This window comes from Balaenoptera physalus (genome assembly GCF_965194825.1).
Source record: "Balaenoptera physalus genome assembly, chromosome: 11".
Lineage (NCBI taxonomy): Eukaryota > Metazoa > Chordata > Mammalia > Artiodactyla > Balaenopteridae > Balaenoptera > Balaenoptera physalus.
In genome coordinates, this window is record NC_138896.1 from 62930717 (window position 1) to 63174509 (window position 243793).

Sequence of the window (243793 nt, forward strand, 5' to 3'; positions counted from 1 at the left end):
CAGCAAGCTGTTTTGCAAACATCAACAAACTTATTCTTAAGTTCAAATGGAAACGCAGAAGACCTGGATATCCAACACAGTAGTGAAGAAAGACAAAGTTGGAGGCTTCACACTACCTGATTTTAAGACTTCCTATAAAGTCTTCCATAATCAAAATAGCATGGTATTGGCAAAAGGATAGACACATAGAACCATGGAACAAAATAGAAAGTTCAGAAATAGACCCACATAAATATAGTCAACTGGTCATAGAAGCAAAGGCAATTCAATGGAGAAAGGATAGTCTTTTCAACAATGGTACTGGAATAACTGGATGACCATATGCAAAAATTTAATGTAAAAAAAAATGTAAACCCAGATCTTACACCCTTTACAAAAATTAACTCAAAATGGATCATAGACCTAACTGTAAAACACAAAACTATATAAAACTTCTAGAAGACAATATAGGAGAAAATCTAAGTGACCTTGGGTTTGGCAATGAATTTTTAGATATGACACCAAAAGCAAAATCTGTGAAAGAAAAATATTGATAAATTGGACTTTTTTTTTTTAAGATTTATTTATTATTTATTTTATTTATTTTTGGCTGTGTCAGGTCTTAGTTGTGGCACGTGGGCTCTTTGTTGTGGTGCACAGTCTTCTCTCTAGCCGTGGTGTGCAGGTTTTCTCTCTCTAGTTGTGGCGCACAGGCGCCAGGGTGCGTTGGCTCTGTAGTTTGCGGCACGCAGGCTCAGTAGTTGTGGCACGCAGGCTTAGTTGCCCCGCGGCATGTGGGATCTTCATTCCCCTGACCAGGGATCAAACCCGTGTCCCCTGCATTGTAAGGCGGATTCTTTACCACTGGACCACCAGGGAAGTCCCAAATTGGACTTTCTGCTCTGCAAAAGATGCTGTTAAGAGAATAAAAAGGCAAGCCAGAGACTGGAAAAAATATTTGCAAAACATAGCTGATAAAAGACTTGTATCCAAAATATACAAATAACTCAAACTCAACAGTAAGAAGGTAAACATCCCAATTTAAAAAACAGGCGAAAGATCTGAAGAGATAGCTCACCAAAGAAGATATACAGATAGCAAATAAGCATATGAAAAAATGCTCAACATTATTTGTCATTAGGGAATTGCAACTTAAAAGAATGAAAAACTAAATAAAAGAACTCATTTATTATTATGGCTAAATTCAAATAAATTGGCAAGGATGCAGAACAACAAGAATTCTCATTCATTGCTGGTGGGAGTGCAAAATGGTATAGCCACTTTGGAAGACAGTTTCCAGTTTCTTATAAAGCTAAACAGTTTTACCATATGACTCAACATTCATGTCCCTAGGTATTTACCCAACTGATCTGAAAACAGTATCCACACAAAAACCTGCATGCAAATGTTTATAGCAGCTTTATTCACAACTGCCAAACACTGGAAGCAACCAAGATGTCCTTCAATAATTGATGAATGGATAAACAAACTGTATTATGTGGATACATTGAAAAATATTATTCAGTGATTTTTAAAAAACAAGCTATTAGGCCATGAAAAGATATGAATGGCCTTAAGTGCATACTGCTGAGTGAAAGAAGCCAGTCTGAAAAGGCTATATCGTGTATGATTCCAGGTATATGACACTCCAGAAAAAGCAAGATGTACTGTAAAAAGATCAGTGGTTGCCAGGGGTTTGAGAAGAGAGAGGAGGGTTTAATAGGTGGAGCACAGATTTTTTAGGGCAGTGAGACTTCTGTCTGAAACTCTAATGGTGGATACATGACTCCACGCATTTGTCAAAACCCACAGGACTTTACAGCCCATAGAGTGAACCTTACCATATACAAATTAAAGAAAAAAAATCATTTAGGAGATAGAGGGATCCCAGGATGGAATGCAGACTGTGATAAATGAATGTAACTGTATTACACATGTATGAAAAACATACGGAATTTTAAATTATTAAGCTGTTAGTGACTTCTAATTTAATCACATTGTAGTCAGAAGACAGGTCTATATGATGCCTATTCTTTGAAATTTGTCATGAGAACTTCCCTGGCGGTACAGTGGTTCAGACTCCCTGCTTCCAATGCACAGGGTGTGGGTTCGATCCCTGGTCGAGGTACTAAGATCCCACATGCCGTGCAGTGCGGCCAAAAAGAAAAAAAGAAAATTTCTGTCGAGGCTTGCTTTATTGCCTAGTGCGTGATGAAGTTTTGCAAATGCTCTGAGTAGGCTTGAGAAAAATGTGTATTCTCTAGTTGTTAGATGCAGAATTTTAGAAATGGTCATTAGTTTAATCTTGTTAATTGTGTTATTAAAATAATCTATCTTTGCTAAGTTTTTACATTTTGGCCCCTTGAAAAGGTGCATTGAAATTTCTCATTATGATATTAGAGCTATCAACTTCTCCTATGAGTTATACTCATTATTGTTTTATATATTTGAAGACATTTATTAGGTCATATATATTTAATTTTTTGGTGTACTGAACCTTTTGTCTTTAGATAATGAATCTCTCTATTAATGATACTTTATGGGTTTTTTGTTTTGTTTTGTTTTGGTAATAGTATAGCTAAATCAGATTTCTTTTGATTACTGTTTGCCTAATGTAACTTTTTCCATCCTTTAACTCTCAGCCTTTTCATGTCCCTATGCTTTAAGTGTGCCTTCTTACAGAGTGACCAAGTTGTCATCAAAATCAAGACACTTGTGAGAGGGAAAGGGGGCGCTATGAATAATTACACAAGCATAAAAGACATAAACTGGGTATGTTCTGGGAAATACTGGCCACCCTGTTTATTTATTTTTAAATATTTACTTATTTATTTGGCTGCGCCAGGTCTTAGTTGCGGCATGCGGGCTCTTTTAGTTGCAGCATGTAGGCTCTAGTTCCCTGACCAGGGATGGAACCTGGGCCCCCTGCATTGGGAGTGCGGAGTCTTAACCACTGTACCACCAGGGAAGTCCCGGCCACCCTATTTAAAAACAGCATATTAATTTGATTTTTAAAAAGCTCAATCCAACTATCTCTTTTAACTAGCGATAATCAATATACTTTGATTCATTTTTCCAGTCACAATTACTGAAATCCACTTTTTCTACGTTTCTTTTTTTCCTTTTTTCACTTTTTCGATTGAGGTTTGGTTTTGTTTTTCCCTTTAGCCTATCTTTTTCCACTACTGTTTTCTAGCTATATTATTGTAGTGGTTATCCTTAAAATTTTATCATGCAAATGTAACTTTGAGGGACTTCCCTGGTGGTCCAGTGGTTAAGACTTCGTGCTTCCACTGCAGGGAGCATGGGTTCAATCCTTGGTCAGGGAACTAAGATCCCGCAAGCCAGGCAGCGCGGTGTGGCCAAAAAAAAAAAAAAAACTGAAAAAAGTAACTTTGAAACCTTGGTGTCTTTCTCCTACACCTTGAACAATAGAAAGATTTTAAGATACTTCAGCTCTCATCATCTCCATCCTGAAATATATTATTGCTGCCCACCATTTTACCTTTTTTTTTTAACTCCACAATTGAACAGAGCTTTTATTATTTAATGCAATCAGTATTTGGATTTGCTTACATGTTTACCATTTTGATTGCACATCACTGCCTATCAGTTTGTCGTCTTGACATAATTTTCCTCCTCCTTATTCTCTTTTTTTTGCCCAATGGTTCCAGACCCATTCATTGATGAGTTCCTCTTTTATCCAGTTTCTGAACTCTTTTTTTTCACTACACTGTATATTCCTGCTCCAAAACTATTTTTTTCTTTTTTCTTTTGGCCATGCTGTGAGGCTTGTGGGATCTTAGTACCCCAACCAGGGACTGAACCCAGGCCCCTGGCAGTGAAAGCTCAGAGTCCTAACCACTAGCCTGCCAGGGAATTCCCACCAAAACCATTCCTAATTGTTTGAATTTTGTATTATTTTAGGATTTTGCATTTTCATATACATTTTATTTTATTTGGAGCATCCCTCTCCTTATCTTTTAGAAGTTCCATTAAATCAGATCTGTTGCTTCCTCAATTTTTGACTATCGCTCTCTTCATTTTACTCTACTTGACAGATAATTTTGCTGAGTAAGCAATTCTAGGTTGGCTGTTATTTCCTATCAACATGTTGAAGATACTCTTCACTCTCTTCTGGTTTCCTTGTTGCTTAGCAACTTTTGGTTATTTCTTTAAAAAAAGAAAAGGAAAAGAAAATTCAAAAGTCTTAGAGTTAAACAATGAGTCTTCAACATTATAAAGCTATTTATAACAGTAATTAAAGTAGTGGTAACATTTTACCCTTATGAAAATGTCACAGACTTCAGATCACACCTTGGATCCTCAATGATTCAAGTGTTTTATCTTACACAATATGGGTTTGGTCAGTTTTAAGATAAAATTCCTCCAGATATGTTGTCCACAACTTTCGTTTCTTTTTTTTTTTTTTTTTTAACTTATTTATTTATTATTTATGGCTGTGTTGGGTCTTTGTTTCTGTGCGAGGGCTTTCTCTAGTTGCGGCAAGCGGGGGCCACTCTTCATCGCGGTGCGCGGGCCTCTCACTATCGCAGCCTCTCTTGTTGCGGAGCACAGGCTCCAGACGCGCAGGCTCAGTAGTTGTGGCTCACGGGCCCAGTTGCTCCGCGGCATGTGGGATCCTCCCAGACCAGGGCTCGAACCCGTGTCCCCTGCATTGGCAGGCAGATTCTCAACCACTGCGCCACCAGGGAAGCCCCAACTTCCGTTTCTTAACAGAAGTCTGTAGACATGGCTCATTTGTCCATGATCTATCTTCTCTCTAGATGTTTTTGAAAATCTTTTCTTTGTCACTGGTGTTCTGCAGCTTTGTTACAGTGGGTTTCTCTTTTATTTATCCTGCTTGGGATACACTGTTTCCTGATTCTAAGGATTCATGTTTTTCAAATTTTAGAAAATGGATTGCTTTTATCTCTTTAAATATCACTTCTCTCTTTCTCCCACTGGGCCTGCAACTAGATGAACAGTTAAATCTTCTATCTTCTAATTCATCTTTGTGTAGAATCTATTTAACCTTCCCTTTAGTGTGTTTATTTCAACAACTTGTTATTCAATAGTTTTTATTTTTAGAAGTTGTGTCTTCCCTCCAAAGGTGTCTGCTTTTTGCCTCTGGTTATAAGTCCATTTCTGTAATTATAACTTCCATCTCTTACTCTCAGAATGACTTAACTTCTAGTGGGTTAGGTAATATTTGTTTTGAGCCCTTGGCTTGATCTTAATCTGTGAGAGCCTTGCAAGCTTAGTTTGGAGAAATTTTCCTTCATAGAAGACCTGCATCTGCTTTTGCTGGTAGCCAAGGGGTGCCCCAACCCAGGACCTCTTCAGCCCCGCTTAGTTTCCGCATTTTGCTGCTGTTCCAAGGTAATATCCTAACAGTCAGTGTTGCTACCTCACTCCTCCCCTCCGCCTGCCTTTCCAGCTTGGCTCTCTACTGCTGTCTGTCACCCTACCATTTTGGTGCCCCATGGCACCAGCCCTATGTCCTCACCTCTGTGGCCAAGGCTTGCAGCCACCCACCTTGGCCTCAGTTCATGGCCACTTCAGAGCCAGATGTGTGTGTGTGTGTGTGTGTGTGTGTGTGTGTGTGTGTTTTGTTTTTTTAATTAATTTATTTTTGGCTGCATTGGGTCTTCGTTGCTGCGCGCTGGCTTTCTCTAGTTGCGGGGAGCAGGAGCTACTCTTCCTTGCGGTTCACGGGCTTCTCATTGCAGTGGCTTCTCCTGTTGCAGAGCATGGGCTCTAGGCACACGGGATTCAGTAGTTATGGCTTGTGGCTCTAGAACGCAGGCTCAGTAGTTGTGGCGCACGGGCTTAGCTGTTCCGCGGCATGTGGGATCTTCCCAGACCAGGGCTCGAACCCGTGTCCCCTGAATTGGCAGGCGGATTCTTAACCATTGTGCCACCAGGGAAGTCCCTGTTTTGTTTTTTTTAAGGAATGGTCCCTGGAGACCTCTCCTACCTTTTGCAAGACTGGTGGTGCCTCAGTGTGTGTGTAAACAAAGTTTCCATTGTGGGGAAGTTGCAGGAGAGCTCCTCAGAACTTAGTCATCCATGATAACAGAAGCAGAGCATTTTCTAAAACATTAAAAAATCTTAAGTGCTCTATACACATCAGGGATGGGTGGGCCAATGGGGGACAAATTAAGAAATTTCAGAAGCAAAGGAGGGAAGTACAGAGAACATCAAGGTTGGAATCCAAACTGTTTCAAGCCAGTTTCTGGCCAGTGCCTCCCACACTGGTCTCTGATATCTGAAAAGTGGTGTCAGTGAAGACTGAGCTGCATCTTCTCTTTGAACAGATGGCAAAGGAAAACAACTTCAAGGTAGAGTTCAAATTCCAGCATCATCTCAGGAGCTTCCACCGACATGAGGCAGCAGAAAGCCCCCCGTTCCTGTTCTCTGGACATGCTGTTACGCAGATTGAGGGCCATAGAAGCCAAGCAAGATGATAAGTTTGCCACCATCATGGATGCAGTAGGGGAGTTTGGCACATTCCAGCGGAGGCTGGTGGCCCTCACCTTCATTCCCAACATCCTGTCTGCCTTTTTCCTGTTTGCTGACATCTTCGTGTTCACACCACAGAAGCCCTATTGCAACAGCAGCTGGATACTGGCAGTGGGCCCCAACCTGTCGGAGTCTGAACGGCTGAATCTGACCTTGCCCCGAGCACCCAATGGCAGTTTCCTGACTTGCCTCATGTACTTGCCTGTGGACTGGGATCTGGATTCCATCGTTCATTTTGGCCTCAACCGCACAGACTCATGTCAAGATGGGTGGATCTATCCTGAGGTCAAGAAGCGATCACTGATCAATGAGGTGTGCCTTGTCCTGAGTCGTCTGTAGCTAACCCAGGACCCCAGAGATTTGCCCTCACCCTCACTGAACAGGTGGGGAAACTGAGGCTCAGGGAGGGGAAGCAATTGGCCCAAGGTCAACCCGCAGAGGCAGGGCCAGGGCAGAAACAGGATTCCTGCTGCCCAGCCCTGGTCTTACAGGTCTTAGCCAGGAAGCTAGAGTAGATTGGGGAGTAGGGGCAGATGTCAGGTGGCAGGGTTTGTCACCTGCCGAGAGAATTGCTTCTGTAGTTGTGGCTCTGCCCTCTGAAATCACAGAAATTAGGGAACTGGGGAAAGAAGCATCTTTGATCTGGTACCTCTTATGGAGTTTCTCAGCCTAAGCTGCTACCTGGGCCCTTCACAGCACAAACCTGCCCAGTTTGATTCTCTAGGGTGAGGCCTAGCATCTGTATTTGGGAAAGGGTCTTGGGTGATTCTGGCCTTTGCTCGGTTACCTCTTCACCCAACCCCCTTCTCGGCCTGTGTCTCTGGTCCCTCTCTCCAGGCCTAACTCCTAGAGTCTGCCAGATGCAGGATGGGATGCAGAGGTAACAGAGCTGAGGCATGCTGCACACACAGTTACCTGCCCCTGTCCCAGGCCCCTTCTGCCTAAAGGCCCACCCTGGGTGGAGGCTCAGTCTCGACCTAGAAGGCCCTGGGTGGAGGCCTGTGGCCAATCCCTGCATGTAACCCCCAGTTTGACTTGGTGTGTGGCAAGGAACCGAACCCGGAAATCGTGCGGAACATGTACTTGGCGGGACTCTTGACAGGGTCTTTCCTCTTCGGGTTCATAACTGACAAGTAAGTCTTCCGGAGTTCGCTCTGGGCCCCGGGACACCCCTGCCTCCTCCTTGTGGCCATTCAGAGCCGAAGAGTCTCAGTTTAGGGGAGGCAAGGGTAGGGGCCCTCCGGAGGCGGGTGTAGGCTCGGGGCCTGGTTCTGGTGCTGGGAGCGGGCTGGGGCCAGCCACATAGGTCCATGCACTTGGCACAGTCTCCCCTCCCTTCCATGCGCAGGCTGGGCCGCCACCCAAGCATCCTGCTGTCGCTGCTGGGGCTGATCATCTTCGGCTTCGGGACAGCCTTTGTCAACAGCTTTCACCAATATCTGTTCTTCCGCTTCGGCGTATCCCAAGCTGCGGTGGGCTACGCCATCAGCAGCGCGTCTTTAAGTGAGGCGGGGGGCGGGGCGGGACGGGGGCGCGCGTGTACCTACTGGGAGCCCGCAGGACAGGGGGAGTTGTGGCCCAGTCAGGCAGGCTGTGGAGGCCTAGAGATGCCAGAGAATCTGTGCCCACACTGCCCTTGCACCATCATCCCCCTGGTACCCCACACATCCCCCCTTCATACCCCTTGCTTCCCCCACCTGGGCCAGGTAGCTGCTAAGCCCTCTATATATATGTATTGCCTCCTTTCATCCTGGCAACTGTCTATTCGGTAGGCACTAATCTATTATTCCTTTAGCTGAGGAGGATACTTGAGCCTCAGGAAGTTAACCAACTTGCTCAGGGTCACACGGCAGTTAAGTGAAGGAGCTGGGATTCCACCCCAGGCCTGTGTGATGCAAAATTCCCAAGTGCCCGTACATTTATTCAGCCTCACAGCTGCCGTGGCCTGGTATGGAACCTGCTGGGGAACCCTGCTCCCGCTTCTCATTGGGAAATTTTCAGAGCCCAGCCAGAGGGAACTGGGTCCTCCACAAAGGCCGAGGTCTAGGTGGCCAAAGCACTGATGCACTAAGAGCCAAGACAAGGACAGTGATGTCTTGCCTTGCCTGTGTCAGGCCACATGTGAGGTACTGTACCCAGGGCCAGGGCTTCTCAGTGACAGGCGTGTGGTCAGGGGGGGAGGTGTTCAGAGAGAACAGCCAAGGTGAGGACAGACTGGAGGCTATGTCTGTGGTTTGGAGCTCAGGCAAGTGTGCCCTGGGGGCTCAGAGGCACTCTGCCTGGCTTTGAAGTGCTGTCTCTGGACTCGGATCCTGAGCAGGCAGAAGAAACCCGGTCCCTGAGCAGGGCTGGGGCATCTCAGAAGGCTGGAGGCAGGGGCAGCCCTGGGTGCCCTGAGCTGATTATGATTTTGTCCTCTTGGCCTCTGCACAGTCACTGAGTGGCTAGTGGGCATGCACCGGGCCCACGCCATCATCCTGGGACACTGCTTTTTCGCTATGGGGGTCATATTCCTGACGGGACTTGCCTACAGCCTTCCCCACTGGCGGCTGCTGTTTCTGGTGGGTGGGGCACCTGTGTTCCCCCTCATCTCTTATATCTGGTGAGCAAACGAATACAGGGCATGCACAGGGATGGGTCTGATGGGCTGGAGATTGAGGGGTGTGGAGGGTCCTTGAAGGGCTGGAGTTGGTGGGATTTTCCCTGGGAGAAAGTGTATGGGATGAGATGAGAAAGAACCAAGGGCAGAGCCTCTGGAACCCCAGCATTAACCCCATCAGAGGAGATCCTCAAAGAGATGTCAGAGAGGTGGTCAGAAAACCAGAAGGAAAGGTGTTGAAAGGCAAGAGTTCAAGGACAAGGGAATGGTCAGGGTTGAAGGCAAGAAAGGTGAGGCTGGAGAAGGGTCTGTTGGCCTTAGTGACCTTGACGTGGCTTCCGTGGAGCATCAGGAGGTTGAGGAGTGAGGAGGAGGAACTGAAAAAATATATCCATCCAGGAGGTGACACTTTCCCAGTGCTGGGCTGAGGCAGGCAGGGGGAAAGTGAGGACGTCTGTGGGCAGCCAAGGCAGAGTCAGGGAAGGGTCTCTGAGGTTTTTAATTGTAGGGGGGTCACAGACCTGAAAGACTGAAGCTATGAAGGGACAACTGCTGGAGCAAAACTTGCAGGAGTAATGAGGAGGGACTGGGCACAAGAGCAAGATGGCACTGCTTACTATGGGCAGGTGGCAAAAGGAGAGGAACGGAAGAGAAGGCAGATAGGGAGGTGAGAGGGAGCAAGCTGAAATCACCTTGTTAAGGGTTAGGCAGTTCTGGGTGAAGAAATGATCATATTGAATCTTGACATGATCACATGTTATCTTTACAAGATGGGCGTGAGTCTCATGTCCCAGAGGCTGGAGAGAGGGGTGAGGGAAGAGGCTTCAGGGAGTCAAAATAACTTGCCCAAGGTCACACAGCTAAAAAGTGGGAGACCTGGGATTTGACTCAGCCTGTCTGGCTCCAAAGCCCCTGCATTTTAACCACTGCACCGTACACAATATGGATTGTAAGAATTGGGGTTACCAGTTAAAAGTGAGGGCACATAGGTGGCTTGGAGACCTTCCAAATTGTGCAGAAGCTGGAGACCAGCTTTAACAGTTGTTGAGGTACCCCTAACGAGTGTGAGGACCTGGACCCAGCTGATGCCAGGTAGCATGGCATGTAGCTGGGAAAGAGGGTTTCATGACTTGATCTTTTTTTTTTGGTGGGGGGGAGGTATAGTTGTTTTACAATGTTGTGTTAGTTTCTACTGTACAGCAAAGTGAAGTAGGGTTCCCTGTGCTATACAGCAGGTTCTTATTAGTTATCTATTTTATACATATTAGTGTATATATGTCATTCCCTCATGACTTGATCTTAAAACATTTTTTAAAATGTGATTAATGAAATTGATGCATATGGTTAAAAATTAAGTAGTATCAAAAGGTTTGTGATGAAAAACAAGTCAACAATTTCAGCTCCCCTCAGCCCTCAGATGCTTTCCCAGAAGCCATCACACTGATCTCCCTTAGGGCTTTCTTCCGGCCGATGTCTACATAGTTCTACATTCTATGAGTAGACAGCTTATTGAATGGGACACAATTTTTCTTCAACCACTACCTGCAGACATGTCCTGTCAGCTCTCCCTTGCCTGACACTTGACAATATCTTGGGCAGGTTGTATCTCTTTCCCATCATTCTTGGTTGTAAGAAAAAGTCTCATTTTGATCATTAAGCTTCACTGGCAGTCATTAAAAAATCCAGTCATGTCCCCATTTAAAACTTGGTCTTATATCCAGTTCATACCTTCTCCCTGGTGGCTAGGTAGCTCAGCCTAGTCTGTTCTGACCTTTGCTTTCCTCCTCTGTCTCCCTGCTCTGATTTTTCAGGTTCCCAGCACCAGAGAAAAACGACAAAAGATGTGTTATCAATGGTCAGTGTCCTCCGTAGGGCAGATGTTCAAATGCCCCAGGAGCCCATCTGCGGGTCTTCAGAGTGTTGGCATTTCCAAATGCTCTAGGCACTGTCTTTGTGACCTCCTCCAGCTCCTGTCCCTAGCAGTTCACCCCATAGCCTCTTTCTGCAGAGGTCTTCTCGCCCTAGCACACGGGGTGCCTTCAGGACATCAGGGTCCACTTGGCTAAAAACTCATTGGCCCCCACCCCCCCAGGCTGCCACTGTGGGCTGCTGCCACCAACCTCCTGCCTGACCATACCCAGAGGGAGAAGGGACCCCAGTCTCTGGGTTTGTGTAAATCCTCCAAATTCAGGAGATACACAAGGACTCTACCAGAAACTCTTCTGTCTAGAGTACAGGTACCAGGGCAAGCCCACAAGTTTCTGAATCAGCAAGCTCCAGCCAGAGGATGGAAGGACAGACTCCCTTTCTCTAAGGCAGTGCCCTTCACCAGGCTTGAGTTGATGAGCAACATGGGGAGGGGAAGAGATTCAAGACCCTCTCACTTCCATGAACAGGAAATTTCCAGCCTTTCTAGGTGGCTGAGGGAGGTGGCTGCTGGGCTGTTTTGTATTATTATTATTTTTTTAATAAGTCCTGTCCTGAATGTGGTAACACCTCTCTTTAGAAGGTGAGGTTATCAGCCATTCTTACTAGCTTTGGGACTTAGCTGAAATTCCAGGCAAAAAAGTTCCATGTTACATTCGATTATACCGCTCTTCCTTTTCTCTGATTTCATTTCTTTCGTGATAGCATTTGGAATTTTGTTTTTTAATTTATTTTTTTATTTATTTTTTGGCTGCACTGGGTATTCGTTGCTACGCTTTGGCTTTTCTCTAGTTGCGGCGAGCGGGGGCTACTCTTTGTTGTGGTGCGCAGCCTTCTCATTGCAGTGGCTTCTCTTGTTGCAGAGCACAGGCTCTATGCGCGCAGACTTCAGTAGTTGTGGCACGTGGGCTCAGTAGTTGTGACTTGAGGGCTCTAGAGCGCAGGCTAAGTAGTTGTGGCGCACAGGCTTAGTTGCTCCGCAGCATGTGGGATCTTCCTGGACCAGGGCTCGAACCCGTGTCCCCTGCATTGGCAGGCGGATTCTTAACCACTGTGCCACCAGGGAAGTCCCTTGGTGACTTTCTTGAGGACAGTTTTGCAGCCTTAGAGTGGAGAAGGATAACAGGGTGACTGGTTGCTGGCCCCTGGGTCGGGGGGAATAGGAACAGGGGCAGGTAGAGGGGATGACGTTGTCTCTAGAGCCCTGGGTGTGTGTGTACAGTGACCGGCCACAGAGTCCAGGCTGGGGCGGGAGGAGGGACAGTTGCAAGAAAACAGCAGGGACTGATGGCATAGTTTTGTCAAGAGTGCCTTATCAGGTTCATACTAGCTCTGACTTTGTGACCTTGGGCAAGCCCTTACTCCCTGAGGCTGAGAATAAAATGGGAATAATCATACTAGGTCGGGGCTTGGAGGGGGGGGATTAACAAACTGATAAGATAAGGGCACTTAAGAAGTGCTTTAAATGTTAATCTGTGTGGATTCTTCAACCTGGTAGCATTGGGAAGAACCAAGGGCCTAGGGTTATTTTGAGGTCAAAGGCAGTGGGAGGTGTGGCTGGGAGGAGATGGGCCAGAGTGGAGACCTCCATTCACCTAGGCAGGGGCTGGGCCCTGGGGTCAAACCTGGGGTCCTACCCCCATACCCTCCAGGCTATTAGGAGATGGAGAGGAAACAGGAGAATTCCCCAACTACAAGAACGAGGCTCTAATAGAGGGTGTGGACAGGGAGGACAGTATGCCTGGCAGGTGGGGACAACCTCCAAGATAGAAAACAGCTCTTAGAGGTGGCTCCGAGGGAAGGAAGCTGTAGTGCAGAGGCAGTCAGTGGGCAGGGTGTCACTGAGCAGCAGTGGGTACTGTGTATGGCTTGGGCAGGGGACAGGCTGACTGCCGGGGGGGGTGGGGGAGGTGGGCGTGGGAGGCCAAGGTTGATGGTCGCCTTCAGGGCCTCCAACATCTGAGTCACCTCATGCTGGAGCAGGATGGCCACCGCTGAGGCTGGGATGGTGCCAACGTGGGTCTGCGGGGCATCTTGGAGTGATGGGTAAGAGAGGGGCGGGCCATGCAGGATTCTCCCAGAGTCCCCACGGTGGCTGATGATGAAAGGGAAGCTGAAAGAGGCCAAGCAGGTGCTGTGCTATGCAGCTGGTGTGAACAAGAAGACCATTCCTTTAAGTCTGCTGGATAAGGTAAGAAGCCTAGAATGGGACCAGGGCAGGGGGCTATGCAAGGGACTCTTCCCTCCTCATCCTTTCAGATGGGACCTCGGCCCAAAGGGTGTCCCCAGCCCACTGCTTGAGGAGTACGGTGACAGCAAAATCAAGCCCTGCCAGGGGAAAGACAGAGGCCAGGCTGGCCCTGTGGGGGGCAGGCGGACTTTGTGAGTTCTGTTGGGGGAAGGAGCAAGCTGGGGTCTCGGCCCTGCCTCTGGCTGGTCCTGCTTGGCCCTGTAGCTGCAGCTGCCTGGAAAGAAGGTGACTACGGCCTCTATCCTGGACTTCTATAGCAACAGGCACCTCCGCAAGGTGACCTTGGTGCTGTGCAGCATGTGGTGAGTACCCAGCAGGGACTGTGAACGGCCTTGCAGGCCAGGGGTACAGGAGACAGTGGGCGTGGGCAGGCTGCAGGGGGAGCGTGGCCTGAGGACCCTGGTGCGGCCTGCAGAAGCCAGATCTCTGCGCTCATTTCTCTCCTCCATTGCCGCCCTGCTGCGCTCTCCTCTGCCTCTGTCTTTATTCCTGGCCCCGGCTTCCTGTGTCTTTTTCTCTAAGTGTCTCTCTTCTGGCAATGAATTCGAGGTTTGCTATCGGTTGCAACTATTATATGCTGAGCCTCAGGATGAAGGAACTGGGAGTGAACACCCACTTCGCACAAGTGATTCCTGGCATGATGGAGGTGCCCGCCCGGCTCTGCTGCGTCTTTCTCCTTGAGCAGCTGAAGAGGAAGCGAAGCCTGGTTCTGACTTTCCTCCAAGGCGCCCTCACGTGCTTCCTTAGCCTTCTGCTCCCCGCAGGTACAGCTTCCCCTAACCTCCCACTTCACCCCCCACCCCCGATGGCAGCCCCAGCCTTCCGGCTTCCTCAAACCCCTCCCTCCTGCCTCCTGCCCCTATCCAGCCAACAGAACACCTTGGCAGTTAGCCTCATGCATCCACAGCCCACCTGCCCTACAGAGGCCCTGGCATGTCCTGAGCAGGGGCCGTTCACTAGAGCACTGCCCTCTCGGAGGGGAGGCGGGTATCCCAAACAGGGCGCCTGCAGCTCCCAGAGGCCTGGGAAGGGAGGACGTGCTGTCCAGAGGAATCGTCCTTGTGCAGGAGAGCGGGCAGCCTTCTTCTGCCTGATTCCAACTCCTGTCAATAATTAAATGTGAACAGATGCAGCCAAAGTAGTTCTTCAACTGCTTCCCCTGCCCTGTCTCATCTGTAGTCTCACCAGGAAAAAAATCACTTGCCCGCTGAAGATTGAGCGTAACGTTGGGCCAAACTCTCAGGAACAATTCTTGAATGGAGGCCACTCCTTCCCAGGGCGGGCACAGTGCCCTGCGCCCTGTCAACTCAGAACTAGGGAAGGAAATGGGAGGGCGGGCTGGCAATATTTTCAGAATTTCAAAGAACCCTAAGACAATGCATATGCTCCAGGTCACAAGGCGAGAAGAGTGTGGCAGGGCTGAGAACGTGGACATTAAGATGTCAGTGTTGGGAATATTCTGCCGGCCCAGTGGTTAGGACTCCGAGCTTCCACTGCAGGGGGCCCCGGGTTCAATCCCTGGTCAGGGAGCTAATCCTAATCCCGCAAGCCGCGTGCCATGGCCAAAAATAAAAGATGTCAGTGTTCATTCACCTGATCAGAATTGCTGACCACGAGCGCCCCCTCAGCCTCTGGGGCCGGGATGGCGGAGCCTGCATCCGGGGTCCACCTCAAGGGGTTCCCTCACTTTCCCTGGGATCTGGAATTTTGTGTGTCTTGACCTGGACTCTTCCTCTCCCAGATGTTGGCAGTGTTGACAGGCTAAAACAAGATGGGGGAAACAAAGCCATTGTTCAATTTCTATTGTTTGGTGTTTTTTTAAAAAAGTGGGTCTATAATGAGTCAAGCAGAAATGTCTGAAACTCTCAAATGTGTGAGAGAAACTAGGAGGAAAATCCCCAATATATAAAATTAGATCTCCGATTTCATCCCAGAGCCAAGTAAGGCCAGACCCAAAGTGGGGAGTGGGGAGGCCTAGGGCAGGGTCCAGCAGACGCTGATAGGAAAGGAGCTGAAACTCCTGGCACCAGGTCAGTGAGCAGGGGGTCCAGCTCCCGGCTTCCCCAGGCCTGAGGAAGGGCGTTTCCCAGGATCTTTTCTTCCTCCTCCAATGTACACGTCTGGAGTTGGGCATCCTGGAATGTCTAGCTGTTCAGGCCCCAGGGACCAGGCTTGCAGAGGATGAAGGGGAAGTGGGGAGAGCCCTGAGCAGGGAGTCCGGCACACAAGGCGCAGGCCTGGGGCTGAGTGGACGCTCCAGGAGGTGCTGGCCGTGGGGCGGGTGAAGCTGTGTCTGGGTGAACATGTGGAAGACAGGGAGGCAGAGGTGCAACAGCTGAGCCCACTCAGTAGATGGTGGCCTGAGAGGCCACAGAGGTCCCACTCCACTGACCAACTCTCCCACTGCAGATGTACTCATTCCCGGCCTGGCTGGGCCTCTAGCAGACTGACCCTCCTCTGAGTCTACTGGCCAGCTGACCAGGTGGTCTGGGTGGACCTTCAGATGCCTTCTAAGAGGGATTGAGGGAGGGCCGGTGGGCAGGCCCCCCAACCTGCCCCGAGGGAAGGATGGCCACAGACTCAGGTGGCCACATTGTCTGACCACAGAGTTGAAATCCCCCTTGGTCTTGATAATCGTGCTTGGAGAGTTCAGCCTGGCCGCCACGGTCACCGTGTTCTACATCTACACTTCTGAGCTCCTCCCCACTGTCCTCAGGTAGGGGGCCTGGTGGGTGATGGCCGTGGGGGCATGGGGAGTGTGGGGCAGTAGCAAGATGAATAACAGCAGCTGAGATTGGGCAATCGTGAGAGGCACCCTGCTAAGCAATTTACATGGGTTGCTCCCTTTAACCCTCACCAAAAAAATCTCCCTAACGCCATCATTAACCCTATTTCAGACAGGAAATCAGAGAGATAAGGACACTGGTTCAAGGTCAAACATAGCAGGTGACAGAAGTGGGATTCAGACCTAGGCGGTCTGACTCCAGTCCCTGACTTGCACTGACGGCCTGAAATGTGACTGGGCCGCTCTGAGGTTCAGGCCCTTCTCCACGGGAGCCCTTGGTGATGGCTGCAGTATCCTCCTCCCCACCCACCCCCGCATACCCACGCTATGGTGTGTGGTCTTACTTTTCCCACTCCTGAACCCATGAAGAAACTACTACCTCCCTTGCAACAGTAAAGAACTAAATTCTCCAAGATTGCACAGTGAGTTGGGACAGGGTGGAGATGAGGGGTGTGGGGTTTTCCCTAAAACCTTTTTCTACCCTACCCAGTCTCTGGGCCCAAGAAGCCCCCAAATGAACTTTCACCTCCCCTTCCAGGGCAACAGGTCTGGGGCTACTGACTCTGGTCTGGGCGGCTGGAGGTATCTCATCCTTGATAGTCGTCAACCAGAACATCGCCATCCTACCCGTCTTTCTCTGCTGCATCTCAGCCTTCGTGGCTTTGTTCTTCTGCTTCAAGCTGCCAGAAACGCAAGATCAGCCCATCCCTGACAGCCTGGAGCACCTTCCCCCAGAGAGAAGGTAGGTGTGTGAGGCTTCTGGGCTCTGGTCAGAACAGGGCCTCGTTCTCAAGCACTGTCCATCCCTGCCCCTTTGCCAGAAGGGCCTATGATACAAAGGCTACTCTATGTCCACAGCAGACTCCCTAGCTCTACTGGATGCTGCCACGTGCCTCTGCCAGCTCCCACCCTGCCTGGCTCTCCTGACCCAGCCTGGGCCTTGTCTTCTTCTCTCCTCATTCCCTGGTGCCTGTCTGGACTGGGGTGATGCCCTTGGAAATACTCAGGGCTCCCTCCCATCCCAGGGCACAGGGGACTGGCTTGGAACCAGCTTTCTGAGTACCTCTCCATTCCTTTCTGAACTCCCAGTTCCTCACAAAGGACCCAGTCTTGATTTACGACTCTGGCCTCTTGGCCCCAGTAGCCCAGGACCCCATGTGGGAAATGGGCTCCACCCAACTGCTTCATGGGCACTTCTGGTCTCTGGTCTCCTAAGTGCCCCCAGAGAAGGCTTGTCATGATTGGTAGAACCATCCCTTCTGGGATTTGGGCCAGCAAAGCCCAGAACTCTCTTCCTGGACCTGAGCAACAGGGAGGGGCAGAGGCTGCTTGATGTCCTACAATGTCCTCTGCTAATAGCACAGGGGCCTTTGGCCTTCCTCAGCCCTCCTCCCCACCATCCTCCTGCTCCTTGCCTCCTTTTGCAAACTCTCATTGACACCACCTATGCTAGGCATTGTACCAGGGCTGGACTGTCAGAGGTAAGAGGTCCCTAGGCTTAAGCAAGCCGTAGTTTATAGGGAGACAGATATGCAAACAGTTATCACCAATGGACTCTGACAGAGGGACGTACAGGACGTATAGGGACCCCAGGAGGGAGGAACTTTAGTTTGGGGAGTTGGGGCAGGTTTCCCAGAGAAAGTGATATTTGAGTAGGGCTTTGAAGGATGAATAGGCGTTTGCCCCATTGTAGAGAGGGGGAGTGCCATGCAGCAGAGTGACAGCATAGTAGGTAAGAACACAGGCTCTGGAGCCAAAGGGTCTGGATTTCTATTTCTGCTAACACTTCCTAGCATGTGCACAGGGAAGTTACCTAATACTCCTGAGACTCAGTTTCTACATTTGCAAAATGGGATGATAACATAGTAATAATAATAGCTAACCTGTATGGAGCATTTACCATGTGTCAGGTCCTGTTCTAGATACATGCCTTTTCACATTTCATCCTAACAACCACCACATACAATAGTGACAGGTAGGTCCTGTCACTATCCCTCATTTTACAGGTGAGGAAACTGAGGCACAGAGAGGTAAAGACATGGAGCTGAGCCTTCCTGTCTCATAGGGATTTGGGAAAGTTACACCCATATAAAGTGGTTGGAGGAATTTCCTGGCGGTCCAGTGGTTAGGACTCCGCACTCTCAATGCAGAGATTCGATCCCTGGTCAGGGAACTAAAATCCCACAAGCCACATGGTGCGGCCAAAAATAACTAACTAATTAATTAATTTAAAAAATAATAAAGTGGTTGGCACAGTGGCTCGAGGCAAGTGCTCAGTAAATGCTCGTGATGAAGATGGTGGACAGCGTCCCAAAGATGCAGAAGAGTGAAGGGTCTGACTAGGGTTGGGAGACGGAACAGGTCTGCTCCTGGAGGTGAGGGTCCCTCACGGGCTTGTGGCGAAGCTTGGCTGGGGACCCGCCAAGGCGTGGGAAAGACCCACCTCTCAGGAATGCAGAGCCAGGCCTGGCCGGTGCTGCTTTTCTCAGCTCCCAAAAAGATGCAGCTCATGAGTTTTTCTCCAATGGTTTCTTCAGGACCATGAGCGAGGACATGTCGAGCGAGGACATGTTATGTGACGATGTGACAGAGGAAGTGGCCAGGAACACCATTTTCAACGCCATGATGACAAATATGGACCAAGACAGTCTCTCCAACCTGTCTTTGCAACTGGAGAAGAGGAAATAGACAAACAGGAGGACTGAGGGCCAGGCCCCCAGATGATCTCGGGCTGGAGTTGAGTGGCAGGATCTGGGGATGTGGATCTCAGACCATGAATTCCGGTCCCAGTGCAGCTTGGTGGGGGCAGGGTCAGTCCTGCCCCGAGGCCAGCCCTGGAGATCCAAAAATGGCCCCTTCTCGGGGAGCTAGGGTGTGATTCATTCCAATAAAGGTACCATGTTGGACTTGAGACAACTAGGTCAGAATTGTCTGTGTCTGGAGGACCCAGAGGCCCAGGCCAGGAGGAGAGTGGTTCAGACAGGCTTCTCGGAGTCCTTAATGTCCTAGCTGACCTCTGAGGACAACGAGGGGTTGTCTGATTGGGGGGTGTGGGGGGGCCGTGTCTGTGAGGGCCGGGAGTGGGCAAGGGCGCCACTCGCCTCCACGCTGCCCACATCTTTTAGCCCAGGCGTCCGCTAGTGTGGGTGGTCTCCCCACTCAGGTGCAGGCTGAGGACAGATTCCACAGCCCCGCTGTGTGTGTGTTCACCTGCCGAGGCAGGGGTGGAATGTAAAGGAATAATGAGAAATTCTCCCTTTTGTGCCATGGCACAAGGGCTTTCTCACTCCCTCTGCTGCTCCCAGATAAGCACGGCCTTGGGGATTACCTATCTCAGTCTCATCCTCAGGGAGTGGGGAGCGGGGTGTCTCCCCTGATGATTCCATCCTGGCTGGCCTCTGACCTCCACCACCCTGAGGATAAGCCCTCAAGCCCCAGCTCACAGTCCTGACTGCCCTGAGGGTGAGTCTGCATTCCCAGCCAGCGTGGGGGCTCCCCGAGGCAGGGCCCAGGACTCCTCATCCACTGGTCAGACCTGGAAACCTTTGGGTCAGGCCCTGGGCTCCACCTCCTCTCTCCCTGAGAGGAGAGTTCCTGAGGGTAGGGGTGGGCTCTTCTCTCCCTGCTCAGTTTATTTGGAAGATCATTCATTATCAGCTTGCAGGGAGGTGCTAACCGCTGGAGCTTCTGCGGGAAGGAGAGAAAAGAATGTCCGCCTTCACGGAGCCCGGGGTCTCCCGGGCAGAACTGGAGAGCAGGGCAGCAGGGCACAGCTTCCGGTACCCTGGCCCAAGCACAGTGCTTTGGGCATGTTTTCCCAAGCTTCAGGACAGCAAGAAGCTGGTGCCAGGCCTTCCTCTTAAAATATCATTTTCTTTTTTTTTAAATTGAAGTATAGTTGATTTACAATGTTATGCTAATTTCTGCTGTACAGCAAAGTGACTCAGTTATACACATATACACATTCTTTTTTTTTTTTTTTTCTATTTTTTTTAGCCACGCTGCGTGGCATGCGTGATCTTAGTTCCCCCAATCAGGGATCAAACCTGGGCCCCCTGCAGCGAAGCACAGCGTCTTAACCACTGGACCGCCAGGGAAGTCCTTACATTCTTTTTTTTTATGTTCTTTTCCATTATGGTTTATCCCAGGAGATTGGATACAGTTCCCTGTGCTATACAGTAGGACCTTGTTTATCCATTCTAAATGTATTAAAATACCATTTTCTGATTTCTTTGTTCTTTACCCAGTTTCCCAGGATTGCCTTCAAAGAGGGGTTTGAAGGGCCCAGAAAAAGAGGTCTCGAAAAGTTTCTGCTCACAGGACGACAGGATACTTTAAAGGCCTCCCTTGCTCTTTCTGTGGGAGGCCTGTCTATGAGCTCTGATGGCCAACATATTAGCTATGTTTATTTATTTATTTATTTATTTTTATATAATAATTCTTTTTTTTTTCTTTTGATTTATTTATTTACTGGCTGCGTTTTGGGTCTTCATTGCTGCGTGCGGGCTTTCTCTAGATGCAGCGGGAGGGGGCTACTCCTACTTGTGGTGCATGGGCTTCTCATTGCAGTGGCTTCTCTTGTTGTGGAGCACGGGCTCTAGGCACATGGGCTTCAGTAGTTGTGGCTCACAGGCTGTAAAGCGCAGGCTCAGTAGCTGTGGCACACGGGCTTAGTTGCTCCGCGGCATGTGAGATCTTCCCGGACCAGGGCTCGAACCTGTGTCCCCTGCATTGGCAGGCGAATTCTTAACCACTGCGCCACCAGGGAAGCCCCTATTAGCTATGCTTAAACTCCTCATCTCACATTACTTTGCTGGAAGCATTCAGCCAGTACTGCAGGGAACAGGAGGAGGAGATGGGTCAGGACAGAAAACTGATGGGGCAGAATGGCCACAAGATGTGACTGTCGGTAAGACCTAGTACACCCCTACTTGACTTAGATATTCCTTAGGTGGCCAGGATTTGTCAGTCAGTTCCAGATAGGACCTAGTTTGCTTATCTGATCAATGGCTAATATTACCTAGAGTTTGGCATTGTATACTTTAACAGACCATAGGCTAGCCACTAGCCAGATATGGCTGTCGAGGGCTTGAAATGTGGGTAGTCGGAGTTGAGATGTGTTGTGAGTGTAAAAAGCACACTGGATTTCAAAGACTTAGTATAAAAACCAAACCAAACCCAAAAAATATGTCACCAGTATTTTTTATATTATGTGTAAAAATGATAACATTTTGGATATATTGAGTTAATATTAAAATTAATTGCACCTATTTTTTTAAACTTTTTTTAACGTGACTGGCAGAAAACGTAAAACGACACACGTGACTTGCATTTCCATAAATCTATTGGCCCCTTGGACTCCCTGTTTTGTGAAGTACTTGGTCAAGTTTCTTGGCCATTTTTTTTTTTTTGACCACGCCGCACAGCATGTGGGATCCTAGTTCCCTGACCAGGGATCGAACATGTGCCCCCTGCGCCCCCTGCATTGGAAGTGCAGAGTCTTAACCACTGGACTGCCAGGGAAGTCCCTCTTGGCCATTTTTGCTTTTTTCTTTCTTTCTTTTTTATATTTATTTATTTATTTAGGCTGCGCTGGGACTTAGTTTCGGCACGCAGGATATTTGTTGTGGCATGTGGGATCTTTTTTTTTCTTTTTAAAATTTATTTACTTATTATATATTTATTTTTGGCTGCGTTGGGTCTTCGTTGCTGCGCGCAGTCTTTCTCTAGTTGCGGCGAGCGGGGGCTACTCTTCGTTGTGGTATGCGGGCTTCTCGTTGCGGAGCACGGGCTCTAGGCGCTCAGGCTTCAGTAGTTTTGGCTCGTGGGCTCTAGAGCACAGGCTCAATAGTTGTGGCGCACAGGCTTAGTTGCTCCGTGGCATGTGGGATCTTCCCAAACCCGTGTCCCCTGCATTGACAGGTGGATTCTTAACCACTGCCCCACCAGGAAGTCCCGGGATCTTTTTTTCTTTGTTTTTAGTCATGGCTTGTGGGCTTCTTAGTTGCGGCATGCATGCGGGCCCCCTGCATTCGGAGCACAGAGTCTTACCCACTGGACCACCAGAGAAGTCCTTCTTGGCCATCTTTGTCTGGGATTGTCTGCTCTTGTTCTTACAGACTTGCAGGGGTACTTTATAGGTTCTTGACGAGTCTGTTGTCAGTTATGTGGTTGCAAAGAGCTTCTACCTCTTTGATTTGCCATTTCACTATCTAAAAATTTTTTTACAGTTTCATATTTTTAAAAATATGAATGCCTAATTTTTCCACGATTCCTTGTTGGAAAGAAGGTCTTTTCCCCACTGTTCTCAGTGCCATCATAAATCAAGTGATTGTGTATGTGGATTTGATCCTGCATTCTCTTTTTTGTTTCGTTGGCCTGTTTGTCTTCTTGTGACAATGATCTTGGGTACTGTGGTGCATTGAAGTCTTGATGTCCAAAGGAACAAGTTCTCCCACATTGTTTTTCTTTGAGAGGGTCTTGGGGGGCCTCCCTGGCGGTCCAGTGGTTAAGGCTCTGGGCTTCCAATGCAGGGGGCGTGGGTTCGATCCCTGGTCGGAAAACTAAGATCCCACATGCCACACAGCACAGCCAAAAAAAAAAAGGTCTTGGCTTCTCTTGGCCCTTTGCGTTTCCATATAAATCTTAGAGTTTGCTCATTAAGTTCCACAACAAAAATGAAAAACACCTGTTGGGGTTCTGACTGGGATTATGGTGAATCCATAGAACAATTTACAATGTTGAGTCTTCCCATCCAAGAACATGCTAGATCTTCTCTCCACTTATTTAGGTCTTCCTTCAAGTCCTTTGGTGAAGTTTTAGTTTATAGTGTTATGGTTTTCTCCATAGGGGGTCTTGTATTCTTTCTTTATTCCTGGGTACCTGATTTTTTTTTTTTTTTTATAAATTTATTTATTTTATTTATTTATTTTTCGCTGCGTTGGGTCTTCGCTGCTGCCCGCGGGCTTTCTCTAGTTGCGGCGAGCGGGGGCTACTCTTCATGGCGGTGCACGGACTTCTCATTGCAGTGGCTTCTCTTGTTGTGGAGCATGGGCTCTAGGCGCGTGGGCTTCAGTAGTTCTGGCACGTGAGCTCAGTAGTTGTGGCTCGTGGGCTCTAGAGCACAGGCTCAGTAGCTGTAGGCACACGGGCTTAGTTGCTCTGCGGCATGTGGGATCTTCCCGGACCAGGGCTCGAACCCGTGTCCCCTGCATTGGCAGGCGGATTCTTAACCACTGCGCCACCAGGGAAGTCCCCTGATATATTTTAAGCTATTTTAAAAGCTATCTTTTGGTTTTGTTTTTTAATTTCATTTTCCATTAGCTGCTGGTATATAAAAATGCAGTTGACCTTTGTATATTGATTTTATATCCACAGCTTTGTTAAATAGATTATCTCTTTGTTTCCAATGTTTATGTCTTATATTTCTTTTTCTTGCCTTACTGGACTAGTTAGTTCCTCCAGTGCATTAGGGTAAAGAAGTGGTATGAACTGGCATCCTTGTCTAACTCCTCATTTTAGAGAAAGCAAACATTTCAACATTAAGTGTGATGTTTGTTGTAAATTTGTTGTAGGTAGCCTTAATCAGATTAAGGAAGTGCCTTACTATTTCTATTTTTCTAAGAGGTTTTTTTTTTTTCTCCTTTGGATCTTAGTTGTGCTTAGTTGTGCATGGGCTTCAGTAGTTCTGGCTCACAGGCTCTAGAGCACAGGCTCAGTAGTTGTGGCGCACAGGCTTAGTTGCTCCACGGCATATGGGGTCTTCCCAGACCAGGGCTTGAACCCGTGTCCCCTGCATTGGCAGGTGGATTCTTAACCACTGCATCACCAGGGAAGCCCCTTCTGTGACATTTTAAAAATCATACTTTCAAGGGGTCAGGATGTTTCTGGTTTACAATTCTCTGATCAAGATGGTCCATGGCTCAGGGGCCTGTGAGTTCATCTTGCCCTGGAGAAACAACCTGAGTTCGTACATTAATGATGATGTCTACAACAGCAATTTTAGTACATGGATGATGTTATCATGTTATCAACAACGGCAGTTTTGGTCATCAGATGCCTCTGGTTGATTAGTGTTCAATTAGCACAGGATTAAGGTCAGAGGGGACAAGAAAGGGGCTGAGGTCAGAGAGGACAAGAAAAGGAATAAAGTTTTGGACAGAGAGAGATTAATCATAAACCTGGCAAGGGAACTTGGTTTTAGGGGGCTCAGCTTCACTACAATGTGAATGATTCTCGAAAAAAGTATGCTGAGTGAAATAAACCAGTCATGAGAGGCCACCTGTTGTATAATTCCATTTAATTTAAATGTTCAGAATAGGCAAAGCCATAGAGACAGAAAGTAGATGAGTGGTTGCCAGGGTTTGGGGAGAATGGGAAAGAGTGAACAATGGGATTTCTTTTGGGGGTCATGAAAATGTCCTAAAATTGGCTGTGACAATGGTTGCACAATTCTGTGAATACACTCAAAACCATGATCACGTGCTGTATTCTGAATAGGTTAATTGTGTGGTATGTGACTTATATATCAATAAGGATGTTAGTTTTTAGAAAGAGAGATTAGCAGAAGGCAGAGCGGTGAAGGAGCAGAGAGCAAGGTGCTCTCCTGCACGGCAAGGGTAGAAGGGCACATCATGCAGCTTTTCTGGAGTGGAGTTTGGCAAGATGTGCAAATATTTAGACTCTGTATACCTGTTGACTCAGGAATCCTCCAAGATTTACCCAAAGGAGAAGATAATTATCCAAATATGAAAATATGTGTACACAAGGATGTTCATTGCAGCTTTGTTACATTAAAAATATAAAATTTTTGAAAGCAAACTTTAAGTCATAACTAATAGACACTACTGTTCAGATTAAATAATTAATACAATTTATGATAAAGCGCTATATTTACTGACATGAAAAGCTGTCGTGACATAACATTTAGGGAAGTAAGCAGTTTATGGAACCTCAGTGGTTATGTAAAATTCAGGCATTTCTATATGCATAGAGGGAAGTTCATCAAAATGCTGAGTAATTTCTATAGCCCCTGAATTAATGGGGTATATTAGTTTCCTAGGGCTGCTGAAAAAAGTACCACCAACTGGGTGGTTTAAAATGGAAATTTACTTTTTCACAGTTCTGGAGGCTACAATCCAAAAATCAAGATTACTGTAGGGTCAATATTCCCTCCGGAGAGTCTAGGGAAGAATCCTTTCATTCCTCTTCTAGCTTCTGGTAGTTGCCCTGAGTCCTTGGGTGTGTATCTGTGTATATGACTAAATTTCTCTTTTCCTATAGGGATACCAGTCATTGGATTAGGGCCCACCCAGTACGATGTCATTTAAATTTGATTACATCTGCAAAGACCTTATTTCCAAATAAGGTCACATTCACAGGTACTGGGACTTAACTTGAACATTCTGGGGACACACAGTTCTACCCACTGCATGGGGTTAGTTAATTTCTTTTCACTCTTTAATGAAAGCGTTCAAGAATATGCATGTATCTCTGAGTATGTGTGTCCCAAAAGTTCTGATAGGGATGTTTTCATTTTCCTGCTTTCTAAATAGCGTGTTGTATTTTGACCCACTAATGAGTTAAAAGTCCTAAGCAGCTTGAGATCCATCCCATTATTGCTATTATGTTTGCTTGTTTTCTTTTTCCTTACTCTTTTAGTCTAAAAGTTAAAAGTTCAACAATACAGAGTGAATTAAAATGCAAAAGTCACCCCCTAACCACCAGTTTCTAAATCCCACTCCAACAGATAATTGTTAATAACTGGGAGTATATTTTCCAGACCCTCCTTTCACGTATACAGAACTACAGGATTTAGTTATCTGCTTTAAACACTCATGGAGTAGGGGAAATTCAGACCCCAAGGGACGAATGCAGTAAAACCAGAAAAATGCAAGATATCCACACCCACATTTAATTTTCCTAAATCAAATTTGCTTCTGAGGTGAGTACAAACACAGAAACAGCGGGCCTATGCATACTCTGGTGAAAATAAGAACTTTTCTCCTCAGAGCTCTTTAGAATCTGCTGAAACATCAAAGTCCATCAGAGTTTTCTCCAGACATAAACACAATATTAGCTTTTAAAAACCTTAATCCCAGCTGCATGAGTTACTTATTTAACTAGAGGCAGGACACCCCTCACCCTCAGACTTGGATAAACAAATCTGTATGACGTTTGCCCTGCTAAGGGCTATAGTTCCAAACATTTATTTTCAAACATAACAGCTTCCATTGGGAGATTGGGATTGACATATATACACTAATATGTATAAAATGGATAATTAATAAGAACCTGCTGTATAAAAAAATAAATTAAATTAAATTCAAAAAAAAAATCATAACAGCTTCCCACTGATCTTACAAAACATTTGTACTACCTTTGAGATAGAACAGAGAGAATTATTTAATTTCTGACATATATCAAGATGACATCTTCTAAAAAATTTCAGACAGATATAATAAATTAGTGAAGCTGAATTATAATTGATTTGTCTTTTTTTTTTTTGGCCACGTCATCTTAGTTCCCCGAACTGAGGCCACGGCAGTGAAAGCTCCAAGTCTTAACCACTGGACCGCCAGGGAAGTCCCTGATTTGTCTATTTCATTTCCCAATTTCTGATTACTTTTGATTGATTCAGCGATTTTATCTTTGTCCTAGAAGTGGAAGGGATAGGAATTAAAGCTACCAGTACACTCCTAACTTTTCACTCTTAAAACTCCTCATTTAGAAGGATATATATCAGCCTGAACAGTTTCAGTAGCCTCAGTACTAACGAACACAGCTTTAGGTGGGTTGGATAAAAACTAGTCTGCTATTTTTTACACAAACAGGATAAAATATATTGGAATTTAAAAACAGTGCATCTTTATCCAGAAAGCATATTTCTTCAGGATTTTTCTCAAAGAAAAAGGTTAACTTTGAGAAAAATCCATGTTGTGGATGCAGACTTCAAAGAATGAAGAGATAGTTTGGTGTTGTTTCATTGGCGACCAGAGTATAGGAACTGAATTTATGTTTGTCTCCATTTTCCTATTTTACAATGAGTTCTCATTATTATATTTACTAAATGAAATTTTTTTCTTTCTCTGAAAAGTTTATATCTAGTGCTTACCCTCAGATAGATTAGTTTTCACTGACTTCTGTGTTATGATGTAGTATATTCAGTTGACAAACACCTAGCTTCAAAGAAAACTCGATTCAGTCAAAGACCTTGCTAACAGAAGAAAATGTAGGCTAATGTCTTTGTAGAAAATGTCAGAAAATAGCTTTGTGGCTTGGGAGTGGGGAACACTTCTTAAACAAGATCAAATAGCCTAGACAATAAGAAGAAAAACTGATGGATTTTATTATATTCAAATTAAAGATTTCCAGTCCACAAAGGGCAAGATGGACGTAGTTAGCAGATAAATGACATATTGGGAGAAGATACCTGCAACATCTAAGACTGACTGGGAACTTATATCTTGAAATATAAGAAACTCCTGCAATCCATAAAAGAAGACAGAAATTCCCAACTGAAAAATGGGCAAAGAAAATAAGCAGGGAATTCACTGAATGGGAAATCCTAAATGGCTAGTGAGTGTATATGAAGAGATGCTCAAATTCGTCAATAATGGGAGAAATGCAAATTAAAGCAATAATGAGAAACCACTCCTCACCTATTACACTGGCAAAATCAAAAAGGGTGTAAATGCCAGGTACCACATGTAGGATGTGGAGATACACGAACTCTTGTGCATTCCCGGTGGGAGTATAGTCCAGCACAGCCATCCTCAGGAGTAATCCAGCACTCTGATCAAGCTAGTTATGCACACATAGTATAAACCCTACTCTTGGATATAAACTCTCCCCCGAGTATAGGTATTCCATACTGTGCTGTTTGCATTAGTGGGGAACTGGAGTCCACCCTGGTGTGTCTCAGTGGCAGCCTGGACAGTAAAATCTGGGGTCAGCACACTAATGAATATGATAGAGCTGTTAGAAGCAACCAAGATCAGGGGTTCCCACATGTTCTCACTTCATGGCATCCTTAGAATCTCAACAATTTTGTCACGGGGCTCCTTGGCCAAAAGAAAAGGCTAACAGTTCTGTTTATTAAGTAGTGAGGTCCAAACAGCTTAATATATACTTAGGTCCTAACAATTTAATAGCTCTTTGAAGAAAATAATACACATAAATTGGGGGAGAAAATAATACATTTCATTCTTAAATAAGCAGAATTACTCACTAAAGGGATGTTGTGTGCCTGTTGGGCACTGCACAACTCCTCAAAGGTTGGGATCAGACTGGACACTGCTGCCCTTATTTTGCTTCACTTTGATTTTCCTGCAGGACTTGCTTATCACCGTGACACAGTTTTGCAAAGATATGATGCTTTATCCTAGAAAGGAATATAGCACAATCCAATGTTGGAACCGTCAACTACCTCGTTAGCAGTTCCCCTGGTGCCTGACAGAGGTTGAGTATGACTGTGTTTCCCTTGAAAAGTCAAAAATACCCCATTGCACCCCTCTGGGTTCCCTGCAGCTTCCCAGAGCACCTGGGTGCACAGTTTGGGAACCACAGAATACATATAACTGAATAAACTGTAAAAACAGTGCTGAATTTTTTTAAAGTACTTAAAAAAAACTAATGCCTAGGGAATTCTCTGGTGGTCCAGTGGTTGGGACTCCGTGCTTTCATTGCCAAGGGTGAGGGTTTGGTCCCTGGTTGGGGAACTAGGATCCCACAAGCCACGTGGCGTGGCCAAAAAAAACCAAAGCAAAACAAACTAATGCCTATGGGACTGTGCTCTTGCTGAGGTTTCAATGACCTGGCTCCTCACTGCTAAACCGAGGTTTCCACGCAGCATTTGACGCTGTCGAGCCGCACCTCACAGGAAGGTTCTTCCTTTTTGGCTTCTACATCATCCCTCTCTCAAGGTCTCTTCTTGCACTGGGACTATCCTTTTCGGTTCCCTCTGGGTGGGTCTCCATCTGTCCCACTCTAGTCCTTTCTGTGCACTCTAGCCCATCCCCACTGGGAGATGGTAACTCCCAAATCATTGTCTTCAGCCCAGACCTCTTTACTGAGCTGGAGACCTCGTATCCAACTACCTGTTCAATGTCTCCACTCAGACATCCCACAGGCCCCGCAAACCTACCATGTCCTCCCAAAACTTACCGTCTTCCCCCAACGCCTGCCTCTTCCCCTATGTTTCCTAACTCAGAGAATGGAGCCACCCTCCATCTGGTAGTGGCCTGAGTAGTTTGCATTGGTGGCCCCAATTCTTCACCCTTCCTCACATCCACACCCTTGCCATGGCCTCCTCCCCACCACTTGCCTTTGGGCTGGCCACAGGACTGGCCAGTGGCATAGAGGTGAAAAGGTAGCATGCCAGTTCTAAGTCTAGACCTTTGGAGGCCTTACAAGTGTGCCCTTGCCTTCTTCTGCCCGGCTGCTTTCTTACTTTTTTTTCTTTTTTGGCTGCAAGGCTTGTAGGATCTTAGTTACCCGATCGGGGATCGAACCCATGCCCCCAGCATTGGAAGCACAGAGTCCTAACTGAAACTGTGTACCTCTGATTGGGACTTGAACCCACGTGCCGGGACTTGAACCCAGGCTAAACCCAGATTGGGACTTGAGCCCACGGTCTTTTAATTAGAATCACTCACCTGGTGTCTGGACTAACTGAGGCTCAGGTTCCTTCTGTCTCAACACAGAAAGAATTCAGTGAGAGACAAAGTGATAGGTAATATTTAGAGAGAAACATGTTCCACAGACAGAGGGTGGGCCATCTCAGAAGGCAAGAGCCACCTCAAAATATGGTGTGGTTAGTTTTTATGGGCTGGGTAATTTCATAGGCTAATGAGTGGGAGGATTATTCCAACTATTTTGGGGAAGGGGTGGAGATTTCCAGGAATTGGGCCACCGCCCACTTTTTTGGTCTTTGATGGTTGGCCTCAGAACTGTCATGGCGCTGGAGGGTGTGTCACTTACCTTATGCTAATGAATTACAAAGAGCATATGATGAGGCTCAAGGTCCACTGGAAGTCGAATCTTCTGCCATCTTGGACCTAGTTGGTTCTAACCAGTTTTCATCATATCCTATGGCTATGTCATTCTTTTAAAGGCCGTGCCCTGCCCCCTTCCCTCCTGTTTCATAACCACTGGACCGCCAGGGAATTCCCTGCCCTGCTGCTTTCACGAGAAGAGCGTGCCTAGGGGACACTGCTGGTCCCAGGAAAGGAAAGATGAGAGACACAGGGAGCAGAGCCCCTCTAACTGAGCTGAGCCTAGATCAGCTGACCTGCTGACATCTGAGAGACAAGAAAAGATGATTGTTTGTTTGTTTGTTTTATAAATTTATTTGTTTTATTTATTTCTTTTTGACTGTTGGGTCTTTGTTGCTGCATGCAGGCTATCTTGAATTGCAGCGAGCGGGCTTCTCATTGCAATGGCTTCTCTTGTTGCGGAGCATGGGCTCTAGGCATGTGGGCTTCAGTAGTTGCAGCACGCAGGCTCAGTAGTTGTGGCGTGCGGGCTCAAGAGCGCAGGCTCAGTAGCTGTGGCTCATGGGCTTAGTTGCTCCACGGCAGCATGTGGGATCTTCCCGGACCAGGGCTCGAACCCGTGTCTGCTGTATTGACAGGCTGATGCTTAACCACTGCGCCACCAGGGAAGCCCAAGATGATTGTTTTAAGTCATCAAGTTTGGGGGTGTTTTGTTATGCATCAGCGGTTATCCAACCAGGTCACCTAAGCCAGGAACCTGAGCATTACCTTTGCTCCCTCTCGCAGTCGACGACGTTCCCAGAGCTTCCTAAGTATCTCTGGAATCCATCTAGTCTCCATCCTCAGCACCTCTGAGGTGTTAACCCTAGCTCAGGCCTCCTGCAGCCACATTCTCACTCATTTTTCCTTCCTCCCTTTTGCCCCCATTCTCCACACACAGCATCTTGAGTGACCTTTCTAATACGCCAGTTTGATCACGTGACTCCTGTGGGTTTGCCTCGCCCTCAGGCTGTGGTGTCCTTAGGGCCTGATAAGGGAAGGAGCCTTGCTAGGCACTGTGGACCACCTGGTCATGGTGAAGAGACACCTCCAGGGCAGTTTCTGCTTTGTTCCCAAATCCTTGGTGCAGGGAACCAGGTTCAAGGTCAGAGCTGATAGGCAAAAAGACCAGCCTCAGGCCACAGCAGCATTTCCCAAGGATTCCCTGAAACCCCTCTACTACTGGCTGGGCCTTTTCAGGGCGTCAACAGGGAAGACAGTATGAGATGCGTTGATAACTTGGAATTAAGATTTCCATCCTTATTCCTTGCTAAAGGATCAGATCGTGGGTGTAGTCTCCTTAAGCAGGCAAATGGGCTCTCAGACCTCTATTCTTTGTGGCCACAGTGAAAGTGCTGTTACATCAAGAGAAAGGATGAGTCACCAGTGACCAGAACGGGGTAGAGATGCCACAACCCATAGAGAAAGGCACCCCTGACCAAGAGTAGGTCTTCCTGTGAGGCAGCTTGAGAAACAGCCAGCTGCCTCAGACTTCAAGAGACTTTTATATTTTGCCACGGGCCTTCTCACAAGGCTGCCCAGCAAATTGTCTTGTTTAGTGGTTAAACATGTAAGTTCTGCACCCAAACTCACTAGCTTTGCATCCAGCCGTGCCACTGACCTTGGGACCTTGGGCTAAGAAGAGGATCTGGGTTCCAAGCAGCTCAAGTTCAGCAAGAGAGATATGGGTAATAAGACCATTGCATTAGGGGCTCTGCTGGGCTGGGGGCTCCTGGGCAGAGCATTTCACTTGGGTGGGTGTTGGGAAGGCTTCTGCGGGACACACTAAGTGGAACGATGGGAAGAGAAGGGGTCCTCATCTCCAGGAAGAAAAGGAGTGAGTCTGCTTTTGGTTCTCATCCCCCTTCACCGTGCCTGGAATACCAGCTGACCGCAGGAATGAACGAAGGAGCGCCCTCCGGGGGAAGTGGGGGTGAGGTGGCTCAGGAGCTCTGACTTTAAATACAGAGGTGGGATGCGGCGCACGTCAGAGCTGGGGAACTACTCAGATCTACTGGGTCAGGACAGGGCCTGCTGGAGCCCCGTGCCTCCAACCCCAGGGCACATTTCCCTGTGCCCCCTAACTCACCACCATGATGGACAGCTGCTCCAGTACCCGAGAGGGACGGCCATGGAGGTCCCCAGGCTCAGGGCCCCCAGAGAGACAGGGACAAGCCGGCTTAAGGTTGAATCCTCTGGCCCAGGCGTCCTCCGAGAGAAGGCAGGCAGCGTTAGGGCCGGGCCTGTGCAGGGAGCACATTTGGATGGGAAGCGGGGCGGGGCGGGATTGGAGGGAGCGGGCTGCGCAGGGGACACCCGTCGGTCGCCCAGCTGCGAAGCGCAGGCGGAGGCCGAGCCGCGGTGCGTCCCCGCCCTGTTCACCAGCAGGCGGCGCCAGAGCGCAAGGCCGCGGGGGCCTCGGGTCCCGGAGTCCGGCCGGGCGGGGCGAGGGGCGGACCCCGGCGTATCCGAGCGTTGGGGCACGGCGGCAGTCCGGCCGCGGGAAGGACCGACAGAGCGACACGCCTCGTGGAGCTTACGCGGCCATGGCAGAGCACGCCGCTCGCCGCTGCTGCCTGGGCTGGGACTTCAGCACGCAGCAGGTATCGGCGCGGGCCCGGGGCCGGCCGGGCGGGGCCGCCTCTTCCGCGACGCCGGGCGGGCTGTCGGGGGACCCGGGCGCCTGGAACCCTGGGCCTCGCCGCGGGCGCGCCTCCCTCTCGGGCTTCCCGGGGACCCGGCGCCTCCGTCCGGCCTGGACCCCGGCACTCCTGGAAAGGGCGCCCACCCCCACTCTCCCGAGGGCACGTGGCGGGGAAATGCCCGGAAGGCAGGGGGGGGACCCGAAGGGCTCGCGCGCCGTCATGGGCACAGATTGACAGGGACCCAAAGGAGCTCAGCTACTGTAAACAGAGGACCAGACAGACGGGTAGACACGCAGGCAGAGCCAGTGAACTGCAACCAGATCACCGCTAGAAGCTTTTTTTTTTTTTTTTTTTTTTTTTTTTTAAGTGAAATGGGCACAGTGTACACCTGAACTTTGTTCCGCCGTGTGACAGCCCCTGGTTGGCACCAGCGTGCCCGGGTCAACGTGCCCAGCTGTGCTGCTCTCGGGGCCAGTCAGACAGGCAAGCAGAGTCAAAATTTGTCATCAAACTGGGCTTGGGGAGCCAAGGGGCTGGCTCCTCCTGAACTTGGGAAATCAACACAGTTGCAGTGAAATCCCCCTCCTCGGATGGGTCAAGGGAGCAAGGCCAATCCCTGATCAAAGTCCCGTGGGACCTTGGATAGGTCAGGTTGTCCTGCTAGGCCTCAGTTTCTCCATCTGTCCAGGAAAGGAGTTGCATCCTTGAGCTTGGAGGTCTGCTCCATTGGGGCATGTGTCTCTGGTCCTTGACCATGGCCTGTGGGAACAGACCAGGGGCCTTGCCTCTCAGATCTCTGCAGGCGTGGATCTCCAAGAGACATCTCAAAACCTTGCCTCCCATGCCTTCCCCTCTAGGACTTTCTCAGACCTCCTTGCCTGGCACAGGAACCAACTCATCTGTGAACATCTACCTCTAGAGGAGCTTGGCTTTGGCTGTTTGGAGGGCAGAAATTCCCTGAGCTACATGGGTGTTCCTGCTTAGCCTCAGCTTCTCCATTTTACTGTCTTTGGATATGTCCCCAGATGAGGCCTCTGTTTCCATGGGTACAATGATGCCCCCCCCCCCCCAGCCTCAAGGAGGTCTCCAGACTGAACCACTTCTAGGGGGCTGGGCTTCACTTGGTGATGTTCATATCCCTGGACCAGTGTAGAAGCTGAGGAAAATTCTATACATTGTTTTTTTTAATGCCTTCCAGGTAAAAGTTGTTGCTGTTGATGAAGAGCTGAACGTCTTCTACGAGGACAGTGTGCTTTTTGACAGAGACCTTCTAGAATTTGGGTATGTACCTAGTGTGCATGTGTGTGTTGGGGGTTGGTTTTGAGGTCTTCCCTGAACCTTTTTTTTTTTTTTTTTTTGGCTGTACCGTGTGAAGCTTGTGGGACTGTAGTTCCCCCACCAGGGATTGAACCTGGGCACCCCCCCACCCCAGGTGAAAGCGTGAGTCCTAACCACTGGACCACCAGGGAACTCCCCCTCCTTCAACCTTTTACATTTATAAACCACACTGTTCTGGTTTCCTCAAACTGCAGGAGGGGTTGTCTTGATAAATCTCTCAGCATCTTTCTTCTATGCCTAGAATGCACGCTCCTGCATTCCTTTCCAATTCCACTCATTGCTTCATATATTTATAGTAGGTATCAGTTGAGACTTACTTTGTACCAAGCACTGTGCTGGGTGCTGGGATGGTGAATGAAAAAGAGACATTGTCCTTGCTTTCCCAGAGCTTCCCATTGAGTGGGGGGGATTGATATCAATCAAAGACTGATTGATTAAAGAAAAAATAAAAAAAGAGTGTTTGTTTATAAAATCAGAGAAGGCCATTGAAGGAAAGAAACTCACTTCTTCAAGTGCATATTGTAAAGGAATGTGACCTAGACTTGTGAGAGTAGTTTAGGGAATGTTCCTAAAGAAGTAGTGCTTAAGCCAAGATCTGAATGAGTGGGGTTAGCCAGGTGATAGAAGGTAGAGAGCTTTCCAGGCAGAAGGAGCAGCATGTGCAAAGGCCCTGTGGCAAGGAACACTGCTCATTCATGGAACTGAAGAAGACCAAGTGGCTGGGGAGCAGAGAGGGAGGTGGAAGCTGGGTTGGGCCATATAGGCCATGGAATAGAGTTTGTCTTTATCCTAAAAGCTATGGTCACCCACTGAAGGGCCATAGGAATGGGGGCACCGGGAAGGTATGACATGGTTTTATTTGTGTTTTGAAAAGATCTCTCTGGTGCAGTGGGAAAGCAGGTGGGATGTGGCCAGAATACAGGTTGGAAAACTACTGAGGAGGTTTTTCAAGATCATCTGGATGGGAAATGATGTTGACTGGAGGAGAGAGAGCTGGGTGGTAAAATTGACAGGTCTTGGTACAGAATTGAATGTGAGATATGAAGGTGAGGCTTCTGGCTGGCATTCAGGGTGGATGGTAGACTATGAAAGAGAATTGGTTTCCAGAAGAAAGATCATGAGTTTAGGTTTTGTATTAGTTTGGTAGGGCTGCCAGAACAAAATACCACAGACTGGGTGGTTTAAATAACAGACATTTATGTTCTCATGGGTCTGGAGTCTGGAAGTCCAATTTCAAGGTGCTGGCAGCATTGTTTTCCTCTGAGGTCTCTCTCCTTGGTTTCCAGATGGCTGCCTTCTTGCTGCCTCTCACATGGTTGTCTCTCTGTGTGAGTGCACCCCTAGTGTCTCCCAGTTATGTTATTTATATCCTAATCTTTTTTTTTAAGTTGATATGTTGTATTTTCATTTTTATTCAGTTCAAGAAATTTTCTTTGTTTTTTGGCCACGCTGTGTGGCATGTGGGATCTTAGTTTCCTGACCAGGGGTCAAACCTGTGCACCCAGCAGTGGAAGCATGGAGTCTTAACCACTGGACCACCAGGGAAGTCCCTCAACTTGTGAATTTTGGGGGACACAATTCAGTCCATAACAGCTGTGGATTTGTTGATTTTGAGGTGGCTCAGAGAGGTCCTGGTAGAAGTTTCCCTCCATGTCTATTTTAGGTGTCACTTCCTTCTTGAAGCCTTCTCTGCTGGCCTTTCCCTCTCACTGCCCATCACCTTGTGTTGCCATCTATTTCTCCCCCAGCTGATGTGTCTCCTTTGAGCTGAGGTTGGAAGCTACCTTGCTTTCATATATTTTTTTAAAAATTTATTTTATTTATTTATTTTTGGCTGCATTGAGTCTTCATTACTGCACATGGACTTTCTCTAGTTGCAGCAAGCGAGGGATACTCTTTGTTGTGGTGCGCGGGCTTCTCATTGCGGTGGCTTCTCTTGTTGTGGAGCACGGGCTCTAGGCACGCGGGCTTCAGTAGTTGTGGCATGCGGGCTCAGTAGTTGTGGCTCGTGGACTCTAGAGCACAGGCTCAGTAGTTGTGGTGCACGGGCTTAGTTGCTCCGCAGCATGTGCAATCTTCCCAGACCAGGGCTTGAACCCGTGTCCCCTGCATTGGCAGGCAGATTCTTAACCACTGCGCCACCAGGGAAGCCCTTGCTTTCATATTTTATATTACTGCAGGGCACCCGTGTTAGAGTTTTGGTAGTTTGTGTCTTTCAAGGAACTGGTCCATTTCATCTAACCTATCAGGTTTGTGGCCATAGAGTTGTTCATAATATTCCTTTATTGTCCTTTGATGCCTATGGGATCAGTAGTGATGACCTTTCTATCGTTTCTGATGTTGGGAATTTGTGTCTTCTCTCTTTTTTCTCTTGATGAGCCTGGCTAGAGATTTATCAATTTTATTGATCTTTCCAAAGGATCAGCTTTTGGTTTCATTGATTTTCCCTTTTCATTTTCATTGACTCGTGCTCTAATTTTAATTATTTCTTTTCTTCTGCTTGGGTTATTGCTGTTGTTGCCATATTTGAGTTTTTGTTTTTTATGTCTTTGAATTTCTCAATCTCTTTTTCTGTTGCTTCTTGGTTTTGAGTCATCGTTTAAAAGGCCTCCTCACTCCAAGATTATGAAGTGGATTTGGAAGGGCTTCTAATCCAACCCTAAATTCCACCAGTCCCTTCATGCCCACTGCTCCAAGTGACTGCCTTGCAGGGTGAACCCCTTATACTTAGAAGGCTTGTTTTTGCTGGTGCTTTCTGAGAATTGCCACCTCTGGGCCACACCGGGCAATTTCCATGCCTTCTCTCTCCATCTTGCCCAGCATCTTCCCTGTTCAATCTAGAGTTCCCACACAAGGCTGCGGGGGTGGGAGGGTGCTTCTCCTTCTGTGGGAGGGATCCAGGATGTGCCATCACTGGGCCCCCGCCTGAGGCTCTATCCCACATTCTCTCTTCTGCTTGTAGGACTCAGGGTGGAGTTCATGTTCACGAGGATGGGCTGACAGTGACTTCTCCAGTCCTGATGTGGGTCCAGGTAAGTACAGGGATTCCTGTCCCTTTCCTCTCCCGGCCCATCTTACCAGCAGACTTGGCGATTTGCTAGGAAGCCCAAAGGTGGCAGCTCATGAGAGCCTCTGTTGAGAGGTCCTCCTGGGGCAGTGGAATCTGCATGGTCCTAGGGCCAGACTCAGCCTCAGTACTCCTGAGCTGAGAGGACTCACAGAGGGCTTCCAGGTTCTGAAGCCAGAGCAGCTGGGAAGTCCTGCCAGTGACCATCTTTAACATGCCACAGAGCAAACGTTTCCCAAACACTCTGGTTTCAGGCCCTGTGGCCACCCTTGAACCCTGAGATCCAAACATGGCCTTTGGGCTCTTTTCTTAGTACTCAGTCGCCAGACTCTAACTCCAGGGGCAGGGCCGTCAGAATGGTGGCTTGTGACCTGCCCAGTCAGGCTCGGATCCATCCCAAGCCAGGCCTGCCCGCTCAGGACCAGCGAGAAAGGAAGATGCCTGTTGCCAGATCCGGGTGACCCACGGGGCCACAGGGCCAGGGTGTGTGGACAAGCACAGGCAGGTATGATAGGAGCCAAGGGCTGCCTCATGGGCCGCAGGGGACCTGAGACCCTGAAACTAGAGGCCAGCCAAAGGCAGCACTGAATGTGTCTGGCCAAAGCTTTTTCAGTCCTCCAGTACCTGTTTAACCAATTCCCTGTACTAACTTCTTTCTGTTAATGTAACAAGGATAATTTCTTTTTTATTGGCCTGACCCTGACTCATACTGGAGGATTGGGGGTAAAGGAGGAACTTCCACCACACAGGCTGGCGGGGAAATACTTCGGGGGCTGAGCTGGACCACAGGGCAGTGGCAGTGGGGGTAACCGGCAAGAGTCGCTGTCTGGAGGTCCCACTGAGGATGTCAGGGGCTTCGGATGGGCCAAGGCCTTAACCTGGGGAGGTGGCAAGTGAGTAGAGAGCCAGGCTTGGGGTTGGGACCAGGATAATTGCTACTCCTGAGGGGCCCCCAGAACTGGACCTGTTCTAGCTTTGCCAGTCCCTTCCCCAGCTCTGCCCCACTCCCTGCCTGAGGTTTGGCAAGCAGGGCCAAGTTGTCAGCCGCAGCCAGGACTGTGAAAGAGCCCTCCCGGCATAGGATGGGGGTGGGAGGGTCAGGCCAAAGCTCCAGTGGCTTCTGTACCCTGAAGAAAACACAGCTTGGGATCCGTATCTAATTCCCGGGGAAGTGTCAAGCTCTGCTGGGTGGCACCATCCGTCCCACACATGGGGTCTTGCCAGAAAGGCAGTTCCAGCCAGACGGTGGAGGGGGAAATAGGGGGTTGGGACTGATGGTCACCATCTTTACCTACTCCCTCCAACCTGTACTCCCGGACACAGGAGTCTGGGCCTGGAGCCCTGTTCTGATGGGAGCCTCTGCTTTGCTCTTTGCTTCTCCATTGCAGTGAAGTTATATCACTAATATGGTGGGTTGAAAATGCAGATAAAAGAAACCGAAATTTGAGCCACCTTGTTTTTGCTCTTCCTGCGTGCCTGGAAGTCACCAATTGGAGAAGCAAAGTTTGAGGAGTGCTGGTTTCTGATTCCGTTTATTTAAAATATTTTTAACATAGCTCACTTTTTTATTTGTTTGATGCCTACTCGTTTAATTGATGTATTTATTCTAGTGCTTCCAAATCCTGAGTCATCAGTTCCTTCTCTGCCTCCGCTGGAAGGGCAGGCACTTACAGTCCAAGTCAAGGCTTGTGTGTTAGCCTGGTTCCGTGGTTCAGGACAGTCACAGTGGATTCTGTGTTTCTTCTCAGGCTTTGGATATCATCTTGGAGAAGATGAAGGCTTCGGGCTTTGACTTCTCTCAAGTCCTCGCCTTGTCTGGGGCGGGCCAGGTTTGTTTGCTGCAGCCTCCGTCTATGGCGTAAGGGTGTCTGTCTTGGGCAGTGGTGCACGTGCTGAGGTGACAGCTTCCCTCGAGGGAAGGTGCTTGTTCTTGAAAGCCACGGCGCACATTTTGTTGCAGTGAAAATCCGTATAGCTGTTCCACCTTGGTGGATATATCACTTGCCTCCTTGCAAAAGGATTTGAGACAGTTCTTACAATTAAGCGTTATACAAAATAGGACACAGGGTGAGGAGGCACTGGATAGAGGTCCTCTAAGGCGAAGAGGAAGCATTTGACATGAATGTACTATGACTGTTTGAGGGCACAAAATTGCTTTTCTGTTTCTTGGAAGTAAAAGCAAAGTCAGAAATCATGCTAATAATGATAGCAGTTTTAGTAGTAGAGATATTAGTAATAATGGTGACAAAGAACATGGAGCACTTAGTGTATGGCAGGTGCAGTGCTGAGCATTTTACATGCACGAACTTAATCCTCGTAACGATTGTACCAGGTGGTATCATGCAGTGGTTAGCGCAGGGGCTCTGGGTTTGATCCCTAGCTCTGCCCTTTACCAGCAGCAACCTGGGGCACGTCGTCCAGCTTTCTGGTGCCTCCATACTCTCATGTGCCGTAGGGTCAATGTGAATGTTAAATACAGAGGACAGGGCAAAAAAACTTTAAGTTTTAGCTCCTGCTTTTATTATCATTGCCATTTACATGGGGAAACGGAGGCACCAAGTGGTGATGTCACTTGCCCAAGGTCACATAGCTGCTAGGAGGGGGAGTCAGGATTCAAGTCCAGTGTCATCCTCCGAATCACTTTGCTCCATGCTGGGTTAGCGTGTCTTCACGTCCTCGTTAGAGAGCACTTACTGATGCTTCTGAAGATGCCTCTTCTTCCCCTGACCTAACAGGAGTGTACTGATTGTGTCCTTGTTACACTAAACAGAGTCCCTGGTGATCTTGTCCACACCTGTCACCTGAACCCCAGGCCTGGACACCCTCTCCCTCCCAGACATCCCCTCCGCCCCCTTGGCCGGGTGTCCCAGGAATACCCCAAACTTATCATGTCGCAGACTGAGCACACTGTCTTCCCCCTGATGTCCTCCTCCGGTGCCCTTTCTTGGGGAGTTCTCCTTCTCCACCGGGGCCACACCCCAGGTGTCCTTCCTGACCCCTCCATCTTCCCACCCCTACATCCAGGGGGTCCCCTCGTGCTGCTGATTTGTACATGACTCTTGAGTCTGCCGTCTCTTCTCCAACTCCGCCTCTGTTGCCCCAGGCCTAGTACCCATCATTTTTCTCTGGGCCTCTGCTTCTCCTCCCTTCCTCCAACCTACCTTCTCCATGACTCCCACAAGCCCTTTCATACGTTCAGCCCTGGCCATGTCACTCCCCTGCCAATCCAGAGTTCTCACCACCCCAAGATAAACCCCAGCCTCCCGAGCATGGATGTCAAGACCCAGGCTGTCACCTTCCCCTGCAGTCCCTACTGCCCCCCGCCCCAGCCTCAGGCCCCTTCCCTGCACCTGCCAGCCTCTCTCAGCTGTGGTTACTCTCTGCGTGGAGCACCTCCACCCTCAACTCTGGGATCCTTTCCTAATTATCACGTGCACTTCTACCCACCTGCACCCCCAGCTGGCTAGATGCCCCTCCTCTGTGTTCCCACAGCCCTGCCACTGCACTTAATAGGGTTTTGTCCGTTTGTGTCCTTTTCCCTGACTCAACTCCAGTATCCTGCAGAGTAGCGACAATACTACCCTAGTCATTCTGTCCCATGCCTGGCACGATCTACGTGATCCATCAGTGTTTGTTGAATGAATAGTGGGTAAGTGAATGAATGAGTGAATGTCAGGTAATATTATGAGCAATATATTTAAATACAGTTTTACAAAGCCACCAAAACCCAGACCGATAGTTCTTTCTTGGACCCTTCCTACAAGTTTTGAGGTGGACAGGCCAGAGTTCCTCCCCATATTATAGAAATGAAAACCAAGTCTCATAAAGGTGATGACCTCTGCGACTTACAAGTGACAGGGCAGGCTTCGAGTCCAGTTCTTTGGCGTGTGGTCTGGGGTCTTTCTGGGTCTCCAGGAGGCTGACACAGGTGTGTGGCCGCGTGAACGTGGGCTTGGGTTTTCCCTCGGCAGCAACATGGAAGCGTGTACTGGAAGGCTGGGGCCAGCCAGGTGCTGACAAGCTTGTCACCGGACCTCCTGTTGCATGAGCAGCTGCAGGTAACTGGCCGTGCTGTGGGAGTCTGAGAAACTTCCATAGAGGGGAGAAGGGCCCCGAATCCTGTGGGCCCTGAAGCCTGGGGCTTTTGTGCATCGTCAAGGGTGTGGGAAGGTGGCTTGGGCAGCAGTCCTGTGAGCGTGGTCTTCCCTGCCTGCCTGCCACAGACATCCCTGCTGTCTGGACAGAGGCTCAGGTGCCAACAGCCCACAGCACACTGGTCCCCTCCAGCCCAGCAGGACTCTGTCGCGAGTTCCCCCCTCAGGAATCTCCCCCTGGGACGCGATGCGTCCTGGTGATGCTGGGAAGGTAGGCTCTGGCATCTCCTTTTCTCCCAGGCTCCACAGGCCCCCGCCGAGCCGCCCTTTGCTGCTGCTCTGGCCCTTCACCGCCCATCTCCGGTGTTGCCGGTGGTGCTCAGGTGTCCTCGCCAGAACCTTCCACCTTGAGCTTTCTGGGGAGGGACCCCGCTAGGCCGGGCCGAGGTTTGGACATGAAGGGCTTGCCCATGGGTCTTCCAAGGTCACATCCAGGGAAGAGGCGTCGGCAGCTGCTGTGATGGGCGTGGCTGCCAGCGCCAGGGCGGCCCCCAGAGTCAGTAGGTGGAGCTCATGCCTGTGCCTCTGCCCCTTCTTTCCAGGCCTGTTTCTCCATCCGTGACTGCCCGGTGTGGATGGACTCCAGCACCACAGCCCAGTGCCGCCAGCTGGAGGCCACCGTGGGTGGGGCCCAGGCTCTCAGCTGCCTCACCGGGTCCCGCGCCTATGAGGTGGGCGGCGCCCGCCACGGGCTGGGGACGGGCTGGGCCAGGAGGAAGGTCTGGTTGCTGGCTCTGGTGCCTTCTCCCTGGGTGTCTGGGAGGACACGGCTGGTGACCTGTCCCTGTGGGGATTATGTGAGGCTGTGTGGGTGCCCCCCCGTGGAGCCAGGACGGGCACGATGGCCCCTGCTGCTGAGCAAGGCCATGCGTGCTGCTCAGCGAGCATGGCAGACCTCCTCTTGCTCCCGAGCTCTCCCAGGTCAGAGCTGAGGCGTGACCGCGGCTGTGCTGTGTGTGGGGGTGACGATGGCACCTCAGCTTCAGCCTCTTTAACCTGGAGATAAAAATAGCACTTACATTTTGGGTAGTTTCGCAGCTGAGAGGAGTCAGTGCTTGTAAGATGCTTAGTGCAGCTCCTGGGAAAGTTAAAAAAATAAGCGTGCCTCTTTCCTGCTGGCTTCAGCCATGGTCCTACCCCATCCCCTAGGGTGGCTGCTATGGGCCCAGCTGGGGTAATTCGATACTCCCTGGAGCAGAGGTTTGGGGGATAGGACCAACCCCACTTGGGTTGCCTTAAGGAAGAAGAATGTGGGTGGGGAATACCTGAGTCCCCTGCATGGGTGCCCTTGGTCAGAGCAGACACCCTCCTGTGTAAGGAGCGAGGTTATTACTAAGGATGTTCGGCAGACATCAAACATTTCCAGATTTGAGACCTTCTTAAGCTCTCATGCTAACTAATCTTCAGAGCATGCTGCACTAACTTTACTTTATGAAGTTGATCATTCCCTGTAGGATTTGGGTTTTTAAGAATTTGCACTCTTTTTCCAGCGATTTACAGGAAACCAAATTGCAAAGCTTTACCAGCAGAACCCCGAGGCCTACTCACACACAGAGGTTGGTTAAACGTTCCTCTTTTTTTTTTTTTTAAGATTTTTTTTTTTTTTGATGTGGACCATTTTTAAAGTCTTTATTGAATTTGTTACAATATTGTTACAATATTGCTTCTGTTTTTGGTTTTTTGGCCGCGAGGCATGTGGGATCTTAGCTCCCCAACCAGGGATCGAACCCGCACCCCCTGTATTGGAAGGCGAAGTCTTCCAATACCCTGGACCGCCAGGGAAGTGCCTAAACATTCCTCTTTGATTGAAAGTCACAGTTGAATTCCTTTTATAACTTAGCATAAATCTCATGTGCATGGGCTAAAAACATTGATTAGCAGACTTAAAAATGATATATATTCAATTTGCTTTTATTCTCATTGTCAGGCTTTTTCCAAAGAGGAGGGAAAGAACGGAATTGTGGGAAAGAGAATTCCGGGACTCTCCTGACCAGAAGGGTGGAAGTCAGGGTCAGGGTGGGAGCAGGGGGACTGATGTCTTCCTGGGACCACCTGAGTAGGAGATCTGGGTGCCCTTAGGCTCTGTCTACTCAATTTCTGTGGTTAATGCAGGATGGTTACCTGCATTTGATTGGTGTGGGGTCATTGTTTTCTTAGGAAATCTGCAAGGCTGGACCAGTGTCTCCAGCTGTGGCCCTTCAACCAGAGCCAGGAACCTAGGTTCATTCCTTGATCCACAGTTGCTGAAAGCCAGCACTTAATGCTGCCTGAGAAGCCGCTCAACGTCCTGGCTAGTGATTGTCCTCTCTGAGTAATTAGAAAATGATCAGCTTGTGTTAAACCAAATTGCCTTTTTTAAAATTAATTAATTAATTAATTAATTTATTTATTTATTTATTTATGGCTTTGTTGGGTCTTCGTTTCTGTGCGAGGGCTTTCTCTAGTTGCGGCAAGCGGGGGCCACTCTTCATCGCGGTGCGCGGGCCTCTCACTATCGCGGCCTCTCTTGTTGCAGAGCACAGGCTCCAGACGCGCAGGCTCAGCAATTGTGGCTCACGGGCCTAGTTGCTCCGCGGCATGAGGGATCTTCCCAGACCAGGGCTCGAACCCGTGTCCCCTGCATTGGCAGGCAGACTCTCAACCACTGCGCCACCAGGGAAGCCCCCAAATTGCCTTTTAAATCTTGAACGTTAACATGCAGTTTTTAATTTAATGATTCAAGGTTCCAGGTTACTCTGCAGCGTTAGCCAGTAATGAAGGTTTTGGGTGGAGGGGGTGATAAAAGTTCTCTGAATTCTATGTGTGGAACAAAGGTGGCCCAACTGGGGACAGGAGGTGATGGCATTCTCTCCCCTGGTCCAAGGGCCCGTGATTCCCATGTGGAAGCAGAGACCCTCAGGGTGACATTTAGAATCCATTATCAATTCCTCCCGCTCATGCTTGGCGCCTCTGGCTTCTGAGGGGCCAGCTTTCACTTCTCATTCTGAACCCCTGAGACTGTGTTTGTTGTTTCTGAATCCTGTGGCCACGCATCCCACTTCCTCTGTGACTAGATATAAAGACCACAGACATGGAGGAGGGAAATCAGGGCACCACACTCCCTGGCATATGGATTCTGGGTGAAAACCTGCTTCCCTAAGCGTGGCTTTTTTATAAGGTTTTGTAGTTGGTTGGTTTGTTGTTGGTTTTTATTTTTGGCCGTGCCTCGCAGCTTGCAGGATCTTAGTTCCCTGACCAGGGATCGAACCCAGACCCTCGGCAGTGAAAACCCGGAATCCTTCCCACCAGGGAGCTCCCTTTTTTTTTTTTCCATTTTGAACTTGACAGTTTTATGGCTTGTCAGAAACTGCAGAGCAAGGGGCTTTCCTAAGGAGTCACTTCTTGGTGTTCCAGCCACTCAGAATGTTCTGAAGGACTGAGGGGTACGCAGTCCCTCACATTGCTGGGGCATCTTGCTCAAAATTTCTACTTCCCTTCCCAGTTTAAAACTCTTGTCCTGTTGTGTGTGTGTCAGAAGTAGTCAGTTGTTTATGGAAGTGAGTCATAAATCTCGCCGTGTTTCTCTCTTCTGCAGAGAATTTCCTTGGTCAGTAGTTTTGCTGCTTCTCTGTTCCTTGGGTCTCACTCTCCTATTGACTACAGTGACGGTAAGTCTTCGGAGTCCATGGTGTGGGTCTGTTTAGCGGGCGTGCGGGCAGCGTGAGCCCCGTGCACCCGGGTGGGTGCCAGTCTTCCAGCCCTACCGTCTGTTGCCAAGAAGGGAGTGTATTATCTTTTGCGGTGTAACAAATGGCCCCAGCGCTTAGCAGCTGAGGGTCATAAAATGTTTATTATCTCAGAGAGTTTCTGAAGGTCAGTAATCAGAGAGTGGCTTCACTGGATGGTTCTGGCCTAGGGTCTCTTAGGAGGTGGCAGTCAAGCTGGCCGCCAGCACTGCGGTCGCTTAAAGGCTTGACTGGGGCTGGAGGATCCACTTCCAGGCCACACACATGACTGTGGGCCAGAGGCCTCAGTCCCTTGCCACGTGAGCCCCTCCCCCATATGGGAGGCGGATTCACCCCAAGCGAGGGGTGAGAGGAGACAGCGGCCAAGCAGAAGCTGCAGAGTCTTTCACATGATCTTGGGAGTGATGCACATCCCTTTCCCTGGTCACACAGACCTACGGGAACAGGGAGAGGGGACCTCAAACGGTGTGAACACTAGGGGACGAGAGGGATCATCTTGGAGCCTGGCTCCCACAAGGAGTTACTTACTGAAGTTTTTGTCCACATTTGGGGACCTCATGAGAGAGGTGAGCTTCTGGAATCAAAACCCTAGCAAAAATAAATGCAGATACTATGTATAAAACAGATAACTGGGCGTCCCTGGTGGCGCAGTGGTTAGGAATCCGCCTGCCAATGCAGGGGACGCGGGTTTGAGCCCTGGTCCGGGAAGATCCCACATGCCGCGGAGCAACTAAGCCCGTGCGCCACAACTACTGAGCCTGCGCTCTAGAGCCCGTGAGCCACAACTAGAGCCTGTGAGCCACAGCTACTGAAGCCCTCACGCCTAGAGCCCATGCTCCACAACAAGAGAAGCCACCACAATGAGAAGCCCACGCACCGCAACAAAGAGTAACCCCCGCTCGCCACAACTAGAGAAAGCCCGCGCGCAGCAACGAAGACCCAACGCAGCCAAAAATAAGTAATTAATTAATTAAAAAAAAGAAAAACATAACTAATGAGACCCTTGTGTATAGCACAGGGAACTCTACTCAGTGCTCTGTGGTGACCTAAATGAGAAGGAAATCCAAAAAAGAGGGGCTATGTGTATACGTATAGCTGATTCACTGTGCTGAACGGTAGAAACTAACACAACATTGTAAAGCAACTATACTCTGATAAATAAACAAAGAAACAAATAAATAAATGCAAACGATGCCAGTGAAGAAGGAGAGCTGGGAGGAGGTTGCTGGAGGAGCTCTTGGCTGAGACTAGCATGGAGGGAGGAGAATGCAGAGCACGAGCCCAGGCCTGGGAGAGTGGCCTCGGAAGAGCCTCGAGTCGCTCCGCGTCTCAGGGAGCTCAGCTGAAGTGTGTGAGTGCTGTTGTGCACCAGACGCTAGTCTAGTTTTAGGGCAAGTAGGGTGACTAAGGAGTGGTCCTGAAGCTTCGCTCACAATCTGGAGAAGAAAAGCTTCGTCCCACACAGGAACCCAGCTCCTTGGAGCTCAGACCAGCAGAGCCCTACGCATGGAAGAGCCTGTATCCACCTGTGTCCTCCACACTCACCCCAGCCGGCTGCTAAGTGCTGCTGGGGAAGGTTACGTTGTTGCTCTAGACATTCCTGAGCTTCACCCTCAGCTGGGCCTCCACCCGCTCCCCTCACTGTCCAGAAGTCACCTCTCAGTTTACCAGCGGTCTGACCATCTCACATGGGCACGGGGCTCTAGCAGCACCCAACCCGCCTGCCTGCCTCCACCTGGGCCCACAGAGGAGGAGGAGGGCTGTCCACCTGAGCTCTGGGTTCTCCCCCCTCCGCATCCTCAGGAGAACCTTGGGAGAAGTAGATCGTTGTAGGGAAGACTTACCTGATCTTAGTAACGAGCGTGAGGAAGTTTAGAGGCGTCTGAGAGCTTTCCTCGAAGAGTTAGATGTGACTGGGAAATCCCTGAGAGCTGACCCACATCAGTGCCAGGGCTGCCTCTAGCCTTGAACCCCAGGGGACACGCAGAGCCATCCTAGGTGACGTTGGTGGGAGCTCCCCTCCCCCAGCCAGGTCTTAGAGCAGCGGATTTCCAGGCTAACTGTGGGATTTAAGCCTGTGAGGAATGTTTGGGGCGGGGGGCATGTGTTTCTAAGGGCCCTGCTGGCCTCTGGCTCTCTGGTTAGAGTTACCCAGGCACATTGTATACGTTCCATCGGGAAAGAGCTCCAGGTATACATTTGCTGCAAGAATGATCCATTCTCGGCCAGATTTGTGCATTTTTACAAAAGGTCCTTTTTTAAGATTTCTCTTTCTTGTTTCCTTCCTTCGTTAGGTTCTGGAATGAATTTGTTGCAGATCCAGGACAAAGTCTGGTCGCAGGCTTGCCTTGGTGCCTGTGCACCTCATTTAGAGGAGAAGCTCGGCCTGCCGGTGCCGTCATGCTCAGTTGTGGTAAGTTCCCTGCCCAGTGACGCGGCTCACTGGAGAGCTGGCAGCTACTGGGAAGCTGTGTAGTATACACACACACACAGACACCCATCCATTTACACATGGGCACACACACATGTGACTTTGTCTAGTACAAGATAAGTATTTGACGTGATTCAGAGCGAAATGTCTGTATCAGTGTCTTGTACTCAGGTGCAATAACTACATCAAAGTAAAAAGCTTCTACGCAGCAAAGGAAACGGTCAACAAAGTGAAAAGGCAACCTATCAAATGAGAGAAAATATTTGCAAACTATATATCTGATAAAGGGTTAATATCCAATACATATATAAAGAACTCATACAACTTAACAGGAAAAAACCAAACAATTCAATTAAAAAGCTTTAACCAGGGACTTCCTTGGTGGTGCAGTGGTTAAGAATCCAACTGCCAATGCAGGGGACATGGGCTTGAGCCCTGGTCCCAGAGATCCCACATGCCGCAGAGCAACTAAGCCCGTGCACCACAACTACTGAGCCTGTGCTCTAGAGCCTGTGAGCCACAACTCCTGAGCCCACCTGCCACAACTACTGAAGCCCGCACTCCTAGAGCCTGTGCTCTGCAACAAGAGAAGCCACCACAACGAGAAGCCCATGCACTGCAACAAAGAGTAGCCCTCACTCGCCGCAATTAGAGAAAGCCCGTGTGCAGCAACAAAGACCCAGTGCAGCCAAAAATAAATAAATATATTTATTAAAAACAAAAACCCTTTAACCATCAGTGTGGCACCCACATTTGGAATAGGCACTGGCTGTCCACGCCCTGGTTTCCCCTAGTTGGCCGGCTAAGTTCTTGGTTGGGCCCTGCACTCGGCCCTTTGGCGGGGAGCATGTGCCCCACAGCCAGAACAAGCAGAACCCCGGGGTGGTGCAGAGCATTGGCTGCAAAGGAAGGACAAGGGCCCCTGAGTCCCGGGGAGAGTCACAGAGCTGGGAGGGGTGGGCCACCAGGAGAACCAGGCTATCACTAGTGCCTCACGTTGGGAGTCCCAACCGCAGAAGCACTTTCTGAGATGAACAGTGACCTGCTGAAAACAGCCTTTGCCACCATGAGCAGAATCTCAAAGCCAAATTGTCATCATCCAGAGGGTGCCGTGAGGCCAGCGCACAGAGCTGAAATTAAGGGTGTCCTGCCCTGTAGAAGCAGACAGTTCAGGACCCAGGCAGGCTGATGCACAGCAGAAAGAAAAAGGAAGGGCTAACAGAAAACTGCCAAGCCTCTGGGACTGGTATTCCACACACGGCTTTTAGTTTCAAGTGAGAGGGAGAGCGGTGTTTTGTCCACGGCAGCTGACTTTGTTTGCCTTATGCCAGGAACACATGCCTCCAAGAGGTAGCCCGTGCAGACACCAGCAGCTTGAGGGATGGAAAAGAACTGATTGTGAAAAGTGTACTTTCATTTGTAACCCACGTGATGGGGGGAAACAAGCAAAATCCATGTTTTCTGTCATCTCTTTTTCTGAAGGTGGTGCCCAAATGGCTTTCTCTCCTTTTCTGCAGGAAAATATTTGGAGATATAGTGTAGCAGACGCTTCCCACCTTGCATCCTCCCAGCCCACTTTTTTGCCAGCTGTTGTGGCTTCACGCAGGTGTCGCCTAGCAGAACCCTGCGTGAGCTGCATCTCATTTTCCTCACTTCTGCCCGGAGCCATCTGGGACTCCACAGTTGTGCTCTACCAGCCTGGAGGCTCAAGGAGGTAGCACCCCACGTGTGCCCTTCGCTGGTGGGGAGCTACGGAGAGCTGCTCCCTGTTCCACCCCCAGGTGGACAGCTCCCCCGTGCATTTCATGCAGCTCCTCAGACGCAGCTCACAGCCATGACCAGCTCCACAGAGGACCCTGGGGTGGGCTTTCCCCCTTCCCTGTTTCATTCTTCCCTGTCCCCTTCTCATTTCCTGGGGTTACTTCCCCAAATAAGCCACCTGCACAAGCCCTGACCTGCCCTGACCTGCCCTGACTCAGGCTCTGTTTTCTGAGGCAATGGAGGCCAAGACAATTATTTCCCAGGAGATGGCTTTATTCTGATGTAAATCCGAAAATCGGCTGGATGGAGTAAAATGTTCTTCCCAGACACCAGGAAATCCCATCATTTATTTTACACTTTTGGAACCAAGACAGGGAAAGGGAGAAAAATGCTTTCTTTTCATAACTGTGCTCTCTAAAGACTGTAGGTCTGTCCAGAAGTTATCCCTGCCCTCTGATCCCACAGGCAGTCTTGGAGGGGCCCTGAGAGCTGTGGTTCCTGGTGGAAGCACCTCCTCCACACTGCCTTTCCTTGCTTTATTTTCTTTAGAACGTTGACCTCTGCCCAAACGTGTCCAATTACTCTTAATCTGACTGATAGAGCGTGTGTGCAAGGCATTATCTACTTCTATGAGTTTGCTTAATGATTTCCTCCTGTTATTTCTTTATTTTTAATGCTACATCCATAATTTGGAGCTTACAAAGCAAGTCCACAATCGGAACTGGTCTGTTCTAGTTGCCTTGAATCTCAAAATTAAGTGGGCTTCAAGGCAGTGGGATGACCTCACGTGCGTGGTTGCAGCCCTGTGCTGGGCTTCTCTGGTGTTTTGTGAACAGGAGGGACGTCCCAGGTGTGATGCGACTGTAGGCCCCACCCAGGCCTGTGGCCTTCCTGTGGCCCGAGGTGTGGACAGTTGTGTCGAGCAGGTAGGGTCTGCCTCAGCAGAGCGTGCTTGCCTTCTCTCCTCAGGGGGCCATTTCTTCCTACTTCGTCCAGCGCTATGGGTTTCCTGCAGGATGCAAAGTGGTGGCCTTCACTGGGGACAACCCAGGTGAGTACCTCATGGGATTTCACCCTCCCAGTAGCCCGCCTTGGTCCTTGCTGGACATTGGAGAATGCCAGCCGGCTTCTTGGCGCTTCTTGGGGAAGCCTGTCCGTGGCTGGCCCTCCCTCCCTTGGTGCCCGCCCGCCTGCTGGTCTGAACTCTCACGCCTTGTACCTGCCCCACCTTGGCTCTGACTCCGCCCACAAGAGCCGCTGAGTGCCGCACCTGCAGGTGAAACCTGATCAGCGATTGAGGAAGACAGTGCCCACCCTCCCTCACCTGCCTTTTTTTTTTTTTAACAACAACCATTAATTTTTATTAAATTTCTAATTTAAAACAAATATTTACAACATTATCAGTTTGGGAAAAGACAAACAGTGAAAATGAAGAAAAGTGATGAAAAGAAAAATTCAAGGGCAGAATAAATACAGCCTATTTACATGCCTGCCTGGCCCTGGCGGCTGCTGCCAGAGTGCCAGACCCTCAGCCTCAGAATTAGCAGCAGTTCAAATTCTCCTCCAGTTTCAACACGCCCAAGGGTGGGATTCTGCACACCTGCCTTTTCTCTTCCAAGCTAAACATCTCAGTTCCCCCAACCCTTCCTCTGGGACCCAGCTTTGAGTCTCTGCCCCATCATTTGACCTATAGGTATGACTTCATCCAAGCCCCTTGTCTCCTCTTCGTCCTTCTCTTCTCCTCTGGGGGTTCCTGAGGCCCCCCCTGGAGGGGCTGACAGGTCTCTAAAGAAAGGCCAAGTGGCCACAATGAGTACCACCAGACTGCTGCCCCTCACCCCACCTCTGCAGCCCTTTTCCTAATGGGCCACCAAATCAGGGTTGCTGGATAGAGCAAATACAAATACAGGACACCCAGTTAAACTTGAATTCAGAGGAAGGACAAATGATTAGGTAGAATGAGTGTGTCCCAGGCAATGTTTGAATTTCAGATAACAAATGATTTTTCAGGGTAAGTGTGTCCCACATGTTGTTTCTCTGAACTTGAAGTGTGACTGAGCGTCTTATATTTTATCTGGCAAGTCTACCCCAAGTTGCCATCCTGAGCAGCCATTCCTTCTCTAAGGAAGTGAGTCTCAGGTACATATGAAAGGGTTTCGTGGAGGCCGGGGTCTGACTTAAGCCCTTCTCCTGGTTTCCACACCCATGAGCCTCCCTGTGCTTACCTCCTACTGGTTGTACAGATGAGGATGTGGACAGCAAAAATAAAATAAAAAGAGAGAGGCACACGTGTCTAGCAGTGGAGCTGTGTGCCTAGAAATGGAGCTGAAGGTCTTGTTAAAATTCATTCATCATCATAATGATGATTTTATATGCCGTATTTCCTGCAGTATCTATGCGTAGTTTTGTGCCCAGGAAAAAACATTTAAGTCACTGTTACTATTATTTCTGCCACCACTACGAGTAACACTCGTGGTGCTCCTAGGTCTGCTTTGGGCCTGTCTGCTTTGGAGCTGAGGGCACAGCGAGGATGTCCCCGCCACCCCTGTGGTCGCATCAGTGTCCTGGCTGTGCCCCCTCCCTTCTGGGGTGGCCTCCCCTCTGGCATCTGCAGGGAACCCCCAGGAGCCAGACGAGGGCTTCCCTGTCCCTGCGCAGGTTCTGTAGAACTTCACACGGAGCCCTGTTGTCAAGGCACAAACCCAGACTCAGAGCAGGTTTTGGAGAAGGGACCCTCGTGTTCCTGGTCTGAGGTGAGGTGAGATAGAGGCTGGTAGACAGTGGCCAAATTCCTGCAGGAGCAAGGCTTGAAGCCTGTCGCTCTGTCCCCTGGGCGCCTGATTTAAGAGGCAGCTCCGGCCTGTGGTGGGCACGTTCTGGTGCCCCAGCTCCTGGAGGATGCCAGGCCCCAGTTCCTGTCTGCCCTAAAAGCTGAGTCACCCTCAGAAAGAAACAGATGGTGCACAAGCGCCGATTCAGGACAATTCTGTGCTTTGTGGGCCATGTTTGTTTGCCTTTCAAAATGAAAGTAACTTCATCAAGTCTCGTTAGAAACAAATGTATTGTTTTTTTATATTGGAGCACTGTTGATGTACAATGTTGTGTTACTTTCAGGTGTCCAGCAAAGTGATTTAGTTATACATATATGTATATCTATCCTTTTCCAGATGGTTTTCTCATATAGGTTATTATAGAGTAGTGAGTAGAGTTCTCTGTGCTAGACAGCAGGTCCTTGTTGATTGCTTTATATATATTAGTGTGTCTGTATTAATCCCAACCTCCCAGTATTTCCCTCCCGCCCGCCCCCCGCCTTTCCCCTTTGGTAACCGTAAGTTTGTTTCCTAAGTCTGTGAGTCTGGTTAGAAAAATGTATATTCTTACACCTACTCTATCAACTGGAAGAATGTCAGGGAGAATAATGGGCCTGCTTTTGAACCACAGAAGCATGAGCTTCTGGGCATGTTTCAGAGGGAACAACAAAGAAGCAGCTTCCTAAACTGTCCTTTTGGACTGCGGTTTCAGGCTGAATGCTGGAGGTACCAGGCAGGTAGCCCTCAGCCGGTCCCTCCCTAAGTCTGACCTTCACTTTGCTGCTGCCTTAAGTAATGCATTAGTCTTATGCTTTTTTTTCTTATACACAAGGGATACCTCTTCACTGCAGAAAAAAATTTTAAGTACCGACAAACCAAAGGAAGGATGTAAAAAAAAATCATCTGTAATCTCTTAACCCAGAGATAGCCAAAGTTAAAATTTTGAGGGCTGTCCTTCCAACCTTCTTTTCCTATGCCCACAAATAAACAGTTTATTTTAACCAACCAAGGCAGTATTTTTGTGCAGCATCATTAGTGGTTGTTTAGGTTTCCATTGTTCTGGCATTTACTTTGCCAGCGTCCCTCAGATGGAGCTGGGAGATGGAGGTAGGCGTGGCTTCTACCGTTGAGGCCATGCGAACGTTATCTTGTCCCTTGTCCCTATAGCAGCGGTCCCCAGCCCTTTTGGCACCAGGGGCCAGTTTCGTGGAAGACAGTTTTTCCACAGACGGGCGTGGGGGTTTGGGGGGATGGTTCAGGCGGTAACGTGAGCGGCAGATGAAGCTCCGCTCGCTCGCAGCCGCTCACCTCCTGCTGTGCGGAGCGGTAGGGGGCTGGGGACCCCTGCGGCCTATAGGATAAGCTCTCTGAGGTAGGATTCCTGAGTCCAGGGCTCTGACACTCTGCTGATCGTACCTCTGCAGCAGTGTTTGAGTACACCTGTTCCTCCCCACATTTCTCCTGCATTCATTCATTCACTCAACGTTTAGGCCTGCTGCTACATGGCAGACCTTCTTTCAGTTCCAGGGTGTATCAGTGAGCAAGGCAGATAAACTTCACTGCCATGGGCCTCACATAAAGGGGATGGTCAACATGACCTTGACCCTTTCCATACCACTGAGGTGGGGGAAAGCCCCTCACTCCGGCCTCGCCTTTTGTCTTTCTCTGCCGTGTGTATCCTGGTGTCTTGACTTGGCCCCCTTGGTCCTCTGCACTCCTGGGAGTGCCTAACAGTGGGTGGGGAGTTTGGACCCCTTTAGATGAGGTTTCTGAGTCCAAATCAGAGGCCCTGACCACAGAGACTCCACCCTCTAGCCCTTGGGGCGTCCTGAGCCCTTGGCTCACCCTGTTCCTGCGTCCCCCTTAGCTTGTGGACTGGGGTGGGAGATGGGGGCTGCCCTCCCATCTGGCGGGGTGGGGGTGACTGGTTTGCTTTGTGACTCTCATGTGACCCCCTGCTAACCACAGGCTCCCCTCCCATTCTCAGCGTCGCTGGCAGGCATGAGGCTGGAGGAAGGTGACATTGCGGTAAGGTGACTACTCACTCCCTCAGGCAGGCTCAGCTTTCTGCCCCAGGGGACGAGGGTGCTGGGGTCTCAGCAGCATCTTTGCTGCCTATCAGAGGGGCTTCCAGGGTCAAAAGGCAGCTGAGGGAGGGGATAGGGAGACCCAGGCCCCAGGACCTGCCCACAGGTCCCCTCTTAGAAGGTCATTTGCCTTTGCTGAGCAGACAAGTCCCCTGCCTGCCTTGGCAGTGGCCAGTCGTGGTGAGCACAGTGGCAGAAGGGTCAGACCTCGGGCTAGAGCACTGTGAGCTCCCTAGGCGATGAAGACGTAACCCAGACCCTCCTGCTTCTAGTGGGAAACCTGTTGTCACCCGAACCACGAGTTAGAGGTAGTTGTAGTAAGTTCTAGAAAATCGGCCCACAGGATCCATGGGAGCCTGAATCTGGGGAGCTGACTTTGGACTTTGGTGTGGGAGGGTCAGCAGAGGTTTCTCTGAGGAGGTGGCGTTTAATCCGAGGTCTGCAGCCTGAGGAGTGAAGCGATGGGGGTCAGGGCGCGTGGAGCTGCCTCACCTCTGCCCGTCTCTCTCCAGGTCAGCCTGGGCACCAGCGACACCCTATTTCTCTGGCTGCAGGAGCCCACGCCCACCCTGGAAGGCCACATCTTCTGCAACCCGGTTGACCCCCAGCACTACATGGCCCTCCTTTGGTAGGTTGGGTGGCGAGGAGGAGGTGCGGGCAGGTCTGACACCATGTGGAGCCCCCCAGGTCGTTCCACTGCGCAGGCTCTGGGGGCAGCTGAGACCCCAGGGACTCACTGGGTCTTGCTGAGAGCAGAGCTGGGTGGGGAAGCACCCAGGACCTGAAGTCTCCCCCAAACCCAGATACAGATCCCATCCCCAACACCTGTATCCTGTGTGGCCTGAGCCAGACCCCGTAGCATATCTGACCCACACTTTGCTCATAAAATGGGGAGAATAAGAGGTTTACTTGATAGTGTTGTTACGCTATGTCTGGCACATGGTGGACCTTCAACCAATGGTAGCAAGGACATCCTGCTTCCTGACAGTTCTCATGGAAGGGGTCTGTTCTGCACCCTCCAAACAGGCATTTGGGGACCTGCTGGAAGCTACTAAGGGAGGGTTTTTAGCCTTGAAGCTTCAAGAACCACTGGAGAATATGTAGGTCTAGTAAATCTGGCCAGCCCTGCCCCTTGTCCAGGTGGTACAACGTGCTGAAACCACAGCTATGTCTCTCCCTGGGGCTCCTTTGTGGCAACCTCCCCTGTAAACAGAGCCCACAACAAGTGCATTTCCTGGTGACTCCCAGGGACATGCGCTGGGTCTGATACCTGAGGAGGAACCTCAGATCCCTGCTGTGCACTGGCTGGGGTTGTGGTCCAGCCTGACCTGCAGCCCCTCTACCTGGGACTCTTCACCAAAGCCCGTGGGTCCAGTCAGCAAGCACCAGGTCCCTCCCTCAGGGTTGTGTGCACTTCTGCAGCTTTAAAAACGGCTCCCTCATGAGAGAGAAGATCCGCGATGAGTTGGCTTCCAGTTCCTGGAGCGAGTTCTCTAAGGCGCTACAGTCCACAGAGATGGGGAACAGCGGAAACCTGGGTAGGCTGTCTGGAGATGCCTGGGTCTGTGAAGGGGCAGCAGCTGCTGTGGGGAGGGGCAGGGCCAGGGAGAAGCCAAGGGGAGCCCAGACTGTCTGCACTTCTGCTCCATGGGCCTTAAAACTAGCGTGAGACCCCATGATCTGAGTGAGGTGGGAGTGGCAGATCAGGCCAGAGCTGCATCTTCTGTGCCCCTCGAAGCCCCTGGTGACAGCATCAGAGATGGCAGCCACAGTGCCTGCTCTGCCCTGTTGCATGCCCACATGCAGCTTTCTGCCCCAGAGACGAGGTCTTGTTAGGAAAAGTGCCCAGCATTGGGGCAGGCCTTTTGCGCAGGGAGGGGATGTGCCTCCCTTAGTCAAACCCATGCTGGTATTTTAGAGTTAGTTGGACAGCTAGCTGTCTCCTGGCCTGGGCGGCCACATGAGAGCAGGAAGAGCTGTCTCCACGAAAAGCTAGCCTAGGCCTTTCCAGTTGCCCTCCGTCCTGCTGGAGAGAAGGACCTGAGAATATTCACAGGTCTCCAGGGGATAGGGGGTCCCGGGGAACAGGGATATAGGGTCATTTCACCCTGCTTTTTTCTAAGGCTATTGAGAAGCTGATCTTTTGTTTTTGACCACTGACAGCTAATCTCTTCCTGGTCTTGTTTCAGGTTTTTATTTTGATGTAATGGAGATCACCCCTGAAATTATTGGGCGTCATAGGTTTAGTGCAGAAAACCATGAGGTACGTGTGTTATTGGTATTGGAGCTACATTGGCTCCATTTTTGACTATTTAACAAATGCCTATCAAACTATGCTAGTTTTAGGGACCTCATTCATTTATTCAGCCATTGATAAAACAAATACTTAAAAAATTTTTCTTTAAATTGAAATATTGTTGATTTACAATATTGTGTTAGCTTCAGATGTACAGCAAAATGATTGTTTTTTTTTAGATTATATTCCATCATAAATTATTACAAGATATTGAATATAATTCCCTGTGCTACACTGTAAATCCTTGTTGCTTATCTATTTTATGTATAGTAAGTAGTTTGTATCTAATCCCATACTCCTAATTTGCCACCACCACCCCCGCCAGTAACCATTAGTTTGTTTTCTATGTCTGCAAGTCTGTTTCTGTTTTGTATATAGATTCATTTGTATTTTTAGATTCCTCATATAAATGATATCATATGATATTTATCTTTCTCTGACTTACTTCACTAAGTATACCACTCTCTATGTCCATCCATGTTGCTGCAAATGGCAACATTTCATTCTTTTTTATGGCTAATACACCGTTGTATAGGGACTTACCTGGGTCCAGTGGTTAAGACTCTCGGCTTCCAATGCAGTTGTGCATGGGTTCAATCCTTGGTTGGGGAATAAGATCCCATATGCCATGTGGCGTGGCCAAAAGATATTTTTAAAAATATATATTCTGTTGTATATATACCATATCTTCTTAAGCCAGTCATCTGCTGATGGGCACTTGGGTTGTTTCCATGTCTTGGCTATTGTAAATAATGCTGCTGTGAACGTTGGGGCTTCACGTATTTTTTCCAATTAGAGTTTTCCCTGATATATGCCCAGGAGTGGGATTGCTGGATCATATGGTAGCTCTATTTTTAGTTTTTTAAGGACCCTCCATACTGTTCTTCATAGTGGCTGCACCAATTTACATTCCCACCAACAGTAGGAGGATTCCCTTTTCTCCACACCCTCTCTAGCATTTATTATTTGTTGACTTTTTGATGATGGCCATTCTGACTGGTGTGATAATTAGTGATGTTGAGCATCTTTTCATGTGTCTGTTGGCCATTTGTATGTATTCTTTGGAAAAATGCCTATTTAGGTCTTCTACCCATTTTTTGATTGGTTGTTTGTTTTTTCAATATTGAGTTGTATGAGCTGTTTGTATATTTTGGATATTAACCTCTTGTCAGTCTCATCATCTGTAAATATTTTCTCCCAGTCCATATGTTGTCTTTTCATTTTGTTGATGGTTTTCTGTGCTGTGCAAAAGCTTTTAAGTTTGATTAGATCCCCTTTGTTTATTTTTGCTTTTATTTCTTTTGCCTTGGGAGACCGAGCTGAGAAAACATTGGTATGATTTATGTCAGAGAATATTTTGCCTATGTTCTCTTCTAGGAGTTTTATGGTGTCATGTCTTATATTTAGGTCTGTAAGCCATTTTGAGTTTATTTTTGTGTATGGTGTGAGGCAGTGTTCTAACTTCATTGATTTACATGTGGCTGTCTAGCTTTCCCAACACCACTTGTTGAAGAGACTATCTTTTCTCCATTGTATATTCTTGCCTCATTTGTCATAGATTAATTTACTGTAGGTGCATGGGATTATTTCTGGGCTCTCTATTCTGTTCCATTGATCTATATGTCTGTTTTTGTGCCAATACCATGCTCTTTTGATTACTGTAGCTTTGTAGTATAGTCTGAAGTCTGGAAGGGTTATGCTTCCACCCTTGTTCTTTTTCCTCAAAATTGCTTTGGCAATTTTAGGTGTTTTGTGGTTCCATATAAATTTTAAGACTGTTCTAGTTTTGTGAAAAGACGTCATGGGTATTTTGATAGGGATTGCATTAAATCTGTAGATTGCTTTGGGTAGTATGGCCATTTTAACAATATTAATTCTTCCAATCCAAAAGCATGAGACATCTTTCCATTTCTTTGAATCATCTTTGGTTTCCTTTAATAATGTTTTATAGTTCTCAGCTCCTTGGTTAAATTTATTCCTAGGTTCTATTTTTTATGCCATTTTAAATGGGATTGTTTGTTTACTTTCTCTTTCTGATATTTCATTATTAGTGTAGCAGATTTCTATATATTAATCTTGTATCCTGGGACTTCCCTGGTGGTCCAGTGGTTAAGACTCCTTGCTCCCAGTGCAGGGGGCCCAGGTTTGATCCCTGGTCAGGGAAGTAGATTCCACATGCCGCAACTAAAGATCCTGCAATGAAGATCCTGCGTGCTGCACCTAAGACCTGGTGCAGCCAAAAAAAACCCCCAAAAAACAAACAAACTTGTATCCTGCTACCATGCTGAATTCATTTATTAGTTCTAATAGTTTTTGTTTGGAGACTTCAGTGTTCTCTATATAAAGTATCATGTCATCTGCAAATAGTGACAGTTTTACCTCTTCCCTTCCAGTTTTATTTCTTTTTCTTGTCCGATTGCTGTGGCTAGGACTTCCAGTACTATGTTGAATAGAAGTAGTGAGAGTGGGCATCCTTATCTTGTTCCTGAATTTAGTGGGAAGGCTTTCAGCTTTTCACTGTTGAGTATTAATGTTGACTGTGGGTTTGTCATAATAAAACAATACTGTTGATGTGCTAGGGTGCACTCTAGATGCTGGGGCATCAGCAAGATATAAGACAGATGCTGTACTTTCTCACAAAGAGGAGTGTGGAACACCTAAGGGTTCTCCCTGAGCTAACGTGTGCTCCCACTGATTGTCACTAAGCATCTTGGAGCCTGTTTCCTTGGTGAGCCTTATCCTACACTTCCCATCTCCAGATGATGAATTTCCTCCTGATTGAAAGAGCCTCTGGCACAGGAGGCGCTAACATTTGCTGATGTTTATTGAGCGCAGTTTAGTTCCAGGCACTATGTGTGTGGGTTTCTTTATCTTCCTCATTTATCTCTCAAAGCAACTCTGTGAATTAGGTATTTTCATCCCCTTTACAGATGGAGAAACTGAATATCTCACCCAAGGCACCAGGGCCTAGGTGGTGGAGGCGGTCAAACCCAGTCCTTTCTGGCCCTAAAGCCGCTATTTTATTTGCCCTCCACCACACGACCTTTCCCAGGAGGGATTTGGTTGATACTTGCTGCTTGGAATTGACTTTTCTGTGAGATGGTTACCAGAGTCATCATCACATTTTGGATTGGACCTGAGAGACTTTTCTGACCCTAAAAGGTGTCTGGGGAATTTCAGTAAGTCACTCTGGCTAATAAGTGTAACAGAGTTGGTGCTGGATTATGTGCCGATGATGGCATTACACATTGTATTGTAGATGGAAAGCTTTGTCTAAAGTATAGGGAGTTCATCTCAGTCTTCTGGTGGGGGCCAGTTTGGTTTCTGTTGCTCGTAGAAAGAAGACATGCCTGTTCTCTTTTGTGTAGATCTGTCTGGGTTTATCAAGAAGGGAGTTTTCTTCGTTCATTTCTTCAATCAACAGATATGTATGACTGGTGCAAACAAGACAAACAGGGTCCCTGCTCCACAGAGCCCAGTGTCTAGGAGGATGTAAACAGGTGAACGAACACACACACGATTACGGTGTGTGATGTGGCTCAGACGGGAAGGAACAAAGCGATGTAGGGGAAAGCAGGGCGTGTGCCAGGGACTTGCCTTGGATAGGGTGACCAGGTGGGCCTCCCTGAGGAGGTGGCCTTTAGGTGCAGACTTGAAGGATGAGAGGGATCCCACGTGGGAAGCTTGGGCGGAGTCCTGGCAGAGGGAGCAGTTTAGGAACTGAAAGTAGGTGAGTTGGGTTGGAGCAGTTCCTGAGGGAGGGAGCGGTGGCGTCAATCACTGGCCTCAGGGGCTGGGGAGCAGGGTGAGGCTGGAGTGGGCGCCATTCGGCTTTAGCTGGAAGGGCAAAGGGCGCGCCACAGTGGTGGGTTCTCAGCACAAGCTCTCCCTTCATGAGCATCAGCTACATGGACCAGGCTCTGCTGTCTGCTTTTTAACAACCCTGAAACATAGGTGCTCCCATTACCTCAGTTCTGTTAAGAAAGAAAACGAGAGACTCAAGAGGGAGGAGGTATGGGGATATATGTATATGTATAACTGATTCACTTTGTTATAAAGCAGAAACTAACACACCACTGTAAAGCAATTATAGTCCAATAAAGATGTTAAAAAAAAAAAAGAAAGAAAATGAGGCTCATAAGATGTACGTTAACTTATTCGAGGTCATAGAGCTGAATGGCAGAAGCAGAACTGGAACCCTCGGCAGCCTGAAACCGAGCTCTCCCATCCTCTGACTCCCCAAAGTGATACACGCGTGAGGCCGTGAGCACGTGTGTGTGCGTGTGAGTGTGTGACAAACAAGTTAGTGGTTCAAGAGCACAACTATGGGTGAGCTCCAGTGGAGGCCTGAGTCATGAGCTCTGAATCTGGGCTACTCTTAAAAAGACACCACACATACGCACACACCACATACATACACACCACACACATACACACAGTGAGTGGACAATGAGAGTTCTTCACTCTGCCCACTTTCTCCCGGAATCAGGTCTCAGCATTCCCCTGGGACGTGGAGATTCGAGCACTGATTGAAGGACAGTTCATGGCCAAGAAGATTCATGCCGAGGGCCTGGGCTATCGAGTCAGTAAGTGAGCTGCTGGCGGGCTGTGTTCTGGGGTGGGCGCTAAGGGTTCTGCGCATACCCTGAGGTGCTTGAGACCCTTCCTGGCCTTCAGGCCAGGCCTAGTGGACACTGTCTGTTAAGGCTCCATTACAAGGGCCTTGTTCGTGCAGGAGGGGCATGGAGCCTGGCTCCTGGTGGTGGGGTGAGAAAGCGATCGACTGGCACTGTGGGCAGACATAGACCAGGAGGCAGGTTGTTCCTGCATCCCTGCTCCGTCCCCAGGAGCCTCATGTCCTGGCCAGGAACTGTAGAACTTGGGAGATCTTTCTGTAACCCTAAGCTCCAACCTGCAGACTAAATGTCCTAAGCTTTGGATCCCGAGGACACGGGCAACGCAGGTGGGAAAGGTCCAGGCTGGGGCCATCGCTGGACCTTCACCTTCTAGCCTGGGCAGGCCCCATCTGCCTGTGGGACACAGCTCTGGGCATTTCGGCTTGAACAGGGAAGAGAGGGGATGTAGAACCACTGTCAGAACTGAGAGACCTGCAATGGAGAGGGCAGAACCAGGGCTGGGGGAGGCCCATGGGGAAGGAAGGGACTTCTAAGAACTTGAGCTATGGAATGTGGGCAGCTTTAGGAGGTCAGCAAGTTCCCCTTTTTGATGGCGCTGCAGTGGTCTGGCGGGGGGCAGGAGGGGCGTCTGAAGGAGGTTGGACCCGCCGACCAGAGAGTCCAGGTTTCCAAGATGTATTGTCCCGCTGGACCAGCCGTGGTCAAGAGAAGGTAGAAAACCCCTGAATCCTCTTAGCTTGAAGGCCTCCTCATGATACTTTTACGGACAATCCTATGTAGTATATGTTTTATGCCTTTGAACCAAATAAGCAAAAGGATACTTTAAAAATAAGCACTAGGTAAACCTTTTTGAAAACCTGTTAGGCAGCATCTACTAAAGCTGCACACACGTCCACCCAGCAGCTTCACTTCCCGGTGGATGCGAGACAGAGATGTGGACATGTGTTCACTGAAGACGTGCAGGAGGACACTGCCGGTGGCCCTGTGCTTAGCATCCCACGCTGGAAACAACACAGTGCCCATCGATGGTAAGGTAGATGCCTTGTGGGGTGTTCAGGCGACATGATCCTACACAGAAATGAAAATGAACCAGCCTTGGGCTTCCCTGGTGGCGTAGTGGTTGAGAATCTGCCTGCCAATGCAGGGCACACGGGTTCGGGCCCTGGTCTGGGAAGATCCCATGTGCCGCGGAGCAACTAAGCCCGTGAGCCACAACTACTGAGCCTGCACGTCTGGAGCCTGTGCTCCGCGACAAGAGAGGCCGTGACGGTGAGAAGCCCGCGCACCGCGATGAGGAGTGGCCCCCCGCTCGCCGCCACTAGAGAAAGCCCTCGCACAGAAACGAAGACCCAACACAGCCAAAAATAAATAAATAAATAAATAAATAAATAAAATTTAAAAAAAAAAAAAAAAAGAAAAAAAAGAAAATGAACCAGCCTTAGCCACGCACAACAAAATGGATGAATCTCACAAATGAAAACACTGAACAAAAGAAGCCAAACCCAGAAGTACGCGCGGCAGATGCCGTGGACATCAGATTCAAAAGCAGACAAAACTATCGCCTGTTGTTGGAAGTCTGGATCGTTAGTAGTTACCTTTCGGGGGGCATGGAGGGCCTCTGGGGTGCTGGTGAGGCTCTGTTTCTTAGGTTACACAGGTGTGTTTAGTTGTGAAAATGTGTCAAGCTGTCAGCTTATGGTATGTATGTACATTTGTTAGGATGTATGTTATAGTTCAACAAAATTTTTTAAATAGAATGAACTTTATAAACAGTCCCACTCCTCTCCATCCCCCCACCCAGAGTGTAAAAAGAAGTTCCCCAAAGGTCTCCAAAGGCTTCCAAGGTCCCTGAGAAGTGAGCCCAGGTGAGCAGGGCAGAGATGGTGCTGAGGTGGGCGTGAGTGACTGGCAGGAAGGGTTTTCCGGTCGTCAGGAGGCGGCACTTTGGGGGGCTGGGGGGCTGTCTCCACCGGCCCAGTGTGAGGGGAGAGGCAGTGAGGGCGGAGGGGCCCTCCTGGGCTCCAGGGGGCTAGTGTGATCACGTCATCGTTCCCAGCCTCTGAAGCGATTCTTGTGCAAAACAGCGTAAGCTTACTTATCCTCTTAGCAAGCTTAAGGGCCGAATCAAACCTGTCCTGCCAGCTCTGCTGGGTTCCTCTCAAACAAGATCACATGAATGAATGCGCTTGAACCTAAAAGGGTAAAAGGGCTGCACGAACTGTAGGCATCATGCTCCCAGTGGCTGCATGGCTTGTGGCATCGTGGGATCTTTTTTTTTTAAAAATAAATTTATTTATTTATTTTTGGCTGCATTGGGTCTTCGTTGCTGCGTGCGGGCTTTCTCTAGTTGCAGCGAGCGGGGGCTACTCTTCGTTGCGGTGCGCGGGCTTCTCATTGCGGTGGCTTCTCTTGTTGCGGAGCACGGGCTCTAGGTGCACGGTCTTCAGTAGTTGTGGCACACGGGCTCAGTAGTTGTGGCTCGCGGGCTCTAGAGCACAGGCTCAGTAGTTGTGGTGCACGGGGTTAGTTGCTCCGCGGCATGTGGGATCTTCCTGGACCAGGGCTCGAATCCGTGTCCCCTGCATTGGCAGGCGGATTCTTAACCACTGTGCCACCAGGGAAGTCTGGGATCGCGGGATCTTAGTTGCCTGACCAGGGATTGAACCCCAGGTCCTGGCAGTGAAAGCGCGGACTCCTAACCACTGGACCCCCGGGGAATTCCCTCGAGTTTCATTCTTGAACTGTCATAATCTCGTTTTAATAACATCTGAGAAGAATAAAAAGACATTTGAAGTAACACTGATGATCATGATAATAATAGCTGCCAACATTTATTGAGCACGTACTGTGTGCCCAGCCTGGTTCCTAAGCACATTATGTTTATTAACAACAGTGTCTCTGGGGCGGGTACCAGTATTACTTCTGCTTCACAAAGTAGGAGACCAAGACTCAGAGTGTTATATCACTTGCTCGAGGCTCAAAGTGTTATATCACTTGCTCAGAGCTTCTGAACCAAGCCAGTCTGGTTCCAGACTCTGGGTTCCGAACCATGGGGTTACCTCTGCTTTCTTTAAGGAATGATCACTTTCTTGATGTTTGGACACCGTGAGACATATGCACCCAGCTGGGCGGGGCTAAAGCCATCATCCCTTTTCAGCTTATATTTCGATGTATATTTCATTTTGTTTAGGTTGACTTATAAGAGCAGAAAAACCTTATAATAGCAAGTTTGGAAAATAAAGGAAAGAAAACTACCTATAATCCCATCCCCTCCCCCCAACCACTCCTGCCATCTAGGACCGTTTTCTTCCAGTCTCCATTATGAGTTTATTTTTTATAAAGCCAGAGTCCTATTCCCTTTGTACCTACAAAAAGGACATACAAACCTAAAAGTGTGTCAAAGTCTTCATGGTGCTTTACATCATGCCCAGCTGAGTTTTCTTGCAGTCGTGAATGGAGCATGTTTTGATTTTCCAACATGGAATCACACTGGAACATCTTCCCACGTCCTGGATTGTCTCCTTAGCTGGCTGACATTCCTTCCCCTTTTCCCAGCCCAGGTAGTCTCTCATTTTTTTTTTAAATTAATTAATTAATTAATTAATTTTTGGCTGCGTTGGGTCTTTGTAGCTGCGTGCAGGCTTTCTCTAGTTGCAGTGAGCCGGGGCTACTCTTCGTTGTGGTGTGCAGGCTTCTCATTGCGGTGGCTTCTCTTGTTGCGGAGCGTGGGCTCTAGGCACGTGGGCTTCAGTAGTTGTGGCACATGGGCTCAGTAGTTGTGGCTCACAGGCATTAGCGTGCAGGCTTAGTAGTTGTGGCCCACGGGCTTAGTTGCTCCGCAGCATGTGGGATCTTCCAAGACCAGGGCTTGAACCCATGTCCCCTGCATTGGCAGGTGGGTTCTTAAACACTGCACCACCAGGGAAGTCCCCAGGTACTCTCTTAATGGCTGAGGGTGAAGATGGGGGAGGCTGAGAGGTGACAGCAGAGCCTTATAACATTTATTTGTTTTTAAATACCTGCATAATAAATGAATGCCTCTTCATTGTAAAAGAGTCCTGTGACACAGGAATGTAGGGATCTAAGCACTATGAGATTACAGAGCTCTGTTTTTCTGCCCTGCCCCCGGCTTCCGCATCACCACTTAACACGGTCCATGGGGGAGAGGAGGGGGTGAGGAGGACTAGCTCTGCCTTTGGGATGCCTCTCCCACACCAACACCACCTAATGCTTGGCCGGTTTTTCTGTCCTGGCAGAGTTTATGTGCCTCTGGAGGATCACTATGCCATCTATCTTGTACTGCAGGTACAGCAAGTTAGCGCTTAAGGGCTCATCTCATTCTAGGATTTAATTTATTTGCACTTCTTTGCATTTACAACTTTTTTTTTTTGGCCATGTGTCATGCGGGATCCCCAGTCGACCAGGGATCGAACATGTGCCCCCTACAGTGGAAGTGCGGAGTCTTAACCACTGGACCGCCAGGGAAGTCCCTGCATTTACAACTTTTTGATAGCATTAAATAAAAATATGTTTTTGTTTGTTTATTCAGCATTCTCTCATTGTCACAGCACAGGGGATGTTCTTTCTGGACCATCTCCATTTTAACCCGAAGTGGAACTATATGTCTTTTACTAGACTGTGGTTTATTATTTTTTATTGTGAAAAGTATGTATACAGTAGAATATGTGCTTCATACAGCTAATTGTGAAACATATTAATAAATCAAACACCTGTTCATAGAGCACTCTGGTTAACAAATAGAACATTGCTGGGCTTCCCTGGTGGCGCAGTGGTTGAGAATCTGCCTGCCAATGCAGGGGACACGGGTTCGCGCCCTGGTCTGGGAAGATCCCACATGCCGCGGAGCGATTAGGCCCGTGAGCCACAACTACTGAGCCTGCGCGTCTGGAGCCTGTGCTCCGCAACAAGAGAGGCCGCGATAGTGAGAGGCCTGCGCATCGCGATGAAGAGTGGCCCCCGCTTGCCACAACTAGAGAAAGCCCTCGCACAGAAACGAAGACCCAACACAGCCAAAAATAAAGAAAGAAAGAAAGAAAGAAAGAAAGAAATAGAACATTGCCAGAACCTTAGATCCATCCTGTGTACCCTCTTCAGTTGCATCCCCAAGAGGTGGATGAGGAAGCAGCCTCACAAGCAAAGTTCACGTTGGACATGCGTGGACAGAACCAGCTTTAGATCTCCCCCGCAGTCCTGTGTGATAAGCAACAGGCATTGGCCTGACACTAGCCCTTTGTGGTAGAAGAACTCTGGAAAACAGCTTTTTCTGCCTTGGGGGAATTGTCACAGCCGTTTTTTTGTTTTTTGTTTTCTTTTTTCTTGCAGTGCCTAAGACAAAGATTTTGGCCACTGGAGGAGCATCTCACAACAGAGACATCTTGCAGGTAAGTGCCGGTAGCAAGCCCTGAGCTAGGGCCTCTTCCACGTCTAAAATTTCAAGAGCCAGACACTCAGCAGTAACACTGCCTCTGTTCCCACTCCGGCAGGGATGGGGAGCTTACAGCTCATTCTCTCCCAGGAAGCCAGCTCTTTACAGCGCACATGACAAGCAGATTCTATCTTACACTCAAGTGAAAACCACTGCCCTGTACAACTCCACTCTCTGATACCAGCACTGGCCTCTGGCGTCACACAGAAAGTGCCTGTCCTTCATGGCAAACCTTCTGACATCTAATGCCAGTGTTCTTGTCTTCCTCAAGGTTTCCCCCTTCCAATTTAAACATCTCTGATTTTCCCAGCCATTCCTCTTATAGTACAGTTGCCAGAATTTGTCACTGTCTTTCTGGTCCTTCATTATGCTAGACATGTATGACCCAAAGTAGAATCAACCTGCAGATATCTGACAATCAAACTGTCAAATCATGGGGCTGTTAGTGTCTTATTGGGACACTGAGAATTTTGGGGTATAGCCCGAGGCTGCCTTAGCTGTTGGAGTAACTGAGTCAACTGTTGACTTGTACAATAGTATACCTGTCTTAGGTAAGATTCTCTGGAAGCAGAGCCTGAAATGGAAATTATTCTATGAGTGATTTGTTGGGAGAGTGCTCCCAGGAGAAAGGGAGTGAGGGATCCAGGAAGGGCAGGGGAAGAAGGATAGGCGAGGATGTGGTTTTGGTTGGAGTCAGCTTCAGCTCCATCCCATGGGGAGATATGGTCCATGAACTATGCCGCAGACTTTCTTCCACCTTGGGGTAAGAGGGCCAACTGGCTGTCGTGGGAAGAGATACGAATAACCTCCTGTGAGAGGCAGCCTCTGTTCAGCAAAGAGCAGTTCTTTTGAGGAGGGGCAGCTGTGAGCCATTAGCAGCCAATACTCACAGCATCTGGGTGAGGGTGCACACCGGTCCAGTAAGGGGATCTGGATGGGGCATCAGCAATATCTCTGGTTAACTAAGACCCCCAAGTCTTTGTCATGTGAGCTCCTCTTAGTACACACCCTGTATTCTAAATTTATGCAATTTATTTTGGGGACCGACATGGAAAACTTTATCTTTATTCCTATAAGACATGCATTTGTTAGTTTGGGTTTGTTTGGCCTTGTTAATATTAGTCTGAGACCTAGCCATCTCCACCTTGATTGTTTGTTGCTAAGCATACTTTCTAAATCTTCCTCCTCGTCTTTGATAAAATGGTTAAACAATGCAGGGACAACCCAGAGAGCTGTGGCCCTTCACTAGAGACTTCTCCCAGGTCACCCTGACCCTATTACCACCAGGGCGGCATGGCCAAGTGTACTTCCTTTAAGGCAGTAGAGGTGGAATGGAAGGTATCAGAAGACATATTAGAAAAGAGAGCCCAGAAAATGCATGTCTGTGTGCATGCTCCCTCTGAGGAATGAATGACTCACCACAGTAAGAACTTCTGTCCTTTCCAGGTGCTGGCAGATGTGTTTGGCACCCCAGTGTATGTCATAGACACAGCCAACTCAGCCTGTGTGGGCTCTGCTTACCGAGCTTTCCATGGTAGGTCAATGGATGGTGGCAGATGCCTCTGGAAGCGGTTGGGGCACTGGCTGGGCTGAGGACAGTGGGAAAGGGAGATTGGGATGTTCCCAGTCTTTAGGGACATGGGAGGCTTGGAGTCTTTAGATTCACTTTTCTCCCCTCCCAGCAGGGGGGAACCAACCCCAAACCCTCTGTTCCTTTGTGCTTTACTTAAACTGGGAAAGAGAGGCAGGGTCCTAAATAAATGAGGCCTGGTCAGAGTCAGACTCAGCCCAGGGACATTGGTGGAGGGCACTTGGGCATGGGTCTGGACAGCTGGTGGGCAGGAAGGGGTAGATAAAGTCCGGAGCCATCTTTTCAACAAGAGCAGAAGTTTAGACAAAGGTGAAGGCTTGAGAGCCAAGCAGTCCAGGACCCTGGACAGCTCCTTGGGGGTGGTGGGGAACCACGGCTCTGATGGAGGCCTCCCTGAAACTGCGGGAGCAGCACAGGCCCACAGGGGCGTTCTTCCACCCATGGGGTCAACTTGCCCTGTCCTCTGCCTGCTCAGGCCACTCCTCCGGCCACCCATGTAACTCAAGGGCTTTGTCCTTTCCCTCTAGCGGTTGCATTCTTCACGCATTTATCCTTAACTTTTTAACACACCTATTTAAACTTGTATGTTTTCTTTCAACATTGAGAATTAATCAGGGACCGTAGCCTTCTCTTAATAATTAAACTCTTACTCTTTCATTCCCCACCTTGTGCCTCCGCCTGTATCAAGATCATTGGGAAATTTCTTTCTTTCTTTCTTTCTTTCTTTTTTTCTTACGGCTTGCAGGATCTCAGTTCTCCGAACAGGGATTGAACCCAGGCCACAGCGGTGAAAGCATGGAGTCCTAACCACTAGGCCACCAGGGAACGGGCAGTTTATTTCTAGGCTGTTACGTTTTTAATCAAACTTTACAACATGTTGGCTTTTGTTTGCACTTACGTATGAGTTTGTCTTTTTTTTTTTTTGACTCTCTGCAGTTTCTTTTTTCTTCACTTCTATGCTAGTTTTGTTGGAATATACAGCCTGAATACATTTTTAAGAGGATATTCAGTAGGTGATAATTTTCTGAGGGCTTGCATGTCCAGCAAGGGCTTGGTTTCACCCTCCCAAAGAATGCTAGCTTGGCTGGACAAAAGACTCTAAAATATTTTCCTCAGAACTTTGAAAACACCATTCCATAAGCTTCCAGCCTTCAGTGTTGCCCATGAGGAGTCTGGGGTTTACTTTATACTCCTCCTTTTGCCGAAGCAGAAAAGGAACCACCTTTTGGGGCCTCCACTGCTGTGCTGCACTGTGTTCCTTTCTTATTTTTCCTTTTCTGTGCCTATTTAGTTGTCAGACATTACCTGGGGGTACTGCCCTGCTCTGCCCTCCAAAACTAAAACCTGAGCTAGGTCCTAGCACACCAGTTCCCACTTTATGTGGACATCCATTCTCTCCGGCTGGGTCCAGGGATGAAAGCCAGTCATGCAAAGCCAGTCTGTGAGTGAGTAGAGGGGGACAAGAGTCTTTCAAGTAGTCTCTCTGGTGGCTACCCCACCGCCCAGTGTCACCTCATCCACACAGCTCTGGGCTGGGATATTCCAGCGTTCTTCAGAGAGAAAACTGGGCCTCACATCTTCAGTGGGCCCTCCTTCCCTCTCGGTGGTCTTGAGTTTCCCTTCAGTCTGATACTGCTCCTTAAATTGCCTGGAAATCCCTTACTGTTTCCTGCCCACCTATGGCAACCTTCTCTCTTTTCCAGCCCTGCCACTCTTTTGCTTGGTGAGCATTTATTGAGTGCCTCCTGTATGCGGGCAGTGTGCTAGGCACCAGGGCTCCAGTGGAGACCCAGTCCTGGCCTCTCAGAGCTTCCGGCTCAAGAAGGGAGGGACCTTAAACCAATCTGTGGCAGAAGTAGTGAGATGTGCCCTGAGGAAAGCGGATGGTGCTGAGGGCTGGAAGGGATGTTCCTAGCGGCAGCTTTTCTGAGAAGAGAGAAGAACATTCCACACAGTGAAAAGGCTCTGAGCAGAAGGAATTGAGAGAAGCTGGGGGGGGCTGGAATGCAGTGAGCGATGCGGAGAGTGGAGCCACGTGAGGGAGGACAGGCGGGTGGACCCTCCCCTCTGTCAGAGGTTGGAGGTTAGCTGCCTCCCGACATGCGCTTCAGACAAAGAAGGCCCTGCTGAGAAGAGGCCTGCACTTGAAACTTCTTCTCTTTCTCTCTTTTTTTTAAAGATGGTTTTATGGAGGCCCAATTTATATAACATAAAAATCACCCATACTTAAGCGTACAATTCAGTGATTTTTAGTTAACTTTACTGAGTTGTACAACCATCACCATAATCCAGTTTTAGAACATTTTATCACTCCAGAGAGAAAATGCTGTTTCCGGGTAACGCCTTCATTTGCAACATGCACTGATGTGAAATGAGCTTTCCCTTCTAGGCCTTGCAGCTGGAACAGATGTGCCCTTTTCAGAGGTTGTGAAGTTAGCCCCAAATCCCAGATTAGCTGCTGCCCCAACCCCGGGAGCGTCTCAGGTAAGAGACCATCAGAGTTCATTCGTGGCATTTGCATCATAAAAATCAACTACGTTCTTTTTTCCAAAAGGTAAGTTTTTCTTTATCACCTACATTATAGTTGATGTGCTCAACTAAAAGGGAAATCTACTTTTTTTTTTAATTGTCAAGGAAACAGAGCAAAAGAAGACAGGTTGTCTCCGAGATTCAGAGATACGGCTGATCTTATAGCCCCAGGGATCAGACGGCTCGCTGGGCGTATCTTCCTTGCTCAGATGCCTTGGGGTGCACCCTCTAATTCGCAGGGTTACAGAGGCCACTGAAAGACTCTGTCATTTAAGCATAAGACGTGCTGGGTTTCTACCATTCAGTTCTGAAATCTGGATCCAAGACAGCTGTGTGGTCACTCAGTCAGAGGGAAGGCAGACCCCACTTGTTATAGGTTGGGTTCCCTGGAAAGCAGACCGTGAGTGGTTGATTAGGATGCAGGAGATTTATTAGGGGGCACTCTTGGGATCTGCTTCTGTTGAAGGAAAAAGGAAGAGGCAGGGCTGGGCAGAGGCAGGAGGTGAGCTGCAGTGCGATCTCAGTGGAGCCCTCAGTCAGTCCTACAGGAAGTTCTGAAGCTGGGATGACTCTTTCGAGTTTTACCCAGTTGTGGTGAGGGGGACGGGCCTTTATACCCCATGTCAATCCGTTATTGCATGCAGGCCACCCCAGGATGGGGTAAGGCAGCTCTCTATAGCCAAAGCAATCCACAAAGGAGGCTGTCAGCTGAGGGCTGAGAGAATAAGTTCTCTGTTCCTTCAGGGCAATCCGGGTGGTATGCCATAGCGTCCATTTCACCACCCTTCCTGTTTGCAGAAGGTTCTTGCAGTCCAGGAGCAGGGGGTGACACAGACAGAGGGCTTTATTACTCACAGTACAGCAGGCAGCATAAGCTTCATGTTTGCATCAGTTTTCCTTGGCCCTGAAGTGCCATCGGGCTGTGTGGAGTGGACCCAGGTGGATACTGTGCACACACTGTGTCTGTGTCACAAATGAGGGACCCTGCTCATTATAAAGGAGCTGCGAGCAAACCTGTCCAAATGAGACATCTTCATCATCCTGGTCAGCAAACAAATTTTCCCTCTCCCTATCTTCCAAGGCTGTTTGCTATACAAACACCCTTGAAAAGATAGTCTGGAACAAAAGCTGTCACAAGACATATAGAAACACATATAGAGAATTGTCTCACAGCTTATCTTGGAAGCAGAAGCTCGTGCTATCCAGGTGACTAGATAACCCACCCACATGGGTCTGCCCAGGCTTCTCTTACTTTCTGTTGTGTGTCCTTCTGTTCAAGAGGGAGTTCAATGCAGTAGAAAGATCCTACCTTGAGATAAAGGGCCTTTGGGTTCTGATTCTTTTTGTGCCTCTCCCTCTCCGTGTGACCTTCACATGACCTTGAGCTGCACTCCTCATCTCTGAACCTCTGTTTCTTCATCTGGGAAGTGGGGACATCTGTCTGGCCTACTTTTAACCTGCTAATTGTGAGGGTGAAAGAGAATCCTTGCCTATCGTGGCTTTATTTATTTATTTATTTATTTGGCCACGCCTCGCGGCATGCAGGATCTTAATTAGCTCCCCAACCAGGGATTGAACCTGCGACCCCTGCAGTGGAAGCGCGAAGTCTTAACCACTGGACCACCAGGGAAGTCCCTATCATGGCTTTACTATACAACAGGAAGTCTGACGGTGTTGCCGTGTTGGTTCAGTGGTTCAACAGTGTCAGGGCTACGGGTGAGGTTTTCTGAAGTTCTCCAGGTCAGCAGTGGACAGTAAGAACATCATGAGAGCCACATATGTCATTTAAATTTTCTAGTAGTCTCATTTTTGAAAAAAAAAGTAAAAATAAAAAAGTGGCTAATTTTAATATATTTAATTTAACCCAATATGTCCAAAATATTGTCATTTCAACACGTAATCAGTAAGAAAAGTTGCTAATGTGATAGTTTACTTCTTTTTTTGTTTTGGCTGAGATTTGAAATCTGGTGTGCATTTCCTGCTGATAGCGCCCGTCACATTTCAAGTGCTCAGGACCGCATGTGGCTTGTGGCTACCATGTTGGATAGTGCTGTACTAGGTATGCTCCACATGACCGCAGGATGTATGCAGCTTCTCCTAACATCATGTTCCCCCGCAACAGTATTCATAGGCAGAAATCAGAGCATGGCATTAGGCAAGGAGTCTCTCCTCACACACTCTTGCTTTTCAGGGAGAAACATACTGGTCTGTTTCTCTCAACTCCCTCAACAGACTACCACTTGGTTATACTGTCAACCTTGGTTGTTAGAAAGGCTGAGGTGGAGTCTGGCTCTTTCATCCTCTCTAGAAGGAGGCCAGCAAGGAAGAAGGTAGTGAGGGTAAGCTTTAGGGCAACAAATAGCTGCAGCTGCCTCATTACAGGCGGCAAATACTCAGTGTGTGTACCGCCACTCTCCCTGGCTTGCCCATGACCAAAGTCACTAATAGCTCATGGAACTCTTTACCATTAAACCCAAGTGTAACCTCGGAATCCTTCTCAACACCAGGTGGCAAGAAGTGACAGTCTGTGATTGTTGGCATAAGTGACCTATTTGAGGACTGGATTGTAAATACCTTGAGAGCAGGACAACGTCCTCTGTTTGCTTTCTATGGCACCTCTATGTGCTCAAGTGGAAACTCAAAACAGTAACAGTGTTTTCCCTGTAGGCTCTGCTGAATGTTACAATTTCCTCCTTGGAGAGGATATCACAGCCCTCTTACGTCTGAGTTCACAGGCAGAGCTGCTCCAACTGCACCAAGAGTAGGCCCTAGTTGCATAATCAGTTACTAAAGGCCTTAACTTTGGAGCCAGTTAAACCAAATTAAGAAGGAATGGGATTGGCATGACCTCCTGGTGGTATATGTGAGTCCCAAGGAAATCTGGGTCCCTTGGCCTTGTGTTGCTTGTCTGTAAGACCACATGTGCTGACCTAAAGTGCAAGGCTTACAGAGCCACAGATGAAAACAGCTTTAAACAAAAAGAATGTAGAGGAAGAATATGGGATTGTGTTTCTTTCTGGTCCTTTTTCCCTTGTTGGTTTTTTGGTTTTGGTTTTAGTTTTATTTTATTACACAGCACACTGTATATATAATTTTATAGCCTGCTTAAAAAATTCTACATTACAGCGTAAGTATTTATATTCTTTTTTTTTCCACAGCATACAATTTATTATATTATTTGTGTTTACATTGTCATAAATATTCTTCATGTTTGACATATTTTACATGTTATATTATTACCATTTTTTTTAAACGTTTCTTTACTACAAACTTTTACTATGCTAAGAATTTATATTCTTAAAGGTATACATACTTTTTTTTTTGGTTTGCACATAGTCATTTATTTAACAGCTATTTATTAAGTTCTTACTGTGTGCCTAGCACTATGCTAAGCTCTAGGAATCCAAACACACCATCTCTTGTGTGTTTGGGATATAATGGGAGATAATGGCACATAAAAAAGATAAATTCCTAATTGCTACAGACTGTTTGGGCTTCTCCAAAATTCATTTTTTTAAATTAATTTTTATTGGAGTATGGTTGCTTTACAATGTTGTGTTAGCCTCCACTGGTTTTTTTTTAAATTAATTTTAAAAATTCATGAACTGAAATCTTCACCCCCAAAGTGATGGTATTAGGAGGTGGGAATTTATGAACGTGATTAGGTCATGAGGCTGGAGCACTCAGGATGGGATTAGTGTCATTACAAAAGAGGCCCCAGAGAGATCTCTGGCCCTTTCCCCCATGTGAGGACACAACAAGAAGATGACTGTCTAGGAATCAGGCTCTCACCGGACAGAATCTACTGGCATCTTGATCTTGGACTTCCCAGCCTCCAAAACTGCGATAAACAAGTTTCTGTTGTTTATAAGCTACTCAATCTATGGTATTTTTGTTATAGCACCCAGAATGGGCTAAGACACTAATCATCATGCAATTTGCAGAGGTGCACAGGAACATACATGTTATTTTTAATGACTGCATAATATTCTATCTGGCTAATGAACCATATTTTCTCGAGCATTTTCCATGCCTTAGAGCAGTTGCTTCTAGTTTTTCAATTATTATAATTAACCCTATGTGGGTAAAGGGTTAACAAAACCTTTCCCTATTCTGCATGAGAATTTGACTTTTGGTTAATGTTCTAGCTCTGCTTCCTTTGAGACTTAATAAAAGTGGAATGTCAACAGTGTTACTAGGCAACATTGCTATGTCAAAATGGCCTTGAATTAGGAAACTGCATCGGGAATGGGAAAAGATAAATATCTAAGGGGAAGACATACTTAGGGCTCCCTGAGTGCAGTGACTTCTCACGGGCGTGGCTCTTGTCTATGGAGTTGTTAACAAGGGATACTCCTGTGGGGCATGAGGTTTCAAAGCCAGGGTGGTTCTTGCACCTGTAAGATGTGGATTTCATCTCCTTGCACCTGAGCTGTAACCTGGGGGGCAAGGAGGGAAGAAGGAAGGGAGGTAAAGATACCCTTTCCTAGACACCTGTTCAAACTGTTCATGGTCTCCTGCAGCCACTGTGCCAACACGCATGTTTCTCCAGTGTATCCTTTTGAGGGCCAAGGTGTGGCCCATGGTAGTCTAATGAGTCTGAATGTTTAGTGGTGTCTAAGAGGACCTTTGGTGGGCCTAGCACCCTACACTTAGGATTACTTCCTTAAGAGAGCTTTGCAGAAGTAGAATAACTAGGTCAAAAGCCATGGGCATTTTCAAGCCCCTTAATACAAATATAAAGTTGAATTGATTTACAAAAGGGTTGCACCACCAACTTCTACCAACTGTGCAATGAAACAGCCATTTCCAGGTACCTTCATCAGAATTTTTAAAAATTTTGTAGATTTGATAACAAAAACTGGTTTCTTGTCATAATTTGCATTTTTTAAAGATCTTAAACTTTTGAGAACTACTAGCATTTCCTCTTTTGTGAATTGACACTTCCTTTTTTCTGCCCAGCAAAAAATTTAAATTGCAAGTACACGGGATGTAGAATTTTTTAAATTGCAAGTTGCAAAGAGATGTAAGAGCACCTTCCCTTCACCATCCTAAACTGCTCTTTCCACCCCTCCAGGTCTATGAGGCCCTCCTCCAGCGGTATGCCATGCTTGAGCAGAGAATCCTGACCCAGACCCGGGGGCCTCCGGAGTGAATTCCACAGGCCGGCCCAGTCTCACTGATTCCACTTGTAGACGTGGCCTTGGACAGCAGGGATCCTCTTCCCTCTTCTAAGTGGCTCTGCCTGCCCACCTGGCTCCTTGCGGTGCTCCAACCTGCCCAGGACCACCTTAAAGCCCACCTTAGCACATCCTTCTGAACACAGCTTGTGTCCCTGTGCCCTTGTGCCCAGGGCAGGAAAGCATCTCTCTTCCTGTCTTTTATCCCAGGAGGCAAGATAACACTGAGCCTCGGATATGTCCAATAAAAATTGTGACTTTTTCCCTTTCGGGACCTAAATCAGCAGAATGGGAGAGACAAAGCAAAATAGATAGATTCTTTCCTCTTTATTCACTAGTTTTCAGGATGATGAGTTGATTGCCAAGCATCCTCTAACAGCAACTAGATTTTTAGTATCAATATGATACATTTAACATACTTTATATGTCTTAATCCATTGCAGTAATTATTTTTCTCCTTGTCTTCTTTCTGATAGCCATACTCTCCAACTTTTCTCCTCCTTTCCTGATCTGTCATTCATTCTTTCTTCTTTACTGTTACTTCTGCTCTATCTACTCCTTAATGATTGCTGGGCCCCAAATCTCTGTTCTCATTCCTCTCTCCCTCCAATTCTGTCCTCTCTTGTTGGATGATTTCATCTAGCATTGGGCTTCAACTGCTACTTATGTACTAGTAACACCCAGCTCTATGTTTCCAGCCAGAACTCTCCTTGGAGTCAGCCAGCATTCTCACAGGGGTACTTCAGACTCCGCTTATCCTTTTTTTTTTTTTAATTTTGAGTCATTTTTAAAAAAATTTATTTATTTTTGGCTGCTTCAGGTCTTTGTTGCCGCGCTCGAGCTTTCTCTAGTTGTGGAGAGTGGGGGCGGCTACTCTTTGTTGTGGTGAGTGGGCTTCTCATTGTGGTGGCTTCTCTTGTTGTGGAGCATGGGCTCTAGGCACACGGGCTTCAGTAGTTGTGGCACATGGGCTCAGTAGTTGTGGCTCATGGGCTCTAGAGCGCAAGCTCAGTAGTTGTGGCACACGGGCTTAGTTGCTCTGTGGCATGTGGGATCTTCCCAGACCAGGGCTCAAACCCGTGTCCCCTGCATTGGCAGGCGGATTCTTAACCACTGTGCCACCAGGGCAGCCCCAGACTCCGCTTATCTTCCTTTGCCCAACCCCAAACCTCCTCCTCCAGAGTTCCTGTTTCAGTGAATTTGTACCACCAACCATCCATTCATTCATTCATTCAGGAACCCAAACCCAAAACTCAGATATCTGCTTTCCCACATCAAATCAGTCACCAAGTGATTTTTGTTATTCCTTTGGTAACTCTTAAAGCAGTTCCTTTCTCTCCATCCCTCCCTGTTTTACTTTATTCCTTGCTCAGATTATTGCAGAAGCCTCCATAGAAAGTCTGCCTCCTGCAAAATCCTCCAGATTTTTCTTCTGCCACAGGCCCGCACCTATGTTGGGACTTCAGTTAAACCAAACTACTTGTGATCTCACCCAGAGTACAAAAATGCTGCAACAGCTTTGAGACCTAGTGGATCAGATCAGGGACAGAGACTACCCTTGTGGGAAGTCAAGGGAAGGGGTTTAGAAAATGAGTAGGACCAGAGATATCACTTGTGAGAAAGATGAAGTCATCTTGAAAGGGAGTGGTGTCCCTTGCGGGCTTGGTGGATAAAGGCAAAAAGGGAAACAAGAAGCTGAAGATAACAACCTATCAACAGCAGGTCAAAGATTCAGAAGAGGAACTTCCATGGTGGTCCAGTGGTTAAGAATCTGCCTTCCAGTGCAGGGGATGTGGGTTTGATCCCTGGTCAGGGAACTAAGATCCCACATGCCATGGGGCAACTAAGCCCACACACCACAACTACTGAGCCTGTGCACTTTAGAGCCCGTGCACTACAACTACTGAGCCTGCATGCTCTAGAGCCCTCACGCCACAACTAGAGAGAAGCCCACGTGCCACAACGAAGGATCCCATGGGCGGTGACTAAGACCTGACGCCAGCAAAAAAAAAAAAAAAAAAGATTCAGAAGAAAACAGACAACTCTCCCCACCACCACAACCTAGACATTACTTATTAAAGAAATTACAGAGGAGAGGAACCAAGATGGCAGAGTAGAAGGACGTGCTCTCACTCCCTCTTGCGAGAACACCAGAATCACAACTAGCTGCTGGACAGTCATCGACAGGAAGACACTGGAACTCACCAAAAAAGATATCCCACATCCAAAGACGAAGAAGCCACAATGAGATGGTAGGAGGGGTGCAATCAGAGTAAAATCAAATCCCATAACTGGTGGGTGGGTGATTCACAGACTGGCGAACACTTATACCACAGAAGTCCACCCACTGGAGTGAAGGTTCTGAGCCCCACGTCAGGCTTCCCAACCTGGGGGTCCGGCAACGGGAGGAGGAATTCATAGAGAATCAGGCTTTGAAGCCTAGTGGGAATTGATTGCAGGACTTTGACAGGACTGGGGGAAGCAGAGACCCCACTCTTGGAGGGCGCACACAAAATAGTGTGCGCATCAGGACCAAGGGGAAGGAGCAGTGACCCCAGGGGAGACTGAACCAGACCTACCTGCTAGTGTTGGAAGGTCTCCTGCAGAGGCAGGGGGTGGCTCTGTTTCACCATGGGGACAAGGACACTGGCAGCAGAAGTTCTGGGAAGTACTCCTTGGTGTGAGCCCTCCCAGAGTCTGTCATTAGCCCCACCAAAGAGCCCAGGTAGGCTCCAGTGTTGGGTTGCCTCAGGCAAAACAACCAACAGGGAGGGAACCCAGCCCCACCCACCAGCAATCAAGTGGATTAAAGTTTTACTGAGCTCTGACCACCACAGCAACGGTCAGCTCTACCCACCACCAGAACTTCCCATCAAGCCTCTTAGATAGCCTCAACCACCAGAGGGCAGACAGCAGAAGCAAGAAAAACTACAATCCTGCAGCCTGTGGAACAAAAACCACATTCACAGAAAGACAGACAAGATGAAAAGGCAGAGGGCTATATACAAGATGAAGGAACAAGATAAAACCCCAGGAAAACAACTAAATGAAGTGGAGATAGGCAACCTTCCAGAAAAAGAATTCAGAATAATGATAGTGAAGATGATCCAGGACCTCGGAATAAGAATGGAGGTAAAGATCGAGAAGATGCAAGAAATGTTTAACAAAGACCTAGAAGAATTAAAGAACAAACAAACAGAGATGAACAATACAATAACTGAACTGAAAACTACACTAGAAGGAATCAATAGCAGAATAACTGAGGCAGAAGAACGGATAAGTGACTTGGACGACAGAATGGTGGAATTCACTGCTGCGGAACAGAGTAAAGAAAAAAGAATGAAAAGAAATAAAGACAGCCTTAGAGACCTCTGGGACAACATTAAATGCAACAACATTCGCATTATAGGGGTCCCAGAAGGAGAAGAGAGAGAGAAAGGACCAGAGAAAATATTTGAAGAGATTATAGTCGAAAGCTTCCCTAACATGGGAAAGGAAATAGCCGCCCAAGTACAGGAAGCACAGAGAGTCCCATACAGGATAAACCCAAGGAGAAACACGCCGAGACACATAGTAATCAAATTGGCAAAAATTAAAGACAAAAATTATTGAAAGCAAAGGAAAAACGACAAATAACATACAAGGGAACTCCTATAAGGTTAACAGCTGATTTCTGAGCAGGAACTCTACAAGCCAGAAGGGAGTGGCATGATATACTTAAAGTGATGAAAGGGAAGAACCTACAACCAGGATTACTCTACCTGCCAAGGATCTCATTTAGATTTGATGGAGAAATCAAAAGCTTTACAGACAAGCAAAAGCTAAGAGAATTCAGCACCACCAAACCATCTCTACAACAAATGCTAAAGGAACTTCTCTAAGTGGGAAACACAAGAGAAGAAAAGGACCTACAAAAACAAACCCAAAACAATTAAGAAAATGGTCATAGGAACATACATATCGATAATTACCTAAAATGTCAATGGATTAAATGCTGCAACCAAAAGACACAGGCTTGCTGAATGGATACAAAAACAAGACCCATATATATGCTGTCTACAAGAGACCCACTTCAGACCTAGCGACGCATACAGACTGAAAGTGAGGGGATGGAAAAAGATATTCCATGCAAATGGAAATCAAAAGAAAGCTGGAGTACCTATACTCATATCAGATAAAATAGACTTTAAAATAAAGAATGTTACAAGAGACAAGGAAGGACACTACATAATGATCAAGGGATCAATCCAAGAAGAAGATATAACAATTATAAATATATATGCACACAACATAGGAGCACCTCAATACATAAGGCAACTGCTAACAGCTATAAAAGAGGAAATCGACAGTAACACAATAATAGTGGGGAACTTTAACACCTCACTTACACCAATGGACAGATCATCCAAAATGAAAATAAATAAGGAAGCAGAAGCTTTAAATGACACAATAGACCAGATAGATTTAATTGATATTTATAGGACATTCCATCCAAAAACAGCAGATTACACTTTCTTCTCAAGTGCGCATGGAACATTCTCCAGGATAGATCACATCTTGGGTCGCAAATCAAGCCTCAGTAAATTTAAGAAAATTGAAATCATATCAAGCATCTTTTCTGACCACAACACTATGAGATTAGAAATGGATTACAGGGAAAAAAACGTGAAAAGCACAAACACATGGAGGCTAAACAATACGTTACTAAATAACCAAGAGATCACTGAAGAAATCAAAGAGGAAATCAAAAAATACCTAGAGACAAATGACAATGAAAACACGACGATCCAAAACCTATGGGATGCGGCAAAAGCTATTCTAAGAGGGAAGTTTATAGCTATACAAGCCTACCTAAAGAAACAAGAAAAATCTGAAGTAAACAATCTAACCTTACACCTAAAGCAACTAGAGAAAGAAGAAAAAACAAAACCCAAAGTTAGCAGAAGGAAAGAAATCATAAAGATCAGAGTGGAAATAAATGAAATAGAAACAAAGAAAACAATAGCAAAGATCAGTAAAACTAAAAGCTGATTCTTTGAGAAGATAAACAAAATTTGTAAACCATTAGCCAGACTCATCAAGAAAAAGAGGGCGAGGACTCAAATCAGTAAAATTAGAAATGAAAAAGGAGAAGTTACAACAGACACTGCAGAAATACAAAGCATCCTAAGAGACTACTACAAGCAACTCTATGCCAATAAAATGGACAACCTGGAAGAAATGGACAAATTCTTAGAAAGGTATAACCTTCCAAGACTGAACCAGGAAGAAAAAGAAAATATGAACAGACCAATCACAAGTAATGAAATTGAAACTGTGATTAAAAATCTTCCAACAAACGAAAGTCCAGGACCAGATGGCTTCACAGGTGAATTCTATCAAACATTTAGAGAAGAGCTAACACCCATCCTTCTCAAACTCTTCCAAAAAATTGCAGAGGAAGGAGCACTCCCAAACTCATTCTATGAGGCCACCATCACCCTGATACCAAAACCAGACAAAGATACTACAAAAAAAGAAAATTACAGACCAATATCACTGATGAATATAGATGCAAAAATCCTCAACAAAATACTAGCAAACACAATCCAACCACATATTAAAAGGATCATACACCACGATCAAGTGGGATTTATCCCAGGGATGCAAGGATTCTTCAATATCTGCAAATCAATCAATGTGATACACCATATTAACAAACTGAAGAATAAAAATCATATGATCATCTCAATAGATGCAGAAAAAGCTTCTGACAAAATTCAACACCCATTTATGATAAAAACTCTCCAGAAAGTGGGCATAGAGGGAACCTACCTCAATATAATAAAGGCCATATTTGACAAATCCACAGCAAACATCATTCTCAACGGTGAAAAACTGAAAGCATTTCCTCTAAGATCAGGAACAAGACAAGGATGTCCACTCTCACCACTATTATTCAACATAGTTTTGGAAGTCCTAGCCACAGCAATCAGAGAAGAAAAAGAAATAAAAGGAATACAAATTGGAAAAGAAGTAAAACTGTCACTGTTTGAAGATGACATGATACTATGCATAGAGAATCCTAAAAATGCCACCAGAAAACTACTAGAGCTAATCAATGAATTTGGTAAAGGTGCAGGATACAAAATTAATGCACAGAAATCTCTTGCATTCCTATACACTAATGATGAAAAATCTGAAAGAGAAATTATGGAAACACTCCCATTTACCATTGCAACAAAAAGAATAAAATACCTAGGAATAAACCTACCTAGGGGGACAAAAGACCTGTATGCAGAAAACTATAAGACCCTGATGAAAGAAATTAAAGATGATACCAACAGATGGAGAGATATACCATGTTCTTGGATTGGAAGAATCAATATTATGAAAATGACTATACTACCCAAAGCAATCTACAGATTCAATGCAATCCCTATCAAAGTACCAATGGCACTTTTTACGGAACTAGAACAAATCATCTTAAAATTTGTATGGAGACAGAAAAGACCCCGAATAGCCAAAGCAGTCTTGAGGGGAAAAAACGGAGCTGGAGGAATGAGACTCCCTGACTTCAGACTATACTACAAAGCTACAGTAATCAAGACAATATGGTACTGGCACAAAAACGGAAACATAGATCAATGGAACAAGATAGAAAGCCCAGAGATAAACCCATGCACCTATGGTCAACTAATCTATGAGAAAGGAGGCAAGGATATACGATGGAGAAAAGACAGTCTCTTCAATAAGTGGTGCTGGGAAAACTGGACAGCTACATGTAAAGGAATGAAATTAGAATACTCCCTAACACCATACACAAAAATAAACTCAAAATGGATTCGAGACCTAAATGTAAGACCGGACACTATAAAACTCTTAGAAGAAAACATAGGAAGAACACTGTGACATAAATCACATCAAGATCTTTTTTGATCCACCTCCTAGAGTAATGGAAATAAAAACAAAAATAAACAAATGGAACCTAATAAAGCTTTTGCACAGCAAAGGAAACCATAAAGAAGACCAAAAGACAACCCTCAGAATAGGAGAAAATATTTGCAAACGAATCAACGGACAAAGGATTAATCTCCAAAATATATAAACAGCTCATTCAGGTCAATATTAAAGAAATAAACACCCCAATCCAAAAATGGGCAGAAGACCTAAATAGACATTTCTCCAAAGAAGACATACAGATGGCCAAGAAGCACATGAAAAGATGCTCAACATCACTAATTATTAGAGTAATGCAAATCAAAACTACAATGAGGTATCACCTCACACCAGTTAGAATAGGCATCATCAGAAACTCTACAAACAACAAATGCTGGAGAGGGTGCGGAGCAAAGGGAACCCTCTTGCACTGTTGGTGGGATTGTAAATTGATACAGGCACTATGGAGAACAATATGGAGGTTCCTTAAAAAACTAAAAATAGAATTACCATATGATCCAGCAATCCCACTACTGGGCATATACCCAGAGAAAACCGTAATTCAAAAAGACACATGCAGGGGCTTCCCTGGTGGCGCAGTGGTTGAGAATCTGCCTGCCAATTCAGGGGGCACGGGTTCGAGCCCTGGTCTGGGAGGATCCCATGTGCCGCGGAGCAACTGGGCCCGTGAGCCACAATTACTGAGCCTGCGTGTCTGGAGCCTGTGCTCCGCAACAGGAGAGGCCGTGACAGTGAGAGTCCCATGCACCACGATGAAGAGTGGCCCCCGCTTGCCACAACTAGAGAAAGCCCTCACCCAGAAACGAAGACCCAACACAGCCATAAAAATTAATTAATTAATTAATTAATTTTAAAAAATTATATAAAAAAAAAAGACACGTGCACCCCAATGTTCATTGCAGCACTATTTACAATAGCCAGGTCATGGAAGCAACCTAAATGCCCATCGACAGACGAATGGATAAAGAAGTTGTGGTACATAGATACAATGGTATATTACTCAGCCATAAAAAGGAACGAAATTGAGTCATTTGTTGAGACGTGGATGGATCTAGAGACTGTCATACAGAGTGAAGTAAGTCAGAAAGAGCAAAAACAAATATTGTATATTAACACATGTATGTGGAACCTAGAAGATGGTACAGATGAACTGGTTTGCAGGGCAGAAGTTGAGACACAGATGTAGAGAACAAACGTATGGACACCAAGGGGGGAAAACCACGGTGGGTGGCGATGGTGGTGTGCTGAATTGGGCGATTGGGATTGACATGTATACACTGTTGTGTATAAAATTGATGACTGGGGCTTCCCTGGTGGCGCAGTGGCTGAGAGTCTGCCTGCCAATGCAGGGGACACGGGTTCGAGCCCTGGTCTGGGAAGATCCCACATGCCATGGAGCAACTAGGCTCGTGAGCCACAACTGCTGAGCCTGAGCGTCTGGAGCCTCTGCTCCGCAACAAGAGAGGCCACAATAGTGAGAGGCCCGCACGCCGCGATGAAGAGTGGCCCCCACTTGCTGCAACTGGAGAAAGCCCTCGCACAGAAACGAAGACCCAACACGGCCAAAAACAAAAATAATAAATAAGTAATAAATTTAAAAAATTAAAAAAAAATTGATGACTGATTAAAAAAAAAAAAGAAATTACATTATTGGCCAACAATAAAAGGTCTCTTTTCTACTAAGAAACAGAAAGCCACTCAATCCATTCCCCATTTTACCCCTGCCCCCATAGAGTTGCCCATTATTACAAGGACGTCAACATAAATAGAAAAAGGAACTCACTATTTACACAAATATGGGAAGAAAACAAAGTGAGAATCATAACTTTTCAAGCTAATGAAATACACCAAATAAAAAGGAACAAAGAGTGTAAACCATAACAACCCTCCAACATGAACTTTAAAATAAAAAACAATGGTGGATATGAAAGAATACCACAGGTCAGCAATTCAGAAACTCAGAGTAAAAATGAAAAAGCAACAAGCATATATGGAAAGAGAACTGACCAAACTTGGGAAAGAATTTGAACAAAAAGGTAAAATCACCCTAGATAATGAAGACTACATTACAACATACCCAAATGAAAATAGGAACGACTGCAAGTACCATAAAGCATATAGAAGATAGGAATGAAAAAAGCTAAGACAGCAAAAACAACATAAAGGAAGAGCTGGGAAGGCCCAGAAAGAAAATGATAGACAAAGAAGACAGGCAAAGAAAAACTAACACAGTTAAAGTTGGAGCTCTTGAAGCTAAAATATAAGACAATGGAACAGGGTTAATATTTAAAACTAACCCAAGAGAAATTCCTAAAAACAAAAGACCTGAATCCATATCTTTTTTTAAAATATATTTATTTATTTATTTGGCTGCATCGGGTCTTAGTTGTGGCATGTTCTGACTAGGGATAGAACTTGGGCCCCCTGCATTGGGAGCGTGGAGTCTTAGCCACTGGACCACCAGGGAAGTTCCTGAATCTATATCCTGAAAGGGCCTATCTTGTTACTTGGAAAATTGACCCAGAATGATCAACTGAGACACATCCTAGCAAACTATTACACTTTGAAGGTGAGGGGGAATATTCTCTAGGCCAAAAGGCCTAGTCTCTTACACAGGAAAGATCAGGTTGGCATCAAACTTTTCAAAAAGCAAGTAGCAAGGGAGCAACATTTTCAAGAAACTCAAAGAAAAAATATGAACCAAGTGTTTGTGTCCAGCTAAGCTGCCCTTTAAGTATCAAGGATGTTTAAAAAGAGCTCAGGAAATATTGTACTCATAACCCCCTTAGGATTCTACTAAAACAAGCTTCATCCAGCTAGGAGATGATTGGGGAAACTTCAGCAAAAGGACTGGTAGTGAGCATTGAATAGTTTTAGATCTAAGACCAAAGTGAAAGTGGGGATAAGGGTGGAAGAGTATCAAATGGCATGTGCTTTGACACAGTAGAAGTAACAACTAAATAAATCAAAAAGAAGGAAAAAGACAGTACAAAGAGCTCTGTTGCAAAGGCAATATGTGCAAGTCAAAGAACATCATTTCAAGCTGACAAACCAAATATCAACGCTTACATAAGGAAAAAGGGAGTAAATGTAGCATCATATACAGAGTGAACGTAATAAGGACAAGCATATGAGTCGTATTAGTAAATGAAAACTCAACTCATCATTTAAAAAAAAAAGTTCAGCTTGGCTTACAAACTAATATCTTACCGTCTATTATTTACAAGAGACACACCTAAAATAAGTGATCCAGAAAGGCTAAAAAGTAAAGGGGTGGACAAAAATATACCAGGCAAATACAAATTATAAAAAGCAAAGCTTACAATTTCAATATCTGACAAGGTAGAATTCGGGAAAAAGACAAGACAAAGAAGGACACTATAATGCTAAAAGCCACGATTCACAGTGAAGATATATGAGTTATGAATGTTACAGCCTCAATGATTTGGCTTGTCAACTTTAAATGAAATTCTTTGAGTCCCACCTATAGATTCCAACAGAATCTATATGTCTTCTGAAGAGATTACTTTGCACCTTATAATAGGGAGTATTAAATAAATAATAGAGAATACACCTATTATTCTCACTCACCAAAAAAATGAATATTTACTATATACCACAGAGAAAACTTCTATAATTTCCACAAAACAGAAATAATACCATCTTCTTTAATCAGAATAGAATGAGAAATTAATAAAATATTTTTAAAGTGCCATCCATACTTTCTATGAAAGTACTAGGGCAAAGGGAAACTATAAACCAAAATTACAGAGCATCTAAAAAAATGACTGAGCAAATTCCCTGGCGGTCCAGTGGTTAGGACTCGGTGCTTTCACTGCCAGGACCTGGGTTCGATCCCTGGTCAGGGAAGTAAGATCCTGCAAGCCGCATGGTGCAGCCAAAAAAAAAAAAAAGACATAATGAAATCTATGGGATATAATTAAAGCAGTGATAGGTGAAGTATAGCTTTAAAATGCAGTAACATTTGTACAAATAAAAGTGTAAGAGTTAAATGAATTAAAAATACAACTCAAAAAGCAGTAATAATAATAAACTAGTGAGCAAAAAAGACAGAAGAAGTAGTGAAGATGAGATCACGCATTAGGAAAACAGGAAAAAAATGGTAGTTCCACCTAATTAATCTTTTTTTAGAAAGACACTGTAGTTATTTTCTCTCTAGAAAGTCCATTTCTGAGATATTTTGTTCTCTCTTCATTATGTTCACTTTTCCCAGAAATCTTTCAGCATATTTATAATAGCTTTTTAAAAATCCTTGACTGGTAATGACATCATCTATGTCATTTCTGTTTCTATTGACTGATTTTTCTCCTGATGGGTCATATTTTCCTGCCTCCTCTCATATCTAGTAATTTAAAAACATTTTTTAATTAAATTTTTTATTATACAGTGCCAGATTTGTTAAATTCCTTTAAAAAGTGTTGACCTGTTGTCTGGTAGGTATTTAAGTTACTTATAGATCAGCTTGATCATTTCGAAGCTTGGTAGTGTGGGCTTACAGTAGCCTTGATTCTAGGGCTAGTTTAGCTCCACTGCCATGGAGTGACCCTCTGAGTCTTTACTCTCAGTGTCCTAGGTGTTCAGTGAGGACTTTCCACTTTGGCTGGTTAGGACTAAAAACTATCCTGTGCCAGTCTTGGAACTATTCAGCTTGCTTTCTTTCTTCCCTCACCTCATGGAGTTTCATTCTATGTATGTGAAACCTAGAATTCAGCAAAAGCCCCAAGGAGACTCTTCTGCAAGACCTCCAGCTTTCTCTCTGCAGCTCCCTCCACTCTGTACTCTGCCCCTTCAGTTTGCTGCAGCCTTCCCCATCTCCCGATCTCCAACCTCTCTCTCTGTCTCCAACTCGACAAGGTTGCCAGGCTCTGCTTGGGATGCACTTCCTGCATTGTGGACTGGAATTTGTCTCCAGGCAGAAAGCAGGGGCAATCATAAGCCTCACTTTGACTGTCTTTTTTTTTCCCAGGAATTAGAGGATTGTACAAGGTCCAGAAACAAACAGTTGCCTCCTATATTTTGTCCGGTTTTCTTGTTATGGCTCCAAAGGGCAAATACCGTTCCAGCTACTGCATGATGGCTGGAAGTAAAACATCTTATCCAGCTTGATTTTGGTTCCACTTCCAGAAGTTTCTCCTCCTTGGAGGAGCCTGACCTAAAAGGGAGGCTTGGCTGGTCAGTTTTAAGAGTTCACAGGGACAGACTGTTCTAGCTCTTTCTATTCTTACCAGAGTCTCTTTGCATTCACTTGCTTTTGGATTGGAGAAAACCCCTCCTAGTTTCACCTACTGTTCTAAAGTTATTGAGCCATGCTTTCCAATGAATATCTCTTAGCTATTTTGGGATTCTGTTTTTCCCAGGTACCTCTTCCACCCTGTTCCTCAGCTTCCCCTTGTACAGATGCTACTCCATGAATCTTTTATTGCTATTGATAGTTTGTAGTTGTCTCCATTTGCTTGTATTTTGGTGTTTGGGGGGAAACCTTGTCACCTAGTTTTATTGTAAATGTACATGGATTTTCTGGGTTTTTTTTGTTGCTGTTGTTTTCTTCTATGTAGTTGCTCTGTGAGAATTTTGGAAGATTCAAAAGCTATGCAGCCACCAACCTAGCCCCCCATCTTCTCGGAATCTGGTAGAAGTTTTAAGAGTGTGGATGTAATTTACCAGGCTCTCTTTCCCCTGTCTCTGCAGTAAAGAAGCACGTATCAAAATGTTGCCTCCATTAGCCTGTGTCCCTAAGTTATTATAATGAGTACAGCTTGCTTGGTGACCCCCAATGGACACGCAGTATGAGTGAGAAATAAATTTTGTTGTTTTGAGCCACTGGGGTTTGGGGATTTTCCATTAGCACAGCATAACCTAATCTGTTTTGAGAGTTATAGACAGTTACCTTTCCATCCAAGACAATTAATTTAGTTGACCTCAAGGTAGCCACCATTAAGTTAAGAGAGAGGGTGGGAAGAAGAACTATGGGGGCAAGGTAGAAAAGAAAACAGTTTGAAATGTCTGGGAAGTAACTTTTGATGTTGACGGCACATGGGACAGATTGGAAATAAATGGATAAGTTTTGGGGGAATTGTATTGCCAAAAAAGCCATGCACCCATCCTATTAATGGTACCCCCTGAAATTGTTTAATGCATTGCTGTACCTAAATTACCCACTAATATATACTAATGTATATCGCCCTGTATTTCTCATAATTACCCACTGTGGCATATCTTTAACCAAGGGCCTTTCAGGAGCTGAGAGAGGCTGGGGCCACTTCTGTGTATTTAAGTGAAGAGGTCTCCAAATAAAATTACAAAAATTGTGGTTACTTTAAGAGTTTATCGGACTTCCCTGGTGGCGCAATGGTTAAGAATCCGCCTGCCAATGCAGGGGACACGGGTTCAATCCCTGGTCCGGGAAGATCCCACATGCTGCGGAGCAACTAAGCCCGTGTGCCACAACTACTGAGCCCACGTGCCACAACTACTGAAGCCTGCGCACCTAGAACCCATGCTCCACAACAAGAGAAGCCACCACAATGAGAAGCACGCGCACAACAAAGAGCAACCCCCGCTCGCTGCAACTAGAGAAAGCCTGTGCGCAGTAACAAAGACCCAATGCAACCAAAAATAAATTTTAAAAAACAAAAAAAACCCAACACATCCAGCATCAAGCCAGTTCTCTTCCATATATACTATCACCACCCAGCATCTCACATGTGGACCACTGCAACAGCAGTGAACTGAAAGCGATCGTGACTTGTCACCTGCTTTCATTCTCGCCCGGCTAAAATACATCTTCTACATAGCAACTGAAATGATCTTTTAAAATGGAACTCACTTCACATTTCGCCCCTTCTTCAAATCCTCCCGTGGCTTCCTGAAGCCCGTGGATGTGTTTTTGAAACCAACTTGCTGATGGACTGAATATGGGAGGAATCAAGAATGACATAAAATTTCAATTTGAGCAATTGGCTGGTTATGCCATTGATTCAGACAGGGACAACTGGAGGAGTAGCTTTATGGGGTAAATGAGGAACTCTGCTTTAGCTAGGGCAATTTCGAGATACCTGATAGGCTGCCCAATAGAGATGTCAAGTAGGGAGTTGGTTATACAAATTTGGAGTTCCCAGAGATGTCAGGGTGGAAGACACAGATGTGTTGGCAAGTTGGACCACCCTGAGCCTTTATTGTGATACCCGACCTGATGTGAAGTAGAAGAGAAGAACCAGCCAATCTAATTGTTGGCACACGGATTATAGTCGCTACCTTCCAGTAGGAAGGAAGCAGTGACTTATCTTCCCTAGAAAAGACATAGTTGCTTTCCTTGCCATCAGGCGTCTATCAGTATAGCCTCCTATAGTCTATCAGTGACTCCAAAGTGTGGTCCCTGAGGTGCTCCTGGTGCTGTGGAAACTGGGGGTGGTGGACCCTCGTTTCAACTTCAATCAAGGCAATAAACGTTCTACAAGGTGGAGTTTTACATAAGATTTCGTTTGAATAAGATTCCTGCTATTTAAAATAATGCAAAGCATGGAAGGAATCTAGCCGCCTCACATTTCCCCGCTTATTTATTTAGCCTCCTCACTTTCTTTTTTTTTTTTTTTTTTAATACTTTTTTATTTAGCTGTGCTGGATCTTAGTTGTGGCATGTGGGATCTTTAGTTGTGGCGTGCGGGATCTTTTTAGTTGCGGCATGTGAACTCTTAGTTACGGCATATGGGCTCTATTTCGGTGGCCAGGGATTGAACCTGGGCCCCCTGCATTGGGAGCGCGGTATCTTAGCCACTGGACCACCAGGGACGTCCCCTCCTCACTTTCTGTAGAAGGAAACTGAGGCTCAGAAGTGAAACAACTCAGACTTCCAGGCACCACCTCCTGCCTGGCCGCTCTTGCCCTGCTCCGAGAGAGGCTGTGGCAAATCAGGAGAGGTGGGAGGACAATTTCTGTATCCGAGGGTTCTGCGCCTCATCCCCGAGCTGTGAGGGGGCTTTCCCTCTTGAGCTGGGAGCCTCAGCATGCCCCCTCCCAAGCTCTGATTGTGGTAAGGACTGTGGAATCTGAGACAGAGAACAACAGGCCCCCAAGGAGGAAGCTGGGGAGTGAAGAGGATAGCGGAGACATTCGCTAGACAAGTTCAACTGCGGGGACGAGAGGCAACTGAGAAGTTTTGAAGGTGCAGAGTGCAGGGGTGGGGAGCGCAGGTGGGTGGCAGTGCTTAGAACATTTCGGGTAAGGGTAAAGAAGCAAGTTGCTAGAGGCCTTTTTCCACCTGCTGCTGCTCTGCGGGGCGGGGCTCGCACCCTCTCTCACTTGGATGGGTCCAATTCCAAGATCCCCAGCTGTGCCTTTGTGTGTGTGTGGGCGGGGGGTTGGGTTGCAGACGTGGGGGACCACTTGTCATTTCAGAGAAATCAGACATTTTTCTGCCGAGTAGTTCACCCATCAATAAAGACACCACTCCTGTGGTTCACTGTGACCCCCCATCTCAGGTGGGGAAACGGTGGCGCAGAGAGGAATTCAGGCCAGAGTCCGGGGGCGGCCCAGCACTCAGGGGTCGCACGGCAGGCTGCCTTCGGGAGCGTGGGCTCCAGCCAGCGCACGAAGCAAGAATCCCGGTGCCGCGGCCCCGGGGCCCCGGGGTCCCGGGGTCCCGGAGTCCCGGGCCCAAACCGCGATCTCTGCCAGCTCGCCCTGCCTCGCCCTCCGGTCCTGCGGTTTGCACGCGCCTCGGGAACGGCGCGGGCGTGGGGCGGGGCCTCCGTGTTGTTGTTTCTCTGGGGCCCCGCCCCTGAGGGGGGCGCGGACCACGCGGCCGAAGGGCCCGCCTCCCCCCCCCTCCCCTCCCCTCCCAGCTCGCCCGCCTCTTTGTATCCAACATCCGGGTTTCCCCGCTGGCTCGGCTCCGCGGCCGCGGCTCAGGAGCCATTTTGGACTCGGTTCAGCTCCCCTCCCCCCACCCCTCCCCCCGTTCATGGCCCCTCCGGACTCGGCCCCTGCGCCCCGGGCCCGGGCCCAGCCCCGCCGCGCTATGCCTGAGTCGGGCGCGCCCCGGCCTGCGCCCCGCCGCCGCCCCCCGGCCCCCGCGTCGCCCCGGAGCCCGGGCCGAAGCCTGCGTCGTCCGCAGTGGCCCTGAACCCGGCCCCGCCGTCCGGCCCTTGGAGCCTGCACGCTGCCCGGGGACGAAGGCTCGGGAAGCGCGCGGGGAACAAGACCGAAGGAAGGAGCGGGAAGGAGAGCGCAGCCGCCGCCGGGCCCTGCGCGCCCCGGGAGCGCCGCGCGGCCCTGCCCGCGGGCTCCGGGTGTCCGCGGGGCGGCGCCGCGGAACATGACGGCGCCCTGGGCGGCCCTCGCCCTCCTCTGGGGATCGCTGTGCGCCGGTAAGGACGGGGCGCGGCGTGGGGGGCGCGGGGCGGCTTCTGGCGCCGTGCGGTGTTTACCAACAAAGGGCGGGCCCGCGGCCTCCTCGCCGCACCACCTGTACCCAGCTTGCATCTCCCGGGGCGGGGACGGGGGGCGCGCGGGGCGCCCTGCTCGCTGATCTTGGGGGGATGATCTTGCCTCTGCGGCGGTCTGCGGGGCTCCGGTTCGCGGAGGCGACCCCAGGGTCGGGGTTCAGGCTACACGGGTGCGCGGAACCGAGGGAGAGTGAGAGAAAATCCCAAGCTTGAGGAAGGTGGCCAAGCGGGGCGGTCAGATCTAATACGGGGGTAGCGGGATTGTAGGTGCAGCAGCGGCTGGGGGCAGGATTGCTTGACCCTCAGAGCCACTAGGTGTAGCGAAGCGACGCGGGCCGCTTCACACAGCCCGGAGGAGTCCCTTGCACCCCATCCCAGCAGCGTCTGCGTGGTGTTCCCCCGGAGGCGCGCCGTTGGCGCCAGCTCCTACCTGCGCCCGCTTTCCCTGCGGCGCCCCGGGACGCGAGGTGCGGCCACCCCGAGGGACTGCTTTGTTTTGGCCTCCTGGGAGGGGAGGTGGGGCGAGAAGACAAACCAACAGGTCCCTATTCGTTCTGGCCTCCGGGAAGCACGTGGCGGGGGTGGGTGACCCTCGCGGCCAGCGCTCGGCTCGCGTGCGGGTGTTTGAGGGTGTGTGGTTGCGGGTGTATAAACGCGGAGTTCCGCTGGGAGACCGCTTTTCCCCCAGGCCGAAGCACTGATTTTCCTCTTCTAGCGGTGCTGGGACGCGCCCTACTCCAGTGTGCGCGCAGGGACGGGCTCCGCGCTCGGCTCCGGACGGCTCCCGGCAGCCCTGGGAAGCGTGGGGAGCCGCGCATTAAAGCTCCAGGGAGCAGCCCGGGGCGGTCTCAGAGGCGGGTGTGCGGCAGCCCGGGAGCCTGGTCCTGCGCGTCTTTGTTCCCAGCCCCCATTACACATGCAGCGCGGGTCCCCAGCCGCCCGCGGTGGCAGCAGCGTAGAGTCTGGGAAACCCGCGAAGGGCGGGGCCGGGCGTGCAGGGGCGGGGCTGGGATCCCCCGGCTGCTGCGTGGGTGCGGAACGCGCATCTCCATCTCATCCCCACTCGCGCTCTACGCGCCTCCTTTGCAGTGTAGCAGGGTTTAGCTGTCTGCACCGAAGGCAAGTGAGTTCTCCGAGTGGGGCTTTGGAGCTGCGTAGCCTGAGTGCAGCGATCAGAGGACAGAGACCCCTTATTGGTACCTGGGCACAATATGGAAGGGGTGTCATGGGTCCTTTGGAGCTATTTCCTGTGTCGTAGATGCAGAGAGTTGGTGGTGTTGAACCTGTTCCTTTCTCTGCCTTTTAAGTGCTGCTTTGAGGTGCTTCTCCCCAAGAATGAGATCTCTGAAGTGAAAGGAAGGCGTTGGCCTCTAGAGGGAAGGGCTGCAGCCAGACGACTTACTAGGCACGCAGCAGCTCACCTGACTGTCTCTGGATCCCTCCTGGAGGTGCTGGGCTTTTCCAAGACCATGTCTGCAGAGGGGGCCTCCTCCCAGGACAAGGACAGCCTCAGACCAAAACCCTCTCCCTAATTATCTCCGTCTGGCTTGGCCAGTCTCAGGTCCCTCCCTGATTATGCGGGGCAGGGTGGGATTGGGCCCCTGGAAGGACTGTATTTCCCTCCTCTTCCCTGGCTTGGGCAGTGCTCAGCAGTGCACCTTGCAACGTGGGGCAGCCAGAGTTAGGACAGAGTCCACCAACCTGTGTTCCTGCCCTGGAGGAAAGTGGGGGTCACTGGGTGTTTCTAGTGGTGACACCAGCCAGTCCTTTGGTGGCCACTGCCCTGACTTGTGAAGAACTATGGGAAGAGCCTCGACAGGCCCAGGTGGGAGCAGAGCTGGCCCTCCTGTTCCTTTGACTTCCTTGATACCCTTCCTTCAAGTTCCTGGCTTGCTGTTTAGAAGTACCCACACCCCCTGCAGCACACAGTGCCCTTGTAGAAGGAAGATCTAGAACAGCACTGTCCAACAGAAATATAGTGTGAACCACACATATAACTTTAAATTTTTCTGGTAGTATGTTAATAAAAGGAAAAAGAAACAGGTGTGTCTCAGTCTCCTTGGGCTGATTGTGTGACTTAAACAACAACTTATTTTCTCACAGTCTGGAGGCTGGAAGTCTGAGGTCAGGGTGCCAGCATGGTCAGGTTTTGGTGAGGGTCCTCTTCCTGGCTTGCAGATGGCTGCCTTCTCACTGCATCCTCACATGGGCTTACCTGGTGCTTGGGGTGGGGAGGTGGGGGGATTGTGGGGTTTTTTTCCCTCTTCCACTAACCCCATCATGGGGGCTCCACCCTCATGAACCAGTCTAACCCTTTGCAAAGGCCCCATCTCCAAATACCATCACATTGGGCATTAGGGTTTCAACGTACGAATTTTGAGGGGACGCATTCAGTCCGTGACAAGCTCAAATTAACTTTAATGGTATATTTTATTTAACCTAATGTATATAAAATAATCATTTCAACTTGTAATCAATATTAAAACAGACATTCTCCATTTTTTGTACTGTCATAAAAATCCACTGTGTATTTCATACTTACAGAACATCTCAATTCAGACTTTGCACATTTCAGATGCTCAGTAGTCTCATTTGGCTAGTGGCTACCGTATTGGATGGTGCAGGCCTAAAAGAAAAGGCAGAATTGATGCTGCAATAATGGTACAGGGTACTTGTTACAAGATCAGTGTTAGTTAGTTTTGCACGTCTTCTGTATTCTGTGCCTGGCGCAGTGTCCTTGGGAAACAAGTCATTTGGCTCTTGCCTTGCAGTGGATATCCCGGACACACATCTGTGTATCTCGCAAGAACTCCTGACATCTGTCTCTGTACTTGGGGTTTAGATCAGGGCCTGTGGGTTGGAGAGTGTTCTGAGTGAAATGTCAGGAGCCATTGGCTGGGGAGGAGGACCTGATTCCTGTCTGTCACATTGGGAAGTGCAGGCCTTGACTGCTCCAAGCTGTCGTTATAGGCGGGCTTCTCTCTGACCCAAAGATACTGTCCATTTCCTCAGGGGAGAAGTGTGTGTGGAATGAGTGAAGTGACCCTCAGGCCCAGTGTAGTGGTAGGTGTCAAGGACACGGACCACAGAGTCATGGGCTGTTGGTGCCCTTCCCCGGGGAAGGGTGTCCTCTGCTACCTGTCCTTGTACCTGCTAAGAATTCCAGACTCTGCCCTGGCTGGCTGGCTGGGCTGCCCTTTGGGAGGAGTGGGCACCCTCCTCAGCTCTTAGAGATGCTTCCAAGGTAGATGATGTAAGAAACTCACCCAGACTCCCTGGCTCTCCACCTGGGTGAAGACATAAGATCTGGAACCCCATGGCCTCCCACAGCTTGGGTGGGCTGCTGTGGTGCACTACTCTGCAGGGTCTTTCTGGGCATCTCAATTCCCAAATAGCACCTGGACTTCCCCTGGCACGTCGCCTAAGGAACTTCCTTTCTAGGGAGCCCAGTGAAGAGTGCCTATCCTACACCATGGGCCCCTTTGAGAATCTGATGAAAGCTGTGGACCCTTCTCCCCCAGAAAATAAATGCAGATAAGAAAGAGAACCCATGTGAGAGTATGCGCATACTTTGTGCACACTCACTGTTTGTACTGATACCAGCTAATTATGGCCCCCTGGATTGGACTCCGTGAAGGCCTGTCTGCCCTGGTTGCCCTGCCCATTGTATCAGTCCTGGCCGGGGGCTGTGCACTGGGCAAGTTCCCACACTGCTGCCTCCACCTACCCTGTTCTAGCCACTGGGCATGACTTCTCCTTTACTTCTGCCTTTTGTGACCCTGCCCAGTGTTCACATGCCAGCCCTGATCCACCCCCCACCCCCCCATCCCCGCCCCTTCCTTCAGGAAGCCCTCCCTTGAGTGTCTGTGTATTCCTACCTGGGAGCTTAGGGTAGTGCAAGTGAGGACTGAGAGACATCAGGTCAGAGTTTAGATCTACTTGCAGATACTGGCCTGTTACCAGGGCCTGGGATCTGGGGGCTTAGGTCGGGGGGAGCTGGTCTGGGGAATACTTTTGAGAATGACACTGGGTAGACAGCCCTCAGGCAGGATCCTGGCTGGCTAGACCTCATTCTAGAGCAGCGTTTCTCAGCCTTGACACTGTTGACAATTTGGACCCCATGATTCTTTGTTGTGTGTGTGTGTGGGGGGGGTGGTGGAGGGCATCTTGTGCATTGTAGGATGTTTAGCAGTATCCCTTGGCCTCTACCCGCTAAATGCTAGTAGCACTTCCAATCGTGAAAACCGAAAATGCTCTGAGTGGAGGGGGCACAAATCACCTGATTGAGAACCTGATCTAGAATGTTCTCATGCCTTTGAAGGGACAGAGAGTTGTGGGCGGTGGGGTTAATGGCTAATACCACCCCCCGCCGCACACCCCCCCCCCCATCGGATTCAGGGTGGGAGGTTGGATCCTCAAAAGCCTAGGAGATTCCTGCTTCAGCCTCAGGGTTTGGTTCGAACTCGTGGTTCGGGAGTCCTGGCCACCGAGGAGAGAATCCTGGCGTCCTTGAGTTTTCTCAGAAGTGGTTCGGGTTTCAGGGAGGCGGCGATTGTGGGTGGCTGGGCAGCCTGCCTGCCGCCCCCGCCCACCACCCTGACCGCGCCGCCAGGTTCGCAGCGCGCCTCGCCCGAGGGCCCGGGGCCTCTGCGCCGCGCGGCGCCCCTGTGCGCGCACCTGGCAGCCGACGCGGGCCTAGCGGAGCGCCGGGCATGCCCTCCCCGGCGAGCCCAGCAAGCGGGCTGGCCGCCGGGCGCCCTGGGGAGGCGGCGGCGCCGCCCTGGGCCTGGAGCTCCGAGCCCGTGAACCCTGGGGTGGGGGCGCCGCCTCTCCCCAAAGGTACGGGTGCGCGGCTCCACCCTGGCCGGGGGGAGGTGCGGTAGACTGCACGGCCGGAGTGCGGTAGACTGCACGGCCGGAGACGGGACTGCGCCCGCACCGCGCGGGCCCAGACCCGGGGGTTGATCTCTACCGGCGCCTGTTGGTTGTGCTTGGCAGGCTGGCAGCCCCTGTTCGTCCTCCGCTCCTCCCCCCACCTACTCGTGGCTCGGCTGGGGAGCTTTATGGGGGTCTCCTCTCTGATCTTGAACTCGGCAAAACACAGCTTGCTGAACTGGCAACGGATTACAGACGCTTCTTAGAGTAGGAGGAAGCATTCCCAAAAGCTTCAGTTTCCAAGTTCTCCATGTCGCTGGTGTGTGAAGTGCTTATTTTAAAGGTTTTTTGTTTGTTTGTTTGTTTGCTTGCTGGGGTTGAGACTCTGCTTCCATCTCTTTTGGAGTCTTTCCAAAGTGGACTTTGTTGCCATCTCAGGATTCTTTTTTTTTTTTCTCTTCCCTTCCATTCTGTCACCTGTTCTTTGTTCCGGAATAGACACCCACCCCCTTGTTTGGGGCTTCCTTTTCGGCCTTTCTCCACCAGACTCAGAGGCCTGCCATCCCAGCCCCAGAGGTGCCTGGTCCTTGAGGTCCTGGCGGTGCTGCTTCTGGATGCCTAGGTTGTTGGGTGGGGGCGGGGATGGGGGAGAGTAGAGGCTGCTGCCCTCTTCTGAGTCTGTTTTTAAAGTTTCTCAGTGCTGTTTTTGTCTGAGACAATGGTAGGTACTGGAAACCGACTGGTAACGCAGGCTGAGATTGTTTGGGGGTCAGCTGTGCCTCCCCTGGCCCAGGATCAGTCATGGCTTCCCGCATTTGGACAGCCCCATGCCTGGCCCTGGTTATCCCAGTCTGGCTGTACACATACATGTGCCTTTTTCGAACTCTCTCAGGGACTGGCAGCCCTAGCTGGGTGTTTTCATTCATGGGCACGTGATTGCTGGGACTGGGGGTTGGAAAGGAAGCCTGCCCCAGTGGGCGCATGTGACTCCTCCTCCCAAGGGCCTTCTAGGGGCTGGGCCTGCCACTCAGTGGGACTTCTCCTCTGCCTGGTTTCTGGGCTGGAGCTGAGACGTTCTGTGAGGTGAGCGCATGTTCTTGTTTGCAAACGTTTTTCTCTGCCGACTATTTCAGTTCCACTCTGACAACCAAGGAGGCTAAAATTAGTTCTGGGGAAGGAAAAGGAAGGCTGCTTGGAAACCCAAGCCCTTGGCTGGAGGATGGAGAAGGCTGCTTCCTGGGGCTTGGGCCCAGCATTTCGGAAGATGTGACCAGACAGCTGTTGTCTGTCCATCTGAGGAGAGGGAGGGGCCCCTGCTTACCTCCTAGACCTGAACCAGTGAAAACAGGAGGCTGACTTGGAAGCTGACGCTCTTGAGTGTTGATGCCAGGATGTTTTTTCCTTCTGGCTTGCATAGTGATGCACAGTGTTTTTAGGTATGAGGACAATGCCTCTTAACGTCCAGTGTCATTGACAGCCCTCCTTCCCCCTTCCCCCTCATTGATTCAGAAAGCATGCATGAGTTCTCAGAGCCTTGGGCTGGCAATCATGGGTTAAGAAACCCTTACTTTATATCCTGTTTGGGAATTTCCTTCTTACCCAAGTTTTACATTCCCTTCAGGTGCTCACAAGCCAGGCAGACCAGGGCCTTCCTTGGAACTGCTGGCTTGGGTGGGAGTGGGAGTGGGAGTTAGAGGAGAGCCCTGTGGTCCAGGCCTCATAAGTAGAGCCCTTTGTGCCCTGAGGGCAGAGGGGATCAGGGTTCATCTGCTGCTGGGACTTAGAAAATAGAGGGTCAGAAAAGTTAGGTGAATTCTGGTTTCCCTTCCCACCTGGCTGGCCCCTCCTGTGAACCCGCTACCTGAGAGTGGGTCCTGCAGGACTACGTGGGGGAGGAGAGCCAGGGCAATGCGGTCCTGTCTCCCCTACCCTGAAAAACCCCTCCCACGTCTGCCCTCATCCAGGGGTCTCCTGGTTAGCCACCCTGGCATATAGTTGAGTGGTGGTCACATTGGCCATAACTTCTTTTCCCATTTAAAATTTTATTAATTTTTAGTTTTACAAGTAATACATATGGATTCAGTTGCAGAAATTTAGATATTACAGATAAAACCGGGGTCTCTTTTACCAGCCTGGTCCGCCGTCTGAGTCCTCCTCCAGATGTGAGCCTTCTCAGGTTGGTGGATAGCTTCTAGACGCTTGACATATGTATCAAAAAAGTACTTAGAGAAATAAAGCTTTTTTTTTTTAACCTAAAATGGTATTACTCTTTTTCAAACATTTAACTGAAATATAAAATATGTATAGGATAGCGTAATTATCATAAGTGACAGCTTGAGGAATTTTCACAAACTGAATATGCTGATGTAATCAGCATCCAGATCGAGAATCAGAAATTTACCGGCCTCTCCCCAAGCAAGCCCTCTCTTGCTCCACTCCAGTCTCTACCCCTAAACCCCTAAGGGTAACCACTATCCCAACTTCTAACAGCATACGTTATTTTGGCCTGTCATTGTGCTTTAAATGAATGAAATGTTACAGGATGAACTGCTTTATGTCCATCTTTTGCTCACCATGTTTTGTGACTTGCATCCGTGTTGTCGCGTGTCATGGCCTTTTTTTTTTTAGCTGTGCCGTGTGGCATGTGGGATCTTAGTTCCCCCAACCAGATGTTGAACCCATGAACCCTGCATTGGAAGCGCAGAGTCTTAACCACTGGACTGCCAGGGAAGTCCCTGTCATGGCTTTTTAAACTCAGAGATCTGTTCTGGCAATCTTTTTAATGTATATGGATCTACCTCAGTCTTTTTATTTATTTATTTACTTTTATTTATTTATTTTTGGCTGTGTTGGGTCGTCATCGCTGCGCTTGGACTTTCTCTAGTTGTGGTGAGCGGGGGCTGCTCTTCATTGCGGTGCATGGGCTTCTCATTGCTGTGGCTTCTCTTGTTGCTGAGCACAGGCTCTAGGCGCGTGGGCTTCAGTAGTTGTGGCACGCTGGCTTCAGTAGTTGTGGCTCGCGGGCTCTAGAGCACAGGCTCAGTAGTTGTGGCGCACGGGCTTAGTTGCTTCACGGCATGTGGGATCTTCCCGGACCAGGGCTCGAACCCGTGTCCCCTGCATTGGCAGGCGGATTCTTAACCACTGCGCCACCAGGGAAGCCCCAGGACATGTGTATTTTAAATTTTGATAGATATCGAGAAACGATTATACATGGTTATACTGTGTCGTGGTGGTGGTGGTGATGGTGGTGGTGTGTGTGTCCTGTGTAATGTTAGATTATAGAGGTTGGAAATAGCCCACCTGACGAAGGGTGCCCGGACAGGGAGGGTGCTCACGTCCACTGACCTGCTATCTGAGGAGCGCCAGAGAGGCTGCTTCCCGTGTCTGAGGCTGCTGGTTACTGTGCCGACAAAGGGGAGGTGGCAGTGGACTAGCCAGGATATGGTCTGGGTTTGGGGTGGGTGTGCATGTGTGTGTCTGTGTGTGCTCACTAGCTAGGCTCCATGCTGCCTCCACCTCTCAGAGAGACTGAGGCTCTTGCTGAAGGTTGTGGGGAGCAGGGCTATACTGGTGCACCCTGTGTGTTCGACAAGCTCTGGCCATGGAAGGATCCTGATGTCACGTGTGATGATAATGGTGGTAGGAGGTATGGGAGAAACTTGTAAAAGAATTATTTTAGAGTCTGCTGAGGGGCTTTTCACACCAGAAAGGGTTCTGGTGAGCTTCAGTTCCTGGCTGAGCATGTGCCTTGTTCCCTTGCACGATCTTCTGCCTTGACTGGCTGAAGAATTAAAGAAGACAATTTGAGATGACTTGTTCTCCAAAGCCCCTGCTTTCCTAGTCCCTTCTTCAGCGTGCTCTCTACTCTTTCACTACTATTTTACTGGGATTCCTTGTGTAAGCCCACATGTCAGGCCCTGCTCGTGGAGTTAGGTGGAAGTGGGTTAAGGGTACTGTTTCCAGTGTAAGTGATGTCCCAGTCAGCTTTCCCACATTGTACGGGTGATGTGCACTGTCTGTGTATTAATCGGCTTAGGCTTCTATACCATGGAATACCGCGGACTGGGTGGCTTAAACAACAGATATTAGTTTTCACAGTTCTGGAGGCTTGAAGTCCAAGACCAAGGTGCTGTCAGGATTGGTTCTTGGTGAGTCCTTTCTCCTTGGCTTGCAGACAGCTGCCTTCTTGCTGTGTCCTCACACAGCCTTCTCTCTGGGTGTGTACACTCCCGGTGTCTCTTCTTCTTCTTATAAGGACATCAGTCTTGTTAGGTTAGGGCCCCACCCATATGGCCTTAATTGACCTTAATTGCCTCTTTAGAGACCTTATTTCCTAGGACAGTCACATTGGCGGTTATGAATTTTGGAGGGGGACACAATTCAGTTCATAAGAGTCTGAAATAATAAAGTTGGTTGAAAGTGAATTTTCCTCTTGAATTACACTTTGGAATGGAAGTTACTTTTTTCAGGACTCTGCTTTGGGGTCAGTGTTCTTCTCGATTAACACTATCTAAGGGCAGTCTTATCTCTACACTGGTATCTCAGTTGTTGTGTTTGTGTAGAGGTATCCCCTTTGGGTATTATATATGGTCCTGAAAATATATCTAAAACCTGGGTTAAAAGTAGATATGGAGATTTCCTCTTTTGATGATCAGGACCAACCCTCTTTCTGAAAGCACCTGAAAAGATGGACAAACTGAGAAAACATCTCTGGTTGAAAGCATTGTACAGCTATCTCTCAATGCTGAGACCTACCAGGCCAGAATATGTGTGAGAACAGAGGCCTTGGGTGGTGACTTTTACATTTGAGTCTGTTTTCAGCTCCATATGGGCAGCTGAGAAGCTGAGCCTTGCATTTGATAGCCTTGGGCTAGGAAGACAGGAATTGGAGTTCTAAAGAGAGGGTGGGTGTAGTGAGCCCCTCTTTTTGGGTTGGGACCCCAAAGATGTAGAGGTGAGGGGGAGCCAAAAGAAGACAAACTCTAAAGTGGGATGAAGATGTTAGATGGTGGAAATCATGTTGCTTCTCAGCTTTCTCCACAGCCAGATTAGGAGTCTGTGTGATCAGTGGCCACTTGTGTATATTTGCTTTCCAACTTCAGAACTTCATTTCTGTGGTGCTTTCCCGTTCTTTTTGTCCTTATGGGTTTATGCCTTAAAAACCTTTTCTTTGCTATGGTTTTAGTGGGGTTACAGGAGAGAGCAAAAATAACATTTGTGTATAATCCTTGCCCTTTACCTGGAAGCTCTCTCACCACTGTCCTTCAGGAATGATGGGCCCTGGAGAAAGGCAAGTGTTTCAGAGAATGGCCCTGGACCCACACCTTGTTCCGTGGATGGTGCCAAGGAATCGTTTACAAAGTTCGAGGTTGGAAGTGGCTTGAGGTGACCTAGCTTGATTCCTTGTTCCTAGGCTGATAGAGCTCCTTTCGTCACCCTTGGAGATTGCTCCTGAACTTCCATTTCTGGCAATAATAGTGAACAAAACAGCTGAAAAACCTCTTCATACAAGACACATAGAAATGCTGGATAAAGTATAACAAATATCCTTTTTAAATGTATATGCATGATTGCATGTATAACAAAGTAAGGGACAAGCAAGAGTGGGCTGGAAGCTAGAGCTGTACCGCTTCACTGGTTAAAGCTGCTTTTCCCTGGGGGACTTTGCCTCTCTCCATAATTTAGAGATGTGGGTTTAGTAGCAGTGCGTGAGGCACAGGATATAAGATGTGGAATTGAGACTGAGGCTCTCACATGATAAGACTTCCACAGCGTTATTCATTCAGTGAAAGTATGGACTAGAGGGAACATTCTTTTGCTGATAAAGGGAATAGATAATAAAACTGTTGGTTGGTGGGGGGTGGGTAGTTTCACTTGAGAATTTGTAACCATAGATCTGTGCTTCCATGAGCTTGGAGTTGGAGTTTATACAATCTGTGTTTCCTGGGAGTTGGGTAATTAAAGTGATTCCAGATTGGTAATGTCCTAGAGAATTTGGCAGAAGCAAAAATATAAATTATCTCTGGAAGTTTGCCCCCTCAAACTTGGCTTCACTTTTTATTCCCACAGAAAAGGCCCCCACTGAACACAAACTCTGTATCCAAAAACAGAATCCAAAATTCCAAAACACACAGGGAAACAAGACACCATGAGTGAAATCATCAAAAGTAACAAGTGGCAGAAATAGATGTTCAGGAAGTTAAATTATGGAATTAGAAGTGAGGGATTTGGAAGTATGACAAAGAACAGAAGTATCAAAATTGACCAAGAAGGTTTTTTTAAAAATAAAACTTCTAGGGACTTCCCTGGTGGCGCAGTGGATAGGAATCTGCCTGCCAGTGCAGGGGACCCGGGTTCGATCCCTATCTGGGAAGATCCCACATTCCGTGGAGCAACTAAGCCTGTGAACCACAACTACTGAGCCTGCGTGCCACAACTACTGAAGCCTGCGTGCCCTAGAGCCTGTGCTCCGCAGCAAGAGAAGCCACCACAGTAAGAAGCCTGCACACTGCAAAGAAGAGTAGCCCCCACTCGCCACAACTAGAGAAAGCCCACGCGCAGAAATGGAGACCCAATGCAGCCAGAAAAAAAAAAAATAGAACTTCTAGAAATAAAAAAATAGATTAATTGAATTTATAAATTAAATAGAAGAACTAAACAGATTAGACCCAGCTAAAGAGAAAATTAATGAATTGGAAGTTAGACCTGTAGAATTATCTGTAATGGTGCTTAGACACAGAATTGAAAAATATGAAAGCAGAGTTAAGAGACTGGGAATGGTCTGATACTTGTAATAGGAATTTCAGAATCATAGAATAGGGAGATGCAATATTCAAATTGATAAAAGCCAAGAATTTTTCAGAATTGGTGAAAGACATGAATCATCAGATTAAAAGCAGATTCTTCCAAGCAGTACAAAGAAATTTAAACATGGACTTAGACACATAGCTTATAGTGAAACTGCAGGAAGCAGATCTAAGAAAGCAGCCAGAGGGAAAAGACAGAATATGTACAAAGTTAAACTAATAGTAGACGTTTCAGCAATAATGGTGGAAGCCAGAAGACAGTGGAATAATATTTTCAAAATGCTGAGAGAAAATAACTCAACCTAAAAGTTTATGTTCTTCTGAACTGTCAGTGAGGAAAAAGAACAAACTAACATTTTCAGAAAGATGAACAAAGGCTTCTGTACCAAAAGATCTTTACTGAAGGAAGATGTTCTTCAGGAAGGACAGTGGTCCTAGAAGGAAGAGTGGAGATCTTCCTTCTAAGAAGGGTGAGCAGACAAGCTGGAGAATGTATGGACTAATAAGAAAATGTTGGGCTTCCCTGGTGGTGCAGTGGTTAAGAATCCGCCTGCCAATGCAGGGGACACGGGTTTGAGCCCTGGTCTGGGAAGATCCCACATGCCACAGAGCAACTAAGCTCTTGCGCCACAACTACTGAGCCTGCGCTGTAGAGCCCGCGAGCCACAACTACTGAGCCTGTGTGCCACAACTACTGAAGCCCACACGCCTAGAGCCCGTGCTCTGCAACAAGAGAAGCCACCGCAATGAGAAGCCCGTGCACTGCAACGAAGAGTAGCCCCCGCTCACTGCAACCAGAGAAAAGCCTGCTCGCAGCAACAAAGACCCAATGCAGCCAAGAATAAAGTTAAATTAAATTAAAAAAAAAAAAAAAGAAAATGCTGACTTTATAAAACACAACTAATATCTACTTTGGGAGGCGGATAAGAAGAACAACTGATTAAATGTGGAACACAGATATTATGTTAAACTAATTTAATGTACGTTGGAAGGAGGTAGTTGGAGTTAGAACAATTAAGTTCCAATGAGGGATGGAAGAGATGTTGATTAACTTCAGGCTTTTAGCATAAATGTATATATTAAAACTTAAAGGCTAGCTTATAATAGGATAGAAATAGGGTGCATTACTTCCAGACCAGAAGTGGCTGAAATAATGGAATTTAAAAAGATAATCCAAGGTGGTAGCAGTAGAGAAAAAACAAATTTAAACATACTGGTAATCATAAATGTAACAGGAGTCAATTCTAGGATCAAAGACAGTGTTAAATTGAGTTGGAATAAAAAAAGATACAGACAGATTTAAAATAAAAGTTGGAAAAAGATAAACTGGGAAAATACTACAAGAAATGTCATATAGCTATGTTAGTGTCCCATAAAGTAGACTTTCTGGCAAAGAGCAAACAAATAAATGAAGGGGGTTACTATGTAGTAAGAAAAGTTTTATTGGAATGTGTAAAAAATTTCTATAACCCAAAGGAAAAGCAGCCCAGCAGAAAAATGGGAATGGATGCGAACAGGCAGTTCTCAGAAGGGGCTGATGAACACAAGCATGATCGTTCTCACAAGCAGTCAGGAAATGTGGATCAAAACCGTGGTGTACGATTTCACCCTGACCAGGTGCGCACGTATCAGGGGCTGACGGCGTGGCTCAGTGGGGCTGGAGTCTGTTGGGCACATAAATTGGTGCATCCACTTGGGAGAACAGTGTGACTGTATCTGGTGAGTTGGAGATGCTCATCCTTATGTCCCATGTCTCTAACGTGTGGCTGTATTCCCTAGAGAAATGCACGCTCATGAGCACCAGAAAACACGCAGAAGAGGATTCGGGAGGGTTGACAGTGGCAGTGCTTAAGTCAGCAAGTGTTGTAGATGACCTAAAGGTCCAACAGGAGGATGGACACTTAGGTTGTGGTCAGGCCATGCAGTGGACTGTTCTGTAGCACCGAGAATAAAGGTTGCAGAGCATGTAAAGGGCATGTACTCTAGAGCCAGGCTGCCTGGTTTCAAAACCTGGTTTTGACACTTAACAAGTAACTTGGGTAGAGTTATCCTCTTGTGTGAAAGAAGTTCAAAGATAAACGTAGGCACGTTTAGGATTCTTTTCTGCCTCTTGTATGTATGTGCCATTCCACCGTTGCCTGCCCACACACGTGTGTGTGTGTGTGTGTGTGTGTGTGTGTGTCTGTCTATCTCGTGCTCTAGCCCTCCCCTTCGCCCACCCCCTCACCTCCCTTGATCCCCCCCACACGGGCCATCCTCACGGGTCGTGGGAAGATGGTGAAGATGCTCCTGCGTGGATCGGGGGAGGTGGAGTCATAAACTTGGATACAGACACTGTGGCAGGGAGCCCTCACCTTCAGGACCCTTGGCTCCTCTGGAGGAACCTGCGGGCACAGCAGGTACTCAGCTGACGGCAGGACCCCCTGAGGGGGCAGGGCTAGGGGAGCCTGAAGCAGGGCCTCCCAGGAAGAAAGCCTGGCCACTGTGTGTTGGGGGGGCTGCCCCTCCTCTTTGGGCAGACCTGGAGGCTGGACCATGAGGGAGAAGGCTGGGCTCGCCTCGCGCGGCCACGTCTCGGGCGTGGCGGCTCCTGGGGGGGTGCGCTGGTGCAAGGGGCCTGAGGTGGATGTGGTGGTGGCTGGCATTGCATTCTCACCACTCTACAGTGTAGGTGGGCTGCGCCCACAGGGAGGTGGGGGCTGCCGAGGGGCCTCCAGGAGCCAAGGGCAGGGTGCAGTGGCCCACTGGCTACTGGGGTCCGCACTACCTCTGGGAGATGTTGGCTGAGCTAGATGCACCCCAAGGCCAGAGCTCGGGGGACCCCAGGGGAGGCGTGGCCCCTCTAGCTCCAAACCCTCCCACCAAGGCTCTGCCTCACCTCTTCATCCCTCTTCCTCTCCCCACTGGATTTTCTCCTTGTCTCCCCAGTGCAAGTCGGGTACATCCAGAGTCAGCTGGCCTGGGAAATAGACCTCAAGTGTCAAAGCCCATCATTTAGGTTCATCCCGCTCCTGGAATGTGGGTTCTGAGTGGAATCTGCATGTGTTCTTTCTTTTGGTGGTGGTGCGTGTCCAGGAGCGGGGTTTCTCTGTTCTGCCTGGACTGGGGGCTAGGGGAGCCCTGGGGGCATCTTTCTGCCGAGGGGTAGGCCCCTTGGAACGTAAGGACGGCCTGCTGGGGACACTGACGCTGGTAGACCTGGTTCCTTCGGAGGCTGCCGGTTGGGCTGGCTGGTGCTCAGGGTAGAGTGAGCCCCTCGCCCCGGCGTGTGGGGGGAGGGTCCCCACAGGGCTCTGAGGCAGCGCGTGAGAGGGGGCACAGCTTCCTCGCCTGCTGGGATGGGCGAGTGGGCTGGGGTCGGGGAGCCTCCTCTGCAGGGGGCCCCGTGAGTGTGGGCAGGAACCCTGTGTCTGTTAAAAGGCGGAGGTGGCCTTGTGGTTGGAGTGTTGCCAGAGGCTATAAATAGCTGAGTGTGTGCAGAAGCGGAGTGCCAGGGAGGAGGGGGAATCCCTCTCCAGCTGGCAGCAGAGGCTGGGTGTGGTGAGGGGGAGCATGGAGTCTCCCAGTCTCCCCTGGTCCCCCTGGGGCTCTGAATGCAAAGCTTTTGCAGGTTGGGTGTGCACACTCCCAGCCTGACAGGGCAGGGGGCTTGTGCTGTGACGAAATGGCATAGGCAGCAGGGGGGGATCAGGCTCGAATATAACAGCGAACGTGCCAGGCATTGTGCTAACCAGCGTTAAAATGCATTAACTCATCTCGCTCTTGGAACAGCCAAGGAAGTAGGTTCTGTTATCATCCCCTTTTCATGAGTGGGGAAACGGAGGCACGGGGTGGCTGGATCACTTGCCAGTAAGCATCAGAACCAGGACTTGAATGGGGTCAAGGGCGCCTTTTGTTTTCAGTTGGTCTGTAGGAGGATCTTGTCAGGTGGGGGTCCAGTGTCATCCTGAACCCTTGGGTCCTACCTGGAGCCTTGAGATTTGGACTTCCCAGCCCTGACCACCTGGGTCCTGGCCACACGGTAGTGGCCAGAGGGGTCTCTGCCTGATCAGCAGCTTGGAGAGAGGAGCTGGGCCAGCCTTGGGCCATTCCTGATGTCTGGTGGCCTCTCTTGTTCGGGCTCCTTGCCTTATACAGGGGGTGGGGCTTGTTGTCTGAGCGGAGATGGAAGCTCCCCTGAGGACCTAAGGCTTGGGCTGCAGGCTGAGGCCACCCCTCTGTTTTCCCCTCCCTTCAGAATCCTGCTCTAGCCAGGAGGTAACTCTGTCCTTCTGTCGGACCGTTGGTCCTTCCTTCCTTCCATACATCCATCCTTCTATCCGGTCTGTGTCTGGAACTGGTTCTAGCACTCAAGACAGTCAAGGCTTCTGCAGTTAAAGCATCAGCTTTGCAGTCCTGTGGGGGAAGCCTGACATTTAAAAAGCAGTTGTCAAGCACATTTGTAATGATTTGTCTCTTTTTTTTTTTTTTTAAATTATTTCTTTTTTTTATTTTTGGCTGTGTTGGGTCTTCGTTGCTGCGTGTGGGCTCTCTCTAGCTGCGGCGAGCAGGAGCCACTCTTCGTTGTGCTGCGCGGGCTTCTCATCACGGTGGTCTCTCCTGTTGGGGAGCATGGTCTCCAGGTGCACAGGCTTCAGCAGTTGTGGCACGCAGGCTCAGCAGTTGTGGCTCGCGGCTCTACAGTGCAGGCTCAGTAGTTGTGGCGCATGGGCTTAGTTACTCAGCGGCGTGTGGGATCTTCCCAGACCAGGGATCAAACCCGTGTCCCCTGCATTGGCAGGCGGATTCCCAACCACTGCGCCACCAGGGAAGTCCCTGTTTTGTTTCTTACATGAGTGTTCATTATGTTATTTTCTCTGGGGAGTTATCTTTGGTTACATTATTTTTATACGTTTTGAATGTCTGAAATAATCCTTTAAACAACAACAGGCAATTAGTCAAGGGCGATAAATTAGGTAATGGAGGAAGCACAAAGGCCTGTGGAAGTAGAGAGAGAAGAGCCAAAATATAAAGGAGAAAGTTGGGAGCATCTTGCAGCCAGAAGTGGTAACTTGTGCTAAGCCTAGAAGCCCAGCTTGGGGGTCTGCCCCACAGGTCAAGTCTCCCGGGACCCCCACTGAAATTGCTGCTATGGATGCAGTGGGCCCCCTGTGCCCTCTGGACTGGGGGCTTTGAGAGCACAGCCACCGAATGCTGCTGCAGGTGGGCAGGAGCCTGTGGGCATTGTCGGCACCAGCCTAGGCCCTGCCACTGGTGCTCACTTAGCCTTTGGTCTCCGGGATCCACCCCATCCTCTCAGCCCTGCCTCTCACTAGTGGAGCTGCTCTGAGACAAGGCAGAGACAGCGGCAGGAAGCTGCCCTCCTATTTTCTCAGACATGGTCCCTGAGGTCTGCATCAGAACCACCCGAGACAGAGGGGGATGGTTAAAAACATAGATCCAGGGACTTCCCTAGTGGCGCAGTGGTTAAGACTCCGCGCTCCCAATGCAGGGGGCCCGGGTTCAATCCTTGGTCAGGGAACTAGATCCCACATGCATGCCGCAACTAAGAGTTCTCATGCCACAACTAAGGAGCCTGCCTGCCGCAACTAAGACCTGGTGCAACTAAATAAATAAATTAAATGAATAAAATTAAAAAAAAAAAAACAAAAAATAAAAAATGTAGATCCTGCCCCCACTCCAAATGGACGGGTCTGGGCAGGGCCCAGGAATATGCATTCTTTAAACAAATTTATTTGGTTGGGCGGGGTCTTAGTTGCGGCAGGCAGGCTCCTTAGTTGCAGCACGTGGGCTCCTTAGTTGTGGCATGTGAACTCTTGGTTGCGGCATGCATGTGGGATCTGGTTCCCTGACCAGGGATCGAACCAGGGCCCCCTGCCCTGGGAGCACGGAGTCTCAGCCACTGCGCCACCAGGGACATCCCAGGGATGTGCATTTTTAGCACCACCCTCCCGCCCCACCCGGACGACACAGTGATTCTGACCGTGCCCTGGGGTTTTGAGGGCCCCTCCATTCATTGCTGCTGCTGCAGGGAAGCAGCCCCCCTCCCACCCAGGAGCCCCCCACTGTGCATCTGGCTGTCAGTCTGGCACCCTGCCTCCCTCGTGGGCCTGGGGCTACTCGGCAGCAGCTCTCTCCCCCGGGCACAGGTTCCGGGCGCGGGGAGGCCGAGACGCGGGAGTGCATCTACTACAACGCCAACTGGGAGCTGGAGCGCACCAACCAGAGCGGCCTGGAGCGCTGCGAGGGCGAGCAGGACAAGCGGCTGCACTGCTACGCCTCCTGGCGCAACAGCTCAGGCACGATCGAGCTCGTCAAGAAGGGCTGCTGGCTGGACGATTTCAACTGCTACGACAGGTGCCAGTGCCGCTGGGGCTGGGTGTCTGGAGCCAAGGCGGGGACACACGGGCTCTCGTGGCAGCCTGGGCGAGCAGGGGTGGTGCTGGGTCCCTGCCCCCGTTGCGAGGTCCCCAGGAGGGCTCTGGGTGCACGTCCACCCTCTGTTGTCCCTCCTGACCCTGGGTCCCGCTTTAGGGGAAGTGGGCTCACGCTCTCCCCCCGCCCCCCGCCTGGTTCCCTGTGGGGTTCTCTGTGGGGAGGGGTTTGGCTGGGCCGCCCCAGGGAGTCTGTCCCTCACCTGAGGAGCGGATGGGAAACTGTTCCTCCAGGCAGGAGTGCGTGGCCACCGAGGAGAACCCCCAGGTGTACTTCTGCTGCTGTGAAGGCAACTTCTGCAACGAGCGCTTCACCCACCTGCCCGAGGCGGGCGGCCCGGAAGGTGAGGGGGGGGAGCGATGTGGGCCGGCCTTGGCCCCCCACCGACCGCTCGGCTCCTCCGTGGGGTGGGGATTAGCCGCAGGGCTCTCTGGTCTGGCCCTGGAGGTGTGCGGGTAGGCGGGCTGTGTGACGCCGGGCTCCATGTGTCCCCCAGTCACGTACGAGCCACCCCCGACAGCCCCTACCCTGCTCACTGTGCTGGCCTACTCGCTGCTGCCCATCGGGGGCCTCTCCCTCATTGTCCTGCTGGCCTTCTGGATGTACCGGCATCGCAAGCCCCCCTATGGCCACGTGGACATCCATGAGGTGAGATGGGGCTGGCTTGGGGCCGGGCAGGGTAGAGGTGGGGAGGCCAGGCCAGATCCTCTTAAGCCCTCGATCCCCCCAGGACCCTGGACCTCCACCCCCATCCCCTCTGGTGGGCCTGAAGCCACTGCAGCTGCTGGAGATCAAGGCTCGGGGGCGCTTTGGCTGTGTTTGGAAGGCACAGCTCATGAACGACTTTGTGGCTGTCAAGATCTTCCCACTCCAGGTGCGTGTGTGCCTGCGGCGCTCAAGCTCTCTGCCCCAGGGCAGTCCACGTCTTGTACAGCTGGGATGAGAGAGGAGTGGGCCCCATTGGGGGTGGTGATGTTCACCGTGGGCCTAGGGGAGGGCTTTGCAAAACTTTGATTTGCAAAACCTCAATCCAGTCTGGTTTTCAGGGTTTTGTTTTGACATTGGGTTCTGCTTAGAGGCCCTAGACACCAGGCTACCCCGAGCAGTTGCCTGGGACACTTGGCAAAGCCAGGCCTGCTCTGCTTCTCACTGGTGGGTGGTCCTGGGCTCCTCACTTCTGTCTCTGGACCTCAGTGGCCCCCTTTGTAAATCAGGTGCTGGCCTTAGTGATCTCAGGGGTCACTGTTGGTCTGTGGTCCTGGGCCCGGCTCAGTCCTGTTCCACCTCCCTTACGGGGGCTGAGGTTGGGGGTAGTGGGAAGCTGCAGGGTGGCGTGGCTGCAGTGGGGTTCAGCCGCATCCCTGCCTCAGGACAAGCAGTCGTGGCAGAGTGAACGGGAGATCTTCAGCACACCTGGCATGAAGCATGAGAATCTGCTGCAGTTCATTGCCGCTGAGAAGCGAGGCTCAAACCTGGAGGTGGAGCTGTGGCTCATCACGGCCTTCCACGACAAGGTGAGCCACGCCCTGTGGACCCTGCTCCCACGGGAGGTGACCGTGGGCCCCACTGGCCTTCCCCCGAGGTCACCCTTCATGGGTGTGGACATGAGGGTCTGCAATAAGAACCCCTCGCCCTGGGATCAGTTCTTACGAATGGGAGTAGTGACTTCATGATTATCACTCTCTGACGACACCCCCTTCCCAACCCCTCCTGGCCTCATGAATTCCAGCATCCCGGGGTCGGGGGTGCGAAGCCCAGCCAGTGGTCCATGGAGATGGCCCTCCCGGGGCTGGGCTGGATCCTGTCCTCCTGTGCCCAGAGTCTGTCTGTTCCCTCTAGGGCTCCCTCACGGATTACCTCAAGGGGAACATCATCACATGGAATGAACTGTGTCACGTGGCAGAGACAATGTCAAGAGGCCTCTCATACCTACACGAGGACGTGCCCTGGTGCCGTGGCGAGGGCCACAAACCGTCTATTGCCCACAGGTACCTGGGTTAGCAGTTGCCCTCTCTGCGCTTGACCTGGAGCTGCAGAGAGGGTTGGAGGGTGAGAGCAGGGCCTGGGGGGTCTCAGTTTCATAAACGTGGTTAGCTGCTCTGTGGTGTGTCAGAGGCAACCGCACAAAACCCTGTGCCCAACTGACTCTTCCCCTGCCTTCTGCCCGCGTCCCCTGCAGGCTGTGGCCTCGCAAGTCAGTTCTCTGGTGCCCTCCAGTGGCCGCAGGAGGCAGTGCCGACTGCTGACTAACTGGAGAGTTGGTTTAGCAGGTCTCAAACTTTTTGGTTAGGATCCCTTTACACTCTTGTGGGTTATGTCTGTTGATATTTGCTGTATTAGAGCACACATATTCCATTAACTGTCAGAGTAATGACGTGTGTGTGTAGCCTCTGGAAAACTCTATACTCTTGGGAGAATGAGCTTAAAAAAAGGCAAATAACGGATTATTATGAAAAGAATGCTGACCTTGCAGATCCCCTGAAACAGTCTCGGGGATTCACTGGGGTCCTTGGACGGCGCTTTGGGAGCCACTGTGCTACCTTCTCATCACAGTGGCAGGCACTGCTCTAAGCACTTAGAAACACCAAGTCGTTTCAGCCTCATTACTGCCCTGCGAGATAGGTACTGTTTTTCCCTGCCCCTCTTACAGGTGAAGGAACAGTGGCGCAGAGAAGTAGACCTAGTGTAGTGTGGTTCTGTGGCTGTGAGGGAGGGAGTGAGCCTCGAATTCCAGGGTTCAAAGCTGAAGGGCCCCGATGGTAATAACATGAATGACATAGGAGGTTGACTGTATGAAATTGCCATTGTTGTAGGTCAAAAACGGTTGAATGTCGACTCTTCCGTATGGTTCCACCTAACGGTAGTGCATAGTAAGTGTGCCAGGGGTGGCCCTAAACATTCGTGCATCGGTTTAGCCCTCACGGCAAGGCTGAGACAAGCGCGGGGAGACTGAGGACCTGCTAGGGAGGGGCCGGGCCGAACACAGCCTCAGCACCCGCGCCGCCGCTCCCGTAGCGGCTCGAGCCTCGGGGGCCTGCTCGGAACCCAGGCCAGTTCACTGAAACTTCTCTTTTCACTCACATCCCAAATAGTGTAAATTCTTCCCAGAAAACTCGCATCCCTGGCTGCTATGCGCGCCCTCCTCAAGCCCTCTGAGAACGTGAGGGCTGACCTTCGATGCTGGGCACCGGGCTGGGGTCAGTGTTGCAGCTCTGGCGGGAGTGCAGTTCTGGATTCTCACACCAGTGGAGGGAGGGTCCTAAAGCTGCCTGCCCGTGTGGCTTCATGGAACTCCACCCTGGCGCAGACCCTGCTCCCCACGGGTGGGATGGCCTGGCCTGGGGTCTCTGGGAGTCAAGGTGGGAGGCCAGGAGCAGGGTCAGTTGGACCACATGTTCGACTCTGTCTCAGTCCACTGTCTCCGCAGGGACTTTAAGAGCAAGAATGTATTGCTGAAGAGTGACCTCACGGCCGTGCTGGCTGACTTCGGCCTGGCTGTTCGGTTTGAGCCAGGGAAACCTCCGGGGGACACTCATGGGCAGGTGACGAGCCTCAGGGGGTGCAAGACGTGGGGGCACAGGGCTTTCGTTTCACCAGTGGGGAGAGCGAGGCCTGGAGGGTGGCGTGGTTTCCCGGGCCAGCCAGTGAGAAACAGATTTCCTTTCTTCTTTCAGTTGTAATTATTAAACAAGATAAAAATAAGATAAATAAGAGTATACTAAGAATCCAAACCAGAAACCTAGAAAAAGTAACCTAAGGTTTAGCCTAAGCAAATCATCCTAAAACAACGGCTATTACTATTTTTAAGTATTCTCCCCCTTTTGCTTTTGGCGTGCGTCTCAGTGAAGTACACATCATCTGTGTAGCCCCTCGTGGTGCTGATGGAGGCAGCAGTTCATGGTAGATTACTGCTGTCTCGAATGACACTTTACAGTAGTCATTACTTCATGACCCCGGGGCCCCCCGGGGATGTGGTGCGTCTGGGACGGCCGTCATTGTTGATGGCCCTGCTGTGCACACGGCTGTAGCTCCTGTGTCCAGCTGTGAGTGCATTTGTGCATGGTCGGTGACCGCAGACCCTCGCCTGTCCCCGTGCAGGTGGGCACACGGCGGTACATGGCCCCTGAGGTGCTTGAGGGAGCCATCAACTTCCAGAGAGACGCCTTTTTGCGCATCGACATGTACGCCATGGGCCTGGTGCTGTGGGAGCTCGTGTCCCGCTGCAAAGCTGCCGATGGTGAGCGGGACGGGAGCCCTGAGCATTCTGGGTGTGGGGGGGGTGGGACTGGGCGCTAGGGTGACCCCGCCGGGCTCTCTCTCCGCCCCCAGGACCTGTGGACGAGTACATGCTGCCTTTTGAGGAAGAGATTGGCCAGCACCCGTCACTGGAGGAGCTACAGGAGGTGGTCGTGCACAAGAAGATGCGGCCTGCCATCAAGGATCACTGGCTGAAACACCCGGTGAGGGGCCTGGGGGGCAGAGAGAGCAGCCCCTCCCGTGTGTGGCCGGGTCAGAGAGGGGGCTCAGGCAGCGGGACAGCCCCTCCGCCCCTGCCTGGCCAGAGGCCACTTAGTGCAGTGCCTCCCTTCCACCAGGGGAGCGTCTGGGGAGGTTAGTGCTTTGCCGGGAGGCAGCTCTGGTTTTGGCCGCAGAGAGCGATGGGGCCTGACAGCTCCGTCAGAGCCCTGGTTGCCCCCGTGAAGCACTGGTGCAGTGGAGCCCACTGGCCCTGGGCCTGACGCATGTGGGTTGGAATCCTGGATCTGCCGGTCAGTAACTGGGTGACTTTCGGCAAATTGCTTTATTTCTCTGAGCCTTTGTCTCCTCAGGGTAGTAATAGATTGAAGGAGTTACTGTACATCACCGGGCAGGACACCTATCACATAAGTGCTTAATATGGCTTAGCTCTGTGGCATCTGGGCCCCTCCAGTCTGGAGATACTGTACAAAAGACCCCAGCTGTGTAAATCATTACCTTTCTTGGAAGGATATTTGCCTCCAGCTCCATTGAGTCCTTCCCCCTGCTACCCCAGGGTTAATTCAGAAGAGGGACATCCTTGGGGCCAGTGGGAGCTAGCACTTTCACAATATGGTCTGGGGTCGAGTTGCGGAGGCCAAGTTCAGCTGCCATGCTGCTCCCTGGAGCCCAGAGCTGCAAATGGAGAAAACTTAGGCATCAGGAGAGGGAAGCTGGGCCAGGAACTTACCTTCTGCCTCAGACCTCCTCAGTCTCCCAGGGCAGAGAAACTGGGGTTGCCAGTCCAATTCCCTGATGAGGAGCAGATCCAGAGAGGTCTGAGTGTGTCCTGGTGCTGAGCAGGCCGGATTGCTCCTGGGTGTGGGCATTTTGCCCATCCTGCTGCCTTTCCCAGCTCCACACAGTTGGTTCCAGCACAGGGTGTCACGCCACGTACCCTGGACTCCGGGGAGGTGTCCAGGGCTGTGGGGGACAGGGTGGGATGAAGCCTTCCTCTTTTCCCACTGTGACTGCACTTTGGGCCCTTATGTGGTTTGGGCTTGGCCTAATAAGATTTCGTTTGAATATCACTGCTCCGCGGCAGCAGCCATGTCTGCCCCCGGAGGGCCCTGGGTTCCCCTGCTTCCTACGTTGAGGTTCAGTGGACCCTTCGTCCGCGCTGTGGAGGAGGCCCGTGGCCTCAGGCTGGTGACTGTCGGGAGGGGAGTTTCCCTCAGACCCCTGCACTTGGGCTCGTGGCTCTCCCTGGTCCTCAGGAACATTGTCAGGTTTGCCTGTCCTCAGTGAGGGCCACCAGCAAGGGCATCTGTTTCCTCCCTCCCGCTGGTGTGCAGGGCCTGGCCCAGCTCTGCGTGACCATCGAGGAGTGCTGGGACCACGACGCAGAGGCTCGTCTGTCCGCGGGCTGCGTGGAGGAGCGGGTGTCCCTGATCCGGAGGTCTGTCAATGGCACTACCTCGGACTGTCTTGTCTCCCTGGTGACCTCCGTCACCAATGTGGACCTGCCCCCGAAGGAGTCGAGCATCTAAGCCCAGGACATGAGTGGATCTCCAGACTCAGTGGATCTGAAGAGGAAAGGAAAAAAAAAAAGTTGTGTTTTGTTTTGGAAATCCCATAATACCAACAAACACGTAAAATGCAGCTGCTATTTTACCTTGACTTTTTATTATTATTATAATTATTATTATTATTATTATTAATATTATTTTTTGGATTGGATCAGTTTTTACCAGCACATTGCTCTACTGTATCGCAAACAGCGGACACGTCAGCAGGCGCTGAGGTGCTGAGCTGTGAATGCAGAACCAGCGCCGTGCTGAGCAGCCTCGGCCACCTCCCGCCCTTCGGGGTTCATTTGTCCCCCTTTCTCTTTGTTTGTTGTCTCAGAATCTGTGACACAAAGAAACCCATCTCCTGTCTTAGGAAACTTAATGCTGCAAACTCTACCTAGAGGAACCTTTGAAGACTGTTACATAAGAACACATCTTCCTCAAAAGAGGAGTTTCCCTCTGCCCTCGTCCTCCACCCCCCCCCCCCACCCCCCCGCCTTTTACTGTGTTTTTCTCCCTTTTTAGACAGTGAGTTTAAGAAACAGCAGATGTGTCTTTCACGGATTAACGGGTGTTGTCCTGACCGAGGAAAAACTGGGCTGAGGATGAGGATGGTTTGGACCGGAGTTGGAGGGGAGGACAGAGCTGGGGGTGGGGTTTGGTGCAGAGCTACACTGGACCCGGGCATATTCGGAGCAACATCCTTTGCTATGAGACTACTTCTCAGGTAACCAGGAATCGAGGGGAAGGAGTGTGTGGAGGCCAAGCATTAACGGCAAGAGCAGGGTTTGGAGAAAGTCTGAAATCAGGTGTGGCTCTGACCCATCTGTTGGCCCTGACCAGTTTTTTCCACTCACTTGGGCTTGGGCATAGGACAAAACATTTTTTCTGCCCTGATTTTAAGGTTAGGTAAGGGTATAAATCATCACGGTTTAGTGAGTACATTCTTCATAAGACATGATACTGTAAATATCTTTAATGGAGGAAAAGTTGAAATATGTACATTGCTTCCTCCTGGAGCAGTTCAGGGAAATGGCCACAGGGGGCGCTCTGCACAGCCAGGGTGGGAGAGTTTCCTGGGTTGGGCCTGCCAAGGCCTGCCCCTCCGGAGACCCCCGAGTCCTGCAGTGCTGGCTCTGCCCTGTGTGGTGACGTTATTGTCCCTTTCTGTGGCTCGTGAACACAGCTTTCTCCAGACCCTTTAAAGAGGTGCATATTCGAAAAACCGTTTCTCTGTTTTGCCATAACCTTGCTCTCGTCAGTGAATGTTCCTAATGCTGCTGTTTCAACATTCGAATTTTTTTAATTTATGAAACATGCAAATTTTTTAAAAAAACAAAACACACACATCCACATATACACACACGCTTTGCTATGTGGCTTCCGAGGTTTAAATTTTGAAGAGTAAGAGAATTAAAACTTCACGACCACAGACCACCTCAAACCAGAAATACCTCAGAATTTTCTACTTGTGTAAGTTTTATTATATATTTTATTAGTTGTGTTGTCTTGTAGTAAGTATATTTTAATGTAAGTTGGCTTTTATGACAAGAAAGTTTAAAAGAAATAGAGAAAAAGAAAAAAAGTTGTGAGTCTTCTAGGGAGTGCTACCGTTTTTCTTTGATAACACCCCCTTGTAAATAATTGTCATCAGCTGTAGGTTGGCTTTCTGGGCCGAGTCTGGGCATTCATCACTCTTATTTGTGAAGGCTTTTCCTTCCCGTTTCTTTAGACCATTTTATTTAAAAACTGGATCTCTTCACCTTGCGGGTAGGCGAGTTGGTGGGCGATGGGGAGAGGTTGACTGGGGTGAGAAGGGGAGGGGGGAGCCTCCTCCTGAGTTATTTGGAGGTTCAAGTGTTTCCCTCGACTTGATTGGTCATTGTTCAGGATGACAGGTGACCCCACTTTAACTTGGCAAAACTGTAGCCTTTAGACCCACGTGAGGTAATTTTACTCGAGACTTAATTTCTTAAGCACATTGGCAGCAGTGATAGCGGAATTGATCTGTAGGCCTCTGGGTCCACACTGCTCGGGGCCGGTCTGTGATGGCGCGGCTTGGTGGTGAGGGCTCAGCGCCCTGTGCTGCGGGGGTTCTGGGCCCCTGGGCCGTGTCCTCCTCTGCGGGTTTGGGCACGGGGTGTGGTAGGAGGCGAGTTTGCTTCCCTCTCGGAGCTCAGTTTTTGCTTCATGGGTCAAAATGTGGGCTGGCCAAGGTGGCCACAGGGACAGGTTTTTGTTTTTGTTTTTTGGTAAGTTATTTGTCTTCTGACTTTTCCTTTTTAAGCTATTTTTTGCTGTGGTATTTTTCTTCCCTCGGAATAATTTTTAACAGAAAAACAGGCCTTACAGCAGTTGCTTTTCTTTTCCACTAATTTCTTTCAGAAGCTTTAAAATATTTATTGAAAAGTGCCATATCTGATTTCTCCAGCTTTCTCCTTAGGCAGTGCTGGGAGTCTCTACTTTTCAACCCTCAGAAGAAACAAATAAACCAGTAACAAATGTAGCTAATTTACCATAGGAATGATTAGATCCCTGATCCCAGCGCGTGTGGAACACTAAACCCCAGCCTCTGTTTGGTTTTAGATTTCCTCTGGGCAGTTTTCCTTTTGCGTGCTGGCTTGATTCTTCTGGGAGCACGTTTTGGCCCTGCTGTGGGACCTGCGGGGCAGGACGCAGGACGGACAGGGCAGGCCTTTTGTCTGGGGGCGCTCCCTCTTTGCTGACCCAGTGCTCAGCCACTGTCACTCCCTTTGGGGCCTTGGCACCGGAATGAAGTGTCCAGAGATGGCCCCGTGTGGTGTGGCCGGGCAGAGGGCTTCCGGCGGCCCCTTCCCCGCGTGCTAGGCTGAGTGTCCCTGACTGCTCGTGGCCAGGAGAAGGTGGGCATCTCTCTCCCGGGCGTGCTGCTGGGGCCTGGGTGGGTCTTCCGCCTCTGATAAAGTTACGTTTACTGTCATGTCTTCTTCTCCGCGGAGTCAACCATCCAGAGCTCTGATTTGTGTCGATGGGGTTGGGGGCCTCTGCCGGTGCTCTTCTCCACAAAGATTTCTTGTAGCCTCCACTTCCGGTGAGCTCAGATCACTGCTACATTTTTTTCCCCCCGCCAAGCTCTGTGGAAGACCGGGGGGCAGGGAGTCTGGTATCGCTTTCCCTGCCTCATCCAGGGTGATAGGGTGGCCAAGTCAGGGGACAGACGTGGCCCAGGCTCCCTGCCCCTTTCTTCCTAGTGTGCTGTCGTCCGGGCAGGCTTCTGGCTGCGGGGTGGACTTGTGGGGGGGAGAGTGTGTTCTGTTTGATCGCTGTGGGGAGATCTCCTGAGCCAGAGAGATCCAGGAGTGAGCACGGGAAGGAGGAGACACGTGGGGACAGAGGCCACCATGCCACAGTGTCCTGCAGAGGACTCTTCATGACGGGCAGCCAGGGAAGGCCATGGATGTAATCGTTAGCTCATGCTGGGGCTGGCATAAGCTGGGCTTTCGCCTGGGGCCGTTGGTCCCTACCAGGAGTCCTTCTTTGGTTGATTACTTGGGGCGTGAGGGCTGAGAATGGACCCTTCTTAGGAGGAAGGGAGACCCAGCTGTGCATAAATGTGCTGAGCGCCATCAGCCTGGTGTTCAGATGGCCTTCCTGTCCTGTTGGCTTTCAGTAGGTGCCCGGAGGGGTTAGTCCTGCTGGGGAGGCTTCCCCGTGTGTGCCAGCTGCTTCTGACTCAGAATTCACTCTGTCTGTATGTGGTCGCATGTGTCCAGAACATGAAGGACCTTGTCCAGCCTCGAACATCCTCAGGATTCTTGAGCCCCCAGCTCACATGTTCTCAGCCAAGGGAAAGATCTGCCATCTCCAGGCCACTGAGGTGGTTCTTCCCCTGCCCCTAGGGGCCAGGCTCACCCTCCTGTCATGGCTTTCCTGTCATGCTTTAGGGAGCTGAGCAGGGGACCATGCAGTTCTGTGTCCCCTTTCTCTCCAGTTGGCCGCATTCTTGCTGGCTGCTGCCCTGACCCTCTGCACTGGGTGCTTGGGTTGCATGTGTGTTTCCTTGGTGGCAAGCCCAGCCGTGTACTGCGGGTCCACCATGTGCTATGTGTGGCGCAGAAAGCCCATCATGTGGCCCCTGTGCTCTGAGCCATGAGGGCAGGGAGGCAGCTGTTGCATCCAGGGTGGGAGGACTAGATGACCGTCTTGCAGATGGAATTCTGCCTCTTTTTAGAATGCATTAGTTCCCAGCATCTGTTGGTAATACAAGGATTTGATGTTTTTTTAGTAATCTAGTGAGCGTACGTATGTAAGTTTTTAGAAGCGGTACTAGAAGTTGAACAGCCAGGCGTTATTCCGGAGAACTTGGCTCACTAGAAAAATATCTAAATTGGAAAGCATTTTCCAGGAGAACTCAGTTTACTTAGTCTGTCAGTCCCAGCTATTTCAGTGGCCGGTTGGGTTCTGAATCTTCGGAGAGACGGCCAGGCCTGCCTGGTTCACAGTTCAGGGGCCCTCAGACCACACTTTTCCAAGAAGCACAGGGAATTGACTTTCTACATGCCCCCCCGCCCACCCCCCCACGCCAGAAAAGGAAATAGGACAAGATGGCTTTTTCTCCTCTTTTGGGTGATTTGAATTCTCCTAGGTCAATGGCTGTTTACAAAAGCTGAACTAATAAAATGCTCAGCAGCTAATGTGTTCAGCCTAGTAATGATGAGTTTAAGTCTCAATCAGGAGTAATGTTTTAGGCAAAGAAACAGACCCAGTAATTCAGTTGATGAACTGTTTATTTTCTCAGTCTAGATTTGTAAACAATGAATTCAGGGTTATAGGCATAGTTCTTTAAGTAAGATTCCTGACATTTAATTTGTAACCAGCAATTCACGTATGAATGTATCCCAGACCTTTAGGAGGCTTGGGGAAGTTTTAAAAGATGATTTTAGTTTTGTAGCAAAAAGAAATTGAAGTTTAAAACGCACCCTCTCCCTTGGAAATTAATTTATTTGACTCAGCCACACTTGAAAAACAATTACAGTCGGCCCTCTGTATCCATGGGTTCCTCATCCGCGGGTTCAACCAACCTTGGATCAAAAATATTTTGGGGGAAAAAATAAGAGAGAGTTCCAAAAATCAAAACTTGAATTTGCCACCTACTGGCAACTCTTTACATAGTATTTACATTGTATTTACAACTATTTACATAGTATTTATATTGTGTTTGGTATTATAAGCAATCTAGAGGTGATTTCAAGTATAGGGGAGGATCTGTGGAGGTTATATGCAAACGCTACACCATTTCATGTAAGCGGCCTCTGCCTCAGTGGATTTTGGATTGCCATCCCCCTGCCACACCCCTCCCCCATACAGAGGGATGACTGTAGTGGGTCCAGGAGACCTATACATTATCACCAAGTAAAAGTCCAAATTATCTAGTGGGATATTTTGAATATTCCTATTTTAAACTCATTTTGGGTCCACCGTAAACTTTGGTTTGGACAAGATTTTGAATTTAAAGGATTTACCACTCTTTAAATTTTTACAATTTTTACCAAGCTTTTACATTTGTGTGACGGTATCTTCCAGGTATGAATGAAGCAGGACGTTTTGATTGTGGTACTCCATGTATCCCTGTAGTGCCAAAACCAGTGATATTTTATTTGCTCCTATGGCAGCTCGTAGCGATAACACAAGTGTTTTTTCCTCATGAATTAAAACGCATATTCTCTACACGCCAGCATGTGGAGATGGGCCCTGTGCTGCCCTTTCTTCTCCAGGAGTGTCTTTGGATTGTCTGGGGCCTAGACAATTCTGAGAACTACTGCAAGCCAGCGACAGGACACTAAAGAAATATACACACGGACATGTGTGTATGCAGTGGATTCTACAAACGTGGTTTCTTCTGGACATCTACAGAAAAGCGTTTCATTCATTTGCGAAGTTTACATTTTTAAGCTGACAGTTATAAAAAATACAACTCATTAGCTGATGCTTTTCAGGCAGGTGAGGATGGGTTTTTTGCAAATGGATGAGTTCTCTCTTGAGTCCTGGGAATTTCTGCTGTCGGTCGGGCGTGGGCTCATTCCCTGATTCTCCGAATCATGTTTGCATTGGAATGTTGTTAGGTAGCATTGTAAATAAAAGTATAGGTTATATAATAGAGTTACAACACTTGAAATTTTACTTTAAAAGATCTATAGCACTACATATATATTTAGTTATATCACCTGACAGATTTCTTCTGCACAGTGTGGAGATTGTTTTATACCACAGATTATTTTTATAAAGTCTAGTGAGTTTCGAATAAGAATGATTTTCTAATCAGAGTAATGAGCTTTACCTTTCAAGATAAACATACACTGGAGTGTAAGTGGTGTGGCGCTGTCACTTAGTGCTCCTGCGGATTCTCGTTGATACACTGGCAGATTACAGACCATCTTTGGGTCTTGTTTGACCAAAACTCCACTCGTGGCTGTCTTTGTGTGGGACAGTCTGTGCGGGACGGGGATGCTCAGCCCTGGTCCTTGCAGACCTGGAGGAGAGGGGCCGGGAGAGGCAAGAGGGGCCTGCAGTGTGCTTTACAGTCGTGCTTCCTCCTGAGGTTTCTTTTGAACAAAGGGTTCTGAGGTGAATAATTTGTTTGTAAGTTACTGTCATGGGTGTCGTAGTGTGAAGGTGTTTTGGGGAACAGAAATTGTATGGGTGCAGATTGGGGTGGGTTGGGACTAGAATAAGATTCAGGCTACAAACATGGGAAGAGAGGATTTGGGGATTGGAGAAATCTGCCAAACTGAATTATCTAGGACCAAATTATCCAGTTTTCAGGACAGAATTCCCAATGGAGTAATCATTCGGAAAGGGGGAGGGTGGTGTGTGGACATAGTGATCAGATTATACGGAGAGCTGCCAGACACACGTTATCTTCTCTGGGAGGGCTGTTTGGAGGCGAGAGGGGCGGCATTGGCTCGCCACTTTAGGCTAGCGAGTAACCCAGGAGCCTGTGGACGAGGCTCAGGATCCTGTACCAGCAGCGCATCTTTCCAGTCTCTACAAGGTTCTCCTGCTCTTCCTACGACGGTCAGCATCACTGCCATAATCTGGAAGGCAGTCTTCATGTTAGCCTTTTGATTTTTTGGGTAGAGAGTGGATGGTTATTGGGTAAGCCTTCCTGATGGGGATGTATAGGAAGTATACATCATGTATACTCATCTATACTCAAGTACAGAGTCATGTAGCTCATACTCTGTAGCCGTAATGGCTGAAGGCCTGTTCCCCAGCCCCTGCCTGCTGGCTTCAGCTGCTGCGTTCGGAGGTGTTCTGGTTGGGACAATATCGTCAGGAGAGTCCCTCATGTGTCATGTGAAACCAGCTGTGCTTTTATTCGGTCTGATCGAGAGTAAAGTTTTACGCCACCCCTTTTATACTTGAATGAATTGAGTTTCGGCAGATCCAGGAGCACTCTGGGAGCCAACCATCCGTCCTTTACCTGTTCCCCATCAGAGAACATTTCTCTGCTCTCCAGCCACGTGTCTTGGAATGTAATTCTGCTGTGCCTTTGTTTTTGTCACCTGCCTCCCCCCAAAAGCAACTGCTGTAAGCTTTTTTCTACTTGTCTTTTCTAGCCCGAAACCCCACCTTTTTCCTTTTTCCCGGCTGTATTTTCTGGATGCAGTTCTGTGCTCCAGGTGTGTTAAGAACCAGTTACCTCAGACCTTGTGTTGAACAGTGTCACCATCTGGGTTCTCTCGAAAGTGCAGGCTTGTGACATACACACGCAGGAACCCTGCCGAGTATGGGTACTTATTTGTTTCAAAGTAAAACTCTTCCCAAGGATTGCAAAAGGGGCTTCTGGCAAGCTCTTCATGGCCCTGCGGTGGGATGGGTCTCGAGTGCCACCTGAAGGGTGCTTTCCGCGCTCAACTTTGAATTCTGCCGTTTTCAGTATTCTGCTGTCTGAATAGGCAGAGTGATTCAACTGGTTGGCCTTGTACACAAATGAGTTCCGAAAATGAGCTCTTTGTAACACATTTCCAGTCACTAAAGCTCAAATGAAGAACATTCCCTTAAATGGCAGGATTGAAACCCCCCGGCCCCCTATCCACCACAGTGCATTTTGGGAAGATGTCTGTAGCATATGTTGCTGTGAAATTAGGCCTTGCGGGTTATGGCTGTTTGTCATTTTGATGTATTTTAAATAAATATATATATATTTTTTAAAGAGCCTTTTTTACCAGTTCAGAAAGTTTAATTAACCAGCAGTCACCACATCTGAATTTTTGTCGCTGGGGCATAGATGGCAGACCAACATTAAAGTGGTAACTCAGCCCTACAATCGTGGGCTGCCCACCTGGCCTGTCCTGCTGACTGTGGGACACCAGGGTCAGTGTGTCCCCACTGGGTCCCAACTCAGCCCTCGAAGTGTTCGGTCTCTGCTCTGTTCAGGCGCTGTTTACTTCACTCTCTACAAGGGCTTTACTTCAGCCCAGCTGGGGTTTTCTCAGAGCCCTGCCACGAGTTAAGTGTATGTTGAGCCAAATAATTTCTCCATAACGGAAAAACGCGCACATCGAAATTTTACCAGCAATGACAGAGATGAGAGTAGGAAAGGTTAGGCAACATCTGGGATTTGATTTGGAAAGTGTCCAAGTCATTGTCAAAGGCCGTCTGAGAGCCAGTGACCGTACAGAGATTCTTAGGAGACCTCATCTGAGAGCGTGAAGACCTCCTGTGAGGGGAGGAGTTGTTAAAATGCCAGCGTCTCTTTCCTCCCTTTTTTTTTTTCCTAGAATTCTGTAAAAATGCAAAGAGAATTGGGTGGTACTTGAGAATTGGGGGTGAGGGTTACCGCAGATGAGAAACATACTTCTAGATTTCAGTTCCACGCCACAAATCCACACAATGCCGTTTTTCAACTGTACAAAAGAATCTGCTTATGAATTTGACGTGATCTTAATGGTAGCATCAAAGGCCGAATTTTTTACGTGTTAATATTTTTTCCACATTTGTCCTTGAATCTGAAGAACTTCATACAGTACTGTAAATTTAACTTACATTGAGCTTGATGTCAATTCTTGTGAAAAGAGCTTCTGCATGTAACAGACACACAGTTAAAGAACACAGCAGAGTGCAACATTTGCAGGACCAATTCTGGAACCAACAGATGTCACCTCTCATTTGCCATCTTATATGTCAGTTTTACCAGCTCCTTCTAAATGTGTGTATTATTTGTAAGGAAAAGAAGGAAAATCCTAAGACTTGTCTAATAACTTAGTGGAGAATGTGTGTGTTGGGTTTAGGATGGATAGCAAAGTCTTTTTGAGCTGTGTTATCTAACTTGTATATAAAACTGTAATTAAAGGTTTGGATTCACCTGTTTCTCGCGGTTTACAATGATGAATCATTTGAAAACTCTGGAAATGTGACTAGGATATGATTTAAGCCTGTAGAAGTGAAGAAGCTCTTCAAGCGCTAAAACTAAAGACTTCTAGTTTTTGGCTCAAATTCAGTAAGTACTGTTTGTATGCCAGGATATGTGAGATGTAAATGTAATAGGTCACTTTTCACCCTTGTAGCTATAAAATAAAAATTTTGTAGAACAGAAATAGATTGTACTACTGAATTAACAAAAGTTATACTAAAGTATCATGTTTTAAAAAAAATATATATATATATATATACACAGAGTTAAGCTTGTTGCTGTTACCCTGTCTGGATTTGAAAAGTGTGCTGATTTATATATATATATATATATATATATATATATATATATATATATATATATGCACATATATATATATATATATAAAACACACACACATATATATATTATATACCCGCACACATCTAAAATGGCCTAAAGCAGACATCCATGTAATTACAGTTGCAAAATGAAGACATTTTGGAGAGAACATTGTATCATAGTTCATTCATTTGCAGTGGATCTTTGTTCCTTTTTACTGTGGTAATTTTAGAAATGAGTGTCAAGTTTGGAATTAGATCTGCTAAGTTGGGGTTTTGCTGCTTGAACTCTGCACTGGGTCCTCAAATAAACCGATGTGAATGTAGTTTTTTCCCCCTGTGTGAAGAAGCAACCACACCCCAACAGATAGGAGGAAAAATCTAGAACTGTTTCAAGTTTTATCTTTTTGTATATGAAAATAAAATAATAATAATAATAAAATCCTGTTGTCTCTCTTAATCACACGGCAGGGGGGTTGTGTTCTCCCACTTACAGGGCCAACTTGAGCACCTCTGTGAATTCCTGCTTGGACGACATGCAGTTAATGGCTGATACCTTGGCTGCCAAGGTCCTGTGGGTGGACTAAGCACAGGTCTCCAGTTCTGCCCTTCAGAAGCTCGGGACTTAGTTGGAGACACTGTGGGCTTCTCCTTAATGGACTGTCCTGGGACTTTGGGTATGTTCCTGCAGGACAGGGGTGTATTTTCCAAATCCCCAAGATCCCCCCACACACAACCCTGCTCCCCAATCCTATACTTTGCAGACAACCCTGAGCAATATTTTTGTAAGTGCAGCAGAGAAACCTAGAAAATAAGTTATATTCAGGACTACTGAGAATACAAGCGCTGCCATTTCCAAACATGGCTGAGTAGCCGGGTCACTTGCTGAGCTGGTAAAAAAATCCAGTGATGGAGCACCACCCCAGATCTGAATCAGCAGGCCAGATCTCCCGTCTGGGAGCTCCTGAGTTATCTCACTAGATGCAAACATGGTTCCCTGCTAATAAAATAATTATAGTCTCTACTACCTAATAAAACAGGAAAGACGCAGAAATCACCTCACTGCTTTCTGCAGTAACATAAAAGACTTTTTTTGGCCTCTAATATTTGCTAAGTGGAGAAACAATTGCTTTGAATCCTTCTGGTGGTGTCAATGCCTTTTTATTCACTGATGATAATTACGAAGATTAAATAAACTGCTTGGATCTCTTTGGAACAATTTTTGATGAAGGGGCCCTTTATTTAGGCACCAGTTGTCCAGTTTTTGATCCATTTTGTCCTCTCAGAGTTAGAAAGTTCACCTTTGATTAGTGAGTGCCCTTGATGAGAAGAAGAGGAAGACAAAAGGCTAACATTTTTGAATGAAGACCTTAGCGCTAGCAACACTGGAAGGTCAGACTGCAGGGACCATCTGGTTGCTTTCTCTTCAGCAAAGGGATTCTTTCAGTTAAAAAAAAAAAAAAAATTGGACACAGAAGCCGGTTCATGAAAGCAGGCTTACCCAAGTTAGCAGGTAGAAGAGGGCTCAGGGGCCATTCAGCCTGCCCTCCCACTCCTTCCCTTAATTCTCAAGCACCCCTATGCAATACTAGGGTTCCCCTGATGACAGTTTTAAAACTACTGGTCCTTCATTTTAAAGGTGGACAAACAGGCCCAGAGGAGGTACCCTACCCAGAGTCAGGCAGCCTTTACTTCTAATTCTTGACTCTTGGGACCCAGTGTGGGGTTCACTGTTGTTTCCAAGTACAGGATGTGGGAGAGGAAGAGTCACCCACCATTTCTCTCTCTTTCTGGTGCTTAGCACAGTGCATGGCACTTAGGAGGGCCTTGAGAAATACCTCTTAAGTGAATGTATGTATTTAGTAAATTCTGATGGAAGCTGTCAAAGCAGCTCTGAAACCTACAGGTACCAGTGTTGCCTGGTCGTACTTGTCTGGACTCTTGATTGCACATGTCAGACACCATTAAACAAAAAGGGGGCTTTGGGCTTCCCTGGTGGCGCAGTGGTTGGGAGTCTGCCTGCCAATGCAGGGGACACGGGTTCGAGCCCTGGTCTGGGAGGATCCCACGTGCCGCGGAGCAACTAAGCCCGTGAGCCACAACTACTGAGCCTGCGCGTCTGGAGCCTGTGCTCCGCAACAAGAGAGGCCGCGACAGAGAGAGGCCCGCGCACCGTGATGAAGAGTGGCCCCCGCTCGCCGCAACTGGAGAAAGCCTTCGCATAGAAACGAAGACCCAACACAGCCAAAAATAAATATAAATAAATAAATTAATTAAAGAAACGTTTAAAAAAAATACTTTAAAAAAAAGGGGGGGCTTTGCTGGAAGGATCCTGGGGCAAGTGGCCAGCCAAGCCTTACGTAAAGGCAGGATGTGTCTGGGCTTCTTCAGGAGCCTTGGAAGCTGGGGTCAGCATGGCACGCCTTCACCCGTGTCTCACCATTTGTTCCACTGGTGTTCTGTGCAAGACCAGATGCATCTACTCTTTGTCTACTTAGCAGGAAAAAAGGCTGTAGACAGAGCGGGAGTTCCATATGTCACAGCTTTGCTATCTGGAGAAAGTTCCAGATCGAAAATCCTTAGGAAGACTCTGGTTGACTTAGTTCAACCAGTTAGTTAGTGTCAGAAGTCCTGGGGATTATACAAAATGACTTCATGACAGGTAGTCCTGGGAGGGCGCACGGAGCCATGAAGCTGTCGAAACAACGCATCCATTTAAGTTGGTTGTTAGAAATGGCCTCCTGCTTAGTGAACTAAATCCACATGGAATGCTGGAGATGATGCTGCAAAATGAAGAAGACCTATTTATTTGTGAGTGCGAGTGCATAAAACATATATCCTTCCTTTGACAGCAGGCATTCAGCAATCCGGATTTCATATTCTATCAAGATAAAGTAGAGCTGCCTAAATAAAAATTGCTAATATTAACAGAGCACTTAACGACATGCCCCAGGTTCTTCCCTAAATGCTTTACGTGGTTAATCTCCTTTAATCCTCACAAGAACCCTATGGTCTAACAAGTATTATTATTATTACTATTATTATTCCCGTTTTAAAAAGAGGAAACAGAAAAGTAGAAAGTGGTTGAGTCGGTATCCAAACCCCTGTGCTCTGATTCAGGGTCCTAAACCACCATGGAGTACTGTCTTGCCAAGAAACTCCTTAGGAGATGCAAAGCTATCTTTAGAAGTTACGATTTGTGTACCATGCGATTTCAAAGCCACGTGTCATGAGGACATCCAATGTGGCACAGGTTTTAGAATCAGACCTAAGTTGGAATCTCGATTCTGAGGACCTTAGCGTAAGCATGCGCAAGTGGTTTATTCACCTATTAAACGGGACTAAGAGTATTTTCTTCTCAGGACTGTATGTGCACATACCGAGCCTTCAAGGCGTCATGCTCTCACCCATCACCCGGTCCAGGGGACCAGGGGTGGAGCCGGGACGCGCCTGGGCCTCCAGGTTCGTCACCAGGGGGCGCGCGCTTGCGCTCTGGCCTCCGGTGTCTCCTGAGAGGCTCAGGGCCAGCGACTCCAGGTAGCGCATGCGTATCTTGATCCCGCGGTTGCGATTGGCTTTCAGGCGGCTGACCTGGAGTGCGCATGCGCTAAGGCAAAAGGCTAGTGTCTCGGGTAAGATGGCTGCCAAAACTTTTGCCTCCCGCTTCCGAGGCTCCCGACGCTTTTTGAGTGGCTTCGTGGCTGGAGCCGTCGCGGGCGCTATGGGAACCGGGCTAACTGTCGTGCAGTTTCTCCGGAGTCGGGACGCTGAGCCAGCGTTGGCGGTGAGGGAGCCGGACGGTGAGTGTGTGGGTCCCCAGGTCTCGGGCCCGGGCAGCTACCTCGGGCAGGAGCCGTAACCATGGACGTGCGCTGTCTCCACTCGCCCGGCCCTTGGTCGTCTGCCTTGCTGTCTCCCGGCTCGGCTTCCTCTCCCCGCGTTGCGTCTCACCTGCCTGCGCCATGTACTTCCTTCCCCTTGGGGATCTACTACCCCGACATGTCTGTTTTTATTGTTTATGTCCTCCCCTAGATTGTTAGCTCCATAAGCGCTCGGACGGTGTCAGTTTTCTTCTCCACCAGCCCTGTACCTGGTACATAATTGGCATCCAGTACGTATGGATGAATGAACGAATGAACACATAGTTTTAGCAGATCAGTTAACTGTCCTCAATTTATCATCGTTCAAATGAAGAATACCTGCTGGCCCTTCTTCAAAGGATGTAAATCCGCAGGTTACCAGGTGTACCTTATATTTGACAAAGTAAATGAGCTCATGCTCGTTTCTTTCTGTCTCGGATATACTAATTTAACTTGCTCCTCCTGATACTTGGCATTTAGCAAGAGAGCAACTCTGGTGGGTTGAAGCCTGGAGAGCGCATCAAGAGAATTATTTGGAAACCGACTCCCTGTTCCGTGCGTGCTTGGTTTCTCCCACTAGGAAAAGCAATACCAGTTTTACCACTGTCTTGCTGCAGCACACATCTCTGCTTCAGTACCAGAACATTGAGGAAGAGTGTCAGTGAACGATGGTCTTTTTTTTTTTTGGCTGCGTTGGGTCTTCGTTGCTGCACGCGGGCTTTCTCTAGTTGCGGCGAGCGGGGGCTACCCTTTGTTGCGGTGCGCGGGCTTCTCATTGCGGTGGCTTCTCTTGTTGCAGAGCACCGGCTCTAGGCACACGGGCTCACAGGCTCAGCAGCCGTGGCGCACGGGCTTAGTCGCTCCACGGCATGTGGGATCTTCCCGGACCAGGGCTTGAACCCGTGTCCCCTGCATTGGCAGGCGGATTCTAAACCACTGCACCACCAGGGAAGCCCCTGAACGATGGTCTTTTAAAAAAATTTAAAAGGCTGTGCTTTTGTCCCCACATTAACTCTTAGAACATAATGAGTAGGTAGGCTGTCTCGCATTCAATCATATCAATGACTAGTAATGACAGGAGTTTTTTCTTTGCTGCTTTTGTATACACTGTACTTTGTGGGGCAGAGATTTGAAAATTTGATGTGAAAGACCAGCAAGATCAGGTCCTTATTTAACAATTAATGAGGTACTTCCCTGGTGGCGCAGTGGTTAAGAATCCGCCTGCCAATGTAGGGCACACGGGTTCGAGTCCTGGTCCAGGATGATCCCACATGCCTCGGAGCAACTAAGCCCGTGCACCACAACTACTGAGCCTGCGCTCTAGCAACAAGAGTAAGCCACCTCATTGAGAAGCCTGTGCACCTCACCGCAACTAGAGAAAGCCCGCGGGCAGCAAAGAAGACCCAACAGCAATCAATCAATAAGAAAATAAATAATTAGAAAAACAAAAAAAAGTTTTTTTAAATTAGAAAACAACAGTTAATGAAATAGCTACAGTTTACCTGGATAGAACTATACAACTGATTATAGGCAAAACCAGCATTTTGCCTACTGTCTCTTTTCTTTGCTTTATAAGTAATTGCAAAAATGAGATCACCTGGTTGATTAAATTGTTGAGTCAGTCCTTTGTCTTACCCCCTTCCTTATAATTTTTTATTCCTAATAGTAGTCACTAACTGTTATTTTTTTCCCCTGTTTTTCATTTTTAGGTTCTTCAGAAAGGGCTCTCTTAGCACAATTTGGATTCCCTTTAACTGGAACAGAGACGAGGTGCTACACTAACCATGCCTTGTCTTATGATCAGTCAAAGCGGGTTCCTAGATGGGTTCTTGAACATATATCCAAGAGCAAGATAACGGGTAGGTGGTTAGAAGCAAAGGCATTGAAGAAAGATGTTTCCAAATTTAAAACAAGGAGGATTATTAATAATTTCAACTTTTTCTACTTTACAGCACATTTAGAAAATGATGGTGTTTGTATGGCTCACTAGATAAATGGACCCTGCCTGGCAACCAGGGCGCCCTAGACCCTTCCAGGCTGTCTCAGGGGTTGAGAGGATCTGTATCTTGACACATGAATTGGAGGCTTTGTCGTAAATATTGTTGCAATGAGCACCACTCATTCATTACCTCCACAAATGCTATTTTTTTCTTTTCCTGCCTCAGGTTTATTTGTACAAATAGCACAGGAGGACACCAGCCCCATGCAGACAGCAGCCCAGGGGTCACACCAGTCCTTCTGTCCTCACATTGGCAGATAAAGGTCTCTACTCCAGAGCCTTTGTGGGGTTCTGGGCACCTTTGGGAGCCTGAGCTTGAGCTGGAGCCGCAGCTGCACCTGCAGCCTTGGCCTTCGTTTGAGCCTTGGCCTGGGACTTTGGCCGGCAGAGCCTGAGACCCTTGGCGATGCGGGCATGAGCACGTTTCCCGAGCTTGGGGTGAGCAATGTAGGCAAGTCGACTGAGCTTGCGGCTGCCGCCCGTTGGGATCTTGGGCTTGACCTCCTTGGGCTTTACGAGAGCCTCTTTTAAAAAATTAATTAATTAATTATTTTTGGCTGCATTGGGTCTTTATTGCTGCGCGCAGGCTTTCTTTAGTTGTGGTGAGCAGGGGCTACTCTTCATTGCGGTGTGTGGGCTTCTCATTGTGGTGGCTTCTCTTGTTGTGGAGCACGGGCTCTAGGCACGCGGGCTCAGTACTTGTGGCTCGTGGGCTCTAGAGCACAGGCTCAGTAGTTGTGGCGCACGGGCTTAGTTGCTCCGCGGCATGTGGGATCTTCCCGGACCAGGGCTCGAACCCGTATCCCCTGCATTGGCAGGCGGATTCTTAACCTCTGCGCCACCAGGGAAGTCCCTTTACGAGAGCCTTTATAGCCTCAGCACGTGCACTTATGGCCTTGGCGTTGTTGGCCTGCATCTTCTTCAGGCCCTTCTTGTTGTGCTTCTTGGCAAAGCGCATGTTCCTCAGGAACTTGGGGTCCACCCCCTTAAGAGATTCATATCGTTGTGATCGGGGTTTCTTGATGCCGTTTCTGTGCTGCTTTCGGGACTGGTTGTGCATGGTGTGGTTCTTGGACTTGACCAGGTCTGCACCGGGGCCTGCCCACAAATGCTTTTTAAGTGCCTACCTTGTGCATAGCACTGTGCTGAGCCTTGGGGTTATATCAGTGACCAGAGTAGATGGTCTCTACCCACAAGGCACTTTGAATTGGGGAGGGGGTGGGTGGACCTATCAAATAATCATAAATGTATAATTACAATTGGCAATAACTGTTCTGAAGGAAAAATGATTGCAAGTTGGGATAGTATAATTAAGGAACAGTAAAGAATACGATGAGCGATTATAACAGGAGAACCTGATAACTGATTAGCGAGGCTTCTTTGAGAAAGTGGCCTGAAGAGTGGATGGCAGTCACTCAGGCAGAGGAGTTGGGTGGGCAGCGGGGGTACGGAGAGGAGCGTTCCAGGCAGGGAAAGAGAAGCACAGTTGCATCTTTAAAGGCCCCCATGTGAAGAGTTTGGTTCGGTTACGGAACTCAAGGAAGGCCAGTTTGGCTGGAGCAAGGGAGAAAGTGATGTGAAATGCGACTGGAGAGGCAGGCAGGTGTGTGAGCCTGTTCACGTGTCCTCAGGTTTCTTGGTGCGTTCCTGTAATTAAGATGACCAGATCTTGCTGGTCAACGTCAGATTGGTTTCTAGGCAGCCTACTCCAATTTACACTCCCACCATCATTATTTGTCCTATCTCTCCCAGCCCTCACACATAATGAGCATTATTGAGCTTTACCAATTTATTAGTTGATTTTATTTACGTTTATTGATTACCAGTGAGGGTTAATATTTTGTGAATTATTCTTTCTCTGTGAATTTTTCTTTATGATTTTCAATAGGGATATTCTTTTTTTAAATTATTTTATTTATTTATCTTGGCTGCATCGGGTCTTAGTTGAGGCATGCAGGATCTTTAGTTGTGGCATGTGGGCTCTTAGTTGCAGCATGCAGACTTTGTTGAGGCATGCAGAATCTTAGTTGCAGCATGCATGCAGGACCTAGTTCCCTGACTAGGGATCGAACCCGGGCCCCCTGCATTGGGAGTGCGGAGTCTTACCCACTGGACCACCAGGGAAGTCCCAGGGATATTCTTTTTTGAATTTTGTAGGAGTTCTTTTTTATATTAAGGATATTACTTTTTGTCATAGTTGTTTTATTCCCATTCTCTTATTTGCCTGTTAATTTGCTATATGGCCCACAAATTATTTCTCCATTGCTTTACAGTGCATGCTATGTTTAAATATATTAAAATGCTGATATTAAGATGAGTGTGTGCCTTTATAGAGTACACATTAACCAGCAGAATAGCGGGAGGCTTGGAATATGCTTGCTGCTAGAAGGAAACTGATGTAGGCATAAACTTTATCATAGCAGGTGAAATTGATTATGTATTTACATCAAGAGAAACTCACTTGATTTAGTCTCAAGCCTGATAAATTTCCTTTAAATACAAAAATTTTCCCAAGATGAAATTTCAGCTTTACTAATTTTATCTTGCTGTTATCATTTTCAGAGGCATATAAGAAAAGCACTGTTTCATATTGTAAATCACGTGAGCTGTGTAATTTTGAGGAGGTAAAATAGAGCTAATTAATATTATTTGAAAACAAGAAGCAGTATACCTGTGATTTACTTATTATAGTGTAAAGCATCTTCTGTTTTAGTTATGACAGACTACGTTATTTAGATTAACTCTCCTGCTAAAAACAACAAGAAATGTTATTAGCAGTATATAAAAAGTATATAGAAAAAAAAAATCACTGAAAAAAAAATAACATGAAGAGGGACTTCCCTGGTGGTCCAGTGGTTAAGAATCTGCCTTCAAATGCAGGGGACGTGGGTTTGATCCCTGGTTGGGGAACTAAGATCCCACATGCCACGGGGCAGCTAAGCCCACGCGCTTTGGAGCCCGTACACCGCAACTAGAGAGAAGCCCATGTGCCCCAACGAAGACCCAGTGCAGCGCAAAAAAAAAAAAAAAATATTGTCTCAGAAGCCAGATTCCTGGCTTCTGATCCTGGCTTTAAAAACAAACAAGCAAACAAAACATGAAGAGGCAACATGATAGTAGAGCTTTTTTGCCAGGCCAATATTTGGGGGAATGCCAGAATCCAGAGGGGTAAGGGTGGCCCTGGTAAACCAAAGCCACATTGCCTTTGGTTCTGCAGCCTTATGGGGTCAGGGGGACTGAAGGCAAGACCTAGGGCTCACCCAAGGTAGATTATCTTACAGGAGACCTTTCCCACATTAACCTGGAACCCCAGAGGGCTGCACCCTCGGGGAAGGGTGAACCAGAACTTACTTGCCTGCCCACCATAGGGAACTACACGGAAGGTTGCCTTGGCACTGAGCAGACAAGGATCAAAAAGGAAAATAAAAAGTTTGTTCTAGAGAAGTTGAGGCCACAAACTGGCTGTCATGCAGACTTGTAGCCCAAAGCCATGTAGCCTGTACAGATCAAAGAACCTTAAACCCTGAGCTTGGTTTGCTGTGGTCCTCCACTGCTAATGCCTCGAGACACTGGACAGAAGTAAGTTTACATCCTCTCTTCAGGACGGCATCTTCATCCTAGGATTTTGGAAATTCCCACAAATGATTTTTCTTTTTTTTTTTTTTTTTTATTTATTTTTGGCTGTGTTGGGTCTTTGTTGCTGCATGTGGGCTTTCTCTAGTTGTGGTGAGTGGGGGCTACTCTTCGTTGTGGTGCACGTGCTTCTCGTTATGGTGAACGGGCTTCTCATTGCGGTGGCTTCTCTTGTTGTGGAGCACGGGCTCTAGGCGCACAGGCTCAGTAGTTGTGGCTCTCGGGCTCTAGAGCGCAGGCTCAGTAGTTGTGGCGCACGGGCTAAGTTGCTCTGCAGCATGTGGGGTCTTCCCGGACCAGGGCTCGAACCCGTTTCCCCTGCATTGGCAGGCGGATTCTTAACCACTGCGCCACCAGGGAAGTCCCCGCCCCCGCCCCCAAATGATTTTTCAAGGGCAGTGAGCACCAGACAAAGAAAACCAGACATAGCAGGAAGCGATTCCAATGGTAATGACACTTTGAGAAGTTTACTAGTAATTCTCTGTTTACAGTTATTATTTTTTTTTTATGGGGTGATTCTAAGAAGCTAGACATTAGATACTTTACTCTGAACCTTGGGGTCTGATAATTTAATTTTTTTCTTGATTGAATGAAATGACGTTAGAATCAGTAACTTCATTAATCCCCATTTTACACTTTTTTGAGTAGCAGCCTGAGTATATTCCATTTGTCCTCATAATTTTTATAGTTTAACAAGGCCTGTCCTAATGACAGTGGAAAACATAGTGTTAGGATTCGCTGATGTCCACGGTGGCAAACTATTCTGGAGGTATCAGAATATAAGTAAAATTGAGATTTTGTCTCTCCTGTGTGGTGCTCAGATATTTTGTGTCAGGAGTTTCTGGATTGATCTCATAACCTAAATGTTTGTTTTGTCATGGCTTAAGAGGCAGTAAGCAAGATATCAGAGGCACTCTCCCTCCTCTAGGCTGTGCCTGCCCAGAACAAATTGTTTTGTGTCTATATATATCCATTATTCCAGTACATATAAACTTGTCAAATACCGTTGTACAACATACAATACATGGGGGTCTTTTGTGTTTGGCCATGCCACGCGGCATGTGGGATCTTAATTTGCCGAGCAGGGATCGCACCCACGCACCCCACACGGAGTCTTCCTCCAAGGAAGTCCCCGTGGGGGTCTTTTTTAAAAAGCAAGAGTGTATTTAGTAACTAAGCTTTTTATACAGCTCAGCTATTTGATTGGTCATTGCTTTTACATAGATACTATCCAAGGGATTTTTCCCATTAACTTGAAAGGCCAGAAACAAAAGTATATGAGATGAGATAGCTGCACTGTATGAAGAACATTCTTTCCTGGACTAGTCCTTGCTAAATTCAGGTGAAGTATCCGAGCTATCCCAGGAACTTGAGACATGCGTGCTGTCACTACGTACTAGCTGCTCAGAGAGATACCAGCCAGCAGCAAGCAGCTTGCCTTGCTTAGAGAATCTTGAGGGATATTTGTCCACTGGTAACTTACCATTTTGTGTGTTTTTCTTCAGGTGATGCAGACAGAAAACATTGTAAATTCAAGCCAGATCCCAACATCCCTCCAACCTTCAGTGCCTTCAACGAGGACTATGTTGGCAGTGGGTGGTCACGAGGCCACATGGCTCCAGCAGGAGATAACAAATTCTCATCTGTAGGCATATTTTTTGGGAGGGATGGGAACACAGGGCTGGTATTATGTGTACCATGGGACTTGGAAATTAAAAACCTAGGAGCCAAACCCTAACACTTGAGAATTTTCATACCCTATTTTGTCTTTTTCTTCCTGACTTCACTTCCTTTCTTTGCTCAGATGCTCAGACATTTTTAAACATGTTGAGGAAAACTAAATGCTATGCAAAAGGGAATTGGAAAGCCACTAGGAGCTAAAGCTACTCGCTCATTTTTATCTTGAAAAATTTCAGACCTGTAGAAAAGTTGAAAAAAAAACACAGCAAAAATATTTTGACTTGTAGAAAAGTTGAGGATAGTACAGCAAAAACATTTTGATACATATATTTTACATATGCATTTTTTTAAACCATGGACAGTGAATTGCAGACGTTGTAATACTTCACGCCTAAGTAGATTGCTCGGGAGATTGTATTGTCTAAAGATGAGGATATTTGAATATATGTCAAGTGTATCATTATACCAAGAAATGTGTGCAAGTGTATTTTTGTATATTTGTACAATTATATCCAGTATACAGTTTTCATTCAGATTTGCCAAATTTTCCCAATTATGTCCTTTACAACTTTTTTTTGGATTCAGTATCTAATCATGAATCACATATTACATTTAGTTGTCATGTCTCTCTAGCCTCCTTTAATTTAGGATAATTTCTCTGCCAAAAAAAGGCGAGAAATGTCTTTTCTGACGTTGGCATTTATTGCATGAATTGGTGATTATTATCATTAAGATAGTGGTTCTTAACCTTGGATACTCATTGTAACTACCTTGGGAAGTTTTAAAAAATCCTGATGCCCAGACCTGTAACCCAGAGCAGTTAAATCAGAAATTCTAGGGGTTGGGACCCAGGCATCGATATTTTTGAAGCTCCCTAGGTTATTTCAATGTGCATCCAAGGCTGAGAGCCACTGTTTGATGATGAGAGGGTATTTGGTGACCTTGGCAGTGTAGATCAATGAAAGGAAATCCAGTGACAGAGCCTTCCTTGGGTTTACAGGTCAGAAGTGTGAGATGAATGAACACATGGTGGCTAGAAATTCAGAAGAATAGGACTTTTTTTGTGCCACTCTTGAACTAATGTGTTTGCAGTGTACTAAAATACTACTGTGCTCCTGAAAGCTGCCCTTTGTTGAGAAATCCTCTGCCAGAGGCTTAGCACTAGAATTCACCTTTTAGCTTTATACTGGAAATTTTTCGTTCATAGAGTCTACATTATAGGTTTGAATTTTATGAATTGTGAAGAAAAGCAGCACACCAAACTACTTCATTTGTTATAGTCCTTACTCTGAATAATCATTATTGAGCTTTCTGTCATGGAGTAGCTGTGGCTTTTGTTTATCTAAACAGATAGTTGCTGTAATTGCCTGGAGCTAAGGTATGAATAAGGAACTGGTTGTCTCTGCTTTGTAAAATCTCTCTCAAAGGGAAAGGTATTTCAGTGCAAGTTACTGTTTTTATTTCTTTTCACAGAAAGCCATGGCTGAAACCTTTTACCTTTCTAATATCGTGCCTCAGAATTTTGATAATAATGCTGGTTATTGGAACAGGTGAGGGGTGAGAGTTTTTAAAATGTGATTCTGTGGGAGATGAGTGATGTGACAGGAGAATGTGTGCCTAGCACCTGTTTCTGCCTTTGGTTTTTCAAATGTTAACACTACTGAAGATAAATATTTTGGACTAGTTTTCTTTGCTAGTTTTGGAAGTATAGACTTCAAAACATAGCCAGCCATTTTGGTCATGTTTCCTCTGGTCAGAAGTCAAGTTCTGGAAGAAACTACTAAAAATCTTATTACTGAGGCAGTAGAATACTATGTTTATAGGCAGAGGATACTGTATTTTTCTCCACTTGTATTTAAAGAGTTGCTGAGCTTTTTAAGAACAGTTTTGGTACCGTTGAACATAACCATTACCAGTTTTTGATAGAAGCTGTCTACAGTAGTCCCCCGTTATCCACGGTTTTGCTTTTTGCTGTTTGTTACTCACCGTCCACAGTCCAAAAATATTAAGTGGCAAATTCCAGAAATTAACAATTCATAAATTTTAAATTGGCGCATTGCAGAGTAACCTGCTAAAATCTAGCGCCTCCTGCTCTGTCCTGCCCGGGATGTGAATCCTCCCTTTGTACAGCGTATTCCCCCCATTGGTCAGTAACTGTCTCGCTTTCATAGTGCTTGTGTTCAAGTAACCCTTACTTTACTTAATAATGGCCCGCAAACGCAAGAGTAGTGTTGCTAGCAACTTGGATTTGCTGAAGAGAAGCTGTAAAGTGCTTCCCTTAAGTGAAAAGGTAAAAGTTGTTGACTTAAGAAAGAAAAAAAATTGTATGCTGAGATGGTTGAGATCTGTGGTAAAAAGGAATCTTATATCTGTGAAACTGTGAAGAAGAAAAAAGAAACTCATGCTAGTTCTGCTGTTGCATCTCGAGCTGCAGAAGTTATGGCCACTAAGCATAAGTGCTTAGTTTAGATGGAAAAGTCATTAAACTTGTACAATAAGATATTTTGAGAGAGAGAGAGAGAGAGAGAGACCACACCCATATAAGTTTTACTACAGTATATTGTTATAATTGTTCTATTTTATTATTAGTTATTGTGTTAATCTCTTACTATACCTAATTTATAAATTAAACTTTATCATAGGTATATATGTATAGGAAAGAACATAGTGTATATAGGATTTGGCACTGTCTGCGGTTTCAGAAATTCACTGAGGGTCTTGGTACGTATTCTCTGTGGATGGGGGGGGCTACTGTATAAAATCATCTGGGCATTCTGTATTTTTCTGATGCTTTCATGCAGTTCTGTCAGGGGATCTTTTAAGCATTTAAAACTGGTACAAATATTTCATGCTATTGCGTTTTCCCCAGACATTACTGTGTGGTTTGAAATAATGAAGAGAGCACCTCACAGTGAAAAAGACTTCAACAATTATCAGTCATGGCCCACATTTGTTTCATCTACATACCCTCCTTTCCCCCTACGCAGATTATTTTAAGCAGGTCACAGATGTATTATTTTATCCACAAATTTTTTTTAATTAATTAATTAATTTATTTTTATTTTTGGCTGTGTTGGGTCTTCGTTTCTGTGCGAGGGCTTTCTCTAGTTGCGGCAAGCGGGGGCCACTCTTCATCGCGGTGCGCGGGCCTCTCACTATCGTGGCCTCTCTTGTTGCGGAGCACAGGCTCCAGACGCGCAGGCTCAGTAGTTGTGGCTCACGGGCCTAGTTGCTCCGTGGCATGTGGGATCTTCCCAGACCAGGGCTCGAACCCGTGTCCCCTGCATTGGCAGGCAGATTCTCAACCACTGCGCCACCAGGGAAGCCCCACAAATATTTTGATATATATTTTTAGAAGATAAGAATTCTTTAAAAAATATAACCACAGTACTGTCATTGCCCCTAAAAATGTAACAGTAATTCAGTAATTCCTTATTAACAATTTTACAATCAGTGTTCAAATTTCCCTTCCGGTTTTTACCTTTTTTTTTTTTTTTTTGGTTGATTCTAACACAGTCCACACATAGATTTGGGTAATATATCTCTTCAGTCCCTTTTAATCTGTAGGCTTCTCCTCTTCTCCCTGCCCCTGCAGATTATTGGTTGAAGATCTGGGATGTTTGTCCTATAGAGTTTTCTTTCCATATTTGGACTGATTACATACCTTCGGAAGCATTTAACATTTTCCTTTTTCAAGGGATATACTTTTTGGAGGAAAACTTTACCTTCCATTGGGCATATATGCTATAAGATGTAATGTTGATTTTACTTTTTAGATACAGAAACTGAGGAATGATGTCATGCATTGTTACCTCTCATAAATTGCTTCCAACTGCAGTATAACAAAGTGCATATTAAAACTACTTGCCAGGGCTTCCCTGGTGGCGCAGTGGTTAAGAATCCACCTGCCAATGCAGGGGACACGGGTTCAAACCCTGCTTTGGGAAGATCCCACATGCCGTGGAGCAACTGAGCCTGTGTGCCACAACTACTGAGCCTGTGCTCTAGAGTCTGTGAGCCACAACTACTGAGCCCGAGTTCCACAACTACTGAAGCCCGTGTGCCTAGAGCCTGTGCTCTGCAGCAAGAGAAGCCAACCAATGAGAAGCCCGCGCACAGCAACAAAGACCCAACGCAGCCAAAAGTAAAAATAAATAAATTTATTTAAAAAATAAAAAAAATAAAACTACTTGCCATTTTTATCTAATAAGCAAGAACAGTTTTTAAATGATTATTCCCAGTGTTGTAAAGATTCTTGTGAAACTGCTGTTTCGTATTTTGGAGTTTATAGAGTAAATTTGTACAATCTCATTAAAAATATTAGTTTTACATATAATCAAGCATCATTAAAATATTCAATAAAGTAATTCTGGCCCTTGAAATTTATTCTAAGGAATTAATACTGTGTTGCATTATTTAAGAAATGTCAGGATAAACCCAATTGTCCTACAATAGGAGTAGTTACATAAAAAAGATATATCAACTTTTTGAAATGATATGTAATTCTTGAAAAAAGTTTATTTGAGAACTAGGACATAGAAAAATATGAGAGGAAACAAAACAAAATTTCAGTTATAAACTATGTTGAATGCACACACAGGAAAATGTAGGTAGTTGTATAAATGCGTGTATTTTTAAAGTTTTTCCATGCAGTAAACACACTGGGAAGAACATTGCTTATATGCTTATAGTGTTTTGTGCCATATTCTCTTTACATTGATTTCTCTAATATTCTTGGTTTCTCTCCTAAGGACTTGATATGGTTTGCTGCTTTTTCTACATTTATGTGTGAGAATATCACACATCTTTTTGCTTTGTTTCTCAGAATAGAAATGTACTGTCGAGAACTGACAGAGAGATTTGAGGACGTCTGGATAGTATCTGGACCGCTGACCTTACCTCAGACTGGAAGCAATGGAAGGAAAACGGTTAGTTACCAGGTAGGAACGTGTTTTAATATTCAAGCTTATGTTATTTGCATGAGGTTATAATCTCATTCTTCATTCTACTTTTCAATTTCATTTATTCACCAGGATTTATTGAGCACCTGTTGGAATGATAGGCATAGAGGATAAAATGATGGGTTAAAAAGCAAGCATTGACTTCAAGGAGGTCACAGTTTAGAAGGGGAAATAGACATGTTATCAGTTAATTATGTTAAAGTGTGATCTGATATATAAACGCATAGATGAAGTGGTGTCAGAACGAACTGACCAACCCTATTTGTGGGGGTCAGGAAGACTTCACAGAGGAGGAGATGTTTTTTTTGGCCCCGCTGCATGTGGGATATTAGTTTCTCGACCAGGGATCGAACCCTCACCCCCTGCATTGGAAGTGCAGAGTCTTAACCACTGGACCGCCAGGGAAGTCCCCCAAGGAGGAGATTTTTGAGCTAGATCTTGATGGGTGAGTAAGAGTGAACTGAGTCAGGAGGGAAGCACGGGGACTCCAGAGGATTGACGGTGTGAGCGCCGGACACTTAAGATCAATAGCAGAATTCTGGGGTTTAGGTATCATTACAGACGCGGGCTGAACTCAGGCAGATGGAGTGAGGAGGAATAGAGGAATACAGGAAAGAGTAATCACAAATTCACTTTTTAGGTGAAGAAGAGGGAAGAATTCAGGAAGACATCCAGATTGCAGTTAGTTGAATAAATGGGAGGAAAAGCTTTTCTTTTAGATGCTTGGATTTTTTTAAAAAGGTGAAGTTTTTTTTACACGCACGATATTTGAGAACTTTATGAATTGAAGGAAAGGGAGATTGAAGATATAAGAGAGTATAATTAGTGGTGTGAGAGCTGTAGACAGCTTCTGTTATGCCTAAGATTAAGGATTCTGCCAAGATATGGACACCAAGGGAAAAGGAGGGTAGGATGAATTGGGATATTGGGACTGACATACATACACTAATATGTATAAAATAGATAACTAATGAGAACCTGCTGTATAGCACAGGCAACTCCACTGTACAGTAGAAACTAACACAACATTATAAAACGACTATACCCCAATTAACAAAAAAAAAAAAAAAGGAAAAAAAAAGGATACTGCCAAGATATGGACACCAAGGGAAAAGGAGGGTAGGATGAATTGGGATATTGGGACTGACATACATACACTAATATGTATAAAATAGATAACTAATGAGAACCTGCTGTATAGCACAGGGAACTCCACTGTACAGTAGAAACTAACACAACATTATAAAACGACTATACCCCAATTAACAAAAAAAAAAAAAAGGAAAAAAAAAGGATTCTGCCAAGAAGGTAGCTGAACTGATATACTGTGAGATCTACAGAGGGTCGGGAATGAAGTGAGGTGAGGAGGAAGGAAAGTGATAGAGTCAGTGAAAGGAGAGGGATTGAAGGACTTCCTGGAACGTCAAAGAGGAGGTGTGTTTGGGGGGAACATCTAGTAGATGTTTAGTAAATGCTGCTTAGGTTACATGGTTACTTAAGGGAGTCTGTGATAAAACTGAATGATCCAAGAAACAGAGTTAGGAAAACGAAAACAATTTTAGGGTGTATTCTGTCCCACTTGACTCGCTTATTATCAGCCCGTCTGGCTCTGATGAGCAGTGATGTGTAAGTCTCCAAGTGTTCACACAGGTGCTCACGCCCTCAGAGTATTCCAGGGGTTCTTGTGGGAGTGAAGGAGTGGCAACGGAGTTAGTATTCCAAGCAGATTAATCTCTCTCCGCTCATCAACTTGCTAATTTTCGTATTTTTTGTAATACTAGAAGGAAAAAATGCCTTAAAGCTCCCTGTGTTCTCTTATTTTTCTAATACTAATTATTCTTGAGCTTTGGTAAATCCTCTTTACTCTTATTTTTGGAAAATAGGTTCTCCCAGCTTTCACTTCTACACCTTAAATGATTAAATTACAGTTTTGTGTGGGCTTTGTTTTCATAAAATTGAAAGATTTGTATGACTAGCTTACTGTGTAGTAGAAGAAAAATGTATACAAGGTTTAAAAGGGACAGTTAACCAGTAGTTAAGAGCATTTCACGAAACAGCTTTTTTGTGTGTGTGTGAATATTTCTGTTAAATATGTTTTGGCCACGTGGTGTCGTGGGAAGTGTATTGTTTTTCTTAAGTTGGATATAATTTTTATTATCTGTCTGCTAAAAGCACCTAGAAGCAGTGATATGCTATTAACAATTAGTGTACCCTGAGACCAGATCTTGGTTTCTAAAAAACCACCTCCTGCTGAAAGAACCCAGCACTTGCAGAAATGGATGATTCCAGGGATGGTGCAGGGAAAGTACAAACTGGAACATCTTGTGCCAGGAAGCAAGTAAGTACTCAAACAAATGGTGAGGTCATGTCAAAAGAACACAGGAATCAGCTTTATGGAGATCTAACTTAACGTGTCTGGAACTATTTGATATCAAAATAAAATGGATTATAGAACTTATAAATAGGAATCCATATCTTAATACATAAGTAAACACATGGGTGTAAGGAGAAGCTTCTGTGTACCATGGACTGTCAACTAATAAGTTTGTAAGAATGGAAGAGAAAAATCATTTTGTAGCCATCATGGTAATGTGTTTCAAACAATCATCAGTGGATGTTAAAACTAGAGAGTAGAAGCTTTATGACGAATAGGACATTTATATAATCTAAACGAATCCCTCCACAAATTACTTATTGATAACAAAGCAAGAAATGGTAACTTCACAGTAGAGAAACTCCCCCTTAACCGAGTGATCAGAGTTAATATTGCATGTATGGGACTTACTGATAAATTGTACTTCCTGGTGTGATGCACTAAGGATACAATATCACTTCTGTGATATTTCTGCCCAAAATGCATAATGTTGAGTCTCATCATGCAGAAGTATCAGGCAAACCCCAACTGAGGGACATTCCGTGAAATAGCTGACTTACATTCTTCAAAACTGTTAGTGTTGTCAAAGACAAAGGCTGAGAAATTAACTGTTCCAGGTTAATGGAGACTAAAAACTAAAGACTAAAACGCCTGAAAACAAAATGTATTGTGTTATCTTAGATCAGATCCTAGATCAGAAAACAAAAGTTGCTAAATAAGACTTTATTCAGACAATTGGTAACATTTGAGGTCTGTAGATTAGATAATTATATTTTATCAGTGTTAAATTTCCTGATTTTGATCATTGTACTGTGATTATGTAAGTGAATGTCTTTGTTCCTAGGAGATACATCCTGAAAGATGTGTCTATGACTTACTTTCAAAAGGGTTAGGGAAAAAATAGAGAGAGAGAAAAAGAGAGTGATAAAAGGAATTGGGCAAAATGTTGAGTTGATGAATCTGGGTGAAGGGTGTGCACGTGTTCCATATGCCATCCTTACACATTTTAAATTTGCAGTTAATTCAGAATGAAACAAATACATACGTATATACCTTTTAGTATATCTTTTCTCGACCAGAATTCTTACTACACTGGAATATGTAAAACTAACCACTAAAAAGACTTAACCTTGCTTCTCCTAAATAGTTGATCCGTGAATGACATTCAGGCGTGTTCAAGTAGCCTTGAAGAGAGTTTCAAAAGAGACCTGTCAGCTCTTCTCACCCTAATTAGTGTCGTAATGGTGAATGTGTGAGGGCAGTCAAGATCAGCTTCCTGAAGAGTATACTTTGAGTAACAGTCTTGTTGTTTTGTTTTTATTTTAAAGCATTATTGGTCTTAGGCCTTTTCTTTCAGATTCTGGGCCTCTGAACCTATATCATTAGTTTTCCATGTCTATATTAATTTATAGGACCTATTCATGCTCATACTGGCAAATCTTTAATTCGACAAATCTTTAAGTACCTCTCATGTGGGAGGATTGTATATGGAATTGTAAATGACATGCTTCAAACTACATTCTTGATTACTTTCTCCCTTCTTTCCTCTATTTCACATCCTGGGAGTCATCTCCCTCTCTGAATTTCTTTGAGTCAACAACTTTTATCAGTTCTTTTACTTAATAACTTGTACTCAGATTTTGCGGAATCTCTGAACACCTGCAATATTGAGGAGGACTCCACTAATTTTCTCTGCACTTCCTACTTTCTGGCGTAACGGGGTGTTCCAGACTCGTCTTGGGCAAGCTCTGGAATCCGCCATTTCTCTTGGTTCGTTTTAACGGGGATTGGTATTAAGAAACCAAGATCTGGACAAGTTGATTCTTGAGTACTCGGTCTTCCGTTTGCCTTGTCATGTGTGTTCACCACATTTATTGTTAGCCGTTTTTAGTGGGTGGAGAGAGCCCCAAAGAACATAGTATGTGAATTCTATTGCCTTTAGTGGCACACTGTTGGGGAGGCCTTTTTTCTCCATCTTCAATATTCCTATGCTTTTTTAAAATTTAATTTTATTTATTTATTTTTGGCTGCATTGGCTCTTTGTTCCTGCGCGCGGGCTCTTCTCTAGCTGCGGTGAACGGGGGCTACTCTTTGTTGCACACGTGCTTCTCATTGCGGCGGCTTCTCTCGTTGCGGAGCACGGGCTCCAGGCGTGTGGGCTTCAGTAGTTGTGGTACGCGGGCTTCAGTAGTTGTGGTACGTGGGCTTCAGTAGTTGTGGTACGCGGGCTTCAGTAGTTGTGGTACGTGGGCTCAGTAGTTGTGGCTCGCAGGCTCAGTAGTTGTGGCACATGGGCTTAGCTGCTCCACGGCATGTGGGATCTTCCCGGACCAGGGCTCAAACCCATGTCCCCTGCATTGGCAGGCGGATTCTCAACCACTGCGCCTCCAGGAAAGTCCTTCCAGTGCTTTTTGAGAAGGAGATTTATAGACCCTGGTCGTAAAGGAAGCAGATAACTCTGTGTGTTATGTATGTGTACATAAAGTTGAATGTTGATAGGAATCTATATCCCTCGATGGGTATGTAGTTTTTCATCTTTCATGGAATCAGATCAAAGTGACATCTACTTTTACATACGTATTTATATTTTTCACTAACGATTTCTATTATAGCTTTTGTTAGATTTGGCATCAAACTTGATTTCAGGTGGAATTTTAAACTTAAAAATCTTTAGTATATTTATTAGCATGAAAGCAGAATAGGATCCTTTAGTAAATTAAATTGGAAACATTGTCTCAGAGCTCACCATTTTAGGAATTTAGTTGGGCCAAAAATATTATATGTATGCGTACAAATATATACACGTATAAACTTGGGTGAATTTGGTTAAGGAAAACAGACATGGGAGGCAAAGCTAGGCAAAGGGAAGAGGTAGGAAAAGGTAGGATGTATGCCGAGAAATAGTAAGTCCCTCAGACAGTTGGATTAGAGCACTTGTATAGGGAAGAAGACGAAAATAAAAGGAAAGGATAAACAACAAGGACCTACTGTATGGCACAGGGAACTATATTAAATATCTTGTAATAACTGTAATGGAAAAGAATCTGAAAAAGAATATGTATGTGTGTGTATGTATAAAACTAAATGACTTTGCCGTAAACCTGAAACTAATACAATATTATAACATTATAAATCAACTATACTTCAATAAAAAGTTGTTTTGAAAAAATAAAAATAAAAGGGAAGGTTTGTACCAGGTGGTAGAAACCTTGAATGCCCAGCTAAAAATTCAGGTTATTTTCTAGCAATTCATAATAAAATCATTGTGGATAAAACCATGTCCTTTAGTGATGCTGGGAAAGGGGACACAGCATTGCCCAGCCCTCGAGGTGGGTCTTTTCCTCTCAAGGAATTAATATGTATTTGAATCATGAATTCCTGTTTCCCGGGGAATATCTTGCAGTTATGTGTGGCAATTCGTGTTTTGTTTTCTTAAATCCATCCATTTAGTATTTACTTCTTGTTTACAACTATACTCTGAACCTTATTTTAGGAGGATGTAGCTAATAAAAATGAGGTATTAATTTACTTTTCTATCTAGGTAATGAAGCATATATGTGTATACTTTGGAGGAAGTGAAGCAGATGAGCTGGTATTTATCGAGGGCCATATACACCACCCAGTATGTAGGTAGCTTTGTTCATGCTATCCCAGCCGGTCCTCACAAACAGCTCTTACAAACAAGCAGTGGTTATCTTCTTTTATAGGCAAGGAAATTGAGGTTTTGAGGGGTCATGTCCAAGTCACATTGCTAGTAATTGTCAAGGGGGAAATCCAAAGGTGGCTCTCTCTACTTGTATGAGAATTGCCAGTCATTCGTAGTATTTTTCTTTAAGCTCTCAAAAGTCGACAGTGAAGGGATTGCTGTGCTCTTCATATATAGAAGCTTAAGGCCAGGAGGTAAAAAATGATGTGGATGGAGAGCAGTTACAAGTGATATTTACTAGCCTGCAAAAATAAGAACAGAAAATGGGCCAAGAGGAGGATTCCTTATAACCAGGCAGAAATGTCTGCTAGAATATGTAGGAAAGAATCACAGCATCATAGGACTTGAGTGAATGTGAGCCTGAGGGAAGATTGGTAGCAGTGATTTTATCAGAGTGAGTCATCTGACAGCTCTAATTAGAATCACCCCCTTTATTATAGCTTAGGTCATCCATGTGCCTATTTCTAGAAAAGATTGAATCAAGACAAGTGAAACATACCTGAAGGTCCTGGCCTGAACATTATAATTGACCTGGCAAGAAAGTGAGCTTCAGATTTGACAATTCGGTAGTGGTGGTGGTGGCGATGTTAGAAGTACTTAACAGTCTGTGTTTTCCTTCTACAGCATTATTTTCCAAACTTCCACAACTCCTGGAGTGGGGAGGAAATCGAAAGTATGCTTCCAGGGATCTTGGGGCATCAGCTGTAGTGATCAGGAATGATTTTTTGAAATCTCCTCTTTTATCTTTATGCAATCTTCATTTCCATATCTATTTGTTTTAATTGAAATAAATTCTTTTATGTGTTAAATATTTCCTCACCCCCATCCTAAATTGCCTAGTAAAATTGAGAGTCTGGGAAGCTGTGCTTGTTTCACTGGCTTGGCATCTCCCACCCCCTACGCAGGACAGGTGCCTAGTGTGAGAAGCACCATCTCCCAGGGTTTGAGCTCCCGCAGAGGCTTTACAGGTAGCACACGGGGCTGCCACACCCCTGTTGACTCCCCACCCCTGTGACTCCCTCCCTTTTTGTTCCTCCAGCCTCTCACGTAGAGATTCCCTGTTTATCACACTGTCATGGTCTCTTTCTTTCGCTTGATTGGCATGACCCTTATTTTAAGGGCTTCATCTCTTGATGTGTCCAACAGTTTTATTTTTGGAATTTCTTTTCCTTTTGTCTTACCAGGGGAACGTAACCAGATACATTACATCTATCTGAGTCTTGCAGGTACATATTTTTTCCTCACGATGCTGCTTGCTATTTCACTTAAGGCACAGTTGCTGCAGATATGACATGACAGAGGGCAGGCTTAGCCTGGGTGTTGTTTGCGGCCAGTCTCTTCTGGCACTGAGTCAGCATGAAGGCCCAGCTCTGTGTGTGTGTGGAGCTGGGGGTGGGATGGGGGAGCAAATTGTCATCTCTGTCTCTTGGATAGGAGGGAACGAGCGCGGGCCAGCACGTACGGAAACTAATTTCAGGTCGCGAGCAAGTGCCAGCTTTATGATTGTTATATATATTGTGTTTTCTAGTCACTCCCAGTTGATTTCCAGTTTTTGTTACAGCCTTGACAAGAGATGAGTGCTGTTTGGTAATTTAACAGCAGCAAGGATTTCCTTTGTAAAGTATTTTTATACCTAAATATTATATGAAAAAGATTATTGCTGATTTACTGATACTAAAGACTTGGTTCACGTTAAGCCCTCGAGTCCTTTGTTTAGGGCATCATTTGGGCCCAACCTGTTTTCTTCTCCTGAAACCCTATTGTCTACCTTGAACTGGTCTAATCTTGCTTGATCCCATGTTTCCCCACTGTCCTTCTGCAGAACCATCTTTTGTACCAATGCAATTGCATTTCTGTCTTTTGAATGACATCCACTACAAAAATAGCTTTTTTACATAGGCCTTGCAGATTTCAAAATCTTTTTTTTTTTTTTTTAACGTGTCTTTGTATCTTCAGATCTATTCTATGAGATAGACAGGTTGGGGATTGTTATTACCCATTTTATGAATGAAAAAAGAAGATACCAGTGGCTGTGACTTGCAACTTCATGCAAAGCCTCAGGTCTGTGGGGTTTCAATCTGCTGAAACATTCTGCTTCAGTACCCTAGTTTCTAGAAACATTTTCTGAAAGTCTTCCAGTTTTCCTGAAAGTGCGAAGAATTTATTATGTAGGTTGTTTACAGAGAAGAAAATAGCTTTAAAATATTTCAGGATTTTTTTTTTTAAGTTTTAAATTCAAGGAAGAAACAATGAGGTTTCTGAATTTCCAAATAGGACTGGTTCCGATATTAGGCAGATTAAAGACATTTACTTCCTGAAAACAAAGCAGACTGAGTCAGAGAAGATAGATAGTGGCTAAGGTTTCCATTATTCTCTTTATTTCTGGGAATAGTGTTTTATGGCCCCTTTGTTGAAATATTGTGAGACTGTCATGGGTGGAAGAGTCACACTTTGTGGTTCTTAGTAGGAATTTCTGTGTCCATGAGGTTTCTCAAAAGTAATATTAGAGGTCCTCTAGCTATGTGAGAGTTTTTGAAAATCTAATAGAAATGGTACATTTCCATGAGGTAAAGCCATGAATCTTAAAATGCCAAGCTTCTTTACTTTTGGCTGGAATTTAATAAACCTGGTTAGAAGCTCTGGTTGGCAGCACATGGCCTAACCAATTAATTAGTTTTGAGAGTTGTCATTTGTAGACAAAGAGTCCATGAGGAGAGAAAATAATCAAGTGACTGGTCTTCTGACAGTTGGAGTCTGAGATCTGTGCTGCAGTGATGGAGGATGTCCACCAGGGGGCACCAAGGATTTGCTTTACTGTTGGCTCCCCAGCTAGTTAGTGCCTGGCCCACCTGAAGCCCATTTAACCGCCCCCCACCCCCCCTCCACCTTGTAAACTGTGGCTCAGCTGCAGCCACACCCTCAGTTCTGGTCCCTGGCTTCCCCTGCACCCACCCCCTCAGCGCTGCTGCTGCTGCTCTGTATCGGCGTCTCACCACATTCTGCCTGCAGTGAAGGCTGTGGGTGTTGACTGTTCCCCTGGATGGGAAGCTTCTTGAGAGCAGCGCCAAATGAATTTACTTTAAAGCTTATTCCTGTCGGTATTTCCAGCAGCGCCGGGCACAGGACCTCTGAGCTGCAGTGTTGAGTTAACATCTGTTGGTGATCTGTGGGCTAGTTGTGACCCTCCATCGCGTTCACTTTCAGTATGTTTTTTGTCTTGAAGGGCATGTTTATTTTCCCAGCCGCATAAATGACTTGCTGGAGGGGGTTGTGTAGTTTCATAAACCTTACTCTAAACTGCACCCTGACCAACCACTGTCACTAACTTCCAAGGCAGTTATAGAGATCATTCCTGTGGAATGATGGGTCTTCCCCGCAGCCCTGCAGTTGGCCTTGGCGGTGGGACTTCCCTGCGTGTTAGGCAGCAGATGGCCTCGGAGTTGTTAGGCTGCGCGCCGTGTAGGTAGGAGCTTGGGAAAAGCAGAAGAGAATCCTCTGTAGCTCTCATCCCTCTGCCGTATCGGGGCTCCCAGGGGGGGCCTCGCACAGCAAGCGGGTTTGGCCTGGGAGGGAGGCCTCTTGCCGAGGAAGGGCGGGCCCGGGAGGAGCAGTAGTACCCCAAGCTTATTGTAGTTGGATTGTGTCATTTTATTGGAGACCATTAAGGAAGTGGACATTCATTTTTTTCTTTTCCAGAAAACAGATAATGGCTTCTAAGCCAATTGGAAGGAAATTTGAAAAGGTTTCATAACAGTGTTATTTCATTATTGCAGCCAACCTACACAGGCAACCAAGTTGTTTTCAGGCCTGACCCTGGCTCTGGCTTTTTCGTTGTGTGGATACCTTTCCAAAGTGTTTGATTTGATGACACATTCAGAAGTTCTGTGTTTGATAGCAGACCCAAGAGTGTGCAGAACTCTGAGCAAACAGCATTTACATTTACCTAATGTAATTTAAAAAATGAGCCACAGTCTAGGTGATACTGGAGATGGTAATACTGATGTGGTGTGTCTGGGTGCTTCTTGAAAGGCTGTTTGTTTAGCTCCCTAGTGAATTTGGTAAACTAAGGCCATATTTTTATTTCTAGAGCTGGGAGTTCCCCAAGCTGGCCGTTTTGACCTTTGAATGTTAGGAGCACCAGAAGTTCTGATTATGAGACAGAGAGAAGGTGACAGCTTTTCTTGTCCATTAAAAAACCCAGGGGCTTCCCTGGTGGCGCAGTGGTTGAGAATCTGCCTGCCAATGCAGGGGACACGGGTTCGAGCCCTGGTCTGGGAGGATCCCACATGCCGCGGAGCGGCTGGGCCCGTGAGCCACAATTACTGAGCCTGCGCGTCTGGAGCCTGTGCTCCACAACAAGAGAGGCCGTGATAGTGAGAGGCCCGCGCACCGCGATGAAGAGTGGCCCCCGCTTGCCACAACTAGAGAAAGCCCTCGCACAGAAACGAAGACCCAACACAGCCATGAATAGATAAATAAATAATAAATAATAATTTTTAAAAAAAACAAAAAAAAACAAAAAAAAACCCAGGACTCCCTCCTGACATCCCTTTGTCCTACAGACGGAGCAGAGAATGGGACCCCTGCTCTTTGGGGTGGCATTGCTTTAAAGACGATCAGAATCTACCTGTTAAATGCTCATCTTCTCTGTGAATCTGTGTCTTGGTTTATTATTACCTTTGGCAGCTGAATTTAAATCCACTGGGGGTGGGGTGGGGTAGTTTGTAAGTACATTTTCAGAAATGCATCTTAAAGCTTTTCAGGAAAAATTTGGGACCTGCTAGTGCAGATTAGCATCGCAAATATGGCTGCTTTGCTTTTAGGTGATCGGCGAGGACAATGTGGCAGTGCCCTCCCACCTCTACAAGGTGATCCTGGCGCGCAGAAGCCCAAGGTCTGCTGAGCCCCTGGCACTAGGGGCCTTCGTGGTGCCCAACAAGGCCATTGGCTTCCAGCCCCAATTAAGTGAGTTCCAGGTGAGCCTGCAGGAGCTGGAGAAGTTGTCAGGACTGGTGTTTTTCCCTCATCTGGATAGGACTAGTGACATCAAGAACATCTGCTCGGTGGACACCTGTAAGCTCCTGGATTTCAGGGAGTTCACTCTGTACCTGAGCACAAGAAAGATTGAAGGAGCCCGATCGGTACACAGACTGGAAAAGGTCATGGAAAATTTGCAGAACGCAGGCATTGAACCTGATGAGGAGTTCATGACTCGCTACGAGAAGAAACTGGAAGAACTTAAAGCTCAGGAGCAGTCAGGAGTCCTGGAGGGAAAGTCCTCGTAGTTCACGTCTCAGAAGCGTGATGTCATCTGTAATGAAGCAGGTGCGGCCTCTTCAGATACTGTATTTTAGTGGCTTTGTTTTAAAATGATGGAATCCTAAATTTTAGACTAAATTTCTCATCAAAAGATGTCAGATGTTTTGGTTGGTATTTTATTTGACGTGGGAAACTAAGGAAACTGTTAACGCCTGCAGATCACAGGCTGGTCTTGTGTCAAGTTAACAGGAGGGCTGTGTCTGCGGGATGACGCTGTGTGCGTGTCCCTCTGGATGTATTGTATGTGAAGGCGTTCTATTTTCTGCCTCCAAATCGTACAGTGTCTTTGATTTATCTGCTCAGCCTTCTTGGAACCCAAGATTGTACGTTTTCTTTCCCTTGGACTTGAGTTGGTCTTAGAGATGGCTTTTAGATAACCTCTATGAATTATCCTGACCACATGTATTATATATTTGTTTCTTGTTCCTCCTCTCATGGACCTGCTGTTCCTCCTCTTCTGTTATGCAGAAGCACTCAACAACTACATTTTCTGCTCACTTAGTGTGTTCTGTATACTAAGCTAAGTGCTTTACATGTACTATCCTACAACTACCCTCTGAGGGAAATACCACTATCCTCATTTTACCCATGAGGAAATTGAGGCTTAGAGAGCTGAAGTATTTTGCCCAAGGCTCATCTTCCCAAAGAAGTAATCCACAAGGAATGAGGCATATAACATGGGGTACATTAAAATCTTCCCTGACACAGAGGCTCAAAGACATACTTCTGTGGGTGTCTGTGATCCTGGGGCCTGCTTGGTAAGAGGGCTCTGGTTTCCTGTCTGCAGTCGAGCCATAGGGACTTTAATGTTCTCTGACTTGAACTCTCCTTAGTTCTTTGGGAAGAAACAATCACAGGTATTTGAACGTTAGAGGACAGTGCTTTATGGGGCTTACCTGAGTCCCTACTTGCCTTCAGAAATGCAATTCTTCTAGTGACTGGCTGGTGCCAAATTGATGTGTTCCTTGTTTTCCAGATGGGCTTTTTGTGAATCTCTGCCCGCAGATTCACCAGCTCATGGCTTGCTCGCCTTTGTGCCTGCCTACCTGGTTGGCCCAAAGACCCAAAGACAGTTACCTCTGGGGGAAAGAGTGGCTGTTTTTCTGAGCCAGATCTCTAGATTTGGGTTTACGTGGAATCCTTTCATGGGCTGTCATAAGTGCAGGCAGTAAAATATCGTCAAATAGAGCACAGGAACTTGTCTGACTGTGTCCTGTCAGTACTGTCTTTCCAAGTGGTGTTACCGGAACAGTTTTTGTGGTGTTTTTGTGTTTGTCTCTAACAGACATGCCAAGGTGTTAAGATAAAGGTAAGATGAGAATGGTTGATCTTGTTCTGCTTTATTTGGGTAAACAAGAAGTTGGGGGGTCAGAACACTTCAGCCCGGTTAATACCGGCCTGTTTTATCACACTGTTCCCCAGTTAGCTTGTGCCGGTCTTTTTCTTCTCAGGGAGAAAGAGCCAAAATGTCACTGTGACCAAAAATATCTGTTACTTTCTCTCCTTGTTGGAGAGGTGACAGTGGGGTCTGGGTGTTTCTCCAGGAGCCCGAGGGCGGCTCTGTGGGAGGGGTCCTACCGCCCGTCTCCAGAGGTGAGTCCCCGTCCGCTGTCCCCCGGGCCTGTCACTACATTCTCCTCTGAGCTGAATACCCAGCAGCCTTGGGGTTATTCCCATGCTGTTCTCACTCCTGTGCCTCCACCTCGATGGTAGAAAGTCTTGATTTTTAGATCAGTAAATTAAAGTGTCTTAACACATTTTTAGTTCCTATGAAAAATGCTACCTAGTCATTGTGAAAAAGAGATAACTACTTATAATAAAAAAAAAATGCAGTCTCCCAATCCTCATTATTATATGTAAAAGTTTTGTTGGTATACAACAGGTGATACTTGAATTGTTGTCTCAACACTTCCACCGAGTCCCTCCAAAACAAACTGAAATGTAAACACTGGGTAGAGCTCAGGACTTTCTTCTGGATCAGATCACTTCCGCCTCCCCCGCGGGACTGTTGAGTACTTGGACTCAGACGCAGCAGAGCCCTAGGCCTCCCCCCAGCATCAGGTGTGTCCCTCTGGTCAAAGAACACCTCATTACTGACCTGAGCCAATCACCATCCAGCCGGGCCCTCTCCGGGTCCTGCCGCGGTCTCAGGCTGCACCTGGGACTCTGCCTTCCACTCTGTTTATGCTCAGGGAGCCCCTGGTCTGAGGGAGGCTGCCAAGGGAGAAGGACCAGGCTTTGGGGGCTCTGCTGCTGGGACGCCCCTCTGGGGGCGAGAGACTCACTTCCTAATCTCTCTCCACCTGCAGTAACATCTTTATTTCGAGACTTCAGGCTCTTTGGTCTATGGATTGAGACTATTTCGCCTATATCGTATGCAGCAAAGGGGGGCCTTACACAAGTGGCAAAGGTAGGATGGGTGTGCTAGCCCCTTAAATACCTGTTAGTATTTCTGCCCTTGTGCCTCCATCTTCAAACGACTGAAAACCTCCGTCCCTCCTTCAGGACTTAGGATAGAGCCAGCAGGAGATACAGAGTCTGATCTCAAGGGAATGAATGGCTTCCTACAGAGCTGGGCTCAGCCCGCAGCCCTGCTCTTGGAGTGACTGTGAGTATTACCATGTCGCCTGTGTTCCCTGCCTTGATCGTGAGTCCATAAATGTCATTGGCGTTAACATGACAAATCTCAAATTTCCTGTCAGCAGCCCATCCGCAACTCCAGGGTCTGCTGTTCTGTTCCCTGCTAACTCCCTCCCATGTCCACCCTGTGTGCCCTTCCCCTTTCTGGGCCCTCACTCTCCTCCCTGAGCCTCTAATTCATTCTGGTGGAGTTGGTCAGGGGTGGCGTCACATCGACCATGGAACCCCTGCTCTTGCCCACATCCATGCCCAGCTTCTTCGTCTGGCCTGCTTTTCTGGATGTCGTCATGGAGATGGTCTATCACAGGATCCAGTGCTGCTTTTCCAGTCCAGCCCCACCTCCAGGGACCAACCCTCAGGTCATCAGAGGGCCGAGTGGGATGTACCACACTCTGTATAATTTGGGGCAGGGGACATGGGGTGCTTGGATGGGCTTCTTTTCCATGTTCTTGAACTTGACAATTCGGCCAAGGACTGGTCCCCTCTGAGTGCACAGCACCTCTAGGGGTCAATGCGGCCTAATGCCACACTGCTGGGACCCCGCCCGAACACAGAGCCTCAGTCAGCAGGCTTTCAGGCTAGATGGGACAGGAGGGGTCATCTTGTCCAGTGCGCCTCATGTTTGGCTCACGTCAGAGTAGCCTAGGGAGTTTAATCCGCCCCCCCTCCAATCTTATTTTGAATAATTTCAAGCTTTCAGAAAAGTTGAAAGTGCAGTGAATGAATGCCCTCCCTCAATATTGTGTCTCATTGGTGTTCTTTTCTTGAACCATTTAAAAGTAAATCATTGTCTAAAAAAAAGTAAGTTGTAGACACAGCACTTCACTTTTTTTGTTGTTTTTTTACTTTATTTTTTTTAAATTGAAGTATAGTTGATTTACAATGTTGTATTTCTGCTGTACAGCACAGTGATTCAGTTACACATATATATACATTCTTTTTTTATATTCTTTTCCATTATGGGTTTTTAAAAAAATTTATTTAATTTATTTTTGACTGCATTGGGTCTTCGTTGCTGCACACGGGCTTTCTCTAGTTGCGGCGAGCGGGGGCTACTCTTCGTTGTGGAGCACGGGCTTCTCATTGCGGGGGCTTCTCGTTGCGGTGGCTTCTCTTGTTGCAGAGCACAGGCTCTAGGTGCGTGGGCTTCAGTAGTTGTAGCACACGGGCTCAGTAGCTGTGGCTCATGGGCTGTAGAGCGCAGGCTCAGTAGTTGTGGCACACAGGCTTAGTTGCTCCGTGGCATGTGGGATCTTCCCGGACCAGGGCTCGAACCCGTGTCCCCTGCATTGGCAGGTGGATTCTTAACCACTGCACCACCAGGGAAGCCCTCCATTATGGTTTATCATAGGATATTGAATATACTTCTCTGTGCTATACAGTAGACCTTGTTGTTTATCCATTCTATATATAATAGCTTACGTCTGCTAACCCCAACCTCCCACTCCATCCCTCCCCCAACCCCCTCCCCCTTGGCAACCACAGGTCTATTCTCTATGTCCATGATTCTGTTTCTGTTTTGTAGGTTCGTCTGTGTCATATTTTAGATTCCACATATAAGTGATATCATATGGTATGTTTCTCTGTCTGACTTAACTTAGTATGATAATCTCTAGTTGCATCCATGTTACTGCAAATGGCATTATTTTGTTCTTTTTTATGGCTGAGTAGTATTCCATTGTCTGTATGTACCACATCTTCTTTATCCATTCATCTGTTGATGGGCATTTAGGTTGCTTCCATATCTTGGCTATTGTGAATAGTGTTGCATTGAACATTGGGGTGCATGTATCTTTTCGAATTAGAGTTTTCTCTGGATATATGCCCAGGAGTGGGATTGCTGGATCATATGGTAGCTGTATTTTTAGTTTTTAAAGGCGCCTTCATACTCTTCTCCATAGTGGAGAATTAATTCTTAAATAGAATAGGTCCCCAATGAATCATCCATCCTGCTTGCCAAGTACTCTTTGGGCCACATGTAGGAGGCCTGAGGGCCAGCCAAGGAGGTGGCCTTGAGGAGGCCTCTTGCCTCTCGTGGCACCTTCCTTGTCCTAGTCAGAGACCAGAGGCGCCTCCACCCACTCTTGGGTGCTCTGTCCCCCAATTTTGCATCCAAAATTGCTCCCAAGTTTCTCACCCTCCACTGTCCCCATCCTAGTCCAAGCCCCGTCATCTCTCCCTACAGAGACCACCTGACCTGTTTCCCCTCATCTATTCTTATGCCCCACAGATCTTTCCCTCAGAGCAAGAGGTGGGATCTTTCTAAAGTACAAACCCAGATGGCAACCGTGCCCCTCCCCGCAAATAATAAAAAAGCATGTACAAGAAGGCACCTCTTTGTGTGCCCCTGGGTCACGTCCACACTCCGCTCCTGGCTCCCCCTCACTCCCATGCCAGCCACGTGGGCCATCTTTCCCTTCTGGACCAGGCTGCGACCCTTCCCTCTCTCTGCCTGGCAACACCCGCCTCAGTCAACAAAAACGCCGTGTCTTCATCAGAGGTCTTCCCTGTTGCCGCCCCTGGATATTGGTACTCGTTGTACTTTGTCCCACCCCACCCCCTCACTGTTTTGTAATTATAAAGAGCCCTGGTTTGTGGATTTTGAGGTTAATGTCTGTCTCCCCAGGATGATCTTGAGTTCCATGAGGGCATGGGCCTCCTCTGTTTGTGCTCATTTTTTTAACTCCAGAACCTGGGAGATGTTCAGCACATGTTTGCTAAAGGAAGAATGGACAGATGCCTCGGTTTCCCCAGCTGGTCCCGTGTGTAGGCTGACATCACTTAGCAGGAGTGAGGGAGTGAGTTAAGGGATCCCTTTGGCTCCGGGGCCTCCTGTCACTCGCGCCTGGGGAGTCCCGCTGCCGTCAGGCCCGCAGGCCAGGCTGTGGCCCCACTGCTCCGTTTTTATTTATCCTGCAGACGTCAGAGTCTCTACAGGAGGAGGAGGGTGGTCACGCACCAGCTGGGGCTGGCGGGAAGGAGACACATGGGGCCAGGTGGTCTTCAGCTGGGGCACAGGAGCAGAGAAATTGGCACGGGGGGCTCTGCAGCAGGTGGGTGGCGAGGGCTGGGCGGGCTGCCCATAATCGAGGAGCTGACAGTGGGCGTAAAGAGCCCGCTTAGTGGAAGTGGAGGACTGGGGGTGGGAAGGCCAGAGCTTCAGCCCCCCGACCCAGCCGTTCCTCTGGCCTCTGCTAGTCTCCCTGCTCTGGGCTTCTAGAACCCCCAGGCCCCCAGCCCCTGTGACGCCCTCCACTCTCCCAGCCTCCCTGTCCCTCAGCTCCCCAGTCGCCACCTGTGGCCCGTCCTGCCAGTGGCCTGGGCCCTGCTGGCCAGCCCCCTTCTCTCATCACCTCCTCCTACTCCCTGTGGCGCCCTGGCACCAGGCCCAGGTCTGTGTGGACTGATTTCCCGACACTCCTGTCCTCCCTGCCCCACAGCCCCAGGGAGGGGCTCCCTTGGGGATCCAGCTTCCCCCAGAGGTCAGGTGGGGGGAGGGTGTGGCTGACGGAGGGCCTGGTCCACCCCGAGCTGTGGAGCTGAGCTAGGGAGAGGGCGTGGAGGGAGAGGGAAGGGCATGCGGGGCCACTGTGGGGCAGGGGATGGGGTCCCCGAAAGGCCACACTACCTCCCCACTTTCCTTGGTCTTGCCTGGCGCCATCTGCCCTATCCCAGCTCTTCCTCAGTCTTCACTGTCCCCTCTGGTCCTTCCAGCTTCTCATGGTCCCTCTCATTGGTGACTGAGGAGCTGGGGCCTAGGCCATTCTGCGCGTCAGGAAGGACGGGCTGGGGGGAGCTTTCTGCTGCATCGTGTGTGTAACTCGTGTCCCGGGGGTGGGTGGCTATCAGGGGGTGCTGCTAGGTGGAGGACCTGTGAGGGGTGTGTCAGTAAACAGAGAGCAGTTCAGGAAACCAGCGGATGTTACTGCGGAAGGGACTTAGAGATTGTCCTTAACCATTTACAGATGAAAACACAGGGCTCTGGAAGAGGGAAATGGGATTGGCATGAACAAGTCACATGGGGGCTGGTAAGCATGCTCATCATTATCATGCTGGATATTTATTAAGTGCTACTGTGTACTAGGGATTATTGTAAATTTTTTGTGTTCTAGTTTATACAATCCTCACACTACGCTAGGAGGTAAGTATTGTCATGCCCATTTTACAGATGAGAAAAGGGAGACTAGAACAGTGAGGTCAGTTTCTCCAGATGGTACAGCAAGCCCATGCAGAGCGATGGAATGTTGTCACACTGCACAGGGAGTTTTGCTCCTTCAGATGGTGACATATGTATTAATATATAAAGCATTTCTTTAGAGCTCCTTAAAAACAATAGCAGACATTTCACCAAAGAGGATATAGGAATGGCTAATAAGCACATGAAAAGATGCTCAACATCATTTGTCATCATTAGTCATCAGGGAAATGCAGATTAAAATTACAGGATACACCCACGCAATTGGCTAAAATTAAAGGAAAAAAAAAAAAGACAATTCCAAATGTTGGCATGGATATGGAGCAACTGGAACTCTCATTGCTGGTGGGAATGAATGATGAACAACCACTTTGGAAAATATTTGACAACTTCTTATAGAGTTAAACATACACTAATCAGATAAAACTGATTAGTTGTCCCCTGAAACTAAATTTCTAGGCATTTACCCAAGAGATAAAAACATATGATCACACAAACACAAGTACACAATGTTGATAGCAGCAGCTTTATTCCTGATGGCAAAAAACTATAAACAACCCAAATGTCCAGTCCATCAACTATTGAATGCAAAACTAACCATGGTACGTCCATTTAATGGAGTACCTCTCAGCAATAAAAAGGAACAAATCAACACAGGCAGCAACATGGATGAGGCTCAAATGCATTATGCTAAGTGACAGCAGCCAGACACAAAGGCTACATGCAGTATTATTCCATTCAAATTAATGCTCCAGAAAACAGAACTACAGGAACAGAAAACACCTCAGTGGATTCCAGGGACTGGGGTTGGGAAAGGGGTTGAATGTAAAGGAGCATGAGGACGTGATGGAAATATCTGATATCTTGATTTTGGTGGTGGTTATACTGCTTATACATTTGTCAAAACTCACCACACTGTGCATTTAAAAAGGGTGAATTTTGGGACTTCCCTCGTGGTCCAGTGGCTAAGACTCCAAGCTCCCAATGCAAGGGGCCCAGATTTGATCCCTGGTCAGGGAACTAGATCCCACATGCTGCAACTAAGAGTTCGCATGCCACAACTAAAGATCCCACACACGGCAACTAAGACCCAGCGCAGCAAAATGAATAAATATTAAAAAAAAGAAAGAAAGAAACAAGGGCTAAGATCTTAAAAATAAAAAGGGTGAATTTATTACGTGTAAATTATACCCCACAGAACCTGATCTAAGTATACAAACAGTGGCTGGAGAGGATAGAAAGTACGATGGTCATTGTTGCCTCGTTGCGAAAGTGACATCCGAGGAAAGAGGGGAGCCATGCACTCTCTGGGGGAAGACTGTGACAGAGAGGGACCAGCCACTGCTGAAGCCCTCAGGTGAGGCGTGCACGGCCTGGGCAGGAGCCAGCAAGGAGCTGGTGTGGCTGAAGTGGAGTAAGAGCCGGGGCTGTAGACGGGCTCAGACAGGCCCTGGGGAGCGGGGTGCACTGGGGGGCTGCAGAGGGCTCAGGCTGTTCTCTGAGTGCGATGGGGGCCACTCGGGGGTTCTGTGCAACTTGCCTTTTAATAGACGCCACTGGCTGCTGTGTTGAGAACGGTCTGGGCCAAGGACCAACCAGGAGGCCTCTGTAAGAATCCAGGCAAGAGGCGTTGGTGGCTCAGACCAGCATGGCAATGGTGGTGTTGAGGAGTGGTCGGACTTGGGATATATTTTGAAGGCAGAGCCGACAGGATTTCCTGCTGGATTGGATGTGGGGTGTGTGAGAGGGAGGAGGTAGGCATGATGCCAGGGTTTTTGGCCTGCGCAGCTGGAGCTCCAGCTGAAAACCCCATGGGGGCTGTTACCTGTCCCTGGGGCCTGGGGCTAAAGTCAAGACAGACACGGGGGAGGGCTCGGCCCTGCTCCCGGCTCTGGGGCTCGGGATGGGCTGCCTGTACTGGTTATTCCATTACCCTTTATTTATTGGCCTTATTGGCTTTTGTCATTTCCTTGTTGTCTCCTGTCTGGAGAGAAGACTATAAATGTGATGGATTGATACAGGATACAGGAGGCCCAATTATCTCTGTCGAGCCGGCCTCTCCTCTTGGTCAAGCCCTCCCCGTTCTCTGTCTTTGCAGCACCTCCCATAGCCTTGCAGGCAGAAGCAGCCTGGTCCCTGGCTGTCCAGGAAGAGGGAGTGCAGCCCAACAGGGTGAGTGGCAGACAGACGGTCCCCAGGAGACACAGCTCCAAGAGCAAATACAGGAGGCAAGCTCAGCCCCACAGAGGCTGGGCTGGAGGACAGCGGGGTGGGAGGGCAGGACGTACCGCCGCCGGTCAGCCCACACCCGGGGAGGGGGGCTTTGCTTTGACTTGCACGCCTTTCTGGAATCCGAGCTGGCGCCTCCCTCCACGAACGCTGGGGTGATGGGGCTTTTCTCTCCGGCAGCAGGTGCCTGGCAGCTGCCTGGCAGCTGCCTGTGGATGTTAGCCCCGTGAACTGGCCTGGGAGGAAGTGCTTGTCGGAGTGGTGATTGTACGTGCTGGGCTTGGGCTTGGGCTTGGGCTTGGGCTTGGCCCGTCCCTGTCCGCTGCCCTTCAGGCTGACTTGGGACACCCACAGGAGAGCGGCACCTTGGGTGGGGGCCCCCGGGGTCCCTCTGGGATCCCCCCAGGATCCCCTGAGACAGAGCTTGGCAGCTGCCAGGCTTTGAGTGTCATTTCTGGACCAAATCCCTCGGCCCCCACCTCAGGCCTGTCTGCCTGCCTCTGTCCCTGGGAATGTCCTGAGGCCCCTGGTCCAGGGCGGTGGGGACAGGAAGCCTGAGGTTCCTTCTTAGGATTTCAGGCATCTCCCTGTGGTCACGCCCTGCTCGCTCCCCAACACGGACCCTGGTTACTGTGCCTTGAGCGTGCGTGTGTGTGAATCCGCACCTGTCTCTCCATGTAGGCGAGGATCTCATGTAGGTGACGTCCTTCCAGAAGAACAAAGAGTGGAAGGTGGGACTGTGGGTGAGAATAGGAGCCGGGGACCTAAGAGGACAGAAGGGCAGGAAGGATTCAAATGGAGGAGAGGATCCAGGTGAACCCAGTGGACAGTGAACGGCTGGGTTGAGGGGGTGTCTCTTGTGCCAGCATTCTGGGGCTGCTCTCTGTGCAGGAGCATCTCTCTCCCTGCCAAGGGCTGAGATCCTGAGCTGCATGCCTTCCTTCTGACACAGGAGCCGGCATCTGTCCCTCACGGAACCTGGACCCCAGCCTCACCCCAGAGTGGCCAGGTGACAGCTGTGGCGGTGTGGTGACCACAAGGCCCACTCTTGCCTCCCTCCAGATGCGCCTGACACCTCCCAGGCCACTTCAGGCAGCTACAGAGACCCACACGAGGGGCCCCACACCCAGAATCCAAGTTTTGGCTTCAAGAACAGTGAGGAGCTCCTGCACTGGCCCATTCCAAGTGGTAGTGACCTGGAGTGTGTCAGAGGGGAGGCCTGGCCCTTTACTGCTTATGGTGAGTGCCCCAGCCTCCCCCCACCTCCACGGGCTCCACAAAGGGTTACTGAGCCACTGCCGCGTGCCAGCCGCTGAGCGAGGGACCGGCCACAGTGCTGAGTAAAGCGCACTTAAACCCTGTCCTCATGGTTTTGTTTTGCTTTTAATTCTTACTTTACATGGGAGCACTGTATAGTTGATTAACAATGTTCTGTTAGTTTCAGGTATACAGCAAAGTGATTCAGTTATACATACACCTGTACCTATTCTTTTTCAAATTCTTTTTCCTTTAAGGTTATTACAGAGTATTGAGCAGAATTCCTGTGTTATACAGTAGGTCCTGGTTGATTATCTGTTTTATATACATTAGGGTGTATATGCTAATCCCAGCCTCCTCGTTGATCCCTTTCTCCACCTTTCCCCTTTGGTAACCATAAGTTTATTTTCTAAGTCTGTGAGTCTGTTTCTGTTTTGTAAATTAGTTCATTTATATCAATTTTTAAAGATTCCACATATAAGTGATATCATGTGATATTTGTCTTTCTCTGTCTGACTTACTTCACTTAGTATGATTATCTCTAGGTCCATCCATGTTGCTGCAAATGGCATTATTTCATTCTTTTTTATGGCTCAGTAATATTCTATTGTCTCTATGTACCACATATTCTTTATCCATTCATTGGCAGATGGTCATTTAGGTTGCTTCCATGTCTTAGCTATTGTAAATAGCTACAGTGAACATTGGGGTGCATGTATCTTTTTTTTTTTCTTTGTTTTTTTTTGGGGGGGGCACACCAGGCGGCATGCGGGATCCTAGTTCCCTGACCAGGGATCAAACCCACGCTGCCTGCTGTGGAAGTGCGGGGTCTCACCCACTGGACTGCCAGGGAAGTCCCTGTATCTTTTCAAATTATGTTTTTTTCTGGATATATGCCCAGGAGTGGAATTGCTGGATCATATGGCAACACTATTTTTAGCTTTTGAGGAATCTCCATACTGTTCTCCATTGGCTGAACAAATTTACATTCCCGCCAACAGCATAGGAGGGTTCCCTTTTCTCCACATCCTCTCTAGCATTTATTGTTTGTAGACTTTTTGATGATGGCCACTCTGATGCAAGGTGATACCTCGTTGTAGCTTTGACTTGCATTTCTATAATAATTAGGGATGTCGATCTTGTCTTGTCATGTGCTTTTTTTTTAAACAGTGTGAGTGAAAGTTACCTCTTGAAATTGGCTTTGTGACAGTCTTCTTTTTGGATTACCTCCCCCAGGACATTTCTAGAGGGCAGGTGTCATTTACAGCCCCACAGGCCTTGTTAGTATGACGTGCCCATGAGAAACAGTTTTAAAGTTGTCGTTACGGGAAACGGCCCCAAGGCGGCAGGATTTCTTCATGCCCAGCTTGGATACTCGAGCAACCAAAGCCTTGGAAAGTCAAAAGTTGTGTTTGGGGATTGTAAATTACAGTGGAATGTGCCAGAAGAAATACCTAAGAGGGTTGTGTCTCATTACTTCCTCCCCCTTACCTTTCACCTCCAGGTAAAATCCCAACCCCTGCAAAACCGCTTTGCTGAGTGTGCTGTTGTCCGGAGGCGGGGCGACTCCAAGCAAGGAGGCTGGAGGTGGGTAGCCCACCACCAGAATACGTGGAGACCAGGTGACTTTTCAAAGCTCTTACAGCCCTGAGGGTCCACCATTCTTTGGTTGCACTAGGCTTTGTTTAGCTGTAGGAGGACCCGCCTGGATCTAGAAATTGTGATCCCATGCAGAGGGGACCAGACACTACAGGTCCAAGGGGGGCTAATTTGCTGGTGCATCCTCCCCAGCTTCCTCAGCCCCAGGACAGTCCAGCCATGAGAGCAAAGCCGGCTCAGGCTCCATTGATGTGACACCAGCCCGGGTCACCGAGGCCAGAGAGGAATATAGTAGGCATTTCTTTTCTTTTTTTTTTTTAAATTTAATTTTTACTTTATTTTGGAGTACAGTTGATTTACAATGTTGTGTTTGTTTTAGGTATTCAACAACTTGATTCAGTTATACATAGATGTATATCTATTCTTTTTTGGATTATTTTCCCATATAGGTTATTACAGAGTGTTGAGTAGAGTTCCCTGTGCTATACAGTAGGTCCTTGTTGATTATTTTATATATATTGGGGTGTATATGCTTATCCCAACCTCCTCATTTATCCCTTTTCCCCACCTTTCCCTTGTGGTAACCATAAGTTTGTTTTCTAAGTCTGTGAGCCTGCTTCTGTTTTGTAAATTAGTTCATTTGTATCAACTTTTGGATTCCACCTCTAAGTGATATCATGTGATGTTTGTCTTTCCCTGTGTGACTTACTTCAGTTAGTATGATCATCTCTAGGTCCATCCGTGTTGCTGCAAATGGCATTATTTCATTCTTTTTAATGGCTGAGTAATGTTCCATTGTCTGTATGTACCACGTCTTATTTATCCATTCATCTGTCGATGGACATTTTGGTTGCTAGTGTTTTGGCTATTGTAAAGAGTGCTGCAGTGAACATTGTGGTGCGTGGGTCTTTTTGAATTATGGTTTTCTCTGGATATTCGCCCAGCACTGGGATTGCCGGATCATCTGGTAGCTCTATTTTTAGTTCTTAAAGAAACTTCCATACTGTTCTCCATAGTGGCTGTTACCAGTTTCCACTCCTACCAGCAGCTTAGGAGGGTTCCCTTTTCTCCACACCCTGTCCAACTGCTGTTGTTTGTAGACTTTTTGATGATGGCCATTCTGACTGGTGAAAGGTGATATACCTCTTTGTAGTTTTGATTTCCATTGCTCTAATAATTAGTGACGTTGAGAATCTTGTGGGTTTTTTTAAACAGTGTATTCCTGGGTTGTAAATTAGAGTGCAATGTGCCAGAACAAACACCCGAAGGGTTGTGTCTCATTACTTCATCCCCCTTACCCTTCACCCCTGGGGCAAATCCCAACCCCTGGAAAACCACTTTGCTGAAGGTGCTGTTGTCCAGAGGTGGGGGTGACCCTAAGGAAGAAGGATGGAGGTGGGAACCTTCCCAGCAGGAGATGTGGAGACCAGGTGACTTTTCAAAGCTCTTCCGGCCCTGAGAGTCCACCACTCTTTGGGTGTACTGGGCTTGTTTTAGCTGTAGGAGGGCCCGCCTGGATCTAGAGATTGTGGTCCTGTGCAGAGGGGACCAGGCACTACAGGTCCAAGGGGGGCTTCATTTGCTGGCAGATCCTCCCCAGTTCCCTCAGCCCCATGACAGTCCAGCCTTGGGACCCAAGCCTGCTCAAGTTCCAGGGATGTGACACTAGCCCAGGTCACTGAGGCCTGAGGGGAACATTGTAGGCATTTTTTTTTTAATTTAATTTTTGTTTTCTATTGGAGTACAGTTGATTTACAATGTTGTGTTTTTTTAGGTGTTCGGCAACTTGATTCTGTTATACATAGACATATATCTGTTCTTTTTCGGATTCCTTTCCCATATAGGTTATTAAAGAGTGTTGAGTAGAGTTCCCTGTGCTATACAGAAGGTCCTTGTTGATTATCATCTATTTTATATATATTGGGGTGTATATGCTAGTCCCAACCTCCTCATTTATCCCTTCTGCCACCTTTCCCCTTTGGTAACCATAAATTTGTTTTCTATGTCTATGAGCGTTTCTGTTTTGTAAATTAGATCATTTGTATCAATTTGTAGATTCCTCATCCAGTGATATCATATGATACTTGTCTTTGTCTGACTTACTTCAGTTAGTATTGAAACCGTGTACAAGCCCCTGTGTCCTTGTCTTTTGTAATAAAATGCTGACTCAAGAGTTAATGATTGGCAAATGTGAAATAGAGAAACAAAGAATAGCTGTTTGGCTGAGGAACTGGTAACAATTTAGACTATAATTCTGCCACATAGCAGAATCATGAAACCCACAGTTCCCTGAAAGATATAAAGGCCTGACACACATTCCTGAGTTGTTTGTTTTTACAGAAAGCAGACCCTCTCCAGATGAAAACTGCTGACCACAAGAACACAGACCCTAGACTGGTTGAAACCAGAAGGTTGATGAAGCTTGAAACTTCGCCTTGATGCCAACCAATCCAAGAATTGCCCGCGAGCTAATCACCCCCTCCAGTCTTGAGGGCATTAGCCCGCTGTGGCCCTGTTTGCCTGGCAAAGCAGTAAAAGCTATTCTTTTCTACTTCACCCAAAACTCTGTCTCTGCATTTCTATTTGGCACTGGTGAACAGACGCCAAGTTTTGGCAATAGAATTTTGGGGGCTCATCCAGGATCGACCTGTGTGCAGGTGGCCTTGAGGTGCCCCTGTGTTTGAGCGGACGCTCTGAGGTTTCTCTCCACACCAGCCTCCTTCGAGAGAGCAGAGGGTTGAAGGACTCCTCTGGAGGCCGGATCGCCAGGGATCCCCTGCCGTAGGGCTGTGCCCTGATCATACCCGGCCTGCCGTCTCGGTAGTTGGAGCTCCGAGGTGGGGATGGAAGACAGACAGGAGAGAAGCTGTCCTAGCAGCTGCCAAGGCCACCTTTGCCTTGAGGTCATCCCCCTCTCCTTCTGCCCACACCGGTCCGGACTTCCTGCTCTGAGAAGATATTTTGGGGAAGCAGCAAGGTAGCGTTTGGGACATCACAGCACCTCTGCCAGCACTTCGGTAAGCCCCCTGGCGTGCACTCTGAGGACCCTCAACCTTGTCCGTTTGGGGAACCTTCTGTTGCCGTTTGGGAATTTTTTATTTTATTTATTTTTTTGGGGGGTGGATTTTTTAGATCCAGTTTGTAAGTAGCAGCTTGGAAACCAATTTGAGCCTTGGGCTGTTTGGTTTTTTTTGTGTGTTTGTGGCTTCTGTTTGCCTGACAAGGATTTGGTTTGCCTTTGGTTTTGCTGGCAAGTGTTTAATTTGACTCAACGTAGGAAGCGCTTCTTTGATTCCATCTGACAGCCCACTAGGGAAAATTTTGGCAGCCTGGTCAACCTATAATTATAAACCTATAAATAAGGAAAAAATAATTTAACAAACACCATGTGGTCACAATATTCTTTAGACTCCAGAGAAAACTGGTTGAGATGAAACTCTTGAAATTCCAAAACTGGTCCATTTTGCATGTGCAGTTAGAGAAAGCTGGCTTGATAAAATACTTTTTTTCAGAACACTGAGAGAACAAAAATATTCTTAGGAGAAAACTTGAAGTTAACTCTTATCATGTCCTTGAAGTACAAACACAGCCCACTTTGCCTGGGACTTCAGTCTTGGGTTAATTAGTAGAACCTCAAGCCAAGGGGGGGCAGGAAAGGAGGGAAGAAAAAGAAGCCTTTTAAAATCACATGTGTAAATTTGAGTATTCTGTTATTCATAAACTAAGTTTAATTACACTGCCTGATGAAATATAAAAAGATGAAACAATGAGATCTCTGTCCGTCTGTATGTATGTCTCAGTATGTGTCTTTGACTTTGGATAATATTGCTGAGGTTAATTTGTAAATGAGCTCTATTTAATTGGTTTAAAGAAAAGTAAGTGCTTACAAATGAGATCTAAATTTACCTACTTTTGTCTTCTTGCAAGAGGGAAACCAAAGATGTTTGCATTTATTAGACACATGTCTTGTGCCACTTTGAGAAAAGAAATTGTGCTTTGGGAAAATGCATGTTTTTGGAGATTATAGAATATGTTCCTAAGTTTGCTAATCAGAGAATGCCAATATGACAGACAGTTCAGTTGCTTTCTTCTTGGTTCTCACTAGAGATTAAGGGTTGGGTTTTTTTTTAAATTAATTAATTAATTTTTTTGGGGGGCTGCATTGGGTCTTCGTTGCTGAGTGCAGGCTTTCTCTTGTTGCGGCGAGTGGGGGCTACTCTTCGTTGTGGTGCATGAGCTTCTCATTGCAGTGGCTTCTCTTGTTGTGGAGCACAGGCTCTGGGCACCTGGGCTTCAGCAGTTGTGGCTCGCAGGCTCTAGAGCACAGGCTCGGTAGTTGTGGTGCACGGGCTTAGTTGCTCCACAGCATGTGGGATCTTCCTGGACCAGGGCTCAAACCTGTGTCCCCTGCATTGGCAGGCAGATTCTTAACCACTGTGCCACCAGAGAAGTGCAAGGGTTTTTTTAAGGGTTTAAAATTATAATATGTAATTAAAGCTAATAAAATGATAAGGGAAACATTACAGTGTGTAAAGCAAGTAGGAGATGTATTGCCAGTGAAAGAAGGTATAAAGATTGCAGATATTTTTGTTGAGGAAAAAAATGATGATAATAATTTTGTCCTACAGTTGGTTGTTTCTGGATGGAAAAAAATAAGGGACAAATTATTATGAATCCAGAAAGTGATAAAAGAGTTGTGAAAAAGGTACTTTGAGAAAAGAATTTTCTATGTTGTTAACATTGATCCCCTCATTGTCAGATATCTGCCGTCCTGCTGCCCTTATAGCATGGAAATGGTCTACTCCTAAATCAGGGAATTTAAAAATGAATAAACAATAGCTGTAAATTTTTAAAAATCAGGGCTATGGGAAATCCAAGATGCCCTCTTGGCTTTTCCCGGCTCCCTGACAAACCTCATTTTCTATTAGATGGGTTAAAGATTTCTCTGGCTGCAGGGAATGGCTCACAATGAGAAGGAAAAGGTTAGAAAATGTGTTTCCCACTTGGAGTATAGTGTCTACCATCTCCAGTGATCAAGACACCCACTTCACTGGACAAATCATACAAGACTTAACAAAAATGTCACAAATTTCTTGAAATTATCACTATCATCCTCAATCATCAAGCAAGGTCAACAAAACTAATGGAAAAACTGGACTCAAACAACAAAATAAATTATAGGGGATTAAATGAACTGCTAAATATAATTTTTATGAATTGTCTGATATACTGCTGGCTTCTAATCTTTGTTTTTCAGGTATAGAAAAGCCCTTTTCTTCAAGCTACTTATGATTTACAACAATTTGGTAATTTACACCTGTAGGTAAAATTAAAATATTTTTTTCTCTCTGCCTGGTTCCTCCAGAAATTGGAGACTCTTGGGTTCTGAGCAGCCTTATCAGGTGAATGGAAAAGACTGTCTCTTGGCATGTGCAGGAATCTAGATACTCTTTAGACCTGGAGAAGAGACAAATTTACCCAATCTATAGCTATCACAGGCATAATCTGCAGGCAAGCCTGGCCTTGAGAGGCCTTTTAAAAGTTTGATCTGGGGGCTTCTCTGGTGGCACAGTGGTTGAGAATCTGCCTGCCAATGCAGGGGACACGGGTTCGAGCCCTGGTCTGGGAAGATCCCACATGCCGCAGAGCAACTAGGCCCATGAGCCACAATTACTAAGCCTGCATGTCTGGAGCCTGTGCTCCGCAACAAGAGAGGCCGCAATAGTGAGAGGCCCACGCACCGCGACGAAGAGTGGCCCCCACTTGCCGCAACTAGAGAAAGCCCTCGCACAGAAACGAAGACCCAACACAGCCATAAATAAATAAATAAAATTAAAAAAAAAAAGTTTGATCTGTGATTCCTAACGAAGAGTTCCAGTGCAGCCAATATAAATGAGCCTATATGAGCAATTACATTTATATGAATAATCAGGCCATGTATATTGAAACCAGACTTATTTTGAACAAAGCCTTAATTTGGCTGGACTTAGTAAAAAATGAGGATAATCTAGACAGAAAAATTATGTTTCAATAGTATACCTTTGCGGATATTGAAGTTGTCTATTTATTGAGGCTTTGTATTTATTACCTATGTCCAAGATGGCTCCTTATTGCTATGTTACCTTATTATAAAGTTTAATTGAACTAGTAAAAGAATATTCTAAGCTTGTTTCTAAAGCCAATCTCAGATGCCCTGTGACCTACACCTAAGAGATTATGCACAGTGGAAAAGACATTATTTAAAGGACTGTCAGCAAACTAAAAAGACCCTTAAAAGATACTCTTAACTATGATATGTACCACAAAACTGAAGGGAATTGACTCGAATTCATATTTCCCATTTAAGAAGGGCCTCTGCATTTGAATGTCTATAGAAAAGACTGCTAACTCCAAACGACACCCACACCAGGATGAAAAGAAGATAACAGCAGTGGAAGACAGCTGACATAAAAATCTGGACCAGGCCCGTAAGAACCATCCAACTAATTCAACTGCACTGTTTATCAAGTGTTTGTCTTCCTATCAAAACAGAAAGTTATTGTTTTACTTCTAACCATACTTTTGACCCCAGTGTTCAGCATGAAAAAAAAATTCTCTAGTGAAGTTGTCACAGAGTATAAATATTCATGACATGTATCACTGCTTGTTTTAAGTGTATTGCTAAGCGCACATGTACAATGCTTGTGTGACAATTAAGTACAAGTGATAAACTGTATAGCCTACAAAGCATTTCCCCATTAACATACCTCTGAGCCTGTTCATGATATCTGATTAGTTTTCCCCCAACGTGGAGAACTAAGCAAAAAAAAAAAAAAAAAAAGGCATAGGACCGAGGGACATATATGGACCCAGAGCAGGCAACTGGGCCACCACTCTGGCAACGTTGGAAAAACATATTGATTATCAATGCCATTTATGGAAATATTTGCAGTCGAAAAGGGAAAATGATGGAAGAAATTTTCACATGTTGAGGTATGGGGAAATCATTCTGGCTTGTACATGACTGAGTTTGAAATTTAAGGTAACCAAAACAGCCTGTTTTGGGTCTATTAAACATGCATTGTACATCTGCTTTAGCCATTAAAATAAATCAAAATGAAATAACTGGTTCAGACGTCCAAAATGGAACTAGGTGGCCAGTATGGATGTGGGTTCAGACATGTTCCTATACTACTGAAAACTTGAGTTCTCTAAACTTTATCAGACTTAAGGACACCATCAGCCATTTTCAAAACAATATCTAATAGCAGCTGCCAACTGCAACCTTATCCTCTCAAGGTCTTCTTGTAACTATGAAACCTTTTTCCTACTTTAAAAATAGTAATAGCAAATGAGACAGCTCAAGCTATAGCCTCCCAGCAAAAGCCTACTTGGTTACTAAATATCTGTAAAAAGGAAACACTCCAAAACTTATTTTCCTGGTTGCCATCTAAAATAGGAGGATTATTTTGAAAAATACTACAAAGGTGTATTTTAACCATTATCTGCATTGTACTACGTCTAATAATTTTCAAATGTTTGTCTAGGTGCTATGACAAAGCAATCAGAGAGGTAATATTTTCTTAATACAAAATATTGATGCTAAGCTTCGAATTCCAGATTATTTCCAACTCTGTGTCCATTCCCCCAATTAGTCAGGACTACACCCCACATCAGCAGGAAGTAACCAGAGTGGTTGTCACCCCATTCCCACAGAGAAGGGGAAAATTGAAACAGAGATGGACTGACAGTTCTTCTGCCAAGTTTATGATTAACCTCTCAATCTAAAACATTCCCTTTCATGTTCTGCACCTATTCCTCCTCAACTGAGGAATATCAAAGAAAAAGGGGGATTGAAACCATGTACAAGCACCTGTGTCCTTCTCTTTGAAGAAAAACGCTGACTCAAGAGTCAGTGATTGGGAAATGTGAAGATGTAGAAACAAACAATAGCAGATGGGCTGGGGAACTGGTAAGAATTTAGACTATACTTCTGCCAAGTAGCAGAATCACCCAACTTAGAGTTTCCTGAAAGATATAAAGGCCTGACACACATTCCTGAGTTCTTTTTATGGGAAGCAGTCCCCTCCAGCTGAAAACCACTGACAGCAAGAACATAGACCCTAGACTGGATGAAAACCGAAGGTTAATGAAGTTTGAAATTTCACCTCGATGCCAACCAATCTGAGAATTGTCCATGAGCTGATCATGCCCTGCTTCTTGAACACTATAAAACTACTCACTACCCCCTCCAGGGTGGGCCACAGACTCTTGAGGGCATTAGACCGCTGTGGCCTCCTTTGCCTGACAAAGCAATAAAAGCTACACTTTTCTACTTCACACAACACTCTGTCTCCGCCTTCCTATTCGGTATGGGTGACCAGAGGAGAAGTTTCAGCAACAATATGATCATCTCAAGGTCCGTCTGTGTTGCTGCAAGTGGCATTATTTCATTCTTTTTAAGGCTGAATAATACTCCATGGTCTGTACATACCAAAACTTATTTATCCATTCATCTGTCTATGAACATAGGATTCCTTCTGTGTCTTCGCTATTGTAAATACTGCTGCAATGGATGTTGGGGTGCATGGGTCTTTTCAAATACGGGTTTTCTCTGGATATACCACAAGGAGTGGGATTGCCGGATCATCTGGTAGCTTTTTGTAGATTTTTAAGGAACCTCCGTACTGTTCTCTACAGTGGCTGTTACCAGTTGCCATTCCCACCAGTAGCTTGGAGGGTTCCCTTTTCTCCATGCCATCTCCAGCTATTATAGTTTGTAGACTTTTGGACAATGGCCATTGTGACTGGTGCAAGGTGAGACCTCGTTGCAGTTTTGATTTGTGTTCCTCTCATAATTAGTCATGTTGAGCATCTTGGCATGTGCTTTTTTTTTAAACAGTATGAGTAAAAGTTACCTCTTGAAATTGGTTTCGTGACATTCTGCCCTGATTTGAATGTTTTTTGGATTGCTTACCGCAGGACATTTCTTGAGGGCAGGTGTCATTTACAGCCCCCCAGGCCTTGTGAATATGAACATGTGCCCATGAGCACCAGATTTAAAGTTGTTGTTTCAGGAACCAGCCACAAGGTGGCAGCATTTTCTCATACCCAGCTCTGGTTACTCCTGCAACAACAACCTTAGGGAAAGTTGTGTTCCCCAGTTGTAACTTTGAGTGGTATGTGCTAGAACAAACACCCAAGGGAGTGTCCCTGGTGTCCAGTGGTTAAGACTTCGCTTCCAATGCAGGGGGTCTGGGTTGGAGCCCTGGTCGGGGAACTAGGATCCCACAAGCCCCAGGGCCAAAAAAAAAAAAAAGAAATTCCAGGGGGTTGTGTCTTATTACCTCTTCCCCCTTACCCTTCTTGCCCAGGGCAGAACCCAACCCTTGGAGAACCACTCTGCTGAGGGTGCTGTCCTCCGGAGGTGGGGCAACTGTGAAGAAGGAGGATGGAGGTGGGAACCTTCCCAGCAGGAGACCTGGAGACCAGGTGACTTTTCAAAGCTCTTGCAGCCCAGAAAGTCTACCCTCCTTTGGGTGCACTGGGCTTGGTTTAGCTGTAGGAGTGCCAGCCTGGATCTGGAGATGGTGGTCCCATGCACAGGGGACCAGGCACTCCTGGTCCAAGGAGGGCTCATTTCCTGGCACATCCTTCCCAGCTCCCTGAGTCCCTTGGACAGTCCAGGCCTTGGGACCAAATCCTGCCAAGGCTCCAGGGATGTGACACCAGCTTGGGTCAGCGAGGCCTGAGGTGATCATATGAGGCATTTCTTAGTTTTAGGGTTTTTTTTTAATTTAATTTTTATTTTCTAGTGGAGTATAGTTGATTTACAGTGTTGTGTTTTCTTAGGTGTTTGGCAACGTGATTCAGTTATAGAGAGACATATATCTGTTCTCTTTCCGATTCCTTTCCCATATAGGTTATTAAAGAGTGTTCAGTAGAGTTCCGTGTGCTATACAGAATGTCCTTGTTGATTATCTATTTTATACATATTGGGGTTTATGTGCTAGTCCCAACCTCCTCACTTATTCCTTCTGCCACCTTTCCCCTTTGGTAACCTTAAGTTTGTTTTCTAAGTCTGTGAGTTTGTTTCTGCTTCGTAAATGACTTCATTTGTATCAATTTTTGGTTTCCTCCTATAAGTGATATCATGTGATCTTTGTCTTTCCCTTTCTGGCTTACTTCACTGAGTCTGATCATCTCTAGGTCCATCTGTGTTGCTGTAGGTGGCATTATTTCATTCTTCTTAATGCCTGAGTAATACTCCATTGTCTATATGTACCACATCTTCTTTATCCATTCATCTGTTGGTGAACATTTTCATTGCTTCCATGTCTTGGCTATTGTGAATACTACTGCAGTGGACGTTGCAGTGTGTGAGTCTTTTCGAATACGGGTTTTCTCTGGATATACCCCCATGAATGGGATTGCCGGATCATCCGGTACCTTTATTTGTAGTTTTTTAAGGAACCTCCATACTGTTCTTTATACTGGCTGTTACCAGTTTCCTTTCCAACAAGATTGTGCCAAGATTTAAAACTAGTGCTTTTGGGCACTCAGTATTCACCAGGACTACAGGGATATAAATGACTCCTGCCCTCAAGAAATGTCCTTGTGTAGGTAATCAAAAAACAATACAAAGATTGCAAATTTTCAAGAAGGCAGTTGCAGCAGCCAAATTTTACTCAACACTGTTTAAAGAAAGGTCATGAAAAGATACTCAACATTGGTAATTGTTAGAGACATGCAAATCAAAACTACAACGAGGTATCACGTTGCAACAGGCCACATGATTATCATCAAAATGTCTGCAAACAATTAATGCTGCAGAGGGCGTGAAGGATAGAGATCCCTCCTACACTGTTGGTGAGATTTTTAAAGTGGTAACAGACAGTACGGAGACCAGTATGGAGGTTCCTTAAATACCAAAAATAGAGCTACTATATGATCAAGGAATCCCACTCCTTGGCATATATCCAGAGAAAACCATAATTCAAAAACACACATGCACCCCAAGGTTGACTGCAGCACTATTTACAATAGCCAAGACATGGAAGCAACCAAATTGTCCATCGTCAGATGAATGGATAAAGAAGAAGTGGTAGATAGAAACAATGGAATATTACTCAGTCATGAAAAGAATGAAATAATGCCACTTGCAGCCACATGGATGGACCCAGAGGTGATCATACTAAGTGAAGTAAGTCTGTTGCAACAAAAATAGAAATGAGGTTTTTCCTCTCCTGTTAACAAGGAAAAGAAAGTGAACAGTAAACAGGCTAGAGGAGAAACATAAACTGGCCTGAAAGAGGTAATCAATCCTAGTTTCATTTTAACTATCACTCATCTGTAGTGTCTGTAACCAGATTTGGTTTTCACAAAGCTAACCTCTAACACTCTCTGACACTATGTGAATTACATCCTGCACCTATCACTCCTTAACTCTGTTTGAATTATATCCTGCCCCTAACACACTCTAATCTTGTGTGAATTACATCCTGCACTTTGTGTTTACACTCCCTGCACTCCCCTGTAGCAAATCTCCCCTTGTAGCATTCTGCATTTCAGAAAGAAGGTTGCAGGCTGATAATTTAGAGACGAACGGACCCAATTACCGGGTTGCCTGACGCTAGCTGTGACTGTTTTGAAATAATGCAGAAAGAAAAAAAATGCAGACCTTCACCACTTTGATCCTTATCACCTACCCCGGACTTCGAGCCTCACCTATAGGACTTCCCCTGATCCCCCAGGGAAGGGGGTCACAGTTCTTGAGGTGCTAGTGCGCTGTATTTTCTCCTTTCCCTGTCAAAGATAAAGCTATTTTCCTTTTTCTCCAAAACTCTGTCTCCATATTTCTGTTCAGCATTGGTGCACAGAAAGCCAAGATTTTGGCATCAAATCTGAGAGGAAGATAAATATCATATGATATCACTTATAGGTGGAATCTAAAAATTGATACCAAGGAAGTAATTTACAAAAGAGAAACAGACTCACAGACTTAGAAAACACACTTACGTTTACCACAGGGGAAAGGTAGGGGAAAGGGATAAATTAGAGGTTGGGATTAACATATATACACTAATATGTATAAAACAGATAATCAACAAGGACCTACTGTATAGTATAGGAAATTCTACTCAACACTCTGTAATAACCTATATGGGAATAGAATCCAAAAACGAACAGATATATGTCTATGTATAACTGAATCAAGTTGCCAAACACCTGAAATAATGCAACATTGTAAATCAACTATACTCCACTAGAAAATTAAAATTAAAAAAAAAAATACGAAAACAAAGAAATGCCTCATATGATCACTTCAGGCCTTGCTGACCCAAGCTGGTGTCACATCGCTGGAGCCTTGGCAGGCTTCAATCCCAAGGACTGGCCTGTCCAGGGACTCGGGGCTGGGAAGGATGTGCCAGGAAATGAGCTTTCCTTGGACCAGGAGTGCCTGGTCCCCTGTGCATGGGACCACCATCTCCAGATCCAGGCCTGCACTCCTACAGCTAAACCAAACCCAGTGCACGTAAAGCAGGGTAGACCCTCTGGGCTGCAAGAGCTTTGAAAAGTCACCTGGTTTCCACGTCTCCAGCTGGGAAGGTTCCCACCTCCATCCTCCTCCTTTACAGTCGCCCCACCTCCGGAGGACAGCACCCTCCATAGAGCAATTTGCAGGGGTTGGCATTTGTCCCAGGGGTGAAGGGTAAGGGGGAAGAAGTAATGAGACAGCATCACTTGCATGTTTGTTTTGGCATGTTCACTCCAATTTACAACCCAGAAACACGACTTTCACTAAGGCTCTGGTTGCCCAAGTTCCCAGAGTGGGGCATGAAGAAATCCTGCCGCCATGTGGCCATTTTCCGTAACAGCAACGTTAAAACTGGTGGTCTTGGGCACTTAATAGTCACAAGGCCTGTGGGGCTGTAAATAACACCTGTCCTGTAGAAATGTCCTGGGGTAGGATGGGATCAAGATGGCAGGGGAGTAGGACGTGGAGCTCAGCTTCTCCCCAAAGATACATCAAACATACATCTACATGCGGAACAACTCTCACAGAACATCTACTTGAACACTGCCAGAAGATCTCAGACTTCCAAAAGGGCAAGAAAATCTCCAGGTAACAGGGTAGGGCAGAAGAAAAAAAGAGAGAGAGAAGGAATCAGGACAGGACCTGTGCCTCTGGGAGGGAGCTGTGAAAGTAGAAAGGTTTCCACACACTGGGAAGTCCCCTCACTGGCAGAGACAGAGGGGGAGTTTTTGCCTCAGAGCAGAGTGCAGCAACAGGTGTTTGGAGGGCAAAGCGGATAGAGACCTGCATACATGGTCAGTGCTGCCTGGCTCTCCACAGCCTGAGACACTTGTCCGCTCGCCCACTGGGATGGGTGGGGGCTGGGTGCTGAGGCTCCAGCTTCGGAGGTCAGACCCGGAGGAGAGGACTGGGGTCGGCTGTGTGGAGACAGCCTGAGGGGGCGAGGGTGCAGTGTGCCACAACTGAGGGAGTTGGGGAAGAAGCCTGAGCCCGCCAGAGAGTCAAGACACCATTTTCGGGGGGTGGGGCACACGAGGAGAGGGGCGGGCCTGCCATATGAGCTCCTTCTCTGCCAACTCACAGGCAGCAGGGCACCGCCTACCGCCTCTCGAGCTCCAACAGTGGGCATGAGCCGTGGCTGCCATCTTGGACTCCAGAACGGGCCTGGACTGCTGCCACCACCGCCACTGAGGGTCCTGTGAGTGGGTGCAGGTCACTGCCCTCACCCTCCCAGGAGCCTGCTTAGCCCACTGCCAAGGGTCCCATGATCTGGGGCCAACTTCCCCAGGAGTGTGCGTGGTACGCCGCCACTGCTGATGGCCCTGCAACCTGGCACTGACCACTGCCCCCACCTCCGAGAGGCCACACGACCCACCGCCGCCACCTAGGGTCCCGAGATCCAGGGCAATCTTCCCCAGGGGCCTGCGACCCACCGCTGCTGCTGCAGAGGGACCCATGACTAGGAGCCAGCCACTGCCCCTGCCTTCCTGGGAGTCTGTGCAAGCCATGCACCTGCACACCTGCACACCCCCTATCAAGGGGATACCAGCCAGCACACACTGAGGTAAGAGATGGCAAGCATCCAAACCAAAAGCAGCCCTCATGCCAAAAAAATGTTAAACCCACACAAGCTACACAGGGACACCCCCACATATAAACAGCCCTCCAAGACTACAGTAGATTCTTGTTTTCCTAAACTCACAGACTAAGAGAAATAGAACCATAGAACCAAAATAAAGAAGCAGAGGATCCACTCTCAGCTAAAAAACCAAGAAAATTCCCCTGAAGGAACAAACAATGAAACAGACCTCTTCAGTCTAATAGACACTGATTTCAAAAAGGAGGTAATGAAAATACTGAAGGAATTAAGTAAGTCTATCGACAGAAATGCAGATTACTGTAAAAAGGAACTAGAAACTATAAGGAGGAGCCAAGAAAAATTAGAAAATTCATTTCCCGAGATGAAAGCTGAGCTCAAGGCAGTGAATAGCAGAATGAATAATGTGGAAGAAAGAATAAGTGATCTGGAAGATAGAATAATGGAAATTACCCAATCAGAAGAGCAGACAAAAAGCCAAAGGAAAAAAGAAAGCAATATAAGAGACCTATGGGATAATATAAAGCAGGCCAATCTACGTGTTATAGGGATTCCAGATGGAGAAGAAAGAGAAAAGGGGATTGAAGATGTATTTGAAGAAATTATGGCTGAAAAGTTCCCAAACCTAAAGAAGGAAACAGATATCCAGATACAGGAAGCACAGGGGGTCCCAGACAAGATGAACCCAAACAGACCTACACCAAGATATATTATAAGAAAAATGGCAAAAGTTAAAGAGAGGATTCTAAAGTCAGCAAGAGAAACACAAAGAGTTCTTTACAAGGGAACCCCCATGAGTCTATCAGCTGATTTCTCTACAGAAACACTGCAGGCAGGAAGAGAGTGACAAAATATATTCTAAGTCTTGAAAGAGAAAAATATGCAATCTAGAATACCCAGCAAGATTTTCATTTGGAATAGGAGGAGAAATAAAGAATTTCTCAAACAAGCAAAAACTAAAAGAATACAGCAATACTAAACCTATCCTGAAAGAAATATTGAAAGGTCATTTCTAAATAGAAAAGATGCAAGAAGAAATAGAAAGGAGAAAACCACAATTGGAAAGTAAATCACTTAAATTAGCCAGTATATGGATCAAAAAGAAAAACAAAACAAAACAAAACCTGTTTGTGAAAGCAATGATAAACACAAGGAACAGCAAAAGGATAAACATGAAGATGTAAAAAGGGACATCAAAATCATAAAATGTGGGGAAGGAGAGTAAGAAAATGCAGATTCTTTTTTTTTTTTTTTTTAGAATGTGTTTAAGCCTATATGGCTATCCATCTAAAGCAAGCAGATATAGCAAGGAGTTAACAATACTTGAAAAACAGGGCAACCACAAATCAAGAACATACAACAGATTCACAAAAACCAAAAAGAAGAGAACACAAGCATAAAATAAAAGGAAATCATCAAACCACAGAAGGAAAAAGAAAAAGAAAGGAATGAAGAAGAAACAAAGAATCAACTGGAAAACAAGGTTTGAAATGGCAATAAATACATATGTATCAATAATTACCATAAATGTCAGTGGAGGGCTTCCCTGCTGTGCAGTGGTTGAGAATCCACCTGCCAATGCAGCGTACACGGATTTGAGCCCTGGTCCGGGAAGATCCCTCATGCCGCAGAGCAATTAAGCCTGTATGGCACAACTACTGAAGCCCACGCGCCTAGAGCCCATGCTCTGCAACGAGAAGCCACCGCAATGAGAAGCCCGTGCACTGCAATGAAGAGCAGCCCCCGCTAGCTGCCCGTGCACAGCAACAAAGACTCAACACAGCCAAAAATAAATAAATAAATAAAAACATTTAAAAAAACACTAAGGATATCTGAATAAAGTATGAACTTTAAAAAAAAATGTCAACAGACTGAGTGCTCCAATCAAAAGACATAGAGTGGCAGACTGGATAAAAAAAACAAGAGCTTACAGTATGCTGCCTACAAGAGACCCATCTTAGGGCACAGGACACACATAGATTGAAAGTGAGGGGTTGGAAAAAGGTATTTCATGCAAACAGAAATGACAAGAAAGCAGGAGCTGCAAGACTCATATCAGACAATAACTTTAAAGCACAGGCTATAAAGAAAGATAAAGAAGGACACTATATAATGATAAAAGGATCAATACAAGAAGAGGATTTTATACTCGTCAACATACATGCACCTAATATAGCAGCACCCAAATACATAAAACAAACACTAACAGACATAAAAGGAGAAACTGACAGGAATACAATAATAGTAGGAGATTTTAACACCCCACGCACATCAATGGACAGATCTTCTAGACAGAAAATCAATAAGGAAACAGAGACCCTAAATGATACAATAGAACAGTTAGACTTAATTGATATTTTCAGGACATTACATTAAACAAAAATCAGAATACACATTCTTTTCAAGTGCACATGGCACATTCTCTAGGATTGACCACATACTATGGCACAAAACTAACCTCAACAAATTTAAGAGTATAGGAATTATTTCAAGCATCTTCTTTGACCACAATGACATGAAACTAGAAATCAACCACAGGAAAAGAAATGAGAAAAAAACAATTACATGGAGACTAAGTAACACGTTACTAAAAAACCAATTGGTCAATGACAAAATCAAAAAGGAAATTTAAAAAATACCTTGAGACAAATGACAGTGAAAACATAACCATACAAAATCTATGGGACGCAGCAAAAGCAGTTCTTAGAGGGAAGTTCATAGCAATACAGGCCTTCGTCAAAAAAACAAGAAAAATCTCAAGTAAACAACCTAACCTACCACCTAAAAGAATTAGAAAAAGAATAACAATACCTAAAGTCAGCAGAAAGAAGGAAATAATAAAGATCAAGGTGGAGATAAATAAAATAAATATTTAAAAAACAACAGAAAAAATCAACAAAACCAAGAGCTGGTTCTTTGAAAGGGTAAACAAAATTGACAAACCTCTGGCCAGGCTCACCAAGAAGAAAAGAGAGAGAACCCAAATAAACAAAATAAGAAATGAAAAAGAGGTGACAGTTTGCACATGGAAAATAAAGTGAGCACTTCAACCACATGTGGCGCATGACTCAAACCCACCACCTGCCCGTGTGGAACATTCCAGAGGCAGAGCCTCCAAGGCACACAGACCCGCCTGTGGCTCTGGGAGGTTGCATCCCCTCCCACTCCCTACTTGTGGGTCCTTCCTGTCCAGCAGGGCCAATGCAGTAGAGCAGGTGGTGCTCATTCCAGGCCGATGGGCGCACGTGGAACTCATGTTTCACTGTCAGTTTTTGTGCTTGATTTTGAGAATGGAATTATGGGGATTTTTTTTTTTTTTAATGTATCTTAACTGACGTCTGTCAGTGTTTACAGCACTGCCTCCAGGCTTTTAGATCCCTAGTTAGCTGGACGGGGAGGCATTTTGGTCACCAGTTCACTCTTGTGCTTTGATGTTTTCCTGTCTCTCCATCCCCCTCTGTTCCCAAGAGCAAAGATTAATTTAAAGGCAAAGATGGAGTCACTGTAAACTAACCTGTCCTCATTTACACCTTCCTTTTCTTTTCCAGTGCAGAAATTAAAATAAGTATAAAGCAAAAAAAACCCCACAAAAACAAACAAAAAAAACAAACCACTGTGCTTTCCTGGTGGCGCAGTGGTTAAGAATCCGCCTGCCAATGCAGGGGACATGGGTTCAATCCCTAGTCCAGGAAGATCCCACGTGCTGCAGAGCAACTAAGCCCGTGCACCACAACTACTGAGCCTGCACTCTAGAGCCCACGAGCCATGACTGCTGAGCCCAAGTGCCACAACTACTGAAGCCAGTGTGCCTAGAGCCCATGCTCCACAACAAGAGAAGCCACCGCAATAAGAAGCCTGTGCACCACAATGAAGAGTAGCCCCCACTCGCTGCAACTAGAGAAAGCCCGCGTGCAGCAACGAAGACCCAATGCAGCCAAAAATAAATAAATAAATTAAAAAAAAAAGAACATTACAGGCCAATATCTTTGATGAATATAGATGGAAAAATTCTCAACAAAATATTAGCAAACTGAATCCAACAACACATAAAAAAGATCATACACCACGACCAAGTGGGATTCATCCCAGGTTCACTAGGATGGTTCAACATACACAAATCAATCAATGTAATACACCACATTAACAAAAGAAAAGTCAAAAACCACATTACCATCTCAACAGATGCAGAAAAAGCACTTGACAAAATTCAACATCCATTCATGATAAAAACCCTTACCAAAGTGGGAATAGAGGGAACATATCTCAACATAATAAAAGCCATTTGTGACAAACCCACAGCCAATATCATACTGAACAGTGACAAGCTGAAAGCCTTCCCCCTGAAATCTAGAACAAGACAAGGATGCCCACTCTCACCACTTCTCTTCAACATAGTATTGAAGTTCTAGCCGCAGCAATCAGACAAGAGAAATAAATAAAAGGTATCCAAATTGGAAGGAAAGAGGTAAAAATCATCACTATATACAGATGACATGATACTATATACAGAAAACCCTAAGGACTCCACATAAAAGCTACTAAATCTAATAAATTAATTCAGCAAAGTAGAAGGATACAAGATTAACATTTGGAAATCATTTGCATTCCTTTACACTAACAATGTAATATCAGAAAGGAAATGTAAAAAAAATAATACCTTCTAAAATCGCACCAAAAAAACCCCCACAAAACCTAGGAATAAACCTGACCAAGGAGGTGAAAGACTTATATGCTGAGAACTATAAAACATTAATAAAGAACATTAAAGAGGATTCAAAGGAATGGAAAGATAATCCCATGCTCTTGGATTAGAAGATGTATAAAGATGATGTGGTGTGTATACACAATAGACTATTACTCAGCCATTAAAAAAGAATTAAATTCTGCCAGTTGCAGCAACATGGATGGACCTAGAATGTATTATATAATACCTTAGTGAAATAAGTTAGAGAAAGAAAAACACTCTATGTTCTCACTTACATGTGGAATCTAAAAAATACAAGAAAGGAATGTATGTAACAAAACAGCAATAGACTCACAGAGAACAAATAGTGGTTACTGGTGGGGAGAGGGAAGCAGGGAGGGAAAGATAGTAGTTTGTTTCTCTTAATCCAATACCCCTATGTAGAAAATAAACAAACAAGGATATATTGTACAACACAGGAAAATACAGCCATTATTTTGCCATAACTTTAAGTGGAGCATAATCTATAAAAATATTAAATCAATATGTTGTACCCCTGAGACTAATGTAATATTGTAAATCAACTGTACTCCAGTGGCAGTGACATAAAGCCGCAGATCGCACAGCCATGGGGAGAGGGCTTAGGTTTCAGGCCTGCTTCCTATGTCATGCAGTCCCTGGGGATCAGATCTGATTTCAGCCCCGCCTAGAAGGGTGGGCAACTTGCTGGCACCTGTGCGCTCCCAGAGCTCATAGAGGTGGCACCAAGAAGGAGGCTGCTATGGTGGTCCTGCACCTCCCTTCACCTGCCCCTCAACAATGGTGCTTCGCTTCTGTGGCTGTCCTGGGCTTCTTCCGCGCACACCCCCGCTTGGGCACATACTATACTCCAGCCCCTTCAGGCTGTCTCCGTGCAGCCAACCCCAGTCCTCTCCCCTGGTCTGTCCTCTGAAGCCCAAGTTTCAGCACCCAGCCCCCGCACATACCAGCAGGCATGCATCTTGGGCTGAGAACTGCACAAAGTAGCACAGATCCTTTGTGCAGGTCTCTGTTTTGTCTGCTGCAAACTGGCTGCTGCACCCTCCTCCAAGTCTCTGCAGCTCCCTTTCTGTCCCAGCTGATCTCTGCACCAGTGAAGGGGCTTCCCAGGGTGAGGGAACATTTCCTCTTTCACAGCTCCCTCCCAGGGGTGCAGGTCCTGTCCTGTTTTCTTCCTTTTTTTTTCTTTTATCCTATCTCATTATGTGGAGATCTTTCTTGCACTTCTGGATGTCTGAGATCTTCTGCTAGTGTTCAGTAGGTATTGTGTGAGGATTGTCCCACATGTAGATGTATTTTTGATGTATTCAGTATTTGCAGGACAAGGTGAACTCCACGTCCTTCTATTCCACCATCTTGATTCAATCTCTGTGTGATTTTTTTGCCCTTTTTCTTCTGCCACAGGAAATCAAATGATCAGTGCCTGAAGAACACTGACTAGAGGCCCAAGGACACAGCATATATCAAGGTCATCACACAAACATCAGCCCCACAGCACCCCTAAAGCCCAGAACCTAAAGAAGCAAAAGAGGGGACAAACTGCCTTTAAAAGGACATTAGTCATGTATACTCCCTGCACGAGTGTATCAGAGGGCTTGTTTCCACTGATATTGACAAGAGACGCTACAAAGGCAGTTTAAGTTTCCAATATAATGGGGAAAAAAACGTTACATTGGCATTGTAATGTATTTTCCCCAACCATCTCTTTGAGGTTGGGTGCCTCTTCATATGTAAAATGATCGTTTTTATTTCTTTTTCAGTGAAATTTAATTTCATAGGTTCCAAATATTTTTATTTGGTCACTTCTATTTTTTGTCTTGAGAGGCAATTCAAATATACTTTATATTTGTGGTGTCTTCTCCCACAGCATCCTTCCAAGCCAATTACTGTCCACACAGTCACTAAAAAATTTGTCAAGGAACTCGTTTTCACAGGTCATCCACCACTCAAGACACCTGATATGAGGGCCATCTGCCTTGAACAGCCTTACATCAAGAACTCTGTACTGAGCTCTTTGCTCTCAACTTATGGACCAGATAAAGGACAGGATGAGGGTGTCATTATTACCTCACAACCTGCACCCAAGCACATTGGTCAGTGCTCAAACATCATTGCCAAGGTGACAGACAACAGGCCTGGATCTTCTCTTGTGATGTCCCCAGCTTGCCACCAAGACATTTGGTCTGGACTATGTCATCAACCACAAGGCACAACTCAAGTGTCCTGAAGTAGACTCAGTGTGTGGACCAGAGCCTGTCAAACATAAATGTGACCAGGACTCCAAACTCAGGCCCCAGGCAAGAGACATTCCCAGGTCTCCATCCAGTTTTGCTAGAACCTCCCCTCCCCCTCTCCCCAAAAAAGTAAGACTTGGGTCCTTATTTTCCTCTGAGGATACTCAGAGACCTGATCTGTGGAATTGTCCATAGTCTTCATCCTCTTCCCAGTACAACTGGACTTGGATACACACAGGCACATCTAATGACCATAAGGCCACCTGCCCCAGTGCTAAGCATTGACTCCCAGCCTCTACCCAACTTGCCTCACCTGAGCCCAATCCAGGCCTGCACTGTCCCCCAACCCCCACCATCTGTGCACATTCCAGACCAACCCCCCAGAATTGTCTTCATGATGGGACAAGGGATGGGGGAAGGACTCCAGGTTCAGAACAGCTTTCATTTCATCCTCCTGAGAAGCCTGCTCCTACAAGTCAGATGTTTCACATCTTAGAGGAATCTGGGTGATCCTAACCCATGTCCCAGTCCATGTTCTCCATGAGGACCTTCTGGTCTCCTCCTCTGAGGAAAGTGGTCCGCCCCACCCCAAGGCACAGAAGACTCAGCCTCCAGGCTAACATGTCTTGCAGGGGACTACTGCAGTAAAAGAAAGAAGAGCAGAGCAGAATTTGTCTCATGAATTAGCACTTCCCCAGGTGTGCTTTATGTACAAATTTCAGAACACCGAATACTATTGAGAGTTTCACAGCCCATTTCATGTAATGTTACGAATGATGTAAATTTACCTTATGTTTTAAATGAAAGTTACCAAACTGTCATATAAAGTATTTAGTAAATTAGAAAAATTGTTGTTTGCTAATCCTTTTACAATATATGTCAAGTCATTATGCTGTGCACCTCCAATTTCTACAGTACTGTATGTAGAAATTGTATCTCAATAAAACTGAAAGAAAAATAAAGGAAAATAATAGTTAATAAGAAACTGAGTCAACACACTGGAAAATATTAAGCTATAATGCCAGTAGGAGGCAACTGATTAACACTTATTTGTATTCAGTGTGCAGGTAACTGGAATTTGGGAAACTCTGGATAAAACAGACACCTATGTTTTTTAAGCTGAGCCTTTCCTGAAACTAGAATTTTTATCTCTGAAAGAGTGCTACTGAAAACCATAATGGAGGATATTTTCTTCATCTTATAAATTTTGGTTATTAAAAATCACTGGGGGCTTCCCTGGTGGCACAGTGGTTGAGAATCTGCCTGCCAATGCAGGGGACACGGGTTCGAGCCCTGGTCTGGGAAGATCCCACATGCCGCGGAGCAGCTGGGCCCGTGAGCCACAACTACTGAGCCTGCGCGTCTGGAGCCTGTGCTCTGCAACAAGAGGCTGCGACAATGAGAGGCCCGCGCACCGCGATGAAGAGTGGCCCCCACTTGCCGCAACTAGAGAAAGCCCTCGCACAGAAACGAAGACTCAACACAGCCATAAATAAATAAATAAAAATTTTTTAAAAATCACTGGAAATTATATTTGGTTAGTTTCTTCATGGTAATGAGATCCTCCCAATGTGATATATAGTACAGATATTTTCACTTCCAGTCATCTCTTATAAGGTTTTGTGTTTTGTTATTTTGTCACCAAGTTTTATTTACTTCGGTGTAAAAGAGGCCCTTAGTAGTCTCAGTGTACTGTAGTCTGTGTCCCTGAATTGTGTTCAGATTTCTGACTTTTAGCCATAACCCAGGGCTCTGAAACAGAAACTGCCTTTTAACAATAGTTTCAGGTGACTCACATGCACATTTTTTTTTTTTTTTTTACTAAGTAGGGAAAGTGTACTTATTCTCAATTTGACAGCAAATTTGAATAACATGGTGATATTTTTAAAATACTGATGCCTAGAAATACTAATTTACTAAATGCTTCTAAGTCCTGGGGATGGGAATTTTTAAATGTTTTCCGAGTAATAATGATGTGAGGCAAAGTCTGAGAACTCCTATAGATGAAGAGGTAACAGTTCCCTGACTTGTTCTGGTCTTTTTCCAGTGTGGGAAGAAACTCTGACCTGGGTCAAGAAAGTGTGGGTGGTTTTATAGAGAATGGGATTCTACTAGGAGGGGCAAAGAACCTAATCATTTTTCCCCATGAGAATCTGTCTCATGGAAGCTTCTCTCTCTCTCTCTCTCTCTCTCTCTCTCTCTCTCTCTCTCTCTCTCTCTCTCTCTCTAGGACTTCTTCCCTTAATGAGGAAGACTCCTGGTTGAGGCCTCAAGACCAATGAAAATATAAAAGCAAAGTAAAGGAAGCTCAGGTTGAGTTACTCAATTTGACTTGAATATATTCCAGTGACGAGTTCCATGAGCATTACGGTTGAATAAGATGTGCCTCCTCGTGACCCCCTTCAACAACTTGGCTTCATTCACAGACAAAAGTGTCTTTGTGGGAGCTGTGGGTTCCAGCACCACACACCAAGGGGTCCAGGAGGAGTCTCACCCACCCGTGAACAGGGTAATAGGCACAGAGACCTCAGTCCCAGCTCTGGACTTTGCAGTCATCTGTTAACTGGCTCCTCTTGGCTAGAGTCCAGGGGCACCTGGAAAATACTATTTTAAGCCATCACTCATGAACAAAAGAGCCTTTGTGGATATCCAGGTTTCTAGTAGAGAAGTACTAGCACAATGTTGGAGCAAAAAAAAAAAAAAAGTATGAGTTTGGATGCATTGGACAAAGTAAAGGGAATAGTTTCACTTTACCAACATCACGCCTCCCCCAAGATTGCACAATTTAGGGCCAAGAGATATCTTCCTGGCCCATGATTTCTCCTGCAGGGGCAAGTGAAAGCATGTGAGTGAGCATGTAGCTTCTCCAACTGTGTGAGATGCTGCCCAAAAGGCCTGTTGTTTTCTTGCCCCATCCAGAGTGCTGAATTATGAGTTAGTTGCATGACTGGGGGTTGGGAAGAGGTAGCAGATAGGATTCTGGTAAGGCATTAATGTGGGGCAGATTCTGCTAGCTGTATTCCAGAGTCCATCAAGAAGCCCATCCACTGGTCTTCCCTGGTGGTCCAGTGACTAAGAGCGCTCCCAATGCAGGGGGCCCGGGTTCTATCCCTCGCCAGGGAACTAGATCCCACATGCTGCAACTAAAGATGCCACATGCCGCAATTAAAAATATCCCGCATGCTGCAACTAAAAAGATCCCGCATGCTGCAATGAAGATCTGTGTGCCGCAACTAAGACCCAGGGCAGATAGATAGATAGATAAATAAATAAATGTTAAAAAAAAAAAAAAGAAAAAGCCCATCCATGAGCCAGTAGGGATGCCTCACCCATAGATCCTCCCAACTGGCCAATGGGCACCCTTGGTGCTCTGCACACCTCACCAACACAAACCCTCACGCTGTGGTCAGTTCACCATGTGTGCTCCCAACCAAGGCACTGAGGGCAAGCTTTGGCAGACAGCTTGAGAACACACACAGAAAGTTGGCTCACATCTGCAGGCCAGAGACAGACCATAAATTTCTGCATTAGCACCACCCTTAGGAGAAGAAAAGAGGGGCTGTCAGCACCCAGCATATTGTGTTGCAAGATCAAAAGATGGCACATAAGCTCACGAATTCTGCCAAAAGATGTGATAAGAAGCATGAAACAGGTTTATCCATAAAGGTCTGAGAAAGCCTCAGAATCTCTAATTCTACAGGGCTGACAGAAGGTGTTTCTCTCCTGAAAACAGGTAGTAAATGCTGGAGCAGGTGCCTGCTACTTCAGAATTGAAAGCAGCACAAAACCCCAGGAACATTAAAAAAAAAAATCAGAGTAATCTAACACTACTAAAGGATTGCAAAAGTCTGCCAGTTACCAATCCCAAAGACTTAGAACTATCTGCAATCTACCTAATAAATAATTTTAAAATACTGTTATAAGAAACCTCAGTGAGCTATAACGAAAGAAAAAAAGACAATTCAATGAAATCAGAAAAAAACATGAAGAAAAGAAAAATACAATGGACAAAAATTGTAAAAAAGAACCAAAAAACGTTCTGGAGCTGAAATAAATGAAAAAAATCTATAGCTACAATAGCATTTTAACAAATATGTGGATAAAATGAAGTATATTGTGACATAAAAATATAAAAAGAGAAGAATAAAAGAATGGAACATTTGGACTCTGGGAGGGCTCACACCAAGGAGTACTTCCCAGAACTTCTGCTGCCAGTGTCCTTGTCCCCACGGTGAGCGACGGCCACCCCCACCTCTGCAGGAGACCCTCCAACACTAGCAGGGAATAAAGTCCAGACTGCTTAGTCTGGCCTTCAAGTCTCTGTCTTTCATGAATTCAAGCACTTAACAATCATCGAATCCTCACATGTGAGAGGTTAGAAAAGAATTCCTAGGTCTCAGACAGCAGAAGAAAGAAGAACTACAATCCTGCAGCCTGTGGAACAAAAACCACATTCACAGAAAGATAGACAAGATGAAAAGGCAGAGGGCTATGTACCAGATGAAGGAACAAGATAAAACCCCAGAAAAACAACTAAAAGAAGTGGAGATAGGCAACCTTCCAGAAAAAGAATTCAGAATAATGATACTGAAGATGATCCAGGACCTCGGAAAAAGAATGGAGGCAAAGATGGAGAAGGTGCAAGAAATGTTTAACAAAGACCTAGAAGAATTAAAGAACAAACAAACAGAGATGAACAGTACAATAACTGAAATGAAAACTACACTAGAAGGAATCAATAGCACAATAACTGAGGCAGAAGAACGGATAAGTGACCTGGAAGACAGAATGGTGGAATTCACTGCTGTGGAACAGAATAAAGAAAAAAGAATGAAAAGAAATGAAAACAGCCTAAGAGACCTCTGGAACAACATTAAATGCAACAACATTCGCATTATAGGGGTCCCAGAAGGAGAAGAGAGAGAGAAAGGACCAGAGAAAATATTTGAAGAGATTATAGTTGAAAACTTCCCTAACATAGGAAAGGAAATAGCCACCCAAGTCCAGGAAGTGCAGAGTCCCATACAGGATAAACCCAAGGAGAAATACGCCAAGACACATACTAATCAAATTGGCAAAAATTAAAGACAAAGAAAAATTATTGAAAGCAGCAAGGGAAAAATGAAAAATAACATACAAGGGAATTCCCATAAGGTTAACAGCTGATTTCTCAGCAGAAACTCTACAAGCCAGAAGGGAGTGGCATGATATACTTAAAGTGATGAAAGGGAAGAACCTACAACCAAGATTACTCTACCCAGCAAGGATCTCATTCAGATTCGATGGAGAAATCAAAAGCTTTACAGACAAGCAAAAGCTAAGAGAATTCACCACCACCAAACCAGCTCTACAACAAATGCTAAAGGAACTTCTCTAAGTGGGAAACACAAGAGAAGAAAAGGACCTACAAAAACAAACCCAAAACAATTAAGAAAATGGTCATAGGAACATACATATCGATAATTACCTTAAACGTGAATGGATTAAATGCTGCAAACAAAAGACACAGGCTTGCTGAATGGATACAAAAACAAGACCCATATATATGCTGTCTACAAGAGACCCACTTCAGACCTAGGGACACATACAGACTGAAAGTGAGGGGATGGAAAAAGATATTCCATGCAAATGGAAATCAAAAGAAAGCTGGAGTAGCAATACTCATATCAGATAAAATAGACTTTAAAGTAAAGAATGTTACAAGAGACAAGGAAAGACACTACATAATGATCAAGGGATCAATCCAAGAAGAAGATATAACAATTATAAATATATATGCACCCAACATAGGAGCACCTCAATACATAAGGCAACTGCTAACAGCTATAAAAGAGGAAATCAACAGTAACACAATAATAGTGGGGGACTTTAACACCTCACTTACACCAATGGACAGATCATCCAAACAGAAAATTAGTAAGGAAACACAAGTGTTAAATAACACAATACACCAGATAGATTTAATTGATATTTATAGGACATTCCATCGCCAAACAGCAGATTACACTTTCTTCTCAAGTGCACACGGAACATTCTCCAGGATAGATCACATCTTGGGTCACAAATCAAGCCTCAGTAAATTTAAGAAAATTGAAATCATATCAAGCATCTTTTCTGACCACAACACTATGAGATTAGAAATCAATTACAGGGAAAAAAATGTAAAAAACACAAACACATGGAGGTTAAACAGTATGTTACTAAATAACCAAGAGATCACTGAAGAAATCAAAGAGGAAATAAAAAAATACCTAGAGACAAATGACAATGACACCATGACAATCCAAAACCTATGGAATGTGGCAAAAGCAGTTCTAAGAGGGACGTTCATAGCTATACAAGCCTACCTCAAGAAACAAGAAAAATCTCAAATAAACAATCTAACCTTACACCTAAAGGAACTAGAGAAAGAAGAACAAACGAAACACAAAGTTAGCAGAAGGAAAGAAATCATAAAGATCACAGCAGAAATAAATGAAATAGAAACAAAGTAAACAACAGCAAAGATCAATAAAACTAAAAGCTGGTTCTTTGAGAAGATAAACAAAATTGATAAACCATTAGCCAGACTCATCAAGAAAAAGAGGGAGAGGACTCAAATCAATAAAATGAGACATGAAAAAGGAGAAGTTACAACAGACACCACAGAAATACAAAGCATCCTAAGAGACTACTACAAGCAACTCTATGCCAATAAAATGGACAACCTGGAAGAAATGGACAAATTTTTAGAAACGTATAACCTTCCAAGACTGAACCAGGAAGAAATAGAAAATATAAACAGACCAATCACAAGTCATGAAATTGAAACTGTGATTAAAAATCTTCCAACAAACAAAAGTCCAGGACCAGATGGCTTCACAGGTGAATTCTATCAAACATTTAGAGAAGAGCTAACACCCATCCTTCTCAAACTCTTCCAAAAAACTGCAGAGGAAGGAACACTCCCAAACTCATTCTATGAGGTCACCATCACCCTGATACCAAAACCAGACAAAGATACTACAAAAAAAGAAAATTACAGACCAATATCACTGATGAATATAGATGTAAAAATCCTCAACAAAATACTAGCAAACAGAATCTAACAACACATTAAAAGGATCATACACCATGATCAAGTGGGATTTATCCCAGGGATGCAAGGATTCTTCAGTATACGCAAATCAATGTGATATACCATATTAACAAACTGAAGAATAAACACCATATGTTCACCTCAATAGATGCAGAAAAAGCTTTTGACAAAATTCAATATCCATTTATGATAAAAACTCTCCAGAAAGTGGGCACAGAGGGAACCTACCTCAACATAATAAAGGCCATATATGACAAACCCACAGCAAACATCATTCTCAATGGTGAAAAACTGAAAGCATTTCCTCTAAGATCAGGGACAAGACAAGGATGTCCACTCTCACCACTATTATTCAACATAGTTTTGGAAGTCCTAGCCACAGCAATCAAAGAAGAAAAAGAAATAAAAGGAATACAAATTGGAAAAGAAGAAGTAAAACTGTCACTGTTTGCAGATGACATGATACTATACATAGAGAATCCTAAAAATGCCACCAGAAAACTACTAGAGCTAATCAATGAATTTGGTAAAGATGCAGTATACAAAATTAAGGCACAGAAATCTCTTGCATTCCTATACACTAATGATGAAAAATCTGAAAGAAATTAAGGAAACACTCCCATTTACCATTGCAACAAAAAGAATAAAATACCTAGGAATAAACCTACCTAGGGAGACAAAAGACCTGTATGCAGAAAACTATAAAGACACTGATGAAAGAAATTAAAGATGATACCAACAGGTGGAGAGATATACCATGTTCTTGGATTGGAAGAATCAATATTGTGAAAATGACTATACTACCCAAAGCAATCTACAGATTCAATGCAATCCCTATCAAATTACCAATGGCATTTTTTACAGAACTAGAACAAAAAAATCTTAAAATTTGTATGGAGACACAAAAGACCCCGAATAGCCAAAGCAGTCTTGAGGGAAATAAATGGAGCTGGAGGAATCAGACTCCCTGACTTCAGATTATACTACAAAGCTGCAGTAATCAAGACAATATGGTACTGGCACAAAAACAGAAACATAGATCAATGCAACAAGATAGAAAGCCCAGAGATAAACCCACACACCTATGGTCAACTAATCTATGACAAAGGAGGCAAAGATATACAATGGAGAAAAGACAGTCTCTTCAATAAGTGGTGCTGGGAAAACTGGACAGCTACATGTAAAAGAATGAAATTAGAACACTCCCTAACACCATACACAAAAATAAACTCAAAATGGATTAGAGACCTAAATGTAAGACTGGACACTATAAAACTCTTAGAGGAACACATAGGAAGAACACTCTTTGACATAAATCACAGCAAGATCTTTTTTGATCCACCTCCTAGAGTAATGGAAATAAAAACAAAAATAAACAGATGGGACCTAATGAAGCTTAAAAGCTTTTGCACAGCAAAGAACAAGACAAAAAGACAACCCTCAAAATGGGAGAAAATATTTGCAAATGAATCAACGGACAAACGATTAATCTCCAAAATATATACACAGCTCATGCAGCTCAATATTAAAAAAACAAACAACCCAATCCAAAAATGGGCAGAAGACCTAAATAGACATTTCTCCAAAGAAGACATACAGATGGCCAAGAGGCACCTGAAAAGCTGCTCAACATCACTAATTATTAGAGAAATGCAAATCAAAACTACAATGAGGTATCACCTCACACCAGTTATAATGGGCATCATCAGAAAATCTATAAACAACAAAATGCTGGAGAGGGTGTGGAGAAAAGGGAAGCCTCTTACACTGTTGGTGGGAATGTAAATTGATACCACCACTATGGAGAACAGTATGGAGGTTCCTTAAAAAACTACAAATAGATTTACCATATGACCCAGCAATCCCACTACTGGGCATATACCCAGAGAAAACCATAATTCAAAAAGACACATGCACCCCAATATTCATTGCAGCACTATTTACAATAGCCAGGTCATGGAAGCAACCTAAATGCCCATCGACAGACAAATGGATAAAGAAGTTGTGGTACATATATACAATGGAATATTACTCAGCCATAAAAAGGAATGAAATTGGGTCATTTGTAGAGACGTGGATGGATCTAGAGACTGTCATACAGAGTGAAGTAAGTCAGAAAGAGAAAAACAAATATCATATATTAACACATATATGTGGAACCTAGAAAAATGGTACAGATGAACTGGTTTGCAGGGCAGAAATTGAGACAGAGAGGTAGAGAACAAATGTATGGACACCAAGGGGGAAAAGTGGCAGGGGGTGGGAGAGGTGGTGTGATGAATTGGGAGATTGGGATTGACATGTATACACTGATGTGTATAAAATGGATGACAATAAGAACCTGCTGTATAAAAAAATAAATAAAATTCAAACATTCAAAAAAAAAGAATGGAACATTTATAGGCATACAAAGATAAGTTTCTATCAGCATAAAATGGACTGTTTTAAAGATGAGATGTTTTATATATGCCTCATGGTAACCACAAAGCAAAAATCTTTAGGAGAATCACAAACATTAAGAAAGGAAATAGAGCATACCAACATGGTAAACCACCAATTTAAAAACGTAGACAGACACAGAGGGGAAAAAGAAACAATGGAAATACAAAACAATCAGAAAGCAATTAATAAGATGGCAATAATAAGTCCTTGCATCTCAAAACAAATGAAAATGGAAACACAACATACCAAAACCTATGGGATGTTGCAAAAGCAGTTCAGAGAGGAAAGTTTATAGCGATAAGTGCACAGCACAAAAAATTAGAAAGCTCTCAAACAATCTAACTCTACACCTCAAGGAACTAGAAAAAAAAAAAGAAATTTATTCCAAAGTTGGCAGAGGGAAGGATATAATAAACACTAGAGTGGAAATAAATAAAACATATACAAGAAAATAATAGAAAAGAGCAACAAACTAAAAGCTGGATTTTCAAAAAATTCACAAACTTTTAGCTATACTAGGAAAATAGAAGACAAATAAAATTAGAAATGAAAGAGGAGACACTACAACTGATACTACAGAAATATATAGATCATAAGAGACCACTGTGAACAATTATATGCCAACAAATTAGATACTCAGGAAGAAACTGATAATTTCTAGAAACTTACTTCCTACAAAGACCAAATCAGGAAGAAATAGAAAATCTGAACAGACCAATAACAAGGGATTGAATCAGTAATCAAAAAACTCCCAACACAGAAAACTCAAGGACGAGGTGACTTTATTGGTGAATTCTACCAAACCCATGAAGAAGAATTAACACCAATAATTCTCAAACTCTTCCAAAAAATTGAAGAGAAAGGAATACTTTCAAACTAGTTCTACAAGGCCAGCATTTCCCTGACACCAAAGCCAGATAAAGACTCTACAAGAAAAGAAAACTAGAGGCCAATAAAACTGATTAATATAGATGCAAAAATGCTGAACAAAATATTAGCAAATCAAATTCAACAATACATTAAAAGTATTATACACTGGGACCAAGTGGGATTTATCACTGGGATGTAAGAATGGCTCAACATACACAAATATGTGGGATACACCAGATTAATAGAGTCAAAATAAAAACCACATGATAATTTCAATAGATGCAAAAAAAAAAGCACTGGATAAAATGCAATTCTTTTATGATTAAAAATTCTGAACAGATTGAGTATGGGTGAAACATACCTCCACACAGTTAAGGCCATATGTAACAAACCCAGCTAACATCATACTTGATGGTAAAAAGGCAAAAGCTATCACTTCATCACTCTTATTCAATATAGTACTGGAAGTATTAGCTGGAGCAATTAGGCAAGACAAAGAAAGGCATCCAAATCAGGAAGAAAGAAGTAAAATTGTCATTATTTGAAGATGGTATGATTTTGTATATAAAAATCCCAAGAAATCCCCAAAAGTTGTAACTAATCAACAAAATAGGTAAAATTGCAGTATATAAAATCAACATACATCATCAGTTATATTTCTATGTACAAGTAGTAAAACATCTGAAAAAATAATCTAATTTACAACAGCATCAAAAATAATAAGATACTTAGGAATAAATTTAACAAAGTTGGTGAAAAGTCTCTACATTGAACACTATAAGACATTAATAAAATAAACTGAAGACACCAACAAATGGGAAGATATTCTATGTTCACAGATTGGAGAAATTTCTAAGATTAAAAAGTCCTAAACTCAATGCCCACCATCTATAGATTCAAAGAAATCTCTCTCAAAAATCCAATGGCATTCTCCACAGAAACAGAAAAATCAATTCTAAACTTTCTATGGAACCAGAAAAGAACCAAATAGCCAAAACAATCCTGAGAAAGAAGAACAAAATCAGAGACATCACAGTTCCTAATTCAAACTCTACTATAGTCTATATTAATTAAAACAGTATGGTGCTGGCATCAAAATACACACCCAGACCAATGGGACAGAATAGTGAGCCCAGAATTAAAACCCTACATATAAGGCTAACTAATTTTTGACAAGGTAGCCACGAACAACCATGGATTCTTAACAACTGCACCACCAGGGATACCCTCCACATTGGTTTTGATGATTATTTTTTTGGATATGACACTAAAAGCACAAAAAACAAAAGCAAAAAGTCAACAACTGAGAATAAATCAAACTTAGAAGCTTCTGTACAACAAAATAAACAATCAACAAAATGAAAAGTCAACCTACCAAATGGGAAAAAATGCAAACCATATATTCAGTAAGGGACATACAATCAAAATACATTTAAAAAAACTCATACGGCTTCCCTGGTGGCACAGTGGTTAAGAATCTGCCTGCCAATGCAGGGGACACGGGTTCGAGCCCTGGTCCAGGAAGATCCCACATGCCACAGAGCAACTAAGCCCGTGCGCCACAACTACTGAGCCTGTGCTCTAGAGCCCGCGAGCCACAGCTACTGAGTCTGCGTGTTGCAACTACTGAAGCCCACATGCCTAGAGCCCGTGCTCCGCAACAAGAGAAGACACCACAATGAGAAGCCCGCGCACTGCAACGAAGAGTAACCCCCTGCTTGCTGCAACTACAGAAAGCCCTCACGCAGCAACGAAGACCCAGTGCAGCCAAAAATAACTCAATCCAAAAAAAAAAAAAACCTCATAAAATGCCACAAGAAACCAAACAATCCAATGTATAGATGGATAAAGGAAATAGACTTTTTTTTCTGTAAAAGACATACAGATGGCCAATAGGCATATGAAAATGTGCTCAACATGACTAATCATCAGTACAATGCAAATCAAAACCACAATAAGTATCATCTCACAACTGTTAGAATGGCTATCATCAAAAAGACAAGAGATAAGCATTGGTGAGGATGTAGACAAAAAGGAACACGTGAACTGTTAGTGGGGATATAATTTTTGCAGCTACTGTGGAAAACAATATGAAGGTTTCTCAAAAAAGTAAAAATAGATCTATTATATGATCCAGCAATTCCACTTTGGGGTATTTACCCAAAGAAAATAAAGGCACTAACTTGAAAAGATATATGCACCCCCATATTTACAGCAGCATTATCCACAATAGTTAAGATATGGACTCAACCTAAGTTCCTACCAACAGGCGAATGGATAAGAAAGATGCGATATCTGTATCTATATATACATACAAACAATGAATATTATTCAGCCATTAGAAAGAAGGAAATTCTACCATTTTCAACACTGATGTACCTTGACTAAATTATGCTAAGTCAAAAAGAGAAAGACAAATATTATGTGATATCATTTATATGTAAAATCCAAACAAAAAATGCCAAAACTCATAGAACGTTGGTTACCGGGGGCTGTGGTGTGGGGAACAGGAGAGATGTTGTTTAAGGGTACAGACTTTTAACTAACAGTAAACAGTCTCTAAAGATCTGATGCACATTACAGTGAATACAGACAATGGTGTTGTATTATAATCAAACTTACTTAGAGACTAGATCTTAATTTTTCCAACCCCAATAAAGAAATAATGATTATGTGACATGACAGAGGTGATAACTACTGCTACAATGGCAATCATACTATAATATGTAAATGTATCAAATCACCATGCTGTACACCTTAAATTCAAATAATATTATATGTTAAATATATTACAAGAAAAAAGAAATGCAATAAGCATCATCAATATCAAAACAGATCAAGCAGACAATATTTTCTGTGAGTTAGAAGACAGTAAGTTGAAAATACCCATTCAGAGGAGAACAAAGATAAAAAGAGTGAAGAATGACTATGTGATCTATAGATACCATCAAAAGAAACATTCTGTGAATTATGGAATCTTAGAAGGAAAAGATACAGACAGAAGGCTTATTTAAATAAATAGTGGCCAAGAACTTTCCAAGTCTTGGGAGAGATTTAGATATCCAAGTTCATGAAGCCCATAGGGCACCAAACAAACTTAACTCAAAAAAAAATTCTTCTCCAACACATTATAGTAAAACTGTCAACTATCAAAAACAAAGAATTTTAAAAGCATCAAGAGGAGATAAGGTTATAAGTTACAAGAGAATCCTCATAAGATTAAAAGTTGATTTCTCAGCAGAAACCTCACAGGCCAGGAGAGAATGGGATGATATATTCAAATTGCTCAAAAAAAAAAAAAAACCCAAACAAAAAAACCTGCCAACCAAGCATATCCTATCCACTGTAATTATCCTTCTTAAAAGAAGAGATTAGGGCTTCCCTGGTGGCGCAGTGGTTGAGAATCTGCCTGTTAATGCAGGGGACATGGGTTCGAGTCCTGGTCTGAGAAGATCCCACATGCCGCGGAGCAACTAGGCCCGTGAGCCACAACTACTGAGCCTGCATGTCTGGAGCCTGTGCTCCGCAACAAGACAGGCCACGATAGTGAGAGGCCCGCGCACCGCGATGAAGAGTGGCCCCCCTTGCTGCAACTAGAGAAAGCCCTCACACAGAAACGAAGACCCAACACAGCCAAAAATTAATTAATTAATTAATTAATTAAAAAAAAAGAGAGATTAAAAAGTCTTTTCAAAATACAAAAGCTGAGGGAGTTCATCATCACTAGATCTGTCTTAGAACAAATTCCAAAAGAGTTCCTCAAGCTAAAATAAAAGGAAACTAAATAGTACCATGAAAACATATGAGAATACACAGTAGACTTATAAGTGTATAGTTAAGGTAAGAATACTTCAATAGTGTGATATGGTGGTGTGTTAACCAGTTAACTTTAGTATAAAGGGTAAAGGATGAGATTATTAAAATAATGGCAGCTATAATAATTTTAATGTATAAACAATATACAAAGAGGTAAACTGTAATACCATATACAAAAATTCATGGAGGGGAGTAAAAGAGTAAATTTTTTTGTATGTGATGGAAGTTAAATGCTTATCAACACAAAAGAGACTGTTATAGCTATAAGATGCTTTCCGTGAGCCTCATGGAACCACAAAGCAAAAACCTATATTAGATTCAGAAAATATAAAGAGAAGGAAATCATAACATACCACTACAGAATATCACAAATTCACAAAGAAAGGCAGCAAAAGAGGAAAAAGGGAACAAGAAACAACAAAACATCCAGGAAACAATAAGATGGCATTGGTAAGTCCTTACCTATCAATAATTACTGTAAACATAAATATATTAAATTCTCTAGTCAAAAGTCATACAGTGGCTAGATAAAAATACAAGATCAGCCTATATGGGAAAAGAATCTTAAAAAAAAGTTGATACATGTATAACTGATTCACTTTGCTGTACACCTGAAGCTAACACAACATTGTAAATCAACGATACTCCAATAAAAATTAGGAAAAAAAATATAAGGTCAAACTATATGCTGCCCATCAACGATTCACTTCAGTGTTAAAAACACAAATTAGGGTCAAAGTGAAGCTTTAGAACAAGATATTCCATACAAGTGGAAACCAAAAGAAAGCAGTGGTAGCTAGAGTTATACCATACAAAATAGACTTTAAGCCAAAAACTACAACAAGAAAAAAAAAATGGGACTTCTCTGGCGGTCCAGTGGTTAAGACTCTACTCTTCCAACGCAGGGGACGTGGGTTCCATCCCTGGTTGGGGAACTAGGATCCCACATGCTGTGAAGGAAAAAAATTTTTAAAAAGAAAAAAATTAAGGTAATTATATAATGATAATGTTGTCAGTTCATCAAGAAGACAACAATCAAATAAATATGCACCCAACAGTGGAAGACCTTAATGTGTTAAGCAAATACTAACAGATTTGAAGAGAGAAATAGACAATACAAAAAAAAAGTGTACGGATCTTTAATACCCAACTTTCAACAGTGAATAGATCATCCCGAAATTAAATCAATAAGGAAGTACTGAACTTGAATTATACATTAGACCAAATGGACTTAATGGACAAAAACAGAACAGTCCATCCAACAGCAGCAAATTAGGCTCAAAGTGAAGCTTTAGAACAAGATATTCCATACAATGGAAACCAAAAGAAAGCAGTGGTAGCTAGAGTTATACCATACAAAATAGACTTTAAGCCTATTCTTCTCAACTTCACATTGAACATTCTCCAGGACAGATCATGTGATGTGTCACTAAACAAGTCTTAGCAAATTTAAGAAGACCAATATCACTAAGTATTTCTTTTAGTGATTCAGTTATATATATATATATATATATATATATACACACACACACACACACAGACATACATATATATATATATATATATATATATACACACACACACACACACACACACACGCTCTTTTTAATATTCTTTTCCATCATGGTTCATCATAGGATACTGAATATAGTTCTCTGTGCTATACAGTTCAATCTTATTGTTTATCCATTCTCTATATAAAAGCTTACATCTGCTAAACCCAACCTCCCACTCCATCCCTCCCCCAACCCCTCCCCCTTGGCAACCACCAGTCAATTCTCTATGTCCGTGATTCTGTTTCATACGTAGGATCATTTGTGTCATATTTTAGATTCCACATATAAATGATATCATGTAGTATTTGTCTTCCTCTTTCTGACTTGCTTGACTTACATACTAAGTATTTTTTTAACCTCAATGGTAAGAAAGCAGAAATGAACAACAGGACAGAGTCTGGAAAGTTTACAAATATGTGGAAATTAAACAACACGATCCAGGGACTTCCCTGGTGGTGCAGTGGTTAAGAATCTGCCTGCCCATGCAGGGGACACGGGTTCGATCCCTGGTCTGGGAAGATCCCACATGCTGCGGAGCAACTAAGCCCGTGCACCACAACTAGCGTGCCTGTGCTCTAGAGCCTGCGAGCCACAACTACTGAGCCCGTGTGCAAAAACTACTGAAGCCCACACACCACAACTACTGAGCCCGCACGCCACAACTACTGAAGCCCATGTGCCTAGAGCCTGTGCTCTGCAACAAGAGAAGCCACTGCAATGAGAAGCCTGCGCACTGCAAGGAAGAGTAGCCCCTGCTCACCGCAACTAGAGAAAGCCCATGAGCAGCAACGAAGACCCAATGCAGCCAAAAAAATAAATAAATAAATAAATAAATAAAAATAAACAACACGATCCTAAAAAAATCAACAGGCCAAAGAAAAAATTAAAAAATTAAAAATAAAAGGACTGAATCATGAAGAAATAAAACAATCTGAACAGACCAAATCACTATTAAGGAGACTGAATCAGTTCTCAAAAACCTCCCAACAAGAAACTAGCAGGACTAGATGGCTTCACTGGTGAATTCTATCAAACTTTTTCTCTATCAAACTTTTAAAGAAGAAATAATTATTTTTAATTGGGTAAATCTTATAAATCTATTTGTGGATGATGCACTTTGTATTTTACAAATACACTAGGGGAGACATACACACAATGATATAAAATAAGTTAGAGCTATTGGTTCTGAATCTTTGATGTCTTTGAAAATATCATTTGAGTTGAGCTATATTTCAGAAATTTAACACAATTGAGCATACATTAATAATATTCTGGTAAACTTTTTGGAAAATACAGAGAAGTGATAAAGAAGAGTATGTCTGTTGCGTGAGCACAGAGTATAATGGAAACTTACAAGAACAAGCCTTGACTGATTACAACCTCCACCTGAAAAGCCAATATCTTTAATAAACAAAGGGGACAATGTTCATTTTCCAAAGCAAACTACAAGCAAAGGAAAACTAAGAAGAAATTGGAGTTTCCAGATTTACCATGATGGTTTATGCACATTTCTCAGTGAATCACACCAAACCCTTACTAAACATAAAAGAAATATATAAACTTCATAGCAGAGGAATCTTGCAGAAAGCACCTGAACCAATGAACATCAGGTGTAATGGGACAAATCATTATCAGGTGACTGAAGCACACAAGACACATTATCCCTACTGTGGTATTCTGGGCGAAAATACATAAGAAAACCATAATCTGAAACTATCATGAAAAAATGTCAGTTTTATGCAAATTTCAGTCCACATATACCTCCCATGTTCTCTGACTCTAATACTGTAATTAAATAGTCTTTCTTATCAATAACGTATATTGAGATTTGAGAGCAAATCTCTCCTACTTTTTTTTTCCCCAGGACTTTGAGTTATCTGGACCACTAATGCCATCCCACTTAAAAGTGTGTTAATCCTGTTGTGCTAAGTTGATGTTGCATTCAGATGTACATTAATCTTTCCACTTTCCCCTTCTTCACTAATAGCTCAACATCTGAAATTATCCCATAGGGAATTTTGGATATTAATGCCTTCCCATGTTGATTTTTCACAAAGGGAATAATGTCAATAGTTGAAAGTCATTAATTCATGGTGAGAATTCTCCAAGCTCTGTAGGGAGCCTGGATGCAGACAATGGGGAAAAGGCTCTGGAACACAGGGGAGGAGTATTGTAAAGAGCTATCATAAGAAGGAAAAAAACAAGTAGTTGAAAACAACTTTGCTAGGCAGGAACATCAGAAGTAGAAAATGAAAAGTTTGCAGGTTTCTCAACCCATGACATTTCAGGAGGAAAAGCAGACACGGCCTCTGACCCAGGACAGGACGTTTACCTGAGAAGCTGCCATTTTCTCCTCTTCTTCCTCCTGCTCTGGGTTGTTTTCTCGTTGGTATTATGTTGAGAAATCACATCAGCATCTTGAGAATATACCTTCTGTGGCGTCAGCACAGCTCCTTCACCTGTTCCCACCACACGCACAGGCAAATGGACCTTGAAACGCTGAAATGCCAACCTTTTGAAAAAGAGAGATTCAGGAACAATGAGCTCCTGCATGGAGACCAAACTGTGTGGTTTTTCTTTCCTGTCTACATGTGCTCTCCCCTCACACAGAGGCCCAAAAACTCTGCTACAGCATAGAGTAAGTGGGCTACACGGCCCTACCCCTTCCAATCCCACGTAGAGCAGACACCGACGCCTCTCCAACGGCAAAAGGACCAAAGACTGGAAGCAACGCTCACCAATGAACCCAGCAGCCCTCGTGCTTAAACAGGGCCTAACCTTAGAATCACCTGGAGTTAAAACAATGCAGATGCTCCCACGCAGATCGATAGACTCTGTGGGGAGGGCACAGGTGATGTTACTGCTAAATACTCACCATGTAATACTAGTGGGAAACTGCACGGGAGCCACGTAGCAAACATTTCTTCCTAAGATTTAAAGTGCTTACAAATTTGGGGGGAATCAGGGCCCCACTTGAAGTTATGGTTCTCCTGTGGGGCTCATAAAATGGCATCTTTAACAAGTTTTTTGTTGTTGTAGATGTTACTCCTCAGACCCGTATCCAGTAGCACTGAGCTAGAGCTATCAGGCAGAGCACACCTGAGACCACTGAGTAGCGTGAAGGTTTGGGGTAAGAACTTCAGAAGCGCAGGTTCCCTGGGCCTGATTCCTAGGGGCTGAGCCCCTCCTGGAATAGCTGTGGCCTTGCTGTTGCCTACGGGAGATGCTGCTGGGTTGGTGGAGATCACATGGTGGGATTAGGGTTGTGTGAGGGGTGGCCCGTAGAAATCTACCCAAAGGTACCCTTAGTCCTCAGGTCCTTTAGCCCCCTCTCCTCTCAGGGCCCACCTGACCCACAGGACTACCGGAGCAGGGCATGACCACCTGTCCTCAGGTGAGCTGAGACTCCCTACCCCCAAAGATCCAGAGCATGAAGTTGTTTGCATCACAGATTTGTTTGAAAATAAACCAAAGGCAGCAACGGAGGGTGGATTATCATTTTGTGTTGGGAATGGAGCCTTTGAAAATGATGCCATGAATGAATATTTGATGATTCACAAAGGAAGTCGTGATCTATGTTAATAAAGTACCTTATAACTGAATCAACAGATGAGAATTTTTTGTTTATTGTGTGTCAATGTGTGCGTGTTATAAATTGTGGTGCCAGAGTTTGTTCTCTCCACCCACCCCCCCCCTTACATATTTATACTTTCTCAAATCTTTAAAGTGCATTGATTAAGGTAAAAATTAGAGAAAAGCATATCCATTTTTTCAAATATTCTTTGAGAATACTGAATCTTTTAATTTTATTTATTTAAAAAATTTTAAATTTTTTATACAATTTTTAAAGGTTACTTTCCATTTACAGTTATTATAAAATATTGGCTATTTTCCCCGGGTTGTACAATACATCTCTGAGCCTATCTTACACCCAATAGTTTGTACCTCCCACCTCCCCACTGGTCACCACTAGTTTGTTCTCTGTATCTGTGAGTTTGTTTCTTCTTTGTTGTATTCACTCATTTGTTGTATTTTTTAGATTCCACATAAGTGATATCATACAGTATTTTCCTTTCTGTCTGACTTATTTCACTTAGCATAATGCCCTCCAAGTCCATCCATGTTGCTGCAAATGGCAAAAATCACATTTTTTCATGGTTGAGTAGTATTGTGTTGTACATATATACCACATCTTCTTTATCCATCTGTTGATGGACACTTAGGTTACAATCTTGGCAACTGTAAATAGTGCTGCTATGAACACTGGGGTGCATGTAACTTTTTTTTTTAAATTAATTAATTTATTTATTTTTGGCTGCATTGGGTCTTCGTTGCTGCGCGCGGGCTTTCTCTAGTTGTGGCGAGTGGGGGCCACTCTTCATCGTGGTGCACGGGCCTCTCATTATCACGGCCTCTCTTGTTGCAGAGCACAGGCTCCAGATGCGCAGGCTCAGTAATCGTGGCTCACGGGCCCAGTTGCTCCGCGGCATGTGGGATCTTCCCAGACCAGGGCTCGAACCCGTGTCTCCTGCATTGGCAGGCAGATTCTCAACCACTGCGCCACCAGGGAAGCCCGCATGTAACTTTTTGAAATAGTGTTTTGGGTTTTTTTTTTTGCATACACACCCAGGAATAGAATCACTGGGTCATATGGTAGTTCTATTTTTAGTTTTTTGCATCTTTCAGTATATCCCAATAAGTGTTTCATGCTCCACATACCAGTGTATTTGAACTTTTAAGTGCTTTGAGGCTTTTTTTTTTCTTTGGCCACGTGGCTTGCGGTATATTAGTTCCCCAACCAGGGATTGAACCCAGGTCACAGCAGTGAAAGCGCCAAGTCCTAACCACTGGACCACCAGGGAACTCCCAGACAAATTAGACTTTAAAATAAGGACTATTAAAAGAGACAAAGAAGGACACTACATAATGATCAAGGGATCAATCCAAGAAGATATAACAATTGTAAGTATTTATGCACCCAACGTAGGAGCACCTAAATACATAAAGCAAATATTAGCTGACATAAAGGGAGAAACTGACAGTAACACAATAAAATTAGGGAACTTTAAAACCCCACTTATAACAATGGACAGGTCATCCAGACAGAAAATCAATAAGGAAACATTGGCCTTAAATGACACATTAGACCAGATGGATATATATAGCACATTCCATCCCAAAGCGACAGAATACACTTCCTTTTCAACTGCACATGGAACTTTCTCCAGGGTAGATCACATGCGAGACCTCAAAACAACCCCCAGTAAATTTAAGAAAATTGAAGTCATATCAAGTATCTTTTCCAAACACAGTGCTGTGAGACTACAAATGCTGTGAGACTTTGATTACTGAAGAAATCAAACAGGAGATTAAAAATACCTAGAAACAAATGAAAATGAAAACACAACAATCCAAATCCACGGGACACAGCAAAAGCAGTTCTAAAAGGGAAGTTTACAGTGATACAAGTTACCAGGAAACAAGAAAAATCTCAAATGTACCACCTAACCTTACACCCAAAGGAGTGAGAAAAAGAAGAACAAAGCTCCAAGATTGTAAAATAAAATTTAAAAAATCAAAAAGATTAGAGCAGAAATAAATAAAATAGAGATTAAAAATCAAGAGAAAAGATAAATGAAACTAAGAGCTGGTTCTTTGAAAAGATAAACAAAATTTAGCAAGACTCATCAAGAAAAAGAAAAGAGAGGACCCAAATTGTTAGAATCATATACGAAAAAGGGGACGAGGGCTTCCCTGGTGGCACAGTGATTAAGAATCTGCCTGCCAATGCACGGGACATGGGTTCGATCCCTGGTCTGGGAGGATCCCACATGCCATGGAGCAACTAAGCCCGTGTGCCACAACTACTGAGCCTGCGCTCTAGAGCTCACTGTGCCACAACTACTGAAGCCCGTGCGCCTAGAGCCTGTGCTCCGCAACGAGAAGCCACCACAATGAGAAGCCCGCGCACTGCAACAAAGAGTAGCCCCCGCTCACTGCAACTAGAGAAAGCCTGTGCACAGCAATGAAGACCCAACGCAACCAAGATAGATAGATAAATAAATAAATAAATTAATTAATTTTTTTTTAAAAAAAGGGGATGGTACCACTGACACCACAGAAACACCAATGAGCATGAGACTACCATGAACAATTATATGCTAATAAAATGGACAACCTAGAAGAAATGGAGAAATTCCTAGAAACGTACAATCTCCCAAGACTGAATGAGGAAGAAATAGAAAATATAATCAGACAAATTACCAGTAATGAAATTGAATCAGTTATTAAAAAACCAGAAAACCTTCCAACAAACGAAAGTCCAGGCAGATGGCTTCACAAGTGAATTCTACCAAACATTTAGAGAAGCGTTAACACCTATTCTTCTCCAACTATTCAAAAAAATGGCAGAGGAAATTGCAGAGTCAGGAATTATAGGGTTGGGGGAATGGGTGCAGGGTCGTGAGAAAACTAAGGACACTAGATAACTGACGACTAGAACATTTGAGGGCATTAGACATAACAGGACACGAGACATGGGCTGAAGTCACTGGAAGGAGAGAAGGATAAAGGGCAAGGGAGAAGGAGGATACGAAGGATAAAAGGCTTGGGAGCAGTAGAAGGGGAGGAGGTTGGGCTGAGAGCTCTGGAATCCGGGGGATACAGGTTTCATGGGGATGGAGGTCTAAAATGCACAGGATGGACATGGGAGAGCAATAAGGAAGCCTAGAAGGGGAAGAATTCGTTCTAGAGATATCTAAAGGTCACAGAGGCAGAGAGACTGAGGTCACAACGAGGAATAGAGGACGGTGGAGTTGAGGGGTGGAGGAGGGTGATGGTAGTTGCAGCAGGTGGATTAAAGGTCACTAACTTTTTCTCCTATTCACTAATTCCATGATTTGCATTCAAATCATAACCTAATTGTGAACAGTCTCTAGTTTGAGACCTTGAGGTAATAACCTTACTTACATAAAATACTTGTGATGATCCCTTCAAATGAATACACACTAAAGGATTAGAGAAAAAAAATTGAGTGAACAATGACACAGTGTTTCTTCTCTCCTTTAGGGACACCAGATGCAAGGTGTGACCATGCAGGGCTCACATGGAAACCACCAGAAGGAAATGGATTCTGCCTAGCACCTGAATGGTCCTGGAAGTGGATTCTCCCCTGGAAGCTGCAGATAAGAGCCTATGCCTCAGGAGACCCTGATTTTTGACCTTGTAAGACCGTAAACAGAAAGCCCAGCCAAGACCACTGGATTTCTAACTTATGAACTGTAGAATGTTTTTTAAACTTCTAAGCGTGTGGTCATACGTTACGGCAGTGATAGAAAACTACTACACATAAGAACAAATTTAATTATAAAATAATAAACATTATAAAATATGAAATTATAAAATATTTAAACAAAATCAAAAATGCACATTAATTAACCACCCCCAGAAGCATAAAATTTTATCTCCATGTAACATCATCAGTTCCAAATATATCCTCCTTGCTATGCAATTTCCATGTGTAACAAACTACATTTGAATTTGTATAATATACATCCACACACACACAACCACTAAAATATTATGTACATGGTTCAATACTGACATACATATTGTCAAATCAAACTTTCTGTCAATCAAATTGCTTTCCTTAACTAATGATATATGAAGGTGATATTTTCTCACCAGTAGAAATGGATCTCCTGCATTCCCAAACACACGACATCATATTCCATGGTAATTAGGAATAAAAAGCCTTTACTGAAACCCTCCCTAGTTATGCATTTACATAGACACATCTGTTTTTGTCCTGCTATCACAGAATGTGGATCTTCGATTTCTACACATGTGGCTTATCTGGGTGGTTCTGGGACATGAAACTGTTGCACCAACGTGACTGTGCATTTCTACGTTAGGTGGACAATTGCTAAATTACCTTGCAAATGGATGAAAAGTATAATATCCCACCTACTGCGTTTCCAGTGTTAAAGTAATTAAACAAGGAGGCCATTAGGCTGAGGTGACTCTCATACTTTGGTAGCCTATCTAAGCAAACAAAACCTAATCGAGTCAAGGCACGCTAATCTGAGAAAATAAATTAAGAACAACCAATCACACACAGCCAGCGAAGCTTTCCCAAACCAAGGTGACTGGTTAAGATACAATCAAATATTATCCTTGCTTTCATTTGGTGTCTTCTCTAGAAAAACCTCTCCTCGTTCCTGCAGATAAAGTGCTCCTAACCACCTTTGATTTGAGGCTGCTGGAACTGAATAGAGGTCAGCTCAAATGAACTCTTGAAAACTGGAATGCTCATAAATTAACATTTTAACACACAGTGCCACATTTCATTTTCAGCACTAGCACCTCGTCTAGTCCCTAAACACCTCGCTCAGGTGCAGCGTGGCCTGAGGACTCAGGGTGAAGTCTCTCCCCGCTTCTCCCTGCCCCCACTCACTCACGCCAACAACACACCAGCACAGCTGTGCCCTCACTTGACCAGCCTGCACCCTTGATAGTAACACCACACTGCCTGCGCCGGCAGAGTCTCCCACCACGTGCTGAGCAGGGCACAGAGGACTTCTGGCACACACCAGCCCCTCCCAGGGCCAAAGCTTCCAGTCACAGCCTCCTCCCTTCACCAGCCCGGGGCTCAAGATCGCCAGCCTTGAATTCCATTTTAATGGAGCCCGCGCACCTGAGTTCGCAGTTCAGGCAAGCTGGTACCACAGTCTGTAGCACAGGCCAGTTCTCCCTCTGACCCGTGTTGTTACCCCTTGCGTTTTTAGCCTCTTCTTTAGCCCAAACCTTCACACAGGCACACACAGGGAATGCAGGTGAAACTCATAAGGACTTGAATCTAGTACCTCTAACAATGCATATGACCCAAGAGCAGACTGGAATCAGGGACTGGCTGCACAGAATCACCCTGAGTAATACAAACACATAAGGCACTGGTCAGTCCCACCTCTAGAGCAGCCCATCTGATGCCACAGATTCCTATTTCATACTTGAGGCTTAACATTGTGGGAACAGCTCTGCTGCTTCAGAATTTCCACCCAAAATATAGTCCCTCTTCCAAAATCAGACTTGCAGAGCGTAATAGTGAACGTCAGTTCATTCTGTTTAAAATGACCACTTAGGGAATCCCCTGGCGGTCCAGTGGTTAGGACTCCGAGCTCTCACTGCCAGGGCCCGGGTTCAATCCCTGGTTGGGGAACTAAGATCCCACAAGCCGTGAGGCCAAAAAACCCCCCAAAAACAAAAATAAATAAATAAATAAAATGTCCACTTCAGCAACCAAAAAAAAAAAAGTCCTGCCAGGGCTCTGCCCCATTCTTTGGTCATGCTTTTTAGAGCAGCTCAGAGACCAGAGTTCCTGAAAACTCTGCCACCTTTGTGAATGGATCTGGCATTCACAATTTTTGATACTCAGACTCAGATAAAGGAGAGCAAAAGACTTAAAATTTGGTGGGTAGATTTTATCTTTATCATCAGTGATAATGAAAGAGAAGAGAAAAAGATCATCTCTACTCCCAGGAAGGCGAGCCCGACATCTACATACTCCTGGGAAAGATGAACATAGAATACCCAGTTCCCAGCAGATTATGACAATCAACTCTCATAATGTGAGGATGTTAGCACAGTGTCTTGAACACAGTGCATCCCCACATACCTGCGAGCATACAGTAGGTCCTCATGAAACATTTCTTTCATGAATGAATAAATGTTGTTTCCCCGTAACAGTCTTGCTCAGACCCCACTGCTTTCTCTAGTCCCTGATGAATTTGAAAGTGGTGAGCAGAGAATGTCATCTTTTCAGAAGTTGTTAGTGGTCTTCCCTGGGAACAAGCTGTATTTGTGTTCAGATAGGGTGGTTGGGTGTAAGGCACTCAGGCGCTTCCTTGATTTCTCTAGATTAATGCTGCGGGAAATGAGGTCTGGGAGAAGCAACTTCAGTGGTCGCTCAAAGTGCAAATTAATGACTTTCATCCCAGACTTGGAGAGTCATAAACTCTGAGTGTGGGCCCCAGTATCTGTTTTAATGGGATCCGTAAGTGATTCGTACAGACATGCAATTCTGATGAGCAATGTTCACCAAAGTCATTTTCAGCCTTGACTCCCCATTGGGATCATTTGTGTATTTTTTTTAGAACCACCATCCCCTGTGTCCCACCCCCATACCTTCTGTCAGTTAGTCTTTGGCAGGGCCCAGGATATTAATGAAGTGGCCCAGGTTAAACCGTGAGACCGGGTAAACACTGTGAGGCTCCCAGGTTCATTTCTGATGACCTAGTACAAGGTCTGGTCCATGGGGAAGCCTGCTCTACATAGACTTGAATGGGGGACGGTCAGTCTATCTCATGATCCCAGGGTTGTAGTGGAATGTGTACGTGACTCTAGGAGACAAGTACCTCCAAAGACAAGGGAGGAGAAACTCACATAAACTCCATAAAAGAACTTTGTTATGTGCACAGATTTTCCCAGGTCCCCAAAAGCAATGGAAGAAAAGTCAGAACATGCAGACCCTCAGAGGCCATGGCTCTGATTGGCTCTCACTCTGACTGCCATGGAAGATCACTGAAGAAAAAGGAAAACACTTAGAGGATTTAGGAGCAGGATACGACTGGAGCAGGAGATGTACCTCTGTGACAGCAAGAGACATAAACCTGGGCTTCTCAAAATAATTTCCACTGAAGCAGAGCTTCCTCCTTCACCTTTACACATCACCCCTGTGCTATCTGCTTTATTCATTCCCACCTACCTCGGTGTATGACTGTTGTCTCCTTTTCTTCACATCCCAGGGCTCTTTCTTTTGCTCAGAAAAGGTGACCAGGTTCAGCTTAGAGACAGCAAGACCTGTTTATTAAAAAAAAGAACATGACTCATCCCAGGAATTCTACACTTTCCAGTCCAGTATTGTGTTCAATAGAGAAGAGAGGACACTGTAAGTTATAGAAAATTACTTTATCAAACAGTATTTCCTGACAGCCCCTTTAAAACACTTAGGAAGCATTTCTAATTTGCAGATCCTTAACTCTACTTCCAAGTACTACTCAATCAAAAATAAGGAATGGATAGCCGATTTTACGATGTGGGCAACAATATCTTGTTTCATTTTATAAATATCTAGAATGATCACTGATCTAGCGTGAAAGATGCAGATCAACTCAAGAAGTGAGAACGACAGATGAAACATCGTGAAGATTTTCTTTGCATCAACAAATCCCTATTTCCTTGAAATGATTTCATTTATTTGTGCTGATTATATTATAGCATTTTAGGATACTTGAACATATACTATAGGACTCTTGTTTTCTTTTCCTGAAGATACAAAAAGTAATAAGAGAATTACTGTGAAATGGCAGTGGAATAAAAAGGAAATTTACAGAACATTTACTAACAAAAGCCTGAACAAAAATGAGAGGCTTCATTTTCCAAAGCAATCTACAAGTAAAGGGAAATGAAGTAGACAGGGGGAGTATTCACATGAAATGCAATGGTTTATACACATCTCTCAGTAAATCCCTCCAAGACCTATTAATGATAATTGGAAAATTATTAGCTTTTCAGTTGAATCTGGCAGACAGCCTCTGAATCAAGTGAACAAAATTAACACCAGTTTTAATGGGACAAATTGCTATCAGCTGACCAATGCACATGGGATTCATCATCATTGCTGGGATAGTTTTGCAAAAAAGCAAACCGAAAAACAATCTAATCATGAGAACAGAGTTAAGCACGTTTAATACCACATATAACTCTCATGTCCTGTACTCTTGTGTATTTTAAATAGTAAGTCTTTCCTTGAGGCAATTGGGAGCTCTCTTTTTCAGAACTTTGGGTTATTCTGGGCCATATAGCAGTCAGCTTTACTGGTGCATTTTCATTATCTTTGTCTGCATAAACTGATGCTGCATCCAGACAGGATGTAAATATTACATATGCTCCTTCTTCACTCATATCCCGGGACCCAACCTCATATTCAGCGGGAATCTTGTGTATCAACACATCCCCAAGTTGATACGACAAAAAGGGAACATTTTCAACATTTGCACATCAGTAATTCACGGTAGGAATTCTTTATGCTCTAAAGGGAGCCTGGATGGAGAAAAGGAGAGAAGGCGATAGGATGTAAGAGAGGAATATCCTAAAGATCTAACCTTGGCTATCATTAGGAAGAAAAGAAACATATTGAAAACAAATTTGTTAGGCAGGACCACCAGAGGTAAAGAAGTAAATGTTTGCAAGTTCTCAATACATGGGATTTCAGCAAGAAAAGGGGACACAGCCGCTGATCTGGGTCACAAATTTTACCTGAGAACCTGCCATTTCTTCCTCGTCCTCCTCCACTTCTAGGTTCCTTTCTCAGGCAATATTATGTAGATATATGGCACCTGTGCCTCTTTAAGGGCATCAGCACAGCGCCTTCACCTGCTACCCCCACTCTCAGAGTCAGGAGGCCCTTGAAATGCAGAAAGACCACGTTCCCCTCTCCCTTAATACGTGACAGATTCAGGAAGAAATGCACTCCTACATGGAGACCAGGGATATTCTTCTTCCCTGTTTTCATACGCCCTTCTGTCTCACAGTCAGCCAGAAATGTTGCTACAGCAATGAGGTATGTGGGGTGCACGGCCCTGACGCGCCCACACAGACTCCATTACATTTCCTTGAACCAAAGGCTGGACTCAACTCTCAGTACCTCTGCTCAACACAGTTGAGAGTTCATATTTCAAAACCAACGACAAGCAAAGAGAAACTAAAAAGAAATGGCATCACCACATTAACTGAAGTGGGTCATGCTCATCCTTCACTATTTCTAAGACCTTTATTAAAGATAAATGGAAAAAGCATGAACTTCTCAGCGATGCAATCTCAAAGAAAGCATCTGAACCAGTAAAGATCAGGTGTTATAGGATACACGGATAGCAGATGACTAAGGCACAAAGAAGGACACAATATCACTGCTTGGGCATTTTTGGCAAAAATAAGGAAACCATAACCTGAATCGATCATGAAAAATGTCAGTTTTATGCAAATTTCAATTCATATAAACCTCCCACGTGCTCTATTCCTAATAGTCACGTAAATAGCAAGCCTTTCTTAACAACATATGAATTGCCTCTCCTATTTTTTTTCAAAACTTTATGAGGGATTCAAGATTACTAAGGTCATCCTGTTTATATGTGCATTTTCTCAATCCTGTTTCAAATAGAATATTGTATCCAGATGTAAAGTAATCACTACATTTTCACCTACTTCCCTAAAATCCCAACACCCAACTCCATCCCAGTGGGCATCTTGGATACCAATACTTTCCCTTGTTGATGTCTCACTAAGGGAATATTTTCAATACTTGCAAGTTATTAATTCATGGTGATAATTCTTCATGCTCTATAGGGAGACTGGATGCAGACAGAGGAGAAAAGGCTCTGGGACAAAAGAGAGTATTTTAAAGAGCTGATCATGACTATCAGAATAAACAAAAAAGTAGTTGAAAACAACCTCACTAGGCAAGAAGTCAGTAGAGACTTAATGATTTGTATGTTCTCAATCCACGGCATTTCAGGAGGAAAAGAGGACACAGCCTCTGACCCAGGACAGGACGTTTACCTGAGAAGCTGCCATTTTCTCCTCTTCTTCCGCCTGCTCTGGGTCGTTTTCTCATCAATATTATGTTGAGGAATCAGGTCAGCGCCTTGAGAATATGCCTTCTGTGGCGTCAGCACAGCTCCTTCATCTGTTCCCACCACACCCACAGGCCAAACTTTCAAAGCCGACTTTGAAATGCTGAAAAGGCCAGTCTCGCCTGTCCTTTGTCTCAGGAGTCAGGAACAAACAACTCCTACATGGAGACCAGCTGTGAATTTGTTCTTTGTTGTCAACACATGTTCTCTCCTCATAAATGTCCCCAAATACTGCTAACACAGGGTATGTGGGCTGCACTGACGTTCCCCTTCCAAACCCACGTAGAGCGGACTGTTGCCTCTCCTAGACTGAAGCCTGGCCTCAGCTCTCACAAGTGTACCCAGCAGACCATGTGCTTAACCCTGGCCTCTCCTGAGAATCACCTGGGGCACTTACTTAAAGCAACACTGATGCTCCCACAGGACCAATAGACAGAGCCTCTGGGGAGCACACACGTGATGCTAGTTCTTAATACTGATCATGTGATCCTAATGGGACTTCAGTTATATACTGAATATATATATAATCCCTATATATATATATATATTTATTTAATATATTTATTTATCTATTTATTTTTATTCTTGGCTGCATTGGGTCTTCGTTGCTACACACGGACTTTCTCTAGTTGCGGTGAGCAGGGCCCACTCTTTGATGCAGTGCACGGGCTTCTCCTTGTGGTGGCTTCTACTGTTGCAGAGCATGGGCTCTAGGCATGTGGGCTTCAGTAGCTGTGGCTCACGGGCTCAGTAGTTGTGGCTCGCGGGCTCTAGAGTGCAGGCTCAGTAGTTGTGGCGCACGGGCTTAGTTGCTCCGCGGCATGTGGGATCTTCCCGGACCAGGGCTCGAACCCGTGTCCCCTGCATTGGCAGGCGAATTCTTAACCACTGTGCCACCAGGGAAGCCCAATCCCTGTATATTTTGAATGGCCATCTCACATGCTGTTTCATTTCATGCAGCTTTTCCTACAATTCGGGGCGAGTTTATTTCTAGGAAAATGTATTATTTCAGATAGATAATTGCACGGTCAAGACTCCTCTCTAATCCCCAGATTATTTAAGAGACTTCTGCTTAACACTGCCTAGATTCTGAAGTTCCACTACAAGCATTAATAAAGTTATATTTACATAGGTATTTATATGTTAATCACACAGTAATGCATTTACAGTTGTATTATGATTTATTGCTTCTTTTGGAGCATAAAATTGTCTTATATGCCACTCTCTTGTAAATGACGGTTTAATAATTATACTTAGGAATCAGAGAGGAATGAATAAATTAAAAACTGACAAATGTGCTAATACAATCAATTTATATATATCTCACAAGATTAGGAAATTCTCTAATTATTATAAAAAAAATAAAAGGGAGTTCCCTGGTGGGCTAGTGGTTAGGATTTGGTGCTTTCACTGCCACGGCCCAGATTCAATCCCTGGTCATCAGGGAACTAAGATCCCGCAAACTGTGTGGCATGGCCAAAAAAAAAAAAAAAGCCTGGATTCTCTGCAGTTATGAATCAAGAGAATGAAGGAGATTAGAGTTAAGAAACAGACAGTAATCAATGCAGCAGATTTCACCATCCCCCAGCTGGGATTACTAAAAGGAGCCAAAGAAATGTGAAATATGGAAGAGAGGGTTGCAAAGACACAAAAGAGCTCATCAAGACAAGAATGCTTTGGGTGGCTCTAGATTCAGGGCAGGGGGGAATCTAAGGGAGATGTTAGTCCTATGGATGTGTTGAATCTGCTGCCTGTGCCTATTCAAGATGAAAACCATAGAGACATGATCAGATCATGAGCACCTAACGTGAAACATCAGGGAATAATAACAGTCCTACAGCCAATAAGATGGTGATTCTGTTATGAAATAAAGCATAAAAGAATCCCAAATCCTTTTTCTGGTAACAAACCTAGCATAGTTAACCACTATGATGTACTTACAAATCTAGTTAGCTGTGTTCTTCCAATAGCTTATGTATATATTTATCTGGTATCCTAACTTGTCATCACAGTTTAAGTTGGTGGTAATTTATTTTATTGAGTACTGATGAGTTTCCATTTACTTATAAAGATTTATTTCATAGCCCAATATCAATTATGCGAAAGACTTAGAGAGATTAACTTAGTGTAGATGCTCTCATTGCAATACTACAGAAACCTGCCACATGACCAAGTTGGACTTAGTGCACGCAAGACGGGCTTAATATTAGGGCTGTTACAGAAAGACTCCTTTGCTTCTGTGCCTGAACAAAATGTAATTCCACCTAACAGGAATTGTTGAATAACACAGTGCACCTTAAAGTAGTTGTTATGAATCACTAATATTAATAAAATTGTGTAGGGTAGAAAAATATCACTAACTTTACATCATATGCTTATCAATTTATTAATGCATGAGTGAAGTAAAACTATTAGTGATGAGGAGAGATTTGCCTTTTATTTTAACATACATGATAGTTATGCAAAAATGGAACCTCTCATGTGTAAAGTCTGGTGCATTTTATTAAATTGGAGTCATATATTTTTGTTGATAGACTTTTTAAAACAGAGCAAATATCACAAGATACGTTTGAGCCTGACTTCTGTTCTCTGAAACTCATTATTATATATTTATATTTCCTTAAGGCTTGATTCCTTTTCTTCAAGAGGGAAGACCATCTCATCAAAATGAACAGACCATTGACATCTGCAGTAGAAAAAATCCACTGTCTCCATTAAAGCACTTCATACACCCTGAGTTAGAGAACACATTTCTGTTCTAGCAACCGCCATTTGGATACACCATTTCTGCACAGGACATAATGGTTTACGTATATTCATCTTACTCTTTATTATAAGCACGTGGTGTTACAGGCACATACCTGCCGTAATCCTGAAAATTTAGTCTCTGATTCCAGTAATTAACATGAACAATAGATTGGTTTCAATCTGTTGAAACCAATTAAAATTATATTAAAAGTATATTAAAGAGTATATTAAAAGATTATATTAAAAGTCAGGTTGAAGTATTACTTGGATGCAACACCAAGAATCCACTGTGATTTACGGCGAGCGTCACTGCAAATTACACTTAATTATATTTGAAGCATAATGGATTGATGTAGGAACTATAATCCCAATCTCTCTTTGCTAGTTCAGCTCAAGCTTCAGAATTATTTCATCTTCCTGTGTGGCTTTGGCACTGGACCGGAATGAAACCCTGAAGAATCACTTTTTCTGACATGAGCATGTACCTAAATTCCTGATAAGCTTCCTTCCATGGAAAGTCATCCTTTCAGACTGAAAGAAAAAATTGTCACCTGACTCCTTTCTGTGCCAGAATGGTGGGCTCAGTGTGGTCAAGACAGCCAGTACTTATGTTGGAAGGAGGCAGTCATAAACCTAGGTATGGTTTTGTGATTGTGTGACCTCATCTCTCTGCAGTACGGCAAGTATGCAATGAGAGAACAGTTCTGGGGAATGGAGGATATTTGTGAAAAACTTTACCCTCGTCGTTAATTACCAAAAACAACTACAACTTACTAGTCTAGTTATTTCCAAGGAGATTATTGAAGAGTTTTGAGAGACTCCTTTTTTTTTTTTTTTCACTTTATCCCAAAAGTAAAAGTCAGACAGAGTCTCATGTGAAGGAAGCAGGAAATACTGAGTTGACTGTGGAAACTGGAAATACACAGGAGCCTGGAAGATCTTATAGAGGCAATAAATAAGGCTCAAATCAAAAGTCTGGTGGCACATCAAGGGGAAGGAGGGCTACACTGAAAGAGCTGCCAAATGGCCAAATGTAGATCAACTTGAACAACAAAATAAATGGTAATAAATGTACTGAATGGTAATATAAAATATTCAATAAATACACAGGATTCCATATCAACGTTAGAAAAATAACTATAGAAATGAATGGAAGGGGCTTCCCTGGTGGTGCAGTGGTTGAGAGTCTGCCTGCCAGTGCAGGGGACACGGGTTCAAGCCCTGGTCTGGGAGGATCCCATATGCCGCGGAGCAACTGGGCCCGTGAGCCACAATTGCTGAGCCTGCACGTCTGGAGCCTGTGCTCCGCAACAAGAGAGGCCACGATAGTGAGAGGTCCACGCGCCGCGATGAAGAGTGGCCCCCGCGCCGCAACTGGAGAAAGCCCTCGCACAGAAACGAAGACCCAACACAGCCATAAAAAAAAAATAAATAAAAAAGCTAAACTCTCAAATGACAATTACAAAGTAAAGCTAGTATTTAAAAAAAAAAAGAAATGAATGGGGAAAAGAAATATATTCCTTACCTAAAAATGATGACCAATATATGGAGTTATTCCTCTTTTTATAATAGGGAAGCTTATTTTACTCCCCTCGCTCCAGCCCCATGTTGAGTATGAAAAGCACTTAGTAATTTCCTGGCAAAGAAGAGAATATGCAAAAGAAAAACACAGTCACTTCACAGTGGAGAAACTTGGCAAATACTTTACACAAGTGATTCACCACCTTAATGATAAATCAAGTCAATTATCAAGTGATATGACATGATGAGCTATTCTGGAGAAAGATTCCACATCTCATTTATTCTAATCATGAGGAAAACATATCACAGTCTCAACTTTAGGGATATTCTAAGCAGGGCCTCATCAGTATTCCTCACACTTGCCAAGGTCATGAAAAACAAGGAAAGACTGAAACAGTGTTAACAGAGCATAAGAGACAGAGAACATGTGACGACTATATGTACTGTAGTGTTCTGGACTGGGTCCTGGAAGAGAAGAATGACACAGGGTCAAAACTGGTGAGATCATATACGGAATCTAAAAAAATGGTACTGGGGCTTCCCTGGTGGCGCAGTGGTTAAGAATCCGCCTGCCAATGCAGAGGACACGGGTTTGATCCCTGGTCTGGGAAGATCCCACATGCCGTGGAGCAACTAAGCCCGTGCGCCACAACTACTGAGCCTGCGAGCCACAACTACTGAGCCCACGTCCCATAACTACTGAAGCCCGCATGCCTAGAGCCCATGCTCCGCAACAAGAGAAGCCACCGCAATATGAAGCCCGCGCACCACAACGAAGAGTAGCCCCAGCTCACCGCAACTAGAGAAAGCCTGAGCGCAGCAACGAAGACCCAATACAGCCAAAAATAAATAAATAAATTTATATATATTAAAAAAAACAGTACTGATCAACCTAGTGGCAGAGCAGGAATAAAGACGCAGACATAGAGAACGGACTTGAGGACACGGCGGGGGTGGGCGGGGGAAGGGGAAGCTGGGACAAGTGAGAGAGTAGCACTGACATATATACACTACCAAATGGAAAATGGATGGCTAGTGGGAAGCAGCTGCATAGCACAGGGAGATCAGCTCCATGCTTTGTGACGACCTAGAGGGGTGGGATAGGGAGGGTGGGAGGAAGGCTCAAGAGGGAGGGGATATGGGGATATATGTATACGTATAGCTGATTCACTTTGTTATACAGCAGAAACTAACACAACGTTGTAAAGCAATTATACTCCAATAAAGATATATGTAAAAAAAAACTGGTGAGATGCAAATAAAGTCTGGAGTTCAGTAATAGTAAAGTAACTAGTTTCCTAGTTTTCACAAATGCAGCATGGTAATATACAATGGTAACTATAGAGAAAACAGAATGAAAACATATTTGAGAGCTCTCTGTTATCTATGCAGCTTTTCTACAATTCTAAAATTATTTCAAAATAAAATATTTACTTAAAATTTTGTAAAAGTTTATAATTTAATTACAAATAGTTATGTTAACTGATTACCTGTTTGAGTTTATTTATCTCCTTTTTTACTTTCTCTGGAAGGCACATAAACCATTTTCTTGATTTCAAAAATAATCAGACTCTTTATTAAACAAAATAGATTAACCTATTCTGCCTTCTATGTTGTTCCAAATTTAATGAAAAGCTCCTCTATAAATGTATTCTCCAGGGACTTCCCTGGTGGTGCAGTGGTTAAGACTCCACGCTCCCAATGCAGGGGGCCCGGGTTCGATCCCTGGTCAGGGAACTAGATCCCACATGCATGCCACAACCAAGAGTTCGCATGCCACAACTACTGAGCCCACAAGCCGCAACTAAGGCCCAGGCAACCAAATAAATAAATAAATATTAAAATAAAATAAATGTATTTTCCAATTCAGGAGTCCATCTTGAAACCTCTTTCTTGTCAACAAAGGGGATAACACAGGAAAATCTTCCTTCTACAAATTATAAAAGGCCATTTTCCCATACACCAAATCTCTAATGAATTGTGGCCTCCCGTGTGCTGTTTTCTTGAAATTCAGCTGAAACATCTTGTGTTCTTTGTAGTGACCCTACCGCTCATCCTTTCACTGTTTACTCAAAAAATTTCAGTAAGTTAATCTATCTCAATAAGCATGATATTTCAAAGGTCCACCATTTATGACAGCAGGACACACAAACCTAGGCTTCTCAAAATAATTTCCATTGAAGCAGAGCTTCCTAAATAACATTTTAAAGCCTAGCTTCCTCCTTCATCTTTGGACATCACACCTGTGCTATCTGCTCTATTCATTCCCACCTACCTGGGTGTAGGAACTGTTGTCTCCTTTCCTTCACATCCCAGGGCTCTTTCCTTTGCTCAAAAAAGCTGACCAGGTTCAGCTTAGAGACAGCAAGACCTGTTTATTAAAAAAAAGGAACATGACTCAACCCAGGAATTCTACACATTCCAATGCAGGACTGTGTTCAGTAGAGAAGAGAGGACACTGTAAGTTATAGAAAATTACTTCACCAAATAGCATTTCCTGACAGCCCCTTTAAAACACTTAGGAAGCATTTCTAATTTGCAGATCCTTAACTCTACTTCCAAGTACTACTCAATCAAAAATAAGGAATGGATAGCCGATTTTATGATGTGGGCAACAATATCTTATTTCATTTTATAAGTATCTAAAATGATCACTGAGCTAGAGTGAAAGATGCAGATCAACTCAAGAAATGAGAACAAGATGAGACATCATGAAGATTTTCTTTGCATCAACAAATCCCTATTTCCTTGAAATGATTTCATTTCTCATTTGTGCTGACTATATAATAGCATTTTAGGATACTTGAACGTATACTGTAGGACTCTTGTTTTCTTTTCCTGAAGATACAAAAAGTAATAAAGAAGAGAAAAACTGTGACATGACTGTGGAATAAAATGGAAATTTACAGAACAGTTACTAACAAAAGCCTATATCTCCACTGAACAAAGGTGAGAGTCATCCTTTTCCAAAGCAATCTACAAGTAAAGGGAAATGAAGTAGACAGGGGGAGTTTCAGGTGAAATGTGATGGTTTATGCACATCTCAGTAAATCCCTGTAAGACCCTTATTAATGATAATTAGAAAATTATTAGCTTTTCAGTTGAGGAATCTGGCAGACAGCTCCTAAACCAAGTGAACAAAATTAACATCAGCTGTACTGGGACAAATTCATATCAGCTGCCCCATGCACACAGGACTCATCATCATTGCCGTGATACTGTATAAAATAGAATAAATAAAATAAAATAGAATAAAATAAAAATCTAATCATGAGAAAAGTGTTAAGCAAATTTAAAGCCACATACAACTCTCATATTCTGTACTCTTGTGTATTTTAAATGGTAAGTCTTTCCTTGAGGTAATCAAGAGCTCTCTTTTTCAGAACTTTGGGTTAGTCTGAACCATACAGCCGTCTGCTTTATTGGTGCATTTTTGTAATCTTTGGCTACATAGACTGATGCTGCATCCAGACAGGACGTAAATATTACATATTCTCCTTCTTCACTGATATCCCAGGACCCAACCCCATATTCAGTGGGAATCTTGTGTATAAAGACATCCCCAAGTTGATTTGACAAAAAGGGAACATTTTCAACATTTGCACATCAGTCATTCATGGTAGGAATTCTTCATGCTGTAAAGGGAGCCTGGACAGAGAGAATGAAAGAAGGATCTGGGATATAAGAGAGGAATATTCTAAAGATCTAACCTTGGCTATCATTAGGAAAATAAAGTAGTTGAAACACAAGTTTGTTAGGCAGGACCACCAGAGTTAGAGAAATAAGTGTTTACAAGTTCTAAATACATGGGATTTCAGCAAGAAAAGGGGACACAGCCTCTGACCTGGGTCACAATATTTACCTGAGAACCTTCCTCTTCCTCCTCCATTTCTAGATTTTTCTCAGGCGATATTATGTAGAGAAATCACACCTGTACCTCTTTGAGGGCATCAACACAGCCCCTTCACCTGCTACCCCCACTCTCAGAGGCACGATGACCTTGAAATGCAGAAAAGGCCACACTCTCCTATCCTTTGTCACCTGAGAGATTCAGAAAAAAATGAGTTCCTACGTGGAGACCAAAACATGATTTTCTCCCATCTTGTTTTCACAGTCAGCCACTACTTCTGCAGCAGCAATGGGGAATGTAGATTGCAGACACGTGACGCACCCACACAGACTCTATTACCTTTCCTTGAGCTGAAGGCTGACCTCAACTCTCACACCACAAAAATATCTGAGAGCCCTCTTGCCTAACCCTGGTTTCACCCTGGATTGCCTGGAACATGTAATTAAAACAAATTTATTTGTAATCTATATAAATTATGTTGTTCACCTGAAACTATGTTGTACACCTGAATCAAATATAATATTGTAGGTCATCTACATTTCGTATTTTTAAACATGTGCTCTCAGGCAGAATCTGTGAAGGAGGTCACAGGTAATAGTAGTAACTGAAGCTCGCCATGTCATCTTTATTGTAAGTCTAGAGTGATAAGCACTTAAGTAAATCTTGCCTCTCAGACTTTAATATGCATACAAAGCATTCTAGCACCCACGAAGAAACTGTGATTCTGCAGGCTTGAAGTGGGGCCCGTGAATCGGCAGCTTTAACAAGCTTCTTCCGTGTGCCGATGCTACTCCCCCAGACCCATTTTTAGTAGCACTAGAGAAAGCAGGCACGCCACACCTCAGCCCCGTCCACCAACCACCTTATCTCAAGACAGCTACTGTTGGTTTCACTAAAAACCACCATCATGGTCTTAAAGGATCCCATGTTTGGCTGGCACTTTAAGGTTTACAGAAGGCTAATAAAGGCTATAACATCTGAATAAGTCTCTATTTGGAAAACAACATGTATATAGTCATTAGTGCAATGACTACTGAGCATCTACTCTGTGCTTACAGGTAGTTTATGGTGCACTGTTTTGGAAACCTCACAGCTCCTATTGGAGTTAATCTTCATAATACCCTGGGAATTTGGCACTAGGAGGCTCATAATAACCATGAGGATGTAGATACTGGGACTCACCTTTCTGTCTCTTCTTCTGTTTCCCTATCATTGATTTTTTTAAAAAATGTTTGCATACAATAGAAGCTACCTATAGGACTTCCCTGGTGGCGCAGTGGTTAAGAATCCGCCTGCCATTGCAGGGGACACGGGTTTGAGCCCTGGCCCGGGAAGATCCCACATGCCGTGGAGCAACTAAGCCTGTGTGCCACAACTACTGAGGCTGCGCTTTACAGCCTGCGAGCCACAACTACTGAGTCCATGAGCCACAACTACTGAAGCCCACGTGCCTAGAGCCCATGCTCCACAACAGTGAGAAGCCCTCACACCACAACAAAGAGTAGTCCCCACTCGCCACAACTACAGAAAAACCCGTGCACAGCAACGAAGACCCAACAGAGCCAAAATAAAAAAATAAAATAAAATAAATCAATAAATATTTTTTTTAAAAAGAAGCTACCTATAGGTGGCTGGAGGAATACAGAAAGGAAGGGTGTCTTAGAAGTTCAGAGAGTTTTCATTGTTTTATGTACACTTTTATTTTTTTTCTAATATGGTAAAGTTCTAAATTTATAAGAAAAAGCCAATCAGTTTTCCTAACTGGATGTATTTTTATACTTCCATCAGCAATACATGGTAATTTTAACTCCTCCCCATTCTCAGATATATGTCTACGTATAGCTGATTCACTTTGCTTTACAGTAGAAACACAACACTGTAAAGCAACTCTACTCCAATAAAAATTAAAAAAAAAAACTCCTCCCCATTCTCAGTAAAATTTAATGTTACCAATTTTTGTTTTATTTTTGTATTTAATTTAGGCATCTAGAAATTTGAGGTGCCGTCCTATTATTGTTTCCCTGGTGTCTAGCACAAATAGATAAAAAATGTGATATACAGAATGAATATTATTCAACCTGAAAAAAAAAAGGACATCCTTCCATTTGACACAACATGAATGAACCTGAAAGACATTATGCTAAGTGGAATAAGCCAGCACAGAAAGGAAAATACTGTATTATCTCAATTATATGTGGAATTATACTGAAGACCAACTCATAAAACAGAGCAGAATCTTAACTGTCTGGAACTTGCTACGGGGGAGACAGGAGATGTTGCTCAAATGGTACCAAAATTCGGTTATGCAGGATGAATGAATTCTGGAAATCTAAGTGCAGTCTGGTGAAACAATTATAGGGTACATTATACTTGAGATTTGCTAAGAGAGTGTATTCGAAGCGTTCTCACCAGAAAAAAATGCAAGTAAGTGAGATGACAGATATGTTAATTAGCTTGAATGTGGTAATCATTTCACAACATACATGTTTATTTACATTTTTGAACTTGTACAAATACTGGATCTGCAGAAATGGAAAGCAGGGTGCCAGATGGCATGGCTTATGAATTGCAGGATTTAATGAGAAATTAACTCCAAGTAGAAATTAACACAACATTGTAAATCAACTACACTTCAATTAAAAAAAAAAAAAAAAAGACTCGGGGACTTCCCTGGAGGTCCAGTGGGTGAGACTCTGTGCTCCCAGTGCAGGTGGCCCGGGTTTGATTCCCCGCTCGGGGAACTAGATCTCACATGCATGCTGCAACTAAGACTCCACATGCCGCAACTATGAGCCCACATGCCGCAACTAAGACCCAGCACAGCCAAAATATAAAAAAAAAAAAAAAAAAAAAAAAAGACTCTAAAACATAGAGGTCTTTGCTCCCGCGTATCTGCTTTTGGGTTTCAGCAAAATGTGAGCATCTGCCGCTGAGGTGTGGGAGGAGCAGCCAGCCCAACACTGATCTCCTGTAACCTGTGCAGGGAGGGGAGGACCCAGGGTAGGACAGACCTGGACACAGCCTCCTGAGGGGGTGGATCAGGGCGGGGCTGGGGAAGGAGCCCGCTGTGTGCACTGCTCTCCCTGTCTCTGGGGTATTTTCCCTCACTGTCTTTCCTATGCCTGCCCAACAGAAACTTAACCTTCAGAGTTCATATTCTTTTAACCCATTTAGTCACTTCCCTGCCTGTTTTAAAAAATAAAATAAAAAGCACTTGAACAGAAACACAATTTTCTGGGACAATTATACTAGAAGCTATTTTATTCTTAACGAGTTCAAAGAAATGCAAGTCATCATCATCATCATCAATAACATCATAACCTCTCCTGTCAGGTGACAGCCCTTCAAGGGGTGACATCAGGACTCACACACAACAGAGGAAGGGAATTGGCCCAAATGAAGCCAAAGTCCCCCACAAAGCACTCCTTTGGGTACCAGCCACACAATCCTGAATTCAAACATTTAACCACTTGTAATATCCTTTGGGTCAGGCTCTGTGAAAGAGTTCAGGTAACATCAGCCATTCACAAATATCTCCTCACATGTTGGCTTGTGCTACAGAACGTGTATTTTCTTAGAGTGGCCATGTGATAGAATTCTGACCAATGATATGGAAAGAGAAGATCAGGGGAGGATTATGTCTCCCAAGGCAAAAAGGAGTGGCTTCAAATCAAAACCTCTATGTCCTATCAGATTCACACATGCTCCTTCTTGCTTCATGGAACATGGTTCGATGCTTGATAGTTGGGCAACCACACTAGAATTATGAGAGAACAAAAATGTGCACAATGCCTGCATGTAGACAATGCCAGAGAGAAGTGAAAAATGAAAAGGTACCTTATTAGTTTTCACAGCCATGTTATCAGCTATGAGCATCTACCTATTCCCTGTGTACATAGCACCAAACGTACATCTTCTTTCCTATACATATGCATTAGTCCATTCTTGGTATAGCTGAAAACAAACTACCAGCTACAGAAAATGACACATTATTATATTTCATTTATACCAATGTTAAATGTGAGCATAACCTGCTACCCAACTCCACTGTATCAATTACCACAACTAAAACAAATCCTCCTTCCACTCCAGTCAAGATAAGTACAAAGACAACATGGGTTGTGAAAAACTTGGGAACTTCTAGTCTAGAAACTAAATAAACTGTTTAAAAAAGAAAGGCTCACTGCCTCTGACTGGTGAACTTCTCACACAACTAAGTGATGCCTCAGGCAGAACCCAAAACTCTTATTTATTTGTTTATTTATTTATGGCTGCATTGGGTCTTCATTGCTGTGCGTGGGTTTTCTCCAGTTGCAGCGAGTGGGTTGCGGTGTATGGGCTTCTCATTGTGGTGTCTTCTCTTGTTGCAGAGCAGGGGCTATAGGCGTGTGGGCTTCAGTAGTTGTGGCACGTGGCCTCAGTAGCTGTGGCTCGCGGGCTCTAGAGCGCAGGCTCAGTAGTTGTGGCGCACGGGCTTAGTTGCTCCACGGCATGTGGGATCTTCCCAGACCAGGGCTCGAACCCGTGTCCCCTGCATTGGTAGGTGGATTCTTAACCACTGCACCAGCAGGGAAGTCCCCAGAACCCAGAACTCTTGACAAGACTATCACTCTGTTAAGAGAAAGGTCCCTGCCACCTGTGGGCAGAAGGTCACTTATTTAAAGTGGACATAATTTATGTTGCAGTTATGTTCCTGGCACCTCGTTTTCTGTGAACCACAGCACATGCCTTGCTGACCTGCCTCTTACAGTGTCCAGAAGGCTTCCTCATCTCCAACATCTAGGTTGCCGTGTGATATTTTAAAGCTATATTCACAAAGTTTGTTTCATTCAACACCCACCCCCTCTCCGTCAAACTGCCACCGATCTAAGCCTGGGAAAATGTAATAATCTCTGTATACTAACAGCATCTAGTCTTCAGTACTGCCCAGAAATTTGTTGAAATCACAAGGACAGAATCTGATTTCCCAGATTCTCAGAAACCCAGCACATCTGCCAAGTCTCCATCTCCATCGTTTGTACATCAGAACACACCACCACTAGGTGCCTTAGACCTTGGAGTGATTAAAGGGAGCTTCCTTGCAGTTTCCTCCCTCCATTTCCAAAGAACTCTCCATAGTTACTTTCAACAAGTCTTGCGCGTCTCTCTAAGAAAAACACCATCATTCTATTTTATCAGTCTTCACACATCTCCTAGTGCTAACTGCCTGAGTTAAGACTCTGGTCCATTGAAGCTGCTCCACTCTTACCACAATTAAGTGATCACAGTGTTGCACGTGAACCTTACAAGTGACTTCAAATTCGTCACTTAAATTTCTCATTGTTTTAGAAAAGTATTGAAAGCACACATCAGAAACTACCAGGGCCTGCATGGATGACTGGGGGTGAGGAGAGCGGTGAGAACTCTGTGTCCTTAACAAGGGCAAAGAAGTACAATGACTGGCGTTCATATGTAGCAAGGATGACAATGAGGTTACACAGAAGAACTGGAAATAATTAGGAAATGAAACAAGCAGATTTTTCTCCTCAATTCAGAGTGTCAGTTGTGCAACCAGAGAACAGGTATCCTCTCTCCACTTGCAGAATTTATGCAATTCTACATTTAATACATTTTCTGTCTCTTACCTCATGCTGCAGCATTACTCAACTGGAATATTTTTCTCCTAATTATACAGTATCTACTATACACCCATCACCGTCATGTGTGTTTGTTCACTCCATGTAAATGCCTAAACAACCTCATGACTCAGGAATTCTCCAGGTTTTCACTTGGTCAAATTGTCACAGTAAAGTGAATAACTTTGATAATGTCACTTATAAGAATTGGAAGAAACAATAACTGAAGAAGAGTTGTCTTACCGTTCCTCTCTAATTAAGAAGAAAAAGGGACTTCTCCGGTGGTCCAGTGGCTAAGACTCCTCGCTCCCAACGCAGGGGGCCCAGGTTCGATCCCTGGTCAGGGAACTAGATCCCGCATGCCGCAACAAAAGATCCTGCGTGCCGCAACTAAGATCCAGTGCAGCCAAATAAATAAATAAATAATAAAAGAAATATTAAAAAAGAAGAAAGGAATTACAAAGAATCCCAAACAGGTCAGACAGAAAGTGAGAAATGTCCACTGCAAAAATTAAATCTCTCTTCCACCCCAGTGATCCTCTCTCGAGGCAATCAATATGAAGCATCTAAGTATCTTTCCAGTTTTCTCTGCCATAAACAAATATTTATTTATTCAAGTGGGAGCTTTCTCAACATACCATTCTGTATCTGGCTTTTTCTTTTTTTTTTTCCTCTAAATTCTACGTTGGAATTTATTTCCTAACCGCCCTAGTAGATCCCGTAGTTTCTGGAGGCTACTATTGCATCTGGGTGGGTGTTTAGATTGTTTCCACTCTTCTTATATGCTATAACTTTCTTGGGCATGTGTCTTTGCACTTATTTGTAACAAATCTTCCAAAGTGGAACAGCTGTGTCACATTATACGTGCATCTTTAACTTCAGTAAATGTTGCCAAAGAGCCTTCCAGAGACTTCATTGTGACACTCCCATAAAATGATGGGAAGATGCCTTAAAAACAAAACTGAAAACCCTGTTTACTACTAAGCTTTTAACCTTGGCCAATCTGATGGGTGAAAAAATGAAATCTCATCGCTGTTTCAATTTGGTTTCATGATCACCCTCATTACTAGTCAGATTGAATACCTTTTCATATATTAAGATACTTCGAAGTACTTAGTACTGTTCTTAGTCCATTTAACTTTTGGAATGTTGGTCATTTTTTTTTTTTTTTTTTTTTTTTAATTTTTATTTATTTATTTATTTATTTATGGCTGCATTGGGTCTTCGTTTCTGTGCGAGGGCTTTCTCTTGTTGCGGCAAGTGGGGGCCACTCTTCATCGCGGTGCGCGGGCCTCTCTCACTATCGTGGCCTCTCTTGTTGTGGAGCACAGGCTCCAGACGCGCAGGCTCAGTAATTGTGGCTCACGGGCCTAGTTGCTCCGCGGCATGTGGGATCTTCCCAGACCAGGGCTCGAACCCGTGTCCCCTGCGTTGGCAGGCAGATTCTCAACCACTGTGCCACCAGGGAAGCCCCTGTTGGTCATTTTTTAAATAGATCTATAAGAGCTCTTTTTATACTACAGAATAGCTTTTGCTTATTAGGTGTATTGAAAGTACTTTTCACAGTGCCATTACCTTCTGACTCTGTAGGCTTCGCCACACGTATATTTTGACTTCTATGAAGTCAATTTTATTTACCTTTTCCTTTCTGTTCCTAGGTTTCCTGTTTCCTGTGAAACATCTTCACTCTAAGATAATTTTTCATATTGCCTTCGTTTCTTTCTTCAACGTCACTCCAAGAAAGAAGCAGCTGGAAGCCCGGACGGTCTGAGTTTGTCCCTCTGCAGCTTTTCAGAGCAGCCTTCCTTGCCTTTGGAGATGCTTCTCAAACAAGAGTGGAGTCTGCAGAACACAGCCTGCCAGGAGGTCACAGGGGCTTGGAGTCGGGGGAGTCACAAGCGTGGAATCATTTGGGGAATCTGGGTGATGGTTATATGGGAAATCTTACTATGCTGACTAGATTTCTGTGCATCTGAAATTATGCTGAAATAGAAAGAGTTTTTAGAGGGATAAAACAGGGAGCAGCGCAGGGCCACACAGCCACAAGTTGGTGTGAGAGGGTGGAGGCCCCGCATACCCTCCAGATGAAAGACAAGGGTTTGGAGGTGGTTGGCCAAGGCAAGATTTCACCCACTCGCTGCTGGATGTGCCCACGAGCCCTTCAGCTTCTTTTCTGCATTCTCCGGGGGAGACTCCAGCGCTGATGTCCGGGGCTTCCTCCGAGTCCGTCCTCGGGGGAGGAAACGAGCCCTAAATATGTGGTCCTGGGTTAGTCGTGATCCTGCCCTGGCTGCCATGGGTGGGGTTTGGGAAAGGGGCATTGATTACGAATAATAAAACCTTGGCACCTTACATGTCAGACCTAGGAAACCAGGAGCCAAGATGAGCCAACATAAAAGGGAAAGAAAATGGAGAATGACACCCGTTTGTCTCATATGTGACCCCAAAATAGGGCCAGGCCCCGTGACCTCACCTGCGTGTGGCTAGCCATTCCAGCTACCGTCAAGATCAACTCTAGAAGAGCTGGACTAACCGTGACTAACTTTCTAGTTTTCTTTGTTTTTTTATTTCAAGTTGAAAAACTCAGAGATGCTTGTGATTTTTAAAATTTTGTTCTATAGTTTGAACAAATAATGCCTCCACATGGTTCAAAATTTTTAAAGTACCCCTAGCCACTTTAATGCATCCTAGTTGCTAGTTTCTTTTAGATCTTCCCAGAGATGTTATATGCACTGAGAAGCAAATATGTTTATGCATAATTTCCCTTCTAATTCATACAAAGGGGAGCAATGTGTTCTGTGCTTTGAGTCTTTCCATGGAAAATGTATCTTGGAAACACTGGAGATCTTTCCATCAGCATGTGGAGACCTGGCCCATTCTTTTTCATGGCTGCATAGTGTTCCATTGTATGGCTGACCCATCATTTATTTAACTAGCGTCCTATCCATAGGCATTTAGGTTGCTTTCAACATCTCACTAGTACAATCAGTGCTGCAAAGAATAAACTTGTACAAAGATCATTTTACCTGTATGTGTGACTATCTATAGGAAGGATTTAATGCCTCGAAGTGGAAATGTTGGGCCAAAGAGCTTAAACGTTTGTAATATCGATAGACATTAATGCTCTGCTCTCCACAGGGGCACTTGTCATTTTCTTTTTTTTTTTTTGCTTTATTTATTTATTTTTGGCTGCGTTGGGTCTTCCTTGCTGCGTGTGGGCTTTCTCTAGGTGCAGAGCGAGCAGGGGCTACTCTTCGTTGTGGTACCTTATCTTGTAGCGAAACCTGGGCTCTAGGTGCTCGGGCTTCAGTAGTTGTGGCACATGGGCTCAGTAGTTGTGGCTCACGGGCTCTAGAGCGTGGGCTCAGTAGTTAGGCACACGGGCTTAGTTGCTCTGCAGCATGTAGGATCTTCTGGGACCAGGGCTCGAACCCATGTCCCCTGAACTGGCAGGTGGATTCTTAACCACTGCGCCACCAGGGAAGTCCCTGTCATTTTCTTAAGTGATGTTAATTCTACTGAAAGGAGCCAGCCTGGTGTGGCAGCAGAAGTCCCAGTCAGCAGCTTTCTGCCGTCCTCCGAATAAAAGAAACCAAGCCCTAAGTGCACACAGCACTTACAAAAACCTGGGGCCAGGCTCTGTCTGCGGGGAGGCCCTGGTCCTGCTCTGGGCGCTCAGCGATGGGAGGGAGATGCTTACTTTTCTCTGTATTTCCTTTTCCATCATCAGAATTTAGCACCATGTGCATGAATTACCTATTCAAAAGTTAAATTCACTATTTAGAACAGAAACAAAGAGAAGCCTTCTGGAAAGCATCCTGGCCTGGGAGGGAGGAGGCCTGGGTTTTAGTTGCTTCACTTCTCTGGGCCTCCTTCATCTCCTTTGACCAATGAGGGGCTTGAACAAGATGAACTTCCTCCGGTGACTTCCAAGCCAGAGTGAGTGTAAAAGCATCCAAGCGGAACAGATTTTGGGGTCAGACAGAACAGGGCCTGAGTCCTGGTTCCCTCAACAGACCTGCTGTGTGACCTTGGGCAAGTTGCTCAACCTCTCTGTGCCTCCATCGCCTCATCTGGAAGATGGAGATAAGAACACCCATGTCACAGGTCTGTTGGGGGAGTACGAGGTCATGTGCCTAAAGCAGGGTCTATGGTGCCAGGCTCAGCAAAGGGTGCTGTAATCAGGTGAGGGCAATTCCAAATACTCTACAAAAAATGAGCTCTACGGGGAACCTTAGAGACAGTGTCCATTCTGACACCCTCAGTTTACAGGTGGAAAGTGGCAGTGCAGAGAGGGTGGGATATATTGGGTGTCAGCCGAGGAACCCAGCACGCCTTCCTTCTCTCTTCCTGCCCAGAACTTCTGGGCCTCAGATGTGGCTCTAACTCAGTTCCTTGTGTGATGGTATTTTATCCATCAGCTGGTCCTAAAGAGTTATCTATTCTCACGTTCCCTGCCTGGCACGGGTGACACCAGGGTCTGGTCACAGGCCACTGGGACTCTGAGGCCCCAGTATTGCAGCCCCCAAACCACGCCAGGGTCTGGCCTTCCCAAGTGATGGATCCCAGCCAACTCCTGGGATATTGGGGTCACGGACATCCCACTTAAGACCCTCTGCTCTCTACTCACAGAGGGGACAGGCTTCAGGCCCTATCATGGGACAGGAAGTTCAAAATGCAAACTCTCCTAGAAAAATAGGCATGGACCAAATTTCACATTAACCCAGAGAGGATGGGATGAGGAGAAGGGAGAAGAGAGAAAGGCAGGGAAGAAGGGCCTGAAAACAACAGGAGGGATGAGAGACAGGTAAACATTTCAAAATGAAACTCACAGGGGACTGATTTTATAGCCAGGAATGGAATCTTCTCATTTCTCTGTCCCCAGCCCATGGCCTGGCACACGGTCAGTGCTCAACAGATGAATGAATGCACGCGTCAACGAACGGGTGAGCAGCTCAGAGAGCTGTTGTTTAACTGGGATAATGTATGAGGAAAGGCTCTGCACCACGAATCTCTCAGTGCCGCCAGCGCCTGGCACACAGTAGGGCCCAAGTCGCTGTGTGCTTATGGCACAGGTGCACCTCCCAGAGGTGGGGGAAAACTATGTCCTCTTCTTCCAAAGGAAGCTGGTAGTGGAAGGAGAGCCTCATCAGCATTGCTTTGGGGATTCAAACCTGCCCCCGACCAAGCTCTGTGAGCATCTCCCGGTTCTGAGGAAGAAGGGAGGCGAGGCCCTGTTTAAATCATAAAGATGTTGCATCCTGACACATTTTCCTCCCTTTCTCGTGGAGACAAGCAGGAGTTAGTAAATCCACATCCACAGATCTGCAGGAGCAAAATCTTGTCTTCTTGTATCAGAAGCTATAAGCTCATTTCTAACCTGACAAGTCCACACAAAAACTTGTACACAAATATTCTTAACAGCATTACTCATAATAGCCACAAAGTGGACGCAACCCATATGTCCATCACAAGGTGAATGGATAAACAACATGTGGTACGCACACACAATGGAATAGTATTCAGTGATAAAAAGAAATAAAGTACTGATACATGTTACAACATGGATGCACCTTTAAAATATTATGCTAAATGAAAGAAGCCAGACACAAAAGGCCATATACCGTATGATTCTATGCCTATGAAATGTCCAGAATAGGCAAATCCATAGAGACAGAAAGCAGATTTGATTGCCAGGGGTTTGGGGGTACCGTGGCATGAAGAGTGACTGCTAATGAGTGTGGGAGTTTCTTTTTGTGGTGATAAGATGTTCTGGAATTAGACAGTGGTGATGGTTGAAAACTTTGTGAATATAGTAACAAAATACTGAATTATACACATTAAAAAAGAAATAAAATTTTAAAACCAGAAAAAAAAATAGTAACACTGACCTATCAGGCCATTGGCTGTTGAACCTGGACGTCAAATTGCCAGCTCCAGAGCAAAACAAACTCCAACCCATCATCCGGGGTGCACACCAGAAAGACAAATACAGATACACAGTTCATTCTCTTATCAAGATACGATACCTCTGAAATGAGTAAAGAGACACAGTGAACACTTCCCCACCTTCTTAGATGGAGACACGTATCTCTCTGCTTTTTGAAAAATGACAAACCTTCCTCTTAGACAAACATCTCATTGTGTCCCGTGGTCTCCTGCAGGCACATCTGTTGAGTTGAGAGTGAGAGGGTCTGGGTCAGCACCAAGCATCTTTATGTATCCAGCAGGCGTCTGGATGGGAGGCTGGGTCCCCTCGTGACAACGTCTGCTCCGAGATGGACTTCTTCCTGCCCTTTTCATGAACTGCTCAGGGAGGCCGGGCCACCAGCTCTCAGCAGCCTTCACGTCTGGCCTTGGATGGGTGCCTGACTCACATATGTGAACACACCCTGCAGAGCCTTGAATGGCCTTCATCTTCCTCACAGGTAGAATAATGGGGTCAGATTTGACCAGGGAGATGTGAAGAGTGTTCCAGGGAGCATCACCTTCAGAGGGGTAGGAGGTGAGACTTGGGGAGCGCTATTAGACACTGGAAAACAGGATCCTCGTCCACAGCACCTCTCCGGGGCTTTAACGTGCTGAAGTGGGAGGCAGGATGGTTATACGGATTAAGAGCCAAACCCTGGAGTCACACAGTGATTTGGGCATTCATTAGCTGTGTGACCTTGGGCAAATGACCCAACCTCTCTGAGCCTTAGTTTCCTCACCTCTAAAATGAGAGTAACAAGAGTACCTCCCTTCCCAGTGAGGCTGGGAGGCTTCAATGTGTCAAAGTGGGGCTAGTCAATTACCATTCTGTGAATCACAGCTTGGCCTTGGCCCCTGTGGGAGCTCAGAAAGCACAGCAAATTGTGCCCTGTTGGATATGAAGGAGGAGTTTTCCAGGGACAGGGGAAGGGGGAGGGAATCCAAGGCAAAGGGAAAAGCAGGCACAAAAGCATGGAGGCACGACTGGCTGTGGTGGCCTCGAGAACTGCTGAGATGCAGACGTGTGGGTGACTCAGGCACGGTGAGTAGGGGAGGGAAGGAGGCAGCAAGGGAGCAGCTGGAGAGGGGGCTGGGCCACAGCGAAGTCACTGGGAGCCACAGAACAGCTCTGGAGAGCATCTGGCAACTGCCACGAGTAACGGAGGAGAGCAATGAAGGTGCTATGTGCGTGGGGAGGAGGGGCCAGCTGGACACGACCCTTCTCTCCCCCAGCCTCGTGGCTAAGAAGGCCCTCTCTCCTGCAGGGGATGTGGAAGGAGACCTGGGGCCGGCAGTCAGGCTCAGGAGAGCTGGGAGGGCTCTCAGCCAGCCAGGGGAGCCCCGGGGAACTGGAGCAAGTGAGCCTCGCACTTGAAGCTATGCACGGGGAGAGGGTGCAGGCAGCAAACAGACTGTTTTGAACTAGGAATTAGATTCACATGGCGTAAGATACAAAAAAGTCAGGGGACCAAAGGGCAGAAGAGGTAACATGAGGGGGTGGGAGCAACCTCTGGGCCAGTTTCCTTTCCTAATAAGTAAAATAAAACTAGGTCCCCAAAGTGAGGTCAAGCTTTTCTCCTTGGTACCAAGAGAATGGACAGACGCTCCTGAATTTGAAGAGCGCCAGCCTGGGTGAAGTCAGGAAGGAACCACGCAGGCAGGCAGAGAGCAGTCAAGCCCCAGGTCTGGAATCGGGGGGAGGAGTTTCAACTCCCCCTCCAGGAATTGCAGCTCACCCTGGTTGCTCTTACTCCAAAAAATTAGGAAAGGAAAAAAAGTAGGAAAGAATTAAGATTCCACACCTGGCAGTTTTAACTTACAAAAAAAGTATTTATTAATCTAGTTTTCCTTCTCTTGCCATAATCCAGAAGCATGACGCTGATGGCCTGACATATCAGTGTGAAGTTGTCGAAAGCCCCACCAGTCACTGATTCCAAAATTCCATGACTGGCCTTTGTTAGGCAACAGGACTGCAGTTACAGCAATGGTTTCAAGTCCATACAGGAAGCCCACCAACCCCAGGGTCTCCCGCACCTGCCATGGCTCACCGGGTGGGTTGTGGAGCGTGAGAATCAACAGCACCGAGCAGACGGACCGAGAAGGCTTCGGGCAGAACATGCTGCGGTGTACTTCCCCTGACAGAGGCCGGAGCTGTCCACCCGCAAGGCTGCTCGGTCACAGGCCTGGTTCCCTGGGAAGCATCTCTCTTTGGCCGAGGGTCAGAAGGCTGCACACCCAGGTCGCCCTGAGAAGCAGTCCCCACACGCCAGCCCGAGCCTGAGCCGCCATCGCTGTCTTTCCAGCGGGTCCGCCCAGCCCGCTGGCGCTACTGCTGCTTGTGTGGAAGAGCCTTCCTGGGTGGTGGCAGCTCCCTGTGGATCAGGGTGAGTCCGCAGAGGACGAGGAAGACTCCTCCCCTCCACAAGACCTCCTGGCACTCTCCATACAACACAAAACCCAGGAAGGCCTGCAGGACAGAGACAGCTGTGAGGCTGGGCAGGCACGTGCCCACAGGATGCGACCACAGTGGGTGGGCACCACCTGACTCCCCTGTGGCTGAGTGCCCCCCTAGGGCGGGAGGAAAGGTCTGGAGCTGGAAGTCTTGGGCCTGAAACCCATCTGTTACCTTCAGCGTATCTCACCTGGAGAAGTGGGGAGGGTACCTCCTCACAGCATCGGCCCCAGCAAAGCGCACAAGAAAGCCCAGCAGAGGCCGGCAGCCAGGCCCAGCACACAGCTGGTCCACCAAGTCCTCCCCGCCTGGACTGCAGGGCTGACTGGCTCAGCCCCACCTGGGAGAGAACCTCGACCCTCCACATCTCCTGCCTGAGTTCACAGACCCCTGAGGAGCAGCAAGTAGGCTTTTGACAGTTGGACTTCATCCCCATCTAACTTGAGAATTCCTTCAAGTTAGAGATTAGAGGAGCAGCCACTGGGAGTCAAGACACAGCCCAACCTCTGCTTGAATTCCTGGCCCTTCTCCTATGTGGGAAAGCCGGGGTTGCCCGAGGATAACCCGCCCAGAACCCTCCCAGAACCCAGGTTTGGGACAGAGGAACTGTATGCTCAGGCTACTCACCGAGCTGAGGATATTTGAAAAAGTCACCGTGACAGATGCAATGGCTGAAGACATGGAGAAACTGAGGCCCCGGCTAAAGAACGTCCACATCAGAGAACTGGTGGTAGCCATCACAATAATGCCTAAGACGCAGAAGCCCACGTTCACCTGCAGGAGAAAGCGTCACTGCAGCCACGGCCAGCCCCGGGGAAGCACGCCCAGCAGACCCCCTCACAGCACCCAGGGTCATGGTTACTGCTGGCAGCCGGGCCACCACAGCCTGGGGGTCCTCAGAGCTTTCCTGCACAGGGCTTCACTTAACCCTCAGCGGGCAGCACACCCACTTTACACCTGAAACAACCTCAGAGAAGACCCATATTTGGCCATCTTGCTGGCCATATGACCTTGGGCAGAAGTCAAATGCGAATCCATATCCAGTTATCTTCTATTGAACACCAGTCCCTGACTGACCCCCACAGTGACCAAGGCTTGAAGTTCAATCCCGGAGGGCCAAGTAGTTATTACTCGATATGAGGGGCAGAGTCCTCACTTCCCGGGAGCAGGTAAAGCATGAATAAGTCCCGTCTCCCCGCCACCTGTGAAGGCTACATCCCACTCGGGCCGGTCCCATTGGGCATTCTTGAGCTTTTACTCTGTGCCAGGCCCTCTGCTAATTGTTTTAAGTACATTTTCATTTATTCCTTAACTTCATTTTACAGATAAAAATCCTGAGGCATTAGGTAACTTGCCTAAAGTGCCACAGCTGGGGGGAGCCGCCAGGATTCAAGCCCAGGCAGTGTGGCTCCCTGCTCTGAACCAGGACACAGCCATTCCTGGGGAAACCACACGGGGGACTATTTGAATGGCGATCCCAAGCATCACTTGGAGAACTTGCAGATTTCTTTCTTTTTTAAAGGAGAGCCTTGAGAGAAGAAAGGACCTTCAGAAGCCTCCTACACAAAGGATATGCAGACCCCTTGCTTGGTTTTGAGTTTTAAACCTGCCTGCAGACAGAGCTGCTTCCTTTGGGGATGGTGTCCATCTAAACCTAATACTCTCATTTCTCGTTAACAGTTTCCCAGCAACTGAATATATAGTGTCTTGAGGAAGGAGTGTCTCTGCATGATTTACACAGAAGCACTGTATATGCCAGTGCCAGCCTGCTTACGTAAAGGCTTATGAAGGTCTGCTGCACAACTGAGAAGACTAGAAAAACCTCATGGCTCATAGTCACCCATCTTACTTTGGACCACTTACTCCAAGAATTACAGCCAGCAGGATACCAACGGCGAGCATGGCAGCTCCCACTGGCTTAGCCCTAAATAGGCTTACACCTGAAGAATCAGCCTGTCTACTGATTCTTACGTCAGGCCCTAACCCTGGGTTGCAGATGCAATGAAACCTCTTTAACAAGCAGAAGCTGGCCTATGACTCGGGATGGGAGCAGCAAAGAGGTACACCTTAGCAGACGCGGGGAGGTAGTTCAGGAGTTCTCAGCATTGGGGGGAATGTCCAGAACATTTCTCTCAGTCAAAACGAGAGGTAGAGAAGACTTCCCTGGTGGTCCAGTGGCTAAGACTCTCCCAATGCATGGGGCCTGGGTTCAATCCCTGGCCCCGGGAATTAGCTCCCACGTGCCCCAACTAAAAAGATCCCACGTGCCCCAACTAAAAAGATCCTACGTGCCCCAACTAAGACCCGGCATGGCCAAATAAATTTAAAAAAAAAAAAAAAAAAAAGGTAGAGAGTGGATGTAGGAGGTGTGCGTCTTCCCCAAAAGCGAACTAACCCAGTCGGAGAACAGATTTTAGGTGCCCCCAAATGCGGCGCCGCATCGCGCTGGCCTGGGAAGGCGGAGGGAATCCGGCGGAAGCGTCGAGGCAGGCGGCTGCGCACACACTGCCCCTCTCGGCCTGTGACATCCCACCTTGGAGCCCGCTGCGCCGGCCACGGACCCCCGGAGGGGCACACTCCGCGTTGGACTGAGGCCTCACGTGACGCGACGCTCACGTGGGTGCGGTGGCCAATAGAGGCTCCCCGCGGGCCTAGAGGGGCGGGGCCGGCGGCGGAGCCGTAGGCCTCCTTCTCCCGGGGTTGGCTCTTTTCCGCGTTAGGTTTAGGCTTTCCCTGGCGCGTTCCTGGACCGATGTCCAAGGCTGACAGTGGCGGTGGTACTGTGGTTGCTGATGTAGACTAACTCTTCGTGGCCTAGCAGTTTCAATCCTTGTCATTAGGTGTGGTCCAACATCGGCTTCCCCTGGGAATCTGTTAAACTCCCAGGTCCCGCCCCACACCCGTTGAATCAGCATCTACTTTTTAACAAGACCCCCAGGAGATCGACATGCACCTTAGAGATACTTTGGCAGAGGGCGCCAAAGACCTGCAGACTCAGCAAGAAAGTGGGCTAGGGTTAGGGCTTCTGACAATTCAAAAGGCCCTGATGGATATATGCTCATTGTAAGAAATTTAGAAAGTATATTAGAAAATTTCATCCATAATCACTCCACTCAGATAATCGGAATTAACATTACTTCCAGTTTCCAATGTACTTAACTTTTAAAATGTTTTCGTTTAAGTAGTACGTTTCTTTGAAAATGAAGTGCTGTTCAAGTGTATAAAGGCCAATTACACTATCCAGGAAAGGCACTGTTATTACAGTACTTTTTCTATATGTATAGTTTTATATACAGCACACGTTAAAAAATAGTGCATATACTATGTATGAGACTGTTTTTCTAAACATGATTTCACAGTGCACATACTGTCCAGCAGCATTGTTTTTTTCCATTCAGTAAGTTTTCATGTTAGTCCTTATGTGCCATCATCTCACAACGTGGCTTTGTGGCTCCAATAAAAGCATGGATAACCCTGATAATTCCTATTAAAATTTCAAATTGGCCAATTTTGCAGTTGAGAAAAGGGAGGCTCTGAGAGGCACTGTGCCACTTTGCAAAGAGCTGTGTGAACCCCAGCGCAAAGATGATCCCATCAGAAAGCTCTTACCTTACTTGGAACCTACAGGAAATTGGTGTTGTGCTGGATCAACTGTGCCTGCTTTATAAGTTTTCTTAGAACAAATGATGCCTCTACTAGCACTAGAGGTTGAGCATCTCAGAGCCACCTCCTCTGTAAAGCAGACTCTGCTACTCCCCTACCTTTGCACCACTCCTGTGGTTGTCTGTCTGCCTCCCTGCTAGCCTGTGAGGTTCTTGAGGGCAGGGACAAGTTTCTTTCTTCTCTAGGTCCCCAGTGCCCAGCACAGGGCCTTGTCCTGGTGATGATGGCTGAATTGATACCATCCTTGGACACCCAGCTAGGAAGTAATTTCTGCCTCCTGGACAAAAGCTCCCATGTACACAGGTATCACCTGCTAGCAATCTTGTTAAAATGAAGATCCTGGCTCAGGTCTGGAGCTGGATTAAGATTCTGCATTTCTAACAGGCTCCCAGATGGTGCTAATGCTGCAGGGGGGTGGGGGATGGGGGACGGGGGACACACCACACTGAGTAGCAGGTCTGTGATTAGCACACTCACACACCTTGCAACATACTTGCCTCCCCAACTGGGCTCCATCAGGCAGATGCTATGCATGTTTTCTCTTTGTTCTGCCACAGTGCCCAATACTGTGACCGGCTCCTGTCCTTGCTACAAAAGTTTGAGTGAACAGACTATGATTTGATTATAAAAGATAAAATTAAAAAACTTACTAACGGCACCATGGTGTTAACTAGAGCACCCTTAACTGGGAGTGTGAAGGGGAAGGAATACCTCATCCCACATTTATTTAATGGTATTTTTAAAAATTAATTAATTTTATTTTTGGCTGCGTTGGGTCTTCGTTGCTGCATGCAGGCTTTCTCTAGTTGCGGCAAGCGGGGGCTACTCTTCTTCGTGGTGCGCGCGCTTCTCATTGTGGTGGCTTCTCTTGTTGCGGAGCACGGGCTCTAGGTGCGCGGGCTTCAGTAGTTGTGGCTTGCGGGCTCTAGAGCGCAGGCTCAGTAGTTGTGGCGCATGGGCTTGGTTGCTCTGCGGCATGTGGGATCTTCCCGGACCAGGGCTCGAACCCGTGTCCCCTGCATTGGCAGGCGGATTCTTAACCACTGCACCACCAGGGAAGCCCGCACATTTATTTAAAAAGCAATGAAAACAGACATCAAAGATGGCTTATGGACAAAAGATGACCTATCGAGTTCTGGGAGACCCATTCAAACTCTGCCTCAAATTTAGGGCCTAAAGTTACAAATTTAAGAGGCCTTAGGGGCCAAGGAGGGAATTTAAATGTGTGAAGTTCCCCACCCACCTCCCCATGAGACAGGAGGGATGGGTGTGGCCTGTGATGACCTAGGGAGTGAATGTCTTGTCTCTTTTATGCTCTCTCTCCAACCTTACCTCAGTCTCTTCCTCCCTTCACTTTGATGGCAAAATATTAGCTCTGTGTACGGACACCCAATAGAAATACAGAGGCAGAGTTCTGGAGGAAAAAGAAAGAGTAGCTTTGTTCTTTGCCAGGCAAAGAGAGAACATAGCAGGCTGGCGCCTCAAGAACTGTGCCCTCCTCCCTGGGGAATCAGGAAATGTCTTATAGGTGGGGCTTGCAGTCTGGGGTAGGTGATAAGGATCAAAGTAGTGAAGGTCTTGCATTCTTCTTCTTTCTGCTTTCTTTCAAAATGGTCACAGCTGGCGTCAGGCAGCCCGGTAATTGGGTCTGTTCATCTCTGGGTTATGGGCCCAGGACCTTCTTTCTTAAATGCAGAACACTCCAAGGGGTAATTTGTTACAAGGGAGTGTAGGGGGTGTATATACCAGGGGCAGGATGTAATTCACAGAGTCAGAGAGTGTTAGAGGTTAGCTTTGTGAAGGACAAATCTAGTTACACTACAGATCAGTAACAGTTAAAATAAAACTAGGATTGATTAACTCTTTCAGGCCAGTTTATGCTGCTTCTCTAGCCTGTTCATTGTTCCTTTATTTTCCTTGTTTGTCAGAAAAGAAAAACCTCAT

At 45.9% G+C, this 243793-nt stretch overlaps 4 protein-coding genes, 2 long non-coding RNA genes and 1 pseudogene across 31 annotated transcripts; 4 read left to right on the plus strand and 3 right to left on the minus strand.

Annotated features, from left to right (window-relative positions):
- The first annotated feature begins 6360 nt into the window (after positions 1-6360).
- SLC22A14 (solute carrier family 22 member 14) lies at positions 6361-20467 on the plus strand. Its single transcript, XM_082412883.1, has 10 exons — positions 6361-6816; positions 7534-7637; positions 7853-8007; positions 8938-9106; positions 13100-13220; positions 13485-13582; positions 13830-14044; positions 15888-15996; positions 16604-16807; positions 18603-20467. Exons 1-10 carry the CDS (start codon positions 6367-6369, stop codon positions 18751-18753), a joined length of 1776 nt encoding a protein of 591 aa, XP_082269009.1. The 5' UTR covers positions 6361-6366; the 3' UTR covers positions 18754-20467.
- A 7437-nt stretch (positions 20468-27904) lies between these two features.
- Positions 27905-32273, minus strand: LOC309637814. Its single transcript, XR_014250831.1, has 2 exons — positions 32188-32273; positions 27905-31453 (listed from the first exon to the last, which is right to left on the minus strand). It is a non-coding gene; the product is annotated as an uncharacterized lncRNA (long non-coding RNA).
- On the plus strand, positions 31822-76125 carry XYLB (xylulokinase). 11 transcript variants are annotated; one of them, XR_014250778.1, is made up of 19 exons: positions 31828-32701; positions 33942-34024; positions 37044-37113; positions 38897-38977; positions 41120-41206; positions 41845-41973; positions 42793-42858; positions 44877-44949; positions 47322-47440; positions 50189-50270; positions 54017-54057; positions 54629-54744; positions 55539-55654; positions 56306-56379; positions 60902-60998; positions 61950-62077; positions 64497-64609; positions 66393-66451; positions 67942-67962. XR_014250778.1 is itself a non-coding variant. In XM_082412864.1 (19 exons), the coding sequence occupies exons 1-19, from the start codon at positions 32192-32194 to the stop codon at positions 75768-75770; spliced, it is 2064 nt and encodes a 687-aa protein (XP_082268990.1). In that variant the 5' UTR covers positions 31838-32191; the 3' UTR covers positions 75771-76125. The 11 variants fall into 11 exon arrangements, 5 of the variants coding, with proteins under 5 accessions (XP_082268993.1, XP_082268994.1, XP_082268991.1 ...); XR_014250779.1 differs by having other exon boundaries at positions 61953-62077; positions 67942-67961; XM_082412864.1 differs by lacking the exons at positions 61950-62077; positions 64497-64609 and adding exons at positions 70476-70570; positions 75693-76125 and having other exon boundaries at positions 31838-32701; positions 67942-68029.
- A 15555-nt stretch (positions 76126-91680) lies between these two features.
- Positions 91681-126499, plus strand: ACVR2B (activin A receptor type 2B). Of its 4 annotated transcripts, none has more exons than XM_082412897.1 (11): positions 91681-92120; positions 110032-110239; positions 110551-110660; positions 110814-110965; positions 111048-111191; positions 111688-111831; positions 112157-112305; positions 113745-113859; positions 114416-114554; positions 114647-114777; positions 116128-126499. In XM_082412897.1, the coding sequence occupies exons 1-11, from the start codon at positions 92069-92071 to the stop codon at positions 116320-116322; spliced, it is 1539 nt and encodes a 512-aa protein (XP_082269023.1). In that variant the 5' UTR covers positions 91681-92068; the 3' UTR covers positions 116323-126499. The 4 variants fall into 4 exon arrangements, with proteins under 4 accessions (XP_082269023.1, XP_082269024.1, XP_082269022.1 ...); XM_082412896.1 differs by lacking the exon at positions 91681-92120 and adding an exon at positions 96117-97037 and having other exon boundaries at positions 110838-110965; XM_082412895.1 differs by lacking the exon at positions 91681-92120 and adding an exon at positions 96121-97037.
- An 84-nt stretch (positions 126500-126583) lies between these two features.
- EXOG (exo/endonuclease G) lies at positions 126584-173835 on the plus strand. Of its 11 annotated transcripts, none has more exons than XM_082412952.1 (13): positions 126584-129857; positions 131627-131776; positions 137055-137194; positions 138703-138779; positions 142055-142169; positions 153094-155650; positions 155899-155999; positions 156095-156197; positions 156483-156588; positions 161623-161781; positions 162523-162596; positions 162848-162920; positions 163606-173835. In XM_082412952.1, the coding sequence occupies exons 1-6, from the start codon at positions 129602-129604 to the stop codon at positions 153553-153555; spliced, it is 1200 nt and encodes a 399-aa protein (XP_082269078.1). In that variant the 5' UTR covers positions 126584-129601; the 3' UTR covers positions 153556-155650; positions 155899-155999; positions 156095-156197; positions 156483-156588; positions 161623-161781; positions 162523-162596; positions 162848-162920; positions 163606-173835. The 11 variants fall into 11 exon arrangements, with proteins under 11 accessions (XP_082269078.1, XP_082269079.1, XP_082269085.1 ...); XM_082412953.1 differs by lacking the exon at positions 156483-156588 and having other exon boundaries at positions 163606-163892; positions 165415-173835; XM_082412959.1 differs by lacking the exon at positions 156483-156588 and having other exon boundaries at positions 163606-163892; positions 167850-173835.
- On the minus strand, positions 132061-135282 carry LOC309638143 (large ribosomal subunit protein eL29 pseudogene; annotated as a pseudogene). The gene is made up of 3 exons: positions 135268-135282; positions 132776-133039; positions 132061-132438 (listed from the first exon to the last, which is right to left on the minus strand). The product of its transcript is annotated as a large ribosomal subunit protein eL29 pseudogene (transcript).
- Positions 168775-239634, minus strand: LOC309637804. Of its 2 annotated transcripts, XR_014250820.1 has the most exons (4): positions 238814-239634; positions 213105-213199; positions 204675-204854; positions 168775-168861 (listed from the first exon to the last, which is right to left on the minus strand). It is a non-coding gene; the product is annotated as an uncharacterized lncRNA (long non-coding RNA). The 2 variants fall into 2 exon arrangements; XR_014250821.1 differs by lacking the exons at positions 168775-168861; positions 204675-204854; positions 213105-213199 and adding an exon at positions 237544-238106.
- Positions 239635-243793: the final 4159 nt, after the last annotated feature.

Bases quoted from the DNA above. Each gene is read 5' to 3' on its own strand.
- XYLB (XM_082412864.1), top strand. From the start codon at position 32,192: ATGATGGACAGCTGCTCCAGTACCCGAGAGGGACGGCCATGGAGGTCC. The intron at 38,978-41,119 runs GTTTGTTTGCTG...TTCCCTCGGCAG, and splicing joins CCTTGTCTGGGGCGGGCCAG to CAACATGGAAGCGTGTACTG. The intron at 42,859-44,876 runs GTTGGTTAAACG...TCTCTTCTGCAG, and splicing joins AGGCCTACTCACACACAGAG to AGAATTTCCTTGGTCAGTAG.
- EXOG (XM_082412952.1), top strand. From the start codon at position 129,602: ATGCGTATCTTGATCCCGCGGTTGCGATTGGCTTTCAGGCGGCTGACC. The intron at 131,777-137,054 runs GTAGGTGGTTAG...GTTTTTCTTCAG, and splicing joins ATCCAAGAGCAAGATAACGG to GTGATGCAGACAGAAAACAT. The intron at 138,780-142,054 runs GTGAGGGGTGAG...TTTGTTTCTCAG, and splicing joins AATGCTGGTTATTGGAACAG to AATAGAAATGTACTGTCGAG.
- ACVR2B (XM_082412895.1), top strand. From the start codon at position 96,911: ATGCCCTCCCCGGCGAGCCCAGCAAGCGGGCTGGCCGCCGGGCGCCCT. The intron at 110,966-111,047 runs GTGAGATGGGGC...CGATCCCCCCAG, and splicing joins GCCACGTGGACATCCATGAG to GACCCTGGACCTCCACCCCC. The intron at 114,778-116,127 runs GTGAGGGGCCTG...GCTGGTGTGCAG, and splicing joins ATCACTGGCTGAAACACCCG to GGCCTGGCCCAGCTCTGCGT.
- SLC22A14 (XM_082412883.1), top strand. From the start codon at position 6,367: ATGAGGCAGCAGAAAGCCCCCCGTTCCTGTTCTCTGGACATGCTGTTA. The intron at 7,638-7,852 runs GTAAGTCTTCCG...TTCCATGCGCAG, and splicing joins TTCGGGTTCATAACTGACAA to GCTGGGCCGCCACCCAAGCA. The intron at 9,107-13,099 runs GTGAGCAAACGA...CGGGCCATGCAG, and splicing joins CCCCTCATCTCTTATATCTG to GATTCTCCCAGAGTCCCCAC.